The following is a 203,590-nucleotide window of genomic DNA, read 5'->3' as shown; positions in this document are numbered from 1 at the left end:
AAGTCTTGCAAGAGACTATTCTCACTGTGTCAATCAGGTCTGTGTTAGAAAGCTTTGGTATTGTAAGATTTCCAGTTTAAAGTGAATATGTAAAGGGAACCTCACTACTACAGTTCACCCTGTTCTATTGTTTAGGTCAGGCAGTAAGGAACATGGCAGAGCATTCCATCCAACTTTACCTTGCCTCAAGAGCCCTTTCCTTATTGTGGAAGGGATAATGCACTGGTTAAATCCAGCAGCCACGAGTCTGAAACTATTTTTGACTGGGATCAGATTTAATGGAATCAGAAGGTCAACGATTGCAAAGTCAAGAGTAAAATTAAATATATGGAACAAGCCCAGAGCAGTTAATCTGTACTAAGTGTGGGACTGTTTGATCTCTTTAGAAAACCTGATAACTTCAAGGACAACACATATGTTAAACAACAGTAGTGGAGCAGCCTCTTAGCAATAGCTGACCCTGTATTTAATACTGCTCGTGCCAGATCCAGGGTGACTGCTAAATTAGAAGTCTGTTCCACAGCTAGAGTTTGATGTCTGCACATTCTTGCAGGCAAGGAATGGACAAGATTTAAGGCTTAGCCACCTCTAGCTGTTGGTTAGTAAATGGACAGAATTACAGTCTAACAAGGCTAAAGCAAAAAGGGACAGATATGCTGGTCTTGAAATTGGATTGGACGCTTCAGATTCAAACCCTACCCCCTTCTTTCCCCCACTCCCCATGGTTCTGGGATGTGGAGTGGGAGTTTTGGTTCAGGACACATCTAGCACTCAGAAAACATAGGGCGCACCTCCCCCGCAGATCTGCCTATGTTTTTTCCACTTGGCAAGTTTACATTGCAAGGACAAAGGTCATGTCAAGGGACAGGTCCCAAGAGACCACGTTCCTGGATTTGTTTTCAACTCTGTATTCTGGCAGGTTGTATTTGCACTGGAACCAGCCAGGGCTCAAAACACAATTCCAGCCTAGGCGACTCCCTCACTATTGCCAAATACAAGCCCTGGCTGCTATTAGTTGAGAACTAGTCTCTAGATGGAGGAGCAGTTGGAATCCTTGGCCAGAGATAATGCTACAAAAGACTCTTCCTTTCCACCGACTCCTGAGGTGCCTACAATCTCAGTCCTGCTGCCTGTACCAGGGTGCTCCTCATGCTCTTGTTCCAGCACGGCCAGAAGACAAGAGTCCCTGGTTAGACAAGCCAGGGGTGTTCATGCTTCTGGAGGCGCACAGCGACAATCGAAGCAGCAGCTAGTTTCCTTAGCTAGGTCATGTCAGCATGTGATTTTTGTAACCGACAGCGGCTTTCCTCAAATCAGCAGAATCACTTCCGGGCCCCATCAATGCGATAGAGCAGGGGTTCTCAAACATCATTGCACCGCGACCCCCTTCGGACAACAAAAATTACACCACCCCCCCAGGAGCGGGGAACGAAGCCTGAGCTCTGCCGCCCCAGATACGTGGGGGTGGGAGGGTGGCAAGGGCAAAGCCAAAGCCCCACCAGGCTTGTAACCTGAGCCCCACCGCCCAGGGCTGAAGCCCTGGGGTCCCAACCCACTTTGGGATTCTGACCCCCAGTTTGAGAATTGCTGTGATAGATGTTCTGGAAAAACACTAATAAAATACAGATTTAGCCAAACCAGCCCCATGGGACAGTGTGTGCAGGGAGAGGACTTCCCCCATTCTCCCTCCCTGGCAGGGTTATTTTCAAATTTAGAAAGATAAAGGACAAAAAAAAAATAGGCGAGAATTAAAGTGACCGTTGGCAAGGAAAAAGCCAGGCCCATCTATATTAGCCAACTGCAGGATCAGGGTCTAAACCTCATATCCTAGATTTGGTATGAAATCAGCCATTTTGCATTATTTTTAAAGTTACTCTAGATACTTCAGTGTATATGGAGTTTATTTCATTGTTCCTCTTTGCCGCCGTTTTAACCCTTTGTCACTTTCACAGGAAGATGACCCCTCCAGCCCCTTTTCACCTTAGGGTTGTCAACTTTCTAATAGCACAAAACCAAACACTCTTGCGCCACCCCCAGTCTCACCCCTTTCCTGAGGCCATGCCTCTGCCCCACCCCTTCTTCAAGGCCCCACCCCCTGCTCACTCCATCCCCCTCCCTCCATCGCTCTCTCCCCCACTCTCACTCGGCTGGGGCAGGGGGTTGGGATGCGGGACGGGGTGAGGACTCTGGCTGAGGGTGCTGACTCCAGCGTGGGGCCAGAAATGAGGGGTTCAGGGTATGGGAGTGGGCTCTGGGCTGGGGAAGGAGGTTGGAGTGTGGGAGGGGGTGTGGGCTCTGGGGTGGGGCTGAGGATGAGGGGTTTGGGGTGCAGAAGGGGGCCCTGGGCTGGGATTGAGGGGTTCAGAGTGCAGGAGGGGGCTCCAGGCTGGGAGTTCTGGCCAGGCAGCACTTACCTTGGGTGGCTCCCGGAAGCGACTGACATGTCCCTCCGGCTTCTAGGCTCAGCCTGTGTGCGCTCTCCTGCCTGCAGGCACCACCCCCACAGCTCCCACTGGCCGTGGTTCCCAGTCAATGGGAGCTGTGGAGCCAGCACTCGGGGTGGGGGCAGCGTGTGGAGACCTGCTGGCCACCCCTGCAGCTAGGAGCCGGACATGCCCGCTGCTTCCAGGAGCCACACGGAGCCAGGGCAGGTAGGGAGCCTGCCTTAGCCCAGCTGTGCTGCCGACCAGACTTTTAGTAAAGTATTAAAAATCCCCCGGATTGCTTTCAGTCGTCACTGGGAGATCAATGCCAATTCCGGTAGACTCCCAGCCAATCCGGGGGAGTTGGCAACCCTACTTCACCAACCCCTCGAAGCACATTGAGGGCCAAGGCCTTCAAACTAGCTTCTCCTCTCAGCTCTCACCACAGTCACCTTCCACCATGCCCACCCCCAAGGCTTTTGGTTGCAGCAGGGCTGATGTCACTGTGTGCCCGCTCGGAGCCCACCCCATGGGCAGGGGAGAAAGGGGCTTCCTGCCCCACACATCACAAAATGTGCCCTGTCCCATCTTCTGCAGGGACCGGGCTATGGGCCTTGCAGGAGGCAGATTCAGTGGACACAATAGGGTGAGCCCATTCGATCTGCCAGTCGAACTGCGCCATTAATTCTTATGCCTCCATGCTCACCGGCACAGCAACATACCTCATGAAAATCTGGCCCTGAGCCCAGTGCTTAATTTGTAATGAAAAGTGCCAGGGCTCAAGCATTTTTTACTTTCATAACTGATGCAGCAGGCCCAGAGGTGCCAGGGCTAGGAACTGGCACAAAGTAAGCCCTGCCCAAGCTTCATGGGCAAGTGCTCAGCACCTGGCAGCTCCCACTGTGACACTTACGGCCAGATTTGTCGAGCGCTCGGCACCTCCCATGTACCCAATATGCGGAGTCTTTGGAAAAATCCAGCCACTTTAGAGAGAAAAAACAGGATCTTTTGAAACTCAGATCCCAATTGTGGCTGCTGAGTCCTTCTGAAAACGCAGGCCTGTTTTACAGCAACCACCAGCAAAAACCTCTAGCTAGTGCCGGATGCAGCAGCAGCTGCCTCCTTCCCAGGCTGGGCAGCCAGGACAGCCCTACACCTGCCTGGCACTCTTCACTGGCTATGCCTGAAGTGCAGCATGATTTTTAGACTGGCCCAATTCACTTTGGAGACCACAAGAACATTTTTCTGGGCCTCCTCCTGACCAGCACCTGGGTTCTGAATAGAGTGGCGGCAGAGCCCCAAAACCCCTATCAGATAGCACTGGTGTGTTACTCTTAGTGGCTGGTTCAGCTGGTATGTCTACACGGCAATTAAAAACCTGGAGTTGCCCATGCCAGCTAAGGGGCTGTTTAATTGCAGTGTAAATGTTCAGGCTCACACTGCAGCTTGAGCTCTGGGGCCCTCCCACTGCACAGAGCCCTGGGGGTGGGTGGATGGGGTCACAAGATTATTTTAGGGGGAGGGGGTCACAGTATTGTCACCCCTTGTCTGCCTTCAGCGATGGGCAGCTAGAGAGCAGCGGCTATTGGCTGGGTGCCCAGCTCTGAAGGGATTGCCCTGCCAGCAGCAGTTTTGAAGTAAGGGCGGAAACACCCACCCACCCTCCTTTTTGGGTCAGGACTCCTACAATGACACTGTTAAATTTCAGATTTAAATCACAAACCATGAAATGTACTATTTTTAAAATCCTATGACCATGACATTGACCAAAATGGACTGTGAATTTGGTGGGGCCCTACTCATAATTTACCAAGGCTGCCAGTTCACAGGGACAACAGTGACACCAGACAGCCCCTTCTGCTAGTCTCTTGTGCTGACCCACTCACTGGGAGTCCCGAGCATGCCTGGGCTCTCCTTGCACCACTGCCTCACTACAAACATCACAGAATGGAGCGGGCTGGGTGCCTGCAAAGACACCTCCAAATCCTAGAACCAGCCCTGAGAGCGATGCCTCTGCTCCGGAGGATGAAAGTTACTACAGCCTAGCCAGACTGGCCCAGCAGCTTAACTGTGCTCTTGTACCTCCTAGGGATCCAGGGGCTTCCATTTCCCCCGCCTGGCAAGTCAGCTGCAGGAGCAGGGTATCCCAGGTAGCCCTGCTTGGCATGACAGACAGACTTAGGAGCCCCATCATACCATGCAGTGTAACAGAAGTGCCCCATGGAGCAATCCCAGTAACTGGGAGGAGAACCTGATGGGGTTCTCTAGGAAGATCACAAACATTGTCAGGTGTGTCAGTCAGTGGCGTTGGCTAAGAGGAAATATATGAATTCATAGACGGTTACACAGAAAGATCACGTGTGCCAGCTAGGGCTCCCTGCACTTTGCACTTTCACTCCCCCACCCTCAATAATGGCTGCTTGGGAGGTGGAACCCAGAGCTCAGATTGGGTGAACGTGGGTTTGTTCTACAGCATCCGGGGCTATCGGAGGGGTTTTTGGAATCGCTGCACAGTCTGGAAGTCACTGCTTGAGCCGTCAGCTGTGTAAGTCTGTGGCTCTCAACCTATCCAGACCTCTGTGCCCCTTTCAGGAGCCTGATTTGTCTTGCACACCCCCAAATTTCAGAACTATTTACTTACAAAAATCAGATATAAAAATACAAGTGTCACAGCACACTATTACTAAAAAAAACCTGCTGACTTTATAATTTTTACCATACAATTATACAATAAATCAATTGGAATATAAATATTGTACTTCCATTTCAATCTAGCGTATACAGGGCCGTATGAACAAGTCATTGTCTGTATGAAACTTTAGTTTGTTCTGACTTCACTAGTGCCTTTTATGGAGCCTGTTGTAAAACTAGCCAAACTATTTAAAACTACGTAAAACTATTTAGTTGAGCTGACGTACCCCCTGGAAGACCAAGGCGTATCCCTGACTGAAAACCACTGGTGTAAATGACTCAGACAAGACTCAACTCAGCAGAAGCTTCTGCAGCTAGGCAGTTGCCTTGTGTTTAATCAGGATAGTGTTAAAAGCTCTGACCCGTGCAGTTACCCAGAAGGCTTCAGACCAGCCACCCATCTGGGATTCAGAGGGACGCTAGCAAGTCAGCATGTGTTTATTACTCACCAGCACGCCCTCTTCAAGGCTGGACAGGGACATTTCCCCTCTGGCCTGGTGACATTCCATTTAATAAACAGGGCTCCTCCTCACAGTAGAGCGGAAATGAACCTGCCTCCCATTGCAATTGGTTAACTGCTTGGCAGCCGCGTTCCTCTGTGCAGCAGCCAGCCACAGGTCACCCCGTCTCCAGGCAGGTACACTTGACAGCAGTGGTGGTGCAAGCAGCGATGTGGCTCTGGGGATGGGGTGCCTGGATTGGCTCATCCTCTCTGTGCAGCAGAAAAGCAGAGAGATGGTCAGAAACTGTGACCTTAAAATATACATAGAACCATGGCTACAGGATGCAACAGATTGGAAAATAGATGTAGCAGCTGGAGGACCTGTCCATCCACCCTCTTTGAGAAGGGGAGCAGGTCAGATGGTGGGCCACAAGGACTTGGAATAGAGTAGTCCCAGTGTGGTGCAAGGAACAGTCTCTCTCTACACCCAAACTGGCAGGTGGCACAGAAGTCTGATCCTGCTACTGCATGGTCTAGTGGCTAGAGCACAGGGCTGGGAATCATGAGATCTGAGTTCTAGTCCCAACTTGGCCAAGATTACATGACCTTGGGCAACTCACTGTCTCCCTCTTCTGCAGTTTCCCCAGCTGTGACACAGGGATAAGGCTTCAGCATGGCACTGTGGGACCCCTAGAGGAAGCTTCTGGACAACTGGAAGGTACCTCCAGAGAGAGCAAGCGGGTTTCTTTGTTCAACACAGTAGCTGCTCCCAGAGCACTACCTCCACTGCTGCTAACCTCCAGCAGCATTACAGTAACTCTGCTCAGGGCAGGGACAGGGAGAAACCAGGGCTGCATTAGCAACATTAATTTTACATGAAGCAAAAAAAGTACAGGAGAAGTGGTCCTGGGAGACCAGCAGGTACCATTATCCTGGAGCCCGGCTGGCATGGGAGTGGCCAAAGCTGAAGAACAAGGACAAAGCCGTTGAAGTAAGATGGACAGCAGGCACTGCCGTTCCTCCAGGAGTGAAAGATGCTCTGCCCCACTCCTGAACTGGAGCCAGGAACTCTTCCCTTTTCCAAAGCCCCCACCCCTGAGGATGGACCAGAGCCCACTCCCAGCGTCCAGCCCAGGGAAAGGGCTGGCCTACCATGCCACACCTGAGGAATGGGGCATCGGAAGAATTCAGGATTTTACAATCAACTAGTTTGACCTCCTACATAACACAAGCCAGACAGTTTCATGAGTAACGCCTGCATCCAGCCCATAACTTCTGCATCTCTTTCAGAGAGATTCAGTCTTGATTTAAATACTGCCAATGCTGGAGAATCCAACACCTCCTTAGGTAAGTGGGTCCAACAGTGAATTACCCTCACTGTTAAAAATGCATACCTTAGTGCTAGCCTTTCCCTAGCCACAGCTTCCAGCCACTGGATCTCCGAATGCCTTTTTCTGCTAGGTTAAAGAGCAGTCTGCGATCAGAAATCTTCTCCCCACCTAGGAATTTGTTGCCTGATCAAGTCTATCTCTGGGATAAATTTAATAGTTGAAGTCTCTTTATTCTCTCATTATAAGGCCCTTCGGTGGGAATAATGCCATTCATTTTCCATCTATTTACACTGAAAGCGTTTTGGGGCTGGGACCCAACCTTGCTATGAGTTCGTACAGCCCCTAGTCCAACAGCGCCCCAATCTAGATGGGGGCCTCTTGTACGACTAGCACAGACGAACGGACCAGAAAGCCAGGTAGCAAAGGTGCTGTAGAATAAGGTGACTGCCTTGTGTGACTCACAGGACCAGGAGAGCAAGAGATGGAAGAGCCCAATTAAGTCCCAGCTGGTCTCTCTCAGGCCAGGACATCGCTGCAGTTTGAATTTAAGATTGGGAAAGAGAAACAGGACAAAAAGCAGAAGGGCAACAAGATAGTCCTGGGGAAAACAGTGCCCCACATAGCTTGGGGGATGCGGGAAGAGCGACAAAGGAGCAGCCCCATGCCTGTTTCTGTAATTACAGGTACAACCCAAGTACACCTCTGTCTCTGGGGTCACACCTGGACCTTTAAGAGGTGCAACCCTCTCCACACACAGCTGTGTGGCCAGGGCTGTCCTGCTGCCTTCACAAGTTACAGGGTGGCCACTTAAGGGAGCAGCAAGGAATCACAGGATCATCCGTGGGAAACTTACTTCCCTTTGGCAGCCAAACAAAGTATCTATCTTCCCCCACTACAGGCCTCTGAACTGCTGGGCTCCAGAGAACAAGTACAATGTTCTGTAAAGATTTGTAACAGCCGCCGCTGCTGCCATCATCACCGCCACCCCCTCTATAGTCTCCTTAAGCCCTAAGCTGCTCTGTGCACTGGTCTTTTAAAGCATGTGTGGCTGGGTGCTGGAGCAGGGCCAATTGGCAGCACCTGTTCTCAGCTCCACACCTGATCAAAGTCCTGTCTGAGTCAGAGATAGGGGAGCTTTTTAGTCCCCAGTTCTCTGCTCTCCTGGCCTCACAAGGGGGGGGGGGGGGGTGGAATAAGGATATAACTTCACTGCAGCAATAGCCTGGGGTGGGACCAGGGTTGGCCAGCTCAGCCCAGGTGTGAGCAGCTGCCCTTGCAAAGCTACACCTGAGTTACTGTGTCCTGACTGTTGCTGCACTTGCTAGTGTGTTGCTAGGACTTGTAGGGCACAACCCATTGTCCTTAACACTGCGGTGAGCTGAGCTGCTCAATGACCCTTTCCCAGTGACTTGCACCTAGTGAGGAGCTGGGGAAGGGAGCGCATCCAGTGATTTGTAGGGGAGCTTGTCTGCCAGTCTAGGCACAAGGCAGGGAACTGTGGCAAGGGATGAGAGAACCAGAGCACGCAGATAGTTTAGCCTGTGTATGTGCTGCAACATGGGTGCATTACCAGAGTGCAAGCAGAACCCTGGCTCTAACCCACCCCCTAGCCACACCAGCTACCCCAGAGTGAAGGTACCATCCTGTTTACACAAGAGAGTTTTGTGTGTGGACAGGAGGGGGGTTAGGCATAACACCTGCCTAAGAGCCCCAGGTAACTCTCCAGTGAATAGAGACCCTAAAGAGAAGTTACCAATTAGGCCAAGACCTTGAGATGGTTTGTTAAGTCTACAGGAACAGTTTAATGGGAAAAACATAGGTCTGGATGATCTGTATGTCGCTGAGCAGAGCGGTCCTGTCACATGTTCGTCCCATGCTCTACTGCTAGGAAAAAAGCCCACTGGGCATTTCTCAGCCACTAATACAAAAAGCCCCGTGTGTAATCTGGGATAAGCCAGGTCAGCTAGTAGCAAAGTTCTCTGGTTACCTGTTCTCATCCCTCTCCACTCGCTTATAACATGCTAAGCGTCATTGCACTGGGAGCAGCAAAGATTAGGCCTGCTACCCATCCTCAGCAGGGGGGAAGAATCCTAGAAGCATCCAGACAGATTAAACTAAGTGAGAGCCCCTGCAGTGTTGATAGCATTATCAAAAATCACCTCCTCCCCAAGGATTACTAGGATAGCTACACCCAGCCCCATAGCACTGCGCAGGAGGCAGCCAGCACCCATAGCCCTAGGGACTGGGGGCAGGGAGGACATTAAAACCAAGGTCATAAAGGCATGACAAGGCTAATCTTGTGTGGTTAAAGCACAGGACCGGGAGCCAGGAGATTAATTCAGTTCCTGGCTCTGCCTTGCTTTCTGATCATGAACAAGTCAAGTCTCCTCTCCATGACTCAGTTTCACCATCTGCAAAGTTAAGATAGTGATGCTGCTTTGCTAATCAGGGAGGTTGAGAAGCCCAGTTTGTTCATGCTTGGAGACATCTTGGATGGGAGGGGCAAGGGATCTAATCTTGTTCTACAAAAAGTGTCTTGGGGTCCCAAATCTCTGCAGGACCTGTTCAAATAAATCCCCCCTCCCCTCCAACACAGCAAGCAGTATGGGCCTCAGCACCTCAGGCTTCCTCCTGTAGAGGAAGGACTGACTCAGCCTTGCACAGACTAGTGTGACAAAGTTCCTCCTCTATCTTGGTGGGTCCTGCACTTATTGGCAGATTTTCTTGACTCAGAGATTCATCATGTGGGTTGGGGAACAGCCCAGAGACCTTCACCTCTGGAAGAAGGCACAGTCCAGGTCAACTGGGAAGTTTGGGGGGAACCCAGGCCCACCCTCTACTCCAGGTTCCAGCCCAGGGCCCTGTGGACTGCAGCTGTCTATAGTGCCTCCTGTAACAACTGCATGACAGCTACAACTCCCTGGGCTACTTCCCCATGGCCTTCTCCCAACACCTTCCTTATTCTCACCACAGGACCTGTCTCCTGGTGTCTGATAACACTTGTGCACCTCAGTCCTCCAGCAGCACACCCTCTCACTCCATGCACCTCTTGCTCCCAGCTCCTCACACTCACACCACAAACTGAAGTGAGCGCCTTTTAAAACCCAGGTGCCCTGATTAGCCTGCTTTAATTGATTCTAGCAGCTTCTTCTTAATTGGCTCCAGGTGTCCTAATTAGCCGGCCTGCCTTAACTGGTTCTAGCAGGTTCCTGGTTACTCTAGTGCAGTCCCTGCTCTGGTCACTCAGGGAACAGAAAACGACTCATCCAGTGACCAGTATATTTGCCCTCTACCAGACTCCTGTACCCCACTGGTCTGGGTCTGTCACACTAGGCATCCGCACTTGAGCTAGGGGAGCAGCAAAAAGTGCTGGGTTTGAATCCAGTTCTTCATCTGGGCTGTTGCCTGTCAAGTGATCTTTATATTGCTGCAGCCACAGACTGTTCTGCTTTCAAAACGCCCACAGCCTCTTTCAGGGGTGAAAAAATTAGACCATCCTCCTAGCTGGGCCTCTCTGTGTGTGCACCACTTCTGCCTACAGGATAGAGGAGATTTAGCCCATGCCTGGGTGGGAGGAAGTTCTCTTTACAAAGCAGGCTACGGGAGCTGCCTGCATTTGTTTTTTTGACAGCTGCAGGCCCTGTGTTCTATTCTGGATGTCACCTAAGATGCTATGGTGCCTGGGGGCCAGATTCTGCCCTTTCTTGCACCTCATGTTGTCACTGACACCTGTGCAAAGTGGGTGTCAGATGCCACCGACTCAGAATTCCCCACTCCCTCCTGCGGCTGGGGGTGTCGTTACATCCACTGTGCACAGGTGCAGGTGCCAATAGCAATACCTGCTGCAGGGAGACTCAGGCTCGGTAGGTTTCCAGCCATGGCTATTTGCAAGCCTGAAGGATCAAAGTTAATCGTTATTATTATTTATTGTACTTGTATTACCGTAGCACCTAGAGGCCCTGTTCAGGATGAGGCTCCCCGGGTCCCGGGTGCTGCACAAACGCACAGGAACACACAGTCCCTGCCCCATGGGGCAACAATCTCTTTTGAAATGAGGCATGAGTGAGTGTGATGAACAATAGGTGGGGTGTGGCAGAGAGGCCAAGGGTAACCGTGACAGGATCAGCGGTTACACAGGCAAATAATGGGCACAACTCAATGGGTCCCAAAACAATAAAAGTGTCTGCTCAACCTGGCTACTGAAAAATCATGTGATTTCATGCCGTCCTCTGAAGTTAAGTTCTGGGCCCCTTGGAATGAGATCTCTGAGCTCTGTACGCACAACACTGGGAATTACTGGGGGGGGGGTGTTGCTATTGGTGCCAAGTCGCCCTCTCCTTTGAACAAGGTGCCCTGCAGCGGAGGTGGCATCCAGGACTTTGCAGGGCTCAGAAACGCACAGACAGCTTTGGCTTGACCACGCCCTGCCACCCGGTTTCTGTTCCGCAGGTGCCAAAAGCCGGAAGGACAGCAGCAGTGCTGCCTGCATCCTGAACTGACAAATCAGGTGCCAGCGGCTGTTAGAACAGAGTAAATGAGGAAGTATTGCTCTCGTCCTCAGCATCCCCGAGACCGCTCAGAGACCAGGGGTCTGTTTCCAGGGCCTCGCTCCTTGGGCTAAAGGGGAAGTGAAACAGCCCTGTCTTTGACACAGAGCAATAGCTCCAACTAGTGGCTGACAGGCAAAGGGTGAGTGCTGCGGTCGGGTGAGATAAAGATGTGCCATGGGGGATAGTCAGGTTTTGACAAAAGGCGGTAAGAGGCCAGTCCCCAAGTCCAAGCTGATTACGAGAGGGGCGCTAGGGTTGGAGAGCAGCTGCACTGAGTGGGCTCTCCTGGGAGAGAGCTACCGCTGTTTCCCAGACTCTAGGGAACAAGGGAACTGTTCTGTCATTATCCCAGACAAGCCTGTCTTCAAACAACTCCTCTGGCTCCCCGCTTGGCTGGCTCTGGTGACGCTGAATGGGAAAGACAGCCCAGACTTGCCCTGTTTCTCTAACCCTCTGCAGACCTGTGGCAGCTGAACGCATGCAGCTCGTCTAGCACTGGCCTCCCCGGTCCTCTCCCAGGATGTAACGACTGTGGGCACCAGCACCCTGTCCTCCGCTGCTCCCACCTCTGGAATCTCAGACGCTGTGTCTTTTCAGGCTCTCCTAATGAGGTCTCCTCTCCCCCTTGCCCAGACCTCAGATCCCCTCCATTGTGATTAGTGAAATCCAAACTTCCCCAGGGCTTTCTTCACACCTGCTTAGAGAGCACTCGTCCAAGCACACCCGTGAGGCCTTTTCCCCACTCTGAGAATCCCTGCTGGCCCAATCTCTCCCAGATATGGGTGACGAGACCCAAGCACCCCCACACTCCACAGCCAGAGGAGCCCCGGCCAACCCCACCCCTGGAGTGCCGGGCCGGCTCCAGAGCCAGGCTGAGCTGCTGGCCCAACTCCCCTCCTCCCCCCCGCCCCAGCGGCCCGGCTTCAGGTAGAGAGGAAGGGTGGGGCCTCGGGACCCAACATGGGTGGGCACACAGCCTGGGTCAAGGGAGGCTTAGCCTGCCCTGGCCTATGTACCCACCACCCATGCTCCCAGAGCCTATCCACTTAAGACAAAGGAGGCTGAGCTGGTGTTATAGTGGGACGTTTGCCCCCTTCTTTCCCCCTCGCTCTTCGTTGGCCTGGGAGACACATCCAGGCTCTGTAATTCTCAGGGGTCAGAGACAGACAGAGGCTTTCAGCTAATGCAGCATTGTTCTAACAAAGCAAACAAATCGGCGCTCGGGCTGACGCCTGGTTTGCCGAGGTTCAGTGCAGAGCCAAGTGCATAGGCTGTGAAGGCCAGACACAGCATGAGAGGGCCCTGGGGCAGGGCGCCCTTCACACCACTCTGGGTTCCCTGTTCCTGGGAATGCTGCAGAGGCAGCTAGCTCTGGGGTGAGATGCAGGTCTGGAGCCATAGGTCAGGAGCGGAGAGGCGAGTTGATGGGTAGCTGAATCCATGTGAGCATAGTGGAGAGGATCAGCAAGCGGGTCAATGGAAGAGGGAAGCGCCCTTGACCACCCTTGCCCTTGTGTGGGTCAGCACGCAGGAGCAGCTATGTTGATTGCTGAAGCAGGGCTGCCATTCTGAGTGGAGACATGGTCTCAGTAAATGATGCTTCAGCAATAAACTCTCAGTTAAGCAGGTGAAGAATCAGCAGAGCTGTGAAATAAAGTCTAGAGGGAGTAACAGTGAAATCACCCTTTCCATTGCACCAAGTTGCTTTCACGGGTGTCGAGACCATGGTCTGCAGGCAGATCCTGGCTGGAGCCCTGGGCAGATTTGCAGGGCAGCCAGACTCAACAGAACATCTGGCTCCAAGCAGGATGTGTGATTTCCTCCTACAGGGCGCTGACTTTCCCTGCACTAGAGGGAGGCAGATCAAGGCAGCTGACACCTACAATATCAAAGCCAGGGCACTGGGGTTGGCAGGAGCTGGCAAACCATTAGCCCAGGATTTCCAGGGTTCAGAAGAGGAGGGCGGCAAGGAAGGGAGAGGATGAAGATGAAGAACAGCTGGATTAATAAGAGAATGGGAGGAAGGGGACTCCAAACCTGAGAGCTTTTCCTTTGCCTCCGGGTTGGCCTTCTGTACAAGGTAAAGTTGGGGTGGGGGGATTTCAGAGTTCGTTGTGGCTAGGCGGTATGGGCTAGTTAGCGAGGACGCTGGGATAGGAGTCAAGAGTCTTAGGGTCTAGTCCTGGCTCTGCTGTTGACTGGCTGTGTGACCTTGGGCAAGTCACCTCTTCTCTGTGTGCCTCTTTCCACGCCTCTTGTTTGGAGTGTAAGTTCTTGGGGGCACACTGTCCCTCCCAATTGTTCATACATTACCTAGCGTAACAAGGCCCTGAGCTTGGGTGGGGCATCTGGGTGCTACTGCCATACAAATAGAGAGCACCCAACAGGCAGTACTTCTGGTGTCATCTCTCCAGCTGATGTATATTGACATGACTCGTAAGTGCACATGGTGGTTTACGGGGCAGATGATCCGCTCTGCTCTGGTACAATGGAGATGGGGGTTATCAGAAAGCAGGCTGCGGCTTCTTGATCCCCACCTGTCTTGGTCCCAGTTAGACCTGGAAGTTAGAGCTGCCAGGAAGCTACTGCAAGTGGAGCAAGGGCTAAATGAGTAGAGAACTGAGCAATTCCACCGTCAGCTAAGCAGGTGAAGAATCAGGGACCTTATGCCAGTGGAGGATTGGCCATAGCAGATTTCTGCTTCACCTCACCCTTGCCGCCCACCTGGAATACCCCCAACAGGCTTTTCACCTCTATGTCTGGTCTAGGAAGTGGCTTTTCACCTGGGGGCGTCTGGTCCAGGAAGTGGCTATGCTGGCAGAGTTCCCCTGCACAAGGGGAAGTCACCACTGGCCATCTCTGTCCACTTTAAATCCACATTGGGCTGCTTATGCACATGGACTTAGACAAGAGAATCCAACCCAAGGTCTTTTCCCTGCAGAGCTCATAAAGGAACACAGACCTGACAGGACAGGAGAGAGTTCAGCCACCCAGCGTGTGGAGACAACAGGGGTGAGGAGAGTGAGCAGCCCAGGGGGAGGGCTGAGGAAGGAAGGAAGGGGAGAGGGCTTGGTGGAGGAGAGATTGTTCCATGCAGATCTGGGGAAAGCTTGTTAACTGCAACACTCCATTTCTAAACGGGGGGATGGGGGGAGTCCCAGGAATCAGCATGGCTCTGCAGTGGTGTATGCTGGCCGTTCCCTCTGCTCCCCCCCACACTGCAGGCCCCGAATTCCAGGCAGGGGTTAGTTTACCCTCAGCCGGTTCCTGCTCTGGAGAGCGACAGGTGGCTGCCTCCTCCCGTTTCTTGTACAGGAAACACAGAGGTAAGAGACGGCACAAAGCAGACAGCTGTGCCGGAGGTGCAGGAGCCAGCCCTGTGGAGAGGCACATGAGGGGGCTCTGTGAGGTCTGCCAGCCACCGGGAATCATCCAGAGCGGCAAGTGAAGGCCAAGACTGAATGGACTAAGATCAGCCTAGTGCTGGACATGCCGTTCTTCTGGATTACTTGCTCTTTATGATCATCTCCAGATTGACCATTGGTACCCTGTGGACAGCCTGGTACAGGTCCCCCTGGCAGCATAGGTGTAGTTTGACTTCTATATTTTTTTTGGGGGGGGCACCTCTAGCAGGCCAATGGGGCCATGCGTGGGGGACAAATTCCATGCCCAAGGCTTGTAATTTGGGGGGCAATGCCCCCCATGCTCCCACAAACTACTCCCATGCCTAGCAGCCACCCCAGAAACCCCCAACCACCTAGCCCTGGCCCTCTAACGACAAATATGGAACCCAGGGGCTTTGGGAAAAGTTTGACCCTATTTCAAAGTGCCCAGCAGGGTTTTCAACTATGTGATCCCCACCGACCTTATTGGGAGTCGCACAGCTAAACTCCGCTGGTTCGCGGCGAGTGGAACAGCAGTCCTGGTCAGGGAATGTTGTGCCTCACTAGTCCTGCTTAGGGAAGTCCATTTCACACTGGTCCCTGACCCCTCTGCAGCGGCAATTATTCCCAAGAGTATGTTACTCCCCCATTTCCAGGCAGGAGAGTGGCACTTCTCTAAGGCGCAGGATGGCAGGTTCAGCCTGGGACCTGACAATCCAGCTAGATTCACGTTCCTCAGCCCCCCCGATCCTGGATGTCGCATGGAGCTGCCAGTTCTGTCGCTGATGCATAAGGTGGAGAGATCCCAGGCCACCTCTGTGGGGCCAAATGAAGTGAAACCCAGGGGTGGGGTACAAAGGTAGAGTCTGGGATGGCTGGGGACCGAAATAGCCCGTGGTGTGATTTAGGTAGTCCAGGGAGCAGCTCTAAGTTACACCAGCCTCCCAAGGTCTGCCTACGGGCAGCTCCACAACCTAGAGCTCCCCAGAATCCCCACAGCAGCATGGACTTCAGCCCCATCCCCTCGCACTCTGACACCTCCCCCCCCAGCCTGTCTGTGGCGCACCTCCTTAGCCAGGGCGGGGGAGGGAGCCTGCATGGGACAGCCTACAGCTTTTGTGGCCACTGTGCTCTGCCATAGCAGCACAAAGGAGCGGGAGCAGAGGTTATCCCTCCACTGGGCGGCAACCCAAGAGCAGAAGTGACTCAGTGGATACATGGGCAGAACTGGCGGGCAGCTGACACTCTGTCCCCCGACAGCAGTTTAAGCCTGTGCTATTCCGAAGAGCTTTTGGGAGCTCCATAGTTAAGAGAGAGCTTGTTAATGGAAGCTGGCTGCAGCCTGAACACTGTTCCCCTCCCCCCAAGAATTTTGTTTGGGAAAATATGCGTGGCCTACAAATTTACTCTGACGCCTCAGGAAAACGGTTTGGCCAAGGCTGAGGAGGAGGTGTCAAGCCGTTTTTGCGTTACAATTAATTGCCCCGATCTGAAAACGTTACTTGTAACTTCCCCTAGTTTGCAAGTGGCTTGTTTCTGCCCCTGCCAGTTTTCCAGGGTGCCATCCTGGAGACTCAGTGCTGGCTGCATTTGAGGAAAATAGGATGGAATGATCTTTGGGGCAGGCGGAGTCTCTCTGTTCCAGGGTTGTCCAGCACCTAACACCACTGTGTCCTGGTCCGGGGCTGGGGTTCCATGATAAATAAATCAATAATCAAATGGGCCATGATTTGGTTGTGGATCTGTATGGGCCCAATCCTCATATCGATGGGAGCTGGGATAGACCCGATTTCTTCCGCTGTCTGTATACGTGGTAGTGTACACACAAAAAGGAAGAAAACATCTCTGCCCTAAGGCTGTCACAATAAATCTGCCTTTTCCTTTCTAGATCACTCCCTGAGGCTGTAACCTTGGTACTAACATTAGCCTGGACCCTTTGTTCCATCCGGAGTTTGTTTGCTGACGTTGTGTTGCCTGCCCTCTATTTTTAGCAGGATGGGGGTGATTTATTTCTCCAGAGCAGTTCATTTCTCAGCTACGTCATTCCTCGCTGCTTTATTTCTACCTGCCAGCATCCTTACTTGAAGCACTAAGAGTATATCTACACTGCAATAAAAAACCTAGGGCTAGCCCATGCCAGCTGTCTCGGGCTCACGCTAAGAGGTTGTTTAACTGCCATGTAGATGTTCGGGCTCAGGCTGGAGCCCGGGCTCTAGGACCCTGCGAGGTGGGACGGTCCCAAAGCTTGGGCTGCAGCCCAAGCCTGAATGTCTACACTACAATTAAACAGCCTCTTAGCCCAAACCCTGCAAACCAGTCACCTGGCATGGGCCAGCCGTAGGTTTTTAATTACAGTGTAGACAGACCCTGAGGTCAAGCAACTTGCCCAAGGCTGTACAGTGCAGCATTGGGCTGCAATCCTGAAAGGGTTAACAAAGACGGATGGCAACAAATAAATGATCTTTCTAATTATTGCTCTAGTTGTAAATGTTAACCAGTACTGGAAATCCAAGGAACGCCCAGTGCTGCAGGAAGTATTGTTGAGGACTCGGAAGGGAGTGCTCTCCACAATGGTGTCAGGAGACACTGTGATGCTGTGGAGTCTGGCAGATAGGACATAAACCCAAGTCTCTGGTCCATCCATAGCCATCAAAGTTCCCATCACACTTTCCTAAGGGTTGTGATATTAACCACAGGGTCACGGCCAAATTTCAACTCTGATTATTGTATTCTGCTTCCCTAAATTCCTCCTGCAAATTCAACTAAAAAAACTAAAACTAATGGAGATATCCCATCTCCTAGAACTGGAAGGGACCTTGAAAGGTCATTGAGTCCAGCCCCCTGCCTTCACTAGCAGGACCAAATACTGATTTTGCCCCAGATCCCCAAGTGGCCCCCTCAAGGATTGAACTCACAACTGTGGGTTTAGCAGGCCAACGCTCAAACCACTGAGCTATCCCTCCCCCCCAAACTGGATAGAACACTCTTCTTTACTTCTTGCCCTCAACTGTTGTGTAGTGTTACTGTGAGCTATTAATCAGCTGTTGTGTTTCACCCCAGAAATGGCTGTTCAACAGTGGTGGCTGAAGTGTATGTTTTGGGTCTCTACTCTTCAGGGTGGGTGCTTCAGCACTTTGGTTTCATCACAAAGCCCTCAATCCCAATGCCCATGAGACGGTATTGATCTGAGCCCAGAGGAGTTTCAGCTAATGCAGGTGAGGTAAGGCCATCAGCAGCCGTGGGCTACTAGCATCAGGGCTCTGAGACTGATGTGCTTCTCATACGCTCCAGCACCTTCTTGTTGTATGAAGCTTCTCTCACCAGCAAAGCAAAACCTGACTGAATGCTGCTACTTGCTTCATAGCTGTAAAAATATGCTGCTAATTCCATTAAGAACTTGCCCAGCAAAGTCCCGACCTAGTGATATCCCTCAAGGCCCTGAACCACCTGCTGGCACAGGACCCAGAAGTCCTCACATTGGTCTGTGCCAACACCTCCTGCCTGTTAAAGGCTCCGAAGGCTACAGGATGTCCAGAGTGACCGAAGAGACAATGGCATCCAACAGAGGAAAGGATTTCCAATAAGGCCAAAGCCCTCTTGCTGGGCATCTCCCTCTCCCCTTCCTAGGTTAGGACCGCTTCCTACCTGGGGCTCACGTCAGACTGGCTGCCAAACCAGCTCTGGGTTCTTCACTAGGTTATGCCAGCCACTAGTGTACGTATGTGAGAGTACTTAGGAGACCCCTTTGCCACCTGCTGCGGCTGCTCCTTATCCCAGACCCACTGCTCCATGGAGAAATGTCACGGTCCCTTCAGTTTTCTCAGGTGACAGGATAGTGAAGAGCAGCGTGAGGAGTAGGGGGATTAAGAATTTCATATCTCTTGTGGAGCTTGAGGATCCCCCAGGCCCATGACCCAGACACAACAGTTTGACAAAGGAGATCACAGCTTCCTTCAATACCCATCATTGCCCCTTGTGATCAGTCAGAATCACTGGGAGACGATGTCAGGCCTCCACATAGCAATGCAGGAACTGCCAGACTAGATCAGATCAGAACAATGGTCCATCGAGTGGTCAGTAGCAGGTGCTCCAGAGGAAGGCATAAGAAATCCTGCTGATGGCATGGGATAACCTGCCCAGAAATGTCCTCCAAACCCCCAAGTTAGAGGCTAGCTCATGCCCCGAAGCAGGACGGTTTATGCCCCTTCTCAAACTCTTGTTTGTTTAGAGTTTGCTGTTTTAACCCTGGATGTCTCTATTAGCTATATGTCCAGTTCCTATTTTAATCCTGCTAAACTCTTGGCCACAATTATAGTTGGTGGCAGTGAGTTCCACAGGCTGATTATAAAAACATAAGAGCAGCCATACTGGGTCAGACCAAAGGTCCACGTAGCCCAGTATCCTGTCTTCCAACAGTGGCCAATGCCAGGTGCCCCAGAGGGAATGAATAGAACAGGTAATCATCAAGTAATCCAGCCCGTCGCTCATTATCTTTAAAAGTATTTTCTTTTTATCAGTTTTGCATTTGCCACCACTTCATTCCATTGAATGTCACTTAGTTCTTGTTTTATGAGCCAAAGTGGGTGTAAGTTCCTGATCTACCCTCTCTAAACCATTTAGGATTGTTTTATATATCATGGCCCCCTTTTGTATCAAGTCTCCTGTCTAAAGTAAACAAACCCTGTCTTGTAAAAAGCAACAGAGGGTCCTGTGGCACAGAAGTATTGGGAGCATAAGCTTTCGTGGGTAAGAACCTCACTTCTTCAGATGCAAGTAATGGAAATCTCCAGAGGCAGGTTGAAAGAAAACATTTGTACTTTTCATAATACCTTGCAAATTTAATGAGAGATATTACATCTCTTTTCGACAACAAGCTTGTTGTATTTGGGGGTCATATTTGAAGTGGATACTTTCAGAATGTCTTCCAAATGGTCGTCAGTCAGAGAAGACCGTTGCTTGTTTTTATTCATGTTCATGATGGAAAATGTTTGCTCACATATATAAGTGCTTCCAAAAATGCTGAACATTTTCAGTGCAACTTCAATAAGATTCTTGTATTTTTCATTGTCCAGACTTTTGTAGAAGTCCCACAGGCTGCTTGCTCTGTGCTTATTTTGGTAAACTGCCGAACATTGAAGTTCAGTAACCTCCAACTGCAAATCTAGTGGCACTTCCTCTGGATCCACAGAAAAGGGATCTTCAAACAGCTTCAACTGGACGTCTTCTTTAGAGAAAGTAAGTCTTCTGTCAAATTCTTCAATCAAAAGATTAATGTGCTTTGCGTATTTTTCTCCTAACTCGGCGTGTTTGTGCTGAGGGATACGCTGTGCACAAGTGGGAAAGTGACACATTTCACCTTTTGACAGCTGACTTCTGAAAAGTTTCAATTTCATTTTGAAAGCTTTCACTGCTGCACACATTTGAAATATAAGTTGATATTTTCCCTGAAGTTGAATGTTGAGATCATTCAGGTGTGCTGTAATATCACAAAAGAAAAAGAGATCTTGATTCCAGGACTCATTTTCAAGCTCTGGGAATTTTATTGGCCCATTTTCTAGGAATTTTGCTACCTCCTCTTTCAAAGCAACGAAACGCTGGAGCACTCTTCCTTGACTCAACCACCTCACTTCCGTATGGTAGATTAAGTCGCTGCACTCGGCATCTATCCCTTCAAGAAAGGCTTGAAATATCCTGTGTTTTAATTCTCTAGAACGGATGTAGTTTACAATGGAAACTACCACTGACATTATATGCTCAAATTTTAAGACTTTGCTACACAAAACCTGCTGATGTATAATGCAGTGATGTTTAGTTACTTGTCTCCGAATAAATTCTTCAAGAAGAGTAACTGCTCCAACATTTTTTCCCGCACATAGCTGGAGCACCATCAGTACAAATGGCCACCAAGTTTGTGAAATCTAATCCCAACTTATCATTCATGCACTTTATCACTTCACTGGAGATTTCTTTTCCGGTTGTGTGACCTGTCATGGAGCAAATGCCAGCAAATTCTTCAGTAATTTCAAAAAGTTTTTATCAATACCGCTAATAAAAATAAGAAGTTGGGTGGTGTCTTTTAAATCGGTGCTTTCATCCATAGCTAGGGAGCAAAAACAGAATTCATTGACTCTCTGCTTTAACTGATCACTTAGATTGGTAGAAATGTCAGCTATTCTTCTCTGTACAGTCATGTGTGATAGACTGACATTCTCAAATATTCCCCTCTTTTCTGGACATAACTCAGATACAGCAATCAACATACACTTTTTTAAAAACTCGCCTTCTGTGAAGCATTTCCCAGCAGCAGCAATTTCCTTAGAAATTTGAAAGCTTACTTTAGTAACCGTATCGTTCTCAGTACATAAGTATTTATTCATCCATTCAGTGTTGAAAACTCTGTGCTCTGATTCTCTTTTTCTTTTTTTCTTTTCACTCATGGTATCCATTATGAAGCTCAAGATTTTGTTGAATAACTTCGCACACAAGGGAAACGCTCTCAGTCACACACAAAGAGAAGAGATATCTCACGGCGTATGGCACACTAGCAAGGCACTGACGGTGTGTGGAAGCCTGTAGAAGGGAAAGAAACGGCGCGCATAGGGTGACCAGATCAGAGCAGTAAAATAGGACCTGCCCCCTCCCCGCTCAGCCCCACCATCACACCCCTTTTCACCCCCTAACCCCCCTGCTGACTTGCTGTGTCTCCTCTAGTCAGTCCCCCACCCACCACTCGCCTCCTTTCACCTCCTCCCTCCCCTGCCAGAAACCCCCATGCCCGCCCCTAGGACCCCTGCTGGCTCACTGCTCGCCTCTTTGCCCACCTGCCACTTGCCCACCTGCTCACCCCCGACTCGCCACCTCCCCCCTGCCCCCTGCAAGTATAAAGCCTCATTCAAAGACCCAGGGGTCACTATATTACTGCACACAGCAGTCAATCAATGCCGTTGTAGATAAATCTCTGCATTATGCATTTTTGTATAACTTTTATATGACTTTGTATTGAACCTTGGTAATATGTTATAGCGCGACCCTAAGGTAGTATAATTAAGGTAAAAGAAAAATGTCTTTTTGCTAGAAGTAGAATAAGATCTTCCCCACAGTTTGTAATCAATTGCCCTGGAAGATTTGCATAAGAGGGAAGCTGCTATAAAAGTGAGGTGTCTTGCAGAGAACCCTGGGTTTCATCTTGTCAACATCGGAGCATCGATCCAGATCGGCAGAAGCCCAGCTCCACGTGTGTCTATGTGCATGTGTGTAAACACACACCTTTATTTTGGGGCGCTCCCTTTTCCATCACACACTGACAATACGGTTTGCATTTCACAGCCCAGCACATAAAGCGCAGCCTCCTCCTATTTGGTGGTTACAGTATCGCCAACCCTTTATGTTCAAAAATCATGAGTCAGACTCACCAAAGAGCATGAGATTGGCTTTAAAATCATGAAATTATGTAAAAACAGTGTTCTTTTTATTTGCCTTTTGACCCTTTAGGGTGCCCTGGAGTCACATTCTGAAGCTTCCTCCACAGCTGCCAGGGCAGAAACTTACTTGTTGTTGCAGAATGAAGGCTGAAATCCTCACAGCGCCACTGGACTCTGGGAGCTGGAGCTTGAAGGGAAACAATAATGATCAGGAGACTCATAACCAGAATCACGAGAGTTCGCGCCACGGTAGTTAAATGGAGGGGTCCCCAAAAGAGGCCGAGAGGAAACGGGGGAAAATCAAACAGGGGCCTGCTGAGCTGGAGGTTGCACCAGGGCAGCCTGGCCTGGCGGACATGCTCTGAAGGCTCCCACACAGCCCCGGGGTGCAGCCGTGCGAACGGCGGGTCCCACTCACCCCAGCAGCTCTCCCGTGCCCTTGGAAGCCTGCTCACGTGGTGCCCCTACTGCACGTGCACACTGCGCAGCCGGGCTGCGGGGCACCACATCAGAACGCGCGTAGCAGGTCAGGTATCAGAGGGGTAGCTGTGTTAGTCTGAATCTGTAAAAAGCAACAGAGGGTCCTGTGGCACCTTTGAAACTAACAGAAGTATTGGGAGCATAAGCTTTCGTGGGTAAGAACCTCACTTCTTCACAGACCTTGGGAGGCAGGCCAGTCCTCGCCCACAGACAACCTGCCAACCTTAAGCATATTCTCATCAGCAACCACGCACCGCACCATAACAACTCTAACTCAGGAACCTACCCATGCAACAAACCTTGATGCCAACTCTGCCCACATATCTACACCAGCAACACCATCACAGGACCTAACCAGATCAGCTACAACATCACCAGCTCATTCACCTGCACGTCCACCAATGTTATATATGCCATCATGTGCCAGCAATGCCCCTCTGCTATGTACATTGGCCAAACTGGACAGTCACTACGCAAGAGGATAAATGGACACAAGTCAGATATCAGGAATGGCAATATACAAAAACCTGGAGGAGAACACTTCAACCTCCCTGGCCACACGATAGCAGATGTAAAGGTAGCCATCTTACAGCAAAAAAACTTCAGGACCAGACTCCAAAGAGAAACTGCTGAGCTCCAGTTCATTTGCAAATTTGACACCATCAGATCAGGATTAAACAAAGACTGTGAATGGCTAGCCAACTACAGAAGCAGTTTCTCCTCCCTTGGTGTTCACACCCCAACTGCTAGCAGAGCACCTCACCCTCCCTGATTGAACTAACCTCGTTATCTCCACACTGATTTATACCTGCCTCTGGAGATTTCCATTACTTGCATCTGAAGAAGTGAGGTTCTTACCCATGAAAGCTTATGCTCCCAGTACTTCTGTTAGTCTCAAAGGTGCCACAGGACCCTCTGGTGCTTGTAGCAGGTCAGATTTCTTATTGGTGGGTCGCGGCGCGCGCATGCGTGTCAGGGATTCCACCCCCCCCCCACACACACACCCACACCCACACCCACCCACCCGCTTCGCATGCTGCGCGGGGCGGTGTGTCCTCGCCGAGGTGCCGTCTCCTTCCGGAATCCGAACCCGCGGCGGCCCGGAAGCGGACGCGGCGGAGAGGCCGCGTGCGTGCGTGCGGAGACGGATGATGGCGGCCCGGGGCTCCGGGAGGCGGGGAGCCGGGTCTGGAGGGAGCCGGGGGCCGGACCCGCAGGAGGAGCCGCCCCCGCCGCTGCAGGCCGTGCTGGTCGCGGACAGCTTCAATCGCCGCTTCTTCCCCGTCTCCAAGGACCGGCCCCGGGTGAGAGAAACCGGCCGGGACCCCTTCCCGCCTCAGCCGGAGAGACCGGGGCCGGCCGGGACCCCTTCCCGCCTCAGCCGGAGAGACCGGGGCCGGCCGGGACCCCTCCCCCCGCCTCAGCCGGAGAGACCGGGGCCGGCCGGGACCCCTCCCCCCGCCTCAGCCGGAGAGACCGGGGCCGGCCGGGACCCCTCCCCCCGCCGGAGAGCCCGGCCCTCCCCCTCCCCCTCCCCCCGCTGGAGAGCCCGGTCCCCGCCCCGGGGGCAGGGCAGATCGGCTGCTGCCCCTCCTGAGAACCGAGAGAAGGCAGGATCTCCCACCTCCTCCCGGGATCTAGCCCACATTTCACCTCTGATTTCCCTTCCAACTCTGCTACCGCAGCCAGTTCGGTCCTGGGGGAAAACCCATCCCGAACCCCCCGAAAGCTGCGGGGGAAGGAGACAGCCCTGGAGAGCTCTGAGCCCCAGGGAGCTGCAGGGGATCCGAGGGCGGGACTCATGGGATCTGTTCCTGGCGCTTTCCTCACTTCACTGTGGAAGCTGGCCCAGGTCTCTTCTGCAATCCCAGCCGCAACTTCCCCGTCTGTAAAATGGAGGGATAATTGTACTGATATACCCAGGGGGAAGGATAGGGAGTATTCCTAAAGCTCTTTGAGAACAATTTGAGAGATTGTTTGTGGTAGTCTCTGGGAACAGCATGTGATGGACGGGGAGAGATGCTGATTTGTTACATGCAAGTATAAAGCGCTCACTATTCTCCAATATGATTGTTTCTTAGGGTTTGTCTAAAGTGGCACTTCACAGCGCTGCAACTGTCTCCCTCGGGGTGTGAAAAGACACCCCCCTGAGCGCTGCAAGTTACAGCGCTGTACAGCGCCAGTGTAGACAGTGCCCCAGAGCTGGGAGCTACGCCCCTCGTGGAGATGGTTTTTTAGAGCGCTGCACCGCAACCACACAAGCCACATTAAAGCGCTGCTGCGTTGCCAGTGTAGACTAGCTCTTACAAACCTTAGTTCAAGAGAATATGTTTCCAGAACAGGGAACACTCATTCTGATAGCAATCTAACTGGCTTTTATAGAAGAACAAGAAATCGGTAGTTTACCAGCGAAGGACTAATTGCCACTGTGACTTAATAAAATAGCTGAATAAAGAGATTTTGCATCATGTGCTGAAAGTGTCCAGGCTCATACAGAGTTCTGGAAAGGCCCAGCTATGCAAAGCATGCTATTACCATCTCCCATGTGATCCTCCTGGTGCAGTGACGGGTCTTGGCGGCGAAAGCTGCCATGACATCTTCCAACAAGAAAATATTTTTTTTGAGTCCCATTGGAACCTATGGGAGACCATTTTAGTTTATTGAAGTTTAATTTATCAAAAAGAAGACTGAGAGGCGTTTTGATTACAGCATGTAAGCACGTTCATAGGTCTCTTTCATGTAGCGTCGAGAAGCAGAAGAAGAACCTCTGGCTGGAAGTTGAAGCTGGAGAAATAAAAGTGAGAAATAAAGCACACGTTAACAGTAAGGGTGATAAACTATTGGAACAAACTGCCAAGGGAACTGAGTAGCTTCTCTGTCTTTTGATGTCTTAAAATCAAGACTGGATCCCTTTTTGGAAGACATGCTTTGGCCATACACGAGTTATTGGGCTCAATACAGGGGTTACTGGATTAAAAGTATCTTGCTTTATATTGGGTGAATCTGTGAATTTCTTTTTAAATTATTATCTAAGGATTTTAGTATATTAAGAAGCAAAGTACCCAAATACAGCAAGAAAGTGCTTGAGAGGCAAGAAACCTGTAAAGCACACACACGTGTATAATATCTTGTAAGATCAGTTTATGATGAATGGAGGGGGCTTTCAAATGAGGCAATCTAAGGGGAGTCCAATGGTTAATGTAACTGATGCCACGTTGCACCCCCTTTTTCCAGATCAATAAGCACACCTTTTAACTCTGAAAGAGAAAGGAGAGTGATGGGGGTGAAGGATTTCACTACATTAATTTCTGAATTGTTGAAAGGAGAGTGGATGAAGAATGGAAAACTGAGCTCTGAAACTATTTTGAATAGTCTTATTTGTATTACAGTAGCATGCTGAGGCCTCAGTTATAGCACAATTCCCATTGTGCTAGGTACTGTACAAATATAAAACAAAATATTCCCTGCCTCAAAGCGCTTATAATCTAACTAGAGACAAGACATGACAAATTGGTAGAACACAGTGTGGAGAGGGAGAAGACAAGGGTGACAGTAATAGCTACTACATACAACATGTTCTAAGTGCACAATTTGGAGTGAATATTTTCAAATGCAGTAACAGCAGCTGTTTGTTTTCTTATCTTGTGCTGCCTCTCTTGGGTGTGAATGAAAGATAGTGCTTAATTTGAGGGAACTACGTTGCCCATAAATGTTCCTGTAGCACTCTTGCAGTCTAGACACTAGTAAGTCAGAAATAGGGGGAGTGTGTGAAAAGATTTTGACTCTAAATAGTGTATACATACCAGCTATTCCTGTGGGAATGTTTTGGGTTTTTTCACCCCCACAATGAGGAAAAATAAACCAGAAATCCAAACAACCACAGTTATAACACTGGGGACTAGAGAGCATTATAGTACTGTTTGCTTTTCATTTGCCAGTGCTGATATAGGAACTGCAGCTGCCTCTCTCAAAGGAGGGACAAATGCTTTTGTGGTAGATGGGGAAGAGGCTAAGCCACTGCCCAGAGCGGCAGCAATGTCTCCCATGAAATCACCAGCAAATGAGAAAAGAGAGTACTTGAATTGCCAAAATCTTAAGGCTCTGGTGCTATAGGAGACAGCAATACCTCTGGAATTAGGGGTGAACAATTATCCTCTTTCATTGGCTGATTAAATATTCATGGCAATCATGATTACAAGATTCATATTTGTCCACTGGCTGAGAGCCAGAAGGGGACAATTTTGAATCTCACTGTCAGAAAAAAATGCTTTTTGAAAATGATGGATACAAAAAAATTCGTAAGTGATCCTTCAGATGTAAATTACCTTCAAGAAGACACTTGAATCTCCAATTGATGGAACGTATTGACATTACCTGCATAAGTGTTCTGTGATTTTAAAAAACAACAACTTTTTTTTATTTATTTTGTTCCTGTGGCTTCATCCCTCATGTTTGGCATTTGTTTTCTAATGGTTAGAGCATGAGACAAGGAGTCATGATTGTATTACTCCAACACCGCTGAGTCTCCTTTCCTGCAGCTGGCCTGTTGCTGACCTTGATTGATGTATAGTGTTGGTTCAACTAACTCTGTCCTGTTTCCCTAGGTTCTCCTTCCTCTGGCAAACGTGGCCATGATTGACTACACCCTGGAGTTCCTAACTGCAACTGGAGTGGAAGAAACCTTTGTCTTCTGCTGCTGGAAGTCGGCTGAGATAAAGGAGCATTTACAGTAAGGAACACCTCATCTTCCTTTAAAAACAACGAGTCCGGTGGCATGCGTCTGAAGAAGTGAGGTTTTTTACCCATGGAAGCTTATGACCAAATAAATCTGTTAGTCTTTAAGGTGCCACCAGACTCCGTGTTGTTTTTGTGGATACAGACTAACACGGCTACCCCCTGATACTCCTCTTCCTTTGAGGCTCACTGTAAAGGAATGTTTTCCAAGATCTTATATCACGGTGACTCTTTTGGCTAATGAAAGCTGGATGCTACTCCCATTATTGTCCCAAGGGGATAATTTGAGCAATGTCTCTACCAGGTTTTGCTGGTCCTGGGAGCATACTCGCTGCATATCCTTATTTACCAACTGTTGCTAATAGCTGAGAATACAGCAAGGTAAATAACATGTGAAGAGAGCAAAAAGAACAGAAGTATTTGTGACACCTTAGAGACTAACAAATTTATTTCAGCATAAGCTTTCGTGGGCTACAGCCCACTTCTTCAGATGCATAGCGTGGAGAGAGAACATTTCTTCCATTGGAAAGCAGAATGGGGGTAGCACTGTAAGTGGGCTATGTCTGTCTGAGGATTTCATATATGATGGTCTTGACTGTCTTCTTTTTTCGTATTTAAAGGCAGAGCTTTCCTGGTTAGATATTTAATAACACTGTGTACCTGATGTTCCTTAAACTACTGGCTTTCACTGAGGAGTCCTGGGCCTTGCTCTGTAACACTTTCAAGTGCACTTGGTAGGCTGGGGTCAGCTCTCTGCTACGTGTTCTGTAATCTGTAAACTCGTGTGCTAAAGAGGAGTATACAGCTTCATCTCTTCCCTGCTTCAGCTGTTGCCTACAGGTTAAAACTCTTCTCTTTGGTTTTGCATGAATACTTGGTATCTTTCCCCTTCTTTCATGAATCTCCACACAAGATCTTGCCCACGAGGAAGTCAGTGTCCTCTAAGCTATCGTCTCGGAGCATTACCCTCTTTTGTCTGTGTTATAGAAATAACTATGCTTAAATGTGACAGTGGGCCAGCCATCATAACATGGTTGCTTTTTACATGTGTGGACCGACAACCCCCCACACTGGAGCACCATGTTCTAGCCTAAGCTAGAAGATCACCCTTTTCATTCCTTCTGGCCTGTTTTCTTCCCCTCCAGTAAGTCCAAGTGGTGCCGCCGCACCTCTTCCAACAAGGTGCGCATTGTGACCTCAGACCTGTACCGCTCACTTGGTGATGTGCTAAGGGACGTCGATGCCAAGTCCTTAGTCCGCTCTGACTTTCTCCTCGTCTCTGGAGATGTGGTGTCCAACATCAATGTTTCTGCAGCGCTGGAGGAGCACAGGTGGGTGACTGGGGAGAAGGTGCACTGGCCTGGCTTGTTCAAGCTCATTGGTGTCGCTTTTTCCAGAGGCATTGTTTAAAACGCTTCCTTTCCTGTTTAGGATGCGCCGTAAGCTGGACAAGAACGTCTCTGTGATGACGATGATTTTCAAAGAGTCCTCACCAGGTCACCGTGCTCGGTGCCAGGAGGATGACATCATCCTTGCTATGGACAGCACTACGAACCGTGTCTTGCACTACCAAAGAACCCAGGAGCTGAAGCGCTTTCGCTTTCCCGTGGTACGTGCAGAGTGTGTGGCAGGTGGAAAGTTGCTAATGCGGTCAAGCAACCCACTCCAAAGTAAAACTCTCTCTTGAGTCCAGGTTGGGGAGAGTGGCGCTTACAGCTCCCTCTGAAGAAGAGATGACGGGAAGTAGCTTTTGAAGCTGACCCCTGTGGCACGGTACAGCCGTGCAGGCATGTGCTCTGAAGTTCCCTCAAGTTTTTGAGAATGGGGGATAGGTTCCCACCATCCCCAACAGGGTTAAAACAGACTAAGTAGGCTTCTTTTTCTCTCAATTCAGTTTTACTGGTATAAATTAGTTCATGTAACTTCTGTACTCGGGATTCTGTATGTGTAACAAAGGATGAGACAGATGATTCAGGCTGTTCTCTGGCAGCCAATGAAGTGACTATCAATACTGGCATTTGGAAAGGTGTGATACTGCTTCTATCATAATCTGTCTCATGGAAAGATTTTTCCATGTGGGAATACTGCTGGGTTGAAAACTTTCCTGGTTGGCATACAGTATTGTGTGAGACCATTTTGCATACGTTAAGCACAGTTGCTCTGGGTGTTGTGTACTTTGCCCGTATCTCGTGACTTGTGGTGTGTCCTCCAGATTTCCAACCAATTGAAGTGTATTCTTAGTATGTTGTCCTCAGCTGCTGCAGTGTTGTTCTGGATTGACTCCCACATGAGAAACACTCAATCTGTACTGTGTTCTCTTCTCTTTCCAGAGCTTGTTCCAAAGCAATATTGAGACAGTTGAGGTGCGCCATGACTTGCTAGACTGCCATATCAGCATCTGCTCCCCACAGGTGAGTTGCTGTAGTTCTGGAGGGCTGAAGTGTTCTGAATAGCTGATTTGTGCTGCTGACATGGTAGAAACACACTGCACTGCTACAGCATAGAGTGGATTCCAGAGCCCTGGTCCCATTCCTTGCTACTTTGCATGGAGCATGTCACGGACACAGGAGTACGATACTTTCTTGGGCTGCCCCAGCACGCTCAGCTTCTGGTGTCTATTGCTGAGAAAACAGGTCCAACAGGAAGCGCCTGTGTGTGTGTCCATGTCTGAGATGAATGGAGGAACTAGTCCAAGATAGCGGAGATGGCACCTCTGGGAGTAGGGGACCAAGTGAAGTGTCAGTTCTTGCTGGCTGGTACCTTGTTGGTAATAACGTCCAGGGCATTCCCTGCCATGCCCTAGACTCAGTAACTCTTCTTCCACTGTCAGGGGGAGAACTGGTCCTCAGTCTTCCATGCTCAGCAAAATTACAAAGTTAGGGCCAACCAGCTGGAATTAATCCCCCCCCCCCCCCCCCCCTCCTCCCGAAAGCCAGACTCTACTAATGTTCACTATGGAAGGGGAGATGGGAAGCCCAGCGCCTCCCATGGAAGAGATCGAGCCTTTCTCATGCCAATAGGAGAAGGACAAGAGCAGCGTCTTCCTGTGTTGTACTTTGCTGAGCTCCCTGGGAGTGGCTGGTTGGGGTTAATAACTGTCCTGGGCTGTCCTGGCAATGTCCTCTGAGTTTTGCCCTCACATTGTCTCCAGGTGGCTGAGTTGTTCACAGATAACTTTGATTATCAGACTCGGGATGACTTCGTGCGTGGCCTGCTGGTGAACGAGGAGGTAAGTGGGGTATTGTGCGAGACCCACTTCTGTCTGACCTTTGGCTTTTCACCTCATCTCTTCAGTGGGTGGCTGGGACCTTTTTGTTTGCTGTCTGGGATGAGGTGTTTCCATGTCAGCACAGCTGGTTGTGCGTGCTGGGCTGTAACATGTTCTAAGTTGTGATAGGCACTGGAGGCTCTTGGGGAGCTGGGAACAGTTCTCCGTTAAACTAGCAACTAGATCTCCTGCAATTCACAAAAGCACCTGCTCTCAGCTCCTGGTTTAGGCTGTACGTAGAAGAATAGGAAATATGAAGGCTTGGTCTTGTTAAATTAGAAACTGACACAGCCTTTACTGCTTCACTATCATGGTGCCATGTTTTACATTATGCTCTTCAGAGCAAGGACTGTCTCCTGAGTTTGACAGCACCCATCACAGTGGGACTGTGATCCTGTTTGGGGCCTTTGGACACTGCCATAATACAAGTAATGATAACAAACTTCATTGCACTTGACCGTCCATCTTTCCAGACTTACAGTTTGGTTGAATTTCAGCAATTATAGGGAATCTGAAAGTCCTGGCTAGAGATAGGCATCATGTCAGCAGATGTGTGCTAGCTGCCTCCACGGACTCTGCTGATGCCCCTGGGTCTTGACTTGAAGACCATCCTGGTATTCCTATTCCACTGCCTCCCATATAGCTCTGCCAATGTCCCTCACCCCAACCTGAAGCGTCCCCTTGTATACCTGTCCTGGCTAATCATGTTGGTACTGTAGTGGGTGTCTTTGGAAACATATGAGCAGGCTTGTGCAAATGACATGCCACCCTAAAGCCACTGGGGTGATAGTGACTCTGGCTTGTAATGCATTTGGGAGGCTGGTGTTTGAGAGTATTTGGGATGTGATTCAGGTGATTGGGGTCTGAGAGTGTCGTGGAAGCAATGCCCTTAGTGTCTGAGAAGGCTGGTTAGTGAATATGGTAGCAGAAGCACAAGAGTGCAAAGAAGAGGGGTGGGTTGTGGTGGGAAAGTGTGTGGGTGACATGTGACGTGGCGTAGAACCCTGCTCAGGTGCAGGGAGCCTTCCTCTGCCAAGAGGCCCTTGACACGCTTCTGTCTGTTTCCCAGGTCCTAGGGAACCAGATCCATATGCATGTGACAGCAGAGGAGTATGGTGCCCGTGTGTCCAACCTGCTGATGTACGAGGCCGTGTGTTCCGACATCATCCGGCGCTGGGTTTATCCTATGACTCCAGAGATGAACTTCACCGATGATGAGACACAGAGCTATACCCATTCCAAGCACAACATCTACCGAGGGGCGGAGGTGAGCCTGGGCCACGGCAGCGTGCTGGACGACAACGTCCTCATTGGGCAGGGGACGGTCATTGGCAGCAACTGCTCCATTACCAACAGTGTCATCGGTCAAAACTGCAAAATAGGTGAGTGCCATAAATGGGAGGCGTGGGGAGGGGAAGCCTGGCGTTGTTTGGAATTATAGTGAATTCAGTTCTGATCGAAGGTACTTTCTGTGGGAGGAGAGGAGTGGAGGCAGTAGGTGAAATGGGGTTATTAGGGAAACCAAAGTGGAAGGAGGAGAATTACAAGTAGTTAAGCTAGTATATATTGTACAGTCTTGAGTGCTTAATTTTAAAGAGGTCCAGGCCTTTGGGGTGGGAGCTAATGCCACAGCAGGGAGCACAGTGCAAGCTGAGTGAGAGGAGGGCACGTAGCACACAGGAAAAAGAAAGAGAGGTGATGTGTATGTATGTTAAGACAATAACTTACTGGGCTTGTCTCAGACCAGTATTCTAGAGGTGAAAATCTCTGTATCCCATGCTCATCCCCATGAACCTCCTAGTGCCCCAACTTCACAGCCTCGAATACAGCTCCATTGTTCTCATTTTTCCCCATTTTGCTGAATTACTGTAAGGGGAGGCCTGTTGGTACTGCAGCATTTGCTGAATCTCTACAGAAACCTTAACTCAGTTTGTCTTCCCTGGCTTAACCTACGGAGTGGCTGCTGAAATCTGAGGCTGGCTTTGCCAGGATGTCTAACCTCCACTGAGCCACAAGGGTACCCTCTAGTTCTGGAGCTAATGGGTTGAATACTCTCTGGTGCATTCAGCATTGGGAACGTGCTAGTGAAGCACAGAGTGAGAGCTGTGATCTGCCCTGCTCAGCATCTTTGTGGTGGCATTTAATAGGGGATGAAGTTATCCTGGATGGAGCATTCCTCTGGAACGGTGTCCACGTAGCAGACCGCGTGGTGATCCGGCAGTCTATTGTCTGCGATGAGGCTGAAGTGAAGGAGAAGGTCAAATTAAATCCTCACTGCGTCCTTACTTCCCAGGTGAGCTGCTTCGGTGTCTGCAAGGTTCTCCACGCTCCTTGGGGAGTTACTAGACTTGCTCATTGAATATACTGAACTGAGAGGACCTGGCCAGCAGCTAGAATGAGGGGTGCTCCAGGCCCTTTCTTCTGGTTGGGGCATAGATTACTGCCCCCACCTTGTCCCTTCTGCAAGGAGTTTGGTTTATTTAGCAGGGTACATGCCCAGGCACCGCTAATATTTCCAAATATGTTTCAGTGTTACACAGTTCCAGGAGAAACTCTTTGAGGCAGCCCTTGGCTCCTGGGGGGGGAAATGAGAGGTGGCAATGTAGGGAGCTGTGTTTCTGTTCCTTATATAGATAAGTCAGTCCTTTATTTTTAGGTGGTGGTGGGTCCTAACATCACCCTCCTTGAGGGCACAGTGATCTCGCTGCACTCACCAGATGAGGAAGAGGAGGATGACGATGAGTTCAGCGATGATTCTGGAGTGAACAAGGAGGAGAACAAAGTGAAGCTGAAAGGTACATGAGCTTTTGTTCAGCCCTTTGGTCCTGTCCTTTGTGGGGCTTCACCCTCTGGGACCAGCCTGTGTTCCAAACTTGCTGAAATGCAAAGCTGGTAGCAAAAGTCTTATGTTAAGCTTGGCATCTGTGCCCCTTTAGTGGGGAAAGAGGGATATCCAGTATACCAAGCTAATAGTCAAGTCAAATAACTGGTGACTACCTGCCCTCTCCAGCACCCAACCTCCTGTTTCATCATAAAGATCTGTGGACACTTGTCTTGGGGTGGGAGCTCTCTACAGATGATAGGCTACAGCTTGAACAGTCACTCAATTCAGGACAGATGCCAAGCCATCTGGCCCTCAATTCTCTCCCACTGCACCCCAGGGAGTACCGGATCTTAATGCTCCTCCCCCATGGGATATTGGTTCTGTCAGGCCCCACTTGTGTAGGATTCAGAGTGTGAGTCAGTGTGTCAAGCCAGCCAAGCCATGCTGCTGTAGGCCAAGATAAAAGAACAGCCTGGTCATTTTCTACTGGCCTAGGTGAATGAAAGCAGCACCCTGTATGCACGGATGGGAGACCCAACTCTCCCACTGTGGGTTAAGTATTTGGGACACAGCTTGGTGCAGGTCATTCTGACCCTCCCCTCACTCCCCCACTAGAGGCCAATCAATTTCAGGTTGGTTGGCTGTCCCAGTATCTTCCTTCCTTCTAAACGCCATCTTCTTCTTTCAGGTTATAACAAAGCAGAGGTGGGGTCAGAGGGCAGAGGTTACCTCTGGAAAGCAGATGATGAGAATGAAGCGGATGAGGAAGAGCAGAGACAAAGCCTTTGGGGTGAGGAAAGGTTTGATGTAGACTGCTGGGAATGGAAATGCATGTACCCTATTTCAGTGAGTTGCTGAGTGGGACGTTAATAACGGGCAGGGATCATCTTTTTGTTCTGTGTTTGTGCAGCACATAGCACAGGGGGGTCCTGGACCATCGCTACAGCTCCTAGATGCTGCAGTAAAACAAATAATAATTTGTATCTAAGGTCATCGAAGGTGGTGTCTTGAACCAGGCTGAGGAAGTCTCCCCAAGCAAAGTGGTGTATAGTCCATTACTGAGATGTCAAAACTCAGATTAGACAAAGCCCTGGAGAAGAGGGAGTGGGGGAAACAACCTCGGGTTAGAAATCTGACACTCCAGCTGCGTGGGGAAATCCCATCCCTCTTGGAGCCCTTGTTTCAGAGGCAGGCAGATGTCACTGCCCCAGTTCTGCTAAGGACATGTCTGGAAAACTTCCTGCCCAGCCGTAAAAGCTAGATACATTTTATTGAAGAGAAAAAGAAAGGCAGCTGAGATTCTGGAGCACAATTAGGGATGGATCCTGTGGCCAATTCCATCGCTGCCAAACAGAGACGTCCATGTTATAATTGTGGGATTCGGTGTCATGAAGTCTCCCATTGAGCTCCGTGTACAGTACGCTGGATATGGATGTATTGCATTGACCAAACGCTCTTCTTGTGGTCTTCAAGATGGTCCCAGATCTTGCCTCTTCTGCTCCAGCCTTTTGTCTCACAATAACAAACTTCAAACCCGTGTCTGAATGATGGAGGGAGCCCATTACATTCCAGGCACCGAGCTGCTGCTGTCGCCCCTCGGGGATGGGGGGCATGTATGTTGATCATTATTTTCCACCAGACTGCTCAGCTCAGAGGCTACATCTGTAAGGTTCCAGCTCAAGTGAGAGTCCCATGCTGCTGGCATTGCTGGCCTTGCAACGAGTGAGCAGTTTGGCTGGGAGGGAGGCTTTTGCTTTCATCACTGACCCATGCTGCCTGCTCCTAGGGATCCAGCAAGGCCTCTTCAAGTTAGTGGCAGGCCCCACTCGGTGGTTATGGACGTCTGGGTCTGGAAGTAGCAAATCCCAGACAAGGATCGCTTGTTCAAACCTGCCTGGATTCCAGCTTTGTCAGCTGGGGAATGCCTGCAGCTCCTCTGCTTTCAGGGTTGCCCCTTAAAAGGTTACGTTTTCCTGTTTACCAGGCCCCACCTTGAATCCAGAGGAAGAGAGTGAGACAGAGAGTGACCTGAGTCTGGGCTCTGAGCAGCCAGACAGTCGGACTGCTTCTCCTCAACTGGATGACATCAAAGGTGAGAGGCCTGGGCCTAGAGGGAATGCTGGGAGCGCCAGGGAAGGGCCCAGAGCTTGTGGGTAGTGGGGTGTGCCCTGTGCAGCTGTGACTGTGTGCACTGAACGTTCCTGCCTTGCTCCAGATCACGCCTCCCTCTTCAGAGGCCCCCAATCTTCCTGGCCAGCATTTCTCTTGTTCCTGTTACAGTTCTTTGATATTCTCTTCCATGCTGTTGCCTGGTTAGTACGTGCCTAGGGCTCAGGTGAGAAGGTTGAGAAGGACTTTCCCTCTTCCTGACCAAAGGCTGTTTGAAGCTGTCTTTGTCAGAGACTGTGTTCCCTTTCCACAGTAGTTGATTGTGGTAATTTTCCCCCTGTTGCACGTCCAGGAAGCCACAGGATGTGTTTGGGCTTGTCTACATGGGAAAGTTTTACTGGTATAGCTGAGCCTACCCTGTTGCCTGAGTCGCTTAAAACTGGTCTGCATACAACCCTGGAGAACACGTGGTGCAGTAGGAGACAGTCCTGCACTGGTGCCTAGGAATGAAATTGGTGGGATCTGGCAGGTCTTTACTTTTATACGTGCTCTACAGTCACTTACAGGTGGAATAACTGTGAGCATGTGTTGGGTTATGGAGCTCCTTAGTCGGCTTGTCCCTGCTCCTGTCACGGGGCTGGTTTCTCTGTAGTGAGAGATGCTGTTTGCTGGACTTCTCCCTCTCCTATCTAATGGCCTATTCTTGCGTTGGTGACAGTTTTCCAGAATGAGGTTCTGGGTACCTTGCAGAGGGGTGAAGAGGAGAACATCTCCTGTGATAATCTGGTCTTGGAAATCAACTCTCTCAAGTAAGTGGTCCCCCTGGAACTGCAGTGCCTAACTCTGAAGTGTCTTTTGTCTAGTGAGCATGATGCTAAGAGGTTTGAAAGGGGGGAAAAGGGAAGCCATGTGACTAGCCCATGTGGCGATCAGTATCCAGTTAGTGTGACGGGTTGGATCACAGAAACCCCCTTGGGAGCTGCCACCCGATGTGCAAAGACTACCCCTGCTTCTGTTTTCCCTGCCAGCTCAGGACTCCAGCACCCTGTCTTGCTGAGCCAGACACTCCTGTTTGGCTCCACACACAGATCCAGGGTCTGAATCTCCTGTCCCAAAGCTGCAAGTTTACCTGAAAACAGCTCGCAGTAGTGCGCTTGTCTTTAGCACTCAGATGCCCAACTCCCAATGGGGTCTAAACCCAGATAAATCTGTTTTACCCTGCATAAAGTTTATGCAGGGCAAACTCATAAATTGTTCGCCCTCTATAACACTGATAGAGAGATATGCACAGTTGTTTGCTCCCCCAGGTATTAATACATACTCTGAGTAAATTACTAAATAGAAAGTGATTTTATTAAATACAGACAGTAGGATTTAAGTGGTTCAAAGTAGTAACAGACAGAACAAAGTAAGTCACAAGCAAAATAAAACAAAATGCGCAGATCTATGCCTAAACAAACTGAATACAGATAATTTCCTCACCAGTTCCAGAATGCTCCCTTTTACAGGCTAATCTCCTTTTAGCCTGGGTCCAGCAATCACTCACACCCCCTGTAGTTACTGTCCTTTGTTTGTCTCCTTCAAGTATCCTGGGGGGGGTGGAGAGGCTCCTTCTTTAGCCAGCTGAAGACCAAAATGGAGGGGTCTCCCTTGGGTTTAAATAGACTCTCTCTTGTGGGTGGAGACCTCCCTCCTCTGCAAAGTCCAGCTCCGAGATGGAGTTTTGGAGTCACCTGGGCAAGTCACATGCCCCTGCATGACTCAGTCTTTGCAGGCCGACGCCATTGTCCACATGGCATCTTGCATGTCTCCAGGAAGATTTCTCATGTGGATTGGAGCATTCCAAGATGCATTGTTCCCCAAGTGTTTCCTGATCAGGTACTTAACCTGGTGAATTCCTTCCTAAAGAAGCTGACCAAATGCCTCACAGAGCTTACTTAGAAATCAAGCAAGCATACAGCCAGTTATATCATACATACATTTATAAACGTCCCCCCATAAAGCCTTATGGGGTACGCTGTCACAGTTAGTTTCTTCAGCAGTCGGGCGTAAGAGATAGTGATAACTGAAGATAGTGACATGAGGCGATGCAGAGAGTGTTCTCGCTCCATAACCTCCCCAGCTAGCATTAGCTGCTGTTCCATGAGCTCTCGGGCTAGGGACCGAATATCCATTGGGTGCCTATGAAGGGAATGGGAGAACACCAGTCCTTTTAGAGCAAAGCCACACATTAGTTTACCCAGGGAGTTGCCACTCTCCCTACATTGCAATGTTCAACCAGCAAGTCCAGAGCCAAGGATCTGTGTGTGGTGTGGCATTTCCACCCTGTTTACACAACAGCTCGTGGGTTTTAACCTTTGTGATATTCTGGTCTGTCATTAGCTCTTGTTAGCATCTCCACTGCTAACATGCTTAGGGCAACCTGAGCTTGAACATGCTTTAGAATTCGCCTTCCAGCCTCCGCTGTCACTGAAAATAATTAGGCAGAACAAACCTGTTGGGCCTCATTAAAGTCCTCTCTCTACTGGGAGTAGACTATAAACTAGAGAGACAGACAAACCAATTGACTTTTTCCCGAGCACAGCTGGCAGTGCACCTAGTTTGTCTCCCAGGTCTGTGTAGGGGTGATGAAAGATGAACAGTAATGCTTATCTCACTTCGAAAGCTATCCAATTGGTGAGGGTTGGAGCTCAGGGTCTAATTGGGTGTGTTCTGCCTACCGCTTCTCAAGTACAAGTCTGTTTCTCTTGTTTCCCCCATCATATTCCTGCATCATACCAGTACACGTGAGTGTGCTGTCCCTGTCCAGGCAGCATGTTACATTCTGAAACCGGGTCTTCAGGAATGTGCTCTTTCATGAGACCCATTGCAATGCAGGCATGTTTCTGACTGCATGAATACCCTAAACATGATGTTTAAAAAAAGACTTGGGCGCAGGGCTGGGAAGTTAACATTTAATGGAATTCTTAGAAATGGATGTCCTGCAATAGAAGAATAGACTTCAGTGATTTGCCATGGCTGGAGGCAGGATGCCAGATTGCACAGGCTTATGGTCCTAGAAGGTGTGTCGGTCTGACATCCTCTCCCCTTTCCCTTCCAGATATGCCTATAACATTGGCCTGAAGGAGGTGATGCAGGTGCTCAGTCAGGTGGTCATGGAGTTCCCATTGCAGCAGCTGGACACGGAGGTAGACCCCCAACACTACTGTGTAATGCTGATTCCTGTGAGTACCCTTCCCCAACTCCTTTCAGCCTGCATCTATTTTCTGTTCTTTCTACCGTGACGTGGTGTTTTAGAGAGAGGAGCCCTGGTCCTCCTGAGTTAAATTAGACTAGTCTCTGGCACTGTTACAGGAACAACAGATGGGCGTTCGCCTTTGTGCTGAGCACCATACGTGAACGTGAACCTTAGAAGAGGGCTGGGAATGGGATAGAGAGTTCTGCGCTTCGCAGTCTCTTGGTTTTTGCGCTGGACACAGCCTTCTAGTAAATTGGCATTGGAGCGTGGGGTTCAGAAGTGGGATCTGAAGGAGTTGGGAGGCTGCATGCAACAGCAGGGCAGTAAGTGGGGAAGGCACTTGTGGGAGAAGGACTCAGTAGCACACGGGAGTCAAGAAAGCCAAAGAGCAGGAGGCCTCAGCAGCAGCTAAAACTCAGGGGCATGGAAAATTAAGACGACTTCTTACCTGTTCTTTCTTGGGACTTCTCTCCTGGTGCTTAGGAGTGGCTCTAGGTCCTCCAGCCCCTTGCTGGCTCTAGGATCATTGAGCCTAGGGACTGGCCTCTCGTGAATTCAAGGGACTTGCTGGCTCATGAGCCTCCCTTGATTCTCCTAAAGCAGTAAAATTACCAACGCCATTAACTCGACTTGGCAAAGCTCAGCTAGTGTCTGGCCTGGAAGAGACTTGTTTGTTTTAAGTAGCATGTGCTTCTTTCTGTCTCCTGTGAGCGAGGACTGGAAATATTCGCCCTTCCTCGGAGACTAGATCCAAAAGAGGCACAGTCCTATTGGGGAAGTCACCGGGAGTACTCCTTGCTGCAGTACATATCTAATACTGGTAACTTTTCCAGTGTCTACTGCAGAGACAAAGGCAGGACCTGGCTGCCTCTGATTAAGATGCAGAGCCCTGCTCCACCCCTAGAAAGGCCCTGGGCGTATGTGGCTGTGTAGAAGGGGCTGCCATGTTACCTGCTGACCCTCAGTGAGAGCTTGTCCCAGGACCTCTGGTCTCAGTTTGGAGGAGGTGGACAGGTCCCCGCTTTTTCAGCTGTGGCCTCTGATGCCCATTTGTGTGTGTTGGACTGAGTGACCCTTTAGTGATTGCAATGATGCATATATTAGAAGAAGCAAGTCTGGCTCCTAGCTGCAAAGGGTTGATTTGGATTGTCCTGCCTTTAGTGGGATATGGGGAGCAACAATGGGCAGCTCCTGTGTTTTCTGTGGGGGAGTGTGATCGTGTGGGGTGGGGGAAGAGACGTTTCCCCAAATGGCTCCAGACACCTGACTTAGTTCAGTTTGAGGAGATGCCTTCGGTTGGAAATGTGCAGCAGTTAAACAATTCAGTTCATACTAATTCAGTTCTCTTTATAAGGTTTAATTGAAAATGCCCCATTCCTCTTGGCCAAAATGTATCCTAATGAAAGAGGGGAGCTGGGGTGCACACCGAGCAGACGCTAGACTCTCCTTGTATGTGGAAAGCAATACAACTGGAGAGTTGGATGCCTGAAGTCTGCTGCTGTTTGGGATCCTAGTGTGAATAAGATACAGCACCGTTCCTTGCTGGATCCTGCATGAGCTGCTGGTCCAGCAAGGGAGAGACATGGAAGCATCACTACAGCATCCTGTCAGAGGAGCAGGTGGATGAGGATGGGGAGAGCCCAGGGGTTTTCCATTCGCTTTGCAATGAGGGGAAATGATAAGAAAACCACAATGATGATTGTTTGTTTGTAGTACAGTAGCACCTGGGGCCCCAGTCTAGGATCCGAGCCCTACACTGCACAAACACACAACTGCGAGACTATCTTTGCCTCCGAGTATTTATGATCCAAGTGTAGGATGTGAAAGGTAAACAGCTTATGTTTGGTGTATATATTTTGTACATGTGTGTTTCATCATAGCAAAACTGACATGAGCATTTACCAGCGTAGGCACTAAATCAGTTCCCCTCCCTTGTAGAATTTTGTAAGGTGGGTGTATATGTATCTACAGCAGTGCTCTGTGTATTAAATATTAATACACTGCTTGGCTTTATCAAATGTAGATAGTGCTCTCTTACCTTCATAAGCAAGCTTGACATGGACACCCCCAGAAGCATTTAGCCAATTAAAGTAGCCAGCTCCCCAAGTCTTCCTTTGGAGAAGGCGGCCAACAGATTTCCTAGAGTGTTCTGCCTGGAACAATCTTATGTACTGACGTCCTTACCTTGTGCAGAAAATATTAATGTGGAGTTTCCCCAACTGGAGATCACAACCGCTGGGGCAGTGATGAGGTGTGTTATGGGTGGTCACACAAAAATATAAAATTATGAGTATGGAAAAATGGCAGTACATTTTAAAATGAGAAATGTATACGTCATGTGAGGCTGGTGGTGATTGATTATTAATGTGTATTATGGAAGTGGCTAGGAGCCCCAGTCATGGACCTGTACCCCATTGTGCTAGCTGCTGTACAAACACAGATTGACAAGACTGTCTCCCCCCCACCCCCCAAAGAACTTCCAATCTAAGTAAAAGACAAGACAACAAATGGATATAGACAGACAGAGGAGCTCAAGGGAACAATGAGACAGCAGTCAGTGTGACAGATGTTCGTCTCAGCACATCTGCTGCCTAACCATTGTCAGAGTTGTGTTTCTGTTAAGCCACCCCATCTTGTTATAATTTGAGAACCCCAGCTAATGCTTTGGATATGCTAGTGTAGAATGAGAGTATAACCTGGATGTTCCTCATACAAAGTACTACAAGCCCCATTAAAACGTTACTTTGTATGAAGTGAAGTACCCAGGCACAGGCAGTGGCAAAAGTAGAATGCCAGACATGTCAGCTGAGCCTCACGCAGCCATGTTGTATGTGTCGTTCAGTCGATTGTATCTCGGTCCCGGCTAAGTAGTGACAGAGAAAGATGGATCATTTGTGAAAGGGATGATGGCAAGCTGTTCGAGTGACAGCTCAGAGGAGGGGAAATTGTGGAACTACAGTGATAGTTAAAACAACGAGGAGTCCTTGTGGCACCTTAGAGACTAACAAATTTATTTGGGCATGTTTATTTGGGCTGGGTCACTACAAAAAATAATTTTCCCTCTGTTGATACTCACACCACCTTTTCAACTGCTGGGAATGGGCCACATCCACCCTAATTGAATTGGCCTCATTAGCACTGACCCCCCACTTGGTAAGGCAACTCCCATCTTTTCACGTGCTATATATTTATACCTGCTTATTTTATTTTCCATTCCGTGCATCTGATGAAGTGGGTTATAGCCCACGCAAGCTTAAGCCCAAAAAAATTTGTTAGTCTCTAAGTTGCCACAAGGACTCCTCGTTGTTTTTACTGATACAGACTAACACGGCTACCCCTCTGAAACCAGTGATAGTTAAGACATATAGGTTTACGTTGACTTGAAATCATGGTGTGTAACATGTTAGGAAGTGCTGTTTTCCATGAGTTTGAAGCCTTCAATGTTGGCATAATGCTCAGAAGCCAAACACCCATCAGTGAAGAAATAAGCACAAGGTTATTTCTCAGGAAAAACATGAAGCCTCGAAAAATCAGTAAGACTGTATTGCTCACACTGGCAGTGTCAACCCAAACACCCAGCAGGCATCTTATTTGGTATCTCTACAAATTGCACAACAGCATAAGGCATGTAATGTTGCAGAAAACATCATCCTTCCCCAGACATTAGACATGGTTATAATAATAATTTTAATTTAATTAATGGAGATATCCTATCTCCTAGAACTGGAAGGGACCTTGAAAGGTCATCGAGTCCAGCCCCCTGCCTTCACTAGCAGGACCAAGTACTGATTTTTGCCACAAATCCCTAAGTGGCCTCCTCAAGGATTGAACTCACAACCCTGGGTTTAGCTGGCCAATGCTCAAACCACTGAGCTATCTCTTCCCCCCAAGTTATAGAGCCTGAAGCAGCTGCCAAGTTGAAGACGGTGCTTTTGCCACGTAACCCTGTTTGATGCAGTATTAGTGACATGGGTGAGGCTGTCCAAGAGCCATTACTTTCGGGAAAAGTTACTGCTTCGCAATTCACCATCATGAATCAGTCCATGCATCTGCTGCTGCCCGGCTTCTAGCGTTTGAGGTGTGTCTCCACTGGGTCTATGAAGCAGACTTTACTCTTTTATAAAGCTGGGCCGGGGAACAGCCCAGATGAATGCTCATCAGAGACCTTTCAGCCAAAGATCTCCACAGGCAGTGGGAGCATAACAATATAATCTGCAGGGATGGCGCCAAGATGAGGGCAGGTAAGAACCACAGCCTGGTCGCACTTGTGCAGATCACCCCTCATGACAGAACTTTCCTACCGGGGTCTTGGGGAAGTGGAGACGCAGGTGAAGGAATATCTTTGGATCACAAACATCTTCATTCAAGCTGCTGTCAACGCTGCAGCACTGACTAGACCCAGTGCAGGATGATCTGATAGACCTCTCCTTTGACAAGGACCTGAAATTAACTCCAGTCAAGAATGGGTCAGATTTTTGGCTGAAGCTGGATAACTACCAGACATAGATGCAGAAGTCATGAAAATTCCTAGTCCAGCCTTATATCTTTGCAAATTGTCTCTCTCCGGTGGTGGCAAACCCAAAGTATCGCAATCCTGGTCATTCTAAAATAACACGGTGTGTTGAAAATCTTTCATCTCCAGGCTAGCTTCATTCATCACGTAGGATGGCAGGTGTATTTAGAACTTTGTGCTTCCTTTGTAATCAAAAAGAAGAACAGGAGTACTTGTGGCACCTTAGAGACTAACAAATTTATTAGAGCATATGCATATGCATCCGAAGAAGTGGGCTGTAGTCCACGAAAGCTTATGCTCTAATAAATTTGTTAGTCTCTAAGGTGCCACAAGTACTCCTGTTCTTCTTTTTGCGGATACAGACTAACACGGCTGTTACTCTGAAATTTGTAATCAAAGTTTGCTTTTTGAAACCCCGTAATCATTTCTGGTATGTTCCAAAATTCTGCCTACTTATTGTTAATGGAAAGGGTCACAAAACACGTCTTTGCCTGCTGGTACTAACTGACTGCTGAGGTGCATTTGAGAGGAAAAAATTCCAAAGAGGAATAAAAAATGATGGTTGCAGGGGAGGGAGAAGTAAGCGGCAGCATTAAACGTATTGCCCATGGGTTAAAGTAGTTCCTGGAACCGTGCATGCTGCAACATCAGGACCACGCTACCCTTCTGCCCTATTACAGATATTGTCCTGTGAGCCAGTCGTCATTGGTATAATATACAAATCATCCTACTTGTATTTCCCACACTATGGCGTCTCCTCTCCTCTGCTGGATGCTTGACGTCACAAAGACCCTAACATGCTCCTAATAGTACCTATTCCACCAGCAGAGGAGATGGAATGTGGCACTCCAGAGCCATTCATTGTTGCTTTCTGCCTTGGGCGTTGTTGTGGGTGCTCTGCATTCACAGCCTTTGCAGGCTTGGAAACTTGCTCAGGGTCCCCTGTGCGGCTGTCATGCTGCCTGGAGGGGCTCTTGAGCGAGAATACAAACCTCAGGGCAGACTGCTAAGAAGCAGGGCACAAACCCCAAACTGGTTGTGAGTTCTGAATACTTCGATTTCACCAACCAAGTAACCAGTGTAAACTCCTCCGGCACTATACAACCTTAACATGGAGTCTCAGACAGTCCCCTTGGGCATTCCGATCTAGGCAAGATTGATTCTGTGATAGACGGTCACTTTACACCCAAAATTACAAAATATTCAGGTTGCTCCCAGTCCTAAAGGACCAGTCGCTACCCCAGGTCAATTTGCCCTTTAGATCTCACACCAAAGACGACACTTGTAGCCAATCCTGTAATAAACTAACGAAAGGTTTATTAACTAGGAAACATAAATGACTCTTATTTACAAGATTAAAGCAGGTAATCATCCACACACGCGTTAGTCAGTTTTCAAAAGGTAATAGCAACTTCTAGTAAGCAGACTCTCCATGTCCTTTAGGGCGGGGTTCTCAACCTTTTTTCTTTCTGAGCTCTCCCTCCACCCCAACCTGCCATAAAAACTCCATGGGCCAGCTGTAACGCAGCAGTCCTGTGTGATGGGGCTTCGGCTTTCTGCCCTGGGCAGAAAGTCTAATGCTGGCCATGCTTGGCGGACCCCTTGAAACCTGCTGGCGGACCCCTAGGGGCCCTCGGACTCCTGGTTCTCAAACCATTGCTTTAGGGCTAACCCCGGCGAAACAGCTGGGGATTCCTTGCATATGCTTAGAAATCCTTGCCCCGCAGAGTTCAAGCAGCAAAGGTATAATACATTTGGCTCAATGGATATTTTTATTCCCTTCCTCCAGCGTTCAAGCTGTAATGGGATGAGGGATTGGGCTCTTACCCTCTTCAGGGCTGTGGATTCAGTAGTACATCCTGATAGGCAGGAGACAACGCCATCTGTAGGAATCCAGCATTTTGCATTAGGGGATTCCCCCCCCCCCCCCCCCCGTTTGGTAAGTCACGTAGTTTCAGAACAAACATTTTACAGTTATAAAACAAACACTTTATATACCATGTTATAAGGTAATACTTGAGGTTATAAGTGAGGTTAATGCATGTGGCAACATAGAAGCATTTCATAGAATCTACAAAAAGAAGAACAGGAGTACTTGTGGCACCTTAGAGACTAACAAATTTATTAGAGCATAAGCTTTCGTGGACTACAGCCCACTTCTTCGGATGCATATAGAATGGAACATATAATGAGGAGATATATATACACACATACAGAGAGCATAAACAGGTGGGAGTTGTCTTACCAACTCTGAGAGGCCAATTAATTAAGAGGAAAAAAAAAAAAAAACTTTTGAAGTGATAATCAAGCTAGCCGAGTACAGACAATGTGATAAGAAGTGTGAGAGTACTTACAAGGGGAGATAGTCAACGTTTGTAATGGCTCAGCCATTCCCAGTCCTTATTCAAACCGGAGTTGATTGTGTCTAGTTTGCATATCAATTCTAGCTCTGTAGTCTCTCTTTGGAGTCTGTTTTTGAAGTTTTTCTGTTGTAATATAGCCACCCGCAGGTCTGTCACTGAATGACCAGACAGGTTAAAGTGTTCTCCCACTGGTTTTTGAGTATTTTGATTCCTGATGTCAGATTTGTGTCCATTAATTCTTTTGCGTAGAGACTGTCCGGTTTGGCCAATGTACATGGCAGAGGGGCATTGCTGGCACATGATGGCATAGATCACATTGGTAGATGTGCAGGTGAACGAGCCCCTGATGGTATGGCTGATGTGATTAGGTCCTATGATGATGTCACTTGAATAGATATGTGGACAGAGTTGGCATCGGGGTTTGTTACAAGGATAGGTTCCTGGGTTAGTGGTTTTGTTCAGTGATGTGTGGTTGCTGGTGAGTATTTGCTTTAGGTTGGGGGGTTGTCTGTAAGCGAGGACAGGTCTGTCTCCCAAGATCTGTGAGAGTAAAGGATCATCTTTCAGGATAGGTTGTAGATCTCTGATGATGCGCTGGAGAGGTTTTAGTTGGGGGCTGAAGGTGACAGCTAGTGGTGTTCTGTTATTTTCTTTGTTGGGCCTGTCTTGTAGGAGGTGACTTCTGGGTACTCGTCTGGCTCTGTCAATCTGTTTTTTCACTTCAGCAGGTGGGTATTGTAGTTTTAAGAATGCTTGATAGAGATCTTGTAGGTGCTTGTCTCTATCCGAGGGATTGGAGCAAATGCGGTTATATCTTAGAGCTTGGCTGTAGACAATGGATCGTGTGGTGTGTCCTGGATGGAAGCTGGAGGCATGTAGGTAAGTGTAGCGGTCAGTAGGTTTCCGGTATAGGGTGGTATTGATGTGACCATCGCTTATTAGCACAGTAGTGTCCAGGAAATGGACCGCTTGTGTGGATTGATCTAGGCTGAGGTTGATGGTGGGATGGAAATTATTGAAATCATGGTGAAATTCCTCAAGGGCTTCTTTTCCATGGGTCCAGATGATGAAGATGTCATCAATGTAGCGCAAGTAGAGTAGGGGCGTTAGGGGACGAGAGCTAAGGAAGCGTTGTTCTAAGTCAGCCATAAAAATGTTGGCATATTGTGGGGCCATGCGGGTACCCATAGCAGTGCCGCTGACTTGAAGGTATATATTGTCCCCAAATGTGAAATAGTTGTGGGTGAGGACAAAATCACAAAGTTCAGCCACCAGGTTAGCTGTGACATTATCAGGGATACTGTTCCTGATAGCTTGTAGTCCATCTTTGTGTGGAATATTGGTGTAGAGGGCTTCTACGTCCATAGTGGCCAGGATGGTGTTTTCTGGAAGATCACCGATGGATTGTAGTTTCCTCAGGAAGTCAGTGGTGTCTCGAAGATAGCTGGGAGTGCTGGTAGCGTAGGGTCTTAGGACAGAGTCTACATTACAAACGTTGACTATCTCCCCTTGTAAGTACTCTCACACTTCTTATCACACTGTCTGTACTCGGCTAGCTTGATTATCACTTCAAAAGTTTTTTTTTTTTTTTCCTCTTAATTAATTGGCCTCTCAGAGTTGGTAAGACAACTCCCACCTGTTTATGCTCTCTGTATGTGTGTATATATATCTCCTCATTATATGTTCCATTCTATATGCATCCGAAGAAGTGGGCTGTAGTCCACGAAAGCTTATGCTCTAATAAATTTGTTAGTCTCTAAGGTGCCACAAGTACTCCTGTTCTTCTTTTTGCGGATACAGACTAACACGGCTGTTACTCTGAAACTGTTCATAGAATCTAAACACTCTACACATTGATATAAATCCAATACCTATCTTAACAGTCCTACACACAGGTGAGCCAGACTGGTTTCCTGCTATGCATTTGTCAGTGTCCGGTGAGGCCTAAAGGCCTTGGTCTTTGAGCTGGCACCTGGTCTGCCAGTGTCACAGTGGCATTGAAGAGGTCTGAGCTTTCCAACTGGCAAAGATGCTTCCTCCCAGGAGTTGGTGGGAGAAGTGTCAGTGATAGAAACTAGCCACGTATGTGGCTGAGGGAGGTCTTTGCCCAATGCTCCTGAGAAGTCCCTATTGCTGCTGTACCATCTCTACCCAGTGGACAGACCTGTTCATTCTCTGAGGGGGCTGCTATCCTCAGAGCATGGTAAAAGAGTACGTGTAGTTTCATAGGCATGCAGGGGAACTTGGGGTGCGCTAACTTAGCCATTGGTTTGTCTCTTGTTAAATTAACCCTTTAAAAAAGAAACAGATCTCACTGACTTTAACGTGCTATGGGAAGCAGGATGTTTATGGGAGCTGCACACCCTGGCTCATTGCGCAATCAAGCAGGCAACTTTGTGTTCAGTTGTTCTCTTATCTAGTGCTATAAAACAGGTGCTCAACAAAGGGTCTGTGAGCTGGTTTCAGGGGGCTGCGGGGCCCCGCAGTTGAAGCCTGTGCCCTGATCCCTGGCACCCCTGTGCGGCTGAAACGGAGCGGAGCCATGGGGAGCCCCAGCTCCCCCTGTGGGGCTGAAGCCAGAGCTGTGGGACTGGAGCCCAAAGCTGGGGCACTCTTATGGGGCTGAAGCCCAGAGGCCCCTCCCCGCCGCCTGATGGCTGAAGTCTGGAGCCCCCCAACACCCCTGCCTGCCACTGGACCCTGGAGTTTTTATAGCATGCTGGGGGGACCTCGGAAGGAAAAAGGTTGAGAACCCCTGCTGTAAAAGATCTTGTGGTTTGGGATCAGGATGCGCACCTCCTGCGCACTTTCCTCCCCAAGCCCAGACCCCCATTTCTCAGCTAGAAACACAGCACAAAATCACTGAGCAAAAGGTTTAATGAAGAATAAACCTTGGGGAGGGATCAGCCAGTAACGTGACAGCTTCCTGCGTCTCATCTCTCCTCCCCCTTTACCTGTAACAGATTCTAGCAGCGGCTGCAGTGTCCTAAGAAGCTTCCAGACAAACACACAAGCAAATGGGGACTGAGCCTCTGGGAACTTCTCTTGTGCTTTTGTTTTGGAGGCAGCCCATCTTGCTGCCTCTGCCTGGACTCAGCTAGAGGGGACGGACAGTGGGCAGGCAGCGGGACAGTGACTAAGGCAATGTCTACTCTAGCATGTCCGTTGGTAAAACGTTTGTCGCCTAGGGGTGTGAAAAGACACCCCCCTCCCCCCGACCGACATAAGTTACACCGACAGATGTGCTGGTGTGGACAGCGCTGTGTCTCCTGCCGACATAGCTACTGCCGCTCGTTGGGGAGGGTTTAATGATGCCGACGAGAGAGCGCTCTCCTGTCGGCACAGAGCAGCTACACGAGAGCCCGTGCAGCGGCACGGCTGCAGCGGTACAGCTGTGCCGCTGTAAGGTCTCTAGTGTAGACATAACCGAAGGCTTTGCTCTATTTATAGTAGTTGCTCCTTTTCAGTTACACCTTCTCTAGCTGCTCTGCAGAGTGATCATGTCCCAGGCTCAGTGATGTACCATTGTCTGCTGTGAAGTGACATCCTTTGAGTTCCCTGCTCCCCTGAACTCATTTGTGATACCTACCACTCTAGCCATAGCTCCTAAAGCACTTCAGCAAGATAGTTACACATCCTCTTCGTGCTACAGACAGGAAAACGCGGACACAGAAGTGGACTTGTCACTTCGTCACCCCAGCTGCCCCCTTAACTTCACTCAGCTCTTGGGGACAGTGTTGTGTATGTAATTAGATGGTCTGAATGATGGGAGAGTGGCTTTCTACAATGCTTTGCTTCCCCAGACCAGTCTGTTCCCACTGAGGAACTGCATTGAACATGCGCATATCTGTATTTAAAGGTCTCATAATCCAAGAGCCTTTGTTCTTTACTCTGATTCCTCCTGCAGCTGTTGAAGAAGTGGTCCCCAGTGTTTAAGAACTACATAAAGCGGGCATCAGATCACTTGGACGCCTTATCTGCCATTGAGGAGTTCTTCCTCGAACATGATGGCCTCCACACATCCATAGCCAAAGTAAGTTCCTCACAGTGGCAAGGACTTCTGCTTCCACTAGCTCAGTAGTGAATTGTGGTTTGTAGGTGCCATCAGCTTGTCTTCTATCAGAAAAGGAAGGCTTATGTGTCTGTTGGGAAGGGTGGGTGAAAAAACATCTATGAACGTGATTAAAATCTCTCCTCTGTCTGCCCAGGCCTCTGACTGAGCCCTGCTATGGAGGATTACTGGTTGACATGCAATCTGGAGCTGCTATCTAGCAGTATCTAACCCAGAGGGACCCCTTCCATGGTGCTGTAGTGGAGGGGAGTGGAGGAGAGGCCAGTTTCACACTCTGAAGGCACCCAAACCCACCATCTTGGACCCAAAAGCGAGGGGGTATAAAATAGCTTTTGTCACACTTCAAGATGGGAGATAGGCAAGGCTGGAAAGAGGGTGGGATTTCGTATTCAGGCTGAACTGGGTGGAAATCAATGAACAAAATGAAGGTAGTGTGTGGCTGACCTGCTTTTCCACTGTAGGTTTCAGTCCTGGAAAGTGTTAAATGCACGTTTCATACACACACACTCCCTCTGTTAATGGATTATTTCTGCCATCTAAAATTGCAGCTAAACTCCCCAATTAGAAATCTTTCCATGAATAATCCCTCTACAAGTGCCTGCACAACATTACGCCCGTCACTTCCAGAAGAGAGCTGTCCTGCAAATCTGCCTACACCTTGGTTCCCCAATAAGGAGGAATCTTATCTCATGGTACCAGTGCCTCTGGCTAATGGCACGAGCACTTAGCCTGGACTGACGCCAAAAGCCTTCAACTCAGTAAGCCAAAGTGTCCTTGAATGACAGAGATTGTCTGGCATGTATCCATTGTTCTAGCCTGGCTTTCCCTGGTGGCCAGGAGTTGAAGTGACACTTCGTTACTGGAGCTGGCACATGTAGCCCAGCTTCTGTCAGTCCTCTGCCATGAGGAGACTCATCAAAGTGTCTCGTCAGGTTGAGCACAAAGGGGTGATGAGGCCCCCCAAGCAAGAGTGCATTAGCATCCTCCCCCCATCATGGCGTCAGGCAAGAGCTTGATTCTACAAATGTTCAATTGCATTTGACACCCACTAGAAGGCACCTTTTAGCAAAGGCCGTGCAGGGTTGTGTTGCAGATGTGACAACCAGAGTTAGGAGTGGCTTAACCGCATTAGTGCTCTTCCCTACTGCAGCTGCCAGAATTATGCACATCTGGGTCTGTGGACACAAGAGGTTCCTGAAAGATCCGTTTCGGTGCTTGTTATTAGTGTGCTTTACCAAGGAGGGGGAGATGACTTTGGGGAGTCCCCTTGGGGTCCTTCATTGCTTTCAACTCCTAAATACCCCTCCCGGCATCCTTGGAGTTGAAAGCCATGAGGGGAGCTCTGATTTGGACCTTGTGTGCTCAGAGCTACCTCACCTCAGAGGCTCAGTGTCAGCAGGGAAAGTATGGGTATTGGGGACAATAAAAGCACAATGATATACACCCCGTTCTCTCCCACTGAGGCTTGTGGTGGGAGTCCCAGATTGTCATACACAGTCTTTTACTGTTCTGTTGCCCCATTTATGGTTTTCTGATTGGTCCAGGTGCTGATGACCTTTTACCAGCTGGAAATCCTGGCAGAGGAGATGATTCTCGTCTGGTTTTCTCAGCGGGACGCATCTGATAAGGGCAGGCAGCTTCGGAAAAACCAGCAGGTAAGTCCGACCTGGGGCGGAGGTGGTTCTGGTAAAGCTGGGTTCTCAGCAAGGCAGATAATGAAACACAATGCATTGGCTTACGGCAGCCCAGCTTGGCTTTCTGCCATGTTCTGCACAACCAGAGTGTTCTGGTTGCGGTGAAGGATGAGGTAGTGGGAGAGGGAAATATTTACTGACAGGTGCTCGAGAAATTGCTGGGATCACCCTATGCTCTGAGTAATGGAGAAGCCTCTCTAAGCTAGGCAACTACTTGAAATGGGCTTCAGGGAAATGAACTATCACTCCTTACACGTTTCCTTTGAAGCTACTGTACCTTGCTCTCTCTTCTCATCCATTTGCATGATTCACTGAGCACTGGCACTACTGAGCGGCTTGGTATCAGAATAGCCCTTTTATAACTGGCTTGTGCTGTAACAAGCATAAACCTCTCCATCGGTAGGAACTCTGTATCTGGATGTGGCCAAGCCCAGTTCCAAAGCCTTACCCGCAAACGGTACAGAAAGAAAACCCTCTTTGAGGAAGAGACCAGATTTGCTTAGTCAACTCCCTTTATAAAAACCTGTCAGTGCCTAGAGCTGCTTATTTCAACAGGGTTCAAAAGGCAAAATGCGCTAAGTACATACCCTCAGAGCAGTCCTGCTGGGGGTAGGTTTCTCCTAGCAGCAGCTTTCCTTGCACTGCCCACCTTTTGTGCTTCTTGTAAATTAGGTGGAGCTGTCATGCCTCCTTCTCATGAGCCTTTGATGGAACAACTCTGGGTCCAAACTTCCCTTCTCCCAGGCAGATTTGCCTCTTTTTATTAGGGTTTTGGGGGTACCTTGGCCATGAGAAGGCCTCCTTTGTGGGTTCCAAACAGTCTGTACTGCCCATACCACCTGGATTTAAGTGTCCGTTTTTAGGTCTGTTTTCCCTGTTCCTCGGCCTCTCCCATCTAACGTGGAAGTGGTCAAATGCTGAGAAACTGCAGTTGTCTCATTAAAGTAGCTGTTTTCCAGGGTTTATTTCTCCTCATCACATTTCATTGTCCTTGCAGCTTCAGAAGTTTATCCAGTGGCTGAAAGAGGCGGAAGAAGAGTCGTCGGAGGGCGACCAAGACTGACCTGGCAGCCTGACATGAGAAGAGGCACTCCTGCTGCCCTTAGAGGAGGAGGGAGGGATCTCTTACTGGCCAGGCTTTGCCTGGCAAGGTGGGCAGAGCAAGAGCAATGCCGGTGCAGGGTGCATAGGTGTGGGACCTGAAATCAAAGTGACTGACAATCCCATCGTTAATTGTTGTGTATTCCCAGCCCCCCAAATGGCATCTTACGTGGGATAGTCACAGCACAGCGTGAGAACCACAAGGGAAAAGCAGGAGACACTAACGTCCAAGATCCCTCTGTGGCCTGTGTATGATGTATTATAAGCTATCCATTGGGAGCCACTCACTCCTAATGTAGCGGTGACAGGCATATACATATAAATTCCATGTAAAACGAACTCTTGGGGTTTGAACCATTTCTGGTTTGTGTAAATGTGGTCATATGACCTGGTTATTTGGAGTTACTGTTCATGGAGCTGTAAAGAGGCCAATGGACAATTCATTCCCACTCACTTGTGGAGAGCCCTTTCTGAAGGGCTGGTGGACAGACATGGCTTAGTCATCTAAGCACAGGACTGGGCCTCAGGAACTCCTTTGGCAGGGGAAGGCACAGTTGTCAGAGGAAGCCCAAGGCATTTGGCAGCCTGGAATGAGAAGAGGCACTTGTGCTTTCTTTCGAGGAGGGAGAACCTCTTCCCATCAGGCACACCTGGCTAGTTAAAATCTTGGGTCTGACATGGACTTGCACTGTGATCGTAGCAAAACTATGTTATCTTTCTGCGTCTGTTTCCCTTTCTGTAAAGTGGGGCTAATACTCACTCTCCCACCTCACCGGAGGGCTAGCTAATAACAGAAACACACTTAGGGAATAAAGTACTGTATAGAGGATTATGCCCCAGATATGACCTACCTTCTCTGTCCCCCTAGTGGCTGGTTCTTTGGGTGAGTTTTTATTTTAACTTAGAAAAGGGAACAGATGCCTGACACTTGTTAAGGCCCCTGGTTCAGGGATTTGCATGGTTCTGAGTGCGCGAGCTGCGACACCAGACGTTCTCTCGTCCTGCTTCCCATGCTAGCGACAGTTAGACACACTAGCTCAAGCCAGGGGGGTTATTTATTTATTTATTTTGTTAAACCCTAGCTTTGCTTTTCTCCTTTGGGGGGAAAACTATGCATCAGCAACTGCGGGATAATGCATGGGTGTGCAGCAGGCGTGAATGTGTGTCCTTTCCATCCATCCCTTTCCTGCACCCTCCTCCATGCTGGTAATAGAGCCTTCAGGAGCAGCATTCTTGTAAATGTCATTGTGCCACTTCCTGCCCCTGTTCTCCCCCAAGAATGGAGCAGATCAGCTGACCCTTAATAGGTAGGTCATATGTTAAGCATGCTGACCTTGCCACTGTCCTTTTAGGGGGGGAGGTGTGGAATAAATTCTATGGGGGGATACATTGAAGCTGCCCACTCAGGATTTTTTTGGCCATTGGATGATGCCACATATTCTAAACGAGGGGACATTGATCTGTGGGGGAGGGGGTCAGAAAACGCTGCCTCTTAAAGATGGATGTTGGGAAGGGGGCAGACTTGAGCTCTCACAGTGTCGGTTGCCAGGACTGCATGGAGGCCCTCAGCTTCTGGCATGACGGAACCCAGTCTTGTAAATGTTGGGGAAAATAGCTGATATTTGAACTTTCTATATCTGCCAATATTTAATTCAGGGAGTGATTAAAAACATCCTGGTGTAAAGAATGACCTCTCTCTCCTCTGTTTACTTTGAATAAATGTCTCTGATCATGGCACAAGCCTGAGCAGGGCTCATACATAGTCTAATGAAGAGACTTATGTAATAGCTCACATAGCTAACTTTATTTCTCAACAGGATCCAAGTATGTCTATAATATGCAGATATGAAATGGGGATAACTGTTCGACCATGTCCAGCAATACCACCATCTAAGATAGGAGCTGGAGAACAGTTTACCTGATTGAAACTCCTGCACTTCAGATTTCTACTATCCGGCAGAGGCTCCCTTTTATTCAGAATTAACTTACAAAGATGCATCTTAAACTTCAATGAAACAATGCTGAGAGTTACAAAGTGTATATAACACTCTTCCCCTCCTGATATTGTGTGATTTTGAAGGGCAGAGGGTGGCAACAAAGCCCTTTTTCAAAAGTGTTTGCAAGCCAGCTGCAAGATCCAGGCAGCTTAAACTCTCCCTGGATGTCTTGAGTATTTTTTTAATAATATAAAGATGGTTAAAAAAATGGGTTTTGCTTGTAATTGCATAACTAACTTGTTTTGAGCAGAGGATCTGGATTCTTTGTGCCAAGGAACAAACAATTCTGCTTTCTGTGTTCTGCATTCCACAACCTGAATTCTCTGCGCTAAAGTGGCCAATTTCTTATTGTTGTGAGCCTCTCTCTCACCCAGGGGTTATAGGCACATACAATAGAGATTTAGGTAGAATGCTCCTATGTTGCCAGACTTTGTCCTAATCCTTCAGGGCTCTTCTGAGTGGATTTTTTTTTTTTTTGGTACTCTTGTCTCCAGGTCTGTGCTTTACAAAAAGGAGGCTTCTTAAAATAACATACTTGATCTCCTCCTCCAAGGAACAGCCATAGTGCAATACAGACACACTTACTTCTAAAGGGCAAATAATTATATATTTTATGAAAGAGAGTTAATTACAATGCTGAAGAGCAAACCAGGCTTAATGCTTTCTCTGGCCTACTATCACCTGGCATTGGCCACAGTCGGAATACAGGATACTGGGCTAGATGGACCTTTGGTCTGACCCAGTTTGGCCGTTCTTATGATGCACTACAGTGACGCAGCTGTGCCAGTTCAGTGTTTTCAGTGTACACCTGTGCATAGATGCTGGAACTAGCGGTGCTACCACAGCTGGCTTGAAGGGATTGCCATCATACAGTTTGGTTCAATGCCTCTCAGCACCCCTTCTATAAAAATTGTTGTAGCTCTCCTGGACCCATGGTTCATGTAGATTTAAGCCTACAGTCTTCAGCAATGATTCCTTTTGGAACTGGCTTGCTTAGCCTAGTCCCTTACTCCTCATTTCCTTGGCTCTGTGGTCTTTACTCCCATGCATTGAGTGAATCATGCTTAACAGGACTTTTGCAAGCAATTAAGTCGGCGTTTATCAGCTGGGAGCGTTTAATCACTTATCCCATTTTTAAAAAGCAGCTGCAGTAATGAGTCTGTTAGTGATATGAGCTGTAGGATTGGAGCAATGGTGCTGGAACAGCATTACAACTCCAGAGTGCGTACAGCCTCATTTCTCCATTCAACCTTACATGGCCTGTCAGCACCTACCTTACCCTTGAGGCGCCTACCACTAGAGAATACCGTGAAAAGCTGCTCTTTCAGCAACAGAAGCCCCCCACTAATGCAGTGGAAGCTCCATTGTGTTGTGCTGCAGCGTTACTCTCAGAAAAGAGTGCCAGCCACCCCCACCCACCTGAAGGCACCCAGGAAAATCTTTAGCATTAGCTCCCTGTATGGTCCCAGGGCATCACCTGCTGGACAGGCAGGAACTGAAGTTGCACCATAGGGGGATACTAACACATTGTTAGAGCAGACCTACACATGTCCAAGGGCATTACACCACCAGGAGAGGTAGTTATGCTACATCCTTGAATATCTTCGAGGCATTAACACTGCATGAGGAGGACAGGTACAGTGGATCCCTCAGATGAGATGGCACTCTCAGACGAGAAGGGGCACATTAACCTAGACCATTGCACAGCTGGACTGTGAGCAAGATCCCTGTGGAGTCGGACCATGCCTCTGCCAGTCACTGTTCTGCATGAAGGGCCATTGTGTCTACAGAAAGAACTCCAGACCCAAGGCTGAAGTGAAAACCACCCATTGCCCTCTTCATGCCTCCTATAGCTGCTGCTTATTTGCCAACTTTTCCTGCTCTGTGCTTAGGTCTCCAACTAAAGATTGGATTGATTGACATCACTCCGGGTTGTGAAAAATGTCCTGTGCAATGTAGTTAACCCCCTAACCCCCATTGTAGACGTAGCTAGGTCGACGGAAGAATTCTTTCATCAGCCTAGCTACTGGCCCTCAGAGAGGTGGATGGACTGAAAACCCTCTTTCATCAACATAGGAGACATCTATACTCCAGTGGCACAGGTGCACTTCCATAGTTATGCTGCTAGAGGTGTAGTACCCCTCAGTGTCTATTCTTTAAGGCTTTTTCTTTGGTTGTTTTTGGCGGGGGTGAGGGGGTTCAACTGAATTTCAGGCTAATAGATTCCCAGCCAAGTGAGTGCAGCTCCCTGCCAGCAGCACTGCCTGAGCGACCCAGGCCGTCGGCAACAGCCACAAGACTTGTCAGCATTGCCTGGAAATGATAAAGTGGGGATTCCACCCTGGCTGTCTGGGAACCCAAGGAATCTATTCCAAGGGGAACAGCTTATCCTCCTGACATGGGGGATTCTGGCCCTGATGGTGGGCGATTTTTCAGAGTCTAGTCTGTACTGAGCCCTTGGCAGTAGGATGCTTTCTCATGGCTTTACTGTTCTGCCTACAGCACCCCCATGTGCAGGTGCTAGATAGTGTAACAGAATCCCTATCCAGTAGAACTGGCTAAATCTCCCAGCAGCTCCCATACAACTTGGCTCTTCAATCATGAGACCATTTCTCAAAGGGATTACATTAGTCATATAGATAAAAGGAGGTCTCAGGTAGGAAGAAGCTTTCCTAACCAGCCATCAACTTGCACGTTTGATGAGGAATCTACTGCTGGGACAGTTTTCCCTGCAGCTCTCAGGGGCACTAATGGGGAAAAGAGGAACAAGAAATCCAAGATCACAAGGAGTGTGGGGAAGCAAATAAGGGAGTGGAGGTGTTAGAGAGGCTGAGGGAGTCTGAGATGGGGAGTGTTAGAACTAGGGGGCACATGATTGCGAGGGATTGAGATTGTAAAAGGCTGGGGTGGATGGGTGAGAAAGGGGATAGGGTCAAAGGGAGGGTTGGGAGAGCCCAGGGTCCATGCATGCATGTGGGGCTTTGTTTGTAGGAGAGCCTAGAGTCACAGTTAGGTGACCCTTGGCAGGGGCTGGGGTTGGAGAGAAGCTGGGGTGGGGTAGGGAGTCCCTGTGTGGAGAGAGGGGTTGAGGCCTACAGGGGAGCCCTGAGAGCAGGTTAGATGAACTGTATGTGTGTGTTCAGGCTATCCTGGAGCCCTGTTGGGAGTGGGGGCAGCTGGTGGGTGTCAGGAAGCCGGGACTGGAGGGAAATATGTGTGTTCAGGAGTGGGGGCTGTCCTGGAGCCCTCTGGGGGGCAGCTGGATTTAAGGGAGGGGGTTGTATGGAAGCCAGGGCTGAGGATGTGTGTCTTGGGGGAAGGCTGTCCTGGGGGTTATCGAAGGGGTCTGTAGGGGAGCTGGATGGAGCTCTGTGAATTTGGGGGTGCAGGGAGCTGGTGGATGTAGTAGGGGGCTGCTGGGAAGACTGGGCTGGGGGAGCTGTGTGTATTCAGGAGTCGGGGCTGTTCCAGAGTCCCGGGGGGGGGGGGGGGGGGTCAAGCTGTCTGGAGAAGCTCTCAAAAATGGGTGCCAACCTCAAGGCAGACTGTCAAGAAGCAAGACACAAACCCCAAATTGGTTGTGTGCTCTATAATTAGATTTCACCCACCAAGTAACAAGTATGAACTCTGCAAGCACTAGAACCACCTTCCCAGGGAGTCACACACAGGGCAGGCACTCTGGTCTACTCTTGCCACCCAGACAAGGATGCTTCTGTGATAGATGGTCCCTTTTACCCAAACTCACAGTAATATTCAGGTTACTCCCAATCCCAAAGGATCAGTCGCTTACCCTAAATCAATTGCACCCCAGATCTCTCACCAAAGACAACACGGGAATCAATCCTGTAATAGTTCATAAATCTTTAGTTCAATTCAGAAAATAAATGAGTTCTTTTCAAGATTCAAGCAGGTGAATGTAACACACAGTTAGTCTTAGGTTCCAAAAGGTGATAGTAACTGCTATATATGCAAGCGCTCTATGTTCTTTAGGGCTAACCCAAACTAAACGGCTTGGGGATCCCTTGCTCATACTTAGAAATATGACCCTTTGTGAATGCCAAGCTGCATAGGGATGATCATTGCTCTTTAACAGGGATTTTTATTCCCTTCTAGGGTGACCAGATGTCCCGATTTTATAGGGACAGTCCCGATTTTGGGGTCTTTTTCTTATATAGGCTCCTATTACCCCCCCCCACCCCCTGTCCCGATTTTTCACACTTGCTGTCTGGTCACCCTATTCCCTTCCCCCAGCGTTCAAGCTGTGAAAGGATGAGGGCTTGGGCACCATACCCCCTTCATGGGTGTAAAGGAAGCAAACAACAAAGTCTTTTGTCCACTGATGTCCCACAATGGTTTGTCTGGCATCTATAGGCCTTCTTTTATTGGGGAGGAGGAGATAAGGTAAATTAGTATTTAACACTTAATGCTTCTCCCCTGACTGGGGGTTTGACAGTTTTAGCGAATACTTAAATATTACCTTATAACGGGGTGAAGATGTTACTAGTAAGATTAAGTAAGCAGCCTACAAGCATTTAATAAAGTCTGAACATTAAACACATTCTTATCTCTCTTTTAACAATGGTAACGCACAGACGAGCCAGACTGGTACCCAGCTATGCATTTGTCAATAAAAAGAACAGGAGTACTTGTGGCACCTTAGAGACTAACAAATTTATTAGAGCATAAGCTTTCGTGGACTACAGCCCACTTCTTCGGATGCATCCGAAGAAGTGGGCTGTAGTCCACGAAAGTTTATGCTCTAATAAATTTGTTAGTCTCTAAGGTGCCACAAGTACTCCTGTTCTTCTTTTTGCGGATACAGCCTAACACGGCTGTTACTCTGAAACCTGGCATTTGTCAATGTTCAGTGGGGCCCAGGGGCCTTAGCAGGAGTTGGCACCTGGTCTGCCAGCATTACAGAGGAGCTGGAGGGTGTAGGAGGGTGCTGTAGGGAAGCCAGGGCTGTGGGGAAGCTGTGTGTATTCAGGGGTAGGGACTGTGCTGGACCCCTGGGGGTGGGGAACTGGTGGGTGTAGGGTGGTCTGTAGGGAAGTTGGGACTGTATGTTCAAGGGAGCTGTGTGTGTCAGGGAACTGTAGGGGACTCTGAGTGCTGGGGGACTGAAGGAAGCTGGGGGGGCTCTGTTCTGGGGGGCAGTAGTGAAGCTGGGAGCTCTGCGTGCTGCAGGGCTCCAGGGAAGCCGGCGGGGGGAGGGAGGAGGCTCTCCCTGCTGTGGAAGCTGGGAGGTGTGTTGGGGGGTCTCTGTGTGCTCAGGGGGCTGTAGGGAAGCAGCCAGGGGGACTCGGTGCTCAGGGAGGGCTGTAGGGAAGTGGGGCTGGGGGCTGTGTATTGGGGGACTGTAGGGAAATTAGCCAGAGGGCCTCTGTATATTGGGGGGCTGTAGGGAAGCAGGGGGCTCTGTATTGGGGGCTGTGGGGAAGCGGAGGGCCTCTGTGCGCTCGGGGGGGCTGTGGGGAAGCAGGGGGGGCTCTGTGCGCTCGGGGGGCTGTGGGGAAGCGGGGGAGCTCTGTGTGCTTGGGGGGTTGTGGGGGGGCTCTGTGCGCTCGGGGGGTTGTGGGGGAGCGGGGGGGCTCTGTGTGATGGGGGTTGTGGGGGAGCGGGGGGGCTCTGTGTGCTTGGGGGGTTGTGGGGTGGTCTTTTTCCCCCCAGGGGTTGTGGGGGAGCGGGGGGGCTCTGTGTGATGGGGGTTGTGGGGAAGCGGGGGGCTCTGTGCCCTCGGGGGGCTGTGGGGAAGCAGGGGGGGTTCTGTGCTCTCGGGGGGTTGTGGGGGAGCGGGGGGGCTCTGTGCTCTCGGGGGGTTGTGGGGAAGCGGGGGGGCTCTGTGTGATGGCTGGCTGTGGGGAAGCGGGGGGGCTCTGTGCGCTCGGGGGCTATGGGAGAGCGGGGGGGCTCTGTGCTCTCGGGGGGCTGTGGGGGAGCAGGGGGCTCTGTGCACTCGGGGGATTGTGGGGGAGCGGGGGGCTCTGTGCGCTCGGGGGGCTGTGAAGGAGCGGGGGGGCTCTGTGCGCTCGGGGGGGGCTCTGTGCGCTCGGGGGGGCTGTGAGGGAGCGGGAGGACTCTGTGCGCTCAGGGGGTTGTGGGGAAGCGGGGGGGCTCTGTGCGCTCGGGGGGCTGTGAAGGAGCGGGGGGGCTCTGTGCGCTCAGGGGGTTGTGGGGAAGCGGGGGGCTCTGTGCGCTCGGGGGGCTGTGGGGAAGAGGGGGGCTCTATGATAGGGGGCTGTGGGGAAGCGGGGGGGGCTCTGTGCGCTCGGGGAGCTGTAGTGAAACGGGGGGCTCTGTGCGCTCGGGGGGTCTGTGCTCTCGGGGGGCTGTGGGGAAGCGGGGGGGCTCTGTGCTCTCGGGGGGCTGTGGGGAAGCGGGGGGGCGCTGTGTGATGGGGGTTGTAGGGGAAGCGGGGGGGCGCTGTGTGCTTGGGGGGGTGGGGAAGCGGGGGGGCGCTGTGTGCTTGGGGGGTTGTGGGGGAGCGGGGGGGGCGCTGTGTGATGGGGTTGTAGGGGAAGCGGGGGGGCGCTGTGTGATGGGGGTGCGGGGGGGCTCTGTGTGATGGGGGGTTGTGGGGGAGCGGGGGGGGCTCTGTGTGATGGGGGGAATCGGGGGGCGCTGTGTGATGGGGGCTGTGGGGGAGCGGGGGGGGGCTCTGTGTGATGGGGGAATCGGGGGCGCTGTGTGATGGGGGCTGTGGGGGAGCGGGGGGCGCTGTGTGATGCGGGAGTTGTGGGGGAGCGCGGGGGCTCTGTGTGATGAGGGTGCGGGGGGGCTCTGTGTGATGGGGGGTTGTGGGGGAGCGGGGGGGGCTCTGAGTGATGGGGGGAATCGGGGGGCGCTGTGTGATGGGGGCTGTGGGGGAGCGGGGGGGCTCTGTGTGATGGGGGGCTGTGGGGAAGCGGGGGGGCGCTGTGTGATGGGGGAGCGGGGGTCTCTGTGTGATGGGGGTTGTGGGGGAGGGGGGGGCTCTGTGTGATGGGGGGGCTGTGGGGAAGCGGGGGGCGCTGTGTGATGGGGAAGCGGGGGGCTCTGTGTGATGGGGGGCTGTGGGGAGCGGGGGGCTCTGTGTGATGGGGGGTTGTGGGGGAGCGGGGGGGGGCTCTGTGCTCTCGGGGGGCTGTGGGGAAGCGGGGGGTCTCTGTGTGATGGGGGGGCTGTGGGGAAGCGGGGGGCGCTGTGTGTTTGGGGGGCTGTGGGGAAGCGGGGGGCGCTGTGTGATGGGGAAGCGGGGGGCTCTGTGTGATGGGGGGGCTGTGGGGAAGCGGGGGGCGCTGTGTGATGGGGAAGCGGGGGGCTCTGTGTGATGGGGGGCTGTGGGGAGCGGGGGGCTCTGTGTGATGGGGGGTTGTGGGGGAGCGGGGGGGGCTCTGTGCTCTCGGGGGGCTGTGGGGAAGCGGGGGGTCTCTGTGTGATGGGGGGGCTGTGGGGAAGCGGGGGGCGCTGTGTGTTTGGGGGGCTGTGGGGAAGCGGGGGGCGCTGTGTGATGGGGAAGCGGGGGGCTCTGTGTGATGGGGGGGCTGTGGGGAAGCGGGGGGCGCTGTGTGTTTGGGGGGCTGTGGGGAAGCGGGGGGCGCTGTGTGATGGGGAAGCGGGGGGCGCTGTGTGATGGGGGGGCTGTGAGGGAGCGGGGGGGTCTCTGTGTGATGGGGAAGCGGGGGGCTCTGTGTGATGGGGGGGCTGTGGGGAAGCGGGGGGCGCTGTGTGATGGGGAAGCGGGGGGGCTCTGTGTGATGGGGGGCTGTGGGGAGCGGGGGGCTCTGTGTGATGGGGGGTTGTGGGGGAGCGGGGGGGGGCTCTGTGCTCTCGGGGGGCTGTGGGGAAGCGGGGGGTCTCTGTGTGATGGGGGGCTGTGGGGAGCGGGGGGCGCTGTGTGATGGGGAAGCGGGGGGCTCTGTGTGATGGGGGGCTGTGGGGAGCGGGGGGCTCTGTGTGATGGGGGGTTGTGGGGGAGCGGGGGGGGGCTCTGTGCTCTCGGGGGGCTGTGGGGAAGCGGGGGGTCTCTGTGTGATGGGGGGGCTGTGGGGAAGCGGGGGGCGCTGTGTGTTTGGGGGGCTGTGGGGAAGCGGGGGGCGCTGTGTGATGGGGAAGCGGGGGGCGCTGTGTGATGGGGGGGCTGTGAGGGAGCGGGGGGGTCTCTGTGTGATGGGGTGCGGGGGGGCTCTGTGCGCAGCCCCCTGTACGTTGCTGAGGGGAAGCCGCCGGCCGGCCGGGAAGGGGGAGCGGGGCGAGGCCGGGCCGCGCTCTCGCTGCCCAGCGAAGCCCCTGGGACGGGGGGCCGCGGGGGCGGAGCCGGAGCCGCCGGAGTTTGCGCTGTAGCCGGGCGGCGCTGGGACCCGGAGAACAAGGGCGAGAGGCCGGGCCGGGCCGGGCCGCTGCGTTCGAGGGGCTCCGCGCCGGGGCCGAGGGGCGCCGGGCCGGGGCGCCGTGCTGGGGGCCGGGCCGGGTGGCGCTCGGGGCCCGGGGGGCTGCAGGCCTGGTCGGGGCCCGGGCGGGGGGCGCCATGGCGGCCGCCGAGACCAAGATCATCTACCACCTGGACGAGCAGGAGACGCCCTACCTGGTGAAACTGCCGATCCCGGCCGAGCGGGTCACCCTGGGCGACTTCAAGGGCCTCCTCAACCGGCCCAACTACAAGTTCTACTTCAAGTCTATGGACGATGATTTCGGGTGAGTTGGGGGCCCCCCGGTACCCCCAATCCCGCCTCTGGGGTATGCTGGGGGGCCCCCCCGGTACCCCCAATCCCGCCTTCGGGGTGTGCTGGGGGGCACCCCGGTACCCCCAATCCTGCCTCTGGGGTGTGCTGGGGGGCACCCCGGTACCCCCAATCCTGCCTCTGGGGTGTGCTGGGGGGCACCCCGGTACCCCCAATCCTGCCTCTGGGGTGTGCTGGGGGGCACCCCGGTACCCCCAATCCCGCCTCTGGGGTGTGCTGGGGGGCACCCCGGTACCTCTAATCCCGCCTTCGGGGTGTGCTGGGGGCACCCCGGTACTCCCCATCCCGCCTCTGGGGTATGCTGGGGGGCACTCCCTGCTTCCCCAATGCCAGGGATCATAGGATCCTCAAATGTCTATATCTGGGTTAGAAGGTTGGCGGATTTGAACCTTTTCCCCCCAATCCTCTCTCATTTTGGGGCTCCATAGTCTAGTTTTTTCTGACACCCCCCAACAAACTCTACATCTCTTAAGAAACCACCAACCATGTAGGCACACGCTTAATTTTCCTGTGGAGCCCCTGATCCATTCCTCTCCCTAGGATATTCATATCCCTTCACCCCATTCGGTCATCTCCCTGCACCCTACTCTTTCGCAGTCTCTGGTGAAGATCCCATTTCTGTCTGGGGAGCTCTGCTCCTTCTCTCTTGCAGAGCACCTGCTTGGGAAGGGGTTGCAGGACCCATCTTACTTGTTTTTTTCCCCCCTCACAGGGTTCACAATTTACACTAGAACTTGTGAGGGGGCAACTGGGGCTTGCAAGAGGTCTATAGTTTCATACTCCTCCTAGCTCCTTTCTACTACAACCAAAGACTGCCCCAGGCTGTGACCTTGTTAGATCTCATAACTTAGAGCCAAGCCTGTAAATTGGGCCTGGTTACTGCTTGGGTGAAAAGCAACAGAGGGTCCTGTGGCACCTTTGAGACTAACAGAAGTACTGGGAGCATAAGCTTTCGTGGGTAAGAACCTCACTTCTTCAGAGGTTCTTACCCACGAAAGCTTATGCTCCCAGTACTTCTGTTAGTCTCAAAGGTGCCACAGGACCCTCTGTTGCTTTTTACAGATTCAGACTAACACGGCTACCCCTCTGATGCTTGGGTGAGAATCTTTCAGATAATTACTTTCTCTGCTGAGTCTGTTTTGACCCAGATGCCCCAGTATGGTGTTAGGTCTGGAGATGACAGCTTTTAGATTAGACTTAGAACCAATGTTGAGCCTATTCATGGTCATGAAAGATTCCTGGCATTTCTCACATGAGTTGGTATTACCTTTTGTCCAAATTCCAGTTGAGTTAAGTACATTTTCCTGCCCTACCTTCCCTCTGGAATTTCAGTTGTTTGCACTACATATTGTGGCTAAATTGTTGTATCCCATTGTTGGGTACTGCCAAACTGCTGCTGCCTTCCCTTCAGAGGAGGCTGCATTTCAGTGGTGGGTGAAATGAATTCTCCATGCATATTGTTTGTAAATAAATGCTTTGGGATCCTTTGAAATGTTGCTCTCAAAATGAACTGAAACCCTTGAGTGCAACACTGCCATATAGGTGGAAAAGTGTCTGCATTTGTGAACCAAGAGTAGTAGTAATAAATAGCAATGTCTCAAGTTGTGGCCAGGGGGTCTGGTGGAAGCTGCAGGAACCTGTGTTAGGCCTGGTCTTATTTCATAGCGTCACTAATGATCCAGAAGAGGAGGCATATGGCAGATTAGTGAAATTTGCAGATGAAGCAAACCAGGGAGGAGCTGCAGATACTAGTGAGGACAGAGAAATGATACAGAGTGACCCAGTGAGACTAGAAATGGGCTGAAAATAATAAAACAAGGATCAGCTTGGACAGATGCAGCTCATTCAATGGGGGAGAGGAATAACCCTAAACCTGGTTCCTCTTTGGGTGGAAGAAATCTGGGGTGTAGAAGTGGATGAGAGAGACTGAGGGGGTGGGCAGCAAATCAGACAGGAGTCTGCAGTGTGATATGGGGTAAAAAAACTGGTCAGTGTGGTTTTGTTTTAGTGCCACGTACTTCTATGCTGCTGAATAAATCATCTAATTGAGACTGCAGACGCAGAGGCCTCAAGTTCTGGAGCAGGGAGGGGAGAGTTTCTCTCTGTCTGACTCTGGGGAAAACCCATCTGGAATGTTGCTTTTAGTTCTGGGTACCTGCTTGTTCAGAGAAGTGCAAGGAGAATGATCTGAGGGCTGGAGGGAGACAGTAAGACTGATCCAGCTGTGGAATTGTCTCCAAGGAAGGGGCCAGGGCCCTGTCATTTAAGATGTTTTGGTAACTTCTAAACAGGATACAGGAGGGAATAATCTTCAACTGACCCATGGGAAGGTGGGCTGGCAGGAACCTACTGGGGTCTTGTATCTCCGTCTTAGTAAGATGGATGGGGAGGAGAGATCGTTGTAGAAGGGCATGGACACTTACTGTGCCATGTGAGTGACTGAAAAGAATTGCTGTGTGATTGAGATAGAAAGGGGTGGTATTCATGTGCACTTATTACTCTTTGCCAGACAATCTGCCCCTTTTCCCCAGGTTGCCCCTTCCCCCAGCACCTGCAAGGAGGAACATGGTTCCCGTGGAGCGAGTCTCCTGGGCCAGCCTGGTTCTGACAGTGGGAGAACTTCTAGAAACTACTTCTTTATGAGGCAGAGGGAATGTTGGAGCCTGAAGGTTCAGTGGCAGCTGGTGATACAGAAAGGGGAAGCCTCCGACTGGGATGGGCCTTGGGCTCTAAGGAGGTAAAACTCCTAGGGAATGAGGGTGAGTTCTCTGCAAGCCATCTGTCAGGGATGGATGCATTTCACCCTCCCCAGAGTCAGCCAGATTTACCTGCTAATGCAGGCCTGACAATTTCCCCTTCCCTCCTCTGCCCTAAGCTCAGGCCTGGTCAATTCCGTCTTTTCCGCCTTTCTCCAGGCAGGACAGCTCTGGCATGGCGTTCCCTTGGAAGCTCCCTCCAGCTCTCCACATCCCAAAGCAACAGTGCAGCCACTGCCTTAGGCCATGTCTTTGCTATGAGCAGTAGGGCAACACAGCTACGGCACTGCAGGCATGCCACGGTCGTGTGGTAGGGTAGACACTTACTACGGCGCTGGAAGGCGCTTTAACGGTAGGTGGGTTGATAGAAGAATTCTTCCATTGATCTGGTCATGTCTACACTGGGGGTTAGGTCAGCACAGCTTCAGTGCTCAGGGGTGTGAACTTTTAGCTATGCCAGCCTAACATTTAACTGTAGACCAGGCCTTAGTGTGTGGGATTTTCCTTTATTTTATTTATCTTGTGAACATCTGTTTGCTCTGAGTATCAGGATTGCCGGGAGGCTGATTCAGTGTTTACGTCTCCTTGGAAATGTGAACCAGGATTCTCCTTACTGAGTGTGGAGTTGCAGGGCCGATCAACGGCTATTGCTAGCCAAAGTGCAGGGTACCCAGCCTTGGAATAAGTGAATCCCAGAATGGTATCTTCTGCGGGAAGGAAAGAAACCCAAGAATAATTAATCTTGCAAATTTGGAAGAGGGGAGGGTTAAACAGAGAGGTCGTAACATTTCCTGAGCTAGTCCTCATGGGGAAATGTGTCCATTACCCACCCACAGAGCAGGAGTCTCTTACTGGACTGAGATGTGACAGCAACAAATGGCAATAGAGTCCCCTTGGGTAAGTCAATTAATCTTTCCGTGCCTCAGTTCTTCATCTGTAAACCAGCCATTCTAATACTTGCCTCCCACCCTTTGTTTGTCTTGTCTCTTGAGATTGTAAGATCCTCAGGGCAGGGACTCTTACTTGTGTGTGTCTGAATCTGTGCAGTGCTTAACACAACAGGCCCTGATCTCAGTTGATACCCTGATTTTTTAATTTTTTTTTTTTTATTACTGTATCCATGCAAGGACGTGACAAACACCACACCTCCTGAAGCCCCATTGTAGCTTGCCTGGTTATTCAGTAAGGATTTGGATCTCAGTAATGTGTGAAAAGGCTCCCCCAAGTTGTCATAGTGAAATGGTGTCTTGCTTTGTGCATCACAAATGCGGGTCTTCTCTGCAGTCTGTGCTATGCACACAATTGCAACAAGTTAAACTAAAGGTGTGATTTTTAAGCCAGTTTATTTAAACTGGTGCAACTCTATGGCTGCTCTCTTAAATCAATTTAAACCAGGTTTTTATTGGTTTAGATTTTACCTGTAACCAATATAACCAGTTTTAAACCAATAGAAGGATGTCCATGCAGTCCCTGCTCTGGTTTAATTTAAGTAGTCTTTCAAACTCATGCAATTTCTGTGTGTAGGCAAACTCTTAGCAACTGGCTCAAAGGTTTCCCTCTCCTCTCCCTAAATCCTTGGCTGCCTGAAAGTTTTAATTTTCCCCCTTACTCTGTTTCTTTTTTCTCATAACTCCGGTTGTGCCTAAGGAAGTGGTTGGTCTGAGCAATTGATTGTTTTGCTTGTCTCCATTGTGCCTTGCCAACTCTTCTACTCCATTTCATTGCGGTCTCTGGACCTCTGTGATCTCCCCTTTTTTGGCAGTGATAAGACAAACCAGCTCCCATGCCCTCTTGTGTCGCATCACTTAAGAGGACACAAGTGATTTGGGGTGGGATGATGGGGTGCTTCTGCCGCTTCTCCCACTTGTGTTCAGGAGCTGATTCCAACTTTAACCTCTGAACAGTGGTGAGTGATTTCCAGGTCTCAGCTGGCAAGCGAAAATTGGTATCCAACTAATCACCAGCCTGATAACTAATCCAGGCCTGTTTAATTATCACTCAGCTTTCCAAAGCTGGGTTCAAGGCTGAGATTAGGAGAACTTTCTGGAGCCAGAACAAAGCAGGCCCTGCTGGAATTCCCAGCTCGTGGGTCTGACGCTGTTGGTATTTGGCGACCTCATCCCGCGCACATGTGCATGGGGAAATGTGTTGATGTCTGCTGAGAGGCTGATTGATTTATTTTTATTGTGGGATCTTTTTGAAATCAGTGCCAGGAGCCTCTGTCTTTCTGGTTGCGAGTGTTTGGAGACAAGGAATGGATCCTAAACTTAATAAGCAGTGTCAATCTCTAAGAAGTGGTGAGCTGCCTCATAGTGTGCCAGCCCTTTGGAGCCTGAGATGATATTTTCTTGTATGCGTAACTTCCTTGTTTGCAGAAGGCTCTTGGCTTTGCCCTGTTCCTGGTGATAGGTGCTGCTGTCACTCAGACTGGATTGCATGCAGGGAGAGGGTGAGAGAGAATCTGTTGACAATGTAAGTGAGCTCACAAGGCTTGGAAGCCTTGTGTGATTTGTTTGCTTACTTATTTCCCTTGTGGTAAGTCTGGGTAAGGGGCAGTGCCTGTCCTGCACCTCTCCTTGTCTTCCAGCCAGTGAGCTGCTAACTGTGTCCTTACTCATACTGAGGGGTAGGGTGTATGCTGTCCCTGTGGCGTTCAGGGGCTCAGCACAAATCTGTTGTTGACTCTTTCCTAAGCAGTTAAATTCCCTAATTGAGGAGAAGAGTTGTTCATTCCCTAGATGTCCCCCAATCTGCTGCTGCAAAGTCAGGAAGGGCTAAGGGGACAAGACAAATGGGTTTAGTTGAACTGTAGATGCTTGCAGTGCTGGGTACTCTGTGTAGCTCTGCTTAGGACAATTAGACTGACTCAGCCTAGAAATCCTTGTGAAAAAGCACCTGCCTCCTGGGACAGAATTGAGGTGGTTGGCCGATGCCTATTGACTGGCCCTCCCCCAACCAGGTTATTCCTTGTCAAGCTGACCAGAAAGCTTGAGGTCCTTGGAGGGCAGCGTTCAGCTCTGAGACATGTTCACAGTACGCTCGTCTATTGCCGTCTCTCCTACCTAGCTGTGAGGGCACAGAGGTCTCCCTGCTGACCAGGTGGGATGGAGTTGCCTGGCTGGGGGCGAATGGTTATTTGAAATGTTTCTCGGGTGTCTGAATGCTGGGCGCTGCACCCACTGACCGGCTGCACCTCCTGCCTTGTAGGCCTCTGAGCACGTGGCTAGGCACTGCCAACCTCTCTGTGCTCTTCTGGTGGCAAGTTTCCACACCATTCTCCCCAGTAGGGCACCGGTGGCACATAGACACTGGAATTGATCCTAGTCGTGGCTGTTGCAGGAGCCTGTTCCCAAGTTGTGGGGGGAGGCAGAGCAAGAGCACCAGGGCTGGGGTGTAACAGATGTGTGTGTGTGTGTGGGGGGGGGGGTGGGGGGGGGGTTAGTTGCTGTACTCACACCCCCTGGATGGCATTGCATGTGCCTGCATTGCTGCACCCTACTGCTCAAACCCAGCTATTAGACTCTGTTGGTGTTCAGCCCTGGCTGTGTTGTGGTTGGCACCATGTTAGCAACCACCATGTTTGATGGCACTCGTACCCTGGCTTCTTTGCCAGGGAGAGGTGTTCTGTAAGACAAGCTAGCCAATTTGGGCCCTGTCTACACTACACAAACAACAAACCTTCACAACACCTACTGAACTTGGTTGCAGCTAATGATGAATTGAAAAGCTGAACACGGACTTCTCGACAAAATTCTGATTCCTGAAAAAGTCCAGAAGGTTTTGGTTTTGTTCTGGTGTGGAAGGTAAACAAGTTTTGGGACCTCAAAAGTTGTCGTGAAATGGAATTGCTGCCCTCTAGCCATCTCGAAGTGCAGCTTAGCTGAGTTCCAGCATGTTTGATCTGGCATTTGGTGTGTGATCATGGCCAAACATAGCCTTGTTCTCTGCCTGGGCTGCGTGCTCTTGGCTGTTAATGTAATGGTTTCAAGCATGGTTCTCTGCCCAGCTGCTGAAATGTATTCCACTGGATTTAACCCTTGTGTAAACATGGCCCTGCATCCTTGTTTCCGTGAGTTGCTGTATGCTGTCCATCACAAGGTCCTATTTGGTTATGGTGTGGTGAAGTGGGAATTTTCTGTAAATTTTTTTGTGTGCCTCAGTTTCTCCTGTATTTCGCATGGCTACCCAGTGGTGGGGGAAAAGGAACCATTTGCTCTCAGGGCAGGCTGAACGAGAGACATGGGTATGAATGTCACCTGTCTGAGCCTGAATGGGTCCTTAAAAAGGACAGGCTGACGCTGACCCCATATCCGTGGAAAATCTGAGAAGACCATGGCAAATCCAGTCACCAGGACATTGACACCTGGCAACTAATGCCCAGAGGGAAAGGGGTTTCCCCACCACTCAGCATGGAAGCTGAGCAAAATTCCCAGCTCGAGAACAAAGAACTGGGAAGGAGTGAGGTGGAGGGATCGGATTTGGCTGTTCGAAGGAGTCGAGCCTCTCACTGGGAACTGCCCAGGGAGGTCAAAGTGAGAGAAAGAGAGAGACAGAGCCTGAACATGGAGTTCATTACAGCTTGGCTGGGCTCTGGGCTAACCAGAATGGGCTTGGTCTGTGCTTTAACCTTCAGTCTTTGGGCTCACCTAAGGACTTACTAGGCTGTGTCCAATTGACTGATAAACCTGACTTTTTTTGACACTAAGCGTCACTGCAAATACTGGGTGAGGTGCATTAATCCCTGAAGGGTAGACAAGTCGCTGCCAGGGTCTGTCTCAGCTGGACTCTCTGGACGGTGCTCACAGGGTGAAGCAGGAGGTCTGGAGCCCCAGACGTTCAGTCTAGGAGGTGATGAGGCCTCATGGCTCACCCTGAAGGAAGAGTGATACCCCTTGGGAGTCTGGCACATCGAAGGGATTCCTCCATAGCACCAGTCCTGTGGATCTGAGACATATGGTTCTGCCAGAAAGAGTGTTTTCTGTACTCAACATTAAATTGGCTTCAGTTCCTGACTCCGTTTTCTGAGCTCAGTGGTCTGCCAGTGGCTTTCAGTGACAGCAGGGTCTAGTGCTCCGAGTGAAGGAAAGAGGCCTCATGCACGGAGCGGCCTGCCAGGGAACATGTGAGGCTTTGGTGGGGGGTATCTCTGGCTTCTGTGGTCAGGACAGTGAGTGCCCTCCCCCAGTGCTCACTGGAAGAATATGATACTGTTGGTTTTCTGGTTTACTTTTGCCTCTTGTCCTGTTAGTGAGCTAATGATGACAGTATGGCAGCCATTGTTCGGTCTTCTGGTTTCCATTTAAAATAAATGTTTGAGAGTCTCGTTTTGAAGTTGGCAGAGCTCCATTCCACACAGGGGCCCTTTGCTCCCTTTGTAGCCCGGTTGCCTTTCAGCAATGTGTCTGGGTGGTACTGCTTGGGAACAATGTTAGTGTCCCCTTTGCCGGGAGCAGCAAGGGGGTGGGATTGCCAGGGAATTAGTGGTGTTGGCTGGCTTGGAGCTGGGGATGCAGATGGTGGTAGATCATGTCCCTCGTGCTCATGGCTCCGAATCCTGAGCCCCTGCTAGTTCCCCTCAAGCTTAGCTCCCTCCAGTGTACATGACCTGTTTGCCCTTGGATTCCCCACCTACTCTCATCTCATTGGGAGCTCTGTGATTCGTCTCCGTTGCAGTGTCCAGTCCAGTGACTGTGATCATATATTATTGTAACGGCTGTATTGTTGTCCTGTTGCTGTGCACCTCCCAGAGGACTGGCTAATTTCTGTCTCTGATGAGGGCTTGTCCTGACCTAGGCAGTCGCTGAACTGGTGCCATGCGCTCCCTCCCCAGATACGAGGGCATGGCTGTGAAAACACGCGTCTGCTCAGTCCTGCCGATCCCCGGGAGGCTGACAGGACCAAATGTGTTTGAGCTGCAGCATTCTGGCCCAGAGCCCTCTTGAGCTATGGAAGCTGATGTGCAGAGCTTGGCTTGATATTGCTCAGCCAGGAGGGAAGGGGAGTGCGAAAAGGCGTCTCTGTGTGGACAAAGGAGTGAGTCCCCCAGTCTTTCTTCATAGTCATGCTTGGTTTCCAAAAACCTCACAAAAACCAGCCCCTTTTTCTAGGCAGTCAGGCCGTACGCCTTTCTCTTTAGCTATGCAGAGCGCATCGTTAAAGCTCCTTGGGTCCTTTCTGAGGCTTCTGTGATGTAGGTTAGCGGGAGTCTCCTGTGTAGGTTGGGAAAGGGCTGTGCAGCTGATGGGATGTTTCAGTTTATGCAGGGGATGCTCCTGGAATGAGAGAATTGGTTCGATCCTGCTGATCCTTCACCTCCTCTGCCCCTGAGCTAGCCTTGGCTGCATCCAGTGTAAACATGCAAGAGAACACAGCAGTGTCCTGGGCCGGGGCATTGCTTATACCTGACTCTCTGTGAAAGGCCCTGCAGGACAGCTGGGCTTGGGTGAGTTTGGTTTGTAGTATGCTGTGCAAGCTGCTGATGTGGACGTTGCCTGTGTGTTGCCCAGTCCTCTGTGCACACTGGATGCTGTTTGGGCTGCATGGAGGCTTATCTGATGGGGTGACAGCCAGAACCCTGTTTGGTGTTTCCGATTGATTCCCTCCTCTTTCCCCTCCCACCCTCTTGTTTGTTAGTTGGAGGCTGCTTCCATGACCTTTGCTATCTGGCTGGTGGTTTTCTGGAGTGTTTGTAGCGGGGTGGGTGGGTCTGGCTGCAACATCATGTGATCCCAGCCCTCATGGCTTGTTGTTCAGATGGAACACGTGAACCCCATCATTTCAGTGGGGAGGGGGAGGTGTTAGACAAGACTTTGTTGGAAGCATAGGACAGTTTTCAGATCAATTTTCCCCAACACATTTTTGGGGCACTTGGAGCCGGATCTGATTTGGGGGGGGGTTGGGCCAATCTCTCAGCTATTTTGTCTCCATAGCAAAACCTTCCACTCCCTCTGACCACGTCTACAAGAGAGGTCCCAATTATTGCTCTTGTTTATAGAGTGCGCCGGTGTGCTCTGTACTGTGTGCTCCATCCCTGCCTCAAAGGACTCTCAGGCTAAGCAGACAAGAGCTTTGGTGATTTGCAGACGAGACATATTGGCATCTTCCTGAGCTTCCTTCCTGCTGCTCTGAGGCTCTTGGTCTGGCTTTTCTCTCTCTCTCCAGCCTTGTGATGTTGTGACTGTGATAATTACGATGGGCCAGCGCCGCTAGGAACTAAGCTGCTCTGGTAGCTTTGGCGGGCACAGAGTTGGAGCCGGGCTCTTCTCCCCCTGGGATCACTGGGCTCCCAGTTGTACAGGCAGTATTGTTTGGAGTTGGAACAATTATGATTTTATATCAGTTATTTTTTAGATGGGGGGGGGGGGGATTCCCTAGGACTGCCCCATCGTGGGTCAAGTCTCCAGGGCAGTGGGAGCATCATTCAGTCAGTGTGTCATACCGGCTGGGCTTTGAGTTGGTTGTCCCCTCTCTGCTCTGCCTTGCTGGCCAAGATGTAAGTAACACTACAGTGAATTTCTGTAATACTGACTGAACTGGCAGAAAAGAATCAGGCTTGTTGGCCCTGGCGTTACAGGCTCCGAGCTGCACTTAAGCTTTAAATCCCTGGGAGGAACAGGCTTCCTCATGCCCCCCAGGGTAGGGACATTGACTTCCCCATAGAGAACAGCTGCTAGGAGAGAACTAGCAGCAGCCCTGTCTGGGAAAGTCTTTCCTCTCAGCTGACTTCTGGATCTGCCCTTGCAGTGCTGAGAAGAGCGTCTGCTGAATGACCTCCCTCTTTGTTGCCAGCTGTCTCAGTGGCTCATGGGGAGTGCTGGGTGTGAATGAGGCAGGCTGTGTCTGGGTTTCTCTGATGCCCAGCAGCTGCTGCCGTACACACTAGTCTACCTCAGAGATGAGTCTAAGGGCCAGGCAGACAGGATTGCATTCTGGGAGCTGTGTCACAGGCTTGGACTACAATGGAGAGGACGTTTGTGCTGAAAACATAGGCCTAAGAGTCGAGTGCCTTGGGTTTTGTTCTCAGCGTTGCCACCAATTTACTGACTTTGGCCAAGACACTTCCCTTTTGTGTGCCTTATAGTCCCTCTCTATAACATAGGGGTAATACTGACCTACTTTATTGGGCTAGAGATTAGTGTTTGGAAAGTGCTTTAAGATCCTTGGCTGGGATGTGCTGAGAAAGGGCCAGGTCTTATTCTCGCCTCATGGGGTGAATTCCAGAGGGATTTATTGTACAGACAGGGTTCCTCCTGAGTTGTTACTAATGTGGGTATCCTAAGGACTTTGCTTGGAATTCTTTCCTAAACTGGCCCCTTGTGATGTGTCAGCTGTAAATCCAACCACTTCAGGCTCTGTAGTGAGTACCAGGGACTGGAGAGAGAGCACAGAAGCAAGCAATGAAAAAGGCCTGTGGGTGTGAGCTCATCTAGGCCTTGTCTTCTCTAGGGAAAAAAGTGTTTTCTTTTTACCATTAATGTTTACCTCTGCCTGTTAACACGTGTTTAGGGTTACCATATTTTGTGCCTCCAAAAGAAGGACACTCCACGGGGCCCTGGCCCCGCCCCCAGCCCCGCCCCCTCCCCAACTCCGCCCCCTCCCGAAAGTCTCCGCCCCCTCCCCTGCTTCCCGCGAACATTTAATTCGCGGGAAGCCTGGGCAGGTAAGGGGGGGTGTGGGGGGAGGAGGCGCGGCCCAGGCTGGCCCCCCCGGCGGCTCCAGCCTGGGTTGGCTCGGGCCCTGGGGTGCCGGCCCTGGCCCCCCGGCGGCCCAGCGCACCCCCCCGGAGGCCCGACCCCGCGGCCCAGCGCACCCCCCCGGCGGCCCGGCTCCCGGCCCGACCCCCCGGCTCCCGGCCCGGCACTGCGCCCCTGGACCCTGGACCCGGCCCGGCACCGCGACCCCGGCCCAGCCCTCCCTCCCGATTTTCCCGGACATGCCCGGCTTTTGGGGATTTCCCCCCGGACGGGGACTTGAGCCCCCAAAAGCCGGACATGTCCGGGAAAATCCGGACGTATGGTAACCCTACACGTGTTAAAACTGCTACTGCCTTGTCCATAACTTTAACATGGTAATTACTATCAGTGCTTAATTTGTAATGAAAGAGGTGCCGGGTCTCAAGCAATATTTTTACTTTCATAACTGATGTGTCAAGCATCAGTGCCGGGGCTACGAACTGCCAAGCCTAGAGGTGCAAATTAAGCCCTGGTTACTATCTGTTAGTAAAACCCACTTTTTTCTTAGTGTGGATGGACCCCCAGTCTGGCTTGCAGACACTGGGGCAGTTTTATTCTTTAATGCACTTTTTCTAGTGTTTTGCCCCAGTCTAGTTTTAAATGTCTGAAGCAGTTGGACTCCCATCTCTTTTCTAGGAAAATGATTTTCCCAGGCAGGTATCTCTCCTGACAGAGTTCTTGCTGATCGCCTATATTATTCCTTTTCTTAATAACCACCTCTTTCTCCTGCCTACGCTCCACTGTCTTCCCCTGAATAGCTTTCAGTGCCCAGGAGGCTAGTAGCAACTCACTGTATCTGTGACTCCAGAGTCCTGTGGGTAATCCATACATGGGCAAACCAAACTGTTCACTGTTGGGGATTCTTATGCTGTTTGGGAGGAGAGTATCTCGTGCACCTGTCGTACAATGAATCCTGCAGGGCAGCTTTTGGTCTACCCTTTTGTTTTCATTGCACAGTGTCCGATCATTAAATAGCTGGGGGTAATGTGCAAAATATTGCAATAAGTGTGACTTTGGTACTTGATGTGATTGCCAGTTTGGTGGCAAAACTTTGAGAGTGCAGAGAAGGTCACTAGGGTGCTAGTCGTTGTGGTAGCTGACTCATCCGTGTGTTACTTAGATCTTCCTAACGCAACCTCTCTACTCTCACAAGTGAAATCAGACTAGGCCAGGAGATGTCTTCATTGTAGTATGGTAGAGGGACTTGCATTATAGATACATTTTCAGATACATACAACTTTCTCCCCTCTCTTGGATAAGATTTCTCATGTTAGCTGGAGCTAACATGTGAAATGCTGATAGGGCGGGAGAAGGTCGAGACAAACAAAATCCTATTTCCCCTCTCTTCCCCCCACTACCCCCCCCCCTCCGGTCAAGAATCAAGGTGTGTGTCCCCCCCAATTCAGCTGCCTTTTTATGCACAGATATCTTTAATCTGGGCCCTTTTGAATCTTCTAGTCCCCCCAGTTGACACAACCCTCCATGTGGCCAATGCCTTGGGCTGCGCTAAGTATGGGGAAATTGCCTGCTGCTTGTGTACTCTTAGTGAGCTGTAGAGCTCACATGCATCTGAGCTGAGATGTGCACAATAATCACATGCCTGTGTTGCTATGTGATCCTGTATGGATGTCCCAGTCTCACAAACGCGTTGTTATAAAGCACTCCCAGTGACTTAACTGCGGAGCAAGGAGAGACATTCCATGCAAATAAGAACGGCCATACTGGGTCAGACCAAAGGTCCATCAAGCCCAGTATCCTGTCCTCTGACAGTGGCCAATGGCAGGTGCCCCAAAGGGAATGAAGAGACAGGTTATCATCAAGTGATCCATGTCCTGTCGCCCATTCCCAGCTTCTGAGAAACAGAGGCAAGGGACACCATTCCTGCCCATCCTGGCTAATAGCCATTGATGGACCTATCTTCCATGAATCTATCTAGCTCCCTTTTGAACCCTGTTATAGTTTTGGCCTTCACAACACTCTCTGGCAAGGAGTTCCAGAGGTTGACAGTGCGTTGCGTGAAAAAATACTTTCTTGTGTTTGTTTTAAACCTGCTACCTATTAATTTCATTTGGTGGCCCCTTGTTCTTGTATTATGAGAAGGAGTAAATATCACTTCCTTATTTACTTTCTCTATACCACTCATGATTTTATAGACCTCTATCATATCCCCCCTTAGTCGCCTCTTTTCCAAGCTGAAAAGTCCCAGTCTTATTAATCTCTCCTCATACAGAAGCCATTCTATACCCCTAATCATTTTTGTTGCCCTTTTCTGAACCTTTTCCAATTCCAATACAACTTTTTTGAGATGGGGCGACCACATCTGCACGCGGTATTCAGGGTATGGGCATACCATGGATTTATATAGAGGCAATATGATATTTTCTGTCTTATTATCTATCCCTTTCTTGATGATTTCCAACATTCTGTTCGCTTTTTTGACTGCCGCACTGTACGTTGAGTGGATGTTTTCAGAGAACAATCCACAATGACTCCAAGATCTTTCTTGAGTGGTAACAGGTAATTTAGACCCCATCATTGTATATGTATAGTTAGGATTATGTTTTCCAATGTGCATTACTTTGCATTTATCAACATTAAATTTCATCTGCCATTTTGTTGCCCAGTCATCCAGTTTTGTGAGATGCTATATTAATGCTTCAATACGGCTAAGAGTGAGGAAAGTGAAAGTCCTGGGTCACGTAACAACTCTTCCCATCCTGCAGATACACTGGGGCAGGAAGTGGATCTGTTGCTGAACATAATTATCCGCAATGGACCACTCTGAAGTGGTGTTGGAAAAGGTTTAACTAACTGCTAGTGTAACCACTTTTCAACACTGCTACAGAACTCAGAATTCTGTTGTTTAGTCACATAATAGCTGCAGCTTGGGTAGCTGCAGGGCAAGTCCTACCACCTTCCACTGTGTCTTCGCCCTGCTCTGGAGAGACCGCTACAGGATTGGGCCCTGGCAACCTAGATTTGCTGAGACTGCCAAGAGGAGGACCAGTCAGTGCCAGTTGTGACCGTGATCCAAGAGAAGCGAAGGAGCCAAAGCAGAATTACTTTAATTTTGAGAACAGCCTGGGAAGGGCTGGGGCTGCTGGGATTTTCCCTGTCCTGCACGTTTGGCTAAGCTGTTGCTTGGAGCAGTATGCCATCTCCTTGGGGGCGTGGTTGACTTGACTCTGGTCAGGGTTAGTTTTGTTCTGTGACTTGCTTGCTTTTTTTTTGGTGGGGGGAGGGACAGCTCAGTGGTTTGAGCATTGGCTGCTAAACCCAGGGTTGTGAGTTCAATCCTTGAGGGGGCCACTTGGGGATCTGGGGCAAAATCAGTACTTGGTCCTGCTAGTGAAGGCAGGGGGCTGGACTCGATGTCCTTTCAAGGTCCCTTCCAGTTCTAGGAGATGGGATATCGCCATTAATTTATTTTATTTATTTTTATTTTGGGTCTCTGATTCAGTCCCAGCGCATCCTCTTTCTTACTAGGTAGGATCAGAGCATCTTTCTTTCTTTTCTTGTTCCTCCAGTTGCCAAAACCAGTGTCCCCTTCCTTTCTGTTGCGCTTCCCTGGACCCCAAGGTCTGGTGTTTGCTTGGCACTGGGAGTAGAGCAGAGGGCAAGACTAAACCAAGAGACTTTGATTTGTCTGGAAAATAATCTTTTTTATGGTGGCCCTGCTGAGAGGCCATGTCTGTCCTACAGCAGGTACATTGCTCTAGTGCGGGGCCCTGCCTCCGGGGAAGAGCCTGAGAAATGGCTGGATTTAGTATAAAATGCTCTTAAGATCTGTCCCATTCAGTGTTCGTTCCGGGAATTTCTTGCAACTTCCTCCCAAACGTCTGTACTGGCCACTGTTGGAGATAGGAGACCAGGCTAGCCGGTCCAGTGCTCGGGTCTGTCTGTTCCTATTCTGCATGCCTCTTCCCACGGTAGACAGGTGTATTTCTGTAACTGTCTCCTTGCAGGTTGATCATTCCAGCCACCCTGTTTTTGTTAAAAGCAACAGAGAGTCCTGTGGCACCTTTAAGACTAACAGATGTATTGGAGCATAAGCTTTCGTGGGTGAATGCCCACTTCATTGGATGCATGTTTTTGTTGCTTTTCTCTGAATTCTTTCCAGTTTGCTGACATTTGTCTGGTGGGCACACTCTACTAGGCGTGTGATTGCCTCCTTCCCTGCTTGGCTCTGGTGCAGAGGAGTTGTCCAGTAATTGCTCCAGCTGTGGTTGGAAATAGTTCTCAAGCTGGCTCTCACTGTCCTCCCCTGCATCTGAGCGCTGTAGGGAATTGGTGTAACTGCTCGCCCTCCCTTCCCCCAGAAGGTATGCTGGGATGTAGAGTCTAGGATCCATGACTATCCAGTTGTTTCTTAAGCCATCCTCTGCAGCTGCTCTGGCCCTACTTTTGGAAAGGGACGCATCCACTTTGTGGGGTTCCTTCTGTCATTGTCTGGGGCTAATGCTTTGTCATACTATAAAAGAAGGTGATTTGGGGCTTGTTTTTGACTCCCCTGTTGGCTTTGCAGAGGCTGTCTGCGTGGGCACAGAGTGCCCCGGTCAGGAGAGAAGTTGCTGTTGATAGTCCCACAGGCTATCTGGAGACTTTGTGAGCCTGTGGAGAAAAGGGCACAGGATTCTGACTCTCCCCACAGCTGCCCCTCTCTCCCCTCTCTGTCCTTACAGGGCATTTCATTGGAAATGGGAGCAGGGTGTAGAAGGAACATAGCTGCTGATCTGAAGTGATGTGTTTGGGAACGAGCCTGTGTGAAATTTGTGTGCTAGGACTGAGAAACATGACTTGTCCTTTAGATGCTGCTTCAAATGAAATAGCCATCAAGGCCCAAGAATGGAGCTTTGTAGTTGCTCCCACATGAGCAGAAGCCAGCGCTGTTTCCTTACTGTAGGAAGCAGAGGTGCCCCATCAGTGGGTGCACTGCCTGCCATTGTTCAGCCCAGCATCCCATATGGAGTCATCCTCAGCCTGGCCTCAGAGGCGTATGGGTAGAACTCCCAACCTCACCCACACTGCCCTTGCTTTACAAGCCCCTCTGGGCAGCTGCACTGTGGGAGGCCATGGGGGCTGACACTACTGGAATCTTCCACCCTAGAGTCTGATTAGAGAGGTTGTGCCTTCTCCTTCATCCTAAGTGTCTCGTGTTTGGGTTTCCCCCCTTCCATTGTTGGGGCAGTGAGAGGGCAGTATGCAATGGTCGGTGACAGTTTTCCCTCTAATTTTTCCCACGCATGTGCAGAAAGAATTTTGTTATGTGCACCAATATGGAGGTGATGTGTCACACATCACCTCTATATTGGTGCATATAACAAAATTCATGTGGCAGGGGTGGGGCTGAGGGGTTCAGAATGTGAGAGGGGGCTCAGGGCTGGGGCAGAGGGTTGGGGTGCGGATGGTGAGGGCTCTGGCGTGCGGCTGGGGATGAGGGGTTTGGGGTGCAGGCTGCCCCGGAGCTATGGTGGGGAGATAGGATTCCCGCCCAGCTCTCTCTCCCCGCATCAGCTCCTGGGCTGGGGGTGGGAGAGGTGCCTCTCCCCACCTCGGCAGCTCTGGGGCTGGGGCCGCGGGATAGGCACCTCTTCCCTGACTGTGGTAGATCTGGGGCTGGGCTGGGTTGGGCCTCCGGGAGGGGCGCCTCTCTCCTGGCCGCTGCAGGTCCGAGGCTGGGCTGGGGCCGGCGGGGAGAGGCGCCTCTCTCTGCCGCAGCCCTGAGCGCCTGCGCGGCGCTAAATAGGCTGCTATGCGGCTGTGAAGCTTAGATGGAACTTAGGTCGGTGACATGAGGCCAGGGTGCAGTCAGAGGCAGTTTTGTTGCCTCCCCCCGCCCCGGGCAGACCTGTTGTTAAACACAAACCAATTGCTCACATGGTGGTGGGGAATAAATCCAGTGAATATTCACCCTCCTCCCAACAAATGTCTGCCCAGGTCTCAGATGTGATTGGAGATGTCTGCCTGGTTTTGTGCCTTACCAGTTCCGCTCTGCGAGGAGGCTGCACTGTTGACTGGTCCAGGAATATGGGCTGAGAACAAAGGGGCTGTGCTGGGCCTGTTGTGCGGAGAGGCCAGGAGGAGGGGGTGCTGGTGAGCGAATTGTTTTGTGGTGACTCCCTTGTTCCCCAGGTGTGGAGGTCGAGTTGCTCAGATCCCCCCTTCTCCCTCCTTGCTCTCCCGCTGCGTTGATGCTTTTCCAGGAATGAGCTGTTCTGCTAACCCAGCACATTCCACAGCATCAGCGTTTTTTTGGCAGGAGCTTTGCCTGCTGTTAGGAAAGCGCCCGGGCTGGCTGGGCTTCTCTCCTCCAAAGGCCAAGGAAGAAGGGCCTCATCCCGCCTGCTACATTGCACACACAGGGGCTCATTGGTCTTCTCGTCCCTGTCTGCCACACTACACGGCTGGCAGTGGTGGGGGTCTCCGATGCCTTTGTTGCAGTATCCCTCCACATCTGGGAGGGGGTGGGGGGGCTCTTTGCACCTCCTTGCTTTGATGTTTTCCTTGTTTCTCATTTTAACCCCTGTACGGTCCCAGGACCTGCAGGTGAGAACAGAGAGCGTGTTACATTCTCAGGCAGCCTGGAAAACAGTGACGTACTGGTAGAACTGCAGGGATTCCATCGAGAGCTCATTAACGAGATACTAAATAAGACTGTGAAGTACACCAGATTAGTTGTAACCACTGGGTTAGCTACTGCCATTGGCCCAGTAGATCCTTCCTTCCAGCTAACTGGCTAGTCCCTGCTTTTTCCTCCGCGTTCCAGTGGGAGCTGAGCTCTGTTTTGCTTGGCACCATCAGATCATCAAGCTGACAATTCCAGGTACTACAGTGATGGGTGCTGTATAGTGTGCTTAATCCCTAGGTTCGTATCTTTGGTATTGCTGTGGCATCTCCCAGCTGCTTGGATCCAATTGGAGCTGAGCAGTACCGTTGGCCAGGCCTTGTTGTTTTTGCTTGCCGGCCCCACCATTAAGATGAACCTTAAAAGCCACTTTGGATAGTGCTTAGCCCACCCTGAAATACATCCGTCTCCTTTCAGTTGCAGCTTCTCTGAGCCAGTTTTCCCTCAGCAGGAGCCCAGCTTTCAGTCGTGAGTGTGTTGCTATGTCTGCTGGCTTGCCCAAGGTTTCCTGAATTTGTCTGTAGGGAGCTTTTTTACCCAGAGGCCCTTCATTCATTCCCCCAGTGTGGTCCCTTTAGGCTTATCTGCTATCCTTGTTGTTGACCCTGTAGACTAGCTCATTCTGCCCCAATGAGTTGAAGCTGCTTGGATTACAGGAGTGGGGAGATGGGTTTATTTTTAGTTGGGGTGTTTCCTTTTGCCCCAGCCAGAGGGAATGAAAGTGGCTTTGAACCTTCAGAGGCCTGGAGAATGGCTCCTTTGATGGCTTCTCTAAACATTGTTGTGGGGGTGGATGCCAGTGGTGTCTGCTGGGCAGGGCAAAATTAATGAATGTGGAAATGCCTCTGTGTCTCCTGCAGTTTTCTCCCCAGCTTCCTGTGTCTGTTCAGACTGACAGGTCTGTGGAGCTTGTTTGCAGGGCAGCTCCTACAGTCAGTTGGTTACTCGGCAGCTCGCAGAGGTCCAGGGGGGAGAGGCCACTGTGGGTCTTCAGCTTAATTTGATTTCTGGGCCTCATGCTTAGTTTAGTTGGTGCTAGACAGGCCTCTGAGGTCAGTTGGTTATTTCCAAATCCTGTTCCTTCCGCATCCCTGGGCTGGATCAACACTCGATCCTGGGTGGGTTGGGGTGGCATGGAAGTGGGTGCCCTCCTCACTGAGCACAAATCCAGCAGGAGCTGAATGTCTCTGCTAACTCCAGCTCTGGGACATAGGGCCTGCGCTGGTTTCTTTTCCAGTCATTGAAAGGGCCTTTCTAAGGCTTGAGTGTCTAGGGCAGAGAAATCATAACAGGAACCATCTTCTTATTGTGTGTACGGTGCCTAGTTCGGTGGAGCCCCAATCCCTAACCAGGACCTTTACACAGTATAATAATAGGTGCCTTGACAAGGCCTCATGACTGCAGTGATGTGGAGCGGCCAAAGGAGCTCGTTAGGAGCAGGGAACTATAAAGAACCTGTCCAACAGTGACAAAGGAACAGTGAGTGACCAAGGCTTCATTGAAGTGCTCAGCCCCTTAGGCTGGGGAGAATTTCGCGCCCCCTTTGCCTGTCCTCAGTTTGAAGGAGTCATGGCCCTGAGTAGCCGTGCTGGAAAAAAATTCTGCATGACTGATTCCTTAGATTCCAAGGTCACAAGGGACCATTGTGATCATCTAGTTGTGATCACCTGTATAAAACAGACCACAGAACTTCCCCACAGTAATTCCTTTTTAATACAGCATATCCAAGAGGGCGTGGGAGGGAAGTTGTTACAGTTGGGTATGCGCATGTTCAGTCTTTTGCTTCTTCACTGACTCCATTACTTCCCTTAGCAATAGGAGCACCACGTGGTGAGACTGTTAAGTTGTCAGGCCAAAAATGGCAGGGCCTGGTTGATGTGCTTTAGTTCCTGGGAGTGGCTTTCCCTGCTGCCTCTGTGAGCAAGCAGTGAAACAAAACGTGCTCTCTGAAGACTCCTTGTAAAGTTCACCTTATGACTTATGCAGGAGAACAGATGACAGGTGCCTGCTATGGCACTGTTATTGTAGGGTCCCAGTTTAGCAGATCAGTTGCTTTACAATCCTTGCTTCCCAAAAACCTCAAACGAAGGCAATTGTGTGATGAAGTTCTCAGCAGCCCATTGGGACCAGGTGATGGAGACACTAGAGGACGGCCGGGGTACAGTATACCGCCTTCTGAGAGGGAAGGCTCAAGGGAGCTGGAGTGCAGTTGAGTCTGTAAGCTCCTCGTGCGATGAAATTGGAATGCCGAGGAAGATATTGCTCGTGGGGGCTTGGGAAAGGAGTTTGAAGGGGAGATGACAATCTCATCTTGTGCTCCTAGAGCCCTTCTCACCCCAGCATGCCTTACAGACTTAGTGCATGTGCATCTCCCAGCCATAAAATGTAGTTTAGTTGGAGGTTGTCTCAGTTACTTAAGTGGAAGACCCTTCAGAGAGAATGTTGCTCTTTCAAGGAATACAAATGTTACCTGAAAATGCAGTCAGTCAACAAAACATCCTTATCTCTGTCCTGGTCCCTTCCATCCCATACAGCATCATGCACCTGCTGATACACATGGGGTGAAGACGTGTTGATGGAGTTTTTGATTGACTCTGGGAAGCCCCTGGTTTATGACTGCAGACTTCTCAAATCCCCTAAGCCTATCTGATGCACATAGTTTGCCCCTGGAGATGAGGGCCTCTGTATCTGACACACAAGTGTGATCGCTGGCATGCAAGCGCCCTGATTTAGGATCCAGGCTTTCAGAGGGTGATAACCCACGTACAACAGCGTTATGTCTGGGCTTGATCTCTGAGGACATTTCACGTTTGAAATGCCATCTTTTTTTTCAGGAATTGCCCTACATAATTGTCCTCATTAGGTGATCTCTTCTGGTAAAGAGATGTCACAACCTGTTTCTTTTTGGCAACAGCATTTGGCCTTGCAGAAGAAACTGCGGATGATTCATCTGTAGTGATAAAGGCTGCAATATTTTGGTATAAAGGCACAATTACTCTAGTTATTCAGCACCATTAACCTGCATGGTGGTTGAGAGACAAGACCTGGTTCCTGCCCTAAAGAGCCTATGCTATAGATGTGGAGAGCTAAATCACATTTCAGTTTTTTTAGTCACTGAAGCATGTGGTGGTGGTGTTAAAGGACAGGATCGTCTCCTGGTTTTCGGTTGTTCGCTGAGTTTTCATATTGGGGCAGAGCTAATGTTATGTGGAGGATCTAAGCTGTGCACCTTTCTGATGTTTGGGGTTTTGTAATGTAAGGTTGAGCTCAACATTGAGTTCTTGCCTTTCTGATGTTTGAGAAAATCCACTGTTCTGTGAGGGTTTTTTCCTTAAACTAAATTAAGCTTTTTGCCTAAGAATTTCCTTACATTTAAAAAAACCAAAACCCCTCTGATCTCACTATTCTGAAGTTTTTCCTGATCTTCAGCCTGAAACTGCCATTGCTGAATTGACTCTCCTAGCTCCCTGCCTTACTCTGAGGAATTCCTTTCCATCCTTGGAATTTACATGCCTCAGATGCTTGGTGATCGAATTATTGCCCCCTCTTCCCTTCTCAACCTCTTCCCCACCCCCCAAACTATGCGGATTTTGGATTTCTCATCTCTTCCCCAGTAAGTGAGTCCCCATGTGCTCTTGATAATTTCTATGGCTTTTCTCTGAACTTCCTTCAGTTTGTCATTATCTTTCTGATAATGAGGCTTCAGAAATGAACACGATTCTGGATGGGGTCATCCCAGAGATGCTCTGGAGGGAGTCTATCCCCTTTGTACCCCAGTATAGTGCTGCAACTGCATATCCAGAGCTAGCTACTCTCACCCCCAGGCTTCTCAAATGCTTCGGGGTTTCTCCTTCCCACTGAATCTCTCTCTCTCTCTCTTTTGCCAGATGCATTAGCTTCCCTGCGCATCCCCCGTAGCCAATGGGCCCTGTCTAGGAGAGCCCTGGGCTGGAGTCACTCCCATAGCTCCCCCATAGCCAGCACTGCTGTGCCAGCGGGAGGCACTGCAGGGAAATGGGAGAGGCTAAGACTCAAGCAACTGCGTTCAAGGCTAACTGGAAGTGGCTCCGGAGCCCAGGGGCTCCATCAGGGACACAGGCCAGCAGTCTCCAAGTATGTGTTTGATTTCAGCTGCCTCTTCTCCCCCTGCCCCATTCCTGCTACCTTCCCCTTACCCCCATCCATCCTGCTGTAATATATGAAATCCCCTGTGCTTGTGAGCCTGGGATTGGGCCTCTCTGGAGGAGACACTGCACTCCTCTCATCCATGGAGCCAGCCTCTCTGCCCCAAAGCTACTAGCCTGCCGGAAATTCCCTGCTTGGTCACCTCTGCCGGTGGAGGGCGCAGCCTGGAGGGTGGTGTTGGGGAGGAGCAGTTGGCTCTGCTGGAGGGAGAAGGCTGCAGGAGGGTAGGGGTCTGATGAGGGCCTGAGCTGGCTTCCTCGCCTCCCTCTCCTCACCGGCTGCCTCTGCCCCTCCCCCACCGGCATGGGAGCAGATGTGCTGCTTGTGTGAGCGTCTCAGCAGACAACTGTTTCACGAATACCCAGCAAACCCAACCCTGGCTCCTGCGGCCGTGGAAGTGTCCCCCCTCCCCCAGCCTGGCTCCATGTACAATCCGCCTCCATGTCACTGGGGGATGGAGCCTGAATCATCCGCCCACTCACCCTGCCTCCCCCGACCCCTCCTCCTTCCCGCAGGTCCCTTTGTTGGAAAATGCAGCACAGAGGAGGGAGGCAGTGTGAGGAACACTGCCCAGGGGCCAGGCCCTGTGTGCAGTTTGCGTGTGGTGTGCTACTCTGCCCACGGCTGCTGCGCTCCAAGTGCCTATGGGTCAGGTTGAGGCAGTGCGTGCAGTTTGTGCAGGGCAAATTGCTGCAGAAGGCAATGCAATGCGCTGTCGTAGCCCACTGAGGGCCAGGGTATCTTCAGTCCTCTCACACCTGGGTCTGAGCTGCCACACCACGTAGGTTGCTCTTTGGGGATGATATGGAGGGATGATGGCCTGTGAAGAATACAGATCCCATCTGGAGCCGTTTCTCAGCCTTATTGACTGCTGGACTCATTAATCTCAGTGGGTTACAGAGCCATTGCAGTCTGCTCTGGGTCATGTGGCCTATGCCACGCTCCGTTGGGCAGGGTTAGGGCTGCCCAGTAATAACTAGCAGTTCTCCTCGGATGGGAGAGGATATCATGTCTCAGCATGCTCCAGAGCTACCCAAACCTAGTGGGTCTGTTAAACCCTTGCAGGTGTGAGGCCAGCCTGCCTAGCGCACAGCAAACCAGGGTAGTTCTCCTGGGATCCGCCTTGGCCTGGCAGCCTGCTGGGCTCCACAGGGCTGCCACTTTCAGTCTCACCTGGTGCTCTGGGAACCCTGGGGGAAGAACCCCACCAGCTGAGGATTCGTCCCCAGGAGGTATGTGGCCCTGTTCCTCTCCATGGCTTCCTCCAGGGTTGTCCTGTGCCACCTATCGAGAACAGATGTGGCATTATGCATATGGGGGGCTGCCCAGCTCAGGTGGGACTGGCTTGGGGTAGCGTGAGGTGTAGAGGGGAAGAGGATCTTAGCTCAGGATTGAGAGGCATCAGCAGATCTATGGAGTGGAGAGGCTAGGGCTAGAATAGCATGGGGAGCTGTGCAGACAGGCGTCAGCAGACCTGGGAGGGGTTCTTGCTCAGCATGTGTCTGACTAGCTCACTGCTATCAGGCTTTCCTCTGGGGATTCTAAATCTGTATTCATTGCACACTGGAGTCCTGGTGGTAAACACATGATAAATAATGCAACATGCATGCTAGGAGCGGGTTATGGAGGGAAGTTAGAGGGGTAGATTGGGAGGCGCTTGTCCATGTACTATGGGGAAGAAATCTGCTCCCAGCACCAGTATGAATCCTGAAAGGCCTGTTCCTGTCCTGGAGCCACTGTGTTCCTTCCGTTTCTCTGTGGGAACATGGGGAGCAGATCCCTGGTGGGACATGCCATCTGAAATTGTGGGGTGTCTCCTATCACCCCTGTGCAGCTGTTCAGTCCCTTCCTGGCTGTTGGTCACTTTGTCCCTTCCCGTGGGTAGCCCTGCCCCCTTTGCCTGCATTTGGGGCTCTGTGCCCCTCAGGAAGCTGCAGACAGTACTGGGAACTGGCTCTGCCTGGAGCTCTCTCTAGGAACTGGATGGAGTCCAGGCTGCCTGTGTCAGTCTGAGTGGATGTTAGTGCTGCCAGGCAAGGGGGGGGTGGTGTTGGGGGAGCCTTCCAGCAAGTGAGACGGACTGGCTGGGTGCTGAAAGAGACTAGTGTCTCCTCAGCAATGTGCCAGCATTTGACACTTGCTCTATGGAGCAGAGCCATGCTGATAGTGTCACTGGAAAACTGCACAGACTACAGGAAGGAGCATTAGGCTGGCAGAGTTTTAATCCTGGGTTTGCTGCTGCCTTGATGTGACCTTGGGTTGGCTACACCTTGGAGGAGGAAGGATTAATCTGCTCTGAGTGCTAAGTGTTCTTGCCCTCCTGGTCTGTGGATGTACCTTCCCTTGTACCCAAGGGATATTGCCTTCTGGGCTGTTGTGGAACTGAGATGCTGCATCTCTCCTCTTTCTCCCCCAGCCCCTTAGGCAACACTGTTTCTTTGCCTTGGGAAGAGCTCATGGCAATTGTGTGTTGACAACCAGTGGTGATCTTGAAATCTGTTTGGTTTCATTCGGTGACTCCTTTAATGGGAGCCTGTGGCACTGAATGGAGCAGCTCATATTGCTGGCAGGGTGGGGCAGAGCCTGTTCCCCAGATTTTGGCACGTAGCATTGTCCATTTACCTTTGATTGATGCTTTAAGAGTGTAAATGCAGTTTGCTGCCCTAATTTCGGCAGTTATCTGAGCCCTATGCTCCCATGTCTCAGCACGCTCTGCCTTGATCTAAGTGGCCAGGTTGCATTGCATGCTGGGATGATGGGTCACCGTCCAGGGAAGACAGCTGCATCCAGTTTTATTTTCTGTAAGTTAGGGGCAGCCCTTAGACACCTGGGGCGGACATGGTCCTTGTTTTGTGCCTTCCTGCTTTGCTGGAATAGTTACTTCCAGAGTGGAGTGATTTAAATCACTAATCTGAATCATGATTTAAATAAGCAAGCTGGAAACCCTGACTCAAGTTGAATCCTATTTTGCATTTGTACTTTTTAGTTCTTTTACTAAAGAAAGGTTCATTCTCATTGGTTGGTAGCTATTAAAACACAGTGATTTGCAATGAAATATAGCCTTTTTACTAAATTATATATACTGTATGTATAATATCTATGCAGATATGCATTTATTTAAGCAATTCTATAACTTAATATTCAGAATCTAAATTTTTACATTTTTTATGATGATAGAAAATCGTAAATGATACATTTCTTATTTACTAGATTAACTTTGTGTGTGTGATTTGGGTCAAGCTACATTTGGATGGAAATTGGAATGCAATTAAAAATGCTCAAAACCAGCATTTTAAAATTGTTTTTATTAGCTGAATAAAATCATCTTAAATGTGCTGGATACATAAAGAAAAAAATGTAAGGTTATCAAAACATGTTTTGCATTTAAAACTGATTTGTTAAATGAAGGCAATATTAACTGTAGTTAACCAAGTGGCAGATAGTTTCTGTAAGCCAAACTTTCAAAGGTGTTTTCAGATAGGTGCTGTTTTATTTCATCTAAATTAATATATGGGCCAAAGGTGTTCTCATAACCCAGTCACTGTCCAACATTAAACAGTGTTAACCAAGGTCTGGGGTTTGGTATACAGAGACCTCGGAGACCATGGCGAACACACCAGTACAACTTCTTTTAACCTTTTATTAAAGAAACGGAAAAGGAGGGAAACCAATTACAGCATTTGAAATGTAAAGTATTAAGTAAGGCTTTCATTGTAACACCATTTCCTGCTCCCTTTCTCTTCAGTGGGATTTTGAAATCAATGAAAGTTCAATCAATGTGAATTAGCACCTACCCTGCTTAGGTGCTTTTAAAAATCCACCTAGGTACCTCTCTGCCTAGTTAGGTCCCTAATTACCTTTGAAACTCTGCCCTTGTGTCCCTCAGGATTTTAGTCATAGAGTGGAAGAGGAAAACAAGCTTTCCTGCTTTTTCAACTCTTAATCAGTTTGTCAACTTTGATGAACCAAGCCACATGAAGCAAATATTCTCTGCACTTGCTAGCTAAACTGAAATCAACAATAGTGGCTTTTCCGTACAACAGAAACCGGAAGTATTTACATTTGGAAAAATGAAGATAGCAGCATTGGCTCCATTGCAAATACTGTAAATCATACGGATACTTAATGCATGGCATGTACATGGCATTGTGACATCTTTAAAAAGCTTGAGTGGACCTCAGAAGATAAAGATGTTTTCCCCTGAGTCTGTCTGTAATTCAAAAAACCAGCACCCTTTAACTCTTCAAAATTTGAGGAGGGCTCCTTGTAGCATATTATTTTTTATTTATTTTAAATGATTATCATTGATCATAGTGATGTTAGGCCTTAACATAGCTGGTCATAACTTCAAATGTATTTTTAAAAGTTTTTTTTTAAGTTCATTTAATTTAAATTGAAAAAATCCAATTTTCAAATGATTTAACTTATTGATTTTTATGCGCCCTGGTTACTTCCCTCCATTGGTTTCTCTCCAGGCATCCCTCTATTCCCCCTATTCTCTGGGCTCTGAGATTGCTGAGCAGCTGGAGTCTGTACTGCCTCCAGGGCTTTCCCCACCCCATCAAACCTGCGACTGGCCATTTTTCTGAACTTGCAGTGGAGCCTTCTGCTGCCAACACTGTGGGGGATCAGAAATGACACTGCAGCCCAGCGTGGGTGCTTCTGTGAACAGCACGAGTTCCTTGTCCCCTCCCCTCTCCTCCTGCCCCATGACCAAACTGATGTCTGACCTGATGGCTCAACCCAGAGGCTGCCTTCTGTGACTTTAACCATAGGCTTTGAGCCTTGTTGCTAACCTGTTCCATCTCTTTTTTCCACAGGGTCGTGAAGGAAGAAATCTCGGATGATAATGCCAAGCTTCCCTGTTTCAATGGCCGGGTGGTGTCCTGGGTAAGCAGGCCTCTTGGCTGGATGTCTGTCTGTCTGTTTGTCTGTCTCTACGTCAGACTACACAAGCAGTTCTGAAAATCACCATTCCCATTGTACAGTGCCAGGTAAAGCAGTGGGGCAGCTGTGCTTTGTAATGAAGAGGCACTAACTGTAGTAGGAACTGAAGCCATGCTGAGTTCCTGAGTGTCTGGGCTGAGGGTACCACTTCCCATCTTAATCCTAAACACTGCGTTCCTCACACCCACTAGGAGACAGTCCTGGGGATACAATAGTTAAGAATGTGTATCAAGTCTTTTTGTAACTGCTTCCTAGTGTAGCTGCTGCTTGGAGCGCTGCTCTTGGCCTGCCTAGGGTAACCAGTGTGCCCCGACACCAGGGTCAGCTTTCCAAGTTCCACCACAGATGACTGTAGCAAAGGGTTTTAAGTGCTGGAGAAGAGGACTGGATTTGACTGTCGTGAAGACTGAAGGTACTGTCTGGGCAGCCACAGGCAAGCTTCTCCCTCCATCCCACACCAGGCACATGCTCTCCCCCTTGCCCTGGAGGGGACCCCATCTTGGGACACGAGGGGAGTTCGGTCTCCATGGCCCACTGAGCCCTTGCCCTCTGCTGAGGCTACAGATGATGCTAGTTGGGATGTGAGTATCTGCCTACTAGGGATTAAACTGAAATCCAACAGCTCATTTCCCAGGGGCCACTGGGCGGTCCCCAAATGGAAGCCACCATCAGGCACTAGCATCTGAAGAAGTGAGGTTCTTACCCACGAAAGCTTGTGCTCCCAATACTTCTGTTAGTCTTAAAGGTGCCACAGGACCCTCTGTTGCTTTCCTCAGGCACTAGCGACCTGGGCCGGGTGAGAGCTGATGCCTCCCAGTGCAGATAAATTACACACAGTCCCTGTACTGTCAGACAAGGGGCAACGAAACGGCAGTGGTGGTAGTAGGACAGTTGGGGAAGAAGGATGGGGAGCAGTAAGGTTAGGGTAATATGAGGCCAGCCAGTTGGGTGTCCAGGGCATGCTACATGCATTATGCCTGCTATGAGTATGTCTGAAAAAGGCACCCATGTCACTGGGGTTGAATCCTTTGTTTGTGTGTGTGCAAGGAATGGGGGCCTCTCTGCCGGCTCAGACACACAAACAGTTGGCCTTTTTTTTAGTTGTTGCCAAACAGTTTGCAGTTCTCCCTCTAGTGGCTTGCTGGGCACCTGCACTGTGTAGAGCTTGTCCAATTCTCATCCCTCTCCAGTATTTATTGCAGCTGCATCTGTCTGTTCTGCTCTTCCCCTTCCCAGTTGCCTTTGTTCTTATGTGCTCGGTCAGTGGAGCCCGCAGGCTGCGAGCCCTCTGCTCCCCAACTCAGTGTCTTTGCCATACTTCTAAATGTAGCTCATATGTGTGCACAGGAGCTGGCTTCCCCTCTTGCACCCTCACGGATTCAGGGCCTGTGGCTGAGCAAAATCATATCATGGGTATAACACAGTTTGGTCCGATCTACCTATATGGAACCAGTCTGTGTTCTCAGTGCTCCAGGCAGGTTAGCAACTGATACTGCTGTAGATGGGGCCTGAGTTAATTGGACTCCTTGTGGGGCGGTCAGACACCTGGAGTTAGCAGTGGCTTTCAGCCCTTGTGTGTTGTGGGCAGTAGCACTCGGCTTCCTCTGGGCGCAGCTGACATTCCGACGCCCCCCTTCCCCCCCCCAAGATTCCCCATCAGTTGGTGGCTTTGGGAGCTGTGTGGTCTGGTCTGCTGCTGCCAGACAGGCTGGAGTGAGGCTATTTCAGGAATCTAGGGCTAATTTTAGCAGGGGGGATTGAGTCTGAAGCCTTCACAGCAGCTAAAGAGGCAGGGAAACTGCAGGAGTGTTAGGAAGCAGTGACAGACCCTCGCGCAACAGGGGAGGGGGAGTTCCAGCCTGGTGCTGTTAGATTACTGCCTGGATCCAGCCCCCTGTGTGTCTGTCTAGTTATTTCTCTGGCCCCATTCCCACAGAATCTAAATGGAGAGGGCCATGGGTGCCCTTTTCAGAACTTGTCCTCTGACGCTTCTCTTGTACTGGCAAGAGCCCACCACACAGCATAACCAATCCTGCTTTCCTGAGCCTCCCAGCCTCTCACCCCCACCTTCCTTTGCAACAAGGTTTTTGCTTGCCTGGGGGCTCACTGGAGCCAGGACTTCGTTCATGTCTCTGAATAACTGCAGTGCCCTCTGCTGACAGAAAGCAGAGCTGCAGGTGGATTTTCCCCAGCTGCATCAGGAAAGAGAGGATATGATGGTATCAGAGAAAGCAACGCACAGTTAGTTGCCAGCCAAGTCCCTCCTCTTCCACCTCTGGTGATCTTTCCGGCACTGTGCTCTCCAGAGCTCTGTCTACCTGCAGTGGAGCATGATAAGTAGAAGAACTGGGGCCCAGGTGGTCCAAGCAAGTAAGATCAGGGCCTGCCTTTGCTAGGCCTAGTACCTCTCGCCTCCAGCTCTCTTGTCGTTCTTGCTCAGCCTGTCTCCAGACTACTTGCACCAGCTCCTGTTCTAGGGCCAGCGCTGCACTGGGCCAAGACTGAGGGACAGTGTCAGAATCCTCTCCTTGGGCCTGGAGAGAACTCACTGCCAATCCCCTTGCTCTCCAGCGCAAGGGACATGCCATGTAGGAAACATGTTTGGGGCAGCCAAGCCCAGCAATGAAAGGGGAAACAGTGGAAGGGTATTTATTTATCGTTTGTATTGCTGTAGTGCCTAGGAGCCCTAGTTGTGGACCAGGACCCCAGGGTGCTAGGCACTGTACAAACACAGAACAAACCGACAGTCCCTGCCCTGAAGATCGTACAGTCTAAATAGAGCAGACAGAGGAAGCATTAGAACACACAAGCAGAGTGAACAGTGTGATGGCAGCAAACGGCATGTTAGTTCTATGATTTGTTTTTTCTTTTCTTGGTTGGTTTAGTTTGGGGGGATCAGCTAAAGGGAAGTGAGCGGGGACATTGAAGGGATGGGGGAGGAGACAAGAGGGTAGGAGGAGTGATGCTGAGGTGAAAACCGAAGAAAGGGGGAAGGTTGGAGCAAACAGCCAGTCAGCATTGGGCAGGGAAAGTCCAGTGAAAACTGTAGACAGTTCTCCAAGGAACCAATGGTCCCTGCTTTGGCTGCTTCTGCCCCTCCCGGCCGGCTCCTCTTTGTAGCTTGCTCCCTAGCCTACATGGCCTTGGTTTCTCTGTCTCGGAGGCTATTGATCAGCCCTCGTAGGAAAGTGACTTCTGATCACTACTCTCCTAGGCTGCATTTGATTTACTGACCTAGGTCCCCACCTCTCCTACAGACCAAGTTTGGGAATCATGCTTAAATGTGGTGCCAGCTAAACCACTTTCAAACACAGCTTGGCAGCAGTGTGGAGGGATATATCCAGTTTAGAAACTACCTCAGCTGGAGCCATCTTCGAACAGCTCCATAACTTGTCTAGATCATTCTGTCCTTTCCCCAATCTTCCCGAGCCACCCAGTTCTCCCTGCCTGGGGTATGCTGGCGTTGGTGCCTTGGTGATAGGCACTGTATCCTATTCTCTGAGCCTGGGCTCAGGCGGTGGGTGGTTGTTTACAATAGTACCCAGAGGCCCCAGTCCAGATTGCGGCCTCACTGTGTTTGATGCTGTCCCAAAACATGTACAATCTAGGTTACTTCATGGCCAGTCTAACACAATGTTGTGCAGAGCGCAAAGCCTTGGTGCTTAGTTTCTGCTCTGGGCAAGGCACTTCACAGGGCAGGCCATGCCCACATCCCCTGGTCTGACTGAGGTGGTGGGTTTGCAGAGTACTTGGAAAAGTCAGGCTAGAAAGCACATTGGGGTCTGCTCCAGGGTTGGGCACAGCCCAGCTCTCTTCCTCCACCAGCTCCTAGGGGCTGGAAATATGGAAGCCCCAGTTGCTCCTGGGGCCAGTGTAGTTGTAAATGTCCCTCATGCTGAGGCTCCCACCCTGTTCCTGAGCCACTTAGTTCCCTTTCTCTCCTCTCTCCAGCTGGTGTCTGCGGAGGGGTCGCACTCAGATGGGGGATCTGTCTGTGCCGATAACCAGCCGGAGTTGCCGCCCTCTATGGAGCGTACCGGGGGCATTGGGGACTCCAGGCCTCCCTCCTTCCAGTAAGTCATGTTGAGACACATCTCAGTGGGCTTCCCGAGGGCAGGCTGTCAAGTGAGCTCTGAGCTGGGAGTGGCCACATGATCCCATTCCTCACAAGCCAAGATGGGGAGAGTGATGGAAGGGTAGGGGCTAACCAGCATGGTAGGGATGCATGCTGGCAGAAGTGGGGCTGGGAATGGAGTGCTAGGACAGGGTCCCTTGGGTGGTGGAGCTGGGACTGGAGTAACGAGCACTAGGACTGGAATTCTTTGATCATTTGACAAGCAGGGCATGGTGCAAGCAGCAAGAAGACCCCCATCACCTGCTGCTGTGGCTTTGATCTCCCCTTGCCCGTCACACATAACAGGTTTCCATCTTCCTTTTCTTTTAACAATGGTGCCAGCATATTTCACTGAGGGCTTGGCAGGGAGTGGGGAAACTGCTCCCTGAACTGCCTTGCCTTCCAGCTCCATCCCCATGTGGGACTCCAATTGCACCTCCACACCCCTGTCCCGTGCTGAGGATGTGTGCATCCCAAGCCCCACATGTCCCAATCCCACACTAGAAAGAGGGGGGTGGAAGCTGTCACCTAGTGGCCCTGGTATGCCCCTTCAGAAGTGAGGGGATAACAGGAAATACGACTTGAGAAGTGCAGCGTAGCTGGCTTATGTCAGAGCAGGGAATGCCGGGAGGTGAGGGGGGGGCCCTTCATGTCCTTGGGGAACCACTGAGTTCTCTGTTGGATGTGTCACCCCTCTGCAGCCCCAACACTGGGGGGAGTCGGGAGAACCTGGATAACGAGACGGAGACAGATTCAGTGGTTTCATCGCAGAGGGAGAGACTTCGCCGGAAAGATGGACCTGAGCATGGTGAGCCCCGATGACCTGACTGGAGCCTCTGAGGGGCATAGCTGGGGCGCAGGGAGGGAGCTGCTCCAGGCATGAAGAGCTGTGTCCACAGTGCCCTGCGGAGCTTGTGCACTGACTCCTGCTGTGCAATGAGGGCAGCAGTGAGGGTAAATCCCCCAGCACGAGCAGCAGGATCCCAAGGATGTGACAGCCTTGTACCACTACCGTGAGCTAGCCCCGGATCCTAGTGTACCCATGTGTCATCTCAAGTGTTGGACATGAGTCTCTGGGGGGCAGGAGGGGCAGAACACCCTAGATACCACAGGGGGCAGGGACTGTCCCCCACAGGGAAAGGCACCTCTCCGTTGCTGCACTTGAGGAGAGGCTGTTTCCCAGCACCTACAGGCAGGACATGTCTACAAGGGGCAGCGCTGCAGAAGGTCCGGGGCTCACAGGCACCTGTGTTGGGCTCTAATCCCTCCCAGGGATTGGTCCTGCTTTGGGCAGGGGGTTGGACTAGAACCTCCTGAGGTCCCTTCCAACCCTGATGGTCTATGATTCAGTGAAAGGCTGAGACGGAGGAAAGAGTGGTTCCCAGCCCGGGCTGGCACTGCACTGCACTCTCTGCCCACGGCCTGGCACCTCTCACCCAGAGGGACCATCTCTGAGTAACCTTCCCAACTCTGTAGGGATAGTTGTGGCTTCAACCCTTGCTCCCAGTGGCTCCCCTTCCCCATTATCTAAAGAGTCAGGGAAGTTGTAACCCTGAAGAGATGGGGAATGGTCAAAGTATGGAGGGCAGCACAGCGCCCCCTCATGCCAAGATGGGGTGTTTGATGGCCAGGTTCCTCCCCTTGGAATTCCTTTTGAGCCCCAAGATTCCCCTCTGTGAAGCGCTGAGCCCACCTGGTGCTCCTGCAGGAGACCAGGATGCAGCTCTGCCCCAGCGGTATCTCCCTGCATCTCCCAGGAGTGCTGACTTCTCTCTCTCCCCCCAGCACCCAGAGTGAATGGGACGGCAAAAGGAGAGCGGCGCCGAGACCTAGGCGGGTACGAGAGCTCTTCCACTCTCATGAGCAGCGAATTGGAGACCACCAGCTTCTTCGACTCGGATGAGGATGACTCCACTAGCAGGTAGGAGAGCGTGAGGCCTGGGGGAACATGGGCACCTCTTTCACTCTTAGTGCCAAGGAGATGCCAAATCGGGATACCTCAGCCCCATCCTTCAGGGCTCTTCCCTCAGCTAGTGGTCCTCCATCCCTACCAGCAGCCCCCTCTGCTATTACAGTCTTCTGCTCCCCACACAGCTTTGCTGCCCCCAGTCCTGGCCCGCAGTGTTCTCTCTCACTGCTCCTCCTTTGTGGCCGTCTTGCTGACAGACCCATCTTCTCTTGACCCTTGTGGGCAGTGGAGCTGACTGTCTCCTTTGCCGGCAGGTTTAGCAGCTCAACAGAACAGAGCAGCGCCTCGCGCCTGATGAGAAGGCACAAGCGACGCCGGCGGAAACAAAAGGCCCCACGCATTGAGCGGGTACATCTCTTGGGCAGGCAATTGAAAAGCTGGGGCTGGGCTTTCTGGTGCCTGCGGCATACCCCTCCCCACTCCCATGTGGGGGCTAGGCTTCACCCTGCCTCCAGGAACTCAGCTGGTGGAATCTCCAGTCACTACAAACAGGGCCCAGGTGCTGAGAATCTGCTGGTGAAAGTACCACAAACCTTTCTGGGTCAGTGCTGCTGCTAGGACCAAAGGCCTTTCTTGTCCCAGTCACAGTGGGAGTGTGTGGGGTGCAGCCCCCAGTCCGTTTGTGGAGCTTCCTGCATTGACTGGGGTGGGGTCAGAGGTGGGAGCATGGGGATGGCACTACAGGGAATAGAAGGGACAGTGGGGAGCATAGGAACAGTATACGAGGGGCAGCAGAGAGCAGTGAGAACTGGCAGGGACTGTGCTTGGGCCAGGGAGCAGGGGGACGTCTCATCGTGCCTCATTGTGTTGCAGTCGTCGTCCTTCAGCAGCATCACGGACTCAACTATGTCTCTGAACATCATCACAGTCACTCTAAACATGGGTGAGTGAGAGACTCTTTCTGTTTGGGCCCAAGGCTCTCCCAAGCTCCAGGAGTGAGATCAGGAGGTGCAGCGGGGGAGGAGGGGGGAGGTAATGAAGGGAGAGGGTCCCCTGGAGAAACTGACTGGTCCTGAAGCATTAATCCCCTTAAAGATTTGCCAGTTTGCAAGAATGTGGTTGGGATTGGGGTGGTGGGGAGAGTGGTTTTGGGTCCTGGGATTTGGTCCAGGATGAGTTTCTTTTCTCTCCAACTTGAGCTCAGCTCCCTCTGTGTCCCATGTTACCCCACTGTTGCTTTCCAACTGCTTTCTGTCTGGGATCCTGAGAGGCCAAGATGCACATGGAGAGGGCAAGGGGAGAATAGAAAACTCTAATGTGAAGCCCAAAATGTGTCTGTCTCAAGGTAGGCAGTGTCCTTCCAGTGCTTGGCACACACGGCCAGGTGCAAGAGGGTGCAAGGCAGGAGCACGGCAGGGTAGGGGTTAACTCTGCTGTCATTCCCATGGTCCAGTTCTCAGAGCGTTGGGAGGCTGAGGAGATCAGGGCTGAGCTGGGTGGAGTTGGGAAGGGAGGAAGGAGCCAGGAAGCCACTTGAGGGGGTGGGAGAGGATGGTTGTGTGGCTGGGACTAGTGGAGGGGGATTGCCCAGGTGTGGGGCTCTAGGGCCAATGCAGTGAGGCTTTGCTGTCCCGTCCTGCTCTCACTGTGCTCGTTCTCCGCCCATCCCTGCAGAGAAGTACAACTTCTTGGGCATCTCCATCGTGGGACAGAGCAACGAGCGTGGGGACGGTGGCATCTATATTGGCTCCATCATGAAGGGGGGCGCAGTAGCAGCCGATGGCAGGATCGAGCCGGGAGACATGCTCTTGCAGGTACCGCACGCATTGCAGCCGGGGCTGGGGCAGTGACAGTGAGGGGTGAGGGGCAGACTGGAGCCCCTGCTCACAGACTGACAGGCCAAGTTGCAGAAGCTGCTCTCAGAAGGAGCCCAGCCTACAGCCGTGTCTCTGGGATTCAGCCTCTCTTTGCCTTGTTTGCAGGTGAACGATATCAACTTTGAGAACATGAGCAACGATGATGCTGTGCGCGTGCTGAGGGAGATCGTGCACAAGCCAGGGTAGGTGCTTTCCCCACCAGCTCTCCTGTCTGGGGCCTGCATCTCCTACTAGGCTACAGTCCCCTTTGCTCTGGCTCATCGGACACTGGTAATGCAGCCAGCCCTTGTGTCTGAGAACAGCAACTCCTGCTGTCCTCAGCAGCCAGACCCCCACTCCTCTTATGCTGGGCCTGTGGGTGTTTGAGGGCCCAGAGCCCTCAAACACCCTCTCCTTATTGGTATTGCTCTGACTCCTGGGTGTTATATGAATAACCTTGAAAGAGCCCAAAGCAAGAATTGGAACTGGGAATGTCTCCATGGTCAGGCCATGAACCAAGTGTCCCAGCACTGGTCCCCTGCCCCGAGCCTCCTTTTACCTAGGCTGGGTTTGCTGAATGCACCTTCAGTTCCCGCTGCCCTCCTTGTTACCGGCTCTGCCAGCTGGGTGGGGGTGAGGGATCTGTGCTGGCAGCCCAGGCAGGCCTGTACCCAACCTTCCTCTGAGGGAGCAGGTCATGGCCACTGAGGGCCAGCACCTTGATGAGAGCAGCCTGGTTGCGTTGCGTGCTGGCCTGTGCGCAGGTTGCAAAAACGTTTGTGTTTCTGTTGCAGGCCAATCACCCTGACTGTGGCCAAGTGCTGGGACCCCAGCCCCAGGGGCTGCTTCTCGTTACCCCGGAGTAAGTGGATTGCTGACTCGCCCTTAATGCTGGTGCCCAGCCCATGTGAGAACCTTGCCGCGAGCACCTGCGTGTTTGCTTTATTTCCTGTCTGTTTGCTGTGAGACTGAGACTGAATGTGGGGTCGTTGGAGGTGGCACCCGGTTCCCTCCGCGATGGCCTCAAGGCCCCGGTGCAGTGCAGACCTTTGAGCACTGCAGTCTCCCTCTCCTTGTGTCCCCCAGTGCCCACCCTCCTCCCCCACATCATGCCTGGGACATACCCACCTAACCAGGGCGGGGAGGTCACCTGCTCGGAGCTCCAGAGGAAGGAGAAACACCCCCAAGATTGCTGCCACTGAGCCATAGGGGGACTCTCTCCCTCTGTGCCCCTCTTGCTGACCCTCCCTCTCTTCTTTCTCTCCCAGTTGCTCCCCAGCGGATCTGGGCTGGGCCAGACTCTCCATGCTCCGATCCGGGTGAGTCCCGGCTGATGCTGGGGAAGGAAGGGGCTGCCCAGGGCACCCCCTAGAGGTGGGTTTCATGAGGGAATGAGTCTCAGATAGCCTCTGATTGTCTGTCTCTGCATTCGCTCTAGGTGAGCCCATCCGACCCATTGACCCGGCAGCCTGGGTTTCCCACACGGCAGCGATGACTGGCACCTACCCGGCGTACGGTATGAGCCCATCCATGAGCACAATCACTTCCACCAGCTCCTCCATCACCAGCTCCATCCCAGAGACCGAGCGTAAGTCCCTGTGCCTGTGTGCTCCCGCCACTGCACGGCTTCCAGTCACCTGCGCTGTGCCTGCCGGCACCCCAGCCTGACGGGAGCAATACATCTGCACGGGCAGAAACCAGAGGTCTGGGGTGGGGTTAGGGAAGGGGGGTCCAGGAACCAAGGGGAACTCCCTACCAGCAGAAGTAGGGACTGGAGGAACAGGAGCTCCCTCCAGGCAAGGGCCAAGAGAGTATGGCTGGGGTGGGAAGAATTCTGCAGGCAGGCACCTGGGGGTGGTGCTGGGGAAGGCTAAGAAAAGTCCTCTTGCCCAAAAGCCCAGGACAAGTGCAAGTTTTAGGTGGGCAAATTCACGTCCGTTTTCCTTCTCTCCAGACAAGGACAACAAGAGAAGCTGGGCACAGGCTGAGTGACATAGAAACACAGGGTTGGAAGGAACCTTGAGGGGCCATTCCCCCCCATGCTGAGGCAGGACCAAGTAAACCTAGATCATCCCTGATGGGTGGTTGTCCAGCCTGGTCTTAAAAATCTCCAGTGACGGGGATTCCAAAACCTCCCTTGGCAGCTTGTTCCAGTGGGTAACTATTCAGATAGTCAGAAAGGAGGAGGCAGGAGGAGACTATGCTGGGGGAGGGGAGGGGATGTCAGCCATGCAAGGAATGCCTTGGGAAAAGTGAGCGGGGCCAGGAAGAAATGCCCTGCTGGGCATGCCTGAGGCTGCACCTCTGCTTGAATTAGTGGTCTGATCAGAGGCCTGTGGTGGCTGGGAGGGAGAGAGCTTGGGGCTGGGCCTTTCAGCTATGGGCAGGTATTTCAAAGGTAGCTGCAACAGGGAGGTCTGCCCTGTAAGGGCTGGGGGCCTGGAGCCGGCCAGCCCTGTTCTGAGGTGGAGCTCCATTAGGCCCCATCCTGTTCTGGGTAGTTTGCAAAGGGTAAGGTGATTGCCCGATGGGCACCTGATTCCTATAAAGGCTGAAAGAGCTGAGTTGAGTGAGGAGAGCTCTAGGACGCAGGCTGGCTCCTGTGGTAGGCTCTGGAGCCAGATGGTCTCCAGGAGGACTATAGGAGAGCTGCCAGGAGCAGAGAGGCCCTGGCAAAGAAGCCGCCCAGTTAGGGGAATTGTTTAGTTGTATTTTGGGGGGTTGCTGAAGGTTGTTGGTGCCACCAGTAACTGGTGCTGTGAGGACCGAGCCGAGGCCTGGCACTGGTTCTTTCCTGAGCTCGTGAGACTGGCCTTTCTGGCAAAGCTGGAAGGTGCCAGTTTAATTTCCCAGCTAAACCAGCATCCGGCACGAAGCAGCTTTTAGAGCCTTGCAAACTTAGCAGTAGCTGCTGCTGGCCGGAGGCAGGTTTTTGGTTTGGTTTTGCGAGGGAAGAAAGCTGAGAAGATCTAGACCAGTGGGTGCTGCAGTGTGTTGGCCAGTTCCTCAGTGTTTTGGGGTATGCCTGCGATGTATTGTTCCCTGGCCCATCCCCTTGTGTGTGACACCTCCATGTGGCTCCGTGGCCTCTTCCGTCCCCTCTCATCTCTGCCTCCCTTCCCTTCGTCCGCCTCGCAGGCCTCGATGACTTTCACCTGTCCATCCACAGCGACATGGCCACCATCGTCAAAGCCATGGCCTCCCCCGAGTCAGGTCTGGAGGTGCGTGACCGCATGTGGCTGAAGATCACCATCCCCAATGCCTTCATTGGTAAGAGGCAGCCACTTCCTCCTCTGGGACTGGGGGAGGGGTAGACACATGGGTAGGCAGGCACCTTCCCTATGTGAGGGGATCCTGTTTGGGGACCTTTGCCAAGGGAGCATCCTTCACCATTATGTCCCATTGGCTCGTCCTGTTGGTTGTGCTAGGGAAACAAATAGAATCCTTGGCCTTGTGCTGCCCCTAGGAGTGTCCCTGCACCTCTCTCACCCATGGACCACTCCCATCCCTCACCCCTGGAACAAATTCAGGCCACCCTTGTCTGCCCCCAGAGCCAGCCCTTCCTGTCCTTGCTGTGTTTAACCGTGCTCTTTGGTTAATCTCATGGCAGGTTCAGACGTGGTGGATTGGCTCTATCACCATGTGGAAGGTTTTACAGATCGGCGAGAATCCCGCAAGTACGCCAGCAACCTGCTGAAGGCCGGCTACATCCGACACACTGTGAACAAGATCACCTTCTCAGAGCAGTGCTACTACATCTTTGGAGACCTCTGCGGCAGTACGGACCCCTGGGGAAGCGGGGGGTGGTGAGGGTGCTGAAAGGAGACGCTGTGCTCTGCCCTGACAACTCTCTGAGGACGGTCTTGCAGTGGTTTGCCACCTCTAGACTGCCAGCCTGAACCCCTTCCATACTATTCTCCAGTGCTTGGTATATTACTGTGCAGCAATGTCACCATCTTCTGCTGCACAATCCTTTCTCCTGGGCAGGACAGGGAGGAGTAAAATGTCACCTTTTTTTTTTTATCCTGGGCTAAACCTAAACTCCTGGGTGGGTGGGGCTGGCTTCGCTCAGTGCTATCAGAGTCTGCACTGTCCTTGGAGGAATGGGCAGGGAGCTGACACCTGGCTGGCTCTGCTCACCTGAGAGGGATGAGAAGGGAAGGGAGACAGACAGACAGACCTAAGGGTGTCTGGCCAGCTCTGATGTTGTTCTTTCTCTTCTGAGCTGGTTTATGACTGACTAGCACAGGGGTTGGCAAACTTTTTGGCCCGAGGGCCACATTTGGGTATGGAAATTGTATGGCAGGCCATGAATGCTCACGGAATTGGGAGTTGGGGTGCGGGAGGGCAGGACGGCGGGAGGGCTCCGGCTAGGGGTGCAGGCTCTGGGGTGAGGCTGGGGATGAGGAGTTGGGGGTGCAGGAGGGTGCTCTGGGCTAGGACTGAGGGGTTCAGAGGGTGGGAGGGGGATCAGGGTTGGGGCATGTGAGTGGGTCAGGGTGGCAGGCTCCGGGTGGTGCTTACCTGAAGCAGCTCCCAGAAACAGTGGCATATCCCCCCTGTCCACAGGTGCCACCCCTGCAGCTCCCATTGGCTGCGGTTCCCGGCCAATGGGAGCTGCAGGGGTGGCACTTGGGGTGGGGGCAGCGTGCAGAGCCCCCTGGCTGCCTCTACGTGTAGGAGCCCAAGGGAGGACATGCTGTTGCTTCTGGGAGCCATGCAGAATGGGGCAAGACCCCAACCTCGCTCCCCGGCTGGAGTGGGGCAAGCCCCAGACCCCACTTCCTGGCGGGAGCTCGAGGGCCAGATTAAAACATCTGGAGGGCCAGATGTGGCCCCCGGGCCGTAGTTTGCCCACCTCTGATCTAGCAGATCATTGATCCTCTCTCTGACCAAGTGGGAAACAGTAACCCCCAACATAGCCTGGGCTGGTCTCTGGCAAGGAGGTGTCCATAGCTGCCCCCTGAAATCTTCTGCCCCTCTTGCGGGTACCCCATGATTACCTGTCAGCTGGGATGAGGGTGAGGTTGTCCCACTGTACATGGCTGTTTTCATTTCAGGACTAACCCAGGTTCTCTATTTGCTTCTCTCCAGACATGGCTAACCTGTCCCTGCATGACCATGACGGATCCAGCGGAGCCTCAGATCAGGATACATTGGCTCCACTCCCCCACCCAGGAGCCGCACCGTGGCCCATGGCTTTCCCATATCAATACCCACCGCCTCATCCATACAACCCCCACCCAGGATTCCCTGACCCAGGCTACAGCTATGGTGGGGGCAGTGCAGGCAGCCAGCACAGTGAAGGTAAATGAATGAAAGGACCTGAAATGTGCCATTGGGGTATTTTCCTTAACACCTTTGGAGAGCAAGCCAAGATCTGGGTCATCTCCTAGAACGAGGAATATGTCTCTCTTCCTCTCCCGCCCCCCATTCATGTGCACAAAGCACAGTTGGGCAGGTGCATTGCAGAGCTGCTTTGAAGCATCAAGTATGGGCCAGGGCCACAGGCTAGATTCTGGGCATGATGGAACCAGAGTATGATGCTTCCTGTCACAGAGCCTCTGGTGGGCTAGAGGGCAGAGTTTGAAAGGAGGCCAGCTTTGCTGCAGTGTTGCCCTGTCCTGGGGCTGGTTTATTATGGTAGTGCCTGAGGACCACCCAAGACCGGGGCTAGGCCTGTCCAAATACAGAGTAGTAGAGAGTCCTGGCCCTGAAGATCTTAACAATCTGAATAGACCAGACAGACACGGGGTGGAGGAAGGGGTAGAACTCACAAGCAGAGTGAACAATGTGATGGCAGCAAATGGCATGTTACTTCTGTGTTTCTTTAAATGTTTAGTTTTTATTTGGTGGGGAGGGCTAGGTCAGAGGGCATCAGCTACATGGAAAGAAAAGGGAAGGGAGAGGGGGCATGGCTTTGGCTGCTTCTGCCCTTCCTGGCTGGGGTCTGGCTGGTTCCTCGCCGCAGTTTTTCCCAAGGACATGTGTTGTGGCCTTGGCTTAGGGGAGGCTCCTTTTATTCCAGTCTCCCTTCCCCTGCTGTGCTGGCTGGGGTTGCATGTTGGGGGAGCGTTGTCGGGGTCATTCCCTAACCTTGCCTTGGGCTTCTTGCAGGGAGTCGCAGCAGCGGTTCAAACCGCAGTGGCAGTGAGAGGAGAAAGGAGAGAGACCCGAAGGCTGGCGAGTCCAAGTCGGGTGGCAGTGGCAGTGAATCGGACCACACCACCCGGAGCAGTATGCGGCGGGAGAGGGCAGCCAGTGAGCGCTCGGTGCCAGCCAGCCAGCGCAGCCAGCACTCCCTAGCTCACAGCATCCGCAGCCACCACAGCCAACAGTCGTATGGGCCGCCTGGCCTGCCACCCCTCTACAGCCCGCCCATGCTGCTGATGCCTCCGCCGCCTTCTGCCATGGGGCCCCCAGGAGCCCCGCCGGGCCGTGACCTGGCCTCTGTGCCCCCTGAACTGACGGCCAGTAGACAGTCGTTCCGAATGGCCATGGGCAATCCCAGTGAGTTCTTTGTGGATGTAATGTGAAGCACCCGTCCCCCTGTCTGTCTGCTGCCCTCGTCGGTTTGTCGTCTAGGAACAGCCCTGGCTTCACTTTGTTTTTTTTGTCTTGATAACTAAAAAAGGGAAAAATAAACTGAACTAAACCTTGATTTTAATCCCTACTCCCGTGGCGTGGAGGCGGGGGTCAGCAGGCCTTGCTGAGCCCTGCCAGCCCCGCCAGCCCAGCCCACCTCCGGACTCGTGTGTGCAGAGACAAGTTGCTGCTGCTTGTGCAAGCCCCTAACTCCCATTTCTAACCCCATTAACCCGCATCCATCCTGGTGCCTGTGCTGCTCGCCCGTGTGTAGCTGCAGCTGCCGCCTCACTCCTTCCACCCTAAACGTCTCCTCTTTCTTTTCACCCTTTTGTGTTTCTTCTGTCAAGCAGCAAAGAATTACGGGGTGTTTGACTTCCTCTGAGCTTGCCGCCCGCAGGGGTGAGAGCTGGAGCATGGCATGGCAGCTTGGCCCAACAGAGGAGGACACGAAGCCCCAAGGGCGCTGGGCACGTACGGTGCTGAAGATGGCTTCTTTCCCAATAGCTGAAGACGCCCCCCGTCCCCTCCACAGCCCTGAGAGGGGAGCAGGGCCCAGCTCCAGCCTTGTGTGTGTTCAGATCAATAAATGTAGCCATCTCCTGGCCAATGGCATGAATGTTCCATGGCTTCAGTGCCTCTGGGGAGTGGAGAAGGTGAGGCCCCAGCTGGGAGGGTACCACTCTCTGTTCCCCCACTCCACCACAACATGCTCAGGCTTGGGCCAGGGTCTGTTACTCTCTGTACAGCATTACACCCAGTGCACCCCTGTGGCAAGGCCCCACTTGGGTTCGGAGGCAGTACGCTAATGGGGCTGTGTTCCTGACTGAGTGCTGCTGGGTCATTAGCTCCCATGGGAGGTACAGGCCAGCACCAGGAGCCTGAAATTGCTGAAGTACCTGCCATCCATTACTCAAGGCTCTGCTCGTGCCCATGAGCTGCCTGGTTTGGATTTGGCTGAACGTGAGGGTTCAATTGCACCTGCCGCTCTGCAAGTGCGGGTGTCTAGCTCTGAAAATGTGCCTTTAGTCTAGGCAGCCTCTCCCACCCCCTGCATGACCATGGGCCTGGCGACCCATTCCGTGGCCACAGAGCATGCTCCATCCAGGCCTGCTGTGTGTAGCTGGGGGCAAGAGCTACTGGCTGTACTCTCCTACACTGCTGCTTAGCCGCAGGCTCAAGGTGCAGAAGCTATTAGGCCTAATCAGAGCAAGAGGAGGGGGTAAGAAGCTGAGTAAGGGGCAGCCTTGGTGTTTCTAGAGGGAGGGCCAGCACAATGGCAAGTCCCCCTGCGTTTGCTGCCTCCCTCCGTTGTTCTAGAGGGGTAAGGGGCTTCCTGTCCTCATCCTCTCCATGGACAAGGGAGGGGTGGGGACGGACCAGGAGACTGGAGATTGACAGCCTTGGCCCTGCTGTGACAGTCCCTACTTGAGATGCTGCCCCTTTCTGTGACGTGGTACTGCAGCCCTTGCCTGTGGCATGTGTGCAGGGCCAGGGCCCTGTCCCGGTGGAGGACTGCAGTCAGTTTAGCTGTTAGAGAAAAGTTCCCTTTTTCTCCATCAGCCTCCTGGAGTCTCTTGGAGCCCTGCGCCTCCTGCCTGATGCTGGTGTGACAGAGAGGCTATCTTGGGTAACTGGCTAGTGCATGAGACAGTACATGGTACGCTACGCTCCACCACAGCCAATGAGGGGCTTTGCCACAATCTTTCCCTTTCCTCCCTGGGTCCTCTCGCTGCCGTGCAACAGCTTCCTCTGCAACCGTGTAAACTCCTTGGAGTTGTGGTTATTCTTCTTAGCAGGTGAAATATATCTTACACCTGGCACCAGCTCATCTACTGCCCTGTCTGCCATCCCAGCACCAGCCATCCTGCCCTATGTGCCATCCTCCTGCCCCTCTATCACAGCACCAGCTCTTCTACAGTCGTCCATTCTTCTAGCTCCCTACCATGCTACCAGTTCATCTACTGTGCATAATCCTTCATATCTACCCTGGTGCCAGCCTGTCTAATATCCACTATCCTGCCAGCTCACGCTGCCACCTACCATCCTACCCTGCCTTCCAGCCAACTCATCATCCTGGCATTGGCCTGGCTTCTCCCCCTGCCCACTGGGTTTTATAAAAACAAAACCAATCTCCTTGTTTTTATTTATAAACATAGTTTTATTGGAATCCTGGCTCCTGTTGGTTTTATTACTCTTCTGTCCTGCGTCTTCGGCTGGTGTGGCTGGCTTGCAGCAGGCTTCCCTCGCTGCTGAGGCCTAGAATGCTTGATCCTATTCATTTCCTGATGAGCTCTTCCCAGATGTTTCCGGCTCTGGCAAGTAAACAGTCACTGTCTGTCCTATACTGCTGCTCCTCCAACAGAAAGAGACTCTCATACTCACTGAGGCCCAACCCGCAGGGGTGTGTTATATTTTCAAATGTGTGCCAGGATGAAGGTCATTAAGAAAAAGAAGCTGTGACATCTCTCTTAACTAAAACCTAAACTGCAGGGCTTGATCTATTCTTTCTTCTTAGGCCTGTCTTAAATAGAGGGAAGCTAATGCAACGCCCATAGAATTGAAGGGGATGGGTGAATAATCTCCCCACCCCCTCTCCCTCCATCTGCTGTGTATACATGGCAATAAATGGGTTTCAGTAGCAACCCCCACCCCTCTGACATGTATGGGGTTCAGTATACAGCAGGCTGTACGCTACAAATTTCTGCTGGCATAGCTGTCGGGCCGGCAGTGTGCAGGGCGTGTGAAAAGCTAGTTTAGGTGCGGTTATACCTGCAAAACCCCTGCTTATGGTGGGCTGGCTTATTTGGTTCGGAGGGGGATAGAATAAGCTATGCTGCCAAAAGTTAAGTTTTGCCAGTATAAAGTGGGCCTGTGTCTATGCTAGGAGCACCTTGATGATAGGTATAACTGTACTAGTAAAGCCTTCCAAGTGCAGACTGGGCCTCTACACCTCCCACCTGTCTCCTGCATGTGACTGCAGTTCTGGTTCCAGCTCAACTTGGCTTCCTGCCTTTGACACCTTTATCTGTAATAGCATCATAGAAGAGAATGTGTCCTGTTGCTAATACAGCAGGCTCGGGCTGAACTGGTCCCTTTGGACATTTTAGGGCTTTTTCCAGGCCCTGGTTTGGACAAATGAGGCAGAAGAGTGACCAAGAAATTAGGAGAGTTGCCAACTCTGGCAATAGCTGGTGTTTAAACTTGAAGCCCCAGCTTCTGGAGGCAAGTGACTGTGGGAGAATCTCAGCTTTATTTTTTTAAAGCCCTCATGGGTGCAAACCAAAGCCTAAAAGTGGGCCCAAGACATTAAAGTCTCAAAAGCCAGAAGGGAAATAAAAAGAACTTCTTTGACCTCACTGTTTTAAGCTAATCTCATTATTTGATTATTGAACATTATTGAATGTTGGGGGAGAGTGTGAGGTGGTGGGGAAGGTGAAGTAGGGGATGAAGCATTTTGCCAATTTGTGCCTTAGTTTCCCACTCTGAAGAAAGAATGCTGGTGCGGCTGCCAGGCAAGTGCCAGCAGGGCTGTGGCTGGGAGGGATTTGATAAACTGGGGAGTGGCATTAAAGTGCCTGCACTGATGGGGCTCCCCGCCCTGACCCCTGGAGACACCCACAGGTGCTATGTGGCCCCTGCTGCCCCATCCCACCGCACACTGGTGGTCAGAGCTCCCGCAGGCTCGACCCCAGCTCTGGGAATAAGGGGGTGCCTCCTACGCCGACAGAGCCCCGTGGCCGCAGCCCAACCCTCTGGATTTGCGGGACATTTCTTTTCCCCAACCTCGGGCTCGAACTCAGCCCTCTGGCGCTGTCCATCTTCAGGGACTATAAGCCGCAGCATGCAACGCCCCCTCCAGGAGGTCCACGGTCTCCAGCGCGGGGGTCTGGCCGGGGAGACTACAAATCCCAGTATGCAGCGCGAGTGGCCTCTGACGCCGCGTGGCTCAAGCTGTCGCGGTGCATACTGGGACATGAAGTTTTCGCGTCCTCAGCCTGCGCGCTTCTCCCTTCCCGCCGGCCCCGCCCTCCTGGAGGCGCATGCGCAGAGACTGCCGGGCGTGGGATGGGCATGCGCAGATGCGGCGGCTCTGCAGTAATGGGGGGGCGCCTTAGGGAGGGGGGAGTAGCCGCCATCTTGGGGACTGGGCGGAGAGAGGGCGCGAGAGCGAGCTGAGGCAGCACTGGCAGGTGAGGCCGGGCAGCGGCTCCTGGGCGCGGCGGGGCCCTCCTCTGCCCCAGGCTGCCCTGGGCGGGTGCCTCACCTCAGGGGCCCTGTGGGTCGGGCTAGGGGGCGATCTCCCGTCGGGGTGGGGAGCTCCTCGCCCCGCGGGGCTCTGGCCTCGGGGCGTGGGTCACAGCCTGTCCCGCCTGGAAGCGAGGTGCTGCCCTGGGGGCTGGGGCGGCGAGCGAGCTCCCCCCTTCCCTGGTGCCCTGTGGTGGGCGCCGGCTGGGCGGGGGCAGGGCTCGGCCCCTAAAGCTCCCCCGGTATCTGGGGGTGGGGGAAGGGGAAGGAGACACCCTGTATTTTGAGGGGAAATGGACCCTATAGCTGGGGTGTGTGGAATACCCTGTGTATTCTGGGGGGAACATAGACCCTATAGCTGGGGGGGGGTCCAAGGGAGGGCAAGACCTTGTATTTTGGTGGTGGTGGGGAATAGACCCTGTATCTCGGAAGGAGTGTGCAAGAGAGGGGGTGATGCTGTCTGGGGGTGGGGGAGAAATAGTCAGGAAAAATGATGAAACCCAGAGACAGGGTCTCTCCCTCCCTTACACCCCCTTCCCAAATACAGAGCCTAAGTGCTTTAGATAGGGAAGTCTGATGGCTCCCTGGTTGGCTCAGCCCTGACCTGGGAGAAGCTGCAAGGAAAAGAATCTCTTCATCCTTGGCTTGCGGTGGGTGGGAGCTTGGCTTGTAGCTCCAAATGCCTTGTGCTGGGGCTAACAAATGTTGAGCTAACCAGCACCTGGCTGGGTCAGCACTTGGGTGGGAGACTCCAAGGAGAAAACAAGTACTGCAGGAAAAGTGATGAGGGTGGCTTTTCTTCTCCTGTGTCCGCATGCAGCCCGTTGCTCCGCTGAGATACGGAGTATGGTAAGAGGCAGTATGCTCGAGAGAAGAGATAAAACCAAGGTCCTGTGGTTATGGTGATCCCCTGACCCTTTGCTATGCTATGTAGGCTACTTTTCCTTTTGTAATTGGGCTATTTTCTTGTGCATCCTGTGTAAATTCTAGTCTGGCTCACTAAAAATCTCCCGCAGTTCCTGTTGGATAGAATTATTCCTTTCTTGTTGTATAGGGTTGCTGGGCAGCTGTTAAACAGCTGGGGTGCTTCCCCCTCAGGCCTGCATAGTGGTAAGTCAAAGATATTGAGAGCTAAATGCTAAGATCTGTAGTCTGTTCTCCAGAAGGCACATATCCTTATCGCTAGGTGAGAACAGTGTCTATTTGACACCCCACTTCAAATGCTAAAGCACTGTTGCTGTGGGGTACCAGCTGGTTATTGGTGATCCATCTGAAACACCCGTCATGGCAACAAACTATTATGAGTCATCTTAGCATTGATTATGCAGCTGAAAGTCCTTGAGTGAAATGAGAATTAAGTCAGGATATGTAGATCTATCTTGAAGGTGGTGTGGTGTAATCTAACATGACAGGTTAAAGTGAGCAAAGGCCTCATAAGGGGATCAGGAGTACCCCCTCCCCAAAATTATCTGCATTATTGATGTAAGCATGAATTAGCTGGCTCATGGATTGCAGCTTCTGTCTGTAAAGCCTACTGGGCTGAGGCATTATTAGCTCTGATAACTGTAAATTCTTGTTCCGAGGTTGAAAATTAGGCCCTTTTCACACAGCTCTTCCACTGCATTCCCATTTCCTTTCTCTGGGCTTTTGGATTCTGTAGAGTTGCAGGAAACCCAGTGTCTATCAGGCAATGTAATTGGCTTCTCTCCCCACTAGGAAGCTAATCTTCTATGATCTCTCTTTCCTATTTTAAGCTGTAGGCTTTTTGATCGCTACTCTTATCCCCTCAGCACCATAGACTGCTGTCAGACTTTACCCTCGGGCTGCCCAAAGTCAGAACCTGGAACGTTTCCAGGTAGGGAAACCTGAATGCTTTGTGCATTCCAAAGGTCTGGGATATTAGGGGCCCTTCTTATTGAGTGTACATTCTGTGTAGTTACAGGCTGTATTTACAGTGAAGAGTCTGTGTTGGCATAGCTATGCTGCCATAGGCCCCTAATGTAGCATGCACCAATTGGAGGTTTTTTTGCTTGTGTAGGAATGCCACCTTCCCAAACGACATAGCTATGCAATCAGAAAGAAGCACTCTTCTGTCAGCCTAGATTCATCTACTGGGGGGGGGGGGTGTTTGTTGGCATAGCTGTGTTGATGGGGTGAGTGGATTTTGCACACTCTTGACTGATATAACTACGCTGATATAAGTTTAAAATGTAGATCAAGCCACAGCCTCTTATTAGAAAAGGTTTGGGCTCCTTAAGAAGTAGAGCTGATGCCATTCTGATCAGTTAGCAGGAGCAACATTACTTGTCCCTGAAAGCTTTGTTAGCAGTCTGGTCTCTCATCTGGTGTGATGCTACCAAACTCTTTCTCTAATTTTTTGTGTATGATGCTTTGGTAGAAGGCAGCATCACTTCTCTTGTGTTGTAAGGGCTCCATCCCTGGTAACTAGTACCTCAGTGTTGTCCTTTTCTTGGAGACACAGTTTGTCAGTTTCTTTTCAGGGTGGTTGGGGAGAGGTCCTTTGAAAGAGATCAGGAAACCTCTCTGCCCAGGACTGCCCAGAATGGCACATTTAGAATTTCTCTCTCATAAAAGATGATAGACCCCTGGCGTTATGGATGGCTTGCAGCATGAGAAGTTGAGAAGTAAATGACTGGAAATGTGCATTGGTGTTGGAATGAAAGAAAACATCTCTTCTGTCTTAGACTAAAAGGATGAATAAAGGATAGTTCAGGATGCTAAATGCATCATAAATACTTGTACCATACAGCCTGCAGCTTCCTTTCTCTTTAATGCAGAGAGGTGACTAACAGAGACTACAGGTCCCAGTAAGCAGCATTTCATCTTGATCCCAGCAGGACAGCAATTAATCTAGAAGTATTAATCTAACAGCATGCTGGGACCCAGGACTCAAAATACACTTGTTCACTTAGCAATAGCAAGCTTTCCCTGATGTGTTGGGGGCCTAAACCATCAATTTTCTGAAGTCTAAGCGTTCACTTAAACCCTAAACCTACGTTTCTAGCTTTTAATCTTCCAAGGGGGATGGAATGGAACTCATTTTCATGAGATGCTAGTACCTTTTTCTGCTTAGCTTTGTCAAGCAACAGCAGTGAGAAATGAAAGACTCGACTGTGGCTCTTGAGAACCCTAAAAACAGCAATGAAACAACTGTTCACTTCACACTGCTGGTTGGAAAACTTATGAGCAACAGTGGAGGGAGAAGCTGGAGCTATTTTTGGGGAGAGAACTTCAAAATCAGAGGCTAAAGAAAGGGTAGGATATTGAAAATCTATTTTCCCTCATCTCCAGGCAGCAGTCTAGAGCAAAGAGAAGCAGAAAGCTCTTTATCCCTGGAAGTAGTGCTTCAAACGGACACCCTCTGTCCACAGACTGATTGTATGAAACGTGGCACCCTCAAGTCAGAGAGAAATCCCAGTACTCTTTTCCCTCCTGCCTTCCTGCTCTGAGGACTTACTGAGCTGGACTTAAAACCAGGGTATTGTCCCTGAAACTCCAGTGGTGTTCACCTTTGGCCTTGGCTACAGTGGTGCTGTACAGTGCTGCAACTTGCTGCGCTCGGGTGTGAAAACGCCCCCCCTCCCCCCCGGAGCGCAGCGAGTACAGCGCTGTAAAGTGCCAGTGTAATCAGAGCTCGCAGTGCTGCACGCTCGCTCGCAGACGCTATTCCCCTCAGAGTTCTCGCAGCGCTGGCGGCGCGACTACACTCGCGCTTCACAGCGCTGCCGCGACAGCGCTGGGAAGTCCTGAGTGTAGCCAAGGCCTTTGTCTTGAAACTATCTCTGGCTGGGTTTAGGCCTCCATATTTATAAGGGCGGCTGCTGTCTGTTCCCTCACCATAAACCAAGTGCAGCTCATGGACTCCTTATCGGGCCACATTAGGTGCTTGCCGGGAAAGTTTGGGTGCTTGAGTATTAGTTTGTCAGCTGCTTTGAGCTGTAGGGTGGCATTGTCTGATCTGATAATACCAACCCTAACCAGAAAGTAATTGGCTTACTAAGCAACCTCATTTTGCTTAACTCAGATCTCTGAACCTAATCCTCTTCCTCTTTCAGCCACTGTCACACTCGTACTGGGCTTCAAGAGCAATCTGCTTTACCATGTAATGCTTTATGCAATGCTGAATTCCTGCCTTGGTGGGAGTTGGGGGTTGCTTGTGACTCATTCCTGTAGATGTATTGCTACTCAGAGGAAACATTTTCCTGGATTCTTCCTAGAGCTGTCCTCATCTAGCTGCTGCTGGGTCTTGGGCTGCTTAGTCAGATAAGCTTATTAATGTTCAGGAACCTCACTCATTACTTGGACATCACAACTCAAACCAATTTAGTAGGCTACTAAATAAACACACAATGGTTTGAGCAGTGAACAGCAGACCAGATTAGGTGATGGCTGGTGAAAAGCAGTGCTGTGTAAGTATCATGCATACCGAGGAAATAGTTACTCTTCAGCTTTCATGCATTTCCATCCATGTGCAATTTGTGCTGGGGAAGGATACTGGCATGGAGACTGAGCACTTCTTAGCTGGAGTAAGTACAGCCTGGGTAAGGGCAGTGCAACCTTTCCCAATACCATGGGCTCCCACCAGAGTGCCTCATTCCTCACCCAGCCAAACTTCTTGATGACTACTAGGAACTGGACTGAAACTATCAACTTGTTTCACAAAAAGCAACAGAGTCCTGTGGCACCTTTAAGACTAACAGAAGTATTGGGAGCATAAGCTTTTGTGGGTAAGAACCTCACTTCTTCAGGTGCCACAGGACTCTCTGTTGCTTTTTACAGATTCAGACTAACACGGCTACCCCTCTGATACTTGTTTCGCAAAGGGGCTGTTGCACATGGAGATGGCTTTTGGTCACTACCAACTAGAGTGACTTGGTGGGTATTGCATCCATCTACCAAGTCTTGACCTTTTCCTTTCTGGCAGCTGTTTGGTAGGGCAGCCAGATAAACTATGCTTCAAATGCTGCTCTGATCTCCTACAACAGTGGTTTTCAAACTATTTGGAAAAAGATATGCACCCTAAAAATGTAGTTTACCACATACCCCATCTGAGATAAGGTTATAATATACCTATGATTAGATTGCCTAGTCTTATTAAATAAAATGTGGTGTCTGCCATTGCAGGATTTTTTTCCCTTGTACTGCCGATGAGAACCCATGTACCCCTACGGGTACACACACCTCCGTTTGAAAAGCGCTGCCCTACATCAGACAAGAGCCAGTTTGCTTTGACAAACTGCTGCTACCTGCTATCGTTCTCCTTTGGTGGAGGGACATCTTCATAGTAAGGACTAGCATGTGCATGTGTGTACATGGCTGGTAGCCCATAATGTCTTCCTTAAAGATAGGTGGTAGCATGACTGGACATACACAGACTTCAACCTTTCTCTGCTAATGCTGCACTAATGGAAGTACTTTTGGATTTCTGATTATTCTGGGTGGTGATAGTTGTACCTTTATTATGGTGATGAGGACAGTATAGGAACTTGAATAGAATTCCTGTCCTGCTTACAGACTTGCTTTTAGACTACAATTTCAAAGGTGTAGTGAGGATGCAGCACAGAGAAGCTTGGCTATACTGTACATCCGTTTTTCATGGCAGGAGGCTGGGCTCGGAATTTCAGCGGAGATGTGTTTTACACAGCTTCCCTGTTGCCCTCCGTGAGGAGGGGAGTTCTCTGAAGTCAGCCAGTGAGAATACAAGCTAGCCCATTAGCTTTTTGACAGAGATGTGTATTGGCATGTGCTTGCTTTAGGAAAGTCCATGGTAGTTTCCATAATAGTGGGATACAATAACAGCCTTAACACTTTTCTCCTCTTTCTAGAAGAAAACAAACACATCTTCTGGCAAGTTTTGAACTTGAAGCTTCTGCAGATGTTTACTCTTACTCAGGTGATGGCAGGAAACTGCTGAGATTAGGGTTTCAAGCAGTGGTTCTCAACCTATTTACCATTGTGGGCCACATAATGCAGCTCTCTGGGTTATGTGGGCCGCATCCACACAATACTACCTGTATGGCCCTGAGGATGTCTAATGGGTTGCAGCTGTGTGCTGATTAGGCTGCAAGCAGCCTGTGGGTTGAGAACCACTGGTTTAGAGCCTGGAATTGGGAGTGAGTTGAAAGCTGCTAGTTTCTTCCTAGAGAAACGGAGGGAATTAGTGTACTGAATGGTGGTGTCTTCATTTTCACTCTGCTATAAGAGGTGTGTATGTGGGTGGGTGGGGGTGTGTGCCTTCAGGACTGGGGAAGGTGGGGGTGGGGGAGGGAAGAGTAGGATAGGAGCCTGCAAGTGGGCTGCGGGGGGGTTAGAAGGAGTGCCTGTCAGCACCACATTCTCCCTTCCCATTTGAAGCTACTGCCCCCTCCCTGATCCCTTTGCCCTGGCCTGCCTGGGTGGTGATGTGGAAATGACTCTCAGACCTGTCTCAGGCTGCTGATTGTGGGCTGGAGGGGGATGTGCTTCACTGTCTGTGTGTGTGTGGGGGGGGGAGAGAATAGAACAAATGGTAACCTGTAGCCCTGGGAAGGGCAGGAACCCCTATGTATGAGCTGGGAATCTGGAGGTTTTAGCCCCTCTCCTTCCTCCATGTGTTAGCTGGGGTACTAATGCCCCAGGGAGGGGATGTGAACACCTACTGAGACAGGTGAAGCAGTTAACACCTCTGAGCTATTGTTGGTCTGTATTCTTCTCCACTGGGTGTTCTGTTCAGACATCTCAATGAAATGAAGGGGGTCACGTCACACCTCTCTGATCCACTTATGCTGCAGGTGGTTGTGTAGAGTGTCTTCCCAATACATTAGGCTCCGATTTGGGGAAGAGCCAGGCTGTGCTAGGAAAGCAGAGATAGATGACGACAAGATTGTGAAGGGGTTAACGCACACCAGTACAGTCTTTGGCAGGAGTAATGGCCAAGAAGGAGCCAGGAAAAGTGGGAGGAGGCAGGGGAGCATAGGGTATATTGAGATCACTTTTTAAAAACAAGGACATTAAATGCCCCAAAACTCTAATGCAGAGTTAAGGTTGCCCAGTGGGGCCTTGTGCCCTTCCAGAACGTGGAAAGTGGCTAAACTGAAAAGTCTAAAACAGTAATACAAAGCTAAGGTACACCCTATCCCTGCCCCACTGGAGCTGGCAATCAGCACTAGGAAGATTTCAGTAAGAGTGTTGCAACAGTTAATAAATCACCAATGGAAGTGGTGGATTTCCCCCTCCTGCTGGCATCAAATCTAGATTGAATACTTCACTGGAAGTTGCTTCAGTCAGTCTCAAATTATTAGGCTCAGTACAAATTAAATTCTTTTGTCTGTGTTAAGCAGGAAATTAGATCTAGTCTAATAGGCCTTTCTGGCCTTAACAATCTATAATATAAGAAGTAGATATGAAGGACTAAGAACATTCCATTGTGTTCCCCACCTTTGAATTCCAGCACTTCTCTGGATGCATTCAGCTGCATAAACTGTTGGGTGTAGTTGTATTCAATTGTTAGTTGGAGTATCTCTGCCAAGTAACTTGCTGTTAACTATAAGGGATGGTAAGTCTCTAGCCATGTGTTGGATCTGAGGGTTTGCGAAGAGTCTGGTTTCCTTTTAATTGAGCACTGCTATCCAGAAACTGACATATGACTGACCCTCAAAACTCGTGTGATTTAACAGAGTAAGGCTGTGTCTACACTGAACGCTATAGTGGCAGAGATGCAGTTGCACTGTTACAGTGCTCATAGCGTAGGTGTGTCCCACCTCAACAGAAGTTCTTCTCTTGATGTAGGTAATCCACTTCCCTGAGCATCAGTGGATAGGTTGATAGAAGAATTCTTCCGTCATCCTAGCCGTGTCTATATTGGGGGTGAAGTAGGCTTGACTGTGGGGCTTGTGTGTGACTTTTTTCACACCCCGGCATGACATAGCTAGGTCAATCTAAATTTCAAGTGTAGACCAGGCCTAAGTGTCTCTTCAGATGGAGCCTATTGTCACAGTACCTGTTGGAGACTAGAATAAACACATCTGTACTGTAGCTGGGAGAGGGGGGATTGTAACAGAACAGGTTTCAGAGTGGTAGCCGTGTTAGTCTGTGTCAGCAAAGACAACGAGGAGTTCTTGTGGCACCTTAGAGACTAACACATTTATTTGGGCATAAGCTTTGGTGGGCTAAAACCCACTTCATCAGGTTTTAGCCCATGAAAGCTTATGCCCAAATAAATTTGTTAGTCTCTAAGGTGCCACAAGGACTCCTCGTTGTCTTTACAGAACAGGCAGCTCTAGGTTCAGGCTTGTCACACACAACAGTGGTAACTGCATTCACAGTAACAGATTGGAACTGCATTTTCACAGCTTTTTTTCTTCAGGTTAAAGGTCGTCTTAATCTGCTTCTGATGGAGCATAAAGCCTAGCGGGCCTTTGCTTCAGGATTCTTCAGGATAAATAACTTGTAAGTTGTTTAATGGCTCACCTCTTGAGCTTTATCTTGCACCTCTTTTGGGTGCTAAATCTGAAGACATAAGGCCTGCATAGGCCAAGCTACCTTGAAAAGCCTGAAAGTGTAAAGAGAAGAGCAGAACATTAGTCACTCAGGGCTGATTGTTTCCCAGTAACAGGATTGCTCATTCTGACTGACTCATTCTGCTTTGTGCCTAGCAGCTTGCTTTAGCTCCATTTTGGATTTTTCATTATGGGGCCTCCTGATTCCAACAGCTATGAGTCACAAAATATAGCAACATTTCAGCTAACTGGACTGTGTCCCCTGCGTTTCTTAACCACTACATGCTGTTTGTGCTTTACGTTCTATTTCTTCACTTATGGAAAAAGGCATGAAAGCTTTTAAGCTCTTTTGTGAAGACACATCCCATGGTTCTAAGCAGGATTGTCCAGTAGTTAAGGCACTGACCTTTGACCCAGGAGATCTGGGTTCATTTCCCTGCTATGCCACAGACTTCCTGAACTTGGGCAAGCCACAGTAGTCTCCTCCTTGGTTCTTCTGTAAAATGGAAATAGTAATGCTTCCCTACCTTGTAGGGGTGTTGAGGTTAAATACGCTAGAGATTGCAGGGCACTCTGACCTAGTGGTAATGAGGCCATATAGGAAAACTAAGATCTGTAATCCACCAAACAGCTTTGTGTAGTGTTGGATAACATGGTGGCAAAACTGCCTAAATACTGTCTGTGCTACACGCTTCACCATTTCTGCCACCAGTAGAGCTGCACTGGTGTTGGATTATGGGTCCTAGTTTCTCTAGTGTAGTGAAGGCTGCTGACATTTTGACTGATGACAAGCTTATAAGTATCTAGGCTTCTTACTAACAGGATGGATTGTTTCACTGTACAAAAACAAGTGAGAACCCAAGGCCATCAATGGGAATATTTCAGACAAATGAAGGTGTTCAGAAAATTACATGAATGGCTGTTTCAGTTAGACTTCAGCAATCTTCTGGGAGGGTGTGATTTGCTTTGTATTGTGGTGTGATTGCTATGTTTAAGGCCCTACCAAATTCACAGCCATGAAAAATGCGTCACGGACTGTGGAATCTGGTCGTCCATGTGCTTTTACCCTATACTATACAGATTTCACATGGGAGACCAGTGTTTTTCAAACTGGGGGTCCTGACCCGAAAAGGGGGTTGGGGGGGTGTCACAAGATTATTTGGGGGGGGTCGTCACAGTATTACCACCCTTACTTCTGCTCTGCCTTCAGAGTTGGGTGGCCGTAGGGCTGCAGCTGCTGACCAAGGGCCCAGCTTGGAAGGCAGCAGCGCAGAAGTAAGGGTGGCAATACCATACCATGCCATCCTTACTTCTGTGCTGCTGCTGGCAGTGGCTCTGCCTTCAGAGCTGAGCTCCCAGCCAGCAGCTGCCCCTCTCTGGCCGCCCAGCTCTGAAGTCAGCACCGCCTCCAGCAGCAGCACAGAAGTAAGGATAGCAGTACCACAACCCCCCTACAATAACCTTGAGACCCTCCCACAACTCCTTTTTGGATCAGGACCCCTACAATTACAACACCGTGAAATTTCAGGTTTAAATATCTGAAATCATGAAATTTGTTGTTTTAAAAATCCAATCACCATGAAACTGACCAAAGTGAACCATGAATTTGACAGGGTCCTAGCTGTGTTGTATCTGGTCCTGATGCTCATCAAAACAAGTATGTTTCCTTTGGCAAGCTTAAAAATAGTCTAATCTTAAATCGTATTAAATTCCTAAGAGGGAGATTATTTTTAAGGCTGGGATGTGCTTTCTAGGAATCTTCTTGAATGGGGGATGGGGAGAGACTTCTGACATGAGCTGTGGAGAGAGCTGTTTGTTTTACATGATCTACCTTTGTGCATATTACATAAGCATCTAGGAATGTCTTTGTAGTCCACTGAATCAGTGTTTTTAATATTATGGAGAAACTTTGCTTTGTCTGCTATACATTCAAAGTCTCTACTGTAAAACACAACACTGTCTTGTCTTCTCTTGATTACATATTAAGTAACAGTAAAAGTACATGAAGATAACAAGCAGCGCTGGCCAAATTAATAGCAATTGGATTAATCTTGCCAGCATGTTGCTAAAGGTTTATCCTAGTGTATCCAAACCCCTCTGACTTCATGTTCTGGAGCTGTGCACCTGAGTCACAAGTATCATGAATAACAACTATCAAAGGGGTAGCTGTGTTAGTCTGGATCTGTAAAAGCAGCAGAGAGTCCTGTGGCACCTTATAGACTAACAGACACATAGGAGCATGAGCTTTCGTGGGTGAATACAAAGAAGTGGGTATTCACCCACGAAAGCTCATGCTCCTATACGTCTGTTAGTCTATAAGGTGCCACAGGACTCTTTGCTGCTTTTATGAATAACAATGTACATAAACATCATAACTTGACCACGGTTATCTAGCAGTGCTAATGCAGAGGTATCCCAAGGCTACTTGACAAGGTTACATTTTCTGAATGGTATAGTTTATAGGCTCTACATCCCAGTAGGCAGGGTGCTGTTACCTTGCTAAAGATATCAGGCCTGTGGATACTGTGACTTCCAAAGGCTATATTTCAAAATGTGCTTCATGTGGCCTACTGATGGCACTGTAGTTGCCCATTGAGACAGTAATGGGCAGAATAGATATTCTGTTAATAGCCAAGTTAAAGAGGTCATGAGCTACTGGACATAGCACAGGACTAGTATAAGCATCCTGGCTTTTTTTGACTTAATGTGGCCCTGAGTCACTCATCCTGTTTTAAGATCATACCACCTTGCTGCTTGGCAGTTGAAGCTTGTTTGTACACACCTTAAATATGTAATGTACTAAGTATTATCACTATCTGAACCCTGCTAGCTTATAAAAGCCTGGGTTTAAAAACAAGTAACTTCCATACCAGATCAGACTAACCCACTCAGTCCAATAATCTTTGGGGTTACTTGCATCCCCTGAAGCATCAAGTGACAGAGTAGAAAAGCTATTTTTATATACATGTCCACAGGGAAAATTTCTTAATAGCTAATGCCATTAAGCATGATGTGTTATATTTTATTCCTAGTCATAATGTCAGTCATTTGCCCCATAAGAATGCCTAATCCTTCTAAAAACCTGCCCAACTTTTCTCCTGCATGCGACCATGTAGCAGTTAGTTCCCCAGGCTAAAACTGCATTGAGTAAATGTTTCCTTTTTTCTAAATGTGTTAGCTTTTTGAATTTGAATATTGCTTTGAGCATAGATAATACATGACTCAGTACCATTTGCTATCTTGTACGTTCTTCCACTTATGGATTGATTTTTTTTTTTAAAAATCTCTCTCCATGGAAATCTTGTCATCTCTAGACCCCTCTGTTTCTGATCTCCTTGTGGTAAGCAGGGGACAGAGTAGCTCAGCTTCTTTACTTGGTGTGTTCTAGGAACATCGCATACATCTAGTTCATAGGCGTGCGCAGCCCATTTCATTAGGGTGTGCACCCAGGGAGCCCCGCCCCTGCCCTGCCCCCATCCACTCCCTCCTGCTTCCCGCCCCCTGATCCTAACTGCCCCCCAGGACTCTACCCCCTACCTAAGCCTCCCTGCTCCTTGTCCCCTGACTGCACCTCTAGGACCCTACCTGACCCCTGACTGCCCCAACCCTTATCCACACCCCCACTTCCAGACAGACCCCCTGGGACTCCCACGCCTATTCAACTGCTCCCCACCCCCTGACAGGACCCCCAGAACTCCTGACCCATACAACCCCCCCGCTCCCTGTCTCCCCCAACCCCTCTCCACACCCCTGCCTCCTGACAGCCCCCCCAGAACTCCTGACTCATCCAACCCCCCCAGCTCCTTGTCCCCTGACCACCTCCTCCAGAGGACCCCCCCACTAACTGCCCCTCCCCCAGGACCCTCCTTGCTCCCTGTCCCCTGCCTGCCCTGACCCCATCCATCTCCCACCCTGACAGACATCAGGACTCCCATGCCCCACCCAACCTCCCCCCATCCCTAATCACCACCACCACCCGGGATCCCACCCCCTATCCAACCCACCCTGTCCCCTGACTGCCCCCCACCCCTTATCCAACCCCCCGGTCCCGGGCCCCTTACCATGAGATGAGGCTCCTAGTCTCCCCGCGGAGCCAAACACTGTCCCGCGGGAGCGCGGAGCCCCGGCCCATAGAGCGCTGCGCGCGGCGGCACAGCTCCAGGGGAGGGGGGAGCATGTCTGCCTCACTGCGGAGCCAAACATTGCCCCGCGGGAGTATGCAGCCCCGGCCCCCAGAGCGCTGTACGCACGATGGCATGCCCCTAGGGGAGAGGGGAAGGCAGGGGAGGGGCCGGCGACTTGCTGCGCTTGACCCGGCGCTCCGGCCTGGGAACGGGGACCCTGCAGCCTGCCACGCTGGGGAGTGGAGCCATTTGCCCACCCCTGCATTAGGGTGTGCCTGGGCACACCCTGTGTTCACGCCTATGTTCCTAGTTCATTATCTCCTTCAATTTGTTGCCTCTTGCTGTCCTTTACTTATTTGGCATGGGTGGGAAGACCAGCATGTGGCCATTGGTTAACAGTGTAAAACTGTGAAATATTTGCATATTGACCTTCTTGTGACTGCTTGGGAAGGTCCTGTCTGCTGTCACCTCTGCAGTACTACTCTCTGGACTAAGCCACAAGAGCAGCTGTTAGAATAGATACTATGACTTGAAGGAGCTAATTGAATGAAGAGGGCAAACAATTGCATTGCAGAAACTGGATCTGTGTTAAAGCAGCTGTCTGTTATAGATAAAAGCTGTCCTCAGTCTGGTAACCTCTTAGTGTCTATGAAGCCATTAAGCACACACAAGGATTCACTGGCAAATAGCTGATCTTGGCTGTTTTGTAGAGGGAAAAAACCTTGGATCACTTTTCTCAAAGAACAAATAGTTTGGAAACTTGAAGTCTCACCAGCAAGTGCAGAATAGAGTCTAGGGTTGCCAAAGTTACCTAACTGTCTTGCTGAACTTCCATTCTGTGCACTATTGTACCTTGAGTGCAAAGTGGAGGCTTTGATAAGGATGAAGAAGGCCATGGCTTGCAGCTAGACATCTTTAACTTATTGTGTCTTTAGTGTAGGTACTAGAATTCTGCAGTACGTGGGTTTGGCTTTGTAGGTACTGTATTTACAATACAGAAGTGCAGTTCTACACCACTCTTAGTTTTCCTGATGGCATCAAATCTGTCTGGGATCTTAGATTGCATTGTTTCTGGTGTGTGGTGAGGGAGAAGCATGTAGTTGTGTGTGAGGTGCTGTAGAGTAGCTCTTTCTGTTAGAGGTAAATGTAGTGGGTAAAAGCGGATAGATGACATTTGTAATCAGCAGTTGGGTTTCCAGTGGTAGTCTTAAACCTAGCCTATTCTAGAAAGAGTTTACTCATGGATGCAGCTTATAGCAGCAAAAGTGCTTTTGCCAGTATAATATCTTTATACCTGTTTTCGAGCAAAATAAGCTATGCCAGCCAACACACTTTTACTCCAGTAGAACTGCCTCGATACACAAGGGGTTTTGGCAGTATAAAAAGTTGCATTCCTCTCCAATATAAATTTTGCTGGTATAGTATCTGTGTTGGCCTAGTGTTAATCCAGTCTTGGCTTAGTGGTATCCAAGATGCCATGACTTGAAGCAGTTGTGGAATAAGAGGGAAGGTCGTCTCATAACCAGTTAAAAGACTAGAAACAGAGTAGGAATAAATGGTCAGTTTTCACAATGGAGAGAAGTAAATAGCTGGGATCTGTACTGGGACCAGTGCTGTTCAACATATATATAAATGAGCTGGAAAAAGAGGTAAACAGTGAAGTGGCAAAATTTGCAGATGATACTAAATCACTCAAGATATTAAGTCGAAAGCAGTGTGTGAAGAGTTACAAAGGGATCTCACAAAACTGGGTGACTGGGCAACAAAATGGCAAATGAAATTCCGTGTTGATAAATGCAAAGTAATGCACATTGGGGGGGGGGGGGGGGGGAGAAAATAATCCCAAGTATCCTTCCAAAATGAAGATAGAGATCTTGGACTCATTGCAGATAGTTCTCTGAAAATATCCACTCAATCTACAGCAGCTGTCAAAAAAGCTAATGGTGTTAGGAACCATTAGGGAAGGGATAGATAATAAGACAGTAAATATCATAATGCCACATTATAAATCTGTGGTACACCCACAACTCAAATACTGTGTGCAGTCTTGGTTGCCCCATCTCAAAAAATATATTAGAATTGGAAAAGGTACAGAGAAGGGCAACAAAATGATTAGGGGTATGGAACAGCTTCCATATGATAGATGAAAAAACCTGGGACTGGTCAACTTGGAAAAGAGATGACTAAGGGGAGGGACATGATAAAGGTCTCTAAAATCATGAATGGTATGGAGAAAGTGAATAAGGAAGGATTATTTATTCTTTCATGTAACACAAGAACCAATGACATTGATAGACCGGTTTAATACAAGTAAAAGGAAGTACTACTTCACACAATGCAAAGTCAACCTGTGGAACTCATTGCCAGGGGATGTTGTGAAAGCCAGAACTATAACAGGGTTCAAAAAAGAACTAAAGTTCATGAATGATAGGTCCATCAACGGCTATTAGTCAAAATGGTCAGGATGCAATCCCATTCTTTGAGTGTCCCTGAGACTCTTACTGCCAGATGGTGGGACTGTATGACTGGATGGATCACTCGATAACTGCCCTGCTCTGTTCTTTCCCTTTGAAGCGTCTGACATTGGCCACTGTTGGAAGACAGGATATTGGACTAGATTGGCCATGCTGGGTTAGATCAATGGTCCTTCTTATGCTCATAGTTTCCTATGAAGCTTTAGTAATGTTGTTTTTGCACTTTAGGACACTTCATTAGGTTTGAATTGGGATGAGGTTGGGGAGGGATAGCCCAGTGGTTTGAGCATTGGCCTGCTAAACCCAGGGTTGTGAGTTCCATCCTTGAGGGGGCCACTTAGGGATCTGGGGCAAAATCAGTACTTGGTCCTGCTAGTGAAGGCAGGGGGCTGGACTCGATGACCTTTCAAGGTCCCTTCCAGTTTTAGGAGATAGGATATCTCCATTAATTTATTTATTATTTTTATTTATTACTAATGTGATTAAAGAGCCATAGGTATGGGTCATTGGATTTCTATACCTATTCAGTGTACAGAGTCAACAGGTACTATTATAGCACTCAATGCATGTTAGGTTTTGTACAGACAGAGGAAGACAGACCATTCCTTGTAAAAACAGCACAACATAATGCAGTATCTCTAGCGCTGTATGGCAGTGGGCTTTTCTGCAGGACACCATTAACAAGTCAGTTCAGAGTGACATTTCCCTTAGCTATGGACTCTGCCTGAAATGAGAGAGACCTGAGTCAAGAGGACCAAACTCCAATAAAATAATAAATGCTTTGAAACTCAATGAATACAATGGAATTCTTTATTCCTCTCTAGAAATACTAGATCTTGTTATACTGGGCCCAGCACTTGTCTGTAGCGACAGGCTAGCATGTGCCCTGCATTCTGCTGAAGTGGAAGGATATGAGTATCTCTACTGGGAGGGTGTCTAAGGGCTTGTCTACACTGGCACTTTACAGTGCTGAAACTTGCTCACTCGGGGTGTGAAAAAACACCCCCCTGAGCGCTGCAAGTTTGGGGTGTTTTTTCTTTCTTTTAAGAGCGCTGGGAGAGCTGTGCTATGCCGCGACTACGCAAGTGGCAGCGCTTTAACATTGCCAGTGAAGACTTGCCCTAAAAGTGTCGCCATACTTGGTGCTGCCCTGCATTTGTCATTAACACATTAGAGTCTCTGTAACAATGACAGGGTGTAGTCAAGGCCCCAGGTCCTTTGTAGCACATTAAAGCTAAATTATGGACTGGTGACACATTCTGCAGTACAAGCTCCCATGCTAATCAAGTCAGTCAGGCCTTGTCTACACTGTCCCTTTACAGCGCTGCAACTTTCTCGCTCAGTGGTGTGAAAAACACCCCCCTGAGCAGGGCAAGTTTCAGTGCTGTAAAGTGCCAGTGAAGACCGTGCTAGGGGCACAGCTGCGCTGGGAGCTACTCTCCTTTTGGGGGTGGGCTTTTTTACAGTGCTGGGGGAGCTCTCTCCTAGCGCTGGTGCCATGACTACACAGCCAAGTTGAACAGCTGCCGCGGCGGCACTTTAACATTGGTAGTGAAGACATACCCTTAGTGTCAATGGTATTAAGCTAAATTCCTGTGCTGACTTCAGCTTTTAAAAAAAATCAGTAGTACATTGATTTGACATGTAACTGCATCCCAGAACAGTCACAGTGGGCACACTCTGGCAGTTCAGGAGGTTGGGACTCTTGGCACCTTTGACTGTTCAGGAGTTGTTTTTTGTTTGTGGCATATAGGAGGTTGTTGATCTTAGTTCAAGAATTAAAGCCAATCGGTATAGGTTTATAGAAAACAGATCTTGCCGCAATAACTTCATCTTTTTTGATGAAATTGCAGGTTTGGTTGATAAAACTAATAGTGTGATGTAATACTTGGAATTCTATTAGGTGTTTTGACTTGGTACCACACAACATTTTGATTTAAAAACAAAACTCTAGAATAATATAAAATTAACATGACAGATTAAATGTCTTAAAAGATGGATGATTGATCTCAAAATATAACTGAACAGGGAATTGAGTGGGTGGTTTTTTTGTTAGGGGCCCTTTAGGGATTGGTTTTTGGTCTTGTGCTAGTTAATGTTTTAACCAATGACCTGGAAGAAAACACAAAAATATCACTGATAAAGGTCCCAGATGACACCAACTAAAGAAGCGGCAAATAACAGAGGACCAGTCACTAATACACAGTGATCTGGATCACTTGGTAAACGGTGTGCAAGCAAACAATCTATTTTAATAGGCTAAATGTAAATGTTTAGGAACGAAGAATGTAGGCCATACTTACAGGATGGGGAACTCTATCCTGGGAAACAGTGACTGGGGGTAAAAAAATCTTTGTGGTGGATAAACAGCTAACCATGAGCTACAGTGCAGCATTGTGGCCAAAAGGGTTAATGCAATTCTTGGTTGCGTAAACAGGGGAATCTCAAGTAGGAGTAGATTTTTACCTCAGTATTTGGTATTGGTGCAACTGCTGCTGGAATATTGTGTCCAATATTCAATTCTGGTGTCAACAGTTCAAGAAGACTGTTGATAAATTGGAGAGGTGTCTGAGAAGAGCCATAAGAATAATTCAAGGATTAGAAAACATGATTTATAGGGATAGAGCTCCTTGAATCTATTTATCTTAACAAAGAAGGTTAAGGGGTGACTTGATCAGTCACATACTTACATGGGGAACAAATATTTAATAGGCTCTTCAGTCTAGCAGGCAAAGATACAACGCAATCCAGTGGCTGGAAATCAATGCTTGGCAAATTTAGACTCTAAGGTGTAAATTTTTAACAGTCAGAGTAATTAATCACTGGAACAACTTACAAGGATCGTGGTGGATTCGCCATCAATGCAATTTTTAAAACAAGACTGGATTTTATTTTATTTAAGAGATGCTTCAAGAATTTTTTGGTGGGAAATGTTATGGCTTGTTGCACAGGAAGTCAAACCAGATGATCACAGTGGTCTCTTCTGGCCTCGGAATCTATGAATTAGTATTTGGGGGGAGGGGGGTATATTTCTAACTCTCCCTTTAAGAAGGTGCAGAAATCACTCTAAATTTGAATGAAAAGGTGGGGGATGTGGCACTCCTCTTCATTCCAGCAACCCTGGTCAGCCATTTACAACTCTGCTATGCCTTATAACTAGCTTGCTCTGGCTAAATTGATCAGCAGTAAATTAGCTAGTCAGTCAAGGTTTCATCAGACTTCAGAATAAACATTATTCCCTTATACTTACAGATGTAGAGCGCTGAGAGTTAAACGAGCCTTCATAGAGCACAGTAGGGAAAGCGCTGCAATCTGTCCACGCTGACAGCTGCAAGTGCACTGGCGTGGCCACATTAGCAGCTCTTGCAATGGCCAAAGAGAGCAGTGCATTGTGCTAGCTATCCCAGCATGCAAGTGGCTGCAACATCCTTTTCAAATGAGGGGGGTGGGGTTGAGTGTGACAGGGAGTGTGTTGTGTGTATGTGGGGGGCGAGAGTGGGTTTTGGGGGGCTGAGAACATGTCAGCGTGCTGTCTCGTAAATTCAGACAGCAACAGACGGACACCCCCCCACACCGCCCCTGCCTCTTTCTCTCACATACAGCATTCCACAGTAATGGTTGCTTTGTCTGGGAGCAGATAAGCATGCTGTCTGTCAGAAACACAGCTTTCAAAGGGCATATCTGCATACCTGCAGTGATTCCAAAACAATGACAAGAGTGGCTATTTGATTTAAGGGGATTATGGGACATTTCCGGAGGCTGATCAGAGCGCAGTAATGCAACACCTCGTTCACACTGACGCCTGGGTGTTTCAGCCAGTGCGCACCAAGTGTTAATCTTCTCGTCGAAGTGGAGTACCAGGAGCGCTCTAGCCCTGGAGTCAGAGCACTTTACGTGCCTTGCCAGTGTGGACGGGTAGTGAGCTAGGGCGCCCGGGGCTGCTTTAATGCGCTCTAACTTGCAAGTGTAGCTAAGCCCTTAGTTGAGACACATGCTGCAATATATTCTTCTCAGGTCTACACATGTCTACACTACCGCAGCACTGCTACCCTGCTGCAGCTGTGCCGCTGTAGTGTAGACACTTCGTACATCAACGGAAGGGATTTTTTCGTTGATAGATTAACTATCTCTGAGGTGGTAGCTAGGTCTACAGAATTCTTCTATTGACCTAGCCATACCTACAGTTAGGTTGACCTAATTACAGAGCTCAGGGCACAATGTTTCACAGCCCTGAATGACATGGCTAGATTGTTCTAATTTAAGTGTAGATCAGGTCTGAGTTATTGTTTCAGGCTGTGGCTGTTTCTGAAAATGGGCAGATACTGCTGCTTTACACTTGGTGATCATACTCAGGGCCGGCTTTAGGAAGTGTGGGGCCCGATTCAAACAGTTTCGACGGGGCCCCGACAGGGATGACTAAAAAAAACCACGTAAAAAAAACACATGGGGCTTGTACTCACCGGTCCGCGCTCCTAGTCTTTGGTGGCGGGTCCTTCACTGGCTCTGGGTCTTCGGCGGCACTGAAGGACCCGCCGCCAAAGACCCAGAGCGCCGCCGGGTGAGTAAAAATTAAAAAGGCACCTCTAGCCAGGGAAGGGATTCTCTGCCACTTGCCCCCCACTCTGGACGGCCCTGCCACTGGGCGCGGGGCCCTCTTAGGCGCGGGGCCCGATTCGGGGGAATTGGTGGAATTGGCCTAAAGCCGGCCCTGATCATACTTCTAAGGTTCCTTTGAAACCCTTGGGCAACAGACTTTCTTATTTAAAAAGAGCAGCTTCAATTGTCAACTCAAGCTAAATAGCTCGAATATCCTCAGTTTATGCAAAAAGAATGAGGAGTACTTGTGGCACCTTAGTCTAACAAATTTATTTAGGCATAAGTTTTTTCATGGGCTAAAACCCACTTGGTTCTTTTTGCTGATATAAACTAACACAGCTACCACTCTGAAACCTGTCAGTTTATGCAGTTGCTACACCTAGAGCTCCAAGCATAATGTGATTGTAAGAGGCAAAATCCCCAGAGCTTCACCAAAATTTCATACAATACCAAGTAGTATCATGTCAGCAGCAAGGAGCTTTAACAGTACAGGTCATTCTGTGCCATTAATACCTTAACTAGGAAGTTCATCTCTTAGACTTTAGCTTACTCAGGTTACAAAATGTGCACCCATAGGTAAACTTCAGACTGAATAAACTCTACTGTTGGCTATCACTGCATTGAGGATCAGGAAAAGGGTCTGCTTGGGGTGAAAATCATGAGTAAGTAAAGTAGTCTAGGAGTTCCTAGATAAGATACTTTTTTAAAACCACCTCAAACTTTTTAGATCTCAGGATGTAAGAATCCTGGACCAATACCCTTTTTTGACCTTTGTAGAACAGCAGTTCAAGATAGCTTATTGCCGTGGCACTGCCAGCAAGGGCATATGCACAGGTCCAGAGTGACTGAGCCACAAAGCTTGTGTTTCATAGAATCATAGACTATCAGGGTTGGAAGGGACCTCGGGAGGTCATCTAGTCCAACCCCCTGCTCAGAACAGGACCAATTCCCAACTAAATCAGAGTGACAGATCAGTGTTCGCTTTCCTGAATAACTGGGACTTCGTTCATAACCTGGTAAACTGACTGAGAAGCCACATCAGAGCTTGTGTAAAGTTTCCACTTGGCTCTAATTGGCAGAATCTTTATGGTGATATAGTATCCCATATATTCAAGCCTGTAACTTCATGTAGGGATTTTAGTACCTTAATACAAACCTGTCAGAACTCTCACCTTTTACAGTGACTGACTACATACACGAGTCATTTGTGCTCATCTCCCAGCTGATAGAATTTAGTGCTGTGAAAAGTCTCTAATACAGTAAAGTTACACCACTTATTGCCATACAAAAAGCCTAATGCTCTCTCTGTCTTCTCAGGTCTTATGCAATATGGAAAGAGAAGACTAAGGTTCCATCATGATCGGAGGCTTGTTCATTTATAATCACAAAGGAGAGGTTCTAATCTCTCGAGTCTACCGTGATGACATTGGGTAAGTAACTTGGCTCCAGCTTAAAGCCTCTGCATCCTTGGTCTCTGCACTCTAGTGCCACTCACTGGGAAGACAACATTCCAGAGCTGCTTCCTCTGCATTAGCTGTGCATGCATGTGAGACTAGTTCTTAACTACATTAACTTAACGAGCAGGATTTTTTGACGTACTCTAGATCTGTTTCTGAATATTGGTGTCCTTCAGGTGGTGATAAAGTATACCCTGCTAGTAAGGCTGGGCTTCTCTTGCTAAGAACCTTTGTAAGGAGATACTTCCTAACTTGATACTTACAGCAAAGCTGGTAGATTTGTAGTTAAAGCAGGAGTGGTGAAATGGCATTTGAGTGTATATCACATACCAGGCCTAGGGCACATGTGCTAATCTTCCCCGCAAGCATGGGGAGAAATAGAGGGTACGTTTCCATACTTGGATATCGCCGCAAAGCCGTTGGGCAAAGTTTGCCCATGTCCCAGGAGCCTGAAGATTACATCTGACTTGTATAAAAGAGGTAGTCTACAGCAGTGGTTCTCAACCAGGGATACACGTACCCCTGGAGGTATGCAGAGGTATTCCAGTGGTACATCAACTCCTCTAGATATTTGCCTAGTTTTACAATAGGTTACATAAAAAGTACTAGCCAAGTCAGTACAGACTAAAATTTCATACAGACAAAATGAGAAAGGAAGCAATTTTTCAGTAACTGTGCTGTGACAATTTTATTTTTTTGTTTTGTATTTTTATGTCTGATTTTTGTAAGCTAATAGTTTGAGGTGAAACCTGGGATACACAAGACAAAACCTGAAAGGGGTACGTAAGTTGGGTAAGATTGAGAACCACTGGTCTACAGGGCTCAGCAATTTGTTCTTACAGCTTGGATCAAGCCTGTGATATCCACTGGTTATCATAAAGACAACACCAGTTGAATTTAGGCAACCCCTAGAATAGATTTGAAACTTGCTTTACCTGGCACATCTGTCAGCTGGTGCTTCCCTGATGCTCGGTCTCTGACCTCTATATTTATCAAGTCAAGGATCCAAAGATCTAGCAGTGCTCAACAGAAATTATGTGTCTGCTAGTGCCTCCTGATATGGAAACTAGACAGAAGCATGCCAATAGAGCTAGCAGTCCAACTCTCAAGTGCGGCTTTTTCCTAAAAAATGATTGTGCAAGGCACCTTTTTATATAGTGAAACTCTTGCCTCTAATGTCCAGGATCAACAGATTGGAATCACATAATCAAATCAATGATGACTGTTCAAATCTTCTGAAGGCAGTAGAACTGCCCAGGTGTTTTTGAAGGTCTAACTGGGCCTGTAGAATCTCTACTACTGGTGGTGCAGAAGAACCCAGAACTTTCAGATGAGAGAAGGGAGCATGATTGTGCAATAAGCAGAGTCCACCTTGATGTGGAACCCCACTGCTATTCTTAATCTCTTTTCAGAGCAGATCTTCGCTTCCCAGGGACCTTTATTTAGGCTGCTGCAGACTGAAGAATGCCTCATTTTGGAGCTGGGTTGTGTAGTGGACTGGTTTGCCTCATAATAAAGTTTAGCTTTTATCCGTGGACTGGAATAGAGTGGTGGTGATTGACCATGTTCATGGAAAGGTGGAAGGGGAAGTAGCTATTTAACACAACAATACAAGGAAGCTTATTTAACTGATAAGTTTAAAATGCATCCTTGGTCTGTCAGACTTTTTAGGGAATGTCTGCACTGGCAGAGTTTCTTTGCCGGCAGTTACAGCGCCGCTCAGAGCGCTGAAGGGAAACCACTGTTGTGTATTCACACTGGCAGCTGCCTGCGCAATAGCGTGTTCACACTTGCGGCACTTGCAGCAGTATTCGGAGTGATGCACTCTGGGCAGCTATCCCACAGAGCATCACTTGACAGTGTTGAAAATTCCACGCAATGTAGTCGTATGTCCCCTGCTGACTCTCTTCCCTGACTGGCTGAAAAACTACAATGAGCAGATTAAGTGACCCGTGAGCCAGCTTTCTCTGCAGAAAGTGCAACTTGTGTAGAAGCTAATAGCGAAGGTGATGTTGGCAGGAGGTAAGCTCTTCAAGCTTCAGTTTTCTGTCCTCCTTAGACTGTCTTGAGTAGTTTTCTTACTAATACCTGGTGTTAAGACTTCTGAGATCTGTGAAGAATTTAAAATTAAACTGGGTTTGGCCTCACTCTGCTGCTTATGATGTATGACAGCCTGTAAGTTTTCTTGATTTTTTTTTTTTAAACTTCAAAATATCAATATATAAAACTTGATATCTCCTGAGTTTTCTAGAGGATGACTCTATGTATCACTTGGGATGTACTTATTTTATGCTGAATAGCAAATGTCTAATACACATTCTTGTCCCAAGTGTGCATTATGTATTGGAGTCAGCTGTTAAGCGGGGGGAACAGGTTCTAAACAGTCCCTTACCTTCAATTGCTCATCTTTCATTCTTGTATGTTCTAACTTAACTAATTCTCTAGTTGCCTTTCCCAGGGTATGCAAAACATGAATTTGTCCTTTAGAAAGGAGAATCTTTCAGGCTTTCATTATGCATAACAAAGAAAAGGGCGCAGAACCCAATTTTGCTTTATAGGCTACCTTTTAATACTCCCAAGTGCTAAATGGGAGAGCTTGTAATAGCTTCTCTCCTTCTTGCTCATGTGATGGCCCGGGAGACAATGCATCTGCATGAATGTTTCAGAATATTCTAACACCCAAAAATAAGCAGCCCTCTGAAGATTTTGATATCTGCTGGGTATTGACACACACACCTACACTAATGCAGAATGTGTAGTGGAGAAACAAGTATGCAATTCTCTCCTTTCCTGCAAATATCAACATGTAAAGTCTCATAAGAATTCAGTTAAGGGTATGAATTCTGCAGCCTTGTAGAGCTAAAAGTTGATTCTAATGTCTCTAAAAATGACACCACTTAAGGATGGTTTATCTAGGGTGACCAGACAGCAAGTGTGAAAAATCGGGATGGGGGTGGGGGGTAATAGGAGCCTATATAAGAGAGACCCAAAAATCGGGACTGTCCCTATAAAATTGGGACATCTGGTCACCCTAGCTTTATCTGAATAGCATCCATTGAAACACTGGCTTGCATAAGGCCGTAGCTGGGTGAAATATAACTTGCAGTTCCCTTTATTTTGCACCCCCAGCATGTCAGTCTTTCAGAGCCTAATATGCAGTGAGGCATGTGATCTTTTTTGCATGAAAAGTCACCCTTGTGACTGGAAAAAGCTGCTGGCAGAACAGGTGGCAGTACTGGAGCCTTGGCCTTTGCTCCCAGTCCTGTACCTCATTCAGCAGTTCGCAACCTCTTTGGACTCAGGACCCATTTGTAAACCGTGATGGCCTGTCATGACCTAGTAAATAGCTTTAGTGCAACAACAACAACAAAATCTGGCTTAAGTATTTGTTACCCATGATATACAATATATATATAAATGAAATGCATGCTAAATAAGTACACTGTGCGTATTCTAGCAGTAGCTCCTATCCCCACTCTGGGCATTGCAATCTCTGGGGTTAGCACTGCTCAGGTTTGCTTGGCATCCCTGTGTTGGTTGAGCCAAACTGGTGAGTGGCATTGTGATCTGGTATTTGGGGTTGCAGCGCCACTTACTCGTATTTGGCTCTTCCCTCATGATGGAGGGGCAGCTGGGCCAAACCTGAACAGCGCCCCGTGCACCAGGTTGCAACTCCTAGAACAAGGAGTGGTGCCTAGCCAGCCCTGTGGGACCAGAGCTGCCACTGCAGGGTAAGCACGGCGTGGGCTCACTCTGCAGCTCTCCGCGTGACCCTTTGACGCATTCATCGTGACCCCTGGGTTGAGAAACGTGACCTCTGCCTTGCTAAGCAAGTTGACTAGCCAGTCTGGGCCCATTTAACCTCCTTTGACTGAAGGGGAACTCCTACCTCTACTTGGCTGTGGAGATCATAATACTGTGTCTGGATTTTGCTTTCAGTAACTTTCCTCCTCTTACAAATCAGGGAATTGAGGCCCATGTTAAATGTCTTGCCTGGAAGGAACTAGAAAAGTATGTCTATAAAATTACTACAACTGTTTGACACTGAGGAGATTATAAAGTGGGTTGGCCAAGCCTGGGCCTGTACATATGCTCAAGCTGCTAATGTGGCTGAGTGAGGTGGGTACTTTTGCTTTCAGCACCTCTTTCCAAGGGTACAGTATAAACCAGGGGTAGGCAACCTATGGCATGTGTGCCAAAGGTGGCACGCAAGCTGATTTTCAGTGGCACTCACACTGCCTGGGTCCTGGCTACCGGTCCAGGGGGCTCTGCATTTTAATTTAATTTTAAATGAAGCTTCTTAAACATTTTAAAAACCTTATTTACTTTACATATATATTATAGACATACAGAAAGAGACCTTCTAAAAATGTTAATGTATTACTGGCATGCGAAACCTTAAATTAGAGTGAATAAATGAAGACTCGGCACACCACTTCTGAAAGGTTTCCAACCCCTGGTATAAACTTTGGTGAAAGGCTTCCTGAGTGAAGGGTTTCTCACAATTTGCAGCTCTGCAAAACTGCTTCAGTTTCACTTATCTTGTAACTTCTAAAACTGGTAAAGATCAATTAATCTTTCAGCAGGAACTTCACCTAGCTCTTAAAGTGCCCAAAGAATTATTGGGGATTTCTTCTGTCTGTGTCTGGAACCTGGTACAGAGTTGGCTAATGGCTCACGTATGCTATTTTTATAAATAGTTGTAACTTGGTAGGGAGTGTCCTGTGCGTTCTAAAAACTTGTGATGGAAGTGAGCAATTAAATTAGTGTTATTTCTGATGTACTGTGTAGTGAGTAAGGAGAGCTTTATGCTGATGTCCAAACCAGGAAATAGCAAAGCCATGTCTGCTTTAAGCTGTTGCTGGCCTGTCTCTAATGATGTGTTTAAAGGGCAGAAGAGAATGGAATACTATCCAGCTTCTAAGTATTCCAAAGGAAATAAAAAATACTGTTGTCCAGTGTCCTAAGTGGAGTCTGGGTATGAAATGCTCCAATCTTGTTGCTAAAGCATTGCTGGATCAATTTGGTATCCTAAATGGCTGTATTGTGACTCTCCTGGAGCCTGTGGACTCTTGTTTCCAATCCATCTTAGCTGAACAGTGATGTAAATGCAAAAGTCAACATGAGTGTCATGCACTCTTGTGCATAGAGGGGAGGTATGCATGCCACAAACTCACTGCTGACGCCCTTGTTGGTAGATAGCTCATTCCCTGCATGTTCGTCTTTCGGTGCCAGAGCTGAGACCCACTGACAGGATGTCTGTCTTTGGAGGGAGAGGATTGGGACTAGATGGGGATGGGATTGGGAAGATTTGCGCTGCTGCTTATGCCTTATGTGAACTCTGAGAAATTAGGGCTTCTGACTCCTTGGCTCTTGTTTGGCCCTTCACTCCTGCCAAACTCTATGGAAACTTGAAACCTACACACTGGGAGAGAAACTCAAAGCCATGGGTCTACAGTACCTAGAACCCTTTCCCCTTGTGCATATGGAGAATCTTAAACTGTGTATGGTAACTTTAGTGTCCAGTGAGCAGAGTGACAGTTAAGTAACCATTGCTTTGAATTTCCTGGCACTTCTGTATAGCAATCAAATTTGAGATTTGTTTGCTTGCAACTTCTCTCTAAAAGAATGGCTTGAAATAAATGCATGTAGTGCATCTGCCAATGCAATGTAACTAGATGCATGCATAAATAGTCGTTACCTTTCTTAAACTCCAGATCAATACAAAAGCACAGTGCAGTTAATTCAGGATACCACGGAAGGGTTCACTGTAACCTTCAAGCACTGTTTTTATTTGTATGGTTAACTCCTGAAGTAATCCTACCTGCGTTTAAACATGTTCTCTCCATATAGACACCTGGTAGGAATGTGCTATTAAATGGCAAATTGCATGTATCCTCTAATTCTTGAGCATTTGGTTCAAACCAGACTCCATTAATATTGCTCTTGTGCTTTGTGGTTATCACACTTGTTCGTAGTTGTGCCAAGCTGATGACAAAGTGCAGCATCTGAATCTTCTGGAAGTGCCATCTCTCCTTCATGCTCTGATTGATTGTGCCTGACTTTCTATAATTCCCTGTGGTTGGACCAAGCCTAAGATGCTTCAGCCAAAACAATAGCCTTTTAGGAGAGAATGGTGTCTCAGTCAGATCAGTAATATCACTCCTGATATCTGCTGTAGGGGAAATCTAAACTCTAAGCAGGCTTCTCCTTTAGATGCAGTCTCTTCATTCTTGGTGTCTGCCATTTTATTTGTAATAAACTGCTCATAAGAGTGCGAATTGGGTAATGCTGATAGCGACTTGGGTATGGCTCTGACTAAACACCCAATTAGAGCTGCCACTACACAGCACAGAAATCTGTTGGCACAGACAACTGCTGAGTGACCACTGCATGTTAAGTTTCTGTCTGCAATGGCTTCACTGCTGTCACAGCTTGTGACTTTCCATGAAGTCCCTCCATCGCCGCTTGTGCCTGGAAATGGGGAGGGGGTGCTGTTGGTCTCTCCTTATCTCTTTGAATTCATTGTGCCTTGTGTGTGTTTCTAACCCTTTCTCTTGTTGCTGTCACTCCTCCTTTCTTCGCTGGCGCCATTTCTGTCCATCCCATCTCATTGGCTGCTGTAGCAATAGGTAAGAGATGCGTGGCAGGCCATGACTGGCCCTACGAAGTGGGGAATTGGTGTGCTAAAAGGTTTCATTCATTTGAGGCTTCCTCTCTGTCTTGGACCAGTCAATGACGCTTGGGGCTAGAATTAGTTAGTGGGGAAGGATTTAGCCCAATCTTGGAGCATTATCGTTCATTGCAGGGTTTATTGGGTAACACTTCAGTATTACTGAGGAACTTAAACTCTTCAGGATGAGAAGTAATTCTTATCAGCCTGTCTGCATCTTGAAGACCGAAACTAAACTAGTATTCTTCAAGGTTCTTAGGTAGTAATACTTGACAACATAGTGTAGGTGACAAGGATTGAAGGGGCTGGAACTTAATCCATTTTGAGGATGGGTATTTACTATCCAACTCACTAATATTAACTATACCCAGTATCTTGATTACCAAATTGCAAAGGCATCAGAATTGCAGTAGGCAGTTCAATACCTAACAGCCTATTAAACATTTTATTTCTATCTTCTATATCAGCGGTTCTCAGACTTTAGCAACCTGAGGACCCACTTTTTGACTTACATTTTTTCATGGACCCCCAAACTCCCTGCTCAGCTCCAGGCCCTATCCCCGCTCCACCCCTGCCCCTCCTCTTCCCCACTTCTTTCCTCCTTCTCCCTCTCTCCCTCCCTCCCTCCCTCCCAGTGCCTCCTGCATGCCGCTGAACAGCTGTTCCGCAGCATGCAGGAGGCACTTGGAGGAGGAGTTGATCAGCAGGGCCAGTGGCTCTGGACATGACTCTCAGATCCCCTGGAGCACCCTCATGGACCACTAGGGGTCCGCAGACCAGTTTGAGAAACCCTGTTCTATATCATACGGTCAGTCCCAGAGCAGAGGTATTGAAGGACTATTGTATGGCTCCTAGCTCATGCCTTGGTGTACAGACTGTAGTTCTCAAGCTTGCATCAAGAAAAGAGTGTAAAAAGCCTCCTGACTTACTCCCTGGATTCTTAGTCTTAACGGACTTCCAGCTTAATTATGGGAGTACAGTCTGGTAACTATGCAATGATCAAGATTCCAAAACCTTCCTGCTACATAATGCAGAAGGTTGAAGAGCCACCCTCTGGAGTTTAGTTCTAGGTTTAAATTCCACATCTCTCAAAAGTAAAGACATTTGTACAGTAAGGACTTGGTCTAGTGCACATAAATTGTCAACTGTGTAGTGGGTTTTAAGGCAGATGACCAGAATGGTAGTGCATCATGTTGCCGTTAAGGGAAATGGCAGAGCTACATAGGGGAAGCTTGCACAGCACCTGCCTGCACTATGCAAATACACTAGTGCATTTCCATTAGCATGTTGCACCATTGGAATTCTAAAAACCATCAGTCAAACCACTCTGCTGTTCTATAGTTGAATATAGCATAATAAGGAGTAGCAGTGTAAACTGCAACCAAGTAAAATAGACTCTAAATTCTACACTTCACCTACTGGTTTGAGTTTCCTCATTAATGCTTGCTGTGTTCAGAGATGAAGCAGATTTGGGAACAATCCCATTCCTGACACCGCCTGCCTCCATATATCAGGCAAGTGAATCTAGTAGGATTTGATGGATTTTCACAATGGCATGTGATATGACAGCAGTTCCTTCCATGCAGAAGGGGTTGCAGTCAACCTAAACATCAAGCAAGTTGTGGGGGGCAGCCGGTGTAGAAGCCAGGCTGCTGTGAAGCTTTAAGGGGTGGAGAACAAGAAGTACCAGGCTGTTGTGTATTTAGTCAGAATTGGGTTTCTCTCTAACTAGGCCACAGCCTGCCATGCCTTTTGGCCTCTGACCGTGCTAGTCAATGAGGGAGCACTAGCAAGGTGAATTGAGAGGAAGCCTCTTGTTAGGCCAGTTGAGAAATTTCCATCTGGAGGCAGATGGGAATTGACATTGAGCCTTAATCCAAAGCTTCTTAGAGGTTCAGTAGGTTCTTTCCTTGTCCCCTTCACATAGTATATTCCAGGATTTACCATCTCTTAACTCCGTTAGACTCCATTAGCTAGAATGTCCCAAACACCCTTCCTGATAAGGGCCAGGTGCACATAGCTGTAGTCGAACAAATGTAGACCTTAGGCAGCTGGTCAGAAACTGTAGCCAAACCTGCAGGGTGCATATGGAGTTTAATTCTGTTTTTCCGCCTCTTGTGACAATCCTCTAGGCGGAATGCAGTGGACGCCTTCCGTGTCAATGTCATCCACGCACGGCAGCAGGTGCGTTCACCTGTCACCAACATTGCCCGCACCAGTTTCTTCCATGTCAAGCGTTCCAACATCTGGCTGGCTGCAGTCACCAAGCAGAATGTCAATGCTGCCATGGTCTTCGAATTCCTCTACAAGATGTGCGACGTGATGACTGCCTACTTCGGGAAGATCAGTGAGGAGAACATCAAGAACAACTTTGTGCTGATCTATGAGCTGCTGGATGGTGAGGAGTTTCCCTTGTGACCCCTACTTGAGACACCTAGTTAGTTCCCAGGATCTAGTCAGACATAGCTTACCGCCATCCCAGTGTTGGCTCTCAGAGTATCTTTGTGTAGTTTGTATGGGGCAGGGCCATACCGCTTCTAGCTCTGCTCTAACGTTCCATTGCATTCTGCCTCCCAGTGCTCTCAAGTGTAGGATGATGGAGCTTCCCCCCTTCTCAAACACTTACACTTGTTAGCTGCTCCTCATTTCAGTAGTGAGATTACCTGTGCTATCATGGTGATGAGGATGGCATAATGTAGAGAAAGTGAAGCAAATCACTGCTTCAGCAACCATCATTGAATCTAATCAAGAGCTGGTGGCCATGCCATGTGGGCTGTTTGCCCTGTTCCGTACTTGGTGTTAGAGCAAGTCCGGGGAGCTAACACCTGAGCCCTCTCCTCTCACTGGGGAGAGAGTGCAATAATACGCCATTGGAAGCAGCTCTGAACTGCACTCTCTTCTATCTGGCTATTACAGGTACCTCTTTGGATGCTCATTGAAACTTTTTTTGATGCTCAGTGTATTTTAAAAAACAAAAAACACCTGCTTGGGTCCGTGGAGGCTAAAGACCTGCACTTGGGCTGATTCTGGGTCCTCATCTTGCCTAACACTAATACAAAGAGAATTATTTCTAATGCCTTGACTCTCTTGATAGCCAGTGTCAGCTATTTCCTAAAACTGAGCTCCATCTTCCTCCAGACTTGAAATCAAAAGAATGAAGCACATGTGGGTGTACTAGCATTCAGTTGCCTGCCAAAGGTCACAGTTAGTGCTTGATAAACTTTCTGCAGGTCCCTCTTGATGGGGGTGGAGGAGAAGCTAGAGAGCTGTAATTTATTGCCATTTCTCTTACATGGCAGGCTCTGCCTTTGGTGCTCAAAGCCTGCCCTCTCCTAGCAGAGTGGTAACAGTTCCTGCATGTGCAGTGTCATGTTCTATTCACATTACAGGTTTGCCGTCCCCGCTGGATTTTGTGTAGGTGGCCCGCTCTCCCCTGGAGGGGCCAAGTGCACTTCTTTCTCTGTAGCTAACGGCTGTTTCTCTCCCCTGCTGGCTCGCACTGCGGTGTCACTACTCTGCTGTTATTTTTTTAGGTTTTGATTTTTATTACATCTTCATGCGAAAATCAAAACCTAAAGAAAATGCTGCAAAGATAGATTATTCTGCTGTTGGATAGACCCTCTTCACTGTCCCTTGGATGTCTGTGGATAGACCCTCTTCAGTGTCCCTTGGATGTCTGTCTTGTCTTGCTGGTATTTAGACCCTGAAGTACAGCCCCGTGAGAGCTAGTGAGCTCCCCACTTTCAGATGAACAAACTCTCCCTTGCCCCCAGACTGGCTTGAAAGTACGATTTCCCCCATACAGTCACGGCAGTTAGTCCAGCAGGGCTGTGTCTCTGCTGCAGAGGAGCATTCTGGTGCGAGTCTTGGGCTGGTCGTGTCTGCCCTGCTTCAGAGGCTCCAGGTTCTGTGGCAGGGGGGCGGGCAGCCATGTGCCAGTCCTCTCTCCCTCTAGGAATGTTTAGTGCTGGGGGCTGCGTGTGTTGGAAGTGACTTACACCCTGGAGCTCGCCTGTCTTGTGGGTTCATTGAGCTGATTATTCTTTACCCTTCTGTAGAAATCCTGGACTTTGGCTATCCTCAGAACTCTGAGACAGGGGCTCTGAAAACCTTCATCACGCAGCAAGGCATCAAGAGCCAGGTAACGAGGGGGATTCGGGATATAGGAGCTCTGTCCTGTCCCTCGTCTAGCTTGGTATAAAAATCTGTTTAAGGAAGTGTAGGGGTCTCCGTCTCTTGGGGGAGGGACTCTATCTAAACGACACAAACTTTGACTGTGGGATGGGATCTGAGCTGAGCATGGTCTTGAGCATGGTATAGGACCCTGGATAGATTGAGGGAAGGGGAGAACCTGAGCAGTGTCTTACTGTGTTTAGGATGCACTTGCTCCATCTCTTTGTTCCTCTCCCACGAGGGCAGGGTCTGAGCTGGGACAGCTCTGATCACTCCTTTCCTCGCAAATGTTCAATAGTTTGATTTCATTGCACCAACTGACAACGAGGCTGGCAGGTGGAGATAAGTATGTATCTGGGTAAGTCCTAGACATAGCCCGATTAGGGAGAGAACTTGTTCATCTCCCTCTGCTAGAGCAGGATGGCTCTGACTCCTCTAGTCTACTCTCCAGTTCTCAGTGTCTCAAGCCATGGGGCTCTCACCTTCGCCTGGGTGACCCTTTTTGCAGCCTGATGAGTCTTGCTGTTCATCTCCCTTGTTCTTAGTTACATGGCCTTGCCTGCTCAGATTTAGATGCTACTTTTGTTTAGCTTTTGTATAATGGTAGCACCTAAAACCCCCAAAATGAAATTAGGTTTCCACTGTGCTAGGCAGTGTACGGACACCATACAGTGTTTGCCCCAAAGAGCTTAAGTCTAGGTAGGTAGGGGAAAAAACAGTGCTATCACTAGATAATAGAAGATCCTTCATGTGCCCAAAAGGGAGGGCTGGGTGTTAAAGGAGGGAAGCTTAAGCCTCATGAAGGAGGGTGTAACCCTTTGCTGTTCAGTGCTTTTGGGCGGCACAACCTGAAATAGAACTCAGAATTGGGCTTGTTTGAATTCTCTTGGGCAGGCATTGCTTGTTTCCTGGGGCGAGATCTTACTGATGCACTCAACTCCACAGAGCTGTTCATGAAATCTACCTGCCATGGAGTAGGAGTTGGCCCTGAGGCAGAAGGGCCAAGTGAGGTGAAAGAATTCTGCCTCTAGTGCAGTTGCAGTTCATGTTGGACCCTGTGGAATTGCTGGAGGCACAGCAGTCATTCAGCTCAGGTTCCAAATGGCCGTCCCCAGAGCAGACCAAGGATACACTCCATCTACTGTAGGCAAAAACCATGCAATTCAGAGTGGAGAATATCACTTCTCCTCACCTGCTCTGCATAGGCAGGGTTGGAAGAAGAGGGGAGGGGTCTGCAGTCCTAAGCCTGGTGAGTTTCTCCAGGGCTGCAGTCCAGCTCCCTTCACCTGCACTAACTTTCCCAGTAACTGCTTTTTTTAAACCAGGACTCCAACAGCAGTGGCCTCACCCTTGGCCAGCCCAGAGCCCCGCCCACATTCCCTCTTGCACAAACTGCTGACTTGTACTCCAGCAGGAAGTGTCAGGGGCCAGATGTGAAGGCTCTGGAAAGGCTTTTCTTCCAGGCTTCCTCCCTCCTCACCCCCTTCTGATCACTCCAGCCTGCTGCAATCTGACACGCAGGGCAGTCAGTTCCCAAACTGGCTGAGTCAGCTCCTGTTCCTAGGAACACTTAAAACTAACCATCTCCGTCACTTCCTTCCTTCATATATTTTTTTAAACACGGCTCTTCATTCCTGTTTTTAGCAAATCTTCATGCTGTTAGGCAATGAGCTGCCACACACAGCTCAGGCTCCATCACCCTTATACCTAGCTCATTCAGCAGCTGGCCAGAGCCCCAACTATGCTGTGACCTCTGTATTAAAGTAGTTTAGACTATGGTCCATCTTGATCCAAATAATAGTTCTGCTTTGCATGCTGGGATTCTGTCAATGGGCTTCACCTTCATGTTAAGAACAAGAGCAGGTACAGTCTGCGTCTGGCATTGTACCTACAAGGCCCTCAGATTGTTCTGCTTGAGAGTCCTACCATATTTTCAGGGCTTTGTTCCCACCATCATGCACTCTGCGTCTTCTATCAAAGAAAGCAAATTTTGCTTGGAACCAGACTTCTGTTAAAGCCAAGGACTTGAACTGCATATAACCATTGAGACTAAACCTGCAAAAGCATGTACACAGGGCAGAGCTAGGTGGCTTGCCTGCCCTGCTTGTGCAAAGACATTTTAGGCCTCAATCTAGCTGCAGTGTGGAAAAGACTACTCTAAGCATCCTTCAGTTCCAGTTAGCCTGACTTATGACACTTTCCAAATAGGTTTGAACTCTGCTTCCTTGACCAGGGCCGTCCCTATCAATTATGGTGCCCTACGCAGCCCAAGCACCTGCTCCTCCTCCCCACCCCCCACACGCAGAGGGTCTGGGCTGCATTCAAGGCCTCCGGGCCAAGGAGGCAGGAGTTGTGGGAGACCACTTTAGGGGAGGGGACTTGGGGAAAGGGTCCCCCCGCACTCACCGGTGGTGGGAAGTGGAGCGACCTGGCTCCAGCCGTGTTGTTCAGGGGAGGGGGAAGGACCACCCCCCGGCACTCACCGGCGGCGGGAAGCGGAGCAACGCAACTGGGAGCTGGCAGAGTGGAGCGGGCTGGGGCTGGGTTGTTCCACTTCCTGCCGGTGAGTGTGGGGTCACTGGGGGAAGAGGCTTGGGGGGAAGAGGTGGAATGGGGGCAGGCCAGGGGTGGAGCAGGGGGGAAGGCTGAGGCAGGCCAGAGGGAGTTGTCCCGGGCCCCATACCCCTAGGGACAGCCTTTCCCCTTGCAGTGAGCGCAGCCCATGGGGCGGGCCGGCCAGGGGATAGGGCGGGGTGCCAGAGCTGGTGCTGCCGCGTATGCAGCACGCAGCTGCCTAGGGAACAATAAATTTGGGGCAGTTAGATGCCCCAAATTTCATGGTGCCCTAATCAGCCGCGTATTCTGCGTATGCCTAGGGATGGCCCTGCCTTTGACACATTGACCCCTTACCACCTCCACAGGAAGGTCTTAAACTGTCCACAATGTACATTGCCTTCTGGGAAGGGCTGGTAACAACTGGATACAAATGTATCCTGGAAATGGTAGTTCTGACCAGCTATCGCTTTATAGCGTCTCAAAGCAGCTCCCGGGGGGTGCTGGGAAGAGGGTCGTGTCACTCTGGAGATCATGACTGATATCAGTGTGTCCCTTCCGGTCAATATTGTGTACCCACATAAGGGGTAATCTGTCTTCTAGGGAGACCCGGCACTAGAACACAGCATGGTACAGATTGCATTGATCTGCCTTGGAAGAAGCTGGCACTGTAGCGTGGTTCATCCTCCCTTTCATGAGAAACTAAACTCGGCTTTTGAAATCTTTTTTCCTAATGGCCCTGCTCCTGGGCAGAAAAAGGGAGGCCAGTTTGCCATCTCTGTACCCTCTACTATAAATAGGAACTAATTCTAGGGAAAAAAAATCACACTCCACACTTCCCCCTCCCCCCCCAACTCAAAAAGTGTGCCCTATGGGAACTTTCTACTGCAATTCCCATCCATCAGTATCTCCCTTACTTCTCACTTATTAGCAAAGTTCTGGACATTCTGCAGCTATAGAAACTCTATAGCTACAAAATGCCTGGTAATCCCCACTCAGAATTGGAAGCCTCTTTGCATTCCAGAGCCGAGGGCACATGCTGATTAGCACTCCACATGCACCCACAGGAGATGACTTGCTGGGCCTGTCTCCGTAGCTGCGTGTGCAGAATCCTGCAACACCATAATATTCCAAGGATTTAGTAAATACAGTAGCTGTGGGGCTGCCTCAGCAGAGCCAAATACCTTTGAACAGTTGAGGTCCACCACCTCTCTAGCTCCATTCAGTAGAAGCAGTTGGGCTCTGTCCTCATCTGGCTGCTGGACAAAAACAGCCCAACAAAGTGGCTTGAGCTGTTACTCACCTCAAAGCAACATTCATCCAGTTGGGCTGAGCTTGAGCCATACACCCCACTGGCTTTCCCGTTTGTGACGGCATCCTGTGAAGTGGCTCTGACTACATGATCAACCATGACTTGCATCTGATAACCAGTAAATGTTCCACTGACTTGTGCCATAACCGAAATTGGAGGCTTGTGCACATGACCAGGTGTCCGTGTCTCATAAACTGGAGCCCTGGGGATTCATGTGTGCTCAAGCCTCCCCATTCCTGCCACTGTGCCTAAAATTGAAGCAATAGTTTGGCAAAAATATTCAAAAGATTGAAGGATACGCACATAAGGAGGTGGCCAGTGGGGTGGGTGAGAGACCATGGGATACTCTGCAAGGTATTCAGCAAAGTGCTGTATGGACAGTGCCCTGCAGATCCTGAGCGAGTATCTTGATTTTTAACAGGAAGGCAATAGTCTAATGGCAGCATGAGCACAAAACTGGAGATATTTGTACCGTAGTTAATGAGGAGCCTTGCATTAGAAGCCAATTCCCTGCTGTTCATGTGCTTGGTTTAAAATACTGAGTTCCCACACTGCCCCCTTGTGGCTACAGCCACCAGACATGTGAGACAAAAGGCTGGTGTTGCCCAAAACATAGCCATTTTCCTGGAAGAACCAGGATTAAAATGGGGTCTAATGGTGAAAATGAAACCTAATGTCTGAGAGACACAGTCCCATAGCAGTGGCTGCAGAGTACCTCCTGCTTCATGCTAATATCCCCTTTGTGGTTGTGCTGGGGCATGGCAAGTGCCAATGACTTAGACTGGGGGAGTGCAGAGTCTAGACCCAGTGCAAGGGCGTGTCTTGCTATACAAGGCCTGGTGCTCACCCACGTGTTCTCCACGGTGCCTGCCCTGCTGAGCAGACTGCAGGCTCCTGCCTTGCCCCTATTCAGTGGTGCCTTGATGGGTCATGTAGGGAAGTAGTCCCTTCAGTCTCTAGCCTGACCTTACAGGAAAGCCTTCAACTTGTTTGTGCTTGTTAGCTGCCCAGATAGTGACAAGCTAACCTACTGTGTTCCCTTCCTGAGGTAGCCCTGAACCTAACCTGCCTTTTTCCTCTTCCTCCCCTTTCCTTCTACTGACCTGCTTGCCTGTTAACTCTGTGTGCACAACACTTGCTGCTATACGTCTGCTTCCTCTCACTCTGCATCTGACTGGATCTGCCTATAGCACCAGGTAGGCAAACCTGCTGAACGGCCCAGCAAATCCTTAATGCTCTTAGTGGCGCAGCTGAGTTAGTGGGATTAGATCCAAGAGCAGCAGCTGTGATACTGACCCAATGTGTGTGTGTGTAACTTGACATGGAATGGCTGTCGCCAACTTGAATATTCTTGAGTGTCTCTTGCTAGCCATTGGAAACAGGTCTGATCCTGGCCTGACAAGTCTAAAATTCAGTACAAAGCGTGTCAAATTCATGTCTTGTTACATTGGTCTTGTGGCATTATTCTTGGCTAGCTCAGGGTTTGCTGTCAGCCATCATGACTCAGTAAAACCTGAACTGCATTCTAGGTCTAATTTCCCTGTACTTAACCCTTGGTCTAACTATGCTCCACCTGACCTAATGGAAAGAGACCTAGCCTTGCTTCCTTACGTCAGAGGCTAGAGCCAGATGAGTGTGAGAATAATCAGTCCCTTCCCAGAACAAGGGAACCCTTCTTATGGACACTGCACTCTAACTTGGCTATTGATACCCAACGGAGTATCAGGATGGCACCCCAGAATCAAGGCAATGTGACCGATTGTGTCTTGCACTGCAAGCAACTTACTCTGTATTCAGCTGTAAACTACTATTCTGGATTCAGTCTTAATGCTTAATCTTGGGTTTCCAAAGAACTATCCTCTTCCCTCTCTTCAGACTAAAGAAGAACAATCGCAGATTACCAGCCAGGTGACTGGTCAGATTGGCTGGAGACGTGAAGGGATCAAGTACCGTAGGAATGAGCTTTTCCTGGATGTGCTAGAGAGTGTGAATCTGTTAATGTCTCCACAGGGTAAGTGGAAGGGAAGCCGGCTTTTGTCACAGTGGATAGGCCTGGAATCTGCAATCTCCCCAGGGGGCAGGAGTGGGGATTCTGTAGGTAGCAGTCTACCCTCCTGGTGCTGCTTCAGCCTGTGCTCTTCTCCACCCAGGTCAGGTTCTGAGTGCCCACGTCTCTGGCAGGGTGGTGATGAAGAGCTATCTGAGTGGAATGCCAGAGTGCAAGTTTGGCATGAATGACAAGATCGTCATTGAGAAACAGGGCAAAGGGACTGCGGATGAAACAGGGAAAAGGTAAGAATGTTAAGGCAGGATTCCTTAGGAGCCAGGGACTTATCAGCTCTGTCTACCAGATCAAAAACTGCTGTGAGATCTTCCATCATCTCCTTGAGAACTGGATCATTGGATGTCTTTGAATATATTGCATTGACACTTGTTGCTCTGAAGGTTAAAAAGGGAAAGCTGGCCTGAAGGCAGCAGCATAGAGAATTTTGCTGGCTTGAGAATATTCTGTTTCCAGGACCCAGGGCCAATCTGGTGCTAGTTGCACAGAAGCTTTGGTGCCATTATTCTACACAAGGCAGTGAGATCAGAAAGAGAGTAGCTGGGATCCTCTAGGTCCAGTCATGGATGTGCCCTACTTGGCTGCAGAGGGAACCAACTACTCTAGTAGCTCCTCACTCAGACATGCCAGTGTGGCGTTGGCGGTCTGGGGGAGGCTTTGATTCCTCCACTTCCTCCCTGCAGTTGTCACCTGCAGGGATCCCCTGGGGAGCTGCTTCCTTCCAGAATACATAATACAGAGCACAAGCAGCCTGTTCTGGCCAATGCTACATGATCACTAGCACTACACCCCTCATGTAGCATGAAGGAGGGAGCACAGGCTACTCTCCCTTTCCATGACTAATGTTGCAGCTGACCTTTGAGCCCTGATTAGAATGGCCAGTTAGACTAAACTTCCTGTTCATCACTTGGTGTTAAATGTCTCTGAGCAGGGTCCAGCAAAGAGCAGGTGATGTGGGAGCTGGAGGCTCCTCCCTGGTGAACCTTGTGGGCTTAGTTGTTGCCCCGTGTTCAGTCAGTTCCCTTGCTCTGGTGCTGTATAGAGAGGCTTGTGCTCTCTCCAGCCTCCCTGCTCGGGACTAGTGCTGACTCAGGCGGGGGCTGCCACTAACCATGTGTTACATTTTCTCTTGTTTTCTGCTGACCCCAGTGAGTTGGGAAGGTAGATAATCTGCTTTTGCTGTGTGCGCACTCTGCTCCCCATCCCTGTCTCTTGCTTTGCGTGACTTGTGCATGTGACTCCAACTTCTGACACTTCTCCTGATGGTTCCTGTGACTGAACTGCTACCTGCTTACCCTTGAGAACAAGCCAAGAACTAGCACTTCTCTGTTCCCTTTAATCCCATCTGTCCTGTAGCTGTGTTGGGGATGGTAGGCTGAACAAAGCCCCATGTGACCCTTGGCAAGGAGCTACAGCTCTGGGAAATCCTTAGCTCAGCAGTTCTCAACCAGGGGGCTGTGAGCAGCTTTCAGAGGGTTCGCCAAGCAGGGCCAGCGTTGGACGCGCTGAGGCCCAGGGTGGAAAGCCAAAGTCCCACCATGTGGGGCAGAAGCCTGAGTCCCTAAGCCCCACCACCCAGGGCTGAAGCCGAAGCCTGAGCAACTTAGCTTCATGGGGGGGCCAGTGGCGTGGGCCCCCAGCCAATTGCTCTGTTTACTACCCCCTAACTTCGGCCCTGGCTTTCATATGCAGAAAAACATTTGTTGTGGTACAGGTGGGCCATAGAGTTTTTATAGCCTGTTGAAGAGGCCTCAAAGAAGTTCTCTGCATTGGGTGGTAATTCTCCACCACTAGTAGCTAATAGCAGCCATCTCTCTCCAAAGCTCCTTTATTGGCCAGAAGCGCTAAGTGGGGAGACAGGATGGGAGTTTTCAAAGCAGGTTTGCCAATTGTAAAGCTGCCTCTCCGAGGTAGGGAAGCAGGAAGGGAAACTCCCCATCTCAGTGATCAAAAACTGAGCTGTCTCCGGCCATGGCAGCAGTGAGCAGGAGCACTGAATTCTGGTACTGAAGTGCCCAGCAGTGGTAATTGTCTTCCAGGTTCCAGTGTATGGAGGTTTTAAGGCACAAGTGACTCAGCTTTGGTGTAGAATCTAGTTAGGCAATCTTGAAGTCCCAGCCTCTCCATAATTCTCCTCTCAGTAGGACTTTTCTATTCTGCAAAAGTATTAACTATTGTAATAAGCTGGCTAGTCCAGCAGTAAAGGCCTTCCATACATACATGGGAAGGCACCAGGACCTAAAGGGGTGTCTCTCCCTTGGCAAAATAGAAGGGCCTTGGGCTTCTCTGAAGAGGAAGCAGTAGGCAGATGCCACTGAAGAGTGGCCCGTGTCAAGGCTGCAATACAAAGGCTGTGTATAGTAGACAGTGACCAGTCAGACTGGAGTCTGTCCTTGTAGCCTCCACCAACTGGCTGCTTTAGGATACAGATGATTGCATAAATGAGAAGCAAACTGTTTCCCAAGCTGCTTGTTCTTACACAGCTCCCCCATTGACCATGAAGCCCTCAAGGCCTCCCAGCTGCCAGACTCCTGCACTCTGGCATCCTTTCCCTGTCACTTTTGGTGGCTGTGTCCCTTTCACGCATCCCCCCTCAAAACTTTTTGGGGCAGACAAGTGCCCCTTGCGTCCTCAGAGGCAGTAATGAGGATATTCAGAGTGTTGGAATCCAGTTGCTGTCCCAGGCACTCTGGTCATTCCAGGAGCAGCATCTATCTGACTGACAGGTACAATACCAGAAACTCAATAGCTGAACTTAAGACCTATGGCAGGGAAGCATTGTGCTTCACAAGCCAAACTTGTCTGGCTGGCTCAGTGAGGAGGGGTTGTGGCCCTGGAATGAACCACTGTTAGGTGCATGGAAACCTGGCTGGTGACTAGAAAACTTCACAAGGTAGAAATTTGAGAAGGGACACCCCAGAGGGTCAGAGTGGAATAGTGCTGTGTGCAGGAAAATGCTTCCTCTCCCCTCAGACTTCACTGCAGGGACAGGTCTGCTTGGGGGAGGTTGGCTGAGTTTCCCATGGCCCAGTGAAGTGATGTTAGCAGGGCAGACTCCAGCATTGTTGTCCAGCTCAGATCATGGGGGACGTCCAGCCTAGGCCTGGGTTTAGGTTTCTCACTTAGGAAAGTGTCCTGAAGGTCTGATGTGACTTCAGTGGTTCACTGAGGCAAGGAAAGTGTGTGTCTGAGCTGGCAGGCCTGTGTCCCCTGAATCTCTCCTCCCTCTCTGCCTCCCTCACTTCATGGATACACCTGTGATGGCAAAGCGCTCACGTAGAATACTCACTGTGAAACACGACATGGGCAGACCTCACGTGCCCCATGACATTCTAGGGGGCCGCAAATTGGACTGTAACTTTCTGTCTTGTGCTTTAGCGGCAAACAGTCAATCGCCATCGACGACTGCACTTTCCACCAGTGCGTGCGGCTCAGCAAGTTCGACTCGGAGAGGAGCATCAGCTTCATCCCACCTGATGGAGAGTTTGAGTTAATGAGGTATGGCCACTGGGAATGCAGAGCCTCTGCATTGGCCTCCCTCTGTGCTGCTAGCTCCAGTGGACCTCAAGTTCCTTGAGCACTAGTGCACCCTGCCTGTCTGGTACCTCCTTCTCTCCAAGGGGCTTCACAGGTCTATATGCTAACAAGCTGAGCCTTGCACCTCCTCAGGGGAGAATGATCTGCTCAGCTCCCCACTTTACAGATGTCCCAGAGGTCAAGGGCCGAAGCCCAGGGTCATCTTAGCCATTCCCAAAACAGTGCATACAGATCCCCAAACTGTAAGGTGCAACCCTGTTTCCTAGCACGTAAATCAGCGTCTATGTGACTGGCTCGAGAGCCAGGGACAGATTCCAGGAATCCAGACTCCCTAGTCCTGTATCTTAACCATTGGCCTATACTTCCCCCATCCTGCTTTTGGGGCAGCTCACTTTAAATGGTGGCTCCAGCTAGTGCTCTTAATAAATCATGGAGCCATCCAGCAGTCTGAGCTTACCTCTAGTGCACGGTTGGCCTCCCCATTTTTGGGAGAGCAGCTGCCATTTGAGGCAATAAGGGCCTTCTCCGTTGCAGGGTTTATTGATGTGTTCGTCCTATCCCTGCAGATACCGAACCACCAAGGACATCATCCTGCCCTTCCGTGTCATTCCCCTGGTGCGGGAGGTGGGCCGCACCAAGCTGGAAGTGAAAGTGGTGATCAAATCCAACTTCAAACCCTCCCTGCTGGCCCAGAAGATAGAGGTAAGACACAGCCCCCTGTGGTTTTGTGCCTTGGAGAGAAGCAGGGGGCTTAGCTGGGACCCCAGTATCCTGGGAGATGAAGTCTAACTCTGTGCAAGACTAGAAAGGCTGTGTTGGTGCTGCCATGCTAGGGAGATAAGGGGCTACGAAGTCAGCTGTGTGCGATCTGCCTGAAAAGTTGCACCTCTGAATTGGGACCATTCCTTGGGTGCTGGCCTGGACTCACTTTGTGCTCTTCCGGGCACCTGCCTAGCAGCTGTTCGCTGAGTATTCCAGCCACTGTTAACGCTTGTACCCTTCTCACTCGCCTGACGCTGTGAGCGGCCCCATTGCTCACTGCACCCAGAGGTAACCAGGCCAGTTACAGATGTGCAGCAGCAGAGCCTGCTGCCAGGGGGAGCATCAAACTGCAGTGCAGAACTCCTGACTACCTCATCCAGGTGTCCATGGTGTCCAGGTTTACATTCATGTTCCCCGCACGCACACATCTCTGCAGTGGGGTTTACCCTTCCTGGGGAGGACTGCTTGTAACACCTGCTGGAAGGCATATTCATGCTTTCCCCCCAGCCCCCCAATGCTTCCTCAAGCAGAGCTGCCTGCCTGAATTAAAGGGAAAAGGCTTCACTTGGCTCCTTCAGCACCAGCTGGCAGTTGTGGCTCTAGGGGGTTTAAAGCTCTCTCTCTCTCTCCAAGCCCTAGGGTTTCTCTCCCTCTCATGCTATAATTCCTGGCAGTATCTAGTGTTTCTGCAGTAGCAGCTAGCTTGTGAGCCCTGGAATGGATGGGACAGGGTCAGGGGATCCATGACTGGGCAGCTTGTCCTGTCTGTCTTTGAGTTAAGGTGAAGTTGCCCACAGACTCTTAACTCCAGCCAGAGTTCTTCCTGCCCCTGTTAACTAACTGTCTTCCAGGTCCGAATCCCAACTCCCCTCAACACCAGTGGAGTGCAGGTCATCTGTATGAAAGGGAAGGCGAAGTACAAGGCCAGCGAGAACGCCATTGTGTGGAAGTAAGTGAGCATGGTCGTTTGGACGTTGCCTGCATGGGGGGCAGCCACACTTCCATGCAAATCAGGAGTCGCTCCACAACTCTGCTGGGTGCTTGGGTCCTGCAGCAACTGTCTGCACTAGGCCAGATCCCTCTTTCCTAGGGAAGAGATGGAATAGCTGGAATCTCTGGTGGGTCTCTGACATCTCTGGCCTTTTCTCCTCTAGAATTAAGCGTATGGCTGGAATGAAGGAGTCCCAGATCAGTGCAGAGATTGAACTGCTGCCCACCAATGACAAGAAGAAATGGGCTCGGCCGCCAATCTCCATGAACTTTGAGGTAGGATGGCTGCATCCCTCCTCCTCAGACACAAATCTAGCCTTGGGGGCACTTGGCCGCTGTCACCTGTCCTGCTGGGAGGAACCTCTGCTATGGAAGCTCTTTCCAGCTCAGGCTTGTTGGAGACCACTTTAGGAGCTGTGGGAGGAGGCCCACAGTTTGTGTTCCTAACTGCAGTGGGACTGTCCCCTGCGTAGCTGTGCCCTCTGGCAGGCCTTGTGGTTGCAGCACTCCCTGCATATGTGCCTTCAAAGTCTCTAGAAATACCTTCCCTGTTCCTTTCCGCAGTTACCCTCTGGCTTGTGCCATGCCTGGTTTGGAGGAAGACTGGGCCTAGGACTAGGACTTCTATGCCAGGCTCATAGTATTGCATCCCATGATCAGGATCCCAGGTGCCTGCAGTGTTCTCGGGTGCTCTGCTCATACTCTTTCCATTGGTTGTTCCCTCTCTGAACAGGTCCCATTCGCACCCTCTGGCCTGAAGGTGCGTTATCTGAAAGTCTTTGAGCCAAAGCTGAACTACAGTGACCATGATGTGATCAAATGGGTGAGGTACATCGGCAGGAGTGGAATCTACGAGACCAGGTGCTAGCCCCAAGAGGCTGGCGGGTTCCCTCTCTTCCCCAGCCACCCTCCCAGTCTCCTTGGTCTTCAAGTACACTTAAAGAGAGCATCTGTCTGGCCCCCTCTGCACACGGATTGGAAGTTAGACCCCTGTGGCTCACCTCGGGAATGGACTCTCTCCTGTCTATGATCTCCGTTACCACCTGAGTGGCAGCTGAAGTTCAGAACCTGACCATGCACAGGAGGAGCATAGCTAGCCTCCTGCTTCCTGTCCCAAGGTGGGGAGGGACTAGTCTAACCGCCATCCTCCTAGGATCATTCTAGGGAACATCCACCATTAAACTCTTCTGTTGGTGTCTCGCTACTTGCATCATATCCTAGTATTTTTGAAGTTCTTGTGCATATGTACTCGTAGAATAGGCCTGAAAACCATAGACTGGACAAATCTGAGTTGACGCTACCCTGGCTCCTGTACTAGCTATTGCTGTCGTGGTAGATGTTGTGGGCAGTCTGAGGCGCCTAGGTGTGGTGAACTCACCAAGCCTCACCATCTTCCTTTTTTTCCTTGCAAAGTCTTCAGTATCGTGTCCTGCCATGGGAAGGTTTGTGACCAAAAAGGATAAGGGTTTGAGACTCTTGCTGGTGTGTATGTGGGTGGCACAGTATTTCACAGCCCATATCAGGTCCTTGGAGCACTTACCCCCACCTGATGCTGGTTTGAGCCAGCATCTGCCCTCCAGTGGATTGGAAACTCCTCTTCCATTCCAGCGGGTGTGGGCGCAGGTCATCCTTACTCTACCCAGGATGTGAACTACAGGATCCGTCCTTGGCAATCTGAAACATGATGGCCAGTAAGAGAACCCTGCCCCAGCCTACCCTCTCCACACTTCTACCAAATGCTTCTGGGTCTATAGAAATGCTGCCGCTACCCACAGTCCTCTGCTTCTAATAGTGTGGTCTCCATTTTGTACACTTTGTGATTTGTCCAGTTCTAAACCTAATAAAGTACGTAGAACACTGAAGGCTGTGAGAGCTGCTGTTATGGGGGCCTTGAAGGAGCCGAGCTGGGACACAGGCTTTGGCCTGTAAATGCTGCCATGTTACTGGAAACGTCAGGGCTCCCATCAACCCAATAGCTTGAAAGATTGCCCGATTGGGATAGATGAAGAGGGCTAGTGCAGCTCTTGCTTGCCAGTAATGGTGGCACCACTCACCTGGCCACTAGCTCCCTGGACTCTTGGGTTGTGACAGAGCTCCCCTGCAGAAGACACACCCTCATTTTGCAGCTCGCTGCAACTGGGAGTGGGCAGAAGATGGGTTTGTAGCTGCAGTAGCCAGCAGTGCTGCTAACTTGTTCAGACCTCTGCCTTCTAAAATGACTGCAGGGCAGCATGTGGCAACACCCTGTAGCCCAGTAGTAAATGGGCAGCACCCCCAAATTGATGGGGGTCATTGATCTGGTGACTTTAGTGGCAATTTTCATTCAGGCAGAGACCTTTCACTGACTGGAGTTCTGGTAGCTGCTAGTGCTTGAGGCTTATGGAGCCTGGCAAGCTACACCTAACTTTGGTGAGAAGGCCCCTGGATTCTGGTGCAACTCCACCTAGACCGGGGTGGGCAAACTTTTTTTGGCCCGAGGGCCACATTAGGGTTGCAAAACTCTACGGAGAGCCAGGTAGGGAAGGCTGTGCCTCCCCAAACAGCCTGGCCCCTGCCCCCTATTCACCCCCTCCCACTTTCCACCCCCTGACTGCCCCCCTCAGAACTCCCAACCCATCCAACCCCCCTGCTCCTTGTCCCCTAACCACCCTCTATCCAACCCTCCACCGCTTCCTGTCCCCTGACCCCTATCCACAACCCCGTCCCCTGACAGGCCCCCCTAGGGACTCCTATGCTTATCCAACCTCTGCCCCATCCAACCAACCCCTGACCCCTGGAACCCGCTGCCCCTTATCCAGCCCCCGGCCCCCTTACCATGCCACTCAGAGCAGCATGTCTGGCCGTCACGCTGCCTGGCCAGAGCCAGACGCGCTGCCCTGCAGGAGCACACCGCCCAGAGCGCTGCCCGCGTGGCTGCAAAGGAGGGGGGGACAGCAGGGGAGGGACCGGGGGCCAGCCAGCCTCCCTGGCCGGGAGCTCAAGGGCTGGGCAGGATGGTCCCGCGGGCTGTAGTTTGCCCACCTCTGACCTAGACTTAAAAAAGGCTTGGCCTGCCTGAATGACATACCAATGGCCGCACAGTAGTCCCGTGCTCATTATTTTGCTATGAAGCACTGTCCTTGGGTGTAGAAGTCGAGATCCTTTACCGTGGGCTTGGCCCTGCACACCGCTCAGGAGGCAGATTTGGGCCTGTATCTTCTGGCCGGGAGCAAATGACCCAGCCAGTCTCTGCCTGCAGCAGAGCAGAGTGCAAGGCTCGAGTGGGGTGGGAGGGGAACCCAGCAGTCGATTCAGGGGTGGGTGCATTGGGCTAATGTTGGCTTCTCAATCCACTGAGCTGAATGGGGCAGCTCCTCCCCCTGCCCTCTCATGTTAGGGTGTCTGCAGACTCAGGTAGGTACCTCTGCTTTGTTATCCTTAATTACCGTGAGCCACGCAGGCTAATTCTCAAAGTGAGAACAGAGCCTTTTGGAGCCCATCTCTGCAGCCGTGGGGTGAGATTCGGAGTCAGAACATGGAGCCTTCCTTGTAGCCTAATGCTGGAGGGCTTGTGCCTGGAATTGCCAGTTGGTCCTTGTCTGATAATGTAAGTCTGTCTCAGGACCCCACGTCAGGAACTTCCCGTTCCTTTGAGGCATAGGCAGTGGCTCCCTAAAGCCATAGTGTCAGCGGGCAGGAGAGCTGTCTCGCATAGTAACAACGTCTGAGCATAGTGAAGTGCTAGTTGCAGTAGGCACTGCCCTGTTTCCAGCGCCCTTTGGTTAGGGGAAGAACATTACGCAGCAGCCTCTGCTATGGTCCCTAATACAAAAACAAGGCCCTTCTTGCAAATGACTGGTACTACCTTAGAACCATCAGCTGCATGGAGCCTGGCGGGATGCTGTCTCAGGATCTGGGCATGGAGCCCATCCCCCCTACTTGTCCCCTCTGCCGGAGGTGCTCATTGGGCTGTCTGGGCTCTACAAGAATGTTGGTCCCAACAGGAAGTTTGTTGCTCCTGGGGGAGGGAATTCTGACGCGCTCTGGGGATGAGCCGATTGCTGTTAGGGGGACGGGAGATCTATCTTGCCAGAGTGGCGAGGTGTTTGCCTCCTGCAGAAGTGTCCCTCCTTGTGAGTTGCTGGGGGCAGGACTCAGCAGCTGAGTCCTGGTCATCCCCATGGCAAATCCAGCGCAGCTTTGGTTCTTGTTCTCTGCGAGGCCCAAGGTCCTTGTTGGTTATATGGCAGAGAATACATGAAAGCAGTTCCCTTCTGCTGCTGTTGCCACTGAACGCAGCCTGAGAGCTATCCATGGAGCTCGGCGCCCCTGAGTGGGAGGGGGCAGGGTGCTCCAGTGTAGACGCAGTTAAAGTTTCTGTGCAAGGCTCTAAAACGAAGCTGAGTGGACCCCACAGTCATTCAAGCCAGCTGGGTTCAGTGCTGGGGCACTCACTCCCCAGGGTAAGTGGAGTCTGGCAGAGGCCAGTGCCCAGCTGCCTGTCTTCTGGGGTGGGCTAGCAGCAGCACAGGGTAGTGTGGTGTATATACTCCTCCCCCTCAGCCCCCCTACAGGGCCATCACTGCCTCTAGCTGCGAGACTGAGACCCTGTGGCTGAAGTGCTCAGAATAGCAGGCTCCGCCACCTTTCCTCTGGTGGGCTGTGTTCGTGGGCAAACTACTGCCCCAAAGGCCTTTGAACATGTCTGCTGCCGCCAGCCCAGACAGTGATCACAACTATGTGAGGCAGAACAGCTGGTACGTATTGTGGGGGTGGATGAATAGCCTAGGATTTCCTGCTCTGGACTGCTGCACCCTGGGCTGGGACCACCATCTCATGTGACAGCAGCACTAGCTTGGTGCTAGGAACTCAGTTTCTAGTGCTGGTTCTGACAGACTTGCAGTAAAATCCGCCTGCCTGGCAAGGGTTTGCTCCCCTGGGTACGTGGCTCTAGAAATACTGAACACGTAATGAGAAGGGTTTCTGTCCTGTCTCTAGGTGCACGCAAGAGCCTTGATCTTCACTCAAACAAACCCTCTGCATCCTCTCCTCTCCTAGCACCAAGGTTTCTATTTTAAACTCGAACACAGGCTTGTCATCCAGGCAGCTTCCTTACTCAAGTCACTTACATTTAGGGAACAAGCATGAGGCTATGTCTACGCTCCCCACCCAACAAACAAGCAAACCCAGCAAAACCAGGGCTTGTGATATTGGGCCAAATATCAGTGTTGGTGTTTCCACTTAAGCTGGAGCCCAGGCTGTGAGCCCTGGTGAGGGAGGGAGGGAGGAAGGTCTCAGAGCCTGGGTTCCAGCCTGAGCTGGAATGTCTATACTGCTGGTTTTAGCCCCGTAGCGAGGTGTCTTTGGTTTGTTTGCAGTGTAGACATCCCCTTCCTGTTGAGCTGAGTCCAATTGCAGGCTCTGTGATGTTCCTGTGTGAAACTAGTGCCGTTGGCTAGGCCTCAGCAGGGCCCTGTGAATTGATTTGTTTGCAGCTCAAATCCTCCCTGCTACGGAGAGTTGATTCTGCTGTAGTGACTTAGACTTCTTTTTACTCCACTAGCATGCACCAACCCCGGGCAGAGAGTGGGGTTCTAGGTGGTGTACAGAGGAATAGCCCCCTCCCGAAACTCAGCATGTATAGACACAACAGGTGCTTAAAGCAACTCAATCATAGACATGTAGGCCTGGAAGGGACCTGGAAATCATCAAGTCCAGCCCTCTGTGGTGAAACATCCCAAGGAAACATAGACCATCCCTGAAACATTTATCCAGCTGATGGTAAAAATGGTCAGGGATGGGGATTCCGTAACTTCTCTTGGAAGCCGTTCCACAGCTCAACTACCCTTCGAGTTGCAAAGTCTCCCCTATTATCAAACCTAAATCTCCTTTGCTACCGATTAAGCCCATTACAGTCTTGTCCTACCTTCCGTGGACATGGAGCACCATTGATCGCTGTCCCGTTTATACAGTTCTTAACATATGTGAGGACTACCAGGTTCTCCCCCCACCCCCTCCCAGCCTTTTTTCCCTCAAGACTAAACATGTCCAGTTTTTTTAACCCTCATAGGTCAGGTTTTCTAAACCTTTTATCATTTTTGATGCTCTCCAGAGCATCCACATCTTAAAAGTATGGGGCCTGAAACTGTACACGATACTTCACCTGAGGCCTCAGCAGGTCTGAGTAGAGCAGGACTATTACCTCCCAGGTCTTATGCACGATGCTCTTGTTAATACACCCCACAAAGTTAGCCTGTTTGGCAACTGCATCATGTGTTGGCTTATATACAATCTGTGGTCTACTGTAACCCCCAGATCCTTTTCAGCAGTACCACGGCCTAGCTGTTTATTCCCCATTGTGTATTTGTGCATTGGATTCTCTCCCCACCCATCCTTCCTGAGGTGTAGTACTGTGTACTTCTTTACTGAATTCCATCTTGTTGATGCGGAAAGTGCGGGGGCTGAGGTGAAGAGTGAGACAGTCATGACTGGCAAAGGCAGCAGTGCCAAACCACTGGCCTTCCCCTAGCATAAGGGAGTCTTAAGGAGGGAGGGGGAGATGTAGTTACGGTCACAGACACGATTCCACCTCATTCTGCTGAACAGGCCCCACTCACTTGCACACTGGTACTAAATGAACTGCAGGTACTCCTGAGGGCCTTCTGCGCCAACAAAATAAAAATTCTGTGCACGGTTTTCAAATTCTGCAAATTGTATTGGTTAAATAAATGTGGAGGCTCCAGCATGGCAGTAAGAAGCACAGGCCCCTGGCTGAACGGAAGTGGGAGATCACCCTGCAGCTGTCCCCCTGCCCCCAGGACACAAACTCAGTGATGAGGCTGCACCTAACCCTGACACAGCGCAAGGAATGCACCTACCCAAGAAACACCCTAGGGCTCTGCCCCTCCATGCCAGGTGTGGGCAGGCAGGCTCAGCAAAACAGGATCCAAGTGTGGAGGGGCTTAGGGTGGGGGATCCAGGTGTGGGTTGAGAGGGTTCTGTGGGGGGCAATCTGGATGCAGGTGGCTCAGAGGGGATCCGGGTGCAGGGGGGATCTGGATGCATAGGGGCTTTTTGGGGTGTTCTGGGTGCAACAGTAATGGGACTCTGCGGGGGGTCCAGGTGAAGGTGGTTGGGGCTCAGTGGGGGTGGTCTGGGTATGGAGGGGCTAGAGCTCAGTAGGGGGGTTGGTGTGGGGGGCATAGTGGGAGGTCCAGATGCTGGGGGAATGGGGCTCAGTGAGGTGGGGATCCGGATGCAGCTGGTTGGGGCTTGGTGGGGTGGGAATCTGGGTGTGAGTGGCTCATTGGGGGGGGATTCTGAGTGGGGCGGGAGGCGGGGTTGGGCGGCACGGCGCTTGGGGGTTTGGGCGGCCCAGCCCGATGTTCTGGGGGGAAGTTTGGGCGGTGCGGCGCTGAGGGGGGGGGGGATTGGCAGCACGGCGCTCTTCTTTTTTCCCTGGGGCGGCAAAAAAGTTAGAGCCGGCCCTGCCTCTCCAGCCCAGCCAGGACTTGCAGCTGAGCCTGGCGCAGGGTAGGAGCCACCCGCCGGGTCTGTACCCGTCTGGCCCCCTACCCCACAGTGATTTACCTCTCGGTTGGCTGCCCTGGGCACCCGAAACATACTGCTGGTGGTCTCTGAGAGCGAGGGGGTTCCTTCTGGTCCTGTGGTCCTAATTACCATTGAGACTAAAGGGTAGCCGTTGGGCTGTCAGGGAGCCCAGGACAGACTGGGGGCATTGGCAGAATGAGAGCGGGGAGATGCAGGGCTAGCGTGGTTGGCAGGGGATGGGGTTGAAGTAACTCAGAAGTGGGGGATGCTCAGGCTGAAAGGGACAGAATTGGAGAAATGTGGGGAGAGGTCGTGGCGAACCACCCGGTGCAACAATCCGGCTGTCAGTGCTGTGCAGCCGGCAGCCTCCTGCTTCGTGCTGGGGAGGGGAAGGGGTCGGCATCTGGCAGTGAGGCAGGAACGGCTGGAGCGGGGCTTTGCTTTGTTTCCGTGTATGGTGGACAGATGGATCCAATCTAGAAGGGCTGGGGCCGGCTGCTCTGCGGCTTGGGGGCTCCTCGCCAGACGTGTGCGCTCACAGCAGAGGGCCCACGTGTGGGTGGCTGTCGGTGGGATCGGCCACAGTGGGGCTAAGGGGACACTTTGTGTTGAGCCCTGTCGCTTGGGGAAGGGGAGAGCTGAGCCCAGCCATGGGCATGGGCCCCCATCTGCCTATTCAGCCACACCGAAGGTGGTGGGGGGCCGCGGCTGCTCTCCTGATCCTGTTGCCGGCGGTTTTCCAGACTTTGCAAGGAGCTGGCTGGAATCACAGGGTGAGTGGAGACTCTGCACTCCGGGGCTTTGTCGCCTCGGAGTGGGGAGAGCTGGGCTGTAGAGTACGGTGGGGTGCAGGAGGGGGAACAGAAGTCAGGGAGGCAAAGTTAGGGGTTAGCAGGGGAATCCCGCCAGGAACCCGGGAGTTTGGATCTCTTACCCACGGTGCTGCAGACAGGCTGCTAGAACCAGGCACGGAGCTGCCTGTGCCTCCTCCCGTTGAAATCATGGGGGGTGCTCTGGCCAGGGAAAGGGGCTTCTGGCTTTCCAGTCCCTTTCCCTCTGAGCCCTTCCTCTCTCCCCACTTCCTCAGCTGCCACATTGGCCGGCATCGCCCAGAGCTGGGAAAAGAGCCAAAAATACACCAGAGGAATTTTCTCCACACGGCAGAGCCTGCAGCCCAGCACCTGCCCTGGTTCCGGGGGTGGTGGGGGAGAGGGGATCTCAGCTTTCTGATTTCAATGGGCCCTGGGCTGGGGGAAGGGCAGGTGCGGAGTGAAATCAGCACCATCCCATGGGGAAGAGGGGACCCTCTCTCTGCCCGCTGGGTCCTTGAATGAACCATGGAGCTGGAGCATAAACCGCCAGTGCTGCTCCCTCTGTGCAACGCACCAGGAGCCTGAATGCTGCCCCTCAAGGGGGTAAAACAGAGCAGCTCACAGCTGATAGCTTTCATGGGGGGGTTGGCTAGGCTTGGTAGGCAGTGACCTGGTGTCACTTGTCACAGTGCACGCTGAACCCTGTAGTCTCCCCTGGAGCAGCCTAGCAGAACTCCTTGGTCTGAGTTTGGCTGCCATCCTCCCCCCGCCCTCCCATGGGTCCGCTGAGTGATGGGTCCGAGGAGGCTGGTGCTAGTTGAGAGCAGCTACCTCGTGTCCCTCTTTCTCTTGCAGCTGGTACAAAGATGGGGCACTCCTTTCACGCTCTGTTCCTGGCTTCGAGCTGCTGCCGCGCCAGGAGCTGTGCGTTCGTGCCACCGAGTTCAGCGAAGGGCAGTACACGTGCTTGATTCGCCACGCCAGCAGGATCCTCCGGGCCAATTCTTGGCAGATAAAGCTCAAGGCCAGGAGTCCTTCCTCTCACAAGCAACCAGGACTCCGAAGGGACATACAGGGAAATGCACGTGCCCGATTGATTCATAGGGCAAGGGATGCATGCCCAATTGTGAACATGTGCCTCAGTGCCCCAGGGCCCTGCGTGGGGACAGTATCGTCCCTGTTCTTCACAGCAGACTCATTGCTCGGGTCTCTCATCACTCAGCATCCTGCCCCATCTCCTCTGCTTCCTCCTCATCCTGGTCACTTAAACCAGGGCTGGCCAAATAGCAGAGAGATCAACGCCAGAACCCTGCTCCTTTCATTGACCCACTCCCGGTGCTGGCAGGAGCTGCTCTGCTCACTATTCCCGGACCAGGGCAGAGATCTCCTGCTGGGAGGAGGTGAGGGTGAGATTATCTGCCTGCTTCCCCAGGCCCTCTTCTTGCTTTCATTCCTCACCTACCCAGTTAGCTGGTGTCTGTGAGCATGCCCACTTCCCCCTCCCATTGCACCTCAACCCTGTGCTTCTATCCTGATCCACCCTGCTGTAGCCCTGTCAAACCAGGAGCTGAATAAAAACCCAGGTGAGAATCCCAGCTGTCTGCTTCTGCCCTTCTTCCATTGACTTAGTTGCTCTTTTCAAGTAGTGAGCCTGTCATTTCCAGTATCCCCAGGCTGGCCCAGTGCAGCTGTTAGCGCAGTGCCTTAGCTTGGGCAGCCCTTAAGGGCGTGGATGTTAGTTTTCCTGGAATAGATCCTTGCAATTTCCCGCCAGACAAGTTATCTGAACGAAACCACAGCAGAGTGGGCTGCAAACGCTGATTATCCAAAGCTCCCTTGTGATTGGCTGCTCTGGCCCTTGGGCGATGTCTCCACTGTTCACTAACTCCCTCTGGTGCCCAGCTAGGTCCTGTCACTTAGCAGCTCATCAGGTGAAGAGGGCTGCAGACCGCTACCTTACTGGATAGAAATACACACAGCCTCTCCTTCCAGCATCCTCAGCGAGGATTGGAAGGGAATGAGGGGCTGAAGGAGAAAGTGGTATTTTAACTTCTGGGGGTAAGAAAAACAAACTTTTGAGCTTACACAGAGCTCTTCTTCAGGTCTGGGAAACTCACTCAGAGCTGGTCTTAGGCTTCCAAATACCAGAGTGATGAGGGCAGTGCAAGCATTGGACTAGACTATTTGAAATCATTGCTATAGACAGTGAGTTGAAAGTAGCTATTGCGTCAACATCTGCTTCTGAAACAGCTGGGCTTCTGGGGGGAGAGAGGGGTTCCAATAGCCACGGACCCTTTAAAGGAGCAAGAAAGGGGTAGGAAGAATGAATCATCCCTAACTATGTGAAAATAGTTGAGAGGAAGAGATTCCAACCTTCCTGTTGTTTGAACGTGTTTATAGGGATCACTTTTCAGAGTGGAGGAGACTGCATAAACATCACAAACCTGTGCTGAGAGCAAGGAAAAGGGGGTTTAAAAAATGAAATGCAAAATGCGTGTGCCCTACCCTAACTAGCTGTGCTGAGGGGCATCCTCTGGTTCTAGAGGCACCTGTTGGGTACTAAAAGCATCTTTCCTTTTGAATGCTCCATGCATCCGGAGCGGCAACAGGAACCTGCCACTAATGCACCTGCTATTGCTACTTATTGCTGTCTTAGAAGACAAAAGCAACTCTAGGTCTAGCCCCGATTTGGGCTCCTTGCCTTTAGGCTCCCACCTGCCCCCGTTTTCCTGAGGGAGGTCAGGACGTTAGCTGCAGGGAGTCAGAAACCCAGGTGCTGGAACAACAATGAAGAGTCCTTGTGGCACCTTAGAGACTAACACATTTATTTGCCCAAATAAATGTGTTAGTCTCTAAGGTGCCACAAGGTCTCCTCATTGTTTTTGCTAATCCAGACTAACACAGCTACCAGTCTGCAATTTGTATAGTGGGGGTACTGAGAGCCATTGAACCAAAAGGTAAATGCTGTGTACGATGGAAACCACTTCAAGCTAAGGGGTGCGGCAGTACCCCTAGTTCCAGCACCTATAGTCAGAAAACAAACAGCTCCTCTATGTACATCAACGTTTCCGGATGTCTCGAGTGGCTGCTTTGGTGCCTGCATGCCTGTGTTACCCTTGGAGTACTTTGATGTTGTCACATAAGTTCAGTAACATTAGTTTGGATCCGATGAAGTGGACTGCAGCCCACGAAAGCTTATGCTCAAATAAATGTGTTAGTCTCTAAGGTGCCACAAGTACTCCTGTTCTTTTTGCGGATACAGACTAACACGGCTGCTATTCTGAAACCTGTCATTAGTTAATATCTTGGGAGGCACCTTTTCTGCTCCCTACTGCAGCCAAATCTCTTGTTCGGGCCTTTGTTACGCTGTCCTTGATTACCGTGTCGTCCTCCTCTCTAGTCTCCCCATACTCTCCCCTTCAGTCAATACAAAACACTGCCCCTCAACTCATCCTCCCTGCCCGTTGATTTCACAAACGTTTGCGAAATGCCTCGCACATAATGAAATAAGGTACATTAGTCTGTCCCTCTCGTGAGATGGTTGGCGCAGGCTGCCCTATTTCAGTTATTTTTCTGCCTGCCTTCCCTGGCCCCTTTGCCCCGTTCAGGGGCCAGCTCCTAGCGGTGTAATTCTCCTCTGGGTGGACTAAACTCAGGCCCTTGAGTTGTGGGGGCCACAGCATGTGTCTGGGCCTGATGTATGGTAACAGAGGCTGGGATGCTCCTCACAGACCCCCCTCCTTCACCTGCCCCACAGCAGATCACTGCTGGCCGGCAGCATGTCTGCCAGAGACCCAGCGCGGGGCAGGGCAGGGGCATGGAGGGACGACGGCAGCCCCTAGAGCACCGTTTCTCAAATTGGGCTTCCTGACCCGAGAAGGGGTCCCAGGCCGATTGTAGGAGGGTTGTGGAATTGCCACCCTGGCTTCTCTGCGCCCTGCAGAGCTGGGTGGCCAGAGAGCAGTGGCGGCTGGCGGGGGGGGTCACCACAGCCTGAAATATTCCCAAAGGGGGGGGGTCCCAGCAAAAAGAAATGTGGGAACCCCTGTGCTGGGGCCCCCCAGCTGGGCAGAGTCATGGGGGACAGTGAGAGGCCGGAAGTCCCCAGCACCCCTGGGGGTCGGGATCCCCGCCGGCTGGTTCCCCCAGGCTACTGGGGGTGGGCTGAACCCCTCAGTTCCCAGCAGCCCTCACCCCATCAGCAGGGGGGCGGAGCCCAACCTCTGATCACTGGGGCAACCACGTCGTTGCCCCGCCCCTTGACCTCTATGCCCTGCTCTAGAGCCCCGCCCTCAACCCCGTTTCACACACTGCGCATGCGCCTCCCCTGTCCTGGCGGGAACTTCGAGGACTGCGCGCCCCAGGTAGAGGCGCATGCGTAGGACTCCCTATCCCGCCGTCCCTCGCGCTGTGGCTGGTCCCGGACTCGATTTCCCGGCAGCCCGCGCGCGCGGCGGACCTTTTTCCCGGCGTGCCCCGCGCTTCCCCCTTTTCCAGGTCTGCGTGGCCCGGTGTGGGCTGGTCCTGGGCCGGGCTGCGCGGCGATGGCCTCCTGCGCCGAGATCTTGCGCAGCGAGTTCCCCGAGCTCGACGGGGAGGTGTTCGCCTACGTGACCGGTGAGGGGCGGCGGGAGGCCCCGGGGGGTGGGGCCCGGCGGGGCTCGGGGATGCCCTGCCCGGTGTCTCGGCGGGGTTCCCGCTTCTTCCCGGGGCGCCCGGCCGCCCCCCGCGGCTCTGAGGTGAGGCGGGCGCCGCTGCCCTCCCCGTGAGCTCGAGCGTCCCCAGCCCCCGAGCGGGGCCCGCAGGCTCCTGCCCTGCCTGGCGCGGGGGAGCCGGGCGGGTCCGCTCCGCCGCCTGCCCTGCCAGGGCCGGTCGGAGACCCCGGGAGACGCTGGGTGTCTGCCCCGGAAACCGAGCCTCTGGGGCGGCCCCGCTCGGCGAGACGCCTTGGGCCAGCTGCCCACGCGCGGAGATTCGGTCACAGGCTGGCCCGGCTCATAGAACCCTAGAAGATCAGGGCTGGGAGGGACCTCAGGAGTCATCTAGTCCAACCCCCTGCTCAGAGCAGGACCAACCCCAACTAACTCATCCCAGCCAGGGCTTCGTCAAGCCGGGCCTTAAAAACCTCCAAGGAAGGAGATCCCACCACCTCCCTAGGTAACCCATTCCAGTGCTTCACCACCCTCCTAGTGAAATAGTGTTTCCTAATATCCAACCTAAACCTCCCCCACTGCAACTTGAGACCATGACTCCTTGTTCTGTCATCTGCCACCACTGAGAACAGCCGAGCTCCATCCTCTTTGGAACCCCCCTTCAGGTAGTTGAAGGCTGCTATCAAATCCCCCCTCACTCTTCTCTTCTGCAGACTAAGCAATCCCAGTTCCCTCAGCCTCTCCTCATAAGTCATGTGCTCCAGACCCCTAATCATTTTTGTTGCCCTCAGCTGGACTCTTTCCAATTTTTCCATATCCTTCTTGTAGCGTGGGGCCCAAAACTGGACACAGTACTCCAGATGAAGCCTCACCAATGTCGAATAGAGGGGAATGATCATGTCCCTCGATTTGCTGGCAATGCCCCTACTTATACAGCCCAAAATGCCGTTAGCCTTCTTGGCAACAAAGGCACACTGTTGACTCATATCCAGCTTCTCGTCCACTGTACCCTTGGTCCTTTTCTGCAGATCTGCTGCCTAGCCATTCGGTCCCTAGTCTGTAGCAGTGCATGGGATTCTTCTGTCCAAAGTGCAGGACTCTGCACTTGTCCTTGTTGAACCTCATCAGGTTTCTTTTGGCCCAATCCTCTAATTTGTCTAGGTCCCTCTGTATCCTATCCCTACCCTCCAGTGTATCTACCACTCCTCCCAGTTTAGTGTCATCTGCAAACTTGCTGAGAGTGCAGTCCACCTCATCCTCCAGATCATTAATGAAATCATAGAATATCAGGGTTGGAAGGGACCTCAAGAGGTCATCTAGTCCAACCCCTTGCTCAAAACAGGATCAATCCCCAGACAGATTTTTGCCCCAAATCCCTAAATGGCCCCCTCAAGGAGTGAACCCACAACCGTGGGTTTAGCAGGCCAATGCTCAAACCACTGAGCATATCCCTCCCCCCCATCAGAAGGCTTGCTGCTTGTGGGAGAGGCTTCAAACCCTGGTGTCTGAGGTGGGAGGGGGGGTCTGATTATCTAGGTGCTTCTACAGCCCCCAGCAGCCTAGTCAGAGCCTTTCAAATATTAATGAAATTGTTCTCAATTCCTGTGAGAGAGGGAGTCTGATCCCATGATGGGGATCTGAGGCACAGAGACACTAAGGCACCTCATTCCTGTTGGCTTTGATGTCAGTGAGGAGCCTAAATCCCTTTGAGGATCTGGGCCAAAGTGTCTTGTGCATGGTCACACGGGACATCTGTGGCAGAGCCTGGAATTGAACCCATAGCTCTCTTATTTGGTTTCTTCGATTGGCGCTAGAGTCCCAGCCCACTACCTTAAGCCCAGAATGATCCTTGTTGCTCAGTGGAGTTGTTAGGATGATGAAGTGCTGAGCCCGTGACGCAGGCTGTTGTTTGGGTTGGGATTATTTGGGGCTTGTTGCTCAGTGGCTGGTCTCTTTCCTCTTGCAGGGATCCTGCATAGTGGCAGTGCAGATTTTGAGTCTGTGGATGATCTGTTTGAAGCGGTGGGAGAGCTCTTGCAGGAAGTGTCCAGAGACTCCAAAGACGATGAGGACATCCGGGGTATCTGCCAGAGGATGTACAACACCCTCCACCTGTAAGTAGTCTCTGTCAAGTGACGTGGTGGGAGGCTCTTGGGCCTCAGTGCAAGGGTCTGGAAACAGGCCTGGGGCCAAGGCGGTGAGAGATCCGGTGGGCTCTGGGTCTTGGGACGTGTTGGAGCTGTGTTGACAAGTGTCAGCATCTGGAAGGTCTGGAATGAGGATGTCAAACGGAGTGACACAGAATACCTTTGGGCAGCCTCTGAGACGCGTGGGGAGGTGTGTGGCGGTGGGAGTGGTGCAGGGGAGGATGGTATCTCGGCACCTTTACTCCCTAACTCTCCTCTGTGTTACAGAGGTGAGGAAAACTCACGGGGATGCAGCCAGGTGCTGCTGGATGCACCTATTCAGCTCTCCAAGATCACAGACAACTATGGTAAGTAACGAACGCTGAGCAGCCCTTGCTCCCAGGGAATTGACCGTAAGTGCCTGAGTGGCTCATCTGACTGGACAGTCTCCAGCTGACCTGCTCCTTCCAACAGAAGCATTGTTGTGGTGGGAAGTTTATAAACTCTGGAGTTTATGGATTGGAATGAGACTCCCTCCTTGGGATGTTGAGGAGCTCATCCTGCAGAGTGGTGGTCTTTGAGACCGAGAGCTCTAATGGCAAGAACAGAACTAGGAATAAAGCCTTGAATTCTAGTCTGAGCGCTGCTACTCACTAGCCGTGTGATTTTGGGCAGGTCATTTCGCCTCTCTCCATCTGTAAAATAAGTTATTAATTTTCCTGCCAGGGAGATGGGTAGATTTGTATTAAGCACTGAGCTTGCCTCGGCAGAAGGTGCTGGAGAGAGAGAAGGGCTGAGTGTTACTGTGCCTTTCTTGTTGATTGCAGATCCTGGCGTCGACCTGTTGCCGACGCTGTTGCTAAAGAGAGACCAGAACTCAGTAAGTAAGAAAGGGATACGTCCTGCTCGTGCTGTTACCAGCCTGCCCGCTGCATTGCTCAAGATGCTGAGAGGGCTTTGCTTTCTTACACATATATCCACACAATAGGCTGGGGAGTGAGGCTTTCTCTCTAGATGTTGACATTGCTTTCTCTCTGTTCACACCTTCACTTTTATGTGTGGGGCTGCTTGGTCTTGATTTGGTAAACAGAATTACCTAGGTAATTGTAGGCCTGGGAGCCTGACATTGATCCTGGATAGATTAGTGGAACAGCTGAGAGAGGAGTCAATAAAGAATTAGAAGAGGGTAATAATACCAATCAACATGGCTTTATGGAAAACAGATCCTGTCAAACTAACTTGATATCACTTTTTGATTAGATAACAAGTTTGGTTGATAAAGGTAATATCAGTGTTGATGTAATATACTTGGACTTCTCCAAGGGGTATGACTTGGTACCGCATATTTTGATTTAAAAAACTAGAACAGTTTAAAAATAACAGTGCATGGATTTAAAAACTGGCTAACTGATAGGTCTCCAAATGTAATTGTAAATGGGGAATCATCATTGGGCGTGTGTGTTTCTAGTGAGGTCCCACAGGGATCAGTTCTAAGCTATTTAATATTTTTGTCAATGACCTGGAAGAAAAAATAAAATCATTAATGATAAAAATCTGTAGATGAGACAAAGCTTGGGAGCGGGGCATAGTAAATAAGGAAGAGGATCACTCAGTGTGCTGGGTGCACTTGTGTTTCCGTACAGCCAAATGTAAAGTTATACATATAGGAACAAAGAGTATAGGTCATACTTACAGGATACAAGACTCTGTCTTGAGAAGAAGTGACTCGGGAGGGTGGGGGACTTGGAGGTCATGGTGAACTCCCAGTGTGATGCTATGGGCAAAAGGCCTAATGTGATCCTTGGCTGTATAAAGAAGACCCTCAAGCAGGAAGGTGATATTACCTCTTTATTTGGCACTGGTGCAACCAGTACTGGAATGCTGTCCATTTCTGATGTCAATTAATTCAAGAAGGATGTTGATAAATTGGAGAAGGCTCAGAGAAGAGCCATGAGAATGATTAAAGGATTGGGAAACCTGCCTTAGACTCAAGGAGCTCAATCTATTTAGCTTAACAAAGAGGCGGTGACTTGATCACAGCTTAGAAGTACATATATGGGGAACAGAAATTGGATGAGAAAAAGCTCTTAAATTTAGCAGACATAGATATAACAAGATCTGGAAGTTGTAACTAGACATCTTCAGATTAGAAATAACTTTTCTAGAAAATATGTACTAGTACAACCACAGCTGTTTGACTGGAAGGAGGAAATAAATTAAGGGAGGTCCCCTGACCTGTGATATACAGGAGGTCAGACTGGATGATCACAGTGGTCCATTCTGATCTTAAAATCTATGAATTTATTAAATATTGGAACCCCAGCCAGACTTACTAACCATGTAGCTGGAGTTAGTATCTATCTGCCAAAGGCCCATCTTACTGGCTAAGTGGAATGGTTAGTGGGGCAGAGTGAGTGGTGGGGAGGGTGGGCTGTCTTGGGGTGGGGGGGAGTGTTAGAGATAGTGAATTGGCAGAAGAAACTGGGAGGCTCTCAGGTTCCTAGAATCATAACAAATGAGACCTGGGGGAAGAGCAAATGGTTAGATCCCATCAAGTTTGTCCACCACTCCAGGGCAAGATTATTCCCCCCAGGTAATTGATTCTCCACGGATTTGTCCAAACAGCTCCCAGCTGGAGCTGTGACCCTGAAAGGCCTGTTAGTGCCATCCGCACCCTCTTAGTCACATCCTCGTGTCCCACCTAAATAATTGACCCTTCCGCCTCGAAATTTCCACCCATCAGGGATTTTTCCCTCCGAACTAGGCTCTTCCCCCTTACTGTAGTCAATTGTTCCAGGCCCCTGATGGTCATTCTTGCTCTTTTCTGAATGCCCTTCCTTGTGTCCCAGATGGTGAATGCCAAGAAGCTGGAGAAGGCAGAAGCCAAACTGAAGGCCAAGCAGACCAAGAGGACAGAGCGGGATTCTCTGAACCCCGCTGGCCTACTGTGAGTGTGCATGCGGCTGGAGGGCAGGCTCTGATCGCACTGATGAGTGTGGCTCTCTGGGGAGCCTGATACGCTCCGGGGCTTCCCCACACTGAAGCGCTGCTTTCTTTCATGTCTGGTTGCAGGGTCCTGGAGGAGGCATCTGCCAGCCAGGCATCCAGCAAGAAGGAGACTCGCATGGAGTCATCGGGCAAGAACAAGTCATACGATGTGCGCATTGAGAACTTCGACGTGTCCTTCGGTGAGCGGTGAGTCCCTGTGGGGTGGGAAGGACCCGGGGGAGGCTGGGAGAGGAGGGGGAAGATTGACATACAGTGTGTGTGGGGGAACCCTAGAATAGGGGAGGTGGTGGGATAGGATTGCGGGGCAGCGTGGGCTGGAATAACGGGAGGTGGGGAAGATGCAACAGGTCAGGATTGAGTGCCACTGTGTGAAGGCTTGTCCTCCCTCTGGCTTTGGGCCGCAGTTTTCATGAAGTTCCCAGCAGAACCTACCATCCAGTGAAAGTGCTGCGCTGGGTGCTGCTGTGTCCTTGCAGGTGAACTGTCAGGCTGACTAGATATCGGTCTGTTCTCTTGCCGTAGTGTCCTGCTAACGGGTGCAGACCTGAACCTGGCATTTGGCCGGCGCTATGGCTTGGTGGGCAGGAATGGGCTGGGCAAGACCACTCTGCTGAAGATGATGGCCAGCCGCAGTCTGCGCATCCCCTCGCACATCAGCATCCTCCATGTGGAGCAGGAGGTGGCAGGGGATGAGACGCCGGCTCTGCAGAGCGTGTTGGAGTGCGATACCACCCGCGAGAGCCTGCTGCAGGAGGAGAGGGAGCTGACAGCCAGGATCAACGCTGGCAAGTGAGACTCTGACGTGTAGACCATGCCTGAGCCTAGGGTTCCGGTCCTGTTCCTCGTGCCTGAGCCTAGTGTCCCTGAGAGACCTGTGCTTTCTCCTGCCACGTGCTAGCACTGAAATTGAGCCCTAGGGGCGGCTAGTGGCTTTCATTTCTCCTCCCTGGGGCTGGTCTTGTTCAGATTAAAGCTCCAGTAGGAATGGAGTGCATGCCCCAGGAGCTTGAGTTCTGCTTAGATGAGCCTCCCTGCTTGCCTTTTCCCCCAGCCTAGGGGCACACAACCCGAGAGAGCCGATTTTTAAACCCTGACCATAAAAGAATTCCCTATGCTGCCCTTGTGTCTCCTTCCAGGGGACAAGGTACAGAAGGTGACAGACTGTCGGAAATCTACGCCAAGCTGGAAGAGATCGAGGCAGACAAGGCGCCAGCCAGGTAAGATGAGCCCCCTTTCTGAGCCGGCATGGGGTCTGCCCTTAGCTATCTGCAGCCAGCCTGGGGTGTTGGCTGATGGGTATTTAGACTGGTGGGCATGGACTCCTATCAGTGGGATGTCCTTACCTGGCCATGGAATCTAACAAATGGGCTAGAGGTTCTTGTAGCCCTGCTCCTACCTCATTCTCTACAGCTGGGAGAGGTTGTGGCTGGAGGAGCTGGGAGCTCCCCAGAGATTTTTGGGAAAGTCAGGCTTTCTTACCCTCTAGTGACTAGATGAATGGTGCTCCACTGGGCCTCTGGGACTTCCCAGAAGGTGACCGGCTGGGAGATGTTTCCATGTCTGTTGTAAGTAATAGAAACTGAATGTTATGCTGGCCTGAGAGGCAGGGCTGGACTTCTTTGGCTCTGGGCCAGTGCCCTGGAGTCAGTGTCTGATTTCAAACCCCAGAACGTCATCTCAAAACCATCCTGTGCCCTGCTGGGAAGCTGGGATTCCCAGCGTGCCTGCTGCTGTGGGGCAGGAGATGGGTTTCTGCTGGGCCCCAAATCTTGCAGCATCCTTTCGATACCGCAGCAGTCTCCATTGCAGCACTTGTCCTGGATTCTGAGCCCTGTGCTCGGGCAGTTACACGTAGCTGTCGAGTGCATTTCAGGGGCCTGTCTCTCCTCTTCCCCACAGGGCGTCTGTCATTCTTGCTGGGCTGGGCTTCAGTGCAAAGATGCAGCAACAGACAACCAAGTAAGTCTCCCCTGGTCCGTGCATCAAGGTGTCAGTGCTTGGGTAGATTCCTCCCTGCCCTAGGCATGAAGGGGCCTGGGCTGCCCGACCCACTGCTTCTCTCTTGCCAGGCAAGAGACATCAGACTGAACATTGGGCACTGCCGGGTGCTCTGTGGGTCACTGGCGTCCCCTTTGCTGTTGCTGTGGGGGTGGCCTGGAGCGGCTGTAACAGCAGCTGGTGTGCTCTTTGGGAGGACGTGGCTGTTTCCCTCCTGAATCAGGCTGCTGCAAATGTGGCAGGGCACAGAGCAACCCAGCATCATGTGATGCTGCTCTCAAGTTCAGCAGCTGGCACATCACGGGGAGGTTTTGCTGCCCCTTGTAACTTCTGAGCCAGGGCCAGCTGCATCTCACCCCTGCTGCCGTGACAAGCTCTCTCTGGGATGACAGCAGAGTTTAAAGGGCACCTCCTTCCCCAGGTGGTGGTGAGCCCTGGCATCTCTGCTGTGGTGGGGTCATGGGGTGAGAGAACAGGGTGACTTGTGGGTGAGCTAAGTCAGAGTGGTTCTGTATTGAGTGCTGATGCCTCCTCTATGTGGCTTTTTCTCTACTCAGAGAGTTCTCCGGGGGCTGGAGAATGAGGTTGGCCTTAGCCAGGGCCCTTTTTGCCAGGTAGGTCTCAGCATGGTCCATATTTGATCTTATTACACTCAGTTCATCTCTGTTAAAGTAGGCTCGACTCTGTGATGGCAGAGCCCAGGAGCTACCTTGGGGTTAGCTCACACTCACTCTGCCAGCAAGGGAACAGGGCAGTACTGGCTGTGGGGGGAGCCCCCAACTACTCTGGTCCCAGCCTCTCCTGGCAGCGTAACAAATAATTGAATTAAAACCATCTTACAGTAGATCTACTCATATTTAAACCTGGTATTAACTGTTCTCTCCCTCCTCCTCCTTCCTCCCACTCTCTCTCAGACCAGATCTTCTTCTGCTTGATGGTAAGTGAATGCCATGAATCCCTTCTCATCTCTGAGCTGTGGCCGTGTGGGTTGCTGAGAATGGGAGACCTGGTATGGCTTTTTGGCCTCCTATCCCGAGTGAATGTGCAGCTGTTCACCGGGTGCTGCCTGGGCCGTGGAGATGCCTTGCTGCATGTGGCGCAGTGAGACCCCTGTGTACTGGCTCACCAGAGGAGTCCAGACATCTAAGGAAGTCAAATAGCTTATCCTGTCCCCTCTTCCTCCCTGGCCATTGATCTTGGCTGGCCTGGTGATCTCTGTGTGGGAGATGGCCAGAGCTCTGGCCGGATGATGGTGCCCTGAAGGCAGATCACTTAACACAAATGGGTCACTTAGTACCTAGACTTGGCTGCAGCATTCTCCCTGGAATGATCCCTTCCCCAGTCTCAGGAGTGGAACCAGGTTCCCAGCAATTAGCAAAGCCATCAGGGTGGAACAGTTGGATCCCTTCCCCAGGAGAAATGAGGCAGAATGGAGCTCCCCAAGTTGGTTTGGCCAGGACACGTTCTGGGCCTCAGTTACACACTTCATGTATATGCTGGCACTGTGGCCCCTTGCAGTGTGCCAGGGCGTGGGGGGTCAGCAATGGCTTAGAGGGGAGAGTGCCCACTCTACATCACACCCTGCAGCACCGCACCCCCTAGCCCCGTACTGTGCTCACCGTGGGCACTGCTCCTATAGCACTCTGTGCACATAGGAGTCCTTCTCGTCTGTCTCCTGGTTCCAGCCTGAGTCACAGGGGAAAGCCCCTCCACTCTGGGGCAGATGTTGGCTTGTTCAGGGGCTCTGAAGGTGTTAATATTTGTGTTTATTACCAAAGATGACTTGAAACCTGCCAACCGTGCAAGTTGGGAGCCACCAGATTTTCCCTGTTTGTTGCATCTTGTCCAACTCTCACCCTGTGGGTGTATGCAGTGCCCAGTACATTGTTGCCATGATTCTCTGGGCACTGCTGTACCAGTCCCCTTTCCAATGGTCCTAGTTCTGGAGCAAGTGGTAGCTTTGCATGTTCTTATCAGCTTGCTGTTTGCCATCCTTTGTGAGGGCTGAATCCCCCTGTCCCTTTTCTGTTCCCTTTCAGAGCCTACTAACATGTTGGATGTGAGGGCCATTCTGTGGCTGGAGAACTATCTGCAGGTAGGTGAGGATGGCAAAAGGGTCATGTGACCTGTGGCAGGCTGCTGTCTAAGATCACGGGTTCTTTGGTGATGCACCATTGGAGTGGAGATTACTCCCTAATGGTTTGATAGGCAGTAGCCGTGGGATATGGGCCCCTGTGGCACAGGCTGGAGTTCCCCGTTGGCTGGGTGAAGCTCCCCTGGGGTCAATTAATGCCTTGGCTCAGGCCTCCCTGCTACTGTCTCCTCTAGACCTGGCAGTCAACCATCCTAGTGGTGTCCCACGACCGGAACTTCCTGAATGCGGTGGCCACTGACATCATCCACCTGCACTCGCAGCGTCTCGAGACCTACCGGGGCAACTTTGAGAACTTCATGAAGATCAAGGAGGAGAGGCTGAAGAACCAGCAGCGCGAGTATGAGGCCCAGCAGCAGTACCGGGAACATATCCAGGTACAGAGGTGGTGGCGTGGCGTGGATGTGATCACATCCTGTGAGAAGAGCATCATTGTACCATTCTGGGACTTCCTCCAACAGAGGAGCCAGTTTACAGAACTCATTCGTGTGCAGCATGGCTCTGGCGGTTGCCAGTGGGGGGCAATGGAGGGGCTCCTAGGGGGAGCATCTGTAGTCCTCCTTCATACTGACATAGACTGTTCTTGGGCTGTCCTCCATGTTGCTCTGGCTTTAGAGGGGGATCTGGCCCACAGCTCAGCTCCCACTGTAGGAGGACAAGCTCTGAGGTGGGGCCTTAGCAGCGGGCAGAGGTTAGTGGCTGGTACCACCTGGGGCCAGGGGACTCTGATGATCTGTTCTCTCCTAGGTCTTCATTGATCGATTTCGCTATAATGCAAACCGGGCGTCCCAAGTGCAGAGCAAACTCAAGCTGCTGGAGAAGCTGTGAGTGTTTGGGCCTGGGAGGAGGGGAAGCAGTGGCATGTGTTTGGACTGCACCACTGGCACAGTGGGGGGTATACCGTGACATGCAGTTAAACTATGCCACTTGGCCAGGTGGTAGGGGACAGCTCTATGCAGGCTTTAGGTGGTAAAGCACCTAATCCTATTTGAGTAAGTAGAAGGTGTTGATGGTTCCACATGGGCCTGAAACACAGTGGAGTTTCTCTAGGCTTACAGGGCTGGCTCTGGGGGCTGGGAATGGCTCTGGACCCAGAAATGGCCGATCTCTGGCTGACCAGACATAGGGCCTGCTCTTTTGGAGGGGGTCACCTGACCTACATGGTCCGTTCCCCAAGGGTTCATCTCCTCTTTGCTTCCCATCCTGTCTCTGAGGCCACCTGGGGTGAGACTGTGGGGCTGGATGGTTGTACAGTATGTGGCTGGGGGTGTCACTGACATACTCCCGGCCCCCTGCTCTGGGGCAGAAGTCCCCCCACTCCACCCCAGCCCAGGGAATTGCATGGCGTGTGGGGAGGAGGCACTGTCCTGGTACAGCAATATCTCCGCTCAGAGTGACAAGTTTCTCCTTCTCCTAGGCCGGAGCTGAAACCTGTGGACAAAGAGTCTGAAGTGATGATGAAGTAAGTGACCACAGAGCCCATCGTGAGGAACTGGTAGCTCGGTTCCCTGTACTGGTGACTAGCAGCCTCAGACCCACAGCTTCCTGCCTCCCAGGTCCTGTTACCGGGAGTGTGCTCTGTAAAACATGGCCTTATCAAGGCTGCAGAAGCTGGTGCCATCTCCCCAGGTTGCCCTCCTCTCTGCCTTCCCTCGTATCAGGCCCAGGCATGCACATACATCCTACTGTTTTCTTGGTTTGTTTGCAACATTCTCATGGTGGGGGCACGGATCCAGGTCCAGGGAAGATGGGTTGGGTGGGCCAGATACAGCCGTGATGGGGGCACACGGCAGGCAGGTGGGGTTCTGTGTTGAACGCCTTCCCTATCCCAGAAGGTGGAGGTTGGCAAGTGTGGAGTAAGCGAAGCAGTGTCCTTGCCTGCCCTCACCCACACACCATTCGAGGCAGGGTATTTCTCCACTTCAGGTGTTGTGCTTCCCCCGGCTGCCTCTCCCCTTGCCTGTTGTATTCACCTCCCTGGGCTTTCCTCTCTCCCCCCCCCCCCACTCCCACCCCCTTACAGGTTCCCCGATGGCTTTGAGAAATTCTCTCCCCCAATCCTGCAGCTGGATGAAGTGGATTTCAGCTACAACCCAAGTCACTGCATCTTCCGTGGCCTCTCTGTCTCAGCTGACCTGGAGTCCCGGATCTGTGTGGTACGTACTGGGGACCTGGTCTTCTAGCTGGGATGGGGCCTCAAGGGGATGCTTCAGGAGAGACCTGGCAGGCCCTAGAAATAGGATTTGGGCAGTTGAGGCAGATGTCTTACAAGGGGATCACAGCTGGAGTGTGGCAAGTAATCCTTTTGTGGCCAGCTGGGGCTGTGGGGCTCTTTGCATTGCTGCAGTATCTGCTGTCTTGTGGCTAGCCACCCTTGGTGTGGAGGAGGGCCCTGAACAGTGGTAATGGGGGATGGTCAATTATACCTTCCACCCCCAAAATCCAGTCCAGTCTTGGGGCCCCAATGCGGTCCCTGTGGGACCTAGTCTCTCATCAATTGCTTCTTTGCCCAGGTCGGGGAGAATGGAGCTGGCAAGTCAACCATGTTAAAGATCCTGATGGGAGACCTGGCACCTGTTCGAGGGATTAGACACGCACACAGGTACAGCTTGCGTTGCTATTGCCTGGCTTTAGCACATGGGGAGAGGTTGGGGGGGATCGTGGAGTAAGGGCCAAGAGGTCTCTGGATTTGCAAAGGCAGAGGGGATTGTGGGAAATTGCCCCCCGTTTGCAGAGTGCTGGAGGGAGCATGGATTATCGGCCACTTCCCCAAAAGCACTATGGGTGGGTCCCCGGAAAGGCTGCTCCTTCTGCCCTGGGGCCACCTCCCGACATCTCCGGTGGCTTGGGGCAACCTGCATTAACATGTTTCCCCAGTTACCAATGGCCAAGACTTAATGGCCAAGAGCTCTAAGCTGTCATGGAGCAGCCAGATCCCTCCCCGTGCCCCCCTCCTCCCTGCCCCCCGCCACACACACCATACTTGCACACACCTTCCCTTCCTGACACCTCTGTCTTGCTCTTGGCAGCAAGTGGGTGGGGCCTGAGGAGCTCTGGGTAGCGCTGCCTATAATGGCTTCTCTTCTCTGGCTTGGCAGGAACCTGAAAATTGGCTACTTCAGTCAGCACCATGTGGACCAGCTGGATTTAAACATCAGTGCTGTAGAGTTATTGGCCAAGAGGTTCCCAGGTGAGCATCAGACTTCCATGGACATTGACCCTGGGCCATTCTGAGCGCTTGGTGGTGCCAGGTGAGACCTACATTTGATGTCTTGCCTCCTGGGCCAAGTAGAGCTGGCACCTGGCGTCTTCTGCCAAGCAAGGAGCAGCATTGATGCACTGGGGAGGCCTCCCCTGGATGCAGATAGGAGCTCCTGCCTAGAGAACCAACCACCTCTCGCAGTGCTCTGGGGTCATCCTCTTTCCTCGTCTAATATTTCCCCACCTCACGGGAGCTGCAGGCTCTCTGATACCTGGCTTGAAAAGTTCGGGTAGTGTCACAGTGCGAGTGCTGCAGGGATGTCTGACGCTGCAGACAGCCTGAAATGGGCCATGGGAAGTGATTGTTGTCGTTAGGTTTCAGAGTTGTGCATCAGCATTGCAGATTGTTTAGCTGCTGATCATTTTAGCCGCAAAAGCCCCAATTGCTCCTCTCCCAGCTGCCAAAACCTTCAGCTTTCTCCTCTCTGATGTAGCTTTACCTTATATACAAATGTGCAGCACTGAATTTAGGGACATTGTCACTTGAATTTCATCTCAGCCAGTACCCTGGAGCCCCTGTCCTGATTGTGTCACTCAGGTTCATATTGAAACCTCTGTGAATTTCCTCCATTCTGCTGCTGCATTTCCCTCTTCCTGCACTTGAGCACTGCAGATTCCGGGGGGCTTGGTGCAGAACCTAGGTCCGGCTTGCCTGGCTGACTGGAAGCTCTGAGTTTGTATCTTGGGAGCTAATGCCCGCAGGCCAGGGCTGGGTTGTGACATTCTCCCTGTGTTCTGTTTCAGGGAAGACAGAGGAGGAGTATCGTCACCAGCTGGGAAGCTACGGAGTCTCCGGGGAGCTGGCCGTCCGCCCTGTCGCCAGCCTATCGGGAGGTCAGAAGAGCCGAGTGGCATTTGCCCAGATGACCATGCCCTGGTAATCCTCTCCCATACGTTGCTCCTGCTGCTGTTAGTGACACGGCTCTGTCTCTAGGTCCTGTTGGTTTTAGGGAGGAAGCCGAGATGCTGAGAGTCTTTTACTGGCTCTGGCTGAGTAGGAGACCCACTGCCCTGGGGCTTTCTGGGGAAGCATGGTCACCCTGAGGGAGCTATGCATGCAGACAGGCATGCAGCTTGCTCTTGTCATTACCCTTTTGGGCTCAGTCCACAGTCCCGTTCTTGGGACGTAGGGGTCCCTATAGCCCACACTGGGCAGAGCAGATACTTGGGGACCTGAGCCTTGACAGAAGACACTGCCACGTAGAGCCCGTCTATCACGTTCTGAGCGGCATGACCAATACGCTGGGCTCCCCCGTCCAGCCTGAGACCTTGCTCAAGCCCCGCTAACAGGGGGCCCGTTGTTCTTGACGGTAATGCCAGAAGGTGACTGCACTGCGGGCTCTGCACGGGTCTCTTCCAGTGGAATGCTGAGTTGCTGATTCTTTCCTCTCCTTCCAGTCCCAACTTCTATATCCTGGATGAGCCGACAAACCACCTGGACATGGAGACCATTGAGGCCCTGGCGAAAGCATTGAATAAATTCCGGGTAAGGCTCTCCTGGGTCTGACGCTCCCTGCAGCCTCTTGTCTTGTGGTGCTGCAGCATCCCAGCCCAGTGGCAGCCACTAAGAGTAGTTAAAGTGGCCCCAGTTATCCTGGCCAGTGGAGAACATGGTGCATTTCCACCATGACTCTGTGCTTCCTGTCACTTGGCTTGTTTCAGACTTCCCTTGAAAAATATGGTGGTTCTTTTAGTGCCCAGGAAAGTGGCTGACCAGTAAGAGCCAGCCAGAGAGCGGCCCTTCCCCCAACTCTGAGAGATATCTGGACCTGCAGCACCCCCTCTTCTAGGTCAGGGTAGCCCCCTGCTCTACCAGCACACTTCACTTCAGCCTGGCCTTCAGCACATTGTACTGTTCCAGTACTAGGCAAAGATGCCGCTTGTGCCATATTTTGTGGTGTCTTCATGGGGATGAACTCCTGTTTGTCAGCATGAGATGGGCCCGTCACAATCTCTTGTTTACAGCAATAACTTGACAGGTTAACTCAAAATCCTCCTACTTCCAAAGAGAAGCCACAGCTTGGTCAGGCAAAGCTGAGGACAGTGGCTGAGTCTCGCCGTGAGTCTGGGTGGCCAGTGGCAAACTCTAGCTGTAGGCTAAGGAGTGAAGTGAAAAGCCAGAGTCAAGCCCCTTCTCACTACACACACAACCCCGCCCCAGACTGTGCATTTTCCCTGTCAGCCTTGGCCCCAGATCTCCCAGGAGGAAAGGTGAGGGTCCCGAGCCAGGCTGGAAGTAGCTTTAGTTCTCCCTCCTCTTCCTTTTTCCCCCCCCCCCCCCCCAGCTCTCCTGCCTACTTGTACCATGTAAAGTGGGAGTTCTCAGAGGGCCCATTCTGCAATAGACGGAGACCAGAGTTTCCAGTATGCAGTGCAGCCTAGCTATTGGATTGATATAAAGTGGGAGGATGTATCCAGTGGGGCCCACAGAGGTCACTCTTGGGTCTGGAAACTGTCAATGGAGGACATGCTTCTAACATTTGCAGATGACACCAAGCTGGGAGGGGTTGTGAGCACTCTAGAGGACAGGATTAGAATTCAAAATGACCTTGACAAACTGGAGAATTGGTCTGAAATCAACAAGGTGAAATTCAAAGTAAAGATAAATGCAAAATACTTCACTTGTTTGGAAAGAAAAATGAAATTCACAACTACAAAATGGGGTATAACTGGCTAAGTGGTTGTCGTACTGCTGACAAGAATCAGGGGGTTATAGTCGGTCACAAATTGGAAATCAACAATGTGATGCAGTTATGAAAATGCTAATCGCATTCTGGGCTGTATTAGCAGGAATGGCATATGTAAGACACAGGAGGTAACTGTTCCGCTCAGTGTTGGTGAGGCCTCAGCTGAAGTAGTGTCTAGCTCTGGGCACCGCTTTAGGAGAGAAATGGATAAATTGGAGAGAGTCCATAAAGGGTTTAGAAAATCTGACCCTATGAGGAAAGGTTTAAAAAACTTGGCCTGTTTAGTCTAGAGAAAAGAAGGCTATGGGGGGACCTGCCAGTCTTTAAATAGGTTCAGGGCTGCTATAAAGAGGTTGGTGATCAGTTGTTCTCCATGTCAACTGGAAGCTGGACAAGAAGCAGTGGGCTTAATCTGCAGCAAGGGAGATTTAGGTTAGATAGTAAAAAATACTTTCTAACTTTAAGGGTAGTTAAGCTCTGGAATTGGCTTCCCAAGGAGATTGTGGAGGTTTTTTGGGCAGGTTGGAAAACACCTGTCAGGAGTGACCTCGGTTTACTTGGTCCTGCTTCAGTGCAGGGCCGTACTTGAGGTCCCTTCTGGCCTTACATTTTTATGATGCTGTTTTCCGTGCCCGGACCTGTGGTCTGCATCTCCAAGAGCTACTCAGGTCACCCCTGTGGTATCAGCAGCCCTTTGAATCTCTTGGCCTCTAAGCCATGGGGTCAGCAGACTTAAGAAGACACATTGCCCTTCCCCATAGTAATCAAGTAGCTATTTAGAGCTGGGCTGTTTCCTGCCCCTCTGGTGTAAAGCACTTTCTCTTTGCACCTCAATCTCAGGGCGGTGTGATCCTGGTGTCCCACGACGAGTGCTTCATTCGCCTGCTGTGCAAGGAGCTGTGGGTGTGTGAGAACGCTACCGTGACGCGCATTGAGGGCGGCTTCGATGAGTACAGGGACATCCTGCAGGAGCAGTTCCGGAAGGAGGGCTTTCTATAAAGGAGGCACCTAAACAGTGTGTGAGCTGGCTGGAGTGGGGAAGTGCAGCGGCCGCAGTATCCATCTGAGAGGTGCCCAGCGGAGCAGCGGGGACACCACTTGCACCCCATGGACTGTCAGCTGTGCCATCTGCTCTGCCGTCTCTTACCCTCCCCCCAGAACTGCAAAGGTGTTTGTGGGGTGTGGAATGGGCCCTCTCTCCTGCCTCTAGAGCTGCACCAGGCCTCTGCTGGGCAGGGGTGAATGGACAGCAAAGTGAGGGGGGGAGGGGGAGTCTAAAGCTGCGGGGGGAGGGGTGCAGAGTGGGTATTCTCTGCTCTGAGCACGTCTTCTCCTCTGCCACCTGCCCAGTGCTGCCTAGCTCAGCCAGTCTCTGCGGTTAGTGGAGGATTGGTGCTCTGAGTGCGCAGGGAGCGCTGGGCTTGAGTGCTGCTACCTGTTGCACCTTGAGCTGCTCTGCTGAGAAGAGGGATGGAGTCTTTCCCTCCCCCTCCCCCCCCCATTTTAACTTAAACCATGTGAGATGCTGGGAAAGGCCTCTCAACTTCTCTGTGGAGAGAAGCTGCCGCCTCCTGGCTTTTCAGTCCTTTTTACCTGCCAAACACTAGTCAAACCCCCTTAGGAACACACTTCTTTCTTCCTGGTCTGACCCTATGCTCCTGTCCCCGTCCTGCTAAGGAGTGGGGGAGCTTATGCTGCTGCTGAAAGGGCCCTGCTTCTTGCTAAGGTCCTTTGGAAATCCTTGACAGGGTTTGCTGTTTTCCCTAAGCTGCAGTCAGTAAGAGCCAAGGGCTTGTGTTGTTTGGCAAAGTAGTGGGCCACTGTGATTCAGACAGGGACAAGATCTTGCCTGCACACAAGCTTCTGCCAAACTTAACTACTGCACAAACCCCTGCACCCTTCTCCCAGCTAAAGGCCTCTCCATGCAGGACTAGGCTAGGTCCATCCCAGCTGCCACCCTATGTTTCATTTCTTTTTAAATGATCAAATACTGTACATTGCAAGGTAAGTTATTGAGCACGGAGTGAAACTCCCTGTTCCTCAGCCCAGTGGTTGCAGTGTAAATAAAACCAGAACTTGATGGCCTTGGAACTCTTATTTCCCTAGTGGATTCCATGTGCTGGTTTCCAGTGTGTTTCTTTACTGTCCTTTCTACTGCTAGTGAATTGGGGCAAGAGGGGCTGGTTACATTTCCTGCACAATCTCTGCCTCCAGTTAGGAACCGTGCTATGAAAGGGGAGTTTGATTATTCAGTTCTTGCTCAAGGACTGAATGAGGGGGAGGGAAAAGATCCAGCTGTCCCTCTTCTGAGCAAAGCACCTAGTACCAGGAGCATATCATGAGCAAAGAATTCTTTGGCTACTACTCTTAGAAGGGTGAGGTGTTACAAACAGGCATAGGAATGGGTGGTGGGGTGATGCTGAAGCTTGCGTGTGGCCAGCTGAACTAGGCAGGAAGAACTTTAGAAAAAGTTACCATCTGCAAGGAGTCTCATTGCTTGGTCTCTGCTCCCTAGCAGGAGGCAGGCACTACTCACTCCCCAAGTTCCGAGAGCTTTTATTGCAATGGTAAGTCTCCCCCCCTCCCCCCCCCCCCCCCCTTGCTGGCAGTCATCCGTCACCCTGGGAGCAGGGCTGCTGCCTATAGAACCCTCCATCAGTTCCTCCTAGACCAGGGTTAGCTAAGGAGCTATGGCTCTTCTTCCAGAACATGCCAAAGCAGGGGTTGGGTATCCTCTGTCACGTCCCTGCCTTCCAGTCAAGTCCAGGTTGCTTGTGAAATTCCAGTGTTTTCTTTATGGCAAGAGTATGTGGCACCTTCAAACTGTCCTTGCAGCACCATCAGTAGCAAATGTTTGGTCTGCATCTGCCACGGTAGTGGCCGTACAGTGAAGAGACGTAGCCCTGGGGAAACAAACAGGCCTTTTTCAGCCTGCTGGCACGGCTAGTGCTGAGAAGGGTAAAATGTTACGGGAACAGCTGGAGCTGCCCAAGAGTGCTGGGACTTGATGCTAGTGATGTTCGGATGAACCTAGCTTCCTGAGGCTCACTGGGAGAGTTTTCATCAAAGCACCATGCTCTGCTGAGTGTCAATTGCAGCCTCAGTGCTACAAAAGACACTAAGAAAGGAAGCAGCCGGCGGGAGGGGAGCCGTTCTCTCCTCTGTAGTCAGGGGGTTTTGATAGCAGCCTGACCACTCCCACATGCCTTCTTCATGTGCTTGACACAGGGATGGGGATAAACATGCTATGAAGTCTTCAGTCTCAACTAGGACCCATCTTGCCCTTCACGGATGAGCTCAGACCCCTGTGCAGTTTGAGCTTTCCCTACCTTAGTGCTCAAAGAAAGGGCTTCACTATCAGTCCACACTTGTACCTAGCGCCTTCTCCAGCAAGCAGTCACCCCTGCTACTGGATTGCCTTAACAGCTCTAGCTAGTTGGGTGGTTGGCCTGGGACTCTCAGTACTGTGTTGCGGCTATGCTCTCCCTTTGTCTTTAGGGACATCAGATCTGCTGGAGGGAGACTCCTCAAGGCTGGCATCTTTATCCTGGAAGTGGGTGGGGGAATCACTTAGTCTTCTCTTAATTTTAACATTTGTTTACTTTTGGGGGCTAGTTCTTAATTACTTGATTAGCACTCCTGTGCTGTTGCAATGGTACGTTTGCAGTGGCTGCCTTGGGCAGTATGTTCCATGCTGTGGTAAAGACAGGTGACACCTGCTTTTTAAAATAAATAAATAAACTCCCTTAAAAAATAACAACAAAAATCCTGCATACAGCCCTCTTGAATGACTCTACCCCCAGCCTTATACTCGGATTCCTGCCACATGTGGCCCACTTCAGTTCTAGCCTGGTTGTGATCCCCTTGGTAAGAGTGCAGCCCTGTTGAAAATACAGCCCAGCTCTGCTGCTCTCATCCTTTTCTGGGGGATTTTACTGCTCTCCTGCTCCCTACCCGTATGTTAGGAAATGGGGGGGGGGGGACTAGTTCCCCCAGCAGCTCTTTAGGCAGTTAGGGCATTTTCTGCTAACTCCAGCCTGTGTTGGCTTTACAAGTCTCCGAGTAGGTGTTTGGGGGAACGGTTGCACAGCAGTCAAAGGTTTTCTGGGCAAAACCTCTCAGTTGCAAGGGTGAAGTCCCATCCCGTCACGGGGGAAGGGGGTTCCCGGGCCGGGGTCGCGTGTGCGGAGGGGGAGCTAGGAGGGATAGGGGCTGGGCCCCCAGCAGCCCCTCCTCCCCTTTCCCTCGTGCGGCCGGCCGGCGGGAGGGAGGGAGGGCCCCTTGCCAGCTGCAATGAGCCCGAGCCGGGGGCAGCGGGAGAGGCCTGAGCTCCCTCCCCCCGCCGCCCGGGCTCCGGAGCCGGATCCCCCGCCAGGTTCGCGGGGGGCGGGCGCTGCCCCAGGCGCTGGGGACGGGAACAGGCGGGAGGGCCCGCCCGGGCCGCTGGCGGCGGGGGAGGCCGCGGGTCTGCAGCTCAGCTGACGGGCGAGTCCAAGTGCCGAGGGGCCGGGGCGCCTCCCCGCCCTGTGCCGGCTCCAGGCCCCTCCTCCCCCTTCCCCGCCACCAGGTGGTTCCGCCCCCGCCCCCCGGAGCGGCCGGGCGGGGCTCCAGCGTCGGCGAGGAGCGGGAGGGAGCGAGCGGGGAGCCGGCGGCGGGGACAGAGCGGTGCCCGCGCCCCCGAGACCCGCGCCCCGGAGCAAGGCAGCCAGCCCGCTCCGCTCCCCGCGCCGCGCCCAGCCCCAGCCCCAGCCGGCACCCGCGCCCGCCGCGCCCCGGGGCTCCGGCGGGATGAGCGGCGACGAGCTCGCAGGTGGGAGGCGGCCGGGCTCCGGGTCGCCCCCGCGCGCCGATCGCTGGCCCCCCGCCTCGCCCCCTGCAGGTGCCAGCCCCGGCTCCCCCGGACCCGAGGAGGTGAGGCGAGGCGGGCGGCGGGGAGCGGGCGCCGGGCGCTCGGGCTGTGGGGGCGGGGCGGCTCGGGCTGCCGGGGAGGGGGCGCCGGGGGGACCCGGACCCTGCGTGCCCGGCTCGAGGGGAGGGGAGGGGAGGGGCGGCGTGGCGGGCCGCCGGGGGGGGCTGTATGCCAAGCTCTGGAGCGGGGGGCAGGGTGAGGCGCGGGCGAGCTGGGGGGGGCTGCGTGGCACGCTCGGGAGACGGGAGCAGGACTCAGCCGTGTGCCGGGGGGAGGCGTGTGCCGGGGGGGGCTCTTTGTGTGCTGGGTTTGGCTTTGGGGGGGTGGGGGGCCAGCGGGCCGAGCCGGCCGGAGAGGGGGCTGTGGAGCGAGGCGGATCGCGCTGGTCCGGGTTTTGGGGGTCGCAAGGGGGGGCTGAGGGAGGTGTGTGTGTGGGGGGGAGACGCTGTTTGCCTCGCCGGGCTCCGGGGGGAGGCGGGGGGGGGGTTGTGTGTCGGGGGCACTGGGGAGAGTCTCGGGTGGGGGGAGGGGGGGTTGTGTGCCGGGCTTTGGGGGCCTGTTTATTGGAGAGGCTGTTTACCCGGGGGGGGCTGAGTGCTGGGGGTGTATCTGAGGGGCGGGGGGGCTCTGGGGGGCTGAGTGCCGGGGGGGGCGCTCTGGGGGACAGGGGGGCGGGGGGCTGTGCCGGGGGTGTATCTGAGGGGCGGGGGGATTTGGGGGGACTGAGTGCCGGGGGTGTATCTGAGGGGGGGGACGGGAGGGGTGCTGTGCCGGGGCTGGGGGACGGGAGGGGGTAGGACTGAGTGCCGGGGGGCTGTTTACCGGAGGGGTTTTAGGGGCCGCTTGCCGGGCTCTGGGGGCCTGTTTACTGGAGAGGCTGTTTACCGGGGGGGCTGTGTGCCGGGGGTGTATCTGAGGGGTGGGGAGGGGCTCTGGGGGACAGTGTGTCCGGGGGCGGGGGGCTGTTTGCTGGGGGGGTGTATCTGGGGAGTGGGGGGGGGGCTCTGTGCCGGGGGTGTATCTGGGGGGTGGGGGAGCTTTGTGTCGGGGGTGTATCTGGGGGGCGGGAGGCTCTGGGGACTGTGTGCCGGGGATGTATCTGGGGGGCTGGGGGGTGTATCTGAGGGGCGGGGGGCTGTTTGCTGGGGGGGTGTATCTGAGGGGCGGGGGGCTCTGGGGACTCTGTGCTGGGGGGCGGGGAGGGGCTCTGGGGGACAGTGTGTCCGGGGGCGGGGGGCTCTGGGGACTGTGTGCCGGGGATGTATCTGGGGGGCGGGGGGCTGTTTGCTGGGGGATGTATCTGGGGGGCGGGCGTATCTGGGGGGCGGGGGGCTCTGTGCCGGGGATGTATCTGGGGGGCGGGAGGGCTGTTTGCTGGGGGATGTATCTGGGGGGCGGGGGGCTGTTTGCTGGGGGGTGTATCTGGGGGGTGGGGGGCTCTGTGCCGGGGATGTATCTGAGGGGCGGGGGGCTGTTTGCTGGGGGGTGTATCTGGGGGGCGGGGGGCTCTGGGGACTGTGTGCTGGGGATGTATCTGGGGGGCGGGGGGCTGTTTGCTGGGGGATGTATCTGGGGGGCGGGCGTATCTGGGGGGCGGGGGGCTCTGTGCCGGGGATGTATCTGGGGGGCGGGAGGGCTGTTTGCTGGGGGATGTATCTGGGGGGCGGGGGGCTGTTTGCTGGGGGGTGTATCTGGGGGGCGGGGGGCTCTGGGGACTGTGTGCTGGGGATGTATCTGGGGGGCGGGGGGGCTGTTTGCTGGGGGGTGTATCTGGGGGGCGGGGGAGCTGTTGGCTGGGGGCTCTGGGGACTGTGTGCCGGGGATGTATCTGAGGGGCGGGGGGGCTGTTTACTGGGGGGTGGGGGGGGCTCTGTGCCGGGATGTATCTGGGGGGCGGGGGCTGTTTGCTGGGGGATGTATCTGGGGGGTGGGGGGGCTCTGTGCCGGGGGTGTATCTGGGGGACGGGGAGGGGCTCTGAGGGACAGTGTGTCCGGGGGAGGGGGGCTCTGGGGACTGTGTGCCGGGGATGTATCTGGGGGGCGGGGAGGGCTGTTTGCTGGGGGGTGTATCTGGGGGGTGGGGGGCTCTGTGCCGGGGATGTATCTGAGGGGCGGGGGGCTGTTTGCTGGGGGGTGTATCTGGGGGGTGGGGGGGGCTCTGTGCCGGGGATGTATCTGAGGGGCGGGGGGCTGTTTGCTGGGGGGTGTATCTGGGGGGTGGGGGGGCTCTGTGCCGGGGATGTATCTGAGGGGCGGGGGGCTGTTTGCTGGGGGGTGTATCTGGGGGGTGGGGGGGGCTCTGTGCCGGGGATGTATCTGGGGGGCTGGGGGGTGTATCTGGGGGGAACCCCGAAGGGCAGTGGGTGCCGCCGCACGTTTTGGAGGAGGAGGAGGAGGAGGGGTGTTCCGGCGCCTGCCTGCCCCCGCCCCTACTCGGCTCCCTCCGGAGGATCCGCCGGGCCGCTCCTGCGGCGGGGAGTGACCCCGCGGGGGGCCGGCTCAGGGCAGGACCGGGAGTGCTGCGCGGGCGCCATCTTGGGCGGGATCAGATATCGGGGGCGGGAGGGACTCCCCCCCCCGGACTTCTCGCTCCATCTCAGGCTGTGGGCGGAGGGCGGCTCGGGGGCTGCTCCTCATGGAAGGTGCCGGGCTCAGGCTCAGCCTGTCTCTACCCTCCATAATGGGACTCCTCCGTTGGGGTGCTCTGCCCTGGCCGAGCGGGCCCCCCCGGTGGATCGGGCTTGGGTGCCGCAGCTAACAGGCTTTTCCATTGCCTGCCCCTTCCGCAGGAGGTGTCAGCTGTGTGTGTGTGGGGGGGGGGGGGGGCGGTCTGAGCACTGGGAGGAGTGTGTGTGTGTGTGTGGGGGGGGTCTGGGCACTGGGGAGCATGTGGGGCTAAGCTTTGGGCAGTGTGTGTGTGGGGGGGGGTCTGGGCACTGGGGAGCATGTGGGGCTAAGCTTTGGGCAGTGTGTGTGTGGGGGGGGGTCTGGGCACTGGGGAGCATGTGGGGCTAAGCTTTGGGCAGTGTGTGTGTGGGGGGGGGGTCTGGGCACTGGGGAGCATGTGGGGCTAAGCTTTGGGCAGTGTGTGTGTGTGTCGGGGGTCTGGGCACTGGGGAGCATGTGGGGCTAAGCTTTGGGCAGTGTGTGTGTGTGTGTCGGGGGTCTGGGCACTGGGGAGCATGTGGGGCTAAGCTTTGGGCAGTGTGTGTGTGGGGGGGGGGGGTCTGGGCATTGGGAGGAGTGTGTGTGGCTGAAGGAAGTTAGCTTTCTGTAGCCCTGGGCATGCTCTCTGCTCTTTCCTTCATGCCAGTAAGGGGGTGGGGGGATGCTCTTTCCAACCCTGCCAGCGATGGTTGGCTCCTCCCACCCACCATAGGCAGTAAAGGCCTCTCCCCCTGCTCTCCAGGAGGCAGGTGCCCCTCCCTATGGCTGGAAGTGATTGTCCTTCAGCCCTTGGGGAAGAGGGGTGGTTGGGTGGAGTCAGACCTCTGGGGTTGGGATGTGACCAGGCCCTGGACTGTAGAAATTTCAGGCTTCCCTCAGTGTTTATCATGAACTTCCTCCTCTGCTCTTTGGGGTACCGCCCTTCAGAGTTGGGATTGAGGGGTTGGAGAGTTGGACTTTCTGGTAGCTCCAAGTGTTAATGCCTGCAGACCAGCAGGGAGGGGGCCTCCAAGCTGCTGGTGTTGACTCAGGCTCAGCCGTGAGTTTTCACTGCCCTTGGATAGCTGGCATGGACTGCCTGGCTGAAATAAATGGTAGCATTGTGCCCATATGGCCTATCCCCAGTCAGTCAGTCAGATAAGTGTCCCTGTGCTGGCTGGGATTGGCTCCAGTGCTTTCATTTCCCTTTGCCTTGAAGGAGGTGGGTGCAAGAGGCTGTTTTGTGTAGGACTCTGGAGTTCCATAACGGGCAACTTGATTGTCCTGAGAGGAAACTCTTCTCAGGTGCCCCTGTCATGGTGGCACAGCTGTTCTGATTCCCCTCCATAGAGCTGTAGACTCAGGAATCAGGGCAGGATGGTTCCCTAGAGTCCAATGCTCAAGGCTTTGTCTGAACTCTCCTTTGTTAATTGTGTAGGGGCCTGTTATCCTTCCCACTGGATCTCAGAGCAGGATTTCCTTAGGCTAGATCATGGTCCCTGCCACAAACATCCCAGTCCTGTGACTGCAGATAAATGGAGCTCATTGCAGGGGGCTCTTCCACAACTTCAGGGGTTCACCCTGTTTAGAAACCTTGTAGAAACTCAATATTCAAATATTTCCTTTCTACACATTGTGTGCATGTAGATTTGATGTGGTGGGGGTGCCAGCATGGGCTATGGCTGCAGGTTCTGGGTGTATCTTTGAAGGGGAACATCTAGGCATGCTGTAAAAAGCAATAGAGGGTCCTGTGGCACCTTTGAGACTAACAGAAGTATAGGGAGCATAAGCTTTCGTGGGTAAGAACCTCACTTCTTCAGATGCAAGAGACTTGCATCTGAAGAAGTGAGGTTCTTACCCCTGAAAGCTTATGCTCCCTATACTTCTGTTAGTCTCAAAGGTGCCACAGGACCCTCTATTGCTTTTTACAGATTCAGACTAACACGGCTACCCCTCTGATACTTGACACATCTAGGCATGCTGAATGTGTGGGTTGGTTTGGGAGAAAGGAGGGTCATCGTGGTGGGCTGGGCACTGCAGGCTTCTGTGGTGGTGTTCAGGCAGTCTGGGACTGTGTGCGGGTTGGTTGTGGGGAATGTTGCACAGGCATTCAAGGGCTGCATGTGCTAGACGTGTAATGGAGTTACTTGGTGGCTGGTGTTGCACACCCAGTCCTTTCTGACTCCCACAATGATATCTTGTAGCATAAGATTTAGTCATTGTCTGTAGTTAAAAGGCCAAGCTGGCAATGTTTCGTCAATTTTTTTTCTAGCCATCAAGTCTGAGGTTGGAGGTAGAGACTCTAATCAATAAAATGTCATTTTTTGCAGCCACCACAAAAAAGACAAAGAACCGTGGAGGACTTCAACCAGTTCTGCACCTTCGTGTTGGCCTATGCTGGCTACATCCCCTACCCCGAGGAGGTAAAACAGATTGGTGTGTGCGTTGTGCCATTGTTTAGTGTTGTGTGAAGGGGCCAATGTCCTGGGAGACAGACCTGGCACCTCTCCTGTCTTTCTTGGCATTGAGGTTTGGGGACTTCCTGCTGTGTCATTCCTCCGCTCATGTCTCCTTCCCTCCCCCAATCACTCCAAGAACATCACATCTGTGGTGTAGTCCTGTGCAGATCCTATGTACTTTTCTTTGTCCTTGCAGAATGAACCCTGGACACTTGGAGGCAGCATGAGTCCCCAGAACAGCACAGGCAGCACTCAGGATAGTGACAGCTGGGCCTCATCCCATTCCTCTGATTCCCAAGTACTGTCAGATGAGGGGAGGATCAGAAATGCCAAGTACAAAGGGGGCAACCTGTTCCTGAACTGCCCTGACTTCCCCAGCAGTTTCTATGCAGCCCGGCCCCAGCAAACCAAGAAGAAGAAACTGTCTGCAAAGAAGCTCATCTTGGATCAAGAGATGGAACAGAAGGTGACGCTGGCTGGCACGAAGAATTTAAGTGATGTTCAACAGCAAAGGAAAGAGTCCGCTGTACTAGAGGAGCAGGCGCCTTATGTAATGAGAAAATGTCTTGAGTCCTTGGTTGTCCCAGCTGGTGAGCTCCGACCCAAATCCCTGTTGGAGGAGTTCATGAAGGAAGAAAAGGACTGGACATGTGGGGTTCAAGGGAGTGAAGTGCCAGTAGGAGGCTACTTTCGACCAAAGGAGCAGGAATCATGCCCTGAGGAGAGGAGGAGCTCCAGCTGTCAGAATACCTTGGATCAAAGCAAAGAGGAGGAGGGTACAAGCAGTGTCAGCTCCCAGCTCAATTGTAAGCTTCCAAGCTAGTTTGTATGGGGAGTGTGGAGGAGTCCGAAGGAAAAGTGGGGCAGATGTCCCTGGTCTGGATAGGTGGTTATGTCAATGCTTTGTTCTCACTGCAAAGCTGCATCATGTTCCAATGCTCAGCACCTTGCTGTCTTTCAGCTGGAGGACCTGTAGGTTCTCTGGCTTTGTGGGGAGCCCACAGCTACTGGAGTCCTCACCTCACCCAACAAGAGGTGAAGTAGGGGAACTGCAAAGCATAGAGTCAAGGTGTTGGGCCTCAGCCTGTCAGAGTCCTCCTTTCTCCTGATGAAAACAGTGCTAGAGCCAGACTCATTCTTCAGCTTGGGAGACTCTCTCAAACTAACCATTTGACTGGTTTTAATTGCTCTTTTTCCCTTTTGCAGCTTCACCTGTGGAATTCACAGTGGCACCTCCCAACACCAAATCAGAAGGTGAGTGGGACCCCATTATGTGTGGTACTGGCAGCCTCTCTAGCACGGGGAGCAGGGGGTCTTGCTTTGCCGCTGGGCTTCTTCCTGAAATGGGTGGGGATTGAACCAGACAGAGGGGAATTCAGGCCAGCATAGGACAGGACTGGGTTTCTTTCAGAGCTGATCACTAATTGTCTGTGGGGGTTGGTGCTGATCCCTCTAGGCCTTCATGCTCCTGGGACAATGTATACAGCCTTCCTGTGTGCAAAATCTTATGCTATAAACTGGGCTTGTCTGGCATTTTCTGATGGAGGTCTGTCTCTCCCCTGCCCAGAGGATGATGCTTGGGACCTGATAACCTGCTTCTGCCTGAAGCCCTTTGCAGGGAGACCCATGATAGAGTGTAATGAATGCACCACCTGGATCCATCTCTCTTGTGCCAAGATTCGCAAATCCAATGTGCCTGAGGTCTTCATCTGCCAGAGATGCCGTGACGCCAAACAAGAGATCCGTCGCTCAAACCGAGCCAGGACAGTGCCCCGCAAACGCTTCTGTGACTGATCCTCTCCCCCTGAGAGATGGTGATTGTGGGCGGGGGCCCTTTGTTCTAAGACTGTAGCCCAAGTTGGCTAGACAATCGATGCACAGTGACTATAGGAGGCCTGTGGCACTGGAAAGTGGGAGCATTTGTGCTGGGCATGCCCCCTGTACTTCCAGCTCCAGGAAGCTGGCACGTTGAGACTCACTCCAGGAGGAATAATCTTTCTCTTGTGGGGATCATGTAAACTATGCAGCTGAGACATCAGTTTTGCCAGTGCAGTGGGGCCCAGCAGGAGAAGTGTCTCAATGGAATCCAGTGCAGTAGGTCAGCCAGAAACCTTCCTGTTGTAATACACACGGGGCTCAGTGCCTTTTCCCCCAGGCAATCCAGGAGAGCCTAGTCCAAGTAGTTACCCTCTGGTATGGGGGCTGCTTAGACTTATCCCAAGGGTGGTTGTTATCCCACTGGTGCCCAATTCCTTTCATGGGACAACCTCCTAAGAGTGAGTTTAGTGCTGGTGAAAGTTGTCAGGTGGCTAGTGCCCCCCTTCTCCCCCAGACTAATGTTATCTTTAATCTGGTCTGTGTCTGGTTTGTTGAGTGCACAAGCTTCTCCCTCTACAAACCATGCTCTGGAGTGACTCTCTTGGGGGGGAAAAAGGAAGTTGTCCTCTGTGCTGTCATAGCCCATCAATTATAGTGATGTGGACATCTGCCCCAGGACCTGAATTGAGCACCCCTGCCTTCAAACTTGCTGCATGTGGAGTAAGCAATAGTAGCCTCTTGATCTGACTGCACTCACTAGCTTCAGAGGTTGGGAAGAGAGGGGCAGAATGTGGTTACTGTAAATATTAATGGAGTGACTGTAAATAATTTGTAACAGATGTTTAGAAAATTATAAAACAATTCTTGCTAAACTGTAAAATGGAGTCCTCTGCTCCCAAACTTCCAGTTGCACTGTAGTCTCTTGTATGAGGGGACTTAAGGAGTTTGGGCAGGAGCCCAAAACAGTTGGCGGGGGGGAGAGAACCTTTGGAAACTCGGGAGAGTCCACAAGCAGACCCTCGGCGATGGCTCTCAGGACTTTCCCTGCTGTTGTGCACTGGGCTGTCGCCCAGGAAGCACCCTTGGTGAAGGTGTGGTGGATGTGAACAAAATTGACAGAGCAGAAAGAAAGTGAAACTTTTATCTGGATTGTCCAATCCCCTGAAGAATTCTCCAGTGTTAGCAGTCTAGGCTCCTCGGTGAAGTTTGAGGAATGTTAGTGTCTCATACAGACACATGGGATCTTTTGCCTTGAGCCTCATCCACTATGCAAATTGTTGCCTCTTAGATTGGATGTGCCTGTTATGAGCACACCTTTACAGTTCTAGACAGGATACTTGGTCTTCTCTCTCTCTCTCAAGGAGGACATGACTGAGCTGGCTGGTCGCTGGGGGTTCTACATGCACTAAGTATTAAATTCCATCTTCTAATTCTCCTTTTACCCCCCACCCACCAAAGAACCAGACCCATGTGCCTTCTGCACCTTCTATACTGCATTTCAAAGATGCTGCTCCCCCTGTGCTGGAGGCATTCTGACTCTTGGGGTGGGGGGAAATGAAAGGAACCTAAGATCACAATTCCTATTTTTCCAAACTTGTGTACTTGGCTGCCCTGAGACATCTTCATCAGTCAGCACTGTCCCTCTGGGAGGGTTTGCTCCTTGTATCCCTCTCCTGGGGGGGGAAGTCTAGGCCCCTGAAATGCTTTACACTTTTATAGTTTGTAGTAACTTTTATTGAAATTATGTAAGATAGCAAATTCTTGGGAGTGTGGGTGGAGTAAGATGTATATAATAAAGTACTTTTGCCATAACCCTTGTGGCCTTATTGTTTCATGACCTCACCTGTAACTCCCCTTATGTAAGTTTCAGTGAATATTTCCTTTGGCTGTGCAAAGAGCCACTAGCCCTGTCCTTTCTACCATGGAGTCGTCTTTGAGAATTTGGTGGATGCTGGGGAATTAAAAATCTAACACAGAGTACAAGCCTGGTGCTCTGGAGAAGTAAGAGGTGTTAACTCAGGGACACTGAGCAAAGAGAAATATAGGGTAAGGAGTAGGTAGAACACCAGGGCTCTCAGAGGGGTCAGGGTTGGACAGTCTCCCCCTTGAAAAGGTGAGAATTAGCTAGGGTACTAAAATCTAGGATTAGACCATCTGTGCTAGTCAGGTGGGGTGAGAGATTCTAGCCAGGACTGATGGCATCTTTCCTCATCTGTGATGCAAACAGGCTTGCTGTTTTTCTTTAACTCTTTGAATAGTGCAATGCACTATCGATTACATGGCAGTGGTTTGACACCCATGGTGCTGTAGAAAGGAAAATGGGGCATCTCCCTCCCCTAAGAGAAAGCATCCCTTAACTGGGAGACAGGCACAACCCCCTGCTACCACACTGCTGAGCATATCTGTGGAAGCATGTCAAAACACCAGCCCTATCTTAGTGTGACTTGACATCCCTCACATGCCCTCACCTGGCCTCTGTGGTTACTTAGAGCTCAAGCTCTAGCCTCTTCTAAAAATCTCTCAAAAAATACACCTAAAAAATGAATGTTTTGTTTAGAGAGATTTTAATTTCCAAAATAGGATTGATTTGAACAAAACAGTGATTTCAAACACCAAGGCACCTCTCCATACTGCTGTTATGCATATGATATGGTCTGCTACTAGAGAAACTTTCATTAAAAAAAAGTCTAGGAAATCTCTTGGTTGTGGTGTTAATCATTCAAGGGTGAACCAAGTAACTAATGCTGAGTTTGCAGGCAGCTTGAAAGAGTAACTCTGGACATGTAAGCCCCTTCCCCCACATTCTCCTGGGGGAAAGATTGATGCTAAAGCCAAACTATTTTAAATGCAAGCAGTTAGCCTGTTAAAATGATTAGCAATTACCCTCACTCAGGGAAAGAGGGTGAGAGTGAATATAAGATAGCAGGGGAAGAAACAGCTGTGTGTGATGCTGCATTGACAATAAGGCACATACCTACAAGTTTAGTTACCCTGTAAAGCAGGGGTTCTCAAACTTGGCATTCACAAGCTGTCAGCCTCCATTCCAAACCCCACTTTGCCTCCAGCATTTATAATGGGGTGAATACACAAGTGTTTTTACTTTGGGGGGGGTGTCACACAGAGGCTTGCTATATGAAGAGGATCACCAGTACAAAAAATTGAGAACCACTACCCTAGAGGCCATACCTTACATTTTATCTTCAACAAGCCTGCCACTGACAATAGCAAGGATCCCTTGGGGGACTAAAATTCAAGTTTAGTCCAGGACTTTCACTCCAGCGCATTAAATGGAACCCCACCCCCTTCCACAGGCTGAGTACAACAACCCATTTCCCTAGAGACAGGGCAATTTGCACTAGCACCCAGCCACTGGCATAAATTTAAAGGCAGATGTTGAAGCATTAATGCTTCCATGTGTGTGCAGAGAACACCGAATGCCAAGAGTATTTGTTCTGCAGCTAGGACAGAACTATTAAATCATTGGCTGGCTGTCCATGTTGCTAGGAGACAAAGGCAGATACTATCCTTGCCCCCATGGAGCTTACAATCTAAATAAGAAGGAAGAGTCTAGGCTTAGCAGGCATGTTCTAGATCCCATAGTTCTGCTAGGGCAGAACCAGAGATAGTCAATTAATCTATCATGGCAGCTGGTGAAGACAGAAGTCCCTGGTGGGGTAGTGGCCAGATGTCCCCATTACTTTATTCTTCCTTAGCCCAAACTGAGTTGCCTCTCTTCTCCAAGTGGGGAATCACAGCCTCCGTGTAGAACTTCTCCAGCTTGGGCTCAGTTCTTTCCCAAAACCCTGCATCAAAGTCCACGGGGGTGATGACTGTATCTTTGTTGGTGTGAACAACAAAGTCAGCCCTGTCAAAGCCTGTTGTTGCCAGCTCACACTGCACCTGAGTGTAGTAGGGATGGTTTCTTTTCAAGGAGTAGGACTCACCATCCGCTTCCAGGCAGAAGGCTGTGTCCTTACAGGCCTCTTTCACTGTCTTGTCTCTGTGCTTATAGGGACACTTGACTTCCAATAGCTTCCCTGTACCTGCTTCTCTGACAATTCCATCTGGGCTGGCTGCGAGCCACTCCTTCCCTGGGTGAATGAAGAGGCCACACTCCTCCACCTTCACAGGCTTACCTGTCCTCCTGGACTGGAGCTCCTCATATGCCTGCACTGCCTTTTTCTCATTTCGGGTGCCCCAGGACATGGCTGGTGTCTGCATTTTGGACCCGGAGCTCACCACAGCCTTGAGATAAGACTGGGGCACCTCTGAGCTCTTGCCATTGACAAACTTGCTGTTAGCAATCCTAGGTGCGACTGAGGCTGTGATGCGGTTTTCCCGCCACTCATCCCACTTGGGATTATCCCTCTGGCCCCGGGTTTCCCTCTCCACTTTCACCATATCTTCTCTTGTCAGCAGGGAGGGAAATTTGCTTGCTTTGCCCTGGTCAGTGGTATCGGCCCGAGAGCGGCTGGATTGACTCCCTCCCATGGCACCGGCAGGTACTTTAGGTGTTGTGGAGCAAGGTTTCCCTCCACTAGTTACTGTGGGGTTCTTAGCTGTCACTCTGTAGCTTATCTTGGTGTCTCCTTGATCACTGCCATGTGCTGCAGTGGCCCTTGATTGGGAAGAGGTTGGCCCGGCTCTTCTGGCAGTGGTGCTGCTGGTTGGCTTATCTGTCTGTGCCCTGCTGGTGCCTGAACTCGCAGCAGCCTGAGTGCTTGTAGGTCGGCTGGCTGTGGGTGTTGTCTTGGCCTGGGTAGAGGAGGCAGAGGAACGGGGTGCTGCTGGGGTGGCTTTGGGCACAGTTGCAGCCTGATGAGGTGAGGCTGTGCTGTCAGGGTTTTTCCTGGGTCTCCCCATTGTTCAGTGTCAGGGGTCACGCTGTGTGGACACAAGAGAAACGTGAATGTACATTCCTAGACCAGATCAGTTTCCTGGCTCTGGCAGGAGCTGCTATGCTTGAGGCTTCAGGTGGGTTACACATCCCTTCTCTCCCCATGTAGGCAGGACACCCTGCAGCCCTCTGCAAGAATGTCTGTATCTCCATATTAGGCTGTTATGACACTTCTGTGCTGTCCCTATGCAAGCCTCTTTCCCAGGCTGTAGTGTTTTCCAGGATGTAAGGATCATGCAAGTGCATCAATGCCTGACCCCTCCCTTTATCCCTCTTTTTTAAGGCTGTGTGATGTCTGACCTCTCTGCAGCAAGCTGGTTCTTGGGGCCTACAACTCCACAGTATGCATGGTGCTGACCCAGAGAGGGTTCAGGGAAGGAGTAGGTTATCAGCTAGGGCTGTCCCATGGGAGCTGGAGCAGTGATGGATGGGAGGGGATGCTCTCTGAGCTGAGGGGTGAAAACTATACCTAATGTGAAAGTTTAGGGAGATGTCTGAGTCATTGTGAATCCCATTGTTTTGTGAACCCCTTTTGTGATTTAAAACTTCAGCTCATTAGAACACCCATTTTGTAGCACAGCCTTGACAGTTAGTGGACAAACTGAGAAGTTGAGAGTAATCAAGGGACATCAACACTGAGTGACTCTTTCCTACTGGAACAATGGGATTTCTACTGGTAGAGCCATTGACTGAATGGGCCTCTACACAATCTGAAGGGCACGGGGAGCTCGAATCTAGACCTCTTCCTATCTTGCAGCACTGTTTTGTAAGGGGTGCTTCTCCAAGCAGGGGAGGCCAGCCCTTTCCACTACCAGCAGCAAGAGGAACAGGCCAGAAGGCAGTGAAAGGTGCCCAAGGACTCAGATCAAACCCAGGACTCACAGACCAGCAGGAACTGGATTCATGAGCTTGTTTTTCACAGCTCTGTTACTCTTATCAAATACAAGATTTTTGTAAAAATTTGTCAAAATCTTAAAGCCCAACATACTAACATTTCCTTGGATTTTCAAACCCACCAACCTTCACCTTTAGGTGTGCAACCCTAACCACAGCAGTAGCAACCTGCAGGGCAAAGGCCTCCACAGAGATTCTCTGTCCAATCTGCAAGAAATACAAAAGAGAAAAGTAGGAATTAGGATCAAGAAAGTACATCTCCATGATGCAGCGAGAAACTGAGGCAGAGAGTGAAGTGACTTGGCCAAGGCTGTTGGAGAGCAGGTGTCTGTGCCAGGAGAAGAACTGATTTCTTGTCTCCTAGTCCAGGGGTATTTTTACTTGTCCAAGCTGCTTCTGACCACACTGTACTGATTATTAAACAAAGATGCTAGAGTGTAAATTAGAGGCTCCTGGAGCAAAGACTCCCTCTCTGCTGGCCTATAAAGGGTCACACCCAGCTACAGTGTGGGTAAACAGACACAGAGGATTACAGTGCTTCTCAGCGCCCCAAAGTAACAAACCGAGCCATAGCAAGTACTCAATTGTTTCCTAGGAGAACCAGGTCTCTGCATCTGCCCCACTATGAAAGGCCCACTTGCTGCATCACTTCTCAGAAATCAAGCCTCTGAAATTATGGATGCACTGGGATTTCACTTCCCTTTCTGGCAGTAAAAGGGAAAAGCCAACAGCAGAATCCCCTTTAGCAAACATGCCTCTCTGCCTGCTCTCCTCCATACTAGGGAACTTTGGATTTGGAAGGGTTGATAGTCAATTTCACTAGTGCTCAGGGAGAGGGTTAGCATGAACTATTGACATGGCAATAATGAACATTGTTATTAAAGAACAAAAGCTGTAACCACTATTTTTACTATTGAAATGTACCTGATCCCCCAAGTAACCCTCAGGCCATTCTCCTGTCCTCCAACCTGGTGGAATGGCCTTTACTCTCATATCCTGGTTTTCATCCCAGTTTAGTGGCTCAGTTGGGGCTTTTGGATGCCAGTGTCATTTTTGCAAACAGGCCCAGCTGTTTATTTCATGATAATCTTTAGAATGCTGAAGTTTTCTTGGGATCACATGTGACACCCACTCTTTGCCACTCTAAAATTAGCTTCTCCCTCCATGTTTCTCACTGGTGCCAGCCTGTCTTCCCAACTGCAGTGCCAGGATTATGACAAGACAAAATGGTCAGATTCCCGTAACTCAAATAGTCCCCTCTAGGAACAAGTCCGGGCATATCTGTCAGGATGACTTGAACTGCTCTAGTCTGCATCCCTGTGTGTGACTGCCAGGGGAAGGGGGTTTATTTATGCCACTCTGCAGCTGCAATTCACAAAGCATCCAAATATGAATTTTTCATGATTACACTCTACCATCCCCACAGACTCTTCAAAACAAGCCTGTTATAGCTTAAAAACGAAGCTTGTTCCCTTATAGAAAGGGTCCCTGGCTCGTTCATAGGCCTGCAGATGTTACCTGAGCAAACGGCCTGCCAATCAACCATCTGTGGATTTCAGTAAAACACCCTTTGCGCTGAAGGCTATAGCGTTTGTAGGGACACGATAGGTTTCATTGCAGGCTGAGCACCATCCCTGGGAAGGATTCACAATTTGTTAGGACCACGTAGGGGCCAGAGAGTCCCAGGCGTGGAGTCTTTGGGCTGTGGGTCACGGATCTCAGCCCCACGGACATTTATAGCACTGGCTCATTCAGGGACCCATTTCACAGCCTCTGCTCAGGAGCTCGGTGAAGTGGCCCGGGGGGGCTCCATGGATTTCTTAGCAAGACCGCCGCTCCCCACACCGAGCCGCCCAGCAGGGCGGGCTGGGGACACGGAGGGACGAGGGCTACGGGCGGGCAGGGAGAGCAGCGGCTGCTCCCCCCGAGTCTGACCGAGGGATCGGGGCTACAAGCCCCCGAGCCTCAGACAGCCCGAGAGAGGCCACGGGCCCGCACCCAAACGCGGCCCAGCTTTCTCCAGCCCCCCCCAGCACAGAGCGGCGCCCCGCCCCCCGGCGGACACGCCCCCCGGCGGGAAGCCAAGTCCGGCCCCCGCTGACTGGCTCCGGCGTCTGTCCCCACTGCAGAGCCGGGACACGTCCCTGCAGCCCCGCGCCGGGCTCGGCCCCACGGCTAGGTCTCGGTCTCGCCCTCGCGGGAGCCCCGGCGCAGCTCACCAGCGCGCGGCCGGAAGGGGCTGCCGGGCTGTCAACAGCCGGAGCTCACGCCAGGGAGCGCCTCGCGCTCCGGCCGGCCGGCCAACGGCCGCACTCCCCCGGCGGGCGGGGCGGGGCGGGCCCGCGCCTACCTGAGGGGAAAGAGGCGTGGCCGGGCCGCTCGCACACGAAGCGATGGGGAGGACGGAGCCGCGCAGCTCCAGACGGCGCGAGCCCCTCTGCTGAGCGCGCCAATGCGCGACCGGGCTCTTAAAGCAGCCCCGCGGAGCCAATCAGCGACAGTCACCGCCTTTTTTTTTTAAACAAAATAGGGAGCGGGATGGCCCGGCCAATCAGGTGCCTCCGCTCACTTTCTTAAAACGTCTTTGCAGGCCATTGGCTGCGAGACAGAAGCGGGGGCGGGGTTCGAAGACCGCTGGGGGGCGGGGTTCGTCAGTCACGCTAGGCGGGGGGCGGGGCAAGGTGGAAGCACAACAAAAAAGCCCAAAGGAAAAGCGGGACTTTGGTTGTAGAAAAGAAAACGTTGGCGTAACCGCCGCGTCACGTGACCACCCCGCTTCTCCCCCCCCCTCGCCCCACTTGGGGGCGTGCAACCCACCGCCTGGGAGCGGGAAAGGGTCGCTCTGTCAGTGTCACGGGGTGTCTTTGGGGGGGCGGGGGGTTAACGTTCAGTAGCGGGGTGAGCTCTCGCCTTCAAGCCGCTAACTCAGATGGGAGCGAGGTTTTGGGAGTGGAGGGGGTGGGATGCTCTGTCCAACCGTCCCTTAAGCCCAGGGGTTGGCTCCTCTCACCCTTTGCGTGAGTTTAGTGCTGGTGAAAGGTGTCAGGTGTAATCCCAGAGACTAAAGGCCTCTTTCAATATAGCAGATACAGCCCAGATCAGAGGGCAAACTTCTCCCTCTGCAAACCAGGCCCTGAAGACAGTAACACCCTCTAAGGGGGCAGAAAGGAAGTTGTCCTCTCGGCTGTTATGGCCAATCAATGTCAAATGTTGTGATTTGCCCTAGGACCTGAATTGAGCACCCCCTCCCGTAAACTCGCCTCACCTGGACTAAGCAAAGAGTAGCCCCTCTCTGATCTGACTGCACTCACTAGCTCCAGAGGTGGTGAGCAGTGTGCAGCTACTGTCAATATTCATGGAGAGTGACGGTAAATAATTTGTAAAAGACATTTAGAAAAGTATTTCTTGCTAAACTATCAAATGGACTCGTCTCTGCTCTAGAACTTCCAGTTGCACTGAAGTCTCTTGCAGGGAGACCAAAACAGTTAGTTAGCTGGGGTGGCTCAGAAAATTCATGGGAGGGGGAAGAGGGAGAGTCCACAGGCAGCAGAGAATAAATAAAACCACCCTGGGCAAAAGCAGATCAATCTCATCCCCTTGAAATGGCTCTCGAGCCTTCCTCTGCTGCTGCTGGGCTGCACTGGGCTGTCTGCCAGGAAGCATTCTTCATAAAAGTTTGGTGGATGATGGGAACCAAGTCCCGAGAGAGCAGGAAGCAGGTGAGGCTTCTATTTCTGAACTGTCCTCTCCCCTGAAGAATTCTCAGGGTTTGGCAATCTTGGCTCCTCAGTCAAATTTGGGGAATGTTAGTGCCTCATACAGACTGCGGGTCTTGTGCCTTGAACCTCGTCTGCTATACAAATTGCTGCCCCTTGAATGGGATATGCTGGCTATGGAGTTTCTAGACAGGATATTTGGTCTTCTGTCTTCCTCTCTCTTCTTCAGGGGGAGGACATACCTGAGCTGGTTGGTCTCTTGGGAGCTCCATATGCACTAAGAATCAGATCCCATTTTCTAATTCTTCCTTACTCCCTCCTCCCCCACAGAACGAGACCCATTTACCTTTTGCACCTTCTGTGCTGCATTTCAAAGACTCCACTCCCCTTGTGTTGGAGGCCCTTGGTTTACTCATATGATGACAGGTGTTCTGATGCTTGTGCATAGGGGATTCATGTCCCTACTGAGCTAGACCTGTTTTTTGGGGTGACCAGGGGCTTGGAGGTGTAGGGGACATCAAAGGAACATAAGATCACAATTCCACTTATTGGGGGTAGGGCATATAGGCATCTTCCCCATCACTCAGCAATCCCCCGCATTGGGAGGGTTCACTCCCTGTACACATCTCCTGCAGTGGGAAACCTAAGCCCATGAAATGCTTTACGCTTTTATAGTCACCTTTTTATTGAAATAATGTAAAATAGCAAATTCTGGTCCTTGCCTTGTGGAGTGTGGCTGGAGTGATATGTATATAATATAGTACTTTTGCAATAATCCTTGTGGCCTTATCTTGGTTTCATGGCCTCACCTCTAATCCCACTTGGGGGTGAATTTCACTGAATCTCAACTTTGACTGAGCACGCAGTGGGTGGGAATGGTCCCAAGCCATGTCTTTTCTACCATGGCTCAGTCTTCATTGGGAGTTTGGTGGATCCTGGGGAGTTAAAAATCCAAAGAATGGAAGAGTCTGTCTACATGTGTTTGAAGAGTACAAGCCTCTTGCCCTGGGAAAGAAATGGTTGTGGAAGTGCAAGCGTGTGTAAAACTAGGCAGAATGAGAGGAAATGGAGCAAACAGAAACGTAATGTAAGGAACAGGGAGAACACCAGGGCTCTGAGCTGGATCAGGCTCAGATGCAGTCTCCCACTGGAAAAAGTAGGAGATAGTCAGCTGGGGCACTAAAATCTCAGACTAGAGTACTAGAATGTATCTGCTAGCCGCAGACTGAGAGAGAGATAGGACTGATGGCATTTTTCCCATCTGTGATGTAAGCAGCTGAAAACAGGCCTCATCTAGGGCTTTGAGTGAAATTACTGCTGTTTTCTATTTGAGATGTACACAGCACTATTGATTACGAGGTGGTAGTCTGGCTCCTGTTGTGCTGTGGGGAACTCTGGAAATGAGGGAATTCCAACACCCACTGAAAGCACCAGTTCAACCATGGGAGAAACTGGGAGGCAGGCACAACCCCAGGCTACAAGACATTTATGTTAATACAAGC

General features: G+C 51.1%; 7 protein-coding genes across 19 annotated transcripts; 5 read left to right on the top strand and 2 right to left on the bottom strand.

The window, feature by feature from the left end:
* Positions 1–18,506: 18,506 nt before the first annotated feature.
* On the bottom strand, positions 18,507–24,476 carry LOC128842981 (general transcription factor II-I repeat domain-containing protein 2-like). 4 transcript variants are annotated; one of them, XM_054039401.1, is made up of 3 exons: positions 24,375–24,476; positions 22,369–22,428; positions 18,507–21,390 (listed from the first exon to the last, which is right to left on the bottom strand). In XM_054039401.1, exon 3 carries the CDS (start codon positions 20,706–20,708, stop codon positions 19,659–19,661), a length of 1,050 nt encoding a protein of 349 aa, XP_053895376.1. In that variant the 5' UTR covers positions 20,709–21,390; positions 22,369–22,428; positions 24,375–24,476; the 3' UTR covers positions 18,507–19,658. The 4 variants fall into 4 exon arrangements, with proteins under 4 accessions (XP_053895376.1, XP_053895375.1, XP_053895374.1 ...); XM_054039400.1 differs by lacking the exon at positions 24,375–24,476 and adding an exon at positions 23,746–23,817; XM_054039399.1 differs by lacking the exon at positions 24,375–24,476 and adding an exon at positions 23,504–23,679.
* On the top strand, positions 23,783–54,327 carry EIF2B5 (eukaryotic translation initiation factor 2B subunit epsilon). The gene is made up of 16 exons (XM_054039397.1): positions 23,783–24,025; positions 27,326–27,450; positions 28,601–28,786; positions 28,887–29,064; positions 29,786–29,866; positions 30,607–30,684; positions 31,793–32,105; positions 32,871–33,016; positions 33,380–33,518; positions 34,236–34,337; positions 35,532–35,639; positions 36,375–36,465; positions 38,757–38,880; positions 49,678–49,803; positions 51,387–51,497; positions 52,534–54,327. Exons 1-16 carry the CDS (start codon positions 23,870–23,872, stop codon positions 52,597–52,599), a joined length of 2,130 nt encoding a protein of 709 aa, XP_053895372.1. The 5' UTR covers positions 23,783–23,869; the 3' UTR covers positions 52,600–54,327.
* An 8,764-nt stretch (positions 54,328–63,091) lies between these two features.
* On the top strand, positions 63,092–108,318 carry DVL3 (dishevelled segment polarity protein 3). 4 transcript variants are annotated; one of them, XM_054039828.1, is made up of 17 exons: positions 63,092–63,307; positions 90,473–90,542; positions 94,551–94,672; positions 95,415–95,521; positions 96,499–96,634; positions 96,937–97,030; positions 97,496–97,565; positions 98,297–98,436; positions 98,605–98,681; positions 99,273–99,340; positions 99,747–99,797; positions 99,917–99,994; positions 101,617–101,748; positions 102,089–102,256; positions 103,573–103,785; positions 104,596–104,988; positions 105,417–108,318. In XM_054039828.1, the coding sequence occupies exons 1-17, from the start codon at positions 63,141–63,143 to the stop codon at positions 105,446–105,448; spliced, it is 2,118 nt and encodes a 705-aa protein (XP_053895803.1). In that variant the 5' UTR covers positions 63,092–63,140; the 3' UTR covers positions 105,449–108,318. The 4 variants fall into 4 exon arrangements, with proteins under 4 accessions (XP_053895803.1, XP_053895801.1, XP_053895804.1 ...); XM_054039826.1 differs by having other exon boundaries at positions 99,917–100,066; XM_054039829.1 differs by having other exon boundaries at positions 104,596–108,318.
* An 857-nt stretch (positions 108,319–109,175) lies between these two features.
* Positions 109,176–154,384, top strand: AP2M1 (adaptor related protein complex 2 subunit mu 1). The gene is made up of 11 exons (XM_054039470.1): positions 109,176–109,256; positions 130,321–130,433; positions 139,266–139,531; positions 141,192–141,274; positions 147,047–147,182; positions 147,322–147,463; positions 150,612–150,731; positions 151,337–151,472; positions 152,384–152,481; positions 152,687–152,798; positions 153,256–154,384. The coding sequence occupies exons 2-11, from the start codon at positions 130,360–130,362 to the stop codon at positions 153,388–153,390; spliced, it is 1,302 nt and encodes a 433-aa protein (XP_053895445.1). The 5' UTR covers positions 109,176–109,256; positions 130,321–130,359; the 3' UTR covers positions 153,391–154,384.
* A 10,966-nt stretch (positions 154,385–165,350) lies between these two features.
* ABCF3 (ATP binding cassette subfamily F member 3) lies at positions 165,351–182,829 on the top strand. The gene is made up of 21 exons (XM_054039464.1): positions 165,351–165,481; positions 167,483–167,630; positions 167,931–168,010; positions 168,470–168,522; positions 170,492–170,589; positions 170,715–170,837; positions 171,174–171,440; positions 171,788–171,868; positions 172,551–172,610; positions 173,207–173,263; positions 173,564–173,586; positions 174,689–174,744; positions 174,978–175,178; positions 175,549–175,625; positions 176,219–176,263; positions 176,825–176,957; positions 177,315–177,403; positions 177,900–177,991; positions 178,807–178,939; positions 179,461–179,548; positions 181,590–182,829. The coding sequence occupies exons 1-21, from the start codon at positions 165,409–165,411 to the stop codon at positions 181,746–181,748; spliced, it is 2,136 nt and encodes a 711-aa protein (XP_053895439.1). The 5' UTR covers positions 165,351–165,408; the 3' UTR covers positions 181,749–182,829.
* Positions 182,830–185,359: 2,530 nt separating this feature from the next.
* LOC128843107 (PHD finger protein 13-like) lies at positions 185,360–194,393 on the top strand. The gene is made up of 5 exons (XM_054039658.1): positions 185,360–185,660; positions 190,635–190,727; positions 190,960–191,569; positions 191,970–192,017; positions 192,331–194,393. The coding sequence occupies exons 1-5, from the start codon at positions 185,538–185,540 to the stop codon at positions 192,555–192,557; spliced, it is 1,101 nt and encodes a 366-aa protein (XP_053895633.1). The 5' UTR covers positions 185,360–185,537; the 3' UTR covers positions 192,558–194,393.
* A 733-nt stretch (positions 194,394–195,126) lies between these two features.
* LOC128843106 (uncharacterized) lies at positions 195,127–200,812 on the bottom strand. 7 transcript variants are annotated; one of them, XM_054039652.1, is made up of 4 exons: positions 200,723–200,803; positions 199,891–200,006; positions 198,499–198,579; positions 195,127–197,465 (listed from the first exon to the last, which is right to left on the bottom strand). In XM_054039652.1, the coding sequence occupies exon 4, from the start codon at positions 197,442–197,444 to the stop codon at positions 196,281–196,283; it is 1,164 nt and encodes a 387-aa protein (XP_053895627.1). In that variant the 5' UTR covers positions 197,445–197,465; positions 198,499–198,579; positions 199,891–200,006; positions 200,723–200,803; the 3' UTR covers positions 195,127–196,280. The 7 variants fall into 7 exon arrangements, with proteins under 7 accessions (XP_053895627.1, XP_053895631.1, XP_053895628.1 ...); XM_054039656.1 differs by having other exon boundaries at positions 198,505–198,579; XM_054039653.1 differs by lacking the exon at positions 200,723–200,803 and adding an exon at positions 200,592–200,677.
* Between the last annotated feature and the right edge of the window lie 2,778 nt (positions 200,813–203,590).

This window comes from Malaclemys terrapin, chromosome 9 (genome assembly GCF_027887155.1).
Source record: "Malaclemys terrapin pileata isolate rMalTer1 chromosome 9, rMalTer1.hap1, whole genome shotgun sequence".
Taxonomy (NCBI): domain Eukaryota; kingdom Metazoa; phylum Chordata; order Testudines; family Emydidae; genus Malaclemys; species Malaclemys terrapin.
The sequence above is the reverse complement of the archived record's forward strand: the minus strand, read 5'-3'. Positions and strand labels throughout refer to the sequence as shown.

Coding starts and splice junctions, on each gene's coding strand:
- LOC128843106 (XM_054039654.1), bottom strand. CDS start 197,444: ATGGGGAGACCCAGGAAAAACCCTGACAGCACAGCCTCACCTCATCAG.
- LOC128842981 (XM_054039401.1), bottom strand. CDS start 20,708: ATGGTGCTCCAGCTATGTGCGGGAAAAAATGTTGGAGCAGTTACTCTT.
- LOC128843107 (XM_054039658.1), top strand. CDS start 185,538: ATGAGCGGCGACGAGCTCGCAGGTGGGAGGCGGCCGGGCTCCGGGTCG. Junction 185,661..190,634: donor GCTCCCCCGGACCCGAGGAG/GTGAGGCGAGGC, acceptor CATTTTTTGCAG/CCACCACAAAAAAGACAAAG. Junction 192,018..192,330: donor TCCCAACACCAAATCAGAAG/GTGAGTGGGACC, acceptor TCCCCTGCCCAG/AGGATGATGCTTGGGACCTG.
- ABCF3 (XM_054039464.1), top strand. CDS start 165,409: ATGGCCTCCTGCGCCGAGATCTTGCGCAGCGAGTTCCCCGAGCTCGAC. Junction 175,626..176,218: donor CTCAAGCTGCTGGAGAAGCT/GTGAGTGTTTGG, acceptor TCCTTCTCCTAG/GCCGGAGCTGAAACCTGTGG. Junction 178,940..179,460: donor GCCCAGATGACCATGCCCTG/GTAATCCTCTCC, acceptor CTCTCCTTCCAG/TCCCAACTTCTATATCCTGG.
- EIF2B5 (XM_054039397.1), top strand. CDS start 23,870: ATGATGGCGGCCCGGGGCTCCGGGAGGCGGGGAGCCGGGTCTGGAGGG. Junction 24,026..27,325: donor TCTCCAAGGACCGGCCCCGG/GTGAGAGAAACC, acceptor CTGTTTCCCTAG/GTTCTCCTTCCTCTGGCAAA. Junction 27,451..28,600: donor GAGATAAAGGAGCATTTACA/GTAAGGAACACC, acceptor CTTCCCCTCCAG/TAAGTCCAAGTGGTGCCGCC.
- DVL3 (XM_054039826.1), top strand. CDS start 63,141: ATGGCGGCCGCCGAGACCAAGATCATCTACCACCTGGACGAGCAGGAG. Junction 94,673..95,414: donor TCCAGGCCTCCCTCCTTCCA/GTAAGTCATGTT, acceptor ACCCCTCTGCAG/CCCCAACACTGGGGGGAGTC. Junction 100,067..101,616: donor CTCCATCCCAGAGACCGAGC/GTAAGTCCCTGT, acceptor TCCGCCTCGCAG/GCCTCGATGACTTTCACCTG.
- AP2M1 (XM_054039470.1), top strand. CDS start 130,360: ATGATCGGAGGCTTGTTCATTTATAATCACAAAGGAGAGGTTCTAATC. Junction 139,532..141,191: donor GATCTATGAGCTGCTGGATG/GTGAGGAGTTTC, acceptor ACCCTTCTGTAG/AAATCCTGGACTTTGGCTAT. Junction 147,183..147,321: donor TCTGTTAATGTCTCCACAGG/GTAAGTGGAAGG, acceptor TTCTCCACCCAG/GTCAGGTTCTGAGTGCCCAC.